This window comes from Dermacentor albipictus, chromosome 1, assembly GCF_038994185.2.
Source record: "Dermacentor albipictus isolate Rhodes 1998 colony chromosome 1, USDA_Dalb.pri_finalv2, whole genome shotgun sequence".
NCBI lineage: Eukaryota > Metazoa > Arthropoda > Arachnida > Ixodida > Ixodidae > Dermacentor > Dermacentor albipictus.
In genome coordinates this window covers 200,557,762-200,832,508 of record NC_091821.1, presented here as the reverse complement: position 1 = coordinate 200,832,508, position 274,747 = coordinate 200,557,762, and the positions used below count along the sequence as shown (strand labels likewise).

The window sequence follows — 274,747 nt, the reverse complement described above, 5'->3', positions numbered from 1 at the left end:
AGCTTTCTGGTGGCAAAAAATACAGTCATGGAGAGAGGCATATCTTTTTTCTAGTGCGACTCGGGCTGTTTGCACCAAATGAAAGCCATCAACAGAGTGGGAAAAAGCTTACTCCCATTTGATCGAGGGTTATTTCCGTATAGCTCCTCTCTCAGATGAGAAGCACCATAGGAGAGAGTTGTCCAGATATTCCATGATGTGAGTCATAGAAGTTTCACGTGTATGCACACCAGCTTTTAAGCATGAAATACTTTTAGCTCCCATTGTCAGTGATCTTCAAGTGACCTTGAGCCAAAAGCCAGAGCTGTTATTCAGGTACTCAAATTAGAACACCCGGGAACCAGTCAAAACTTGAAAAAATGTGGGCTCTGGCCCCCCACAATTTATACAGGACTGCATTACGTACACTAATTACTGCCCACACAAGTTACAAAAAAACTTGCTTCTGAGTTCTTCCTAATGTTTGTTCACAATATCACTCAAGCTGTAACTTCTAGTATGCTGAAGCTTTATTTGTCATTTCGAATAGCAACATTCAAAAGGCAGATACAGGGCACCTTATACTTCATTGTCATCTTTTGGCACTGAGACAGGGTTGCCTGTGGTATTTTGAACACCAGTGGTCTGTGAGTTCCTTGGCGTGGGTTTTGCGTGGTGCTACCTTCAGGTGCTTTTCGTCTTCTAGCTGGGCAGTGCACTTTGTCTCTCTGGCGTCTTTCGCTGCCTGTCGTGCTGCCTTCAGCCAGTTTTATTCCTCTAGCTGGGCAGCGTCCATCTGCACCAGCGCACAGTATCGAATGGTGTGGTGTGGTGTGATGGGGCATGCCATTGTGAACATGCACTACACCCATTTTAAGATTGTGGCTAGTATCATCTCCAACAAATCTGCTCTGCCGGTGGCTATTTCATACTTACAACTACACTCGATTACGGGAGAGCCAGCAGTTCTTTATAAAGATTTATGCATGTTAATTCTACAGCTTTAAGGGCACTATGAATTAGTATTTTTCTTTGCCAGAATGAGCAAAAATAAACATTCCATGAATACGCAAGGTGCTGATGATGTACTGATGCAAGAAGGGGCTCAAGGTTTGGGCTTTGAAGAATTTGATGAAATCTTTTGACTGCTTGTAAGATCAAGTATGGAATTGACTCAACTGAATGTGTAGAACTTGCCAGGAAATCAACAGCTTCAACAGTATAAAGCCCGGTATAGCCGGGTATCTGCATGAATCAATCTTGTTTACCATGGTGACTGAAAATTCATATGGAGTGGCAAAATAATGGAGAAGCAATCTCAATGCAGAGTAATGTTGCTGGCAGTGTTATGGAGAGGCAGACCAACAGCTGAAAATTTGCCAGTACAGATTAATGTAATCTTGGACGTGCACAGAATAATTTCTTGAACCCAGTGCATCGCTGCATTGCCAGTACCGTCCACATGGAGCGACTGCTTGTTAGCACTGAAATTTTGCACAGACGTGCAATTTAGCAATGAATGCAATTTGAATCTTCTACTTGCCTCTATAATTAAGTGTTATTTATTTTTAACACTGCCACTCTCATTTGAGAGCATGGCAGGTGGGCATTACAAAGGGATAATCCTGTTTTAAAGAAAACATAATCGACATTTTGAAAGTGTGCGCGCTGTGCACACACGCATGTACACACAAGAAAAGTGAAGCACATCTACCAGGGTAGGATTACAGCAATAAAGATGCTCTAAGTAGTTATTCATAAAGAGAAAATCAGACATCCATCCAGGATGTCTGATCCGGGACTCAAACCCAGGACCACTGCCTTTCCGTGGTGGTGGTTAAGTTATTCAAGCGAAGGACATCAACATTGTAATAAATTTTAACAGTGTACAATCAACTACATTCTACACGCAACAAAGAACAACAAAAAAATTAAGAAAGGGAAAAAAAGGAAACTTCAAGACAGAGCATTTAAAGCAAAGATCACGCACACAGATTAAAATTGATATTTCGAAAACATGCATGTTACGCACACGAAATGAAGCGCAACCATCGAGAAAAGATTACAACCAGTTTGCTCAGCAAGCCAAGCAGCTTGCCAAGCAAAGAGAATCAACGCCATATCAATCATGCTCAATGTGCAAACAGCACAAAATAATACCGAGAAATAAAGAAAGCAAACCACAACCACGCATAGGATTGCAATCTGTTACAAAAATGGGAATGAAATAAAGAAGCGAACAAGTGGTAGCACAAGAACAAAGTGACGTGCAGTAGCATCAGCAATCTCTTGCACCAAGAAAACCAGGACACATTTGACCCCCTACTGCCAGCAAATATTAGGATAAGGAAATAGATTGTATAAGTGCAGGAATCTATGCAGACAGAACTAGCGTTCAAATGATAGTGTTGCATGCAGCAGTGGCTATGGTACTAGAAGTTAGTTGTAGTTTCTAACTTAGTGGTGAAAGTGGACAATGTTTTGGCGTCCTTGACGTCTGGATTTAACCGATTCCACTCGTGTGGTAAGTGAAAAAACAATTGCCCAAACAAGTTCTTGAAAGAGTGTTCTATTAATGTGTATTTATGCTTAATACGAGTAGGGCGCGACTGAAAATATGACATGCTTAGACAGATCTATTTTGTAGCTATCGTGCAGCATCTGGTACAAAAACTTGACACGTGCCTGCTTTGCCCTAGTGGATAGCATCCTAATGCCAGAATTACTTATCTAGGCATGGCTCACTTACTACTGACATCACTGTCAAAGTGCCCCATGAAATACATATAGCATTTTAACATCATGGATGAGGCATCTGTTACATGATATTATGTTGGTTTGAAGAATACTTGAGTATGACAGGTCCTTGTGAAAAGTGTAACCATGGAAGCGACACCGCCAACAAGCTGAGCAGGCTTTGCAACATTGGTGTGCCAGCTTCCGCTGTGTAACACTGCTGCTCTGCTGCCATTGGCCATAGCAGCGCTGTGTCTCTGGGAGAGTGAAATGTGGATAGGGTAGCACTCGTTCTGCTTCTATATTGAAGTTTCTGCATCTGGTAACTTAGGTTTCCATGTTTTAATTATCATTGTTCTTTTTGGTCTTTAGTGCAAGAATGGTGACCTTAATACAGGAGTGTTCGAGTGCCCAAGCTTTAGCTTGGGGCCAACTCCGATGTCACGTACCTATTTAAATACATGTCAAATGCACAAACAAGGTGAAATGAGGCTAACGTCAGGGCCCATTTTAATTAAATTTGTTGCATTTAGAAGAGAAAGTTCAATTTTATGACTGTAGGAAGAAAAATTTACTGAGGCCTTTAAATATTTTACAAAAATTGCCACAAATTGGTAAGTTAAAGAAAAAAAAAAGGAAGTGTGAAGTTTACAAACTCGTAACTCGCACTGAAAGTAGCTATTGTAGTTCTTTCAATTCCTCCTGTTAAAACATGTAAAGCACAACAATATTTATTACACATCACTTTCAAATACAGCATTAATAACACCAATATGTGAACGGTACTTTTGCAAGATCCTTGTCAGTACTGTAGCATATTCACATAAGATACAAAGTAATATATAAAGTTTGTCCCCTTTAGAGGTACTGTTAAGTAATGTGTACAGATTTGTGATATCGTTTTTCATCGCTGAGCTAGAGTTGTAAGCTTCACAGTTTCGTTTTCTGAAATTTTGGAATTTTCAACAACTTTTATAAAAACATCGCCGTTCTAAATACAAATTCACTTGCAACAGGCACTAGATTTTAACATTTTCTTTTAAATGCAACAAAACTCGTCAAATTTGGTGCAGTCGTTGCCGAGAAAAGCAATTTCTCCTTTCCCATGTATTTTGATAAGAGCCCCCAGTAAAGCTCAGTGGTGAAACCAGGGGAGGGGGGGGGGTCGTAGGTTGATCGCCCCTCCCTCCCTTCCACCTCCCTCGACAACGATATTTTGGCACATGGAATTTTTTAAGTCGCTGTGGTGGCCATCGATGGTGCTTTGCCCGCCGCGGACAGCGATCGCTGTCCGCGGCGGGCAAAGCACCCTTCACTTGTGTCTTTTGTTAGGCGTGAAACTGGCTAACGCAATCGCAGCATTTGTGGAAGCGAGCTAATCGCTTCCTCCCCACCTTAAATTTACCCCTTCAGAGAGTAGAAGGTCGTTTAAATAAGCGGGGCCATCAGCGCGGCAGCAAAGAGGGAGCCTTTCCTTCATCATCACCATCATCATCATCATCAGCCTATTCATGTCCACTGCAAGACGAAGGCCTCTCCCTGCGATCTCCAATTACCCCTGACCTGTGCCAACAGATTCCAACTAGCACCCGCAAATTTCTTAATTTATTCGCACCATCTAGTCCATGCCCTCCTCTACTGTGCTTCCCTTCTCTTGGTACCCATTCTGTCACCCTAATGGTCCAACGGTTATCTAGTCTGCGCATTATAGACCTGCCCAGCGCCATTTTTTTCTCTTAATAATGTCTACTAGAATATCGTCTATACCCGTTTGCTCTCTGATCCAAACTGCTCTCTTTCGGTCTCTTAAAGTTATGCGTAGCATTATTCGTTCCATCGCTCTTTGCGCGGTCCTTAATTTGTTCTCAAGCTTCTTTGTCAGCCTCCAAGTCTCTGCACCGTAGGTCCGCACCGGTAAAATGCACTGATTGTATGCTTTCCGTTTCTAATATAACGGTAAGCTCCCAGTCAGGAGCTCTCGATGTCTGCCATATGCGATACAGCCCATTTTTATTCTTCTGTGAATTGCCTTCTCATGGTCCGGGTTCCCTGTGATTAGTTGACATAGGTAAACGTACTCCTCCACAGACTCTAGAGGCTGACTGGTGATCTTGAACTCTTGTTTTCTTGCCAGGTTATTTATCATTATCTTTGTATTCTGCATATTAATCTTCAGCCCCACTCTTACACTCTCCCTGTTAAGGTACTCAGTCATTTGTTGCAACTCGTCTGCATTGTTGCTGAATAGAACAATGTCATCAGCAAACCGAAGGTTGTTGAAGTATTCGCCGTCGATCTTTACTCCTAAGCCTTCCCAGCCTTCCTAGCTTTTCCTTCTCCCTCTTTTACTCAGAGACACATGCTCCCTTACTCCGCACTGAACGAGAAGAAAGGGGGCAACTGAGGGGCCCGATTTTTATTAGTCATATTACAAGAAGCCTACAAACACTTGACATCAAGGCCAATTGGTAGAGCATCGCACGCGAAATGCGAAGGTTGTGGGATCGTTCCCCACCTGCGGCAAGTTGTTTTAACGCGATAGCGTTAAGGAGCTCGTGTCGCAGAAAAGCCGGTGTCGTCGGCGTCGGTGTCGGCGTCGGCATTTTTTTCATCCACTTTCACTTCCATTAATTTATCGTTTCTTTATTTCATTTATTAACACAAGTAATTTCCCCTATTGTCCTTGGTGTCAGTGTTTGTTGGCATCTTGTAAACTTTCTCCGCACTGCTATGTTAGGAGTCCGTAGTGGTATGAGTCATCTATTACTATCAATGGATCTAGAAACCGTTCAGTGTCATTAGCCACTGTAGTGTCATTCAAACTCGCGCATTTCGTCGCACAGTATGTGCATTACTCATGCTCCAAAAGAGGACAGCACAAGTCACCTTTAGCAGCTGATGTAAAACAACTCTCGCAGCGCACAGCGACCAACGCATAAGCTTTTCCAATTTTCGCAATTAATATTCCTTGTATATGGAATACAGCAGGTAAAACTTATGGCGCTGCCCTTTGTGAATCACTCAACAAAGTTCCAACGCACTGAAAGCCAAAAATCGCATTTGTCAGGCGTGTTCAAAGCACGTCCACATTTGTGGACAGAATTAAGTTGTGAACGTATAGCACTCGGTGCCCCGTTTGTGGACAACTTGTGGGTGTGTAGATTTGGTGCGTCTTTTTTCATGTTTCGCAGCTTGTTATCTCACGGATTTTGTTTCAACCTCCACAGATGGGTTAGCACTTGATTTTTTTTTTTATATACAAAGGTACAGTCCTCGCTGACGACATGAAAGACAGGCTGAGGAGTTTTAATACAGCTTGTGGAGACAACTGTGCATCATTCACATATTTTCACGAATCTATATTTTACTGCATTGAGGATTTTTGATTGCTTACTTCAAGAGAAAAATTTCATGCCTGGGAGAGTAAATCCAAGCTGCACTGAGGATTGCTGGTGTAAACCTTCGCAATGAATAGCAAAGTAAGCCGTAGAGAATCTACCTCCCCCGTTTGTTGAACAGAATGTGTGTCTGGTCAAATGGAAACAAAGGTGTAAATTCCTTTTCCAGTGCTGTTGGAATAGACCCTGTGTCTTCAAAAAGTGCTGGTCGAAGGATAAAAAAAAAAACACACTAGTACCGCACCTGGGATGTGTATTGGAATATAATCAATTGATGAGGGGAATGGGCCTCATCGACAGGTATATTTCACATACTAGGACGAAGGTCAACACAAAAAAATGGGCCGTTAGGATGCTCACACATGTTCTCGACACTACTGTCTGCAATGTGTGGGTTGAATACCGTCGCGACGCAACAGCTTACATTTACATCAAAGAGGTGCGGTCTCTCCTAGCTTTCAAGCAGGATGTAGCCGAAACATCAACCAGATGTAACCCAGGGAATAATAATGGTACCAGGGAATAAAGGTACGAAAGTAGACCAGCAGCTCCAGAGACCAGACCAGCCTAGCTGCCTGACGGCGATCCGAGAAAATGGTTTTGACCACTCCCTAAAATGTTGTAGAATTCAAGATGCAATGCAATGGAGGAACAAAGATTGCAAAGTCCAGAGTTAAATTGTGCATAAAATGCAATGTTTCCTTGTGCCTGCTAGGGTAATAGATTTTAAAATTTTTTACCATGCTCCCAACTAATGTCCACATTTGTGCACACTCATATGTATCGTTTGAAAACCTCACGATTTTTTTCTCTGCACTTCTGAAACGATTCCAAATGTAATGTTGAAAATGTTTTTGTTTCTTACCTACATTTTTTATCAGTAGTAAAGAGGTTAAAGGGCAACTCCGGTGATTTTTTGATGTCCACTGATCTTAATAAAATTTAACATATGTGCTCTCTTTTGCACTCTGATTATCTGTGCTGCATTGTACGGTTGCAAATCATTTAGTTTTCCTGAAAATGAATTTTAAAGATTGATTGCGTTCCCAACTCGTGACTTTCTACTGGCCACCCTTTGTTTGTGACGTCAGAGACTACACCGCCACTGTCACTGAAATCATCGCTTAAATCGCCGCTTTCTAGTTCGGAAACTCTGTAAAAGCTCCCTGTGTCGTCAGGAGATATCAGCCTCGCTTCTTTAGTGTTAGCGCCACGAGTACTGCGTGTTCAGCACGCGTTCTTCGTGTTTACATTATGGTAGTGTAGGATTTGACGTCATCGACTCATCGTGACGTCACACGAAGCAGCTACCCGTTTCGGTATCTCGTTATTGGTAGCGGTGATTTAAAATTATTGATGAATTTCTAAGCAAATTGAACCACCTTAGCGGTGACAGGACTGTCAATGCCATTTGAAAATGACAATGTCCTGATATGGCAAAAAAAAAAAATGCTGGAGTTGCCCTTTAAGTGCGATTTGTACTTCCCTCTTCTGTCTCCTTGCAGATTTTAGTGCTATTAGGAGGTTTGACCATGCCCACCGGTCTCAATAAATTGTCAAACTGGTCATGTCTGCATGGTGTCGACGGAAGAGGCACTACGGGATGTAATTGAGAACAAATCATGACCATTCGGTTACAGACGTATAGTTGCGCAACACTGCCCCCCCCCCCTCCTCCTCAAAGTAGACACTTGTATCCATCCCTGCATGGTAAAGCTTCCTCTCAAATTACAAACGGATGTCATGAAGCCTTTCTAGGAAGCAGCGGTGGGCACATTTCTTGATTTTTTTTAATTGTCTGCGCACCGGCAGTCAGATTTTGGTAGTGAAATCAAACGAAACAAGCTTTTCATGGTATACTTATGTGTGCTTTATTTTTTTTGTTTTGTTTTAGGCTTGTAGTGCAGCTCAGAAGAGCGCTCACTCTGTTTTCCGTTCCCTTTGATCACCCCTACCGCGTTCCTTTTTCGCTCTTCTGAGCTGCGCTACAAGCCTAAAACAGTCATGACATACCAACTCGCCCAAACTGCCACGCTTATGTGTGCTGTTACTGAAGTGACAAATTATGCAGCTTATGAAAAGCTTAAAGGGGGCACTAAGAGAAAGTCTACTCGATTTCTCTTAGTAAATTGCCTCTCGACAATATCAAAAATTCACCGACGATTATGATACTCCTTAATATGAAATTTGAGCGCAGCTCATAGGTGTTTTCATTTCGCAGTATATTGGTTGGCGCGAACAGTGTCTCGTACTGCACATTGCAAACGGAGCGAAGTGTGGCGCGACCGCCTCGCTATCGGTAGATCGCGAGAGGCAGCGCGTGGGTGACGCGTGGGCGCTATTCACAGCAGCCGACATGCAGCTCATGCAGCGCTTTGTTTCCATACAGACGACGCCTGGTACCCTGGCGCCATATCGTAGCCATCGTCGCCGCACAGCCCGTTTTGCGCGGCGCGGCACTACGCTACCAAAGCACTACGCACTACCAAAGACGCGAGCGGCCCTTCGTCGCGGCGAGATTGTGCCACCAGTTTCAGCGGCGACAACAGCCAAAGGAGCATCACCTCGAGCCTTACTCGTAGCCGCTCGCCATCGCCCCTTGCAGGAGCAGTAATTCCGGTTCACACACGCTGGTACCGTGGACTGACCACAGCAGCGGACGACTCAAGAGGCGGTCCTCCTGTCCCAGAGACAGCGCCTCGTTTCCACAGCGACAGGCCGATACATCCTCAAGCGCATCTGCTACCCGGCGGACATTGACGCCATCCGGTCATCTACGAACATTCCTACACCGTACCGGGCCAGAGTACACGTGGCTCGGCTCCACAAAAATATGTCTCAATCCCACAATGAAGGCAGAAGAAACGCCCGAGTGGACTATCTCAAATGCACAGTGGGACGGAGCCCGAAGACGGTCTAAGTTGACGCTGCCCTATATCAGGGTACATCGAATGTAGCAGCAGCCGTGGTTGTGGACTTTTCTTACACAGAAGTCTCCAGCATCTCCATTCCGCACTGTACAGTCACAGAAGCGGAAGCTGCGGCGATCGTGCTGGCTGTTCAATACGGAGACGCGACCAACCGATAACTGCGTACTCCCAAATGGCGTGTCGGCTCCTTCTAGCAGGCAGAATACCTAAAAAATTAGCTAGATTTACGACTAATTCATTGGCTACAAATTCATCACTCAAACGCCAGATCACGTGGGTCCCGGGGCACGCGGGGCTGGACGGTAACGAGGTCACACAAACCGAGCGGCCACAATCCTCGATTCCAGAACCACCCTCCCCTAGTGTTCCTGTATATGCTCCCGCAGGGAGCATATACAGGAACACTACCCTCCCCGTCCTCGCGGCTTACGGCGCGAGACTTCAACACCTGCGCAAACAACGACAGCTAAAGGGGCTAAACGCACAGGAAGCGCGTGACTGGAGACCAACACCTTCCCCAACTTACACAAATACAGCATCTTAGAACACTACAAAGACGCATGCCCCTGGGGCAACGAACAGCCCTCTGCCTACCACGTCACGTGGGGGTGTACGGGCTCCAAACCGCCAGACGTACAAACAACAATCGGAGGAGCGGTGGGAGGCCGCCTTGTCCAGGTCAGACCTAGCGACCCAGCGCTGACTGGTAATCCAGGCGAGAGCAGCAGCCAAGGCCACTGGGGCTTTGAAATGAAGACTCCACTCGCTGTACATTTTTCTCCGTATTTATTTTCTCTATTGTGAATAAACGTTTTCTACTACTACTACTACTACGGCGGACAAGCGTAACCCCCCCCCCCTCTCCGGAAGCGCAGATGAGACCGCCCACGCAACTGCAGCTGCCGTGGCCGCCGGCAACTCGGCGCATGCGCAGGCCCTCTCCTCTCCGCTCCTCTGCTTTCCGCCTCGTGCTTTCACTGTAGCCTCCTCCACTTTCCTCCTCGCGCTCTTTCATCTCCCGCTGCGCACCGCGTTCGCTTTCATCTTTCGCTCGTTCGCTCGGTTACGAGGTATAACAACGCCGACGCTCGTCGCAGGAACGGCCCAAGCTGTATCGTCGACGGTCACAGACCGCCATTCAAAGCGGAGCGTGGGTTAGGGATCATTCTGCGCATGCTCCGAAGAGAGCAGCCGACGTCACGCGCATTTCGGTTGGCGCAGCGCAAGCGCCGTAACGTGATTGGCCGCAGGCGACGCTCGCCCACGCGCCGAAAACGTCGGACTATAAACGCGTCACTATATGCACATTTTATTGCGATACACTCTAAAAAAAGTTTACACCCTTTGGGGTATATATCTGCCACACAACGATAATCGTCATCTGCCTTGCTTGCGTTTCCTTTCTTGAAAGCGCCGCGCCCGCTACTTTCCTGTCGGCAATGCTATGTTATGCTGATAACGTGCATGCCGTTCGCTACTGGGAAGTACCGGGCTCGCAGCGTTAAAGAAAGGAAATGCGGGCAAGACAGATGACGATTATCGTTGTGTGGCAAGATACGACCCAATAGGTGTAAAGTTTTTTTAGAGTGTAGCAATTATATGGACATTCCAAGTGCACTTCGCCGTCGCCGTGAGGTTCCGTATAAAGTCCAAGGGTGATAACCGTCGCCGCGCGCCCTGCGCTGTATGTGTGAGTGAAGGCGTGCGAGGGGAGACGATGATCGTGGCTCAGTCTCGCCCGCGCGACAGGGACGGAAGCGGAGAGGAAGCGCGCCGTCTCCCGTGGCGCGCGAGGCACCCAACGTTGCGAGGCGCCGGGGTTAGGGAAGTGAGGGAAGCGGCGTTCAACTCCGGCTGCAGCTGGTGCTGTGTTCTCGGCGCTCACTTTGCGTTGAAGCGATAGACAGCACGAAGATCACCTCGCCCGCTGCGGCCGCGTTTCCTCACGCCAGCGTTTTGAGAGCGAGTCTGCGAGTGTCCGCGGTCATCGAGTGTGATGTGTTCGTGTTTGCTGTGCGCGCTGACACCATGCTTGTTAATTTAGTTAGCAAGCGAATGTTTATAAGTCGATACGGCCGATAAAGATACTATCCTTACTTCGTATGGCTGTCTGCTAATTTGCTATCGCAATCGATGCTTCGCATTTCGGGCGAAAGTGTGGCATTTTTTTTTGTTATCGTTGTCTTCTACGCTGCATGCACAACAGTATGTATTTGTCGGCAGTCCGTAGCAGCCCATGTAGAAGAGCAAAATGACACTGACGAGGAAGCAGAGACTGTAAGTGCGATACACGGCATAAACTTCCCGCTCCTTAATTGTGCGTAATTCGTGATTTAAATAATACTAATGGGGTATACTCTTTCAATTCGTCATATTACTAAATACACGGCTGCATTCACCAGAAAACAAGTAATCGATATAGATATTTGAATTGTATCATTCAAGTTGTACAGAATGGCTAGTGAGGAAAAAAGAAACAGTTACGTGATTGCGTATGCACTCCCAGTAGGTTTGGTGGATAAAACGGTGTAGTTTTCTTTTTTCTTTTTAACTTGTTTCCTACCTGTAGAAGAATTAGAAGAAAACGGTCAGTGAGTCGCTCCTCGTGCTGCCGTACTATCACTTCACATTAATATTGAGGCAATGTCGCGGCTTTATAAGCTGGATAAGGTGCGCCGTAGACTATTTTTGGACGACACGAGCGTGCTGCACAAACCACGCGTTGACCGCCGACTTACTACGGGCAATACTTCTGCCGCTGGTGTACTGGCGGGCCTCATCGAGGACGAGAGCCTGCGGAGTCATTTTACTTGGCGTCAACAAGGAGAGGAGAGCCAGAAACGAGTGGCGCGCGACGATGACCATGCAAAAGACACACCGGAGGAAGAGGCTCTACTTCTTCGGTCCACATCTCGCGGAAAAGTTCTCTGCGACCGCTCTAAGGTGAGCTTCAAGAGCACGCGGCCAGCAAACAACGAGTCCGACGATTTCGCAAGCCACCGCAGTCTACCCGGCGACGAGTCTCGAGACGCTGGCGCTGCCGAGCGCGACGTTCGCTGGTCATGCAAGCAGCGCAGGAGGACGTCGAATTACGAGATCCAATCTGGTTCTACCGTGTCTTTCATTGCTGCCGGAAAGCAAAACGTCAAGCATTCGGCGCTGCCAAGTGAGTTGAGGCCTCGTTCTTCGAGACTGGCGGCACCACTGGCAGGTAAAATCAGCACATCACAAGAGAAGAAAGTTGGCTCGTATGGATGCGGGCTGCCGGATTTCCCTGATGCCGCTGCGCAAGTGGTCAGTACCTTTGATGTTGATCCTGGCTACGAGCCGGTATCAGAGCATCGCAAAACGCGCACCAATCGCTGTTATGAAGAGGACATTGCCTACTCGAGGGCGTCCGCTCCAGACGTTACAGTTAAAATACCTACCTGGAACAGCAGTGGTGAAAGGGAGGCAGACTACCTTGTTCGTGCTACGAATTCCTCTGGGGATCGAACGGAAAGCGTGGACTTGCGTCTAGCGAATCCACTGGAAGTTTTTTCTGTTTCCCTAAGCGGGCATGTTGTGGGGCGACATGTTCAAGATGCGTGGATCGAAATAACTGACCGCGGCGCGTCATCATCTATGAGTCACGGCACGCAAAGTATTGTTTTAGATGTCCCTGCTGTGAAAGTAGAGAAAAGTGGATTTGCCGTGACCACAAGTTTGTCGAAATGCGACACCGGTACCTCATCAAAATGTGGTATTCACTCATCAACTGATGACACTGTGCAGAATTTTGCCGATTCTGAAAGCACAGCCCCTATTTTCTCCTCTCGACAATTGAGGAGTAACAACTTGGAAACGGTTCATGTTAATCGTGCCTGTTACATGTCTGTTCCTGAAAAACAAGGAAATCGAGCGTTTGGAGACTGCTCAGAGAACAACCTAAAAGGACTTCAGCCATTGCGGAAGGCAATCGAACATTTGTCGCCGCTGATAGGCGAATGTGATGTTAATTTACCTCCTGTTAGAACATACATATACCATGAAATGCGCAAAGGTGGTCTGTGCAAGAACTTACGGCCTCCTAGCAGCCGTAACAGGGTTCCACAAGAGGTCAACCAAAACGCTATGCGGTCACTGAGTTATGACCACACGCGATATTCTAAGGGATCGAAGTTCACTCTCCTGGAGCGTTCGTTTCCCGCTGGGAGCACTCGAGACGGCAGGCATTTGCTTAAGATGCTTAAGGCTTCGGGACTTAGTGCATCCCGCGCAGCTCCTGGGAGAAGTAAAAGCCTACAGCAAGCGCAAGTGCCCGCTCAACCTGGAAGCCAAGACTATATTTCTCCCGACTCCGAAAAACAAGCAACCACCGCTACGCCATTGAGTGAATCACCAGCGGTGGAACAGCAGCAGCCTTTCAAACGCATTGTTATTCTAAAGAAAAATGCAGTAGTGTGCCCTGGTGTTCTGCTTGTTGCTTTGGCTTTAATGGCGAGCGTCGTAGCACCGCTTTTGCATAGCAAAGTCTTCACAACGCAGCCGCAGTCTATTACGGCACGCGTGTCCAGGTCATTGCTGGTTGCGAAAAACGAAAGCTTCCTCGGTCAAGACGCAGTCAAGGAGGATTACGACACTTGTTCAACGCCAGCATGCAAGCGTGATGGCACTTATCTCAAAGGGCTCTTGTCTTGGGATTTGGATCCCTGCGAAGATTTTCATCGTTTCGTGTGCAGTCGCTGGAAGGGTGGCGGTGATGCCGCCAAAACTGACACGGCGGTGGCAGCCTCAGACGAGCTAAATCACCAACTGGAACAGAGCGTGCACGGACTCCTTCAGCGCAGTAGTTTTCCTGAGAAACTGGCTCCACTCAAGACACTCTTTTATGAGTGCATGAACACACGCCAGCTGGACCTGGACGACTGGAATCCGATGCTGGAGCTGCTCTGGCTGGTCAGCCTTGAGGGTTTTCCCTTTAGCTCTACGCCTCGCAACAGTACTTCGCTGTGGAAGATCGCCGCAAGGGTACTGAAGATGACTGGTGCTGAGGCCCTGCTCAGTATGCGGGCAACTGTGCACCCGACAAAAGGCGACGCGGGCATCTTGAGCGCTGGCCTGCCCACTATGATGGCACCAAAGGGCAGCGATCAGTCGCAGGTAACGCAGTTCTACAACAGAACAGCATTCGCTTGCATAACTGCCCTAAAGAAGCAGCGGAATCCCACAGTGTACTCGCTCGAAGTGGCTGCGTTTGCGTCGCGCCTTGAAATGCTCGTGTATAGCTACACCGTCTTGGTAGGACTGCCGACCCGTCGCATAAAGCCTCTGAAGACGCAGCCGGAGCTATCCACTTTCTTAGTCGAATTGTTCCTTAACAGTGACTCCACCCTTTATTCCGGTGGGCACACTGAGTTGCTCATTCAGTCACCTACTTTCTTCGATGCACTCATCACCTTGTTGCGCAATACAGAGCAGTATATTGTCATGAATTATCTCGGCACTCGCCTCATGATTGAAGTGGCTCCATATGCACCTTCATCGGGCAGACCCTTAGTCCACACGCTCGTTCACCATCTCTACGGTAGGCCCAGGCCTTCGTTGCCTCGCTGGAAGCTCTGCCTGCGGTCAGCAGAGCGAGCTCTGCCCGACTTGTTCTTACACGCCAGCAAACTTGCCTTCAAGACACATTTTGCTCTCGACATGGTGCAACGGCTGTTGGGATCGCTACGCCTTCAGCTTGTCCGAAGCCTCTCCAAGCTTGCAATACTCGACCGTGATTCACGAGCGCGAGCCCAGACCTTACTCAACAGCACTCGTTTTCGTCTCTTCCGACCTAACTGGCTGAACAACCACGAAAAGCTTGAAAGCTACGTGACCGCCCTACCACGCGTCGTCCGTGGTCAGAGCCTGCGTTCTTTTTACACTTTACACAGTCATAGCTTCACCGAGAACTTGCGCCGGGACGAAGCTGATCGTTGGCAGGGATCGGCGTTCGACCATGACTGCACCTTTGACGGTAATACAGTGTACGTTCCAGTTTTGTTGTTCAATTTCACGCTATTTACCTACGACGCCGACCAAAGCCTACAGCTGTCAAACTCCGGCGTGCGGATTGTGCGGTGCTTGCTTCAGCTGCTGATGAACAACGTGGCCAGCGGAGGCAACGTAGGAGCCGTCGCCAGCCGTGTCTGGTGGCCAGACATGTCGAGCTCTTTTCTTGCAGTGACTCAGCTATGTTTCCAGCAATACGGCGTGCGGAAGCTGGGGGCGCTTGAGCTGCTCCAGTACACTGCCGCTATCAAGCCTGCCATGGACCTGTTTCAGGAAGAGAAACGCCTCGACGTGCGCTTCGAGACATTCCAGACTTACAGCAACTTCCATCTCTTCTTTGTATACTACGCACTCAGCTTTTGCGAGGAGTCATCAGCGGACAACACTACAGACAGCACAGTGGCGGCTTTCTTGACAAACGTACCCTTGTGGAACAACCGGCAGTTCCAAGAGACATTCAGGTGCCCCGTCGGGTCAAACATGAATCCCTCGAGGAAATGCATGCTGTGGCGAGACACGCGTTAGGTGGTTGTTATTGTGGACCCTACGGACTTTAGTGGCCTGCTAGGCAGTAGTACCGTCTGTCATGAGCTAAAAGATGAACATTACTTTGAATGGACTCGCAGCGTCCATGCCACCAATGTCTCGTGAAGAGTGCACTAAGATGTTAAGCACCCGCCCCCCTTTCTTTCTTCTTTTTTACTTTCTTTTTTTTCTGCTGGTTGCTGTTTTTGCCATCGTCTAAGAGGGAGTTGATGGAGTAAGGGAAAGAGATAAAGAAAAGCTGAAGATATTTTGTTCAATAAACTGTTGATGGCATGCTCAGCGCATTGCTCATTTGAAGCTGAGGGTTTTAGCATAGTGCTACCGCTCTACCATGACCGTTATCGCAATACTATAGGCGCTAAGTGCACGTGCTCTCTGTGGTAGAGTAGCCGCATTCTTAGTACCGTGGGCTCTTATGTGTGTTTTAATCCATACTGCTAGCACAGCTGCCTTGGCATCACTCATTTCGGTGCACCTGTGCACAGTACGAGTGGCCTCTTGGCACGTTCGACATTTTATGTGTGTGCTTGACGCACAAGGATTGTGCGGCTTCCTAAAGGGGGCACCTTGTATTTTGCCGTCTGATGTCCCGTTACTTTTTAGACAGACCTCGAATGCTGCTCATGTTCGAATCGAGGGGTATTGGCCACATGGTGAAAAAGTGAAAACCTGTATAGCACCATACAGCTTATACGTAACTCAAACTTAACTTACTCAAACAAGCTGCGGCCTTAAATGATGGCATACTTGCCGACATCCCCTTCTCAAGGTCAGACCAATTCTTTTCTCATTTAGGCTATGCAGAAAGCGACAGCACGACATTGGGCATAATAAGAAAATCGTCACAAGCGTCTTGATATGCTCGATTCCCGTAGGAAATTTCGGATGCTGTGTGGCATCCAACGTAGCCATGCTAGCCTCCTGCATAGGCTTAGACTAGGTGTCGCCTTCACGTGACAATATTTCTTTCGTGCGCGGATTCACCAGACCTGAGACAGTGGAACACATACTTGTTGCCTGTCCCAAATATAACCGCCGTGAACGGCAGGCATTGACCTCAGAATTCGTTAGCGCCAATTAACAACAGGCTGTTGAGTGAAAACGTGTAAAGGCCAGAATACATGGAGCGAACTTTCACGACGAAGTTCGGGCGGCAGAAAATCAGCCGCGGCGCCACACCGTATGTTCGTCGGGCTGCGCTACATGGAGCGAAGACACGGCGGCCGCCGCCGGCGAGCCGCTGCGTTGTTATCAGCGTGGCTAGACGAGGCAAAAGCGCTGTAGTGAAACACATGACAAAAAAAAAAAAAAACTTTAACGACAACTATTATTGCTTTTGAATTGCGGAACACTCTAAAAACGCGTAAAATTTTGTTTAGAAATGTCCCACAGTATGGCAGCTTCTGAACAGCCGAAATTAATTTGTCGTTAAATTCCAGCCGCGCCTCTTTGGATACCACGAACACGAAAAGCGGGAGACCAGCGTGAACGATAGAGCGGGATTGGGATACACGGACAAGCGGGGAAGCCAGGTCGGAAGTCGGGGCGGATAGTGAGACCTGATTGGCTCGCTTTGGGGCGCCGCTCGTTTGCCGCTTCCGGTATCGCCGACGCCCGACGAACTTTTCTGCTCCAGCTGGATCGGCGGCGAACGACGATTTCTCCGCCGCCGCGCGTCGCGCGTACGCCGCCGGGCGTCGAACGCCGACTATTCGTCGCATATTCGCTCCATGTATTCTGGCCTTTACTCTGACCTTGGCCGGACATAATATCAAAGAAACGAGCCATCAAGGCTTTCTCATAATTTTTTTAATTAACACAGGCCTAGATTGAAGGGTGTGGACGGGCCCGTTGGACAGGAACGTGTTAGGGTGAACACGCGAGCGCGTGGCTGTGCTCCGCAGGGCGAAGAAAAGCAAAGCTGCGCGTGTGCATTTACGCGGTTATACTGTGAGGCGTGGCTTCGAGTCGTCTGTTGCATTGTTCAGGCGCGCGAAGCCTGCAGTGCCGTGAATGGGACTTCGCTCTCAGTAGCACACGGGAAGCCAACCTTGCATTTGTGTACCGTATGTAATAGCCCGGCGGTTTCACAACCTTCAAACCAATGAAGTGCAGCGCCGCACCACCGTCAGTAAACATTTACGTCAGGAAGAACAGTTTAAACCACCCAGGAGTGAACAAAAAGCCACATCCTTGCCCGTTAAGGGAGAATTTTTGCTGTTCTCGATGCAGTTCATTTTGGACAGCGGCCGCTTGCATGCTGCATCTGGCTTCGCAGGCAAGTGCAAGGCTATGCTAGGCTAGTGCTTCACCGGAACGCAAGCCTGGCACGCCCGAACAGTGTAAAAAACTGCGCTTGCGCTTGTTTTGGGTTAAATGCGCTTGCGTATGTTTGCTTCAAGTCGCGGCAGCGCTTGTTGCACTGGCGTTCCGCGGGGAAAGGCTTGTGCAAGGCTTCGCGCTCTCGTGTTCCCTATGATTACTTGGTTGCGCTGCCGCATTCCCCCTCTAAACCTGTATTTACACAAGTCTTGTCTGGCGATATCGTCCTTATGCCAGTTCTGCCAGGAAATATAATCTATTGATCATTATTTTTTAAATTGTCGCTGGTTTATAATACAAAGAAAAAGACTTCTTGAACGCCACCTAGTAAAATTGGCTTGAAATAAGTGCTCGATTATATTACTCTCTTTTGGGGCCTCGGTACTGGATTTTACCCACAGAGACGTGATTCACGCCTGTGTGATTTCATACAGGCAGAAAAACGTATACCATGCATGCTAATTCTTACTTTCTTTACTATTCCTATTATAATTTTTCTAAAGTTCTTCTATTCTAAATATTGTTCAATAAATCTTTTTATTTCTTTTAAAATATAACCACCCATTCATCTCTTCTCAATTACACAACACTCTTTCATTCGCATTGCACCTCTTCATGTTCATTTTTCTGAAGTTATAAACTATGCGTACGACCACTTGATTCTTGACCTCGAGGGTCGTTTGTTAAGTGTGGTAAAAAGCAAGTAAAGATGCCATGTTTGCAAAAAAAAAAACAATATTTTATTTATCAACAAAGTTCCCTTTCATTTTTACACACTTCTTACAGCGGTGCTCCAAATTTTTATCCCCTCAGAAAGAAAGGATGGCTCGAGGCCCTTGAAGTAGTAATTTACCATTGAGAGAAAATCTCCATCTGAAGAAAATTTCTTTCTACCCAGCCAATTATTCAGGTTTGGAAAGAGGAAAAAGCCGCATGAGGTCAAACGGGAGAATGGGGTGGTTGAGGCACAACTTCGAAGCCTGTTACGACTTTGCACCGCTGCCACCACTATTACGACTTTGAGATGTCCCGTAGCGCTCGTCACCCATTTCGTGACAGAGCGTTGGTAGCGAAGACTCCGAGTCAGGCGTCGGTGAGAATAACGAAAGGGATTTTATACACTATATACAGGTCATTATACAGGACAAGATCGGATCGGCACTGGGGCCGAGAGCTCACAGCAAACGCGACTGTTCCCGCACGGCGACGTCCGGCGAGATTGCAACGCGTGACACATCTCACTCCAGTCGAGAGCGGCACTCAGCTCCCGGTGGGTCGGCGCATCCGGTTTTCCAGGCGGCTGCTTCGGGCCTTATAATGCCCCGAGAAACCATTGTCACTCAAACGGCCCAATACAAAGCCAGCACTCGACGGTCGTCCGAGAGGTCCAACCAGCGACCGCGCTGGCCACCCGGTTCAAAGTTGGCGCGCGCGGTGACCTCCAGGCAAAAGGAGGTACGGCGCCGGGCTGTCTGGCACTTGGTTGCACGTTTGTCGCTCGCCGATGCTTCTCCTCAGGACACCGCTGCCTGACAGCTCAGCATCTTGACTTGTCAAGGGAGAATTAGGGCGCTGTGCCTTTCGGCGCAGCCCCGGGTTTGTCCAAAGGGCGTTCGCAGGATAAATTCTGCATATTGTAGATTCGGAATCCGGGCTTGTGGTAATGGCACAACAAGCCCAACTCGTGCAATTTGGCCATTATTCAACAAGCGATCTGTTGGGCGGAGCATTGTCTTGGTGAAAAAGAGTTTTTTCCGTGCCAACCCAGGTCGTTTAGCGCGCAATTCTTTTTTTTTTTCAGTTGATCTAGGAGTGTTGCATAATGTGGTCCTGTTATCGTTTTGCTATTTTGTAAATAGTCTACAAAGATTCGTGAATCCTAAAATACAGACGCCATCACCTTTCAGGCTGAACCGCATCCCTGACTGGTATAACCCCTCCCTCCCTTTCCCCCATACACACAAAGAAAGAGAAAGCATCATTTGTGGCGGGCCTTTTTTGGAGCACCTTCATCAAGCCCAGCCCATTGCTTTGACTGCTGTTTGCACTCTGGAGTGTAATGATGTATCCACGTCTCGCCTACTGTCACAAATCGACGCCAAAAGTCCTGCGGATTGCAATCAAGCACCGATAAACGCTACTTCGAGATGTCTGCCCTCATGCACCTTTGGTCGATCGTCAGCTGTCGCGCCACCCAACGTGCACAGACCTTCTTCATCTGCAATTTCTCTAGAAGAATATTGTGAACTATCTGCCGAAATGCCTACAGTTTCAGCTATCTCACGTACCTTCACTCGGCGGTCTTCCATGAAAATTCCGTAAATTTTCGATACCATTTCTGGCGTGGCGACCTCCACTGGACATCCAGGACGTGCTTCACCTTGCGTCGAAGTTCGGCCACGTTTGAATTCATTTATCCAGTAGTAAATGGTCTTTAGTGATGCTGCAGAGTCTCCATGAACTTCGATCAACTCGGCTTTAATTTGGGCAGCTGTCCAGTGTTTTAAATAAATTGTTTGGTCACTGCTCGAAATTCAACTTTTTCCATTCTGGCGGGAATCACCACACAGCTCAGTGCCAATGGCTGTCAGAAGCTTACTAACTGTTGGTACTCGCGTAAACAAGTTCTGCCGTCATATGAACGGTGCTTTTCGCGCGCCACCTAGAAGGAAACAGAATTGTAGCGCCATATCTTGTATTTTTACCATACTTATCAAACGACTCTCGTATCCCCCACTGTGGGTACGTGCCATGTTTTAAAGGAGCATCATCATCATCATATGCGTCGAGTGCGTTGACAGAAAGATATAGAACATACTAGTACTGGGCGTTTACAGAATTCTTGCATCAACCTTGCTCATGGTGCGGAGAGAAACCAGATCTGTACCACATATCATGGGCCTGTCAAAATATTGAGTCCCCAACTATCTGTAAAATTAAAAACCCGAGTGCGGAACAGTGGGAGAGTATGCTTTCCAGCGTAAGCTTGAACGGCCAAAAGCGCCTAGTAGAGCGAGCTCGCGGGTTGGCCATACTCAGTGGAGCCTTGGACTAGGGCACCAACCCTGTGATTGCAGACAGAAGAATCCATCAGAAGATGGAAGACGCCGTCTGAAGCCGCGAAGATCTCTTTTCTAAAGCCCAATAAATGTTTTCCGATCCGATCCGAACCTTGCTCATTCCGCAAGGTGGAGAAAGTTTCATCAAAGGAAAAATTGCATTCCACACGAGAATATTACGAAGCTACAAAGAGATTCCATACCGGATTCTCTGTCGGTTCATTTTCATGCGTTCTAGGCATCACTTTGTATGTTATAGCTGGGACAAAGTGACTTTTGTTGTGGCTTTCTGCCAAGGACTGGCGCGTGCCTTGTGTCCGATACGAAAGAGGACGACACACAATACATGGCACTCAAAGGAAGACGACGATCTTCTAGCACCGACACGGGTTTGTTGATCGATGTCCGCATGCCTCCTGAATGTGCTTGAAAGGAACAAGCTTTGAAGAGCGTCGCTCACTGAACCATGCAGAAATGCCTTATTTGGCTAAGCATATTATGTTCCTTTGTGGAAGCCATGAGTAAGTACTCTTCTGTAACACTTGGGATGCTGATGGACACCGCCTATTCGCGACAGATTTCCTGACATGCTTAGGGGGCATCGGAACAACATAGAACATTACGGCACTACCTGAGAAGGCAAACAGACGAACCGGGAAATGAGCGATACGGCGCGGCTTTGTTGTGCCAAAGTGCTTGCGTCCACCAAAATGTGGTAATATTGTGTATTTTGCGCATTGCATCGCATTCAAAAATGCGTCGTGTAGTATTGTACCAGGCGGCTCTACTATACGTGAACACGATCGGGCAGAGGGCACAGAGCATCGCCCAAAAGGCGATGGTACGATCTTAGAAGATTGATTGTAAAGTTTTCCGGATAATACAATTATGTCGCAGCAACATAGTAGCTGGAAGAATGTGTGGACACGTTTGAGCAGCAGTGCGGTGACCTTAGGGAGCAATGGTACCATTATCAGAGGTGCTCAACGCGCTATGTTCTGGTGATGCAAAGTGGTAAACAAAAGAAATGGCGTCATGCCATAATCGAGCACCGAGCAGTTCAGCTGTTGTAATTAGTGGCTCTCTACTCTTACAGCTAGCTTACAAACTGTGTCACTATTAAGCTATTAAATACTGTACGCATACGAAATATACACGGCACATTTGGGCACCATGAAGCACTGATGAAATGACTGCGGAGACCAGTACCAGATCATTTTTACGCTCTCGTTGCTGTGCGCAAGCTTACCATCGGGGCTGTGCGCAACTTCGGTGGACACAGCACTGGTTTGATCGTGCCAAGTCGCATATGTGTTGCTAGCCTTCTGTCGCATTGCGCAGGAGTGTTAGGATCGCTAGCGAGGCTGTTAACGCGGCTGGCTCGGCTACTTTGCGCATGTGCTCGTGCGGAGGCCAGAGCTGGACCAGCGCGTTCTGGAGCGAGCATACCGCCGCGACGTGTGGTTGGCGAACAGCCTGCTGGACCTGATTGTGGAGCGGTTGGCACGCGATCCGAGCGTGTCAGCCGCCTTGGACCCGCTGACCCTGGACGAAGTGGTCATGGACCGCGGCCGCATTTTCAATGTGTCCGTGGAAGGCCTGAGCCAACTGCGTCGGTCCGCGGACACTGTGCTCCGGTTACGCAACGCCTACACCGTGACCATCGAGGGGCAGCTCACGTTCGGCAGCCTTTTCATCAAAAGCATGTATCACTTCAGACCCATTTCGGTGCTCGAGCTAGAGGGGCACATGGACGTTCTACTGACGGGCCTCACGATCGGCATCGAGATCCGCGTCCAGCATGAAGTCCCTGTGCTCACACAGTTCAAGGTGACCGCGCTTTTGTGATCGTTAAAATGTTTTGTGATGGAGTGAAACCGACAATTGCATTCTGAAAAACGAAGTCCAGAAGCCTTCGAACGGAGCTTCGCTTTCATTGCAGCCGATAATAAAACGATGGGGTATTCAAACGGCGATCCTTTAGTAGCGGTAACTTTAAGCCGGAAGGTCAACTTCCGTCCCTTCTGTGCTTGAGGGGCGAGTATCTACGTCGCGAGTAATTATCACTCTGAGTAAGTGTAGCTCCTGCTTACAAAAATGCGGTACAACCAAACGGTGGGCAAGGCCTCAGCTATCAGGCACTAAACCGCATCCCTGATTGGTATAACCACTCCTCCCTTTCCCCCCCACACACGAAGAAAGAGAAAGCATCGTTTGTAGCGGGAATCGAACCAAACGTAAAGAGAACTTGCATGCAGCAGAGACGTACCCGTTACGCTTGTGTGCTGTTGTGTATGCAGCAAACCTGAACCGTGTATTAAAGCTGTTTCCTTGGCAAATAAAAATTTGGAGGGCGCTTAAGCGTCGCCTTTAAAGGCCGAACTACGCGTACGCGTGCCGGCGCTCGAAAGCTCGCGCATCACGCATGTGCAGATGGTGCAGGACATCGCACGCGTCGAAGCGCGGCGCGGGCACAGATATGTTTAAGCACGCGAAGAAATATATCGTTGTCCAACATGGCGGCACCCATGACTCCCGCTTCTGCGTGAATTCTCGTGATGACTACGTTCTCACTCGCGTTGATCGCCAGGAACTATTGAAATGAGCTTTCGCTTTCTCTAAACTCACCTGAAACGTTAGTTATGAGCTCATGACGCGTCCACTTTGCAAGATAGTTCTGCAGTTCCGGTGCCTGTAGGCCTAACGAGACGCGTTCGCATAGCAACAATAGGGTTATGGTGTTTAGAAGAGTAGGTGTGCCGACCATTTAGAGACTCTATGGTGCCGACCGACCCGTCGAGAAAGACATACATGACCGACCCGCCTGGAATGTAGTTCGCCACTTCTCCGCATCCTGATGCAGAAGTGGTGCTGGCTCAGTACAACTGTACTCCGCGGCGCATGTCGTCTGGTACTTGTGGCAGACGGCACGCAACAAATAAAGCACGCAGAGTGAAAAAGTGTCATCTGTAGCCGTCAGTTTGTGCAATGAGGAGATACAGGTCTCTGTTATTGCGTGTTTGCAAGTTAAGATATGTTGAAGCTTTTACGACAAAAACAAAGCGGAAGCTCATCTCCGATCGCAAATAGGCGGAGTCGGCACAAAATAGTGCCGGTATTTGTGCTTCAGAGAAAATCAACAAGCAAGCTTACTTCTTCATTCAGAATTATAAGGGGGCTTAAAGCAACATTGTTCTCAGCTGACAAGAGCAGCAGCGGACAACACTTGTGGGCGAAGGACGCTTTTGGGAACAGTTCCTCAAGCGCGATTTCGCCCATGTTGTGGACTAACAAATGTTTGCCAAAGATGCAGTAATATGGTGTTTCCGCTCATGTCCATACTGTGATGCACGGGAGAATAAGGGAAAACATGTTTTGGGGACTGTGATCTCACAACGTGATTATGACCCAGGGCTGGGCAAAGATACTTTATAATTGTATCATGATGCGAGACAAGATACTCCGGCAACAAGTATTTCAGATACAGATACAAGATACCACAGAAATTATTGTATCCGATATGATATTTCCTATTTTTGTCTTAAGATACTTCGATACATCCGCAAATTTCTTACCATAGATCTATATAATGCAGCAGCAAATGCGCATGCATTTCTTAACTTCGATAACCTTGTTTCGTTTGAATGAAATGTCTCTTAGTATCTCAATTTTTTTTCGTCTTTCTTCCTCAAAGTAATATATTTTCATTCCGAAACAATTTACTGGGGTTGCTTTAGCTGCTTGAGATGAAAGCTCTGTATACGCTGCGAGGTCAGCGGTTTTTTGCTTATGGCTTTTGTAATAGATGGAAGCCTCTGCTCTGCTTGCCGATCAGCTAGAGGGTCGCCATCTAATTACAAGAACGCCTATAAGAAGCCCCAGCACGATGGCGCAAATACCACTGTGGAGTTTTGTAAAAAGAAACAAACAAATAAAAGCAAGAAAAAATGCTGCGCGCAGCCGTTCGCGTGCTTGTTTTTCTCGAGACAGCGCGAGCGCCACCACGTGACTCTGCTCCGCCAACAGGGACGCGCAGGCCCCATCGCTTGCCATCGCTGAAGGGCCCCTCGGAAAGATAAACGAATGTCGCTGCCTATTAGTTTTTTTTTCTTTTTCGAGTGGCTTAGTGGCAGCAGCATCAGTCTGAAAAGCGGAGTTCAGCCAACGTTTATATTTTCGCACGGTGATGTTGCAATAGCAGTATCTGGTATCTTAAGATACACGATACATTACTTTATGTATCGGAAATACAGATACTGATACACTTCTTCTGATACACGTATCATGATACTGATTCAGGATATGCACAGCATCTACGATAGTCTCTAAAGTACATGTATCTTCGATACTGTCCAGCACTGTTATGACCGCAAACCCTCGCAGAGATCAGAGCAACAAGCTGTGAATGGACCCTGCGCAAATTACGACGTAAAGATTTCTGTGCCGGCGCTTGCGAAGCTTGTCATTGCGTACGTGTTGCATCATGCTCTGTCACTGGATCAGGAAAGGGAAGGTTCCACGGCTGTTGCATTTTTCTCTTTGAGCGAAATTAGTTTAGTTTTTAACATCACTCTCAATAAAGCTTCCCTGCGTTTGCGTTCCCGTGCGGTGAAGTAAAAGTCTTGAAGGGACGCACACCAAAACGTCCTGCAAATGTGCTTGCGTTTGATCTACGTAAGGCGACAAACGCTACTCTAAAGCTGCCCATCTTCTCCAGACAAATATCGGTGTTCTGGCTGCCTCACAAAAATAGGAAACGATGTCTATCAAGACGAAAATATGAGCCAAGTAGAGCCAAGTGGGCGCGCGCTGGCACGCGTCTTGTAGGTTCAAACCGCTATTACTCGCGAGGCGCGGCAACCACAAGGCGCGCGGGCGCGAGCTTTCAAGCACTGGCAAGCGTACGTGTAGTTTGGCCCTAAGTGTGGAACGCGATAGCATTCAAAGATCCCTGACTGCTTCTCACGCTTCCCGGCAACTGCAGCTTAGGTAACCGTAATGTTTACCGGGAAACGCTGGCGGCGAACGCTATGCGCGAAGGCGAGCTTTCTGGTAGAAACGCGACCTCTTGCTTTGAGAAATTCAGTTAGTGCTGCGCCACGCGGGGAGGCTTGAGTGGTTTTGGTTCGGAATGATTTTTCGCTTAGCGACGTCCGACGCAAGGCACCGACACTGGATTGTATGCGACACGGGGCCCTTAATTAGCCATCGCGTTAAAAGCTGTATCCTTGCTTGTCAGAATTTTCAGAAACAGTGACTATGAGTGCCAGTTTTCAGTTGTTGAAACGAATGAAAAATTTCGAAGTTGGCACACGATGAGAAATAAAAAAGGATAAACCAGGTAAATTTATTTGACAAGCTCGCTCACGTTTCGATGTGTTGACCTATTCTTTGGCAAAGGCGCGTTAATTTTGTGTGGTTAGCTGAGCGTCATCGCGTTGTATCGCTGGCGGCGATGGCAACTTGAGAAAGATGATACTGAAAAGAGAAAGGTTCTGGCGCATTGCAGTTCCGGGGGGTGCACAGCGAATAGAATGAGCCCTGCATCCCGCAGAGAGGATGCGTGGTGCAAAGCTTTCGCAGTATAAATATCATTTCGCGTTACATCATGGAAAGCATGAGCTCATTCGCTAGGTGTTTTTTGTTCAAATATCTATCAGGCGTTCTTTTTTAGACTATTGAGCGAGAGGACATACAGGGGCGCCATCATCCGGAAGCGCGCCGCTGACGTGGTAGGGATAACACCCCGCTCTCCTCATATTTTCGCTGACGACGCTTAAAAAAAAAAAAAAGCAACGCATGGGCGCCCTCTTGAACGTTTCTGTAAGTGCCTTCAAAGCCAGGCAAGTTTCGTAACTGCCATATGACTGGCCCTTAGCAAACTACGAATACAGAACACTTCACACACGCCGTATCCTGAAGAAAAAGAAAAGAATTAATGCACGGCACTGTGTGCGGTCGTCGCAATGAAGTTTGTCGTGACGGTTTTTTTCCACGAAAGAAGCAATCAAATATACTCGTGTTGTATCCTGTCTCAATGCAGCGATCGCACGGATACTCAACCAGCAGTTTCACGAGCGCATGTATGCTATCGCGCGATACTTCCATTTCGCTGCATGCGAGCGCTATACCGTCTGTTTCGTTTGTTATAGGTGGAACGGATTTTTTGCCACGATAGCCTGTGAAAGATAACGCAATTCGGTCTGTTCACGTGTACTATACGAAGAGGCGGACATTACTTGAACGAAAAACTCGTTCAAATTGCCTTGTAGTTATTTAAAAAGATGATTTTAACTTCTTTTATTATTCACTTGTTGAAATTTCAAAATTCAAGCTGAGACGTAGGGAAGTCGTATCAACCTGTCAGAAATCCTGAGACAATGACATCACTTTTGAAATATCTGTCCCACAAATGTGCTGAAATATGCGTTGGTGAAGTATCGTTTCCATCTCTTATAGGGAGGCTTTTGTGAAATATATCGTACTACATGTTGTGGCCGTCTAGGATTGCCGTTAAGCAGACATGTCTTCACAATGCCGACATGTAACATAAATTGAATTAAAAAAGTTAATTAGTGAATATTTTCAAGTATAAATACCTCTAAGTGCGATTTGCCATGCAAGTAATGTTCTTAGTAGAACAATAATTAGCCAGTCCTGTGTACTCGTCTCGTTTTTGTTTCTTTCGCTCTTTTGTTTACTTTCAAAGTAATGTTCGTCTTCAAATAATCCATCTGAACACGCGGAATCGCGCTTTCAGTTCGATTTTGAAAACAAGAATATTCGGTAACAAAAATAAATAAATAAAACACGGTATATTGCAAACGAGCCTGAATGTGAGCTTGGTATACGGCTTCATGCACAAAAAAAACAACAACAACAACAACAACAACAACAACAACAACAAAACAGTAAGGAAAGCGGGACAAAAAGAGCGGACATTAAAAGGCAGCGTCCTGTCCGCTCGTCTCGTTTTCCGCGCACGTTTTTTTTTTCTTCCGTCACGAAGGCGGCATACCTATACGTACGCACGCATTTGCGCCGTGCTGTGGACTTTGGGTCGTAGCATATATGAGTCTCTGGTGAGATAAAACGAAAATTCGGCAGAGACGCTTAAGGCTGTTCACGTGCGGGAATGCGAAAATATTATGGGACCTTTGGTGAAGTGTTGGTATTTATACGCTTATTTTACGCACTCATGACGAGGCGCCACCTCCTCCCCATTGGCTGCGCCATCAGGTGCCCGACGACGCACGCACTAGGCACGCCTTTTGATACGAGCCAGAACCGTGGAGCCGCGTGGCGTCTGGGAACCGTGCTCGTCGCGCACTCCGGTCGCCCGAGTTCGTTTCCCATCCACACCGGAATATATCAAATTCTCTTTTCGAAGGCATTCATTTACTTTGTTTACAGGATCCTCCCTGAGAAATGTGACGTCAATCTGAGCATTTTTTTACGTGTTCTTACTCTTTGCGACGTCGGCCATGTTCGGCACCATCGCTCGGTCACGCCGCCGCCGACGACTCCGGATTTTCGCGTAATGGGGCATATAACGCTATCGTGGCTGTTCGAATAGTTGCGCTATGCAGCTAGAGGGTTCGTCGCCGCCAACGGTAGGGGCATGCGGTAGCTCTTCGCAGTGATTCTTTTTTTTTTTACAGCGAAGCTGTATACAGGGTGGCCCAGCTAACTTTAGCCAGAGTTTTGAAGTATGCAAATGCCACGTAGCTGGACGGAACAAAGGTAATGTTGTTTGCCGTCACTTGGAGGTACTCGGACTATTTTTTTTCATTCCGCCTAATTAGATAATTAGTCTTAATTATTTGATCAACTTCTCAAACAACATTACCTTTGTTCTGTCCAGCTACGTGGCATTCGCACATTTTTCAACTCTGGCTTCAGTTAGCTGGGACACCCTGCATATAGTTACCCCGCGGCGGTGGTCGATGTCCGTCCGTCTACGCGTCGCGTCGACACGAAAAGAATTTCGTCTCCAGTTTCTCGCGAATGCTCTGTATCTCTCAATGTAATATAGGCATCTTGAAAAAAAAATCATACTGAAATTGGCCTCCAAGACGACTCTATCATTTACGCCGAGTTTCATTTACTTGTCGTAATTAGTTAGTTCACAGTGAAGTTGTAAACGTTACAGAATTCCTGTCTGCTGTCAATACATGGCCGTCTACGGAGGGAGTATGGTTACAGAAAACGGCTGTAACTCTTGTTTTATAGAAAATAACCAGAAACACATTAAGTGACAATTAGCCGCTAAGACGATTCCAACATTACGCCGAATTTCATCTACTTTTCATAATTACGCAGTTCACAGTGAAGACGTAAATGTCGTGGAATTGCCGTCTTCTGTCAATACATGGGCTTCTACGGGAGGGAAACGGACATCCCCATGTTTGTCCGCTAGAATAAAACTCTAGTTCTTCCAAATTTCATTCAGCTAATTAACTAGAAAGTATCGTAAATCGCAAATTACAAACACACGTGTTTTGTTTCGTGCGCTCCTTTGACTGCGCCCCGGTCAACGCGTATCGTCGCTCGCGTTGAGGCTAGGTTTAACGGCCACCTACGTCCTATACACATTGTTAACAGCAGCGGGCGTTGAGTGTTGTGGCTACGTCATAGACGCCTAGGCGACCCTACTACTACTACTACTACTACTACTACTACTACTACTACTACTACTACTACTACTACTACTACTACTACTACTACTAATAATAATAATAATAATAATAATAATAGTAATAATAATAAATAATAATAATGCCTACATATAAATATAGATGCGTCGATTGAGGTAAAACATACCACAGCTTCGCTGCTCGTCCCTCTTCCGGGAGTGGAAGAGCCGATGAATTTTTTGTACGAATTCTTTTTGATGTCTCATTATTTATTTTTCACTATTTATCATCACTATTTATCAACTCGTAATAATTTATCATTATTACGAGTTGCGAAGCACAGCGTGCCTGTAGCTTTCCTGGCATTGCAAAACACTTTTTCTCTCAGCCCGCTCCCCTATTCCAACGCGAACGACGCGGCGGCTGTGCCTACGTCATCACTCATGTTACGTGCGTCACGCCGACCGCACCGCCAGTACTTCCAGTGATGGCACTTGCCCCCAATCATCATCATCATCATCAGCAGCAGCAGCAGCAGCAGCAGCAGCCTGGTTACGCCCACTGCAGGGCAAAGGCATCTCCCATACGTCTCTAACTACCCCGGTCATGTACTAATTGTGGCCATGTCGTCCCTGCAAACTTGTTAATCTCATCCGCCCACCTAACTTTCTGCCGCCCCCTGCTACGCTTCCCTTCCCTTGGAATCCAGTCCGTGACCCTTAATGACCATCGCTTATCTTCCCTCCTCATTACATGTCCTGCCCATGCCCATTTCTTTTTCTTCATTTTAACTAAGATGTCAATAACTCGCGTTTGTTCCCTCACCCAATCTGCTATTTTCTTGTCCCTTAACGTTACACCCATCATTCTTCTTTCCATAGCTCGTTGCGTCGTCCTCAATTTAAATAGAACCCTTTTCGTAAGCCTCCAGGTTTCTGCCCCGTAGGTGAGTACTGGTAAGACACAGCTATTATACACTTGAGGGATAATGGCAACCTGCTGTTCATGATCTGAGAATGCCTGCCAAATGCACCCCAGCCCATTCTTATTCTTCTGATTATTTCCGTCTCATGATCCGGATCCGCCGTCACTACCTGCCCTAAGTAGATGTATTCCCTTACCACTTCCAGTGCCTCGCTACCTATTGTAAGTTGCCCCCAATATAGAACTTTAAAAAAAAGATCGCTTGTGTGGCAAACTGCACAATTCTAGTTCTTGAGCTGGGTTACTCGAAGAGGCGAATTCTACTTTCTCAATAAATATAAATGCATAACCGGCTAATTAACCAAAATCCACTGTTTTAACTAATTAATTTACGACACATATTGGAATTCGTGAATTGTAGCCGTTGAGATCGCAAGGCGTATACACTCGAAACGAAGTCTCAGGAAGACACCAGTTTAGAAATATTAATTCCCAAAGTGTGCGACAAAATATACTGGCTTTGGATTAGTTTTGTGCTTCAATGCAACCAACGGTGTTTTCTTTAAAAAGTAGGCGGATCAACAGTGCATTTTTACTGCAAGGCTGATGGGGCATATTTCGAAAACGGCGCCATCCTCAGAATTCATTTCAAGTGGACATGCCTTGCAAACTCAGTCTTCTAAAGTTATGTGTAGTCTAAAAAAAAAAAAAAAACTGGTACTCGATGACGACTATGTTTGACATCACAGTTTGAGGCTGTTTGCAACGTGGTCGAGCTATTAGGTGATTTACGCGCTCCCATAGAAGGTAGTTTCTTTTTAACATGCCAAAGTTAAGATGGTACGGGCATGCGTATCGCCACTTCAATCGTTTTCCGCATGCCAGACAGAAAAATTAAGTACCAAACGTGCCTTCTCATCCCGTTCAGGTGGTCGAATTTGGGGAGGCCGACGTCACGCGTTTCACGGGTGCCACGATTGCCCTCAACTGGCTTGGCCGTATTTTGACCACGGAGCTGCTGCGCCAGTACAAGGAGTACATCGTCATCACCATCGAGACCAAGGCGAAGTCATTCATCGATTCAGTGCTCGAGAACATTAAGCTACCTTTTCGTAGCAAGTTCCTAGAGATCACGAACCACGCTCGCAAAGCGCACAGGGAACGGCGAATTATCCGTCGGAAACATTAAATTGCTATTTTGGAGCGCAGCTCTTAGGTGCCCGTTCCTGCGGCGAGTGCCGAACGAACACAGCGAAGGATGAAAGAGCGAACACAGAACACCTGTACAAACTTGGAGCGAACGCAGAGCGCAGCGGGGGATAAAACACGCGAGGAGGAAAGCGGAGGAGGAGGAGGGTTTGGCCAAATCGTGAGAAAAGCGTAGTGCGGCGACGATGGCTACGCGATGGAGCGAGATTAGCGCGCGTCGTCTGGGAGGTATGCCTGCGGTGGCTGCTGTGAATCGCGCGCGTGCGTCACCCACGCACTGCCTCTCGCGATCTCCACATTATCGAGGCAGTCGCGCCACACTCTCGCTCCGTTTGCAGCGTGCCGTACGAGACAGATTGTCCGCGCTAGACAACATATCGTGAAATGAAAACACATATACAGCTGCGCTCAAATTTCCCATTAAGGAATATCGTATCGTCGGTGAACTTTTTGTGCTGGCAATGTCTCGGCAAGGTTGTCGCTGTGTCGATGATTGTTTTTGCTGTGGCTCAGCAAGAATCGTCGTTCTTGGCACTGACGCTCTACACTGTGTTCTGAAGATATCCAAACGTACGAACGGTCAGTGCCCAGCGAATGTCTCATGAATTTATTTAATGCGACGGCCTTCGAGAGCCCCAAGCAGGTTGATGCGCCCCTGTTATGCCCGATAGACACGCTGCAATGTCGCTCACTTAACGTGAAGGCGAATGGCCACGATTCCATTTGTTAGTTAGTGGAATTTATGGCTTTTCACACTTAGACTAGTTTAAAGAAAATAACTTAGCAATCAAAAGCGGCTTTAGGCCGGTGCAGAAGGAGGCCATTTGACGCATCCTCTTCGACCGATCTTAGCGTTCGGATATTGTTCTGACGCACAGCATACTCGTAATGCAACCTCAGAAATTCTGGACATCGCCATTAGTTCGTAGCTTTTACACCACGTGGAGTACTAACCTTCAAGATTCAATATTCGCGCGATGACACACACTGTGTACTGCACGAAAACAGAGCATACATAACATAGGCAGAGAGTTTTCATTCTCCCGGGTGGCGGGGGCCCGACCACCTTTCTGGACCCCACAGACATACATACATACGTACATCCACATTATGCGTACACACACACACACACACACACACACACACACAAATATATATATATATATATATATATATATATATATATATATATATATATATATATATATATATATATATATATATATATTGATCGACTCTGTAGGCTTTTTTTCATGGTCAAGAAAGCACGCAAGGCAATTTCAAGCGTGGTGAACATACAGCACCGTATTCATTCTTTAGGCAAAGGCTATCCATACTTTTAGAAGTAATTTTTATTTGGCTACCTCCTTCGCCTTAAAAATATAATAACCTTTGTCCTGTGCATATATTTAAACATATTGCGTATGTGCATAGTGTTTACAGTGCATATTTAAAACAATGTTGAAGTGAGAAAATATGGATGAGGCAGCCGTCTCTAATGCTTCTAATGCGCGTGTCCTCCTATTGTCAGGATTTGCAGAAAAAAAAGCGAAAGTATAAATTAAAAGCCGTGCACGTCCGCGCCAACAATGATGCAGTAAGCTATTAGCCCCAGTAAGATTTCAAGTGAAAAGGTTGAGGAAAGTAAACAAAAAACCTCAAATGGATGTGGGTGACAAAGCTCTGGTAATGGCACTTTAGGTGTGTGTGTGTGTGTCATGGCGGGGAGGGGGGGGGGGGTCAGTCCCTCCCGGAAAACTCCGTAGGAGGCTCGGGCCCCGGAGGCCCCCCATAGTAGGCGCCTATGACATATAATAAAGACAAAACAGGACGACGCCAACATCTTTCAGCGCCGAGTGCGAACGGGGAATGGTTGATTTGATAATCGCCGTGCGCAGAAGGCGAATGGCCAGCAAGTCGACTGTGAATCAGCAGTTTTGCTGCAATTGATAAGCGTTTAGAGGCTGAGTCGCGCTTCGAGAAAGCGGGTGCAGAATCTCGAAAAAGTGGCCTGCCCGCGCTCCTTTCGGCGTTTCGCGGCGATTTGTAGTAGATTTATGCTTTTGTGGCATTTTTCACATACAGTTTCTTACAACATACTAGAGGGAATTCTGGCGCTGCAGTTCTTCACTCACCATGGGAATGATGGGAAGTACATGGATTTGTCTGATCTTCGTGCTTGTGGAATCAGACGTTCATGTAGCTTTGTTTATTGCGCTTTATATGCCTTCATTGTCGTAAATTTCAGAGTAATCTATGCTCTTCGAAGTGCAGAAGACGCTGCGAACAGGTACAATTGCTACTAATTGCAACGATTGAGCTTGTCGAGGTGGCCAAATAGAAATGCGCCAAGCATCTCAAGGCATTAGCAAGCCCGCGATAAATTCATAAGGACGTTTCACATCGCTTATCGATGCATGCGTGCATGCGTCCGTGGCGTGATGGTTTCAATATCGTGGCTTCTGTGCTAGATGTCCTATTTTCGAATCCTGCCGTCGGACAATTTTCATAATGTTTACTGATTTATTATGCAGTACATTGTCAAAAATGACGAGCTTACAAAGTCACGAAGCCGCTGGAGAAAGTTTAGGAAAATCCATGTACTTCCCATAACTCCCATGCTGGGTCAACCGCCCCCATTGCAGCTACCGTAGACACTAGCGCCAAAGTTCCCTCTAGTAATTATTGTACGAAACTGTACGATTTTTCACCTTCTTAAAAATATATGTACAAGTCCTACGACCGAAATAATAACTCCTTGCGCCTTCGGAAACCCTGATGCGCAAGAATAAATTCACTGATCTGCGAGCCAAATGTGACGGCGAATGTAATTTTCGAGTTTATAAAACGCACCTGACAGTCTTAAGCTGTAAGCTGTCGTTGGCACGCTCCTTGAGCGTTATATACATGTGACTGCCTCCGTCTGATTTCACGTTCCATCTGCTGAAAATGGAGGCAGCATAAAAATTTGTGGCACTAAAGCGTTGTACTTCCAGAACTGCATTGCTTTTCTGCCCGTCATCCGTAACAGAAACCGCGACGCCATAGGAGCCTCTAAATCAATAAAAAGTGAAGTTATCCGCGTTCTTTATTGATTGAGGTACTGCAGTGTCTCCATCTCAAATTTGCGCCAGTTTCGTTTCTTCTACTTAATCCATGACAACGCTGGTCTATCGTTCCCGCTGAGCAACAACGACTGACCATTTCCGTGACCGTGTAAAAACGAGTGTGACAACCATAGTAATAACTACTACTACTACCACTAACGCTATTGTTCTTAATATTATTATTATTAGGAAGAATAACAATGAGAGCTCAGATCCAACGCAGTGTCCGAGCATAAATGATGCGAATGCTCTTTTGTGTTTATATAAAAGTGTTCGTGTGTTCAATATGTAGCATGGCTGTCTATTTGATGCAGATTGACAGTGGAATCGACATTCTTTGGCTTACGTATCGTGATTTGTTTTTCACTTACCATAAGCTAAATTTACAGCCTCAAATTTCCCAGGCGAACTAGATTGGACTCCGGGCTTGGGCTTACGTATACTAAGGGATAGGGACCCTGTGTATGCTATCGCTCGGTCTTTCTTTTGAGAAGCCAACCAGGCGGAAACAACACCGGCGTATACCGCTTGCTTCAGCTCTTATGCCATCGGTATCGGCAAAGGCCGGTTCCCACCGTAGCAGCAGTAGCGCATGCTTTCTAACCACTTTTGACCCTTCGGCCGGGGCCGCGGTCTCACTTAATCGTATGCACTGGAGCATTATATCCGCTCACCCTCGTCGCCGCGTCTCTGAGCGTCGCTGAGCATGACGCGCACCGAGTGCCGTCATGCACTCATCTCTGAGTGCCGCGCACCGAGGCTGCACGAATCGCTCTGAAAGCGGGAAAGCAGTTTTTTTTTAAAACGTCTTTATTTCTGCATCTAATAGGCGAAGCCTTGCAGCAGAAAAGGGGTGCTCTATGGGGTAGGGGGAAAGCTGTTTACGTCGTACAAACGGAACGTTATCGTGTACAGCAGTTATTGCGTATGGGCCGCGACAGGGCAATCGCTTTAAAACCCACGTCGCCTCTATATACCCGCCATATTAACCTTCACTGTAATTGCGTTCACAACGTTAAAATCCGTTTTGGCTACGTTATAGTGCACAGCTATCGCTTTAAAATCAACCGTCCTTTAAATTTTCGGCGCCAACCTCCGTCATATCCAATTACCCTCGCATTGCAACGGTAGCCCCCACTGAGTTTCGCTACCCTTCGCAGGAGCAACAGCATAGCAATATACTCATACGATGGCGGCAGCTATCACTTTGAAAGTTTAATAAGTTTGCGGCACAGATTTCCGCCAGAAATTATTTTCTTAGCATAAACCATAAGCGCTACTTATGTCACGTCACGTCGGCTCAACTTTCACCGCGGCTTCACCAAATCCAAATAAAACCATAAGCGTAAGAAACACCACCAACCATCACGAAACCGCGGGTAACAGACAAATAGAGCTATTCACTTTAAAAGCTTTTGCATTCAGAATTAAGCATGCACACGGAATAAACAAAGCGCGTGGCATAAAGCAAAACCTAGACGATAGAAACGATACGGTGTGCGTTCCCCGCCACGTCCCAGTTGCACCCCCACCGCCCGTAGTTCGGCCGGCCGCATGCTGCAGCCTGCACTGTCATTGCTTGAAGCGGCTGCTGCGTCACGGTGCGAGGTGTTTTTTTTTCCTCGCAAGAAATTTAAGTAGTTCCTGCGCGCGCGATTAGCGCCTTCTTCCTTCCCTCTTAACTACCATGCATGATTAGCAACATCTAGGTGGTGTTATTAGGAGTGCTTCCACCGCCACGCCTGAAACGAAATGGCAGAACTTTGCTAGCAACCATACGTTTGGCTCAATTCTGCGAAGCAAAACAGGTGCACCACTGAGGGCGAGTTGTCAGAGGCACTTGGTTTCGCTTATGCAAACTACAGGTTGTTCTGCCCAAATTAATTTAAACGCCAGCCGATTTATTCCCAGCGCCTGTGACTTTAATCCAAGCCGAACTCCTTCAAGAAACTTCGAATTCCGATGCAAGCAAAATTTTGTGAGAATGTTAGGAGTTCAGTAGAAAACACTGAAGTACATGTAATCACTAGTTGTCACCAGTATTAGGCCATGATTGCTATATATTAAGAAAGAGCAAGCTTAATGAAACTGATTCACAGACATGACAGTGAATAAATGAAGACTATCACTGTGTTGCGACACCACGTACCTGAGCACATGAGGGTTGTATCCTCCCGCGTTTAATCGTGCGTGGCTTAACTGTGTCCGGGAAAAAAAGATCCTGGGGGTTGAGCCAATGCTGAGTGTTTGGACCTTCAAAGCCCCTCGGCAGAGGCAACACACACCTTTGGCCTCGGCTTCACGTAGACGGCACCCCCGGACTGACCCACGCGGGGGAAATCAGTAGTTCCCTTGTCCAACCTTCTCCAACCTCTCTCTCCAACCCTCGTCTTTCTCTCTCACTTACAATCCTTCCTGTATTCACTTCTTTTTGCTTACGATCTTCCTGGAAGCAAGGGTTAACCTTGTGTGGACAACCATGCAACCTTGGCTGTATATATTCGGTTATAGCGGAAATATGCAGTTGGCGTCCGCAGGACTTGTATTTTATAAGACCTGCGGCGTTCCCATGTTGGGCTCCATGGTGGATGGCTCGCGTTACTGCCAATATCCCCATTTTATTTGTGGCTACCTCCTTCCCCAAACTCCCTGATCGCCCTCATAAACGAGGACGCACCGAAGAAGTATTTAAATTTTTTGGTCGAAACACTGAAAACTTCCCCCGCTATTTATTCACTCTGAGAAACCAGGAAAGACAACGAGAATGATCTCGGCTTTTCTCGTTTCAAAATGTCGAACCGATACTACTGGCCCAGGCTATAACACAACGAAACTGGCAAGTGCCGGCCTCCTCTTGGAACTTCATCACAAAAAGCACTACGAAAGACTACTTAACGTAGTGTCTTTCGGGGACATGTTTCAAAGACCCCACACAGCACCATGAACACCATCCGCGCTGTGATTTCCAATGAAGTTTTGATGGAGATGAGCGAAACTGAATTTCTGGAAGAATGGAAAGAACAAAATGTTATCAACGTAAAACGAATCAAAATGAGGCGTGATGGGAAATTAATCGACACTATTAGCACCTAATTCTCACATTCGGTTCCAGTGTGCTGCCAGAAACCATCGAGGCATGTTACACTAAAATCCGAGTAAGGCCGTACATTCCCAACCCTCTCCGCTGCTTCAAATGCCAAAGATTCGGCCGCAGTTCCCAGAACTGCTGAGGCAGACTGACCTGTGCTAAATGCAGTGCACACGGACACCCAGCTGAATCTGTCGAAAACGCTCTACACTGTGTAAACTGTGACGGCCAGCACTCCGCGTACTCGCGGTCCTGCCCATCCTGGAAAATAAAGTAATCGTGACAATTAAGGTAAAAGAGAACCTATCGTTCAAGGTAGCATGGAGGCGGGTGTCTTACCTGCCAAATAACAGCTTTGCCGAAGTGGCGCGTCAGGGGTCAGCGCCACAACGGCTTCCGGCAGCTGTTCCGCCCACGCGTAGTGAGCCGGCGGCAACGCCGTCCACCCCCTTGGAGGCTGCAGCCAGCGCTGTGCCGCCATCCAAGAAGGGGCCATCGACTTCAAGGCTGGTGGCCTCCAGGGTTTTGTATCCTGAGGCGAGGCCCTCAGTTGAGGGCCTCGCCTCAGGATACAAAACCCTGGCAAACAAACCGCTCAAAAGAGCGGGTGCCCAGCGCCACGGAAGAGGCGATGGACACAATTTCCAGCCAAGTGGGGCCTCCAGCGCCTAAGGAGCGGCGGGATTCTCTGGACCGCTCCATAAAATAAATTCTCGCGTCACAGGCCCTGGAAAGGGCCCATGAGCTAATCTTCGTTTCTTCAATACACAGCACATACATTTTTGACATAATGGAGACGCAAATACTACAATGGGATGTTAGCGGACTTCTTCATAACCTCGGCGACATTACAGAACTCCTACACAAACATAATCCAAAGTTGCTGTGTTTTCAGGAGACACATCTAAAATCTACACAAGCATTCTCCAGCAATATGCCATTTCCCTGAAAGACCCAGACGACGCTGCTGCATCATCCGGTGGTGTAGCAATAGTTGCCGACAAGTCTGTAGCTTGTCACCATGTAGACCTTCAGATGCCCCTTGAGGCAGTGTCAGTTCGGACAATTCTTTTCAGTAGATTGGTAACCGTGTGTTCCATTTATATACCCCCGAGTCACCGTCTCGAAAAAACTGAGTGTTATAACCTCATCGATCAGCTTCCCGAGCCTTATACGTACTCGTGGGAGCTAGATGTTAACGCTGACAACACGATGTGGGGAGACTCACGATGCGACGCGAGACGTCGATTCATAGAGAACTTCTTAGTAAAACCAGTGCATGCCTGTTCATTAAAAACGAACTAACTTATTACAATATGTTGCGCAATTCTTATTCTTCTATAGACATATCGATTGGTTCGGCAGATGTTCTCCCATACTTAGAGTGGAGCGTTATTAAACATCCTTGCGGAAGTGACCACTTCCCTGTAATTTTAAACTTAATTCAACAACATGAATGTCCTCCACATGCGCCTCGGTGGGAGCTAACCTCCGCCGACTGGGATCATTTTAAGGAATCGACTTACTTATCACGGCATTTTATCACATATGTTAGTATTAACGACGCCGTAGCGTATTTTACCGCCTTTATCATCGAGGCAGCAAAGAAATTCATCCCACAATCAAGCGGTAGCTCATCCAAAAGACGAGTTCCGCGGTGGAATGATGAGTGCAAGGAGGCTCGAAAAAAAAAAAAAACAAAGCGTGGGGCATACTTCGCCGCGATCCCCAACTGCAGAACATTTGATCGAACTTAAAAACATTAAATCACAGGGACGGCGAACGCGACAGAAAGCTAGGAGGACAAGCTGGGAGAGATTTTTGTCCGACATTAATTCACACACATACAGGAGGCAGAAGTATGGAACGGGCGAAGGAGGCTTAACGGACAATAAATTCATCCATTGCCCCTAAGAAGGGAACAAGTTGGAAGAGCAAGCCGACGCTCTTGGTGAACACTTCGAGCGCGCGTCTAGCTCTAACTTTCTGAGATATAAAGCCAAAGAACTTAAGCCACTGAGCCGGAACTGTAGCCCAAACGATCCTTATAACCATCCTTTTAACATTGCCGAACTTAAAGCGTCCGTATCAACATGTCAGAGCTCTGCACCGGGCCCCGACAGAATCACGTACGATATGTTTAAGCATCTGCACTCCGGCACGCAAATCACACTACTCACACTTTTCAATACTATCTGGACTGCTGGGTATCTTCCATCTAAATGGAAAGAGACTATTGTCATCCCAGTTTTGAAGCACGGTAATGATACTTCATTGCTGACTAGCTACCGTCCTATAGCGCTTACGAGCTGCCTGAGTAAGCGTTTTGAGAAAATGATCAATCGTCGTCTCATACATTTCCTAGAGTCCAACAAAATGTTTGACCCATTTCAATGTGGCTTTAGGGAAGGCCGATCTACAACCGACCATCTCGTGCGCATCGAACCAAACATCCGTGATGTATTTGCGCACAAACAGCACTTCTTGTCTATATTCCTCGATATATGGCAAAGGCGTACGGCACGACATGGTGGTATGGTATATTACGAGACCTGTCGCACATGGACATTCGAGGAAATATGCTTAACATTATATAAAGCTACCTGTCCAACCGTACTTTCCGAGTCAGAATCGGCAATATATTGTCCCGTCCGTTTATACAAGAAACTGGTGTACCTCAAAAAGGCGTGCTCAGCTGCACGCTCTTCATTGTTAAGATGACCTCGCTCCGTGCATAGTTACCTCCAGCAATTATGTATTCTGTCTATGCAGACGATGTAAAATTAGGCTTCAAATCCTGTAACTTCGCAGTTTGTGAACGACAGGTACAGCAAAGCCTAAACAAAGAGTCTAAATGGGCAGGAAAAAACGGATTTCAACTTACCCCCCCAAAAAGTTTTAGTGTTCTTTTCGCAAGAAAACGAGGACTATTTTTAGATCCCAGTACAGAAGTGCCTGGGAAACGAATACCTGTGCACAAGAAGAAGATTTAGGCATCGTGCTTGACATGAAATTGACCTTTATTGCACAAATCAAATATCTCAAGGCGAAATGCCTAAGGACAATGAACTTATTGAAAATTATGTCTTATACAACATGGGAAGTGACAGGAAGTGCTTGTTAAACCTCTACAGAAACCTCGTTCCATCGCATTTGGATTACGGTTCCACGGTATATCACTGCCACGCCGAGCGCACTTAAGACGCTGGATCCCGTCCACCATCTGTGTAACCGCCTGGTCACAGGCGTCTTCAGAACAAGTCATATTGAGAGTCTATACGTTGAATCGGGTGAGTTGTTCCTTCACCTGCAAAGAACATATAGCAGTTTCACATATTTCCTCAAAGTACAGTCTAACCCTCGACATGCTTGCTATAGACGTGTTAACGATATGACGTGTGCTGCACTATTCCGTAATCGAGCCTCAGTGAGAGAGAGCCTTTTTCAATGCGGGTCAGAAGATTTAGTGATGAACTGGGTGTCCCAATCCTCGAACATTACCTAATGGCGCCAGTAAAGCTGTTACCGCCGTTGCAATTGCAAATCGTTGAATGCGACACATAATTTGTAGGTGTTACAAAACACGCTTCAGTCGAAGTACACCAGCCCAGAATTTTATACAGATGCGTCAAAGTCACAAGCCGGCGTCTCTTACTCGGCTGTCGGACCAGCGTTTTCGGAATCTGACTTTCTACATCCGAAAACTAGTATCTTCACGGCAGAGGCCAATGCAATACCGTCGGCTACTAAACACATTAAGAAAGCAAAGCTCCCAAAGGCCATTGTATTCACAGATTCCTTGAGTGTCGTTAAAACTTTACAGTTGTTACGAAAACAGAAAGATGCTGTAATAAGTGACCTCTATTCATTGCTCTACAATACGTATGCGTCTAACCAACAGGTTGTCATATGTTGGGTTCTTGGGCACAGTTGTATAGAGGGTAATAAGCTTGCAGATAAAATGGCAACGTCTACAGCAGCAAAATCTAAATATCCGTCCATATATATCTGTTCCTACCACAGACTTGAAGCCATTCCTACACAAAATACTTAGGAGCTATTGGCAACACTTGTGGGATGAGCAAAGATTCAATAAGCTCCACGTAATTAAGCCACTTTTAGGCAACTGGCCATCATTAACAAAGTCACAACGGTCTGAAGTTCTCTTCTGCCGCCTCAGAATGGGGCATACATATGGTACCAATTCATTCCTTTTAAATGGCGTTGAACGTCCATACTGTGGTAGGTGTGACGAAAGGCTGGCCGTACTCCACGTCTTGCTGGAGTGCCGGGAAGTAGAAGCAGAGCGAAGAAGGCACTTTGGCATACAAACAACATATCCCCTTACATCCAACACTGTTTCTTGGCCCAGAAACCCTGTTTGAAACCAAGGCAGTGCTTAACTTCTTACATGATGTTGTGCTGCATGTTATTAGCCCGATAGATTCGTAGCCCTCCCTCTATCTAGAGGGTATTGCTGCGAGCGCACTGCTTTGCAGAGTACGTGCCTCCAGACCCTTATGCTCAAGGGTCTTAGTGAGGCGGTATAGTGCTAGTGGAATCAACACATTTTTGTCGTGTTTTTCATTTTAGAATCTATTTTATGGTCATCGCTCACATCACTTGTCCTTGACATTACTTTAATACTTGTATATTTTATGTACCTTACGGAGAATATTTTAGGCCTCCATACAGCCTCGATACACCTGACAGTTGTCATTCACCGCATCATCGACTTTCCCACACTATTTCTTGGCGCACTTTGGCAATCCCTGGCCCCTGCGCAAAAAAAAAAAAAAAAACTCTACACATCATCATCGTCATCATCATCAAGGCTACAACTGTATACTAAATAGAGTGATTCGCGATCACTAGAGACTCAATCCTACTGTCTTAGTTATAATATTCAAATTACTGTTTTTATGACGTTTCATTTGATATCCATGACGCTATACTGCTTAAATGTACGAGCACATTGAACGGAACGTACCTCTAGTGATCACTAATGACTCGGCACCATCAGTTAACAATGGTAACTAAAATACTCATGCAATCACTTTTTGGTTGATACCGATGACGACTTGCACGAATCAAGGTTACCATTGTTATACTATACAAAGTCATATGTGATCACTAGTGACTCAGTCCTACCATCTCCTAGTTAATATATTTGAATCATCGTTTGTATTACTTATTTGACATCCATTACGCTCATTTTGTATAAGATACGAGAACATCATAATGAGCGTATCTCTAGTGACCACCAATAACCGGGCGTGATCGGTCAGCAGCGGAAACCTAAGTCATTTAATTACTTTTAGATTGATATCAATAACGACGTATATGAATGAAGGCTACCACTGTCAAGCTAAATGAAGTAATTCGCGATCACTAGTAGCTCAGTCCTACTACACCTAGTAATAATCGATTAGCCACTGTTTGAATGACTTGGCAACCTCAATTAGCAAGAGTATTTTAAAATGCTCATTCAAATACAGTGAGAATGACAGCAATGACGGAGTGCACGAATAAAAACTACGTTGTACAAGTTAAATAAATTATTTATGACTGCTGGCTTCATCATGCCAGTTCCCAGCCGGTCTCATTATTGAATCACTGATATTTAATGATATTTGATTTGATATCCATGACATTAATGATGTGTAAAACAGAGAAAACTTAGCATAGTATGTCAGTAACTTGCGATCACTAATATATTCCTAATGACCTAATAATTAGCTTATTCTGTAATGGGCTAATTTCTAATTAATTCAGTATAAGACTTATTAGTTTCGTGAGTTAATATGGAACATAATGTTTATTTTTCTAAATATCAAATAAAACATTTTACCATGCACGGAAATTGAAAACAAAAGCCGCGCGCAGCCTGCTTAATACGTGGGTGCCACTCCATAAAGCCATTGGGTAGGCTGCTTCTTGCAGAATGTGACAACGTGATCTTTCCTTATACGAGTCCGTGAGTTTTACCATGATCGACGAGCCCTTTCCTGTCGCTTCAACGACGGACAAATTTCTTGCCCCTGTAGTGCTGCTTTTCCGCATAGTAGCTGAACAAAAGCGCCCCGGGAAAAAAAGTCAGGCAGTGGAATAAAACCAAACTGGGCCTACATATAGAAGGAGCCATAGAGTATATGCCACTAGAGTGCAATCAGCGGATGAATTCTAGCCGCCTTGCAATCAGCATTTTAAAGATGACCTCATGCATATTAAACGGGTCTACAAAAGCGTCCCAGGAAAAGAATCCTGCCAGTGGAATTCAACCAAACACGACATATAGCGCGATACCGTTGTCGGAATTGTCTAAAGTGCAATTTGCCAAAACGAGGCATCCCTCAGCAGTCAATTAAAAAAAAAGAAAAAAGAAAACTTCCCGTAGAGTTACGCCGACCGCATCGCCGCAGGGTCGGTTTCGCCGCAGTATTCGATGTCCCGGATTTCTAGACTTGGAAAAAGTTGCCGGTTCGCCCGAAAGGCGAAGCATCGATTGTGATAGCAAATTATTCGACAGCTTTGTGAAGTAAGAATATTAGTTTTATCGGCCGTATAAACTTTTAAACATTAGCTTACCAAATAAACAAGCGTGGTTTACTAAATAAACAAGCATAAACAACCTACAACCTGCGCATTACGCGTGCGTCGCACTACCACTTGTGCTACGGCGACGGCTATTCATCCGGCCATCATCCGTCTTTTCGTTTTTTTTTACCATTGGCGCATCTATTGTATGACTTTTTTTGACGATCAGATCAAGCGAATAAGTTTTTGTGTTTTACGCATAACGACGAATCTATATTTATTTCAAATTATATAGAAAGTTTTCGCTTTTTTCTATCGCCCTTGGAAAATCTTCAAACCGAGGATGCAGTATTTTTATTATATCAGTCCATCGTGCATTGATTGCAATTTGGCCGGAGTGGTAGTATGGAACAATAAAGCATTTGAAACTATCAATGTTCATGTAACAAAGATTACGACGAACACAGGTGAGTGATGCTCAGAGTTGGACAAAATGTACGTAAGCGGTTCCTGCTTAAAAAAGCAACACAATTAGAAGTTTAAAGAGAAAACGCGATTAGTTGTCGCACGTGGCATATTAGAGCCTTTTTTTCCGCTTCCGTTAAGCAAAGATGTATGGGGAAGTATGGTCGCTTTCCTCTTCTCGAATCCGCCCCCCACCCGCTTCACCGGCGTCCCTTAGAGCTTCTTTGCAGGATATGTCAACGCAGAGATATTAGGCGAGACAAGCACTGCTGAAACTAGAGTGCGTGTCACGGTTGGCTAGGATATCTAACCAACTTTCCAGCTCTGATTAGCATTCGTAACGTGTGAAGGTGTTCAGTTTACACACCAGTAATATTTTAATATATCGATGTCTAAAGAATACCACAAAACGCTCTTAATTACCCCCCATCGTCCTACCCTAAGTATGAATAACAAATAAAATAATAAACAACTGCTAAAATGTAGAAGTTAATTTGGCTCAAATATTCTATCTGTCATGACAATCCGCACCCACGCAGTGTATTTTTGCATAGAAAGAAATTACAATTCGCGTCAAAGCTTTTGCCCAAAGGGAGCGCTTTTCTTCTTGGTAGTAACTTGCAAGCAGCAAATAGTTGTGAGGCATGTTTGACGTCGCACCATTTTGGTAACTTGATGCTACCACATGCATCATGCAGCCAGTTATTCCTGCAGATGGCCGCGGAGAGTGCGGTTTATGAGCTATAAATTTTGTGTACAGGATAAGAAGAAGAAGAAATCGCACATCGTTGAAGTCCTCTTCAGTGTCTAAAGTGTTGGCGTTATGGACATACCATAAAAAGGATGTAGGTCTGCTTCCTAGTGGCAAAGTTGTGGCGAGGATCGCAATTATAGAAACTGTAAAACCCACGAAAAAAGGTGCTCTCTTTTCATCGCAGCTCATTCTGCAGATTATTCATATTGCTCTGCAAAGGCAAGAGAAATTAAAATTCTTGAAATCGTCGAAAGCAGACGTTGCTCCCTTTGAGAAGCCATTGCTAAAATACAGGTGAGAACACAGGGACACGCTGGCGTCACAGTCCGTCAGCCGGCATCAATGGACACGTCACATTCAATTTCCATTGCTGATGCGGTCGAAAGGGCCATGCAAAAGGCTATGAAGCATCTTGCTTCAAAGCTTTGTGAGTACATAGCGCAAATGATTTCCAATCAAATGGCGCAGATTTTTTGCACATCCGCTACAAGTATAACTTCCCAGAATGCGAGCGTCCGCACTCATCAACTGAAAAAATATCGCCAATTATCACGCCCCAAGAGGCTCAAATTACAGGGCATGCATCCGTTGATCATAACCAGATTCAGTAAGAAGGCCTCAACACTCTTAAAAAAATGTACACCATTTGGGGCTTATCTTGCCACACAATAATAATCGTCATCTGTCTTGTCCTCATTTCCTTTCTTTAACGCTGCGAGCCATGTACTTCCAAGTCACGAACGGCATGCGCGTTATCAACGCGGCATAGCATTCTGGTCAAGAAAGTGGCGAGCGCAGCGTTTTCAAGAACGGGAACGCAAGCAAGGTAGATGATTATTGTTGTGAAACAAATATACGCCCCAAAGGGTGCAAATGTTTTAAGAGTGAATGATGACGCGCGAGACTCGGATGACATGGATCCCCGATTCCTCAAACGATCCAGATCCCATCTGCACAGGAAAACTAGCTCACTTATTCAGTCAAATACTAAGAAGTATATAAAAGACAGCCTTTCAAAAAAGGACGTTCCAAAAGAAAGCGCTAAAAGAAAGCACAAAGACAGTTGCTATGTCAATTTTTTCTCAACAATGTAGAGTCTCAAAATTCTCCATTGGAATTGCCTATCGAGCCACTCTGCAGCAACACATTTACTTGTTATACAGAAGTTACTTCCAAGCTGCCTTCCGTCGTCGGGGATCTCGCGCGCAGTCGGTGTTCCACCATAGACTGAAAGAACATGCAGTCTTGCCAGATTCACAAATAAATGCAGCTCTTTTTACAGAACTTCAACACTGCAAAAAGGCATAGCTTTGATATCCTTGCGCTCTGCAGAATGAGAAGCCAAAGCTGATGTTACGTCATTTTTAAATTTATTATATTTTACAAACGCCCAGACATGAGAGCTCAAGGATATTATGAGGCAAGCAATCTCAAAACATTATTGGGAGGTGGTCACTGTCAGTGGCACAGTCCAAGGCAGACCAGGATGAACTAGAAAGAAACGAACTTGCAAATGATAGGTTTAAGGCTGAGCGAGACTCTTCTCGAGTAAATGTAAGAATTCTGGTATAGGCACGAAAGATTATTATCAATTGCCCAATTCCACAGGCGTTTCCTGCATGAGTGTCAGTTTTAAATCTCCAGCACTTATGATCAGAATTAAAACCTCCAACCAAAATTGCATCGTTTCGGCATAAGTAATTGCGGAGTCCGAAAATAGGGGATCATGTATACCCGCAGGAAAGTATAAGTTTACTAAATAAAAACGCAAGCAATCTGGTAAGTTGATGTGCAAGGCAAGATTTCACCGTCAAAGTACATATGCTGATATGAAATGTTTTGAAAACTAATTTTTGTTGTAAAAAATGTTGCAGTTTCGCACTACAGGCGAAGCATCGATTGCGATAGCAAATTAGTAGACAGTTATACGCAGTAAGGATATATTAGTTTTATCGGCCGTATAAACTTGGGAACATGCGCTTACAAACTGAATTAACAAACATGGTGTCAGCGCGCACAGGCAAACATGAACACATCACACTCGATGACCACTGACACTCGCTGTCAAAACGCTGGCGTGAGCAAGCGCGGCAGCTGCAGCGAGCGAAGTGACCTTCGTGCTGTATATCGCTTCAACGCAAACAGCGGCGATAAAACAGCACGCACAAAGGTATGAGCCGTCTTCAAATCGCTTAAAGATACGGCGCGCGCAACCGCGCGCCGCCGCACAAAGTATGCAGTTACTGGTGAAGTAGAAGCCGCCTCACCGCCCTCCCCGCCCTTCCCTCCCTCCCGCGCTGCCTTACCATTTTCCTCCGTTTTGCGTGCGAGATTGAGCCGCGATCGTCATTTTCCCTTGCGCCCGATCGCGAAATACGCAATTGCTGCCGGAGCCCAATGTGCCCCCCTCCCTCCTTCCCTCCCTCCCATCCCCCCACGGCCTTTCGCGCGACGGACGACGGCGCGTTTGCTCTCCGCCTTCCTCCCTCGCGCGCGCCAGACTGAGCCTCGATCGTCGGCTCTTCTCGTGTGCTTTCACTCGTACACACAGCACACGGCGCACGGCGACGGCAAAGATGTGCCTGGAATGTCCATATAATTGCTATCGCGATAGATATAATACTAGTCCTCCGCCTCTTCATGGACGGTCCATGCGGAAAGGTAGCCCAGGTAGCACACAGTCTTCAACACGTCGTTATTAATGGATTCAACGTCTCAAACAGATATTTTACCAAACTCGACGCATTAAAAACGTCGCAAGCAGGATAGCTTAAAAATGACGGGTGAATACGTTTCGAAAACTTTTTCATAAGACTGGCCGTATCTGTTCAGTTAGCGTGCTGGGTTTTCGACGGCGCCGTTCTTGGCGGGAAATTCTCCATTGATCAAGCGGCACTCGTCGTGTCAATTGCTGCTGTATTCGCCCTGCATTAGCATCAGTTCGGCAAGGAAAAAGAAGCGTTTTGTGGTGTTGACCTCACGCCAGAAGAGACGAACGATAGAAAATGAAGTTGACACCGCAACAGGCCGCGAAGAAATGGTGCGCGAGTGCAGAAACATTGAAGCCGCTCTTTGTGACGCGAACAACGGCTCCATATCGACTTCGGAGGAGCGCTGCCAGTCAGTGAACCGTGCGGGTGTTAGTGGTGATTCTGACAGCGCATCCTCTATTTCAATAGCTTTCGCTTTTTCATAAACATTGTCATCATTCAATTGTTTCTGACGATTTCTTCCAGTCCCCTAGCTGCAGAAAATTTTTTTGTCATGACCACCGGTGCAAATGTGAAACGACCGATATGTCATTCTCATCGTTTTACAAATTCATTCATACCACGCACTGTCGTCGAATCGAACCACTTGCCATCGCACGTAGCTACTGATGGATGCACAGTAAAATTGAAAGAGCTGCTACACACTGAGCGCAGTGCCCGACCTAATTACTTTTTACAGGTTTTGTTTTCAGTTCCTTATACAAATAGATGCATTTTACCGACGGCATGTTATTTTTCTCCTGTTCCATTTCGCAAGCATTCTTATGCGGTGCATTTATAAGGCTTTTTCTACATTACGCATAAATAAAGGTATCGAGTTAAAGAGCGAGCATCACTTTTGATGGCATCGAAGGAATACATAGGTACAGTCGTTACAAGGAACGGTGCTCTTCAGAAAGTGTTGTGGTGAATTCTACTGTGAGCACAATGCATACAAAAGCAATGTACAGAAACCACTGTCGATGAATGTCAGTACAAGCGAATAGCCCGAACGAGCGAGTGAACGAAATAACGAGAGAGAGCGAGCGAAATATAGTTGGCAAGAGAGAAAAAAGAACGAACGAACGTCTTTCTTGCACATCAACAGTACTTACGACCAACCACTGACTTCTTGTCACCCATAGAAACAGCTGGAGACAGTAAGCTATTCGCGTTGATATTCATGGGTCTCAACGGTATGGGCTCGGCACGCTTGGGCGCATAGCTTGGTGTGATCACACCTGCTCAGACGCGCCGATCGTCTGACCACAACGATGCGGCACTGACGGCGTCCGAAATGAAAGGAGGAAATGAAATGCCTGGGAAATGCACAGTGGAAACTCCTAGCTCACTGGTCTTGTTTGAGACGGAGTAGCATATCGAGCAAGCAAGCCAGCAAGCGAAAGAACAACGGAAGAGAGGGCGTCGTCTGACTCTGCGCAACATGATTCACAGTCGATAAACACAAACGCACAATGCGCACGTCATACACGAGGCGCACACCACGTCACCACATAGTTGTTTTTTCATCCACTTCCATAGCCATTTACTTATGATTTCTTTAATTAAGTTAGTAGTTACAAGTAATTTCCCCTATGTTTTCCTTGGTGTCTTTGTTTGTTGGCTTCTCATGATATGATTAATAAAAATAGAGTCCCTTGGTTAACCCCCCTTTCTTCTCGTACAAAACGTGATACTACCTTAAGTACATAGCGGCTTTCAGTCTTGCTCCATTACAATGTCCCAACTGATCGTTCTCATTCAGTCCACTGGCATCAACACAGTGGCCCCTGCTGAAAGGGCGGGAGAGTATGTGGATATACATTAGGGCATATTCTCTCATCTACCTTAAAGGACGTCCTCCAAGTCGTTTAAGAAATGCAAGCAAATAGATTGCTAGCACAGGAAGGGTGAGTGAACGCAATTTACATTGTCATTACTTAGTTGAAATGCTTAGTATACTTAATGTGGTATCTACATATGTGCCTATTTCATTGACAGCCTGTCCAAAACAATTTCCGCAATACATTTTTATAGTTAGCATTGGTTATGTTTATTTTTATGACCTGGATACAGTGTTGCAGTGGCATATTTTGTACTCATGCCACTTTAATAAGTAATAAAATTTAGCATATCTTTCACATTGTAGCTTAAGTGTGCTTCTATGTATTTCACAACAAGCAGCAAAAATTTGAGCGTGAGGCCTGCCCACTTATCTGGCAAGCACACCGAGAGGGAACACATAAAATTCAGTGCTCTCAAGTGAAGAGTGAGCGCATACATGTGTCAGAGATGTTTTGTGGGCAAGTCGTTCTGGTGAAGCCACTGCATCTGCATTCAAAACATTTCAACTACCAGCGTAGTGCAAAATTTCGTGTCCACTTTGACGAAATAGAGCACCAGTTCAAATATCTGGCCATACCTGTCCAGGGCAGCAAGTGTGTCTACATTTAAAACATTTCAAGTACCAGCATGTACGGCAGTGGCATTGCTAGCGGGACTGTAGACTATATATGCAAAGTGATGCGCTCCCGAGCTGTTCATCAGTGGAACTCTACCTGGACTGTGTGCCAAATATTTTTGGATGTGAATGTGGGGGTGAACTGCTAGAGCATTTGCTCGGGCCTACATGTCTGAAAGCTTTTTGTCATTTAGAGTGCTTTTTACAGCGAAGCTCTTAGCCCCTACTTGGTTGGAATTTTTTGGATCCGTTACCTAAAATGTAGGCCTATTGGGGCGGCAGTGCAAGGCCAGAAGCGATGGCTCGTACCCCTGTAAGGCAGAGGCTTTAGCAAAGTGAAGCGCACTGTGCATACATTCTTTGGAATCACGGGCGCAGCATACAGAACAGCGCACCTTTCAATAAAGAACAAGCGCAAAACAAGCATCCGAGCCATATAACTGATGATAAGGTTCGCCTGGTAACCATGCGAAGCACGCAGCGCTCTCTGCATACGTTTCCCGATAGCGATTACTGCTACGCAAGCTGCCGCGGCGATGGCAGCTTGCGACGTGGGAAGTGACGTCCCTAGCCTTGCGTATATGGAATAACCAGCCTAGCACCTGATATCAGTGTTGTTGCAGCACTGCTACGGGTGGCGGCGTGCTGTCAAAATTACCATCACTGTAAAGCATTGCATACCCCCACAGTAGTTGTAGTGGTGGTATCAAACTGCTTCGCTGGACATCCACTTTCGTAGGGCCGGGATGGCGAGCCGATTTCATTTTTTTTTACTTTAGGAGATTGGAGATGTATGCAAAGTGTACTAATGTGTTCATGGGTTTGCAAACGATTCATTGCGCTCTTATGCCTGTTTTTGCGAGAGCGGTACATATGCGCCTTTTGTACAATGCTGTTTATATAAACCGATTCGTATTTATTATGACTATTGCTCCCTTGGTTACTGAAACGCAGCTTCCTGTATTCGGGTTAATTTCCAGGTTTATACAAGTTTCTAATGATGAGGCTTGCACATTCATTCCTCGTTTACTAGGGTACTAAGATTGTTTTAGTTATGTTGCGTTACTCAGTCTCATCGTATTCTGCATTACAGTGGTGCTCACCTGTTACGCAGATTTCCTTGTTTGAGTATTCTATAATATCTTTCACTTGATTGTTGTTTTTTAGTTTTATGGTTCTTTTATTCCGCTCAACATTACTATATTTGATGTACCGCGTACAGGCAATATTTTCAATTTTGACATGTTCCCGTTGTTTGGTTTTTATCACAAGATTGATTTTTGATGGTATGTGTCGTTATTTCTATTTGTGTTGTTTTCATGCTTCTATATTATTGGTAGCATTGTTTGTAGGCAGCTGCCATGCGATTCAATCTCGCATTTTCATTCTGCTTCTTGCAGTTGCAGTGACATCAATTTCTAAATTACTCTAGTCTGTTCATCTGATAACATGTGCTCTTTACTGTGCAAAATAAGAAACTTGAGCACACTTCGCGTTCTTGCTGTTCGTCATTCTATGTGTACTAACGAATTTCGTTTATACGTGTTCTAGTCATTGGTGATTAATTTCTAGTTCATTAAGAATTGTTTCTCGGAGTTTTAGTCATTCTTGATGTGCTTTTAATTCGATTTAATTTGCATATTGATATATTTTGCTCAAACCTAGCATAAGTAGTAATTTTGCAATAAAATATTGCTTTGTGATATGCTCATTTTATGCGCTCTTGGCACAAAAGCCCTCGCCTGGCCGATTGTCAAAACGCGCCCATTTCTTATCGGGTTGTCATTCCCATTTTGGTTGTAAACATCGCTGCTGCATACGAAAGGCGGCAGTGCGGATTCATTTTTGTGGATATGTTCCTTTTCAGGTGACTTGGTCGAGGATGCGTCTGCCTCTATAGCCAACAGTGCTTGACACTACGCCAGGTGTTCAGTATAGCACTAGACACCGACGCTTTGACTCATTTGAAAACAGCGAAAACGAGCTTCAGATTATCGTAAACCTTTCAAAACTACTTCTAGACCAGCTTTTTGATAACGTCTTAAAAGCGTTTAGAAATCATATATGAAGAGCCCTGGCAAAGAGATTACTTGTCTTTCCTAATCCTATTTAAAGACCAGCTTTTCGAGTACGTTTTGAAGAGCTGTTCTAGATCGTCTGAAAAAAGTAATTAAGCCAGACATTAACAGACATATACAACGTTTCAACAACGAAGTTGTCTTACTCGTGTCTTCTTTAAACCGTTTTCATCGTCTCGGATAAACGTATAAAAACGTTATGTATTTTTTTGTGCTACCTGGGCAGTAGTTACTTAAATGAAACGATTGATTAACTGAAAGCCAGGTTTCTTGTAATGCAATGATATCTGGAGAGCGCTGCAAAGACAGACGCAGTCCCCGCAACATTGATCTGACTATAAATTTCCCTTCACCATACTCAGACGCAAAGTTGCTAAAGCTAAATAAGATTTTGATACTGAACGCTATAATTTTCTTTCAGACCTTGGGAAGAAAAAAAGCGCTTTTTAAATATATGAGATCTCGCAAAAATTATTCCATATCACCAGTAAATATTGACTCTGTAGTTATGTCGTCGTGCGAGAAGTCAGAATCACTAGAACGCATTGTTAAGGGCCCAGAGTGTAGAACATCGTTATTATCTTGTAGCATGCCAAAACCAGCTCTTGCGACAGACTTTATGGAAGTAAATGTGCCAGAACTTGTGCAAGTGGTTCGATGTTTGCCTTCGTCAGCTCCTGATCAAATTACGGTAACTAAGATAGCATTTTATTCAAGTATCTCCTTGTGACATTCTAGACACTATATCTATTCCCTAAATAATGCCTGGATTCTTCACGATTGAAAAATTGCTAAAGTGATTCCGATACCTAAAAAACAAAGATCAGGTTATAACATAGAAAATATTAGGTCGATTTTCCTTACATCTCATATGGTCAAATTCATCGAGTGGGTCTTACGTTATATAATTACTATCTGGATGTCTGATTATTTTATGTTAAGTCCAAACCAAGTTGAATTTATACCAGATTTCTCGATTTGGTGTGCTCATGCTGATCTAGAGAGCCGAATTCAACTCGCTGAACAAATAAACTAATATGCTGTTACAGTGACGCTCGACATAGTGAAAGCAGCGATTTATGTACCCCCCCCTCCCCAAACCACCCCCGAGAGGATAATAACAACCCCCCAAAATTATTCTAGACCAATCCCCCCTCCCCTCTTACAGACAAGCACTCATTCATTCCGAAAAAGAAAACGTTATTATATGCACTGTGGTAATCCCTTTAATAAAGCTTTACTCTTTGCGGAGGTGGACGCTATGTGGCCCTAATTTGAGGGCCAATTTTGATGTTCAGCGCGCAGACCACAGCACGCAGATCACAGCATGCAGACGACTGTGCTACACTGCGACCTGCAGGGAGCGGGGAAACCTTGACGTCGCGGTAAACGCAAGACAGGCCCGTGTCTTTTCGCCTACGCAACTGCCGATGCTCAGAGTTGCGTTCCGTACTACAGTCATGGTTAATGGATATCTCGAGGCATCACTGTTGTCACGGGCATATGCCTGTGTTTGGCTGTACACGCTCCGTCGTGCTGGAGCTGCCTCTATTCGCCGCTATCAACACAACTAGATCTCTTGTGCCGATACCAGTGACACAAGCACCCGCGAGCTTCACTTTGTTCTGCATAAAAAAAAAAGAATATACTTTGTGCAATCAAATGAAAACTCTAAAAAAATTTAATTGTGGGGTTTTACGAGCCAAAACCACGATTTGATTATAAGGCACGGCTGAGTGAGTGACTCCAGAAATTTTGACCACCTAGGGTTCTTTAACGTGCACCTATACTAAGTATTGGGTGTTTTCGCCCCCACTGAAATGCGGCCGCCAGTGGCCGCCGACGGCCGTGACCGGGATTCGATCCCGCGACCTCGTTGCTTAGCAGCCCAACACCTTACCACTAAGAAATCACGGCGGGTCGAAAATTCTAAACGCTGTCCCTTATGTTATTGCAGTATTCAAACGTGGCAACAGAATGCCATAGGTGTTTCAATATAGTATTGAATTTATAATCCCACAAACCGAGGCACATATTTTGGCTTTCTATACAGCGTTCGTTCGTGCCCGCTCGTCTGTGCCCGCCTGTCTCCACCTTCGTTGTAGTATTTCTTGCGCAACATCAGCTCGACATGCACCAACAAGGACGAACTCTCTTGTAACATGTGGTTTAATTCTAGTTCATGGGCTGGCGAATGGTTCATGGGCATGGGGAAGAGGGTTACATTACTTAGACAAAAAAATTGAAATCCACAATCGGCAAGTTAACAAAAAAATCACTAATTAAATTTTAACTAATTACCTTATGGCACATATTTCAGTTTACAAATTCTAGCCAGGGAGTTCGCAAAGCACTTGGAACGAATTCTCAGGATGACACCAGTTTAGGGATATTAATTCCCGAACTTTGCGGAGTCAGTGAGTGAGTAAAGACTTTATTTGAAAACAAGGTATTGACGGATGACGTTAGGCAGCCACGAGCCCCTGGGCCCGGGCGGCTTCTTCAGCTCTCTTGACCTTGGCCTGCAGGTCAGGGTCGGAGCTGAGCAACACGGCCTCCCACTGCTCAATATTACTTATTTCGTGATTTGTGTGATTTTCTGCTGGGCACGACCACATAATATGGCGGAGAAATGTTTTTGCATTCCAGTTACTTTTGTGCTTCAGTGCATGCATAAAGGTACGTTTTGTTAAGTAAGTGTAATGACAGTGCATTTTTACTGCAAGTTTGAGGTTGCGTATCTCGTAGATGATGCCATCCCCACTGTTCTTTTCAAGTGGATATGCCTTCCAGTCTGCCTGCTCAGATCAGTGCTGCCGTTCACATTCATTCTGAGGACAAGCAACGAGTATATGTGCTCCACTGTCTCAGGTACTTTGAACGCATCACAGACTATGGAGTCCGCACGTCGGATGTGATGCAAATATTGTCTAGTTAACACAACGCCTATATCTATAGCCTGCCCCCCAGACGCAATACGCTGAATTTTTTTTTCAAACAAATCACAGGAAGATGGTGTGTATTTACAAATGAGGTTGCATAGTCGAGCCACAAGCGCAGGCAATGTACGTATGAAAAACTCCAAAAAAAGTGGCCAACCTGAACCGTAAACCGTTTTTTGCTTCTTTCGCTTTCGCTTCGGCATAAAAAAAAATCGAAACGTTCCGGTTCGACCAAAAATAATGTTTTTTTTTTCGAATTTCGGCTCAGTGCTGGCTAGATACCCTAGTATAAACTTAAAGCTAGTATTGTCGGGATATGGTGTTTTGTGCTACCACAAGAGGGCAGTGCAGGTAAAACCACAACTTACTGAGTCAATGTTTTTTTTCAATCTTGCGGCACCCCATTTTCAAGAGCTTTAAAACATTTTCGCTAATGCAACCTATTTTTGGTAACACTGAACGCACATTCGTAAAATAGCAGAACGAGTTCAAATTTGTAACTTTACGAGAAATTAGGGAGAATCGGCAGGTGCGTGCTTGAAAGGGAACTATAAATAATTCGGAGAGAAAATGCTTCATTAGGAGTGGTTTCCCAATAAGCACTACGCTCTAGAGGTACGAACTTCTACAGGGTGTTTCACATAGCTGGACCGAACCAAGGTAATATGTGCCGTCGCTTGGGGATAGAATATATATATATTTTTTGCATTCCGCCTAATTATATAATTAGATTCGCCTATCTCATCTCCCGCTTCTATCTACGTCACCTCTCGACTTGCACGTTAGTCGAAAGGTAAGCGCTGCAGTTTCTGCAATGCTTTTGAGGGGGGTCATGCTACACCCAGGGTGCTCCAGAGGGCATCGTGTACATGCCACGCGATGGAAAGGTCCGAACAAGTTTCTCATGTAGACTTTCTACCACGCTCCTGCCGTGTATATAGATGCGGGCAGAGGAGGAGGAGGAGGAGGAGGAGGAGGAGGAGGAGGAGGAGGAGGCGGTGGCAGCAGCAGCGCAGCAGGGGCACAAATGTCGAAGGAAACGCAAAGAAATCTCTGCGATATAAAAGCTTCGCTTTAAAAGAACGCACAGGAACACTGCGAGTGACTGCTTGATCAGGCGCTACCACTGCCTAGAGGCAAGATGCGGCGGGAGCGTTCGCGTCGTGCCCGTCAAATTTAGAACTGGCGCCCGCTATAGAGGGATCGCTTACTGGGAAAATGTCCATTGAACAATTTACATAATTGAGCTAATTAACTTTTTAATTTATTAGTTTACGGCCCATATTTCAATCTACGAATCGCAGCCGGCGAGATTGCAAGGCATATCGACTTGGAACGTCAACGTCAACGTCAACGTAGCTTCCCAACGTCAACATGAAGCTACTTAACAGGCAATCTGTGTCGATGTCACTGGAAGCCTTGGTGCCAAATGAAATATTGGACATTCGAGTGAACACCCGAAAAAATCTTCTGGCGGTTGATGTCCAGCATGCGGCTGCCTTGACCGCTCTACGCAGCGTAACGGACCTCGATGGCATTCAGGTGCGCTCTTACATCCCTCTGGGATCTGACGTAGTCACCGGCGTTATCTACGACGTAGACGTCGCCATCCTTAATAACGACTTGCCGATTCTTATCAAGCCAGCCAATGATGAGGTCATCGTTGATGTTAAGCGGCTAGGCAGTTCACGCTGCGTGAAAATAGCATTCAAGGGCAAACATATACCCTCGCATGTCAAGGTTGGACACTTCAGACATGCAGTGCGGCCTTTCATTGCGAAACCTCTCCAGTGCCGCAAATGCATGAAACTGGGACACGTGAGCAGCGTCTGCGAAAATCAGGCAGCATGCCCCCGCTGCGGAGAGCCCCACGCTGCAGATAAATGTGGCGCGACTGTGGTGAAGTGTTCAAACTGCGGAGGATCACATGAAGCTTCATCGAAGAAATGCCCACATATTAAGAAGGAAATGGCCATCTTGAAAGAGATGGCGAGAGATCATTCATCTCATCGCGAAGCCGCCGAAAAAATCAGGAAGCGACGTTCACGTCACCGGCGCTCCTCAAGACAGGCTTCTCAAGGAAGGCGCATGCCACTTCCTACAACACCACCTCCTCCTCCACCGCCTAGGCCAGACAATGTGGAAAGGACCGCGAAGAGCAAGTCCACTGAGAAGGCGACATCTGCCGAATCTTGGCCGGCTCTACCAAAACGACAACATTCACCAACAGAATCACAGCAAACTTTCGCTGGACAACCCGCGACGTCTACTGTCGGCGATGTGTGCGACCAAGACAGGCAGGTGGCTGATATGCTGCAATCGCTAATTAATACAATGCGCATTATACTGAATAAGCTGCAAACACCAGCAGCTCGAAGCGCTCTGCAAATACTGGATGCACTAAATCCAGTGCTTGCTAGCATCGTTTAAGCACCATGGCTCGACCAATAGTCCCCTTCCGCACTGAACTTAAAAGTGCGTCGATCTTTCAATGGAATGCCAGGGGTCTAAGGACCCGTATATCAGACTTTCGCCAATTCATTTTCACAAATCGCTTCCCCATACTGGTCATTTGCGAACCAAATACATCAACTCCACTCAGACTGTCCGGTTATGAATCTTTCGTCTCGTCCACATGCGGTGCGAGCACGAAAGTGATCATCTACATCCGCACGGACTTCACATATGTCGCTAACGCAATAGAGCCTCATGACGACAACCAATATGTCTGCCTAAATGTCCAAAAGAAGAATGTCGCATTTACACTAATTGGTGCCTACATATCCCCATCGGGTCACTTTGACGGCGAACGACTTAAGAAAATATTACTAATGAACAATGGTCCCTGGGTTATCACAGGTGACTTCAACGCGCATCACCAGCTATGGGGAAGCACTAAAATGGACTCCAAAGGCAGGAAGGAGCCTTGCCTCCTTTGCTGCCGACCATGATTTGTGCTGTGTAAATGACGGCAGCCCTACATTTCTGCGAGGCACGAGCTACAGTAGCTGCTTGGACTTGACTTTGGTGTCACGGCGCTTTGCCTCGAGCGTCCAATGGTTTACAGACGTAGAAACACATGGAAGCGACCATATTCCAACATACATAACGATTAGAGGAATTGAGCAACGCTCCTCTACTGTGTTGCGTACAGTTGATTGGACAAAATTTAAGAAGGATATGGATGACACTTGTCGGGAAGGCCTCTCACACACTATCGAAGAAACAATCGCAGAGGCATTGAAAACGTCCATGTGCTCGCTTACAAGGTCAACAAGGCGAACAGACTTGGACGTGGAACTGGATAGGCTGCGTGCGGCACGCCGACAGGCGGAGAGGAGGTATCGGCGCACGAAGTCCGTCTTGGATCTGAGGGCTTCACGACGCATACAAAAGAAAATCCAGCGTCGCATGGATAAATTGGAAGATAAGCGATGGAAAACATTCTGTCAGTCGCTTGATCCCCGAAAATCGCTCTCGTACATATGGAGAACGGTTAGGGGTCTTCGCTCATCTCCGCATCAAAGGAAGCCCTTCGCTGCTCTGGCCCTCTACCAACTTCGCTCGGAACTTCAATTGGCTGAAGAGTTCTGCGCACGGATTGCTGGGTCCGTGGCCATCATTACTGACGCAGCATTGAATGACATCCCTGAGGCACGTGTACCAGAAATCAACGTGCTCTTTTCACTCGAAGAGCTCGATGCTGCGTTGGCGACCTGCAGGCGTTCTTCGTCACCAGGACCTGATGGCATCACGTATGCTGCCCTATGCCACCTAGGACATGAGGCACGTGATGAGCTTCTCAACTACTACAATGAGTCTTGGCAGAACGGCGCCGTTCCTAAACAATGGAAATCGAGCCGCTTGATCCCCATTCTGAAACCTGGAAAGTCACCGCTTGAGATCTCATCATATCGTCCAATTGCGCTTTCGAGCTGCGTCGGCAAAGTGATGGAAAGAATGATTCTTGCCCGATTGGAATGGTACCTAGAACGCTTCAACATCTATCCGAACGCCATGACAGGCTTCCGTCGAGGTCGCACGTCCATAGACAACGTCATTGACATCGTAACATGGGTCCAAAATCAAAAAAGCCTCAAGCGCCTGTCTGCGGCACTTTTTCTGGATATAAAAGGAGCCTACGATAACGTCGCCCATGAGGCCATACTAAACTCACTTGAGGCTGTTGGAGTTGGTGGCCGGATGTATCAATGGATTCAAGACTATTTGACTGAAAGGCGTTTTTTCTTACAGACCGAAGACCGCCCAACTTCAGACCATTACATCTGCCGTGGTGTGCCGCAAGGTGGAGTGTTGAGCCCTATTTTGTTCAACCTCGTCCTGGTAGGACTAGCGGATTACCTACCGCAGACAGTACATGTCTCAATATACGCCGACGACATTTGCATCTGGGCCTCTGCGGTGACTCGCCCTCAGCTAAGAGCCAGGCTTCAGCGGGCGGCAACCATGACGGCTTCTTATCTCCGAGAACAAGGCCTCAGTGTGTCTACTGAGAAGTGCGCATTACTTGGTTTTACGCGGAAACAAATGTCATCGTATCCTGTTACCATCAATGGTCAAGCTGTATTCTATGTTAAGACACATCGCTTTCTGGGCGTCATCATTGACCGCAACCTCTCGTGGAGCCCTCACTGCGTCTATCTGAAGAAGAAGCTAGTTGCCATTGCTCAGGTCTTCAAATTTCTATGCGGGAAAAACTGGGGTACACCAGTCCATTCTATGTTGCAGCTGTACAGGGTTTTGTTTCTCGGACTCCTACGTTACAGCCTACCAGTGTTGTCAAATGCCTGCAAGACGAACTTTCACACCTTGGAGAGCATACAAGGTCAAGCCCTACGCACGTGTTTGGGGCTGCCTCGGTGCACGTCAACAGCAGCAACAATTGCCATCGCAGGAGACCATACAATCCAGACACATGTAGCTGTCGACTCTCTCAGAGCGCACATTCGCCATCTGTCAAGGATCCCCGACCACCATTTGGCCTCCCTACCAGCCGAGAGACCTCAAGCGACCTTTTCACGAGTGATTAACGCTCATCAAGAGTACATACCAGCAAGTTTTACACCGGCGGCGAAGCCTTCCTCCCCCCTGTGGTGCCTGCGACAGCCTCAAGTGAATTTTGATATTCCTGGAATTACAAAAAAGTCCAATCATCCATCGCCGGCTCTGAAGCAACTTACACTCCTATTACTGCACCAGACGTATCATGACCGCATACACATATATACCGATGGTTCAACCTCACCTACCAGCTCAACTGCCGCATTCGTCGTTCCAGCCAAGAACGTTACAGTTAAATTCAAACTGTCGCACATGACTACATCTACATCGGCAGAACTTGCAGCTCTCCATGCCGCTATGATGTACATCACCGAAGAGCCAACAGAGAAGTGGGTCGTATTTTGTGACTCTAAGGCAGCCCTTCATAGCATCAAGTCCGCGTTACGTCACAGAACTTACGAGCAAATGACATCTGAAATCAGGGAACTGCACCACCATGCTCTGGAAAGAGGACACCACATTGTATTTCAGTGGATTCCTGCTCACTGTGGCATCGTCGGCAACAACCTAGCTGACAAGGCTGCCCGGTGTGCCCACGAAGATACAAAGACGCGTCCAACACCTTTGGCGAGGTCGGACGCTGCCAGAGAACTTCGCCTACTTGCGCGCAAGAAGTCCCAAGATCTCTGGACATCTAGTGGCTTCAATTGCAGATTACGTCAACTGGACCCCACGCTACGGCTACAACTGCCACCTAGCCTTTCCCGCGGCGAAGCAACCTTGTTGTGTCGCTTGTGGTTTGGAGTGGCGGTCACGAACGCATACTCCTACCGTATGGGAATGGCCGAGAGCCCGATGTGCAACTCCTGTGGGTGCGAGGAGTCCATCGAGCACGTATTGTGTACCTGCCCTCGCTACGATGTCCAACGCCTCTCTCTGCGGGCAACTTTACACAGACTAGACTCGAGACCATTTACCGAGTCAAAGATACTCGGACCGTGGCCACAACCGTCACTGGCTCGAAAAGCGATTCGTGCACTAGTGCGGTACTTAAAGTGCACGGGCTTAAGAGACCGCTTATAGTGTCATTGTATAAGGTGTCCCTCCCACATGTACTCATTGCTGACTCTCTCCCTTTCTTCCTCTTTCTATTCCCCTTTCCCCCACCCCCAGTGTAGGGTAGCAAACCGGATGCTGTTCTGGTTGACCTCCCTGCCTTCACTACCCTTGCTTTCTCTCTCTCTCTCTCTCTCGACTTGGAACGAATTCTGAGGATGGCACCAGTTTCAAGATATGCGCCGTCAAACTTGCGGTAAAAATGCACCGCTGTTCCATGCACTTCTTTATTTTGAAGACGCTGTTACAGGCACTGAAGCACAAGAACGAATCAGAACGCCAATGAATTTCGTCAGACACATTGAAAATTAATATCTCGAAACTGCTGCAGTCCTGATAATTCGTTCCAATTGTATAGATACGCCTTGCGAACTTACCTACTGTAATTCGTAGATTCAAGTGCATGTCATAATGATATTAATAATAAAGGTAATTAACGCAATTATGTTACTCATTCAATAGGTCTGTTGATTTCTCGTAGAAGTAATGGGCCGCCTCATCGAGGAATTTAGCTCAAGGGTTGGAATAGTGCTATCTGTCGCAGGCAATTTTTGATAATTTGGTGCCGCTAAAAAAACAGCTGGTATATAACTCGAACGTGTGGCAACAGATAATGAAATCGACGACGGCCACTCGGAACAAATTCACACGGTTCAAGAGCGCGTAATATAATTTGCTGTAAAATTTAAACGTGACGTTTACAGTTCCATAACGCGGCAAGGAAACCATTTATCGCAATTCTGCACACTGTAAATAAAGTTGTTTCAAAATCATGTTAGCACTCCAATGGACGATATGTTCCTGGTCATAAAATGTGCATTTAAATTAAAGTAGCCATATACATATAATTTACATTTAGGTCTTGTTCGCCACCATATTCAGCACATAGAAACCAACGATTAACACTATAGCATGTATCGCGCGTTACACACATTTCACGGGGAATGGATGATATCGCATCTCGTATTCGATCCTTGAGGTCATTGATGTTGCAAACCTTCCTATGATACACACGCTCCTTGACCATCCCCCACAACCAAACATCACAAGGTGTCAAGTCCGGTGATTGTGGAGGCCAACGCAATGGTCCACCACGATCCATCTACGGGGAAGTGTTTGGTCAAGATAGGCACGAATGTGTGCATAATGCGGTGGTGCGCCATTTTGTTGGAAGAAGCCCAAATGTCGGATTTGTAAAGGAATTTCATCAATGGCATACTCCTGCAACATCGTTCAATACATGTTTGCAGTCACTGTATAGATATCAAAGAAGTAAGGCACAATTACTCCAGCGGCGGTCACAGCGCACCAAACATTCACCTTAGGGGAGTCACGTTCATGTCCCAAATTTCTCAAGCATTTTCAATGCCCCCCAAAAATGGCGTTATGTCGGTTGACATATCCACTTCTCTGAAAAGTAGCCTTATCGCTGAATACCAATACAAGCCAAATGTCTTTCCGAATATTCGTCATTTCGGCGAAAATCTGACAACATTCAAATGTAACACGTTTTGCTCCATCGTTAGAAATTGGACGACTTGAATGAGATATGGTCGAATCTCAAGGTCGTATTTCAAGATACACCACCACTGTTGTATGGGGAATACCGGTTTAAAAACTGCACAGTCTTGTTGACTTCGATGGATTGCACGTATGGTTTGCTGCACAACATCAACGTTCCCATCACATCTTCCCGATTTCGGACGTCGTGCATTTCCTCGATAGTTGTTTGCTACTGATACCGTTTCCACAGGTTTTTAACGCGATAGCGTTAAGGGCCCGGTTTCGCAGAAAATTCTGTCTCGACATCCCGCGTCTGGCGTCGTTTCGGGGGAATTTCGAAGCACGCATACCCAACCACACAGGCCCTCCATGTGGCGCAATGAAGTTACTGAACTAATTGAATTTCTCAAGGTAAAATACGTAGAAAAATCGTAAAGTACGACTTACACACAACCTACAGACATGATAGCGTCGGACTGTAATTTGAATATACGAGAAAATATATTTATGTTACCCGGAAACTAAAAAAAAAATACCACAAACCCTTTTTCTAGCACTTCGACCATTGATAGAGCAGCCATGCCCTCCCAGATTTGCGCACGCAAATCTCAAAGGCCATAAAGCTGCGCGCCCGGTTCCTTGCAACACCTTCAGATGACCCTTGCCTCCGCCGCATCGTAGAGTTGCATGCAGTAACTCTACCGCACCGGGGCCCACTCAAGAGGCCGCGTTCCTACCAGAAAGCTCGCCTTCATGCATAGCGTTCGCCGCCAGCGTTTCCCGGTAAACATTACGGTTACATAAGCTGCAGTTGCCAGGAAGCATGAGAAGCAGTCAGGGATCTTTGAATACTATCGCCTTCCACTCTGAAAGGTGAAGCTTAAGCGTCCTGCAAATTTTTCGTGAATGCGGCAAATTGTTAAAGGGCTTGGTAGCTCACGTGCAAATCGATCCTGAAACGTTCGACGGACTACATAGTCGGTGAACCATGCACTTCCATCAAGCTTGCTACAACAGTTCTTTCCACCAATTTTAATCAGCCAGTCATTACGGAACCTTATCTGTAAAAAAACAACAACAACAACAAAAAAAACAATTACGTCGAAGGAGTAAGAAATCATAGCTAACACATGCACATGCATAAACAATATTCCACATATCCACTAATATACGCAAATATCAGACATGTTTAGTGCGTATATAATATTGAAACACCCTGTATATGACAGGCCATTTGAAGTGGATAAATCTGATACTATACACAAAGGTTAGACAGGTACACACCAGATTTTTTAAAACATTTACAGCTCACAGAGCCGAGGCTACAAATGCACGTGTTCTGTTTAAGTTAAAATTATCTAGCATAGGCACTATGTAGGGACATCTGTTATTGTAGTGGATTTACAAAGTTGTAAGCCTGCTGTTCTAATTTTTCGAATTTATGCAGCGTTTGGTAACCTTTACAGTCAAGAGAATATAATCAAAATTCTAAGACTGCCACTCGATAGAGAATTTTTCTTCTCCTTTTAGATGCCATTCACACTGGTTCAGTGATTCCTCTAAGCAAGCATTTCTGCTATGCGTGCGTACTTCAAGAGAGAGAGGGGGTCAAAGCCAGGCGAGCAGAACGTCCCCGCGCGTCACGTCCGCCGTCGCGTTGTGCGAGCGCTCAAGTGCACAGCCGGTCGCTCGGCGTCGTCTGCGCGCTGCACACTGCGACGCCTGCGGACTGCTGCGAACGTGTTCGCCAGCATGCCTGGCTGATCGCGCCGGAGTTGCACACTATTTGATGGGCGTTCCTCGCGCATACGATGATCCACGCAATTAGCCGCGTCACTTTCATCACTGGTAAGCATCCGCTCGGTTTCTACTACTAGCAGGCTCTGTTACTGAGGCTTATGCGCTTGAACAGACTGGTATGCACGAGCACGGACTTGCGCGTACGGTGCAAGGACGCCGCCGGGAGTGCAGAGCTTTGAAATAAACTGCAACAGCGGTCTGAGCACTGCCGCGCCGACGAACATTCCCCGCACACGTTCGTACGGGCATATCAAACATGTTTAAGAAGGAGCATACGAATAGAAAGCCGAATTTCATTGCGCAATGCACCAGTCTAATTGCGTCGAATTCAGTAGGTGATTTTCGAACGCCTGTGCTCGCGATCAGATATCTAAACATGATCTTGCCAAGCAGTTGTCAAACGCATGAACGAACCATTTGCCTTGTGAAAGAATTAGGTTTTGCGTAATAGGGAAAGTTCATTAAAGGTCTGGTTTAATTTGTGCTAGAGCCTGTGTATTGAATCCGTTCAGTCATTATATCAGCGCGTACCTGACGCGTAAATCTTAATTAAATTCAAGACCGATGAAAACAACTTTGCATTTGAGGGGTAATTCTGGGACTCAACAGAAGCAGTATATTCATTCTTCGAAGCAAGCATTTCACCGCACGGTGCAATAGTTGCACACACTTTAAATCACTGAATTTGCCAAGACGGCGACAAATGGCGTTTTAGAGGTCATTCCGCTCACATAAATGGCTGTGGAATAGCAACGAGTCTTTATTCATTTGGTTTTCCTTCTCGAAAAAAGCTTTTTCTTACGCTTTAAGAAAAAGAAACGGAACTTTGCAGCACCACTAATAGTTATAAGGGAACTGTTAATTCACATCGAGTCTTTCTGCAGAATGTTTTAAATGTATGAACTTCAGACGTGCTCTTATAAGGCACGGATGCGTGACAACAGGCCCGAAAACCAGGACATAAACATACGCAGAGCCCCAACTTTCAACTTACTTATATCCATCGAAGTTTCGGTTATATACAACCGCGCCAAGCAAATATGTTATTAATGTATAATCAGTGCACAAGAGGCAGTTCTGTGTGTATACGTTCTTTCTGCCGCCCCTCCGTGCTTTATAAGAGGGTAACGAGTTTCACGAAAACCTACATTTCAGCGTCCATGAACTTGGCCTTTGCTATCTCGAATTACTACTTTTAGAACGTTTTACATTGCTAAAATTAGTTGTTACAATTGTACTCAAAAATTGCGCGACCAAAATGCAGCCAGTCAAGGTGAAAACACAAACCAGCATGATAAATTTATTGTCAAATTTTCACTTGGTTTCTGTTGGCTTCAATAAGTTGTAACTAACTAACACGGAATTACTCCGTAAAATTGTTCTTCCAGTTCGTCCCCTGCTGGTCCCACTTAAATATTTTCATCTGGAAATCGTAGATAAACCTTCCACCACAGTGAAGAGGCACAGAAGAAGAAAGAAAGGCGAATAATTCTGAGTTCTTGAATTCGTTCTGACTACTAAGAGTCTGAAGTAATTATTAGCACCTAGGATTTAAAAAAAATTGCAAACAAAATAAAGAAACGTGAACGAGGGCACTATAACATATATGACAGTTAGTTACACTGACGTCAGCAAAACTAAACGACTGAGCCTACGAGGATATTCTGATGTATTGTCCGTCAATACTGAGTTCTCAGCGCAATGAAAATAAAATTTCTGCCGCTGGGTTATTTTGACCTATGCGCCACTGCGTGCGCATGCGCAGTCTCTCTAATCGAAGCGTCAACAAGGGCGGCCGCGGTCGCGCCATTTGCAAAGAAACTACCCCCTGCAGAAAGAGAATGGAGACATGCATTGAATTTATCGCCAGACGTCCCCTGCTTCTTGTAGACGGCATGCTGCGGGTTGAGATGGAGCTGCGATGTTGCCGGCACAGCTGCTTGTAGCACGTAGGGGCGCTGCCGGCAGCTGCCAAGGGCTCCATTGTGTCCGCGCTAGCGGAGGCGCACATGTACATGCAAAGGCCAACCAAGCACGCACGGAGTGCGGTTACGAAAACATCAGGGTGAGAATCACACACGCAAGTGAATGCTGAACGAGAAGTTCAATGAACACTGGAGCACTCTTGTTAACAGCGTTTTCAAACCTCAGAATATGTCGTTGTCATTTTCAACTGTATGAAGCGATGATGATGAAAACGTTTTATTTAAAGGAAAAGGGGAGGGGAATTAGGAGAAGGGTGGTCAGATTCTTATTCCGGAATTCCGTTGGCTAAGGCCGCCGCCCTAGTTCTTTCCACGATGGCTCGCTGATCCTTGAGGGTTGAGCTGGACAGGGCTGCCTCCCATCCTTCCCACGTTGGCTGTTTTATAGTTTCTAAGGCACTATTAGCCTGGCAGGCCCATACCATATGGTACAAATCTGCTTTCTGCCCGCAGAATTTACACTCGGCCGAAAAGGATTGTGGCTCAATAGCATGTAGCTTGACTGAGTTATTAAATGACATGGTTTGTAATCTTCGTAAATGACATTCTTCTGATTTCCTTAGTCGGGCCCGGGTATTTTTGTCGCGATAAGCGCAAGTGATGTAATACGTCTGCATAAGTTATTAATGGCACTGGGAAGTACGAGTCTTCGGGGAGGGAGGAGGAGGGACCCCGGGGGAGAAAAGCTCGGGCGGCAGCGTGTGCACACTCATTTCCCTCTACACCCTCGTGACCTGGCACCCAAATCAGCTCTTTGCGCGAAGCGAAGACCCCAGATTGTTTGAGTATCCTGCAAGCTAGCGGTGCAATTCGGAACCGCGTGTAATTTCTATATGCAGTTTGCGAGTCTGAAATGATGTATTCGCAACTAGGATGCGAAGCCGCCATGGCGATCGCCACCTCTTCCGATTCTGCAATTTCCCCGTGCCGAACAAGAAGTCCATTGACAGTCTGCCCTTGATGCACCACCGATATTGTGGAGACTCCTCCCACCGGACCCGCAGCATCCACGAAGAAGGCTCCTTCTAATTTAGAATAGATCTGGTCCATCTTCTTGGCTCTTGCCCTGATATTCTGGGTGCATGTTTTTAGGAAGGGGCAGTGTCGCGAGTTTGCCCCTCTACTTTTTAGGAATGTCTTGTCTTGTTGCCGTATAGTAAGGACAGCTGATATTCAGGACCTCCAGGACCTTGCGTCCCATTTTCGTCCCTGCCAATCTGGCATATTGACTTCATAGGTGGGCCTCAATTATCTCATCTGTTGTATTGTGCACCCCCAACTGCACAAGCGCTCTGTAGATGTTTTGACCGACAGTCCTAGTGCCTTCTTATATGCTGTTCTGAGCATGACATCGAAATGCTTTAAATCGCACCTCCTCATCCGAAGGTACGGAGCCACGGACACAGTTCTGCTGAGTATAAAGGCTTTGACCAACCGAAAAGTGTCGTTCTCCATCATCCCTCTCGTCTTATTGGTGATACGTGTGATCATTCGCGTTACTTGTTCGCATGATGTACGGAGTTGAGTAATCATTGCTGCTTTGACACCCATGTTGTTAACCAGTAGTCCCAGGATACGCACTGTCTCCACTTCAGGGATCGCAGCGTCGTGCACCTTAATTTTCACCGGGGCTTCATCTTCTCGTGTGCGCATGATTAGAAGTACCGATTTTTCCGGAGAGCAGCGCAGTCCGCATTTCTCGGCATATTTTTGGACTGTCGAAGCAGCCTCTTGTAGCGCCTCTTCCATCTGCCCCAGACTTCCCTTCGTCACCCAGACCATGATGCCATCTGCAAAGAGGGTTTGCCGAATTCTTTCTACGCGATCAAGTTGTTCAGGCAAATTTAAAAGGGCAATATTGAAGAGCAGAGGGGAGAGGACTGCTCTTTGTGGCGTACCCCTAGTGCCCATAGGAATTGGCTGGGACCTAAAATCTCCAATTTTTACATGAGCCTGTCTGTCTAGTAGGAAGTCTCTTCTTCCACACTGTGTCTTCCGCAGGTTCTCCAGGAGCTTTGAGTGCTTCACATTATCGAAAACGCCCTTGAGATCTAGGGCTAAGATGGCTCTGCTACTGCGTTTGTTGGGTGGGTCAATAACTTTCATCTTGAGCTGCAGCAGTACGTCTTGCGTGGATAGGCGCTCCCTGAAGCCAAACATGGTGTGAGGCATGTAATCGTTTTCCTCCAAGTACGCTGAAAGTCTAGCATGCACTGCTTTCTCCATCAGCTTGCCGGCACATGAAGTGAGCGAAATCGGACGGAGGTTGCTAATATTTACCTTTTTGCCCAGCTTAGGGATAAAGCTGACGTCTGCCAATTTCCACGCCAGGGGCAGCTTGCCAGCTCTCCAGCACTCATTGCTATAATCCGTAAGCTGGCCTAGAATCTTCTTGTTCATGTTGGCGAGCAAGCCGACCGTAATTTTGTCCATGTCCTGGCGTCGTACCTCTTCTCATGGTTAGTAGCGCCGCCTGTATTTCTGCTACTTCGAAGTCTCTGTCGAGTTCTGGATTATCTTTGCTTTATACTGCAACACAGGCTCGTCATCTTTGGTCGTGCAGAGGTATTTGCTCGTCAGGGCTGCCGACAGCTGCTCATCCGTACCCTCATAGCCGTGGAGGGCTCTCCTGAGATTCCGCTGCTGCTCTCCGCTCGTCGTGCTGGGCTCGATGAGGCATCGCAGGAGGCTCCACGTGGACTTGATGTCAAGCCCGCCTCTCAATGAGTCGCATTTGATTATCCAGTTGTTCTTGGCTAAGGTCCACGTGTATTCCTCTGCTTGTCGTGTAATTTCAGCGATCTTGATTTTAAGCTTGCGATTCTGTTTTTGCTTCTTCCACCTTCTGGTGAGGCCCCTCCTGGCCTCCCAGAGGTGGGGCAGGTGGTTATCGACTGCCGGGACATCCTCTGAGGTGTGCAGCGTTCTCGTGACTTTCTTTCTGGTAGCTAGCAGCGACTCAGCCCATTGCTAATAATCTTCAATAGGCGAGTCGAGTTGAGGACCCTTGGACTCTCGAAAAAGCGACCAATCCGTAAGCCGGGCTTGTCCCCTGTGTTTACGATGCTTGTTGTGGTCTAGGCGAATTTTGAGTATATAGTGATCACTGCCTTAGGTTTCGTGAGTATTTTGCCACTCGGAATTTTTAGCATTTTTGACTAGCGTTAAATCGGGGCATGTGTCCCTTGAAACGCTGTTGCCTATTCTTGTAGTGTGCTGCGGGTCCGTCAGAATAGTAAGAGCCATATCCGATATTGCTGCTGCCAATTTCCTGCCTTTTACGTTCTCGTTGTTGTAACCCCAGAGAAAGCTGTGCGCGTTAAAATTCCCCACTATAATGAGAGGCGCAGTTTTTGCAGCCTGCGCTGCTTTCCGAAAAATTTCGTCACAAACTGCTGTCCTGTGTTTCGGGCGGCTGTATATGTTAAGTACGTACGCCCCTTTACTGAAACGAGTGTTAGGGAGGATACGAATAAACACATGTTCTATTTGAGCATTAAGTTCGAGGTCTATAGTTGAAGCCGGACTGCCTTTATGTACAAGTATGCAAGTCGAAGTTCGATGCGTACTGTACGACCTGAGTTTAACTGCCACATTAGCGTCCTGTAACGCAATTACATCCGGCCTCTCATCTAGACAGTCCACATTCTGTTGCAGGGATTCCCACTTACGCTTAAAACCCCTGCAGTTCCATTGCAATATTGTTAACTTAGTTTGACGAGCCTTATTGCAAACTGGAAGAGGCAAGTCCTCGTTCTATACTCAGGTCAAGCGCATCATCAGACGCAATCTGCCTGGTGCCCATTTTTCCTGTAAATCTGGGTGTCTTAGTGCGCGAGCATTCAGGGTATTCTTGTAACTTACGGTCGATCCTAATCTCGAAAGCATGGAGTTTTGAGAGATGCGGCTCTAACATTTTATGAATTGTCTGCTCTGTCATTCCTTGTAAGTTCTGCTCGATTTTTTTGCTTCGCGTCTCTTCAGTTCTTTCTACGCTAGCCTGTAGGCTTGGTAGCATAATATTCCATTTTCTCAATTTCTTCCCACATGCGCTTTCCCATACTTTCCATCCATGCACTGAATTTCTTTGTAATTGAGTCGACATCTGCGCGCGTCGTACACTCTTCGAAGGTGCAGTCGCCAACGCTACGCTGCCGCCCGACGCTCCTCGGCCGATTTCTGACATACGAGGGGTGACTTAGTTGCACTACCTGACGGCAGCGGGGGAGGGTTGTCCTCCTCCATCGCCTGAGCTGAGGGTACCTGAAGTGCTCTAGAGTTTCCTGGATCGTTCGCTGCCGTCTTCTCTCTAAGTTTTTGTATTTCTAGTTAGAGCCTTTCGTTCCCAGCCCTTAGTTTCTATTTAGGCAACGTGAGGGGAGGGGAGGCAACCACACTAGCCCAGCTCACCTTGTTGCTGCTCGTTTTGTTTCCGGGACTGTGTTATAGCTCTGGCCCATCGTGCTTGTCTGCTGGACGACCGCCTCTGGGCCCCCTCTGAAAGCTCCCGCATGCGGTCGAGGCGAAGGGGTCTCCCCCTGCGTCCGAGCTTGCAGGTCGGGGGCTTCGCTTCCTCCAGCGTTCCTGGAGTGATGTTGCTGATTGGCTTTTCCATTGACGGGCATCCGCCTGGCCCCAGTTCCAGCACCGCCTCTCCTGTACTTTTGCGTGCACTGAATTGATCCTGTGGCATGAGGGCCCCCGCAAATGAGGCAGCTGGGTTGACACTCGTGGCCCTCTTCTAGATTCGTCTCGCCGCAAGCCTGGCATCGACCGACCTGCGGATTAGGGCAAACATCGGCGCGATGTCCGATTGTGCCGCAGCGGGGACAGGCTGGCGTCGTCTTGCGGTAGAGGCGAACCGGCGCAGCTTCTCCCCAGTAATAAACGTTGAAAGGCACCTTCCGGCCCTCGAACGTGATCGCTGCTACGTTGGTCTCTCCTAATTTTCGGACTCCTACTACTGGAGCCTCTGGCGAATAAATGGCTTGAGTAATATCCGCTTCAGTGGCTGTGGGATCCACTTGAATAACACCACGGCTTGTGTTGTCCGATGACTTGAGGTAGGCTTGAACCGCTCGGGCCTTTCCTCCGAGTTGGAGCTGTCCGATCGCAAGGACCTGACGAATAAGTTGGGCGCCTGCGACGCCCGCGGAATGCCGGCGGCAGCGTACATTTCTTCCCCGATCTGGTTGCTGCCCTTAAATTGTGCGAGGTTGAGAGTTCCCTTTGGCTTGATGATGACCACAGCGTCTTCCGCTCCTAATTTGGGCATAACTTGTGGCTTCCAGCGTTTACTTTGAGCTTACTTGCCAAGAGCCATAGTGGTGACGTGGCCGTCATTGCCGCCACCGTGGCTGTCTTGATCGATGTTCCGAACGGGCGTGCGTCGAGGTTGCTCGCTCCCACTGTTCTAACTTTTTCTGGATGGTATACTCTGTAGTTTCATCAAAAACTGGCGTCTCCGCGGTCGAAAGCTCCATTTCTCGCATGCTGTCTGGGTCATAGCCCCGTACGAGAGCCATGGAGGCCGCGTCTGGTGCCACGTCCGGGGGCAGCTACCACGCCTACGGCGTTCGCGTGGTTGAAGAATAAAGTCCCGTAGAACAGCGAAAAATTGGCCCACCTGGATAAGAATGGTGTTCACGGGTTCCCGATAACTTCATAGATGTAGTCCAACTGGTTTCGTGCGGTGCAGAACAAATTTTCGGCGACAGAACATCGATTCGATAGAGCCGACGTGAAATATGCGTCCACTCTCCTTGATAACTCGCAGCGCACCCCCCCCCCCCTTCCTCTATGAAGCGAGAAGAGCGAAATTTGTACCAACACAAGGACCTTTACCCGTGTAACATAAAGGGCCTTGTCTTGGAGCTCGCTTCCTGCATTTGTTGGTGACAGGCAACTGCAGAAGGCGTTCGAACCAGGAAAAGGTACAGGATTTCGATAGCCCACACTTTAAGCCTTATAAGCAATGCTACGTCGCTTTTGAGCAAGCCCGTTCGAAATAAAAGGCAAAAAAATGAAAAGGTAGCAAGGAATCAAGCAAATAATAATAAATTGTTACATGAATAAATCACACAAAATAAATAGAAATAACAACCCAGTTTCGCCCCTTTCCCAGAACCTTTTCTTCCACAAATGAACCTTCTGTTCGGCAGCATCAAAATCTAGTTTCAGTAGTTGCTGCATTGCACCGCGTTTGTTCATTTCTACATCTCTTAAGCAAGAGCGCCATTAAAAGACGATCCCCTATGACTGCCAGCAATCGTGCGTTGAGGGAATGTTGGTGGCGTTTCAAAATGCTGCCACGACGGGTTGTCACTTGCGCGCACAGAAAGAAAGAGCGTGTGAATCGCAATAATAATAATAATAATAATAATAATAATAATAATAATAATAATAATAATAATAATAATAATAATAATAATAAAGAGAGGTGGGAGGGGAAGAGCAACAGCAGTTCTGCTTTAAAAAATGAATCGTGCCCATGTTTCATACGCAGAATTCAAGAGACAGCGATAAATTTGTTGAGAAGAAGGGCGGAGAGTTCAGCCAGAGGTGCACTTCTGTAACCAATTAACACTGTGCCGGGAAAAAAAAAGGAAAAGGTGAAGAAACATGACTATGGTGGGTGACGATTAGGTCAAAGGGTAGAAGCTACACGCACGTCGAACGGTTCTACACGTACACTGCACCTTTCATGATGATGATGATGATGATGATTTACTATCACCTCCTTTGAAACAGAGGCGGCGACTAATGGTAAACTAGCCTGCTAGAGCCAATCAAGTAATTTATATATATTTGTCAGTCTAGCATTTTGTCTGTCTCCTTAATCTTTCCACTCTTCCTTAAAACCTCTACCTGTAACGGACCCGGTCCTATCAATTTCTTACCTGCTTTTCTTCCACCAATAGTCTAAATGTATCTTATCTCGACTGCTGACCGGGTAATGTTCCCTTCCACGTTAAATTCCAGCGCTTCTGGAAGGTGGACGTCTCCTACGGGTCGCGCTGGGTGAACGCCTTCGCATTCCATTTGGATTTACTGAGTTGTCTCCGCATTTTTGCTGCAACACACATATGCCTCTTCCTATAGCGAATGTTCGCTATGGTATGCTTTTTGTTCTTAGGCAACCATCAAATAAAAAGGCATTGCCCTTTGTGTTATCGCACAGATTTTCCCTTTTAATTGTTTTCTTGCGATTCCTGTAAATCTGCATGGTCTTCTTTGTTTCCATCATTTGCATCCAATTCACTGTCTCTGTTTCTCTCACATTCTTTTTGATAACTCCTGGTTGTCTAGACTTTCAATTACCCTGTACTTGGCTGCCAACTTTCTTGACCTTTTCCTCCATGTCCACGCTCCTGAGGTACAGATATTTGTGCACTTTAAGCGCCCATTTATTTTCATCCAAGCTCCTGAGTCTTCAAAACTAATTTTGCCCTGCACTTCTCTGACTTCAAAAGAGGCCGAAGCCACGCCTCCCTGCACTGCATCATTTGTGGTTTTACCGTGGACCCCCAAGACCAACCGGCCTGTCGACCTTTGCTGAACTTCCAACCCGGACAAGACGTCTGATTTTAAGCACATAATTGTAGTTGCGAACGTTAGTGCTAACACCATTACTCCTTTCCTCATTCTTTGCACCACCTCATATTTTCTGTATCTCCAAAGCGCTCTGTTTCCTTATTGCTACATTCCGCTTCACCTTCATTCTTAGATCATCTTGGTGGATGCTTGAGCAGGTCTCTCCTTCGGTTATGTATATACCAAGATATTTATGTTGCTTGACTATGGGTATGACTTGCTGTTGAACTGGTACCACGTAATTGTTCATATCTTCATTAAAGATCATAAGTCTCGACTTCTCTGTAAAATACTTAAGGCCGAGATTTGTCGTTGCATGACCACACATATTCGCACGTTTCTGTAAATTTCCTGCATTGTGCTCGAGTAGCACTACGTCGAACGCATACATCAGCCGAAGGACCTTCTGTTGCACCCTTTGACCATTACGGAAAAGCAGCAGAGCTGAACACCCAGCGCCACTTGTCGACAGTAGCGGCGAAAATCGGTTGGGGCCAGCACGCCGTAGCATAGTAGCTGAATACCTCGCGGAGGTAAAGAAGACGCAGCTGTGTACTCTTACATAATGCCACAAGAGACAAATAAATGCACTCGAGAAGATTTCGAATGCGGGTAAATTTTCTGTAGAAGCCTTACAACAATGACAGCGGGCAGCACTTAGTCAAAACCACGTCGAAACTGACGAAGGGCGTTTTTTCATTTTTACTCGGGATGCGTTTACGTGTTGTCAAGCTGCCGCGAGCAGCTTTCTTCCTGAATCTGTCTTTGCCCTGAAGCCTAAACTCTGAGGCGTATCAACGTGTCGTGTAATTCGATAATTTGACTACGTTCACATTCCAAGACGTTTTTCAACAGGCCATGAACATTTAAGAATTGGCTATCAACGATTATCGACCGCCATGTTTACTTAAACGACTACGCCACTGACAAGCGCGTGAAAAGTTACGTATACATGGAGTTATTGCGCAATACGCTGCCTCTGGAAAAAACTTTTGGCAGTTTCTATCCAAAAAAATTATTCCTTCGTAGCTTATCTTAGACTTCTGCACCAGGTGTTTTGCATGCCACTACCAAGAACATGGTGACTTACTGACGTATTTACAGGCGGCTAACGCAAATTGGTGCAGGAGTGGGACTGCCCAAAGTCGTTTTGGAGCAATTTTTGGAGCAAGCAGAGCGTTTTGGAGCAGCTTGGAGCAGACTAAGTTTGAGCAATTTGGAGCAGATAAAATTTAATTCTAAAGCAGTCTGTACCAGGCCAATCTGAATTTTGGTGGAATAATGGAATGTGGCAGCGCACTTCGAAATCACGAAGGAACACAGAATAAAAGAAAAAGAAGCGCGTAGCAAAATAATGCTTTGTAACTATAGTGTACTAGAATATGGAAGAGTGTGTCGAGAGGCGGCACGGCGCATGCTTTCTTATAAAGCCGAGAATATCGGTGGCACTACGATCGAACTATATATTCCCGCGCCGATGCTCATGATGATAGCGGAAAACGTTTTCAATTTATGGGGTCCAATTGACGCGGCAACACTTATTGGGTGAAGATATGTCACTGCAGACCCAGGGAGCCGCAATCAACCCTGGGCTGGTATAACGCAAAGCTATTCAAATCTGTCATTATTGTGATAGCAATTATATGGGCACTCCAGGCGCATTTCTGCCGTCGGTGTCACCGTGATGTTCCGTATAAAGTCAAGGGGAAATAACATCGTCGCCGCGCGCCGTATGCTGTACAGTCTGTACGCGTGAAAGCGTGCGAGAGTGAGCCGATCGACGTTTGGCGGCTCAATCTCGCGCGCGCAAGGGAACAAAGCGGGGAGAATGCGCGTCATCTTCCGTCGCGCGCATGACACCGGGGGGAGGGAGCGTTCTACTCCGGCGGCTGCTGGGTACGGCGCGGCCGCGCGCGCAGGGCCTTGAAAGCGACCTGCAATCGGGACTGAGTCCGAGTGCTGATAGCTTCGTGTGCGCTGTGTTTTCGCCGCTTAGATCGCGTTGAAGCGAGAGGCAGCACGAAGATCAATTCGCTCGCTGCTGTTGCCGCGCTTCCTGTTTCCACCGTTTTGATTGCGAGTTTCCATGGTGATCGAGTGAGATGTACTCATGTCTGCTTGTGCCCGCGTGACACCATGCTTGTTTATTTAGTTATTGGGCGAATGTTTACAAGTTTATACGGCCGATAAAGCTACTATATTTACTTCGTATAGCGGTCTACTAATTTGCTATCACGATCGATGCTCCGCTTCTCCGGCGAAACTGCGAATTTTTTTTCAAATGCACCATTACGTCAAAATGGCTCAGACCTCACCCATATGGGCATAAAAACAGACTGGCACAGTTTTACATTAGAGGCGACCGCCCGCTGAACGCGCTGTTGCGAGCGCTTCCCTAATGCTGGCAGCGCCGTAAGCCTACTTTTTGTTGTTTTGCGCCTCAACTATGGGGAGCGCCGTGCCGCCCGGCCCACTCAACCGTATTCTAGTACACTCTAAATACAGCCGCCCAAGTGGCCGCGCCCGCCGGCCACTTGCCTGAAGCGCCGAAAAGTCCAGTGTTATAAGCGCGAAAATTCTGTGCGGAATGCGCTCTCGCGCGGTGTGCGGCATGTGAACGGCTGCACTTTTTTCGGAGAACGAATCCGCTCGCTGTTCGCGGCCACTGCCGGAACACACATGCCAAAGCCGTTCTGGCGGAGCGCGGCGCAATTTCCGTCAATTTTCTCTTGAGCAGGAGTCCCACCTCTGCTGGGGTCGCCATCCTGCGTTATAAAGGAAGCTTTAGCTCTGTAGCTCCCATCTATAAATGCATGGGAATGGAGAAATCGGTTTTCTCGGCAGCCACTGCATCGATTTTGATGAGGGTTGCTGTATTTAAAAGGAAAGTTAGGATCTAGCAGCTGTAACAATATATTTTTATTTATTACTTATGTAGTAAAAAAATATTCTTGAACATTGCAGGATTTCAGAACACATCAGCACAACACGTGGTGCCGACAATTAGCGAGCTCTTCGGTGGGGTCGGCTTGGGTAGGACGCCTTGATGTGCGTACGCTGCGCATCGAGGCACCTTAAGCTGGGACGGCTTGCAGAATAAGCACGAACTTCTTTCACATGCCCCTCCTGCAAAAATGCAGAACTTGCAAGCATGTCAGTGCTCACGCGGATCAAGAGTTTCTGTGCAATAGAGAATTTTTGGGTGTACAGTCGTTGGGGGACGCAAGCCACCGTGCGTACAAAAGAACGCAAAACGAGCATAAAAGAGCTCGAAGGGCCCATATTGGATATTGCGTCCCCCAACACTTGTATGTGGTTTTGGTACCGTATTCTAAAACCTTAGTCAATAGAGAGTTTTAGGGTGTCCGGTATACGCAGTGGCGTTTGAGTAGTACCGGGTTGCCGGACGCTGGTATAGCGGCGTCTTGTGGCGCGTCTTCTAAACACACTGTCTTATAACCACGTTTTCATGTTCCATCAGAGTTCTTATCGAAAATCATTTAAATGGGCAACGTGTTCGCTATCACGTCGCTGCCAAAAATTTACACCAGCAGCGAAATAGGATACACTTGGCTACTGCAATAATAGTTCTGTGTTTTTCTGGTTGAGCTCTGCGCCACCAACCCAGCCGCTCACGTTTACGCCTCCGCTAACCCGATAATCTGCAAATGCCATCGTGTGTGCTTAAAAAAAAAAAAAAAGAAACCCGACTTGCGAGACCTTGCAAGATCAGAACCCAAATTTCAGCGGAGCAGCTTCCAGACAAACAGGCGGAGGCGTTTCTCGTTCTTGTGAAACCTTTTCGCCAACCCTCGTGCACCCTCCAGAAACCGCCCTCACCCGCCGCGCCGAGCTTTGCAGCTGTTGCGCCGGCGTTAAACACACGAATGCTGACAACGCTCTCGAATGAATACTTATGAACATTGAAATATACTTTCGACTGTTTTTTTTTTTTGTAAGCGCAGAGTGTATCTCGTATACACATGCAATGTTTAAAGCACAAATGCTCATGCATTTCCTTGCATCAGCAATTATAAAATTGAATTAAATGCTCGATGCAGCATTTTATACGCTCCGACAGCAATCAGGGAATTTCCTACAGCGCGCCAAATGTACCTGTAACGTTGAACTTTCTCGCGGTACGATCCAAATTATTTGCATGCCGGCCCGCGCACTCCTCTCTCTCCGGCAACGAGGCGGCTCACAACATAGCTCGAGGACTTACTCACCGAGCAAGTGAGCCAGCCCAGCCGGGAACGAGGAGACCCTATGGGCTGCTACAAATAAATCACCGATTACTATCGGCCGGGAAGGGTCTGGTGCCCACCACCTCATCCAGAGCTAACCAAGAAACAGGCGGTAGCCTGGCGCCTCCTGCAAACAAACTTGTATTCTAACCCGGTGCCTGCAGCAGATTCTATCCGGAGCAATATAACGATCAATGTAAATTATGTATGGGTATAGGGCGGATCTGCCACATATTTTGTGGGCATGCTCGAAGGCGGCTCCTTACGGGGCCGCAAAATTCATAACCGGCAGCAGTGGGAGACCCTGCTGCTCAGCTCAGACCAGCGAGACCAGGGGTGCGATCTTGTACGCGTTCCAAACTCGAACGGAGGCGGTCCGTTCTTTCCGTCGCGAAATTGGCGGTCCGTTCCGTTGCGTTCGTCCGATAGCAGACAACACGGAATGATTGACAGCAGATATCACTTCACAATTGACGTCATGGCGTTCGACACCGTTCAAACTGACCAAGCGTGTGCGGCTCGGTGGAACGGACCGCCTCCGTTCTATTTTGGAACGCGTACAAGATCGCACCCCAGGTGTGGGCTGTCCAGCTAGCCGAAGCAGCCCTGAGACCCAGGAGATCTGGGCCGTCTGGTAGACGGAGGGAGGCTGCGTCCGCCCTATAGTGATTGCTGGCAATAATAAAAATTGACTCTCTCTTTCCAGCACCTTCCTCCCAACTCTGTACGAAGTTTCATCTCGCTGCGCCGAGTAGTTCGTAAATTGCAAACATTTTAGGCCCCTCGCAAAGAACGACAAGAGCCGCAATTTACATAAACGTGATATTCTTCTACTGCGCCCGTGTAACTTTAAAATTGCTATAGCATTTTTCTTCGGAGACACACTTCTACCACGTTTTATGTTGATGCGCCTGCTCGTCCTGAAACGACGAATTGTTGCATATCTAGTAGCAATCCAATCAATTAACAGAAATTTAGCAATTCACCCCAACGTGCCTATATATACTCCAGACTTGCAAATATGTCTGCACATCACCGTTTCCATGCCTAGCGTCCCTTTCGAATTTTAGCATGCTATCTCCGATGGTTCTGTCAATCAATTTTCGTCTGTAGTTCCATGCAACCTAAGAATTCAATGCAAGCTCCGGCCACAAAACAGTGCACTTGACATCTGTGCCTCGGCGTAACAAAAAATAGTTGCCGAAAGACGCCTTAATCTATGGAAATGTATCTCACACTGTTAAACTACTATCTTAAACAAAGCCACGAAATGAAAGCAAATTATGTAAATGCGTTGTTTGTGGGAATTAAGAAAATAATTGTACTGTAGAAATCCGAAACGGCAGAAAGGGTAGGATATTAAAGTTAAAAAAAAAACATCAGGTAGGCTGTATCAGGGATGTAGATGCAGTGAATAGGCTGTATCAGGGACCTAGATGCAGTGAGATACGTACGTGAAACGTGTTGTGCCTGCTGCAGACGGTGTATGGGCACTAGGGTGCAGAAATGACGTAACCAAATACGCGTTACATGTATTCACGCATTAGAAAGCTTATATGTCCAACTTAGCCATGCTAGAGTTAGTGGACGCCTTACGGTCTAACTTAGCAGTCGTGCTCGCTTCCTATTCGTAGTGGGTCCGTTTATTTTGCAGAGGGTAGTTGGGCAGGTATATAATATAATGGCACACCAGGTTTCCCTGCGCCGCTCGAGCTCGCCGCACTCGTAGATAGTTGGGGCTTTTGCGTGGGCTACAACCTCCTGCGCGTGCGCTTTCTATGGGCACGATCCGCCGTGGTCAAAGGGGTTGAATATACCTTCGTCTTGCTGCCCGAGTCTCTTCACGCCATTTCCGGACCTTACGTGTTGAACGCAGAGGGCACATAGCCGAGCAATTGTGCAACTTCTGCAACAAATTGAACACTTGTATGCGTTGTAACTCGTGATAAGCACTGGTTTGAGTGTGGTGGATTATACCTACTATGGCTTAGTCAGACCGACAAACTTACTGCCGAACTACGCCTCTCTGAACGCCTAGCGAGGGTCTAAATTTAGCTCCGATTGCCTCATGCGTGGCACGACGACGGCGCTATCCATGCACACGACACATGTGTGATCGAGTACTGACGTCTTTCCTCTACACAACGACATCAAAGTAAGGCGCGTCGAATAGTACGGTTGCAAACGTATAAGCAACAATGCTATAACATGTTCCCGTTACATGCAATTTTAACAATTAAGCGACTCACTCTGACCGATCTTAAAGACGTTTCACGTGAAAACGTTAACGCTGTTAACAGAAATTAACAGTGCAGGAATGATAGGTCTTACGTAGTTTTTTAATAACCGTTGAAACTTGTTTTAGTAAAATGCAACAGATATGGGCTGGTTGCTTCATAACGGTTTGGTTTTCACAAACCCTATACCGCAGGTTTTCCTTGCCTTGCGACTTTTTTCTGTTTTTTGCCATTGCGCCATAGTAACCCTGACAATTAATTATGATGGTAACATGGATCCGATAACAACGAAGTGACATCGCTATGACATTCTTTGCGGAGCTTGTTGAAATCGCCGCCAATACCGCCGCGGTTTGTCAGGGAGTACCACAACGGGAACGCGCAGCTCATCCTGAACTGCTACATGAAGTTACGGCAACCCAATTTTTATTACCTGCCGTGGTGGCTTAGCGGCTATGGCGTTGCTCTGCTAAGCACGAGGTCACGGGATCGAATCCCGGCCACGGCGGCCGCATTTCGATGGGACCCAAGTGCAATAACGCCCGTGTACCGTGCATTGGGGAGATGTTAAAGAACCTGGTCAAAGTTAATCCGGAGTCGCCCACTGCGGCGTGCCTCATAATTAAATCGTGGTTTTGGCACGTAAAACCCCAGAATTTAATTTTTATCGAAGTGTGGATGAAGCTTGAAACTTCCATCGCCGAGCTGTTTGAGGTTAGCGCACAGGCCATCTTCCAGGTCAGGAACGTCGCGAAAGCGATTCACTGTGCGTTCCTTACACTGTCCCAAAAGCAGCTCAGCACGGGTGGGAAAGAGCTGTCCGACTATATTGTATGACAAATTTCGTTACGTGTGCGCTACGTTGGCACATGCACGACTATTTCGGTGCAACGAAAGGCCCATGGTAGTGGTGACCGCAGCCACGTTTTGCGCCTCCGATCACCTGCCGCACCGACACCCTGCACGAAAGGTGGACGGGAAGTGACTGTTCATTGAACGCAACATCGCAAGGTAGAGAGAAGGGAGCCGGTGCATCTACTGCTTGGACGAAATGTGGGAGGTGTGCCGGACACATTATGCTTCAAAAGGACGCTACGTTGGGGAAGTTGGTATTCCATAATGAAACTACTGACAGCGTGAAACTGCACGAACTATACACAAGGAAGATACACGGACAAGCGCTTAATTGTCCGTGTATCTTTCTTGTGTAGTTCGTTCCTCTGGACGTCCGACCAGTTCCAATCTCCTTATCAAGAACCTACGCTGCAAGAAAGCTTCATATTCTGGCTAAAGCTAGGACATACAAATACTGGTCTTCTCCCAACCTCCCGAAGTGTCATCTTCATAGGCTAGAAGATGAAAGCTACAAGTGCCATAAAAAATTTCCCGCTCTGAGGCGACAGTATTGTGCCGCCTCTGGCTCGGGATGGCATTTACGAAGGCCTACTAGTTTCGCATTGGAATGGGGAATACGCGCATATGCGACCCTTGCGGAACCACAGAAACGATTGAACACATCCTATGTATCCGTCCCCAATACGACGTCGAGCGCGAAGTTCTCTGGACAGCACTGAACCAGCTGGACTCTAGACCATTTTCCGTAATGAAGATCCTTGGACCTTGGACGTACGCGTCGATGGCACAGAAAGCCACGAAAGCGCTCTTGAAATACCTCAAGTCGATAGGTCTTGGGAACCGTGTGTAGACTCGGTCCGAATCTTCAACTGTGCGCGAAACTGTGCTCTCTCTCTTCATCCCCATACCCACTTCCCCCAGTGCAGGGTAGCAAACCGGACGTGCTTCTGGTTAAGGTATCTGCCTTTCCTGGCTTCTATTTCTCTCTCTCTCTCTCTCTCGTGCCTTTTTGCGCTGTCAATAGTTTCAGTATGGGCACACTATATTGAAGTGGGGGCTGATACAACTGTCACATCCGCACGATGCGTTCATGTGTTCACGACATGAGTTACCGTGATAGGCGGGCGCATCCATAAAAATTATTCTTGAGTTGGACAGCGGTGTACTTGTTGAACTCTTAGATTTGCATAGGCTATCAGTCTTAATATCAGCTATAGGTATATATGTGTTGCGCGTGTTACGCAATGCTCCCTGCTAGCTGTTTTTCTTCCTCCATGTGTGGGTGCGTACCTCCATGCTGTCACATCGCACAGTGTGACCAACCTGAGCCCTGTATTTTTCTCTAAAATAATAAGGTCGGATACCTTTCAGACAAACTTTCCATATATTAATGCGAAGCTTTTGCCGCAAAAACACATCTGATGAAATGTTTTGACGAATAAGTTAGTGCGTATACTTCAAATCCATTGTTGGGAGGGCCGTCAGAAGCAGATGCATACTCTTGCGAACCTCCTCAATGCGATGCGTAGTAGAACATGTAACGCTATCTCGAGTGCACAACACACGACGCATTACACTCATACACCAGATTTAGTGGGCGCATCACGGTGGCTGCGATTGAGGGAGCGCCTAGCACCACCTGGATTACAAAGCACGTTACATCAGCGCAGAGAGAACGAGAAAACACTAACATGCACAACACACCAGTGAAGTATACAGGGCGCGGCAAAAGTTTCCGCACTCTCTATAGAAATCAGTTGTGAAATGCCAAATGGCCCAAACCGAAGGAATTTCTGAACGATCCGTCAGAAGAATTGTGAAAGAGAAGCTGCACAAGTACAAGGTTCAGAAAGCTCATAGACTCACAGAGCACATGAAGGAAAGCAGGGTCGTATAGATGCAAGGACCTGCTCAAACGCTTCGGCAGCATGGCACGCCATCGCAGCATTCTTTTCACAGACGAGGCAATGTTCAATGTCAAACAGTCTTTTAATTAGTATTGACAGGAAGCCTGAAAAGAAGACAACGTCTGTGGAAGATTGCTTCAGGAGTTTTTCACCCTCAATCAGAGATGGTTTTCGGGGTAGTCACTTCTGATGGAAATATGCCGCTGGTTTTCTTGTAATAGAGAGACAAAGTGAACAGCTTAAATTATCTGGCAGATGCCCTCAAGAAGGAGGTCCTGCATTGGGCCGAATCGCACTTCGGAAACCATCAGTGGACGTACCATGAGCCGGAGCGGAATGCTGCTGGTCCAGCAGGATTCCGGCTCACAATGCAAATGTGTTGCATAAATAGGCGCACGAAAACGTTTGATTTCATTTAGACATCAGAATGACCCCCACAGAGCCCAGATGTAAGCCCGCTTTACTTCAGTTGGGCCTGTGTTAAAACCCACAATCTGCTCTAGATACTCCTCACCAGAATTTGGCTGCTCTTCGTCGGTCATTAGAAAAATGCTAGAGGTGAAATAAACGAAGACTACATCCATGTCACCATCGATGTATTGTCGAAGCGACTGAAGACATGCAATCGCACAAAATGTGTACATTTAGGAAAGCATATTTGGATTTGTGTCTGTAGAACATAACTCACCAAGTTAACATAAAAGTGATTTTGTTACAATGCACAGCAAATATATTTATAGGCTTTTACTTGAGTGTGAAAACTACTGCCGCACCCTGCAGACACAGCACCTGCTGGGTGTTACGTATGAGTCGAACTGGGCTGATCCCGAAAGTGGCGCAATGTCGCGTAATGTCTCAAAGCGCCAGCTGCCACAATGAAAAACAGGGGAAACTGGCGCGCTCTAACTTCTATAAATTGTTACCATATACGACGCGACGCACACGCCAAACGTTTCAAATTTGCCTGCACGAGAGAGAACTGAAAACGTTACTAGTATTCTCTTATGCCATGCATGCGCCTGTAGCCTAATGAATAGAGCATCGGGCTGTTGCGCTGGGGGACCCGGGTTTAAGACCCACCACCAAACGCGCGTATTTTGTTATTATTGAAGCTGCGACTGAGGCTACCAGGCCGGACGTACGAAGAAAACCTGGGTATCGATCCTTTAATGCTTCACATGAATGCTCCTATAGCGTCACTGGCATAACAGATGACGCCGATTATCGTGCAAGACCTGTCGCATGCAGTAGCTTACAGTGGCTGCGGCGTAGCGCTGTTGAGCTCGAGGTCGCGGGTTCTATGCCGGCCGCGGCGGCATAGAACAGGGTGCAACTGCGCGTGACACCGCCGTGTTGAGTGCACGTGACGAAGTTTCTGATGTATAGCTGATCCGAATCGGCGCAAATCACGTCAGAGTACAAACGAGTTTTCACACGTTTCTCCTCAAGTTTTCGCGTATATAGTACCTATAGCTCTTAAATTATACGTGTTGTCTCCTCTTGAAATTAAATGATTTGACGTTTTCGCCTAGCAAAATGACTCGTCGTTCTTACTTTTCTTTAACAATTGATTTTACTAAAAGTGACGATTTATATAGCACTACTTGCAGCGGTGTCGCCAGCGTTAGCAGCCTGTGATGCAGAGGAGGCTGTCACTGGACTCCAACAGTGCAGGAACCAGATCCACCAGATAGAGAAACACAGATTTAATGCTTCCAACGCCGACCACATAGAACAAGTATGCTGGTAAGCGCTCATGCATACCTTATTCATGCGAATGTCTTCATGTTTTTTCTGGAGTCTTTCAACAAAATACAAATGCATCGTCGTCCGAAAACATCGGGTGATGGTCACAAGTTCTATTTATGCAGCCTTCCTTACTTTCGTAAGCCATCAAAGTAACCACCACGCCGACACCACTCACACAAAGCACGTTGGCAGTAAACGCGCGCAGAGAATGAAGGAACGGTTAGATTAGATTCTGGGGTTTCACGTGCCAAAACCACGATCTGATTATGAGGCACGCCGTAGTGGGGGACTCCGGAAATGTGGTCTATCTGAAGTTCTTTAACGTGCACCCAATGCACGGTACACGGGCGTTTTTTGCATTTCGCCCCCATCGCAATGCGGCCTCCGCGGCCGGGATTTGATCCCGCGACCTCGTGCTTAGCAGCGTAACGCCAAAGCCACTAAGCAACCACGGCGGGTAAAAGAAAAGGTATTCTGGTGTAAATGATCGAATTGATGTGTCCGTATACACATGGTGATACACTTACAGGTGGCCTTGGCTGAAACATTTTAGAATCATAATAAACCAAACGCTATCATTATGATGGACCAGGGATATAGCCATATCCAGCTTTTCTGGACACGTACTGACTAGCGCCCCAAGAGGCCGCGGCACTAAGCTAGTGCGTTTTCAATGGAACGAAAGGTTTTTTTCGCGAATAATTAAAGCTGCAGGTCGATTATTCAAAAAGGCAAGAGACGGACATGTTCTAGAAGACAATCCACACTAGACAAATGCAGTGATCACGCTGTGGAAAGCAAGAATTTTGTTCCCAGAGCGGTTAAAGATTCAGCAATGGAAGCCTATGGAAACGACGAAAATTTGCACTCGATTTGCGAGACAAAATCAATAGCTGTGGTAAAACTACGGTTGCTATCGTAATAACCGCTACAGTATAAGTAGTCCGGAGTCGATTGATGCCTATGTCGACTCTCTACATATGGTGCAACACTGTTCCCTAAAGCGATTTTTCAAACATTGTGCCAATTCACGTGGCATCTATAAAAACCGGAGCATATCACTTGCGGAATTGCTGGAAGCCGTGCCGAGTCGCTTAATCGCTCGCACCTATCGTTCCGCGTCCTGCTGCGTGTATATATATATATATATATATATATATATATATATATATATATATATATATATATATATATATATATATTTTCGATGGCACGTGGGACTGAGTTCGACAGTCTCCCACCAGATAGCCGAAACACAAAACTCAAGATTCGAATTTTTCAGGAGTGCTCTTCAAATATCATATTTTCTATTTTTACTTCCCAAAGCTTAGCGATAGATTGCTCATTTGTTAAGTCATCGCTGTTATTATCAGGTTTCATTCCTTGGACAACATAACAAGCAGGCACATGTCTTTGTGTTACGTTAAAAAAGAGACAACAACAAAAAACATCGTGCCTTGTAGCATGGGCATATTCAGAAATTCTGGATCTGTGGAGCTTCATGGAAATGCAAATGCGTAACTGAATGGGTAAAATCTATATCGGCCGAGCATCAAGTTTCAACTGACTGCGCTGAGAGGGTAGTCCCTTCTAAAAACATATGCATTTATGGCACTTAGTCGGAACATTGACGGTGTGTTAAACCAGTGTTTTGGTCAGGGATGGGGGGTTATGTCACACGACAGGAGTAAATTGTTTTGCACCCTCTTGGCAGAGGGCACATTCATTTGAAGAAGCGCCAAATTTAAACCGTAAAGCGATTTATTACAGCTGGAGTTGGAACGGTAACTGCAGAGCGAGTGTCGTTCTGTCTGTTTGCACGAGCATGTTTTTGTGAGGCAGCAATGAAGAAGAGGAAGTGTATGTGCGTGTGCACGTCTTGAGCGTGCATGCGTGTGCACTTGCATTTGCGTGTGCGCGCGTTTGTGTCTCCGTATTTGAATCTGCGTGCGCACGAGTGCGTGTATGCGTGTGGGAGCATACGCGTTTGTGTGTGCGTGCGTGCGTACATTTTTGTGCGTATGTGCATGCGTGGGCGCGTGAAAATGTGAATGCGCGAGCAAACATTTGTCGTATATTTGTGTTTTTGCGTTTGTGTGTGTGTGCGCACGTGCGTGCGTGCGCGCGCGTGTGTGTGCGAGAGAGAGAGCGAGCCTTTCCCCGCTTACATATACTCTCGGGGATGAATGGGATATCGAGTTTATTTAAACCCAGACTTAGCGAAATCAACACCAAAAAGAAAAAAAGCGCCTGAGCCGTTAATATCGCCGCCCTAGATTTCGTCACGATGACACCGTCACCATCGGCACGGCTGCGTGAGCAGCTACCAAGCTGTTCACTTTCGTTATCTTCCTTCCCTCAGCGGCAGCGCATTGTCTTGATGCCAACGACGCGTTAAATCTGCACCATCATTGCGTTATGCGTCGCTTCTGCGTCCAAGGAAGCTTTCGGCGGCACACGTTCGCTGCTATATTGATACTAAAGCTTTCAACTGCGTTCCTCTGAAGAAACAGCGTGAATAAAAATCGAAAGCGAACTGGCCACAAGTAACATGCTCACGAAGCCATACTATTGGTGACATCACAATAGACTAGGTATGGTCAGGTTGACTTTACAGGTTTCCAAGGGTTGACTGACGGGCTAGTCAGTTCATTATCACAGAAAGAACAGCGCTTCAAGTTGTGAGAGCAGTGTGTGTGCGGTTCCTCATTTGTGTACCGTCTTGAAGCGCTGTTCATGTGGCTTTAGAGACGTTCTTTTTCTGGGTCAGTTAGGCTTTCCAAGAGCATTTAATTGGAAAATCCTTGTTCGCATGGCTCTTGCAGAAGCATGTTTAATCAAAGTTTCTTCGCTCAGCTAGATAATCTCGAGGACGGGCTCCAAACTACTCATTTTCTTTATCCACCTAAGATCAACTATTGACCGTTTAATTAGGGTGCTTCGTTAATTACGCACACAACTTCTCAACTTATTCCGCATCTAGAGGTTACCAATTTGAACACTCGAATTATAAAATGATGTCACCAATATTTGAATTGGTGTAATAGTTTTCTTTGGTGCAGTTAAAAGCAGCCGGCATATTGATCGTGCATAGGCTTCTTATAAAGCAAGTATAAAAGCTTGGTGAGGTTATCTTGGCGCAAACCAAGTTCATGAGCTGAAACGCATGTGCCCAACCGTGCACTTCTGCCTTTAGAACCGATTCTCCTACATTATACAAGAAGCACCTCAGCGCTACTGTAATTCACACAAGGTGTGCGAGAACATTGTGCGCGCTCCTGATTAGATTTCTGAGCGTTGGTGGCATCGGTTTCCTGGCATCATCAGGTATAAAAACAGCTGCTTGGGGGAAAGAGTTGATACAATTTCAGTACTTTGTAACATATGGGGCTGCACGGACATGTAAGTTAGAACGAAAAGTACTGAGGTATTAGGATGAGGGTTTTGCTGTGTATATTTTGGCTGTCTAATGTTAGGACCTAAAGATGAATTTACTGTGATTTTGGGACAATTAATGCTTGCATACGTACAGTCACGTCAAATATAAGCTACGACACAGTACCCGTGGTGGAACTGGCTCCTGGACTACCGGGCTACATTGAACCACGAAATGCTGGTTTGATAAATACCAGTAATCGGAAGGTGTTTAGCTCTTGAATTTTTGGTATATCGGCGCCGCTGTGCAGTGTTGGGGACCCTTTCTACCACGAGTACTATTTCAGCCAATATTTAAAGGAGCTGTGTCTTATTGTTTTTGATGTTTTCGGTGAGCTTTCTTTAAAGTCTAACCACTGTTCCAATGTTATCGGTTAGCTCAAGAAGCGCCTGCGTGTATTTGTAATATCAAGAATGTTGTCAAGAATTCAATAGTGAGCGTTATCTAATCAGATTGCGCGCGTGAAGCGAATACTGGGCGTACATTCTCAAGCACAAATGAGCGCCCGAGTTTGGCTGCAATGTACTACGACCATTTCAATCTGATGAACCGATGCCTTGATCCGTACGTACATCGGATTCAGAGGAAGCACTACTTTGTGCGCAGGCATCGTTGTGCTTTTATTGTTTTTTTTTTTCAGTGTAAGCTCGCCCTATAACGCGACATTCTCATTTGGAATTGTCTTGTTCGCATCACTACAACGTGACGGTGTAGACGTACTACATTTTCATTGAGTCAATACTGGGAAATGGATTAGGACTTTCTTGCGTGTGCGTTTACAAATTTGACACAGCAATTTATTATTCATAACTTACTTATTAATTTAGGAGGTTGTAAAAGACAGCAACCTTTTATTAACAGGACGTCTTCAGTCGTCTGTGCTTATTAGTCGGCTTTCACGTCATCGCAGGGAAGGAAATTTCAATAAAATCATCCTTATGATAATTAAAAACCTATCCGCTTGAAAACGTTTCATCTGAGTTGTCACTTTGCAAGCTGATACCCATTTGACGGTGATTCATATAGTGGGCCCTTGACATATGTCCAACCGTCGAACAAAGGGTTATTCCGAATGTTTCATTCCGGGAAGGCGTGTTACTCTCCTGCCCCTCACTCCGGTTCACAACCACGCATAAGACGAAAGTGCTGCGTAAAGAGCGTCGTTAGCACGAGGTCGCGGGATCGAATCCCGGCCACGGCGGCCGTGTTTCAATGGGGGTGAAATGCGAAAATACCCGTGTACTTAGATTCAGATGCATGTTAAAGAACTCCAGGTGGTCCAAATTTCCGGAGTTTGCCACTACGGCGTACCTAATACTCCGATTGTGGTTTGGCGCGTACAGCCCCATAATTCTGCCAACACTTCTGCCGCGATCTGCCATGTGAGGCAACGACAAGGCTCAACCTTCTCATAGGTTATAACCAATGGCGCACAACAACGCCTCAAGCAAACACGTCTCCCTGTATGTTCTGTGTTATACGCAGACAAACAGCAGTGGCACACGCAAGGTAAGATTTACCGTCAACTCACTACTCTCGTATTGCACCAAATGCTGACGAAATGAAACATTCGCAGTTACCATCACCGCTAAATATCGCCAGTCAAAGCAAGCAGCACAGAAAGCTTTGCTTACATCGATTCAGAGTACATGCTCCATGAGCTTACCTATGCAGGATGTTAGGGAGATGGGTCGTAAGTTTTCAACCTGAACAGGCTTGCCCGGTTTGGGGATCAGTGTGATGTCGGCGTGTCGCCTTGCTTGGGGAAGCATGCCCTTGCGCCAGCAATCATTGAAGATATGGGTGAGGTGGTTAATATCCGCGTCACTGAGTTTACGAAGGGTGGCGAATCGGATGTGGTCGGCTCCCGGTGCCGTTTTGCGGTGTAGATCTTGTAGGACCACCTGCACCTCGTCAGATGTGATGTCTGCATCGAGCAATTCGTTCGCCTCGCCTACATAAGGATAGTCAGGGTACTGCGGCGGCGGGCCTGTGGGTATGAAATGCTTCTCTAGCTCCCTGAGGAGTGTCGAAACATCGTCCTTGTACTCATGCATTAGGATGTGCAGCTGCCAAAATGTTTTTTTTCCCTTTGTTGTGGTGGGGTCTGTGAGTGAGCGAAGAATCGACCACGTTTTTGCTGTCTTCAATGTGCCTGAGTGGCGATCGCAAAACCCTCGCCATGCAGTTATTCCTCGTAAGGGTCTCTGCATACTCCTGGGATTTCCGTGTAATTTGATCTACACGTTTCCTAAGTTTGCGGTTGAGGCGTTGTCGTTTCCATCGTCATGTAAACCCTCTGCGCGCGTTCCAAAGATGAAGTAAATGCGGGTGTATGTCTGGTGTTGGCCTCTAGATCTTGCGCGAGAGTGTCAAGCCAGCGTTCGTATACCCTGGCACTCAAGTGGGTCCTGGCGACGTTCCCTGAATTTCGCCCAATACGCACATTTCACTCGGGCCTGCGCGCACCCCGTAATGACAAGGTGGCCGCCACAATGTAGTGGTCACTACCAAGGTGCTCCTCTAAAGGCCAGTGCGCAACGACTGGGCCAGTATTGCGCACAAAGGTAAGGTCAGGGCAGGTGTCACGAGATACGCTGTTGCCTATCCGAGTGGGGTGCTCTGGGTCGGTAAGCAATGTGTATCGAATGTTACAGATGGCATTCCATAAGCGGGTCCCTTTAGCCTGCGATTTAACGTAACCCCATGCATTATTTGGAGCGTTAAAGTCGCCGGCAACCACACAAACGCGTCCAAATCTACCAAATTCTGTTAGTAGGTGCTGAAAACAGTGCGTACGCGAACGGGGGGAACTGTATACATTGAGAATAAACAGACTCTCGCTGCGTTTACCTTGCGTAACTATTTCCAATATTTGGTGAGGAATGTCAATACTAGTCGTACGCATGCGACATGTAACATGTTTCGAAACTAAGGCTCCCACAAGAGGAAAGACACCCGAGAGCGTGCTGTAGCCGAATAAAGAAGGGGTGCAATTGACTTCCTGTAAGAGAATGATATCGGGAGGGTTCGTGGATGTGGCGATATACTGCTGTAGGGAAGCTCGTTTTGGGCGGAATCCCTTACAATTCCACTGCCACACCACTAGTTGCTCCGCGTTACGCGGCGCCATCATCATCGTGAGAGGAAGCAGGCGGTCGTGCATAGGGATGCAGGCGCCGTGTGCCCAACTTTGAAGGTTGCGGCCGAGAGCCTTGGTCGGAAAGCCCACTTTCGTTGTTATTGCTAAGCTCAGGAAATTGCATGCGTGCGAAAGTGCACTCTATACATGATTTCACTTGCTCCGTAATCCCTATTCGAAGGTGTGCGTTCTATCCTGTCCAGAGCCGCCTGCATACTAGTGCTCATGTCTGCCACCAGCGCGTCCATTTTGTTTTTGCAGGCGCTTACAGTGCGCCTCCATGTCACGACGTAGGCGGGCTATTTCTATTAGAGGATCGGGAGTTGATAACGATTTAGTAATAGGGGAAGGGAAGGGAAGCACTTCAGAAACCAGGCCTATAGACATTTCAACTGCTGTAAACCTGCTGAGCTCTCTAGAAGGCTTTGTTAATTCTTTGCGACATCTCTTTGATACCTTCGAAGAGAGAGCACGCACGCTAATTACCAGTCAATGTTATCAGGATGAGGGCAAACGCATCGTTTTGAATAAGCACCCGGACGGAAAAAGCGATAGTGCGCTACAAGGTAGAAAAATGTTTATCGTAGAGACCTACAATGTTGTACTTAACAGTCTGGGCTCTGCTTTGTGAGTGCGAAAGGCTGCCTACACTGAACTCTGCGAAAGGTTCGGATTCTTAAAATTGCTGACAGTTGTTGGGAGCGAGGCATCTCTGGCACAGCAGGCTGAGAAGTTGGTGAAAACCTACAAAAATGATTGGGAGCCAGCATTTTCCGCTGAAATCGTTCAGTTTGCGAACTTTCTGCACAACTCTGTGTGCCAGGACACGAGTACCCTGGGAATAATGAAGTTGCTGCACTAGAGAAAGCTTATTAAGAGAGAGTTTTCGTTTAGGGGACGCAAGGCGTTGGGGCCCCTAGCGCTTGGGTGCGTTTGCGTACGCAAGCAGCGGCCCTAAACGAAAGCCGCAATGAGGTCGCATGCGCTCGCAGCGCCATCAACGTCTGATCTTTGCTGCGTTATCATTTTTTAAAACATGAAATCAAGCATATGAAGTAAAGCACATAAACCTATTCTTATTAAAAGCAGCTAATAGAGAGGTTCAGAGTGTCCGGTAGTCGGGTAAATGCAGGATGGGGCGTTGGGGCGGAGCCATGAACGGGAGCGACCTGCACGGTGCAGCCACCTGGTGGCGCAAAGCTCAAATAGACAAAAACAGCTAATATTGCAGTAACCAAGTGTATTTTACTTTGCTGCGGGTATAAATATTTGGCAGCAACACAATTACGCCAGTGCCGAAAATTTACACCAGCAGCGAAGTAGAATAGACTTGGTTACAGCAATATTAGCTGCTTTTGTCCGTTTGAGCTATGCGCCGCCAGGTGAATGCACCATGCAGGGCGCTCCCGTTTATGGCTCCGCCCCAACTGCGTGTATCCGAATACCGGACACGCTAAACCTCTCTATAAAAACGACGTCTGTCGACACTTGCCTTTATTAGATTGTTATTGCTTTTATTAGATTTATTAGATTATCTACCCGCTAGCTACTCGTAAGTTCTCCGACACCGCGAGAGTCGCGTAGGTAACGTGACCACTTAGGGGCAGCGATGTTTTCGGTCGGCCAAACAACCCAAGGACGGTCTGGGCATGCACAGTACCGTCGCCCCTAGTTCTTGCGTACGCAAGCCACTTGCGTCCCGTAAACTAAATATGTGTTTCCGAACCTTTCTATTGCTTTGCGAATGTACTTAAGCATACCCGTGGCAAACTGTGAGACCGAACGATCGTTTTCCAAGTTGTCGCTGATAAAAAATCGGGTTCGTTCGAGCCTCCTCGACAAGGTGAACTCGCTTGCTATCATGTCCATTGGAAGTGACCTCCTCCGCAATCTATCCTTCGAACAGACTATATCTGATTTCGCCAAAGCGAAGGCGCGAAAGATGCCATTTTAAAAGAGGACTGTTTGCGCTATACATGAATAGTTCCAATAAGTTCGTTGTGTCGCCTCCCAGCCTCCACATTGCCAATGAAATGCTGAGCAGTCTAATTAAAGATATGCAAATCTTCGATGTTCGTCTCTTGTTTGTTCTTGTGATATTTAGCGTGCTTATACAGAATTCTATTTTCGTTGTTCTTGATAGTGCCACGTTTATTTGGTGTCGTCCTTGCTTGTCTTAGCTTTAACGAAAATATTTTCAAATAATGTTTTGTAATTACAGTTGTTAATTTTCATCTGTATTCTAGTGCATTTTTATGGTGTTTGTATGTATTGTATATATCTATCACATATTTATAGAGTAACGTGTATAACGATTACTGCAGTCTGATGCTTGAATTTTAATAAAGAATGTCTTGGATACAACCGTGCGTCTCCTCACGGGATTAAACTTAGTGATGCAAACAAAGCCTAGCTTCAGAAGGATCGACATCTGAGCTGTGTTGTCTTTTTTACGTTCTTGTTCGTCTTGAGTGCACTAAACTTTTTAAAGCCTAGCTTTTGCTGAAAACAGAATGCAGATTAATCACAAAGTGAACATATGTGTTGGTGTTTAACACAACACGCGTTTCAAGCAAGTTTTGTTGTTTTCCTTATAATAACAATAATAATCCCGTTGATCGCGTTCTTTTTAATTTGGTGGAATGAAAATGAAACGGCATATTTCCAGTAGCGTAGCAGGCGACAGTGAGGGGGTTCATTATAGGGAAAGGGGGCCTGCATGCGCATTAGCCCAGGGCCCCCATTTTTATTAATCCGGTCCTGGGTGGAAGAAGGGTCACTGGTTTCTGCCAACCATGTGGGGGTACGGCTCAGTGACTTCCATAATTATCCGCCAATTTCGTTCTTGACTCCACTTATGCGCGTCCGGGAGGGGGTGTTCGACTCCCCAACTCCGCCTCCCCTGGCTACGCCAATGGTAGGCGCGATTCACGGCAGCCGCCGCAGACACCTCCGCTCACGCAGCGGTTTCCATATATGGTATCGGTGGTGTCAACGGGGAACGATGACGCGCGCTACTCTGCCGCCATCTTGTAGCCACTGTCGCCGCAGGGCCCATCTTGCGCACCACTACGCTTTTCTTCTCGCTTTCGCCATGGGCGTCTTGCGCTGGAGTTTGAGGTATAGCAGCGGCGCCTGGTGGCGGCGCACGAAACGTTATCTGGGTAGTACCGGCTTGGTAGTTGAGCCCTGGCTGTGGCGAAGGACGTTTCTAGCCTGAGTTTTGCGTCGATTCGCACTTTTCTGTGCACTGTGGCGAGTGTGAAAAGGCTCGTCACTTCTCACAGACCACGCCGACCACGCTGCGAGCTAGCCACAGCCTATAGTTTAATGAAAACGGACTCCGTGAGGCGTAATGCTGGAAGGAATCGGCGACGCTAATCCGGAGAGACCTAGCTCAGCCTCGAAAAAGCGTCACCGTCGTTACTTCTGCGTCGTGGGCTGCCATGAACAAGAAGGCCTGAATCCCAACATCAGATTCTACCATTTTCCTTCAAGGCATCACGAAGCGGAGCGTCGGGCGCGCTGGATAGCTGCAGTTCGTCGCGCTGGGTAAGCGAAACTTCGCGCCATGCTGACTGCTTCGCCTGTCTTGAAGCTTGCTTGATTATCTGCTTTCTAAAATTCGGTATTTTGCACCTACAGTCCCGACGGCAGACCGCGGCATAGCAGCAGGCATGGCTCGTGATTCACGATTTGAGACCCGGTCACAGCGACAATTAACAATTCGACTGGTGCGAAGCGGTGAAGTGACCAGGTGTGTGCAAATGACCACAAATTGTCGGGATGATTCGGTGAGAATTCACTACCGCGCTACGAGCAGCACAGGTTAGAGTTAAATGTGCTCATCCTTGACCTCAAGAAAGCACGTTGAGGCAGCGCAGCACGGTAGTATTGATTGCAGCACATCGATGTTCGAGCGCTGTCATTAAAAGCTACATCAAGCGGGCAGCGCGATTCGCACGTACGTTACTGCGAGCTCATATGCATTGCATCAGTTATTTATCAGTTGCTAAAGGGACAGATGGCCGCTACTACATTGCAGGAGGCCCGCCGTTTCGCAGCATGCTGAAAGACCGCTGCCGTTGCGGCGCGCACCATCGTGCGCTCGAGCAGTTCCGTACACTCTGCTTATCGCTGCTGTGAATTCATTTATAGCAAGCATTTCCTCCTGTTTGTGCGCCTGAATCTAGCAGCGTGCAAACGTTACCTGAAGTTCAACTTCGTACGCGACTCGCTTCACTTGCGATTGACACCGCACTAAAACTTCGCCGCTTATTTCTTCAACGGCGTACATGTATTCGGCGTTGCATAATTTATTGCTTCTACGCAGCGTGCCAACCCCGAAAAAATCTGCGGCGCCCGATATTCGCTGCAAACCGTGGTACAAAAAAAAAAAAAAACGAAAGTGGCGGGTCCATATTGTAAACGTGCTTTCCGAAGCAGACGACCGAGCTTGGTACTAACCAGTTCAGGACAGAGGGCGCTTTTTAACTCCATTTTCGCCGGGTTTAATGTATGTGGACCGGGTTTAATGTATGCGGACGATATTGTACTGTTAGCAGATAGCCAGGAAGATTTGCAAACTCTGGTTAATTACTGTGGGGACGAAGGAGACAGTTTAGGTTTCAGTTTTAGTGCAGCCTAAGTCCGGTGGGATGTTTTTCAACGATACAACTGATCAGGAGCTTACAATACAAGGCCACGAAATACCCCGAGTGGCCGAATACAAGTATCTCGGGGTATGGATAAACAAAGGGCAGATGTACACGGAAAAGCACGAACAGTCTCTAATAGCAAAAGGGCGAAGAGATGCCGGGATAATGAAACATAAGGCATTGTGGAGTTACAACAGGTATGAGGTACTGAGAGGCATTTGGAAGGGAGTAATGGTGCCGGGGCTTACTTTCGGGAATGCGGTCCTGTGTTTAAGGGCAGAGGTTCAGTCGAGACTAGAAGTAAATCAGAGAGCTGTGGGAAGGTTAGCACTAGGTGCCCACGGGAAAACCACAAACGAAGCAGTACATGGAGATATGGGCTGGGCATCATTCGAAGCACGGGAAGCTCAGAGTAAAATTCTATACGAAAAACGTCTGAGGAAATTGGATGATAACAGGTGGGCAGCTAAAGCGTTTAAAGACCTATACAGAAAGAGCGTTGACTCACAATGGCGGAAAAGAACTAGGAAGCTAACCAGTAAGTATGCCAGACACGAGGACGAAAAAGGACAGAGCATTAAACGACAGGTTAAAAAATGCGGAAGGTAAAAATTGGATAAATTCAATAGAAAAGAAGCATAGTGTAGATACTGGAAACAGCAGATCAGGAAGGAAGCGTTTTATGATAACTCAAGAGGCAGTGCCCTAATCTTTGAAGCTGGATCAGGATGTCTTAGAACGCGGAGCTATAAAAAGAAATTTAACGAAGAAGAAGACACATGTACTGTGTGTGATAAATATGTAGAAACAATGGAACACCTCATACTAAAATGTGATGGTATCAATCCCGATGTCGATGCGGCCACAGTCGCCCTTCCCGAGGCCCTAGGGTTCAGAGATAATGATAGTCATGTAAATAAATGTGCGGTGGAAATTAGCAAAAGGCGATTGGAGGATTGGTGGCTCAAAAGCGGAGAGGTGACATAAGGTTAGAAGGGTAGGAAGACGTATTTAAAGAAAATCGAGAAATTCAATAACACACAACACAGATAAAAATAAAAGGCAAAATAAAAATCTGAGCATGGTGGTAACTGCCATCGCCCCGTTTCAAAGGGGACGCTCCTACCTTCCATCCATCCATTCGCAGCGACCCCTGGGCAATGCAAGAACCCCATACTCTTCCTGCGCTTTCCGCCGCATGATTTCGCTGCACCCTCCTCCGCCTTCCTCCTCGAAAATCTTTGTTATCGCCACATTTCATCCACCGCTGCGCTCTGCGTTCCCTCTTTCATTCTTCGCTGTGCTCGTTCGCTCGGTTAGGAGGGACGCCCACGCTGGCCGCAGGAACGGGCGCCTGAAAGGTGCGCTCTGAAACGTAATGAGCGCAGCGAATGCGGCGTTTTTGCAGACGCGTTTCTAGGTGAGACGGACGTACTTTGCCGCTAATAACGTGAGCTTCAGAAGACGAATTAACAAACATTTATTAATTAGCTTTATAAGTGCCTTGGGGGTGTTGCCTAAATGGAAAATTTGGATTCAGTGACATTTTCACGAACACCCATATTTTAAAAATCTTGACACTCGCGCCTATTTCGTGACATCCAACATCAAATTCCAAAGCTCAAACAAGGCAACATCGATACAGAGCGCCTGGCTGCGGGTCAGTCGGGAACGCCCCGTAAAGTGTGGGGTGAAGTTTTAATGATAGCATGCCGCGGCAAATCCTGACCCGACACACAGCCGCAGATGCTTGGCAGGCAAAGCGTGCCGTAGCTCTCGCAACTGGCCGAGACATAGGTTACAAACTTCCTTGCGCTTGTCGTTACGGGGCGTATCGGTCTGATATGGTAGCGGGGCGCCTATAATGCGCTGTCGCGGCGCTCGGTTTTGACATTTCCTGGATTTACCGTTGAAACTCGATTATAAATATTTCAAATAGGTCGAACTTTTAAGATGTAAAAAAATGATGCATTAAAATGTGACTGGTTTCAAATTCGCCATTAAACTGCCCCTGAGACACTAGAGAGTTTTTAGAATAGGGGCCCCAAACGTTTTGGGGCCCCAAAGAAATAGCGTCGAAGCCACTGCGCATGCGCGAGACGCAAACTGCGTTTGGATTTTGCGTTTGGAACGCTATTTCACCGATTTAGCGGGAGCTCAAATAGCGTTCCCAAAAGCTTTGCGTAAACAAACATGGCGGCACCCATCGAAGCGACGACTCTGACCTAGCACCAAACTGGTTTCGATTCGCAGTAACACGTGAAGTTCACAAGCTAGGAGAAGTGACTGCAGTTATCGCTTTCTCTCAACTAGCGTATGGTATGAAGACTGATTCATTAGACGCCGCTGATTCCGAATTCAAGTGTGGATTTTATGATTCGTAGGCCTAACACGGCTAAGCTTGGCTGGTGAAGTCACGTAAAGTTGGTTTTGTTGCCTAAAACTAAGCACAACTAATTGTTTGCTGCTTGAAGAATAACCTCTAGATTGTAATTAAATGCAAATACACGCAACTCAAAATTACTATTCATATCATAAAATGGAATATTTTATTTAATTATTTTTAATCGTTTTTCTTAGACGCCGTAGCGGCGCTGTCAGCGCAAGACGCTATCCACAAACGCAAAGCCCTATTCTAAAACTCTTCACTCCTGCGTGCCCCAACGCTAACACCCGCAAAGCTGTTTGGGGCCCCAAAATATTGGGGCCCCTATTCTAGAACTCCCTACTAATAAAAAGTTAATTTTTGTTAACCTTCTGAAGCTCACGTTATTAGTGGCAAAGTATGTTTACCTCGCCGGGAACTCCTAAGCAAAAAAGACGGCTTGGTGCCTTTCTATATAAAAAAACAATTGTCTAAAGAAATCTGGGGACACCTAAGTGCTACTTACGATTTGCGAATGCGAAAGCATTAATGTCCAATTGAACGCCATTGAGCGGTCCTTCGATTTATGAATCCTCGGGCAACGCGTCGAGACGCTTGGCACATTTTCGTTTGGCCTTACTGAGGCGCAGTCGAGAGCTTGCGCGGAAAAGGAACGCGCGGATAACACAGGCTTTCGAGAGCGAGGGTGACGTGGCGTTGCAGCAATGCCCTCTCCCCTCTACCGCGGCAGCAGACGTTCCCTTTCGCCTGCTCCAGCTGCTCTGTCGAGGCCCAAACTAGCAAGCGCGAGCCAGCGTAACGAGCACAGGAGGCGCACTTGGGACGTGGCATCGCAGCCAGTGGGAATTTTCGCTGCTACAGACCCCGCCGGCTTTATCACTCAATGGGCCATTTGACGCTTTCGCATATAGAAAAAAAAACCCTATACATACACTCTTACAAAAATTTACACCCTTTGGGGCTTACCTTGTCCCACAACAATCGTCATCTGTTTTACCCGCGTTTCTTTTCTTTAACGCTGCGAGCCCGGTACTTCCCAGTCACGAACGACATGCGCGCTATCAGTATGACGCAGCATTCTCGACAGGAAAGTAGCAAGCGCCGATTTTTCAGGAAAGGAAAGGCAAGCAAAGCAGATGACGATTATTGTTGTGGGACAAATATACACCCAAAAGGGCGCAACCATTTTAAGAGTGTACAAAGGTTATGTGAAAGTACCTGCTAAGTGGCTTATGTAACTCTTGTATGCTCACCAAGTATACCCACCTCTGTTCAGCATAACAAAAAAAAAAAACTTCCTACATAAAACCTGAACATATAATGTCGGCTCACAGGTACCTCTAAAGCACATAGATATGTTAACGTAATTGGGAATTATATTTAACGCATTCTTTGATTTTGCTACTCAGTATGTGCCAGTGGGTGCGTCCCCGTTCTTGGCCAATCCTCCAGAATAGGCATGTCTCACTACGACTGTTACATAAAATTCATCAAATCAAACCAAACCAGTCTTTGCAGAGCATCACATCAGCGTAACCAATTCACAGTTTCGCTCTACATAGACTTCAAGAAGTGTGTTGCATCTGGATATTTTTCTTTTGAAAGTCGTTTGCTTATAAGCTATATGTATATTACGAAAAAGAAAACTTTCGGCACTGCTGTTTGCAGAACATTGGGAGAACTTTAGCAATGACTATTAATGACCTTAATCCTATCGCTGACAACTAAAAACTTGGAGCATTCACAATGCATTTTAACGGTTGAATGTGTAACGGCGTTATCGGTTTCTGCCTTTCACGCAGCACTGTTCTCTTGGTCCATCTGTCATCAGCTAAAAGCAACTTTCTAATCTTCCCAGCAGCGCCACGGTCCAGTTCGAAGACTGCATCCGCGAAGCAGTACGTCTTTCAGGCTGCCACCACGAAGTGGACTACCTTGTGACCCTGATGATGACTAAAACGCGAGAACTTTTAAGCCACATGTATAGTGCCAACTGCTGGTACCGCTGCAGCCCAGCCGCCGCTGCCAGTATGCCATTCGCCCCTGCCGGACTTATAGCAGTGGCGCTCGTGGTGCTGTGGAGGACATGAAGCTAGTGACCCTGGTCGCCCGCGAGTGCTGTGATGCGACCCCGAGAGCGGTCCCAAGCCGGCACTCGGGTCGAACAGCACCTGCAGGACTTCACAAAATGCGCTCGTGTCTTTCCTGTCCTTTTTAGTGACGGGCCAGAAAAGTTTCATCACCGTGGTGAGCAGTGGCGCAGCGTCACTGCAACGTCCGCTCAGATGTTTGAAGGCAGTGTTTTGCAGCAACAGACCACCTACACTCTAACACCTAGTGCGGCAATGCAGCAACTGTTGCTGTAACATGTTTCCTTTAATTTTTTCCATAATTAAAATTAAAGATTTGCCATATTACCGTTGCATTGGCCATTTGTCGAGATGGTCAAGCAGAAAGAGTGCTATTCAGCAAACGGTGTGTGTATCAGGCTCTGCTTTGCAGCACATAAATGCAATGAAAAACTGCAAGGCTTAGTTTCACCGATAAAACAAAATCTAGGAAGAGGTTTACTCACGTACGACATTTCTGCCTTGGCAAACGACTTGGCTTTGCTCGAAACGTCGTACGTGTTACTCCTCTGCGCTTCGCATCCTGCAATGTGCTGTCAAACAATATATTCACACTGAATGACTCCAACAATTCAATAATTTCTTGTAGAAAATATGTCAAAATGTTCATCATATCTCCCACGTTCTATCTTCTTTCGGTGACGAGAGATGTGGGAAGGTCCACCTGTAACAAAACCACAGAAGGGTCCATCTTTGTCCTTGAAGCCGAAGGTGACCAAGCTACTTAATGCACAATAAATGACTTTTCTCAGCTAAATTACTGTGTTAATGACATCACCTGTGTGAGCTTAATAAAGGCGTTTATTCAAACTCACCGTAAATCTGCAAAACACATAAGTCAAGCAGATGCCATCAGGCGTAAACCGTCAGGCTCGCCGGTGCCTCAAGCATTACTATCTTGGGTTACAAGGAATTTGAGCGAAATCGCAGGTGAGAAAGTGATGGATGCCTCCTTTGGGGGGAGCGATGTATTGGAAGTAAATAAAGATAACACATATTGTTTCATGAAAAATTATACTGAATTTTTTTTTTATACTTGTGGGGCAGATTAATTGCAGGGATAGCAGCGCCTGCTGACACTGTGACCGCACGACCTTGTAAACACGCTCATGTCGTGTTTTACCTCAGCAAGGACTTAATTTTTTCTTAGCCCTTTTACTTTTCCTGACAGGGCATAGCTTTAATATTGCCAAGCAATTATTCACCCTTTTATAGTACAGACACCAAGTGTACTCAAATTCACGCTTACCATATATATATCAAAGTAGATGTGAACTCCGTCATTACCACAAGGTACAGCAGTAATCCACCAGTGTTACAGTACTGTAATGTTTCTGTATTAATTTAACTTGTATTTTGTGTTTTACATGTTCTAGTTCATAGCTAGCGCGTTTTTTTCCTTGCGATGTCCACAAAGCTGCTCGCCACTGTATTACTCTGTTAAGCATCACTAAATGGCCCAATTGTAGTACTTATAAATAAAATAAACTGACTCGGAACGGTATTCAAGAAAATATATGTGGAACGCACACGCACGGCATGTGCATTTCAGTAATCTTATAATGCCCACATTACATGGACAAAGACCACATAATTATCAAAGGCACTGACAACCGATCTTTAAGGACCTAGTTTTTTATGGTGCAACGCAAGGCTCACCCTCAGTAGTCCCTACATCTGCAGCGGTTACTTCCAAAAGCGCGTAGATATTTAGTAAACAGAATTTTTCTATCCGAGCAGCCTCTAAAAAAGTAAGAGTCCCTCCTCCAGCAACGCTAAGAAGCGAGAGCTATGTCGATAGCCCGCCTCGCAAATTGTGAAAGCTTCTCATCGTTTTGCTTTCACAGGAGAAAGTGTGACTGTGGTTACCCACCTACATTTTGACCCTTCAAACCACTTTTGAAAATAAAAAGCTGATGCAATAAGTTCGCATTGTTGTACAGACAGTTCTTATATTTGTACAGTGTTTTCCCCCAAGTACATGCCTACGTCTTGGCTAGCTGGCCGCCATCGTCGTTGTTCTGTCGATAGACAAGCCAACTCATCGAAAAAAAAAAAGGCAAAGGCTGCGCCACTTTTCTGCTGACTACAAACGAAGGCTTATCTGCACATTGCAAGTCAGGAAAAACAACAAAAACGATAATGCATTTCAATACTAATAAAAAAGGCCAGAAACCGCGTTCGCTAGTATATAGAAGGCCACGTGGTGGACCTTTGATGCAGCTTCATGTTTTTGCCGCGTGGGGTACCAAAGGTCATTTTTCGTGACTTTTAATGATTAATTAAAAATACAAATCCACGTTTTGTGAGAAAAACATGGATCGTTTTAGCCGCTACGATAGGGTATCATTCCATCGGCGGGGTTATCTCGATTCATGTTCTGAGCGGTTGTCTTTTCCTTTAACGAACCTTCACAGACACATAATGGCTAGCTTTTATGTACTAAACTCTCGAGCGATGCGGGACCATTGAAGTAGGCATACCAACATTACGAAACCAATCATTGCTTTAAAATACCATGGACCAAGCCACAGTCCAAACGTTCGGCAGAGACAGACTCACCCAGCTCCGGGCCGACATATGTTACCTAGCCGTAAAGCGAAATTCGAAGCACGTGCACCTCCTTCAAGCCCACTACTATTGATCAACCCTCTTTTTCCCTACATTCTGCATAATTATTTTCACTTGCCTGCCCTAAAATCCACATGATTCCTGGAACTCTACATGTCTCGCACATTTGGCATTGGACATTTATTAATCGTTGCCTCTGGCTTGCATGCAACAGTGACTACTACATACATTATCCAACTTTGGCCAGTAGAATTTTTTTTTTAAATTAAGGCGCGCTTTGTAAAGTTGTAAAAAACATTTAGAGCTGTTCTGTACAGCTCTAATGTCGTATCAGAATTTTCAAGGTTACTTGGGTACTTCACACTTTGCCTCCGTATCAAAACTGCAACGATACTTGCTATAAACACAATAAAGGAAGTCAAAGTACAAGAACACAGTGACATGAGTAAACAATATGTCATGTTTATCGGCATTTCCGACATCCAGCACGTTCCGAGGTCAGTGCGCGTTCCCCCCAGCTCAATTTTTGTTGTAATCCTGATTTATTTTATCTCTATACGAGAAATCAGAAGGCAGGGACAGTGTTTGCCGTGTTTGGAAAGAAAACAGTTCGCCACAAAGCAGGAGTGTGCCGCTGAAGGCTTTGCGCAACACGCCTTCAGACTCGCTAGTATGGAGGAAGCATGCGTTGGCCTAGATTGGGCGCAAGGAGCGCCAAGCGCAGCTAGCGGCATTGCATACATCATCCTCTTCCTGCCCCTCGTGCGGGAAGCCCTTGAAGAGGAAAGTGGAGCGGGTATACAGGCGCCTCGATACAAGGTGCCGGCATTTTGACAGCCAGCATGTTGTACAGACACTATTTACACAAGTAGTGTAGCATGCTTCTAGGAACCCTATACACCCACTATGTTCTGCGCTGCACGATGGCAGAAACTATATATGACGACAAAGCGTCATGCTCGGTCAGTGCTCTAGAGTGACCAGCTTTATTAAAAGAGCAGTGGGATAAATGTGCGCCACAAGGAACGCAGCCCTATTTCAAAGCAGCCTCACGCTGTTGCTGCTGCACATGCATACTACCGTAAACAAAAGATAAATCTACCCATATCAACTCTAGAGGCGTGATCACTAAAAAAAAATATATATATATATATATATATATATATATATATATATATATATATATATATATATATATATATCTCTGCCTGAGCAAGCAGCCACCAATCTAAGTGTATACTCGTGTAACATGTGCAGTAACTGCAAATTCGGAGGGGCATTTGGAAAACTAGGAAAACGCTAAGTTCAAGTTAGCAGTCATTCCTGTTACTGAATTTTTTCATGCATTTGGCCCTTGAGCAGCCAACATGGTGAGGTCAACTGATGTTAAACATCCCGTATATTGAGCTTGACTATATTGCTTCTTGAAAAGAATTAAGGAATTTGCCTCCCTCTTTACTTTAGCAGATTACTTTTAGCAGCTTTTTCTGTGCCTGCCATTTGAATATCGCGGAGGTGACGTAAATTTGCGTTGTGAAGCTCCTTCAGAATATTATTGCATGAAAGTAATAACGCGTTCGTATTTAAGCTCAGACTATCATGGGGTACTTGGATATGAAGCACTACACTCTAAGAAAAGTGCGCACCCTTTGGGGCTTATCGAGTCGCCAGACAATGACCTCACATGCATTTCCCGTCCTTAACGCTGCGTGCCTGGCACTTTAATGTCACGAACAGCGTGGGCATTACCAGCATGATATAGCATTCTTGACAAGAAAGTAGTGACAATTTTCAAGAAAGGAAACGCAAGCAAGACGGACGACCACTGTTTGGGGGCAAGATACACCCCAAAGCGTGTTAACTTTCTTTACTTAGAGTGTATGGGGAAGGTCGAGAGTTTTTGGAACTCCACAAAAATGTACGCATTACTAAGACCAATCACACTGCTTGGTTAGGCAGTAAGAGAGAAAAGTATCAAAAATGTGTCAAATGAGGCAATGGATGAATAGCATTGAAGCATAAATGGCCTTTAAACCATAAATGCCTAAACTTCGACTTAAAAATATTTGTTTGATACAGACTTTCAGAGGCTTCAGAATGCACGAGCACAAATCAGAAAGCCTTTGCCCTTATTTTTTAGCCAAATTACAGCTGTAAATGCGAAGTGGACATATCCATTCCTAATGGTGAACCATTCTTGAACAAGCCCGGCCTTATCTGCCGGTAGCTCCGCAGCTCGGCACTACTGTCAATTGTTCAAGATGGCGGTTGTGCTCCATATGTCCACAGCGTATGAGCAACGAAGTGTTTTCTATGGAGTAAGGGACGAACGCTCATCAAAATCCACAGGGAAATGCAGCCCACATATGGAGAAAGTGTCTTGCTTTGAGAAGTCTGAGGTGGTGTGTTGTGAGTTTGCAAAAGGCCGCGAAGACTTGCGTGACAATGGGCGGTCGGGGAGGCCGCGTGCGTCGCTGACTGACGACAACATGGCACAGGGGCACCTCAAATTTACTGCTGTGATGGGACAAAAGTCTGAACTGGTGTGGGGACTATGTGAAAAAATAGTGTAAGGTACGTAGCCTTTAAAATGCGGGCAGGTCACCTTTATCGCTTCCTGCCCTGTAGTGCTAGAATGCATTCATATGCATCAAGGTATATAAGCAGCAAAGAATACAGCTTCTTGCTCATATAGCAGTGCGGTATATTGTAATATTATTGGGTGATTACAAAAGGCTTAATTATATTGGGTGATTACAAAAGGCTTCGACATTTCATCAGGACACTGAATTGCTTTCTATCCAATGGCTTATTCCCAGGTGCATAGGTTCATCACCCCCGAACGATAGACGCGACTGCGACAGTACTGTAGTGTTTACAGTGATAGCCGATTATATCACAATTACAATGAAATCGGTAATCGAAAGCTTACAGCCATAATTTGAAAATGACTCCAGTGAAGTTTCAATAATGCTGAACAGTCTAAGAAAGATGCACCAGAGAGAGAGCACTTGAAAGCTCTTCATCCTATCTCATCTATAGTCACAGATAAATTATTTTGCTATGCATAGTAGTTGGTGTTATTTACAAGCAAGGTGATCACTTCCACCTATGAAAAATGTTTTTGAATGCATCTATTGCAGTCAGGGTTGCATCATCATGAATTGACATGCTGCAGGATTAGGTGCTAGGAAAACACTTTCAGATCACGTATGCGCTTCCTTTCTGTATATTCTTTGACATTTTACTGGTGGCTCAGTGATAACCTTGTCATCATCACTGCATTAAAGAGCTTTGCTTTGCCTACTGCATCAGCCATAAAAGTGCTGCCCGGTGAATAGTTAACGTTATGCTCGTGGCATATTCATGGCTGCTTTTCTCATCAGTTACTGCACTCTTAAACAAAATTACACCTTTTAGTTCGTATCTTGCCACACAACAATAATCGTCATCTGTCCTGTCCGCATTTCCTTTCTTTAACGCTGCGAACCCGGTACTACCAACGCACGAACGGCATGCGCGTTATCAGCACGACAGAGAATTCTCGAGAGGAAAGTAGCGAGCACAGCGTTTTCAAGAAAGGAAATGTAAGCAAGACAGATGACGATTATTGTTGCGTGGCAAATATACACCCCCAATGGTGTACATTTGTTTAAGAGTGTACCACAGGATAATTTATCTGGTGTAATAATTGAGACTGTTGAAGGTACCTCATCATAAGTGTCAATATCATTGAATATTATCAACCCTTGTGCAGCTTTGTTTGCGAAAGCGTGATCAAGGAAGGTCCTCCCTACCAGCAAAAAGGAAGAAAACAGTTTATGTGATAGACAAGAATTCATGATTACCTTAGTCTCTCTTTGATACGTCCAGCTATATGAAGGCTATAGGATGTCCATAACTATAGACTCTCGAAACAGCATCTGTCTAGTGTCCTACATATAGGACGCTGCTGTTTCAAACGTTGCAAGTGTTGAAGTTTCAAATACAGAGATTAGATATTCTGTAAGTACAGTAGACTCTCGTTAATTCAAACTCAAAGGGACCCCAGGATTTTGTTTGAATTATCAGGAAGTTTGAATTATCGGAAGTTCTCGCATATATGACTCTGAGCAAGATTACAGCGCACATTACAATTAATTATCCACTTAAATCATATTTTAAACATTTCACTCTTTAATTACACAGTAAAAACAGAGCAGTGGTGAAGGATCCAGAACAAGTTTAATAGAAATCTATAGCTGACTAGACCGTTTGAAGAAATCATGAATTGTTGATTGTTTCTTCTTTACATGTGCATTAAGAACAAAGTTCTCTATTCCATTAAGAGCAGCCAGTTGTTCTTGAGAATTTTCATCTACAGTCAGAAATTTGCGGACCTCGGCAAGGTAGTGGAAGGCCTGTGCTGCTGTCACAGAGGATTGCTCTTCTGATTCCTCTTCACTTTCGCTGCTGTACTGTGCTGGCAGCACCTCAGCCACCAAGTCGTTCAGGGTGTCTTCCCTGCACACACACACACGCAGAGGTTATCATCGGCAGCCGCAAATTCACTGAGGTCAGCAGCTATGTTGTGTGCTTGGAGCGCAGAAAGCACTAGCCTTGCTTCATCGCTCTCCATTTGGAGGCAGTCTTCACCTTCACTTCGAGCGCAGTCAGGCAAGGTATCACTGGTGTGGCCTGGTATGCGGAAGGCATGCTGGAAGCAGTTCCGTATTGTTGCCGATGTTACTGTACACTCCATGCGTCAGCTAGCATTCCCACAGACGACAGCAGTGTTATGCTGTACGACATGGAATTATCCATGCATATTAGCATCCTCTTAAGGAGTAGCTTTCTGTAGTTTATCTTTAGACATATGATTACCCCCTGATCCAGAGGCTGGAGGACAGCTGTTGTGTTTGGAGGGAGGAATTCAAGACGAATTGCCTCCAGCCCCTCCATGTCACCGTGAGCAGGACAATTATCCACTATCATCAGCACTTTTCTTTTATCGCGCTTAAACCACACGTCAAGTTTCCGCAGCCAATCCTCAAACAAAGATTGCGTCATCCATGCACGTGTATTTGCTGCATAAGAAACGGGAAGAGTTCGGACGCCTTTAAAGCATCTCGGACACTTCGATTTGCCAACAACGAAAAGTTCGGGCTTGTGACTACCATCCATATTGGCACAAACCATGACTGTGAGCCGCTCCTTGCTCAGCTTTCCGCCGGTGCAACGTTCCCCCTTGCGACACAATGTTTGCTGAGGAAGGCACTTGAAGAACAGTCCCATTTCGTCAGCATTATAAATGTCAGCTGAGGAGTATTCAAGCAGTAGGCTCTGAAGACGCATCTGCTGCCAGTCGGTAGTAACCGCCTCATCGACCGCTGCCGCTTCTCCACTTACTGTTTTGAAAGTGAGGCCACGTCACTCCTTGAATCGCGACACCCATCCATCACTACACTTGAAGTCTTCAATCCCAAAGCGCAAAGACAGTTGTTCGGCCTTCTCTCGCATGATTGGTCCACTTACTGGTAGACTGCAGCTCCGAGCACGCTTCAGCCAAAGAAAAACTGCCTTCTCAAGCTCCGGATGCGCCGCCTCCCTAAGCCTTTTTCTGTCGGGAGCGAAATGGCCTGCGTTGTTTTGCAGCTTGTCTTTCGCTTTCACAATCGTTGTCAGCATACTTTTTGTGATTCCATACTTCAATGCCACAGAAGTCTTCTTCGCTCCAGCCTCAACTTCTTCTATGGCTGCCAATTTTCTTTCACAGAAAGGGTTCGGTACTTCCCCCGCGGAGACATGATGCTACCAACGCGGGCGACCGACCAGGGAAAGAAAACCGCGAGCGGCCACGTGATTCGGAATCGGTCGATGCTACTCACGTCATTTTCGCACTCTTTTTTCCTTTTCTCGTGCTTTTTGTTTTTACGTCAGGTTTTACGTCAGTTTTGAGCGTTTTGACAAACGCAGGTAGTCAGTCGTCATTTCCACAAGTTTTGAGGGTTATGTGTTTTAATTTCGAACTTCCTGCTTTGAACTGGCTAGCAAGCATGCTAGCAAGCCACGGAAAGTTGAGCAACAATGTGCCCTTCGGGAGGCTTTTGTTTCGAACGTTAGTTTGTTAGGCTCTTGTTCGCTTTCTTTTATTTTTTTAGGCCATAGTGCGCTTATTTTAACATTTTCCGCTGTTGTGGTGATATAAGAAGTCAGATTTTTCACCAGTGGTGGCAACGATAGCCGATAATTCTCCGGTATGGACAAGCAAAAAGTACGAATTAACTGAATTGCGGTGTTTGAATTAAGCGGCCTTAAAATACATTGAAAACATGGCGAACCAACCAAAAATTTGATTTTTGTTTGAATTAACCGAAAGTACGAATTATCAGAGTTCGAATTATCGCGAGTCTACTGTATATGCATTTTGACCCTTAAGGACAGTTTCTCACATTCACGGCAACAGTCAATTACATATTAATCAATTTTGGTAAATTTTCTGCTGTGATATGGCACCCTTCTCGAAGTTCCAAAATGCACGATCTTGCAGCTGTCGTAACACGGAAATGTCTAGGTGCACATTTGCCAAATTTTTTACAGAGAAAATTTATGACCTTATGAATACAGGCAGAGAACCGCAAGCTATAGGAAATGTGAGTTACTGTGAACAAAATAAGTGTACTACATGGAGGACACTAGGCATATATTGGTTAAGTTCGAAATCTGCAAAATGGCTGATGTTCAGGCGCAAGTCAGGTGACAGATTTCTTAGTAAATATGTAAAATTTAGTGCATATAGTAGTTTATACGAAGCTTCTTCCAGAATATTTGAGTACTTTTTTGTGCTAAGCACGAAAAAAAAATTATGTGCACCAGACCTCCAGATGCGAGACTGTGTTCGTCTGAGACAACGGTGATACAGCGGCTGCCTGCATGGTACGACAGCATGGCAGGCCAGCATTGAGTCCAGAAGATCTTCGGCTGCAGAACTGAACTTGGACGCCAAGCCAGTGCTGCGTTGCTACACTACTTAAGCTGCGATTAACAATGCTTGGGTAGCGCAGCCAATCTCAGTGCTGTCAAGAGGTTTCAGTTCTCACTGCGGTCGCCACCATGTGGCCTTTGGCATGTGAAAAATGTGTTGATAAGTAGGGCTTGAGCCCAGCACAGACATGTCCTGTGTAAGAGATAACATGAAAAAGTAAAAACTATGCAGTTTTTTTTTTTAAACATGGCTTTCTGGAACTGAAAGCGCAGCAGTGCCTTATACCAGGTGTGTTCTTCTATGTGGAACACTCTATTTTAAAAACATTTCATGTTTAGGCCCCTGATATTTTAGCCGATTGGCTATGTGGCTGGGTAGACATAGCAGTAAGAACAATTTCGATGATAATTTCGCTAATGAACCAAAATGTACTAATTAACATTTAATCACCTACTTTAGGGCACATGTTATAATTACAAAATTGCAGCTGAGAAGTAGTGAAGTCATGCCTGCTTAGCAGAAATCCTAGCACCACTTTCTCAGCTACCTGTTCACAATATCTGCAGAAAAATGCCTCAGCATTCAGTTAAGATCATCCCGAACTGTTAGAGGTACACTTTTAGATGACTAGAACGCCAATGTATCGTAGCACATCTTAAGCTCGTGTACCTCGAAAGTGGTGCTAACCCGCCGTGGTTGCCCAGTGGCTATGGTGTTGGGCTGCTGAGCACGAGGTCGTGGGATCGAATCCCAGCCACGGCGGCTGCGTTTCGATGGGAGCGAAATGCAAAAACACCCGCGTACTTAGATTTAGGTGCACGTTAAAGAACCCCAGGTTGTCGAAATTTCCGGAGTGCTCCACTACGGCATTCCTCATAATCAGGAAGTGGTTTTGGCACGTAAAAGCCTGAACTTAAGGAAAGAAGAAGTGGTGCTAGTCCTATAGGATTTCTGCTAAGCAGCATCACTTCACCAATGCTCGTCTTCAATTTTGCAATTACAACATGTGTCCTAAAGTGAGTAATTTAAAAGTAAATTAGCACATTTTTGATAAATAGCAAAATATTCAAAATGTTTCTTGCTGCTAATGTTTGCTTAGGCAGGTAGCCTATCTGCAAGAGGCAGAGGCCTAGTTAAAAAAAAGCTCCGCATAAAAAGAAACACCTGGTATGTTGCCACGTGGAAGTGACGGGTGCTGGCAGGCAAGCAGACTAATGTGTGCATGCAAAAAAAACTAAAATTCTGCGACATTGGCAGCACAGCTGGCGATCTTCGGACACACAGCGCCTACGCAAGTCTGTCCCCTAATTACACATGCATCATCATAAGCTCCACAGCCATCGACGGTGCTCGCGTCCATTTGTGAATGCACAGTCGTTTGTCTGGAGTGCTCGAACTTTGTGCTCTCGTGTGTGCGGGCACCGTCTACCAATAAGGCCAGGTTCGAGGTAGCCTACATCTGAGCATGCGCCACTACACTGATGAACACAATGCCTTCTTTTTCATCTTGCTGGTTAGCATGGCTTTGACAGCTGCAATCACCGACGATTCCAGGCAACTACAGCAATTGAAGCCATGGTAATCATCATCAGCAAGAAAAAGATTAAGGCAGTTTGATCAGTGTCACGGCACAAGCACTGATGTAAGATACCTGGAACCAGGCATCAAATGTAGGCGGTGCCCCTGCAGTTCAAAGAGGCGATTGGAAGATTGGTGGAAGTAGGGAAATGACAAAAAATGTGGATCTACAAAAATAGAGTTCACAATAGGGGCTCAGAAATTTTGGTTATGGGAATTCATCGTGGTATTTCTTTTTCGCTTTCTTTTTTTTTGTAACCTAGGTAGGACATTAAAAAAAGTTATGGGGCTTTACGTGCCAAAACCACTTTCTGATTATGAGGATCGCCGTAGTGGGGGACTCCGGAAATTTGGACTACCTGGGGTTTTTTAACGTGCACCTAAATCTAAGTACACGGGTGTTTTTGCATTTCGCCCCCATCGAAATGCGGCCGCCGTGGCCGAAATTCGATCCCGCAACTTCGTGCTTAGTAGCCCAACACCATAGCCACTAAGCAACCATGGCGGGTAGGTAGGACATTAGGGAGTATAATAGCAAGAGCTCGGTGGCATAACTCACCGCCTCGTTCCAAAGGGGACGCTCATAACATCTATCCATCCATCCATATGGCGTTTGAGCGCTCTAGACAAACGTGCATACCGACAACTGTACTAAAGCAATCCTGGCATGCATAGAATCTGACTAGTTGGGCCTGTCTCTTCAGCTACAGCACTCATGACGTAATGCATAAGTCGTAATCAGACGAGTGTGTCAGCGATGACAGGTAAAAAGTAAAAAAACAATACAGACGTGGTAATATTTTGTTCAACCATAAACAGCTGATGAGAGTCTCAGTACCTGCCCCTGATCATGGCCTGATTCATGGCCAATGCCCTGAGTGGGTTGAGCCATATCCGTAGGCACCAAACCCAACCAGACACGCTAGCGTGCTCGACCTGAGCGGCTGCGGCTGCTCCTAAGATCCTGTGGCACCATGGCTGGCTGGCCTAAATAAACCGTGGCCACGCCGGCAACCTCTTCACGCCGCCCCTCACAAATTGGCGACACCAGACAAACGAGCCCAGCCATACCAGCATCAGCGCACCGACTCTACTAAGGCGAGTGACGTGACCTGATGCGGTATGGCAGATGTCCCACGGTTGTAGGGTGTCCGGGAATTCTACATCGACATGCCGAACAACTGATTCATCAAGCTGGATAGCCACTGATTTCTCAACAACGTTCCAGGCTCCGGCTGCCACACCCCCGCCCCGACTTCTGAGGACTTGCAGGCAGCCGTCCTAAAGGGGCTTTAAGCCATCCTTGCTCACTGCGCCACCTTGAGCACTCAGTCACAACAGCTCTCGTCATCTGAACCATATTTGAAAATGCAGCAGCGCAAAAGAGACATGGACGGATACACGAAGAGGATGAGCGCTGAACTTCCAACATGATTGTGAATGGTTCACGTACAACGATCCACATACCGCTGCTGTGTGGCGCTGTCTTCAATAAATTCGTTTTCAGAGTACAGAAGGCAAAATCACGGTCATGAGATTGTTGATGACAGTCAGTGGCACATATTTTGAAAGCAAGCACAACACTATTCCAAGCACAATTGGTTTGAAACCTGCACGATCGAAGCGCATCTCTACAAACTTTCGCCAAAGTTCCTGCCGACACTCGAGCTCCTTCTCTTGGTGAACTTTCGCTTTTCCATCACACTTCTTGGCTTCAAGGTGCACTCGTGAAGACCAGGAATAATTAAGTTGTGGAATTGCGCTGTGACGCAGCGTCCGTATTTCCCACGAGGAATCAATTTATATTTGTTCTCAACAATGCGAATATAGATTGTCGTCCTCAACATGGCGTTCACACACGTTAGACTTATCTGTGAGGCATTCTTTCTTTCGGAGCAGCATGCATTTTCACACATATCACACATTTCACCTCTGCCGTAGTCGAGGTGTGAAAAAAATAGTGAGTGCTAGCATCACGTTGCATCTGGCCGCTGGGGCAGCCGTGGACAATGCAGGACAGCATAGGAAACTTCTTCCTGTTATTAGACGCCAAAACACTTCTGCCCAAAAATTTTCACCGGAAAAAACTGCCGCACATCAGACAACATTAACATGACTTAGTAGGGACAGACGAAGCGAAACTACTGAAATGAATACAGAAGTGAAAGCAGAAGCAAAACCAGAAGCGGCAAAAGTGACGAGAGGGGCTTTACAAAAGACGTGATTGCAGCGCCACTAGTTCGCGTGACCAGCACTTCAGCCACCTCCCGAGGGAAGCTGTGAAACTGAAGTATGTCTAAGGGTGTGTGGACATTCCGCCTTTTTCTTCGATGCGTGACGTAGACGTGACGCGAATAAAATGGCGCTGATGGCCCCATTTTGCTTTCATAACGTGACACCAACTTGACGTTTTGCCTAAGAAATTGAAAGGAAGGCACTGAACATAAGGTTCTCGGTAAAGCAAAATAGTTTTCCTCTGCATTAAAAATAAAGCAGCTAGCTCAAAGTGCATGATTATTCCACCAAAAACGCTTCTCGCTTCCGTCGTCTGCTTCATTAGCTAGGATGCGTGTCCCCAGGAAACGGAATGAGTCATCGTATGTTGGTGCTAACGCGCTTGTTTTCTTCCTTGAGACAACATACGCGACCTACCAGTGGTTATGCCATGCACATTCTAGGCCACGTTATCACTATCTCGTGAAATGTAAGTGACTCAGCCCAACTCGGCTGGCTGAGAAAGGCCGAATATCACCGATAGTGTTGCGCGCACCAGAGATATCCGCTAGCACGACGCAAGCGCTGGCGCTGCCATCTCTTGTTCACTTCACTGTTTACTCGCACTGCGGAAGGAAACTTTAAGGCGCCACCTTACGTACATTTCTTTTCATAAATTAAAAAGACGCCATTGTCATAACTTCTGATTGCGCGAAAAGGCATTAATCTTGATTACAATACAAATGCAGCAGTGAAAAGTGGATAACGTTGCATAACGTTTGCTATGTTCAACCAATATTATTTTGTATAAATGCATTCTTCTAAAATATGATGGCCCACGACACAAATGCCAACGCCACGCGAGAGCGATGCACATACTATGAGCATGCGTTATGAACAAAAGATTTTCATGGCGCCAAACAACAGGGAAAAATGGCAATACGCATTCCTCTCGGCCGCCATTGCATATGGCTGCTCATTAGCATAATTCGCGCGGCTCGTTGCACCACAAATTATGGCGAAAAATCTCTGCAATGGCGGGCCAGTGCAAAATCACGTAACGTCAAATTGACGTTTACGAAACGGCCCTTCCTGTGACGCTCCCAGCAGTATATTCCTTCAGCCAATCAGCAAGTTGGCATGGCACACATCTTGGATCTCCACCACATATTCGTGAAATTACAGATGCATTGCACTGGCTTCTGTACGCTACTGCTCACTTTCTTTTTGAAGAGCTAACGTCGCAATATAGCTGCCAAGGATAAAAAAAATGTATTGGTCGATAAAATTTGCAGCTCCACGTCACGTTTCGTCATCTTGACGTAAACTCAAAATTACCTTTTGCAAAAATTCCCTTTCCTGGCACAAATTTCAAGGCACATGAGCTCTCCACAGCCAATCAGAGAGTCAACTTGGCGGATAATGGCGGCCATGCAGCCGCCATGCGTGTTGAGAATAGCGCCCTTGGCCAGGATTGGAGACAGTCTACATGCCGACAGGCCGAGACAGCTTCGATGACAATTAATGGAACGTGTTCTGAGCCGTCTGGAAGACAATGGACGGATGGATGGTCATGAGCATGACCTACTGAACTCCAGACCTCCACAGATGTCACTTGCCCAGCACACCTAGTCTAGTTCACTTGTTCTGCCGCTAGGGACATAACATACGGACAAGATTGGCGCTAGTTATAACCTGTTCGCTGCTGTCTTGCTTCCGCGATTTGTTGCAATGCTCGTGCAGACATTTCGTCAAGCACATAGCATTTGTATTGGTGGTGAATCAATAATTCACAAATATAGAAAGAAAAACTTTTTGTATGTTTTGTGCTTGAATAGTGAGATAAGAGGACGAGGAGCAGTGCAAGAAAGATAAACAACGACCACACATGGCAGCTGCAATGCTAGACGGCATAATCTTCCCTTTCCTAGCCTACAAAGAAGACTGCAATTTTTTTTTTATAAAATATTCATATGATAATCTAGCTTTCTTGAGCTGACTGCAGACAGCCTAATGTCAGAGATGACATTAGGATTTACTGCTATGTGCCGAACGAAAGGCAGAGGATCACATAAAAGTTTTCGCAAGTAATTCCTGTGCCCGATTTATGCAAGAAATTGATCGAGTCTGTTTCAAGGAAAGGTGAGCATAGCTTTTTTTTAAATATGTATTGCTCGATGTTTAGGTGAGTTGAAAGCTTGCAAGAGCAATCCCAGTGCTTTAAATAGTGCTGTACTGGAAGCCTTGTGTCACGGAAATCTTTCCAAACTTCAAAGCTAGCTTTTCTGTGAGGTAAGGCGGCAGCATAACAGTGGTGCAAAGGTGGTGCAGTGAAACTGTATGCCTAATTCTCTTTTTGAACTCGCAATATACTCACGGGCAACTTTTAAGTTTTAAAATGAGTGGTAATTGTTCTGTCGTCGAACATTACGGTGGTTTCCAGTTTCTAAGAAGCGCAGAAAGGAACTTTACAATGTAAACAATGACACTGTTGTGAATTTTACGAACTCTACAAACAATGCGACTTAATGTGCAATATCTGTGCAGTTTGTTACTGCGTAAAAAAGGCAATAGGAGCTGCTGTTTAATGCTATTTTAGGGAGCAGCGGACTACATGCACCAACATTTTTCATGTTCAGGTTGTCAACTTTTGCAGCCAAGTGACCGATAAAAGCCTTGTAACATCACTGTCATTGTGATCGCAAAAATAATCAACCATGCAAGCAGTTCGTTACAACACAACAGATGCTGTTCTAATTGGAATGCCGCCCCAGTCAAGCATAGACTAGCAGACGAACAGGTCATAAAAGCGACACCGACGGCCAACAGTTGAATGAGAGTGGGCGCAAGCGGCTTCCATAGAAGCCGGATATCTGTGCAGGTCTGGAGTTCCAGTAGGTCGTGGTTATGAGCGTCCCTTTTGGAACGGGGCAGTGGGTTGTGCCACCAAGCTTTTATATTGGCTAATGTCCTACCTATGTTAAAAAAGAAAAAAAAAGAAAAAAAAAAACAACTATGAATTCCCATAACCAAAGTTTCTGAACCCCTATTGCAAACTTTGTTTTTGTATGCCTCCACTCTTTGTCATTTCCCTACTTTTCTTCCACCAATCTTCCAATTGTATCTTACTAATCTCTATTGTGACATGTTTGCCTTCCCCCTGCTCTCACTGAACCCAAGGGCTTCAAGTACGCCAGTGATGCCTAAATTGACCGCTGTAAAGGTATCCTCACATTCTGATAAAACATGCTCCATTGTTTCCCTAGCTTTACTGCAGCAAGCACATGCTTCTCTTTCCTTCTTATATCTCACTTTATAAGCGTGTGTTCTAAGGCATCCTGAATTTCACTTCGAAAAGTAATGCTTCCCTTTGAGTTATCGTAAATTGTTTCTTTCCCGATTTTGTTTCCTCCTCTTAAGTAGTTATTCATGGCAGGTTTCTTTTCCATTGTCGCCACCCATGAAATTATTTCAGCCTCTCTGACTTTCCGCTTTACTTTCTTTGTTGCTGTGTTGCCCACCCTACAGGCCGCATACACACACTAGGGATGCAAGTACAGCTGAAGCAGTCGCAATAGCACTTGCTTGCACTGGTAGACAGGCGAACATAATCATTAGTGATAGCAAAACAGCTATTTAGAATTTTTGTAAAGGAAGAATATCGGAGGAAGCTAGACGCATACTCTTCGGTAACCCAATTATTAGAAAATTATCCATTATACGGATACCCGTGCACCAATCTGTCCCAGGCAATTAGGCTGCACAAAGGCGGGGGAATGAAAGGTAGTGTATACACATATCATATCACTGAACATTACAAACTTGAAAGCAGAAACCTCCCTCCTATGCATCGGTCTCTCTCCTACAACGAGGCATGTATACGGAGGCGATTGCAAGCCGGTAATTAGATCTGCCCATTTTGGGTCTATCTTACGCAGACAGGGAACGAAAATGACGCCAAATGCAAAGATTGCTGCGAGAGGGGTACGCTAGACCACATAATCTGGGAATGTGCCGGTTACCCAGGGATCAGCCAAAACATAAGATAGTAGAGAAGCCTGGGAGGTCTGGCTGCGGAGCGAAGACCTCAACGTCCAGCAGCAAGCCATTTGCCTGGCGGCTGAGGCCGTGAAGAAGCAACTTCACTAGTCCCTAGTCTGTGGGGCAGTCCCTGATCCCCCCTTGGCCTGCGTGCCGGGGCTGGGTTCAGACAGCCCCTTTTCAGTAGAAATAAAAGTTCATTCATTCATTCATTGCTGGTAAGCTTCCCAGCTCTTTTTCTCCACTGTGAATCTATGTTTTTCCCGTACAAATACCTGAACCCTCACATTCTCGTGATGCCTGTGGCAGAAAGGATGTTCCACATCCGCCGCCACGGTCTGTGAGTGGTGGCGCTGGCTAACACTCCCAGGGTTCTGCTAGGAAACATAAATGCCCAGGAAAGTGAATGGGGAAACGGCGCCGTGATAGCTCAATTGGTAGAGCATCGCACGCGAAATGCGAAGGTTGTGGGATGGTTCCCCACCTGTGGCAAGTTGTTTTTTCATCCACTTTCATTTCCATTAATTTATCATTTCTTTATTTCATTTATTCAGCACAAGTAATTTCCCCTATGTTGTCCTTGGTGTCAGTATTTGTTGGCCTCTTATGATATGACTAATGAAAACGGGCCCCTCAGTTAACCCCCTTTCTTCTCCCTTAGAGGGCGCGTAACAACTTCCAGTGTATACCCAAAATTTGCTATGGGGCCTGGTGAAGGACCCTGTAAGTTAGCTTTGCTATTATGCCATATTGTTATATGGTGAAGCATATAAGAATGGAAAGAGGCCATTGTCATAGGCCATAGTATGTGTTCTTTAAGTATATATGCACACATATACCATTTCTGGTCACAGCATGAGCACTGATGCATCTAATAACAGTACTGGCAACTATTCAGAGCAGTTTCTGACGTTGCTGTGGCCCAGAAAATAAAGCATAAAATTATTTTTTTTTCATTTCCGTCCCTCCACACCCTACCCCCTCCTCCTCAGCAAATGTCCCAAATTTTGAGGGCCCCAGGTTGGCAGGCATGTAAATGTCTGCAAATAAGCTGAAGATATCTTCCCGAAAGGTATAGGTAAGAATAACCAATGGTATGGTATATATAATAATTGACTGAATGCTATAGAATAACTGATGATTTAAACACTTTAAGTTGAATTTATTCTTTCTGGCGACATTGCATGTGAAGAGTCCTGTTGCACTGGGAGCACATTATGAGAGAGCACTTCAAACAGGTAAGATATATACTCTTTAGGTGGGGACACTTCTCGGCTTGCTTGTGAGACACAATCGACGAGATAAAGTAGCAACGGCACTTGTCAATTGGCCCAGTGATGGCAGCGGATACCTATCGGCGGGACGACGCAACTTCATTTAGAACATAGGTGAGATATTGCACGGACAAGGAATGCGTGGATAACACAAGCAACCAGAGAACAGTGTCTGCACATGGCGTCAAGTTACCGTATCTGCTCAGTCGAGGTGATGCCCTCTCCCCCATGCTCCCCCCTCACCACGGTAACATACTTTCGCGCATCACTTAATAGTTTCACATTTCCCACAAAGCTCCAGTTGCTTTAGCAACGATAGATAAAACCTATTAGGGAGTTTTAGAATAGGGGTCCCAATATTTTGGGGCCTCAAACAGCTTTGCGGGTGTTAGCGTTGGGGCACGCAGAAGTGAAGAGTTTTAGAATAGGGCTTTGCGTTTGCGGATAGCGTCTTGCGCTGACAGCGCCACTACGGCGTCTATGAAAAACGATTAAAAATAATTAAATTAAATATTCCATTTTATGGTATGAATAGTAATTTTTACTTGCGTGTATTTGCGTTTAATTACAATTTAGAGGTTATTCTTCAAGCAGCAAACAATTAGTTGTGCTTAGTTTTGAGCAACAAAACCAACTTTGCGTGCCTTCAACAGCCAAGCTGAGCCGTGTTAGGCCTACGAGCCATAAAATCCACACTCTAATTCGGAATCAGCGGCGTCTAATGAATCAATCTTCATAACATACGCTAGTTGAGAGAAAGCGATAACTGCAGTCACTTCTCCTAGCTTGCGAACTTCACGCGTTACCGCGAATCGAACCCAGTTTGGTGCTAGGTCAGAGCCGTCGCTTCGATGGGTGCCGCCATGTTTGTTGACGCAAAGCTTTTGGGAACGCTATTTGAGCTCCCGCTAAATCGGTGAAATAGCGTTCCCAACGCAAAACCCAAACGCAGTTTGCGTCTCGCGCATGCGCAGTGGCTTCAACGCTATTTCTTTGGGGCCCCAAAACGTTTGGGGCCCCTATTCTAAAACTCTCTATTCTGTCTTGAAATTGCGTCGTCCTGCCGGTAGGTATCCACTGCCGTCAGCGGGCCGATGTACACCTGCCGTTGCTAATTTATCTGGCTGATCGAGTATATACCTTACACCGTGGCTTCAAATCAACCTTTATTACTGAGATTTTCTCAGTAGTGTTCTGGTATCTAATGGTGATAAGGTTACCAAAGTGTGGCAGTGCAAGTTGATCATTATGGGAAGGTACCTGGGCATTTGGAAAGGTGTCTGGGCATTCAATAGTGGTTGAATCAGATCCATAACCAAAAGCCTAATCTGTAGTTTGAGTGCTTTCTTTGAGCCGCCCTACCAGCTGGCTATTACATTTCATGGATGGTGGCTTTTTGTGAAGAAATTGTGCTTCAGTCAATTTGCATAAAATTGGCTCAGGGTGCAAAAGGTGGGAAGAATCTCATCTTGCCCAGAAAATAAGGGCCCTGCTTTGAAGAACTAAGCGTGTGCAGCCCAAGACATTATGCAGACAATCAGATTATGAAAAGGCCGCAGAATTTTCCACAGATGCAGCCACATGGTGAGCAATATCACTCGGAGCATGCTTCCTAAATCAGCCTACTGACTACATAGTGCGGCAAGCATGGTTTAGCGCACAGCCTCAAGGGCTCGCAGGTGGACTTCTAGAAACTACATTTAAATGTAGCCATACGGCTAAGCGCAATTGTGTAGAAGGCGCTTCTCATCCAAAAACACCCAATGAACATCCATGCAGTTCGCTAAAATGAGCAGATGACACCACCCGATTTTGTCCTGTGCAGAGGTGAAGGGATATTAGTGGCAGCCTAAGGATTGATCCCTTTGATCTAATCAGCACACTTCACCCATAGGCTTCATAGCTTGCCAAATTATGATCTGAACTATGGTGTAATAATAGTTTAAAGGGACACTAGAGGCAAAATTAGCTCAAGCTGCATTGATGGAAGTGTTCCAGAATACTAAATACATCACATTTACAAACAGCTTCACAAGTGAGAAAATTATGAAAGTGCAGACATTGACTGATGCAACCACCATACTCAAGAAAGAGAACTAGCTTCCTTTAAATCTACTGTCTTGGCAATGAGCGGCAGAAACAAAATAAAAAGCTGGGATGTGGTGACAGTGTGAAAGCAAGGAAACACAAATGCAGAAACAAGCAAGCATACTCACAAAGCACCTGGTAACAGCACCAGAAAAAACAAAAGAACAAGCAGATTACAAGTAATACAGAGAAAGTGAGACTACCTGGTGCCATAGCATGGTACCATGCAAATGAAGCAGCACTAGCTGAATGCATGCATGTACATAAAAAACATACAGATCAAGACAAAGAAGCACAATACAAACTCATGTCCTCAGGGTACCAGCAATGAAAACTGAAGCTGCCAACGTACTACAGACGTAGCCATGAACATCAAAAAATAAATGAGGAATGGTGCGAAAGAGCATGCATGCTGTAAGTGGTCCAAATACACACAAAAAAGTAAAATGAGCTGAGAGCAGGAAAAAAAGAAAGAAACAGGGATAATGGCAGCAAGTTAAAATAATGCAAAAAGAGCCCTTGCAAATGATAAGATATTTGGGCAGTGCATTTTTCAGCAGGTAAAATAGAGAAGTCCTATCTTTAATTTCAATTTTCTCCGTTGCCAGGTTGCCTTATAGCCAAGAACAAATGCTGCAAGTGTGCCAGATGTCAGGCTACCTGCTTAGATTAATATCATGTTTGAATTCAGTGCCCCCTTAAAAATTGACAAGCAAGGTATTTTGCTTGTCAAACTTAATAGTACTTGCTAAGGAAAGCCACCCACCATAGAAAGGCACCAGAGCCACAGAGGAGGTAGCAGACACATTACAGACAACAAGGAATAATGATGAAAAGCTGCCTATGAAGATGCTTTATACATAGCAAAGTGAGATGGTGGATCAAATGGGCAAAAGACCACGGTGTCTTTACTACTGACCCAGGCAAAACGCATAGCTCAGGTGAGTAATGTTAGTTATATCTTTTATTTAGTCCCATACATGCTAAGAAGTCTTGGACAAGAGTTTCGAACAGACAACAAGTCAAATAAAAAAATAACAACTTGGAAGGATTTGCATATCGCCTATTCTTGACAAGAAAGGTGCACTTATCTCACAATACACTGCTGCAACTGTCCGCCTCCTAAGGCCAGTGGAACTGTTAAACAAGGCTCCTACTAGCAAGAGTTAGGAAGAATAATAACATTCTGACAGGTGCATGCAAGCAGGCTAGTCTGACCTTCTGCTAGGCGTAAGGTCACGCAGCTTTGGAAAGTCCACAAACTCAGTTCCATAGTACACTATGGCCATAAGAGTCAGGATAGTCATCGCCATCCAGAACAAAAAGTACAGGAAGTACTCCTTTGTGTAAACTGCAAAATAAACAGAAGAAAATAGGTCAGCACATATTTACCACAGAATCTCAGATACAATTGCAATTATCATAATGCTTCAATAATACATTTCCAAAGGCTGAGTCAAGGAAGCCAACAATTAGCAACAGCAGAATAACTAAAAAGGAAAAAAAGTCTTTTTTTGTATATAAAGTACAAAGAGCTATTAGTAACAATGAAATGACACCACAGAAAAACTGTCTAATGGCATTGCACACAAGGAAGGATGGTGATCATCAGTTATTCCTTAAGATATTTTGGCAGTCAAGTGCACATATAGTCAGTGGCAAATGGAAGGTGAATGCTCAAATTCAAAAGTAAAAACAAGAATGGAAGAATTTTGCTGATGTCAAATAAAAGTGCTGCCGATTCTCAACGAGGGCATGTATATTGCACAGTGAAGTTTAAAAATCAACCACACTAATATGTCACATACATCACGCATGGTCTTCTGATTTGAATTACCCATTTGGCTGGTTTTCGTTTGCCAGTGACTGTACAAGTGCGACAGCATCAAAAGAAGTAAGTGTCACTGCTACTGACAAGAGTAGTTGATGTAAAGCCTCCACTTTGAGGAGTGATGCCAACTAAAAACCAGAAAACCTGCAATTCAAATGCTTCCAAAGCCACTAAAACACACCAAATTCGGCAGCAGCAACACTGATGACACATACAAATTTTACTGCTTTTACAAAGAAGCAGTTAAAGAAACACTGGATTTAAAAAAGCTCTTCCTCTAAGCCAAATGATAGAATATAAAAGCAATAACTGTTAAAATATTTTTTGTACAACTCAGAAGCACAGAAACATTCTTCATGCTTGGCAATAGAGGCACTTTGCAATAGTGGTACAGAAGCCATAAACATGGCCAAGTCTTATTTACATACTGAAGTGATAGCTTTGACCAAGCATGCAAAGTCACTTAAGCCTTCTACAAGCCATAACTCCTCCATGAATACACACAATAAAGTTTGTCATAAAGGCTCGTACTGTTATTGAACCTTTTGAACATTTAACTCTAGGAACAAACTGACCTTCTTGCTGCATATCCCCCTTAAGAGTGCTATCCTTTAAACATACTGAGACTACAGCTATTCTGATGAATGTAGTACTGCTTTTACAAGCCTACATCATTTCTCATATACATGTATGTACAATAATGGAAGCAGCAATCCGTCTTTCGGGGAAGTTTATGGAGCAGGAAAATTTGCGGTTCAGAGCAGAAAAAAATGTTGTTTAATACAATTTTGGGGTTTTATGTGCCAAAAACATGATTTGATTACGAAGCACATTGTGTTAATTTTGACCACCTGGGGTTCCTTACCATGCACCCAATGCATAGTACATGGGCTTGGAGCAGTAACTTACTGCTTTGATGCAAAGAGAAAGCTCCCCATGAAGTAAACAGAAAAAGTTACTGCATGAGTAAGTACTGTCTGAAAAATTGCGTTCATTAAGTATTATACTAAGATGCAACTTCTTTTCTTCAACTTGCTGTCCTATTTTCTTATTACTAACTCAAGATAATTGCAGATTAAACTTAAATTGACAGTTAACTCTGCATTTCAATAAAAAGTTTATTGAAATATAGTACTGTTAGTCCCACTTTAGACTGTTACAGGAGTGGGCTTAACACAAGAAAATATAAATTACAATCAATAATAAAAAATACACAGTTCATTCCTCCCAAGCTGTCACTGGCTTCGTTATCCCTTTCATCTGCTATACATTTCATCCGCTTAACTGATGCCCACAAGTTGATATGTACTGCTACCTAATTCAAGGACAATATTTTTGTTGTCCTCGCAGGCGTAGATCATAGATGGAATAGCGTATGTGTTGTGTAGCTTGTGCCTCCATGTCTATTTTCTCGTCCCATTTTCACTTTTTTTCCCCCATGTCTGGGCTGCCTAGTCATAATAAAATGGATAATACACAAAGGTGTGTTGACCAGCCATGCCCTCACAGTTGTGCACCATCATAACTATATAAAATAATTATTTCTGAACTACACACAGCACATGTAAAACACTAATAAAAGGCATGTAGATACCACTAACGGATCACAAAGCAACTGCAAATATCCAGCACGTAGGGTAGCGAGAAATTATGTGCCATGGAAGTGCACACAGTGACAAATAGCCATCAATAATGCACACACATACAAAAAAAAAGTGCATTCTAGCCAACTAGCCAATGTATTGGTCCTATTGCCATATGTGTCCGTCGCTGACCGATTTTTTGCATGCGCTCCGATTATTCAGACTTTTCCACAGCAATGCCACATTCTCCATAGACAATGGCCGATTCAGAAAGGAAGGGGTGTTCTGGGTCCTGCCTGAAATATGCTCATATACTTCAGAGCCAACAAAGTTGTATGCGTTTTTTCTTTTATTTTTTATGCTCGAATATTCAGAACAGGCGTGTGTTGGCATGGGCGTGGCACAATACATGCGATAAACGACAATTAGGTGCAGCATTTAACAGCATTTCCTTCAGGACACAGTCTTGTGCAGTGCTTCTATCACTGCATGTAACTTCGATGTAATTAACAGTATCAAAAAACAATTGCTTTAAATTTGTGCCATATGCATGGCAACACAGAAGGAATTACACTTTATTGCAACAAAATCAGCATTTCTGAGTAAAGTGCTCGGCTTAGCATACTGCCAAAGCAAAAACATTTCATATATAAAATGACTACCCATATTTACAAACTTACTAATTAATATTAAGGGTAGTACTTACAACAAGTTGAAATATGACATTAGATTTCAAACTAACATTTGAAAACCACAACAAAGGTTCGTGCATTAGGTGTTTTGGAATACGAAAACCTAATGGCTAATAGGGTAAAGAAATTTACTCACATATGTAGTATCTTTTAAAAGGCCTACAGAAGCTACCATTCACTAAAAACTGCAACAAAAGGAAGTCATGGTAGGGGAACTAAGGGCACTATTTCACAATTTTTGGTTCAACATTTCCAGACAACTACATCATGAAGACAGCAATTACAAAAATTTGCCTGGTGATTTTTACCCAAAAGTTGTTCAGCTATTCAGCTTGCTCTGGTTGCTTACCTCCCAAGAAGCAGAGACAATAAAGGCAACAACCAAGTGCAACCATCAGTAAGCATGGAAGCTGTAAAAAAGAAGAAAAAAAAGAAGAAGATATCGAGTCAATAAGTCTTTCACATAGTATTTTGTTGTATATTTAGTTAAGATGGATGGGTACTACCCATCTTAACTATGAGGAGCATAGTTATAACTGTCACAGCAGCATGTTCATGAATCAAATTATGGTTGGTGCTTCCCCCTGACTTCAACTTTATACAGTGAAAGGAACTCGGCAACAAATGCTGATGGCTCCAAATAGGGTCAGAAACATCCAAAAATGTACGGCAGAGACCAATGACACTGGAACCTCAGCTATTGTACCAAACTTGCTTCCCAAGGAATACCACAATGATAATAATACCTTTGTAACGAGAACTGCTACATTGTACAGCATCAAAGAAGTATGCAGTTGGAGCACCTTGCAGGTATGTCTCTCAGACTGGCCTGCACCTAACAAAGGGTCTTCAGAGTCCACTAAGAGTGAGCAATATGTCTGCAAGTCATTTGCAATGATCCATCTGGGAAGCTGCATTCTTTCCTTTGAACCACATGAAATTAGAAAAAAAAATTAATGCTGATGTTGAGTTACGACTTTATTGATTGGGCTATCTTCACGTGAATGTGATGCGAGCACCTGCATTTACAGCATAAAAGCGCCCCTTTCTCATTGAACAAAGGCTGTGTGATATACAGGGCATCCCAACTGTCATGCACCAAGATTTAAAAATATGCAAATGCAAATAGCTGGACAGAACCGAGGTAATGTTGTTTGCTGTCGCTTGGAGACACTTAGATTATTTTTTGCATTATGCCTAACTGCATAATCAGTCTTAATTAATCAACTTCTCAAATATTACAATTAGATTACATTAGGCACACAAAGTGCCTCAAGCGGCCAGTCGCATGGCAATTTTGCATGTATTCGCGGGCATCGTTTACGCTCGAAAAAACACTTTTAGGTAGCACATATTCAGCAACAGAAAACTGCATTGAGAATTTTTCATGTTGCTCTGCAATTTTCCCATTAAGGCTTTTCATCGAATTATAATATTTGAGAAGTTGATTAATTAATTAAGACTAATTATGTAATCAGGCAAAATGCAAAAAATAATCTGAGTATCTCCAAGCGACGGCAAACAACATTACCTTGTTTCTGTCCAGCTACGCAGCATTTGCTTACTTTAAAATCTTGGTGCATGGTAGTTGGGACACCCTGTATAAAGCAGCTATGAATGCATGTTCCCTTTCATGGCCCTCAGATAATGCATTTATTGTGCATGTGTGATTGCCTTTATTAAAGAAAGAAGAAGAAAGAGAGAGATAAGGGAGGGAAGGAGAAACACTAGACTCAAGCTTGTCCTCATTTTACACCTGCGCAAGCTGAGGTGGTTCGTGCCTGCAGGGCATTGAGAACCACGATGGCTAGAACCATAACAGCCATAACAGCCAACAGCAGTCAGAGTGATCTCTCAATTCAACACGTCTCAAATGATAGTTGCAAGAAAATAAATAGGTGTTTAACTATTTAGCTTCTTTCCCACACAAAGAAAAGTATATCTTATGGTCTTTACCACTAGACTGAGTTTGCAAATGCAAGCTTAAAAACACATTGCTGGCTTGCTGGCTCGCACTTTTTACCACTGAGCACTAAAATCAAGCAGTCTTCCAGTCACCATCGCCACTAATAGAACAGTTTGTCCAAGAAAGATTTTCAGTAGAAAGGCGCAAACTGAGGACTGTTTTCTCATTTTGCTTTTTTGATTGTCAAGGCATCACACTTCATTATGCTTAATGTAGCTCCAACACCATGAAAAAGGTTACCAGCAATACTTGAACGTTCAGGTATGGTGAACAAAAGCAGAAAAGTTATGAGGAAATGTGTGTTAAATAATGCACACAAAAAGTAATCAGGGTGTTGGAAATGTTTTCTGCTTAAGAAAAAGAAAAATTCTGCACGATATAGAAGGAAAGAAATATGAAGGGGACACAGCAGAGAAATGCTAAATCGCTTTAGGTTGGTAGATTACAATGTAGTCCCAACACCATGAAAAAGGCTACCAGCAATACTTTTGAACGTTCTGGTATGGTGAACAAAAGCAGAAAAGTTATGAGGAAATGTGTGTTAAATAATGTACACAAAAAATAATTAGGGTGTTGAAAATGTTTTCTGCTTGAGAAAAAGAAAAATTCTGCACGATATAGAAGGAAAGAAATATGAAGGGGACACAGCAGAGAAATGCTAAATCGCTTTAGGTTGGTAGATTACTGTTTTAAGAACTCTATTTGCACTTGTTTGATAAAAATAAGTTCTTTGTTAGTGGTAAAGGTGAATTACTAAACTTCCCTTCTTAAGTTTTGGACTGAAATCATAGCCCCGAATAATGAAATCTTATTTTTTCACCTTTTCTCTTTAACCAAGCCTCTGCTGACTTACCTGCTTGGTATTCTGGAAGTGTAATCTACTAATCTAATTTAATGCAATAACACTCTTCAGAGCTTATATTTTGTAATGTTCCATTTAATTTTCTGTTCTACTCATCATCATGCGGCCCACTGAGTGGCCTATACCAGTGATAACGGTAGCACGGCAGCATGTGAGAGGAATGGTAAGTTAAATGGGACACGTGAAAAAAATTGAACCAGCCAAGGGGCTACTTGATGTCAATCTAATGTCCAAGCATTACTTTCAACTTACCAGCCAGTACTTGTTTTCCCTGCGAACTTTAAGTGGACATGAAACAGCTGCACCTTCACCTTCTTGGACCCTGTAGTTTCCTAGGAAAAGATCAATGGCATCCTGCAACGCAAAAGATTTTGCATTTAGCAAGGTGTACACTGCAGGAAGGGCATGTTCCCTGCAAAAGAAAGGCAGCTAACGAGTCAACAAAAAATGGAAACTTGCCTGCCTGAAACCATCATTGAAATTGTTCTTGATGTAGCGGACAGCAGAGTTGTAGCCATCTCTCATTGCTCCAAGGAAGGTACGTTTTCCAGTCCTTGAAAGAGACGTGGCGGAGCCAGAAATTGTAATACACATAATATATATGCTATGTGATAAAATTTCCACCCTGTTAGATATGGAGCTGTTTCCTGCGATTACTTCGAGTTCCCCAAACCACTTCGAAACGCAGCACAACTAATTGAGGAATGCAGAAGCAGGAATGCACATTCCAGAGGAGCACCCGACCAGTGCAAACAAGTTTGCGGCCCCCAGGTCGTGCGCCGCCGGGATTAGAAGTGGGCCTCGGACAATGGAGCATGAGCAGCCCTCCCCTTCTCCTCGTTAGAAGAAGTGCATTGCCAGTCTGCGAGGCAAGACCGCAGAGAGCCGCCAGGTGTGACACCGCGACACGGGCGCCTACCATTGGCTGAAAGTGGCGTCATCGGAGCGGACTCTCCCATTGGTCAAACATGACGTGACTTACAGTGCTCGAAGGGTTTATAAGAAGCCTTCCAGAGAGACCAGAACATGCCCTGTTTCCCTGATTCACCTCTCTTGAACTTCTTGCCACGGGCCGCAGCGTCCGAGTTGCTGCCGGCCCGTAATGACTGTACGAATGTTACCTGACGTCTCACCTCCCTGTACATAATGTAGAATAAATCCTCCCAAGTTTTGGGTTTTCATCCCGAAGTCCGTCCTCCAACCCCTACATCTGGTTGGCAGCAGTAGGATCGCCTCCGAATGCATCAGCTGGTGGCAGCGCTACGTATCAACCTTCGTCGAGAGAGATCCTAAGGAACCGGGAAGAGCGAAGAAGAGAGAGCCTTCGTCGAAAGAGGTCCGAAGAAACTGGGAGTAGCGAAGAAGGAGCGAGCCTTCAACCCAGGGAGTCCGGAGGAACCAGGAACAGCGGACGAATGAACCGGATGGCAGGGTGCTGCAACCGTAAGTGAGCGCGTGGTTTTTTTCCTTATGATTCGCCAGACTCTAATGCTGTGTGTTCATTTTGATAGTTCTGGGAATCGGGAGTTTGATGCATCGTGTGTTTGCACAAATTAATTAGGGAAAACAGTTTTAACCCCCTGTCGGGGCAGCTGCCATGGATCTTAGAAGGTTGACGAGGTTAGACTTGTTGTTGGTGTGCGACGATTTGGGAGTTGAGGCGGACGAACGGATGAAAACGCCAGCTATCATAAAGGCGATTAATGATAGTGGCAATGATGACAAAAGCATTGAGCTTGCTTGGGAAGTGATACAGGAGCCACGGGAGCGTGTGCGTCATGTACGTTTGCGAGAGCGTCGTGAACTTAGGAGTGAGCGTCAGCGTGAAGAACGCGAGAATGAACGGAAGCATGAGCTTCAAGAACTTACTCTTAGGTGTGAGCGTCACGAACGTGAGAAGGAACGCGAACGTGAGTATCAGGAACGTAAGCTTGAGCGTGAGCAAAAGTATGAGAGAGAGAAGGCAGCACTGATCAAAGAGATACAGTATTGCGATCAGTTATTGGCACAGAGACAACGGCTGTCTGAGAATTCTGTAGGAAGTACAGAGCGAAAGAATGAGGAAGTGTCTAGCAGATTTTCGCCAGAAGCCGACGAGAAGAGTAGTGCCTGTGAGATTGGCTGCCGATTCATAAGTAAAGGGAAAAGGCTAGCTGCTAACGATGCCTTAGTGGCAACAGAGGCCGTTAAAGGCCGCAGTGAGAGCGACGAGGTGCTGTGCCAACAGATGACTGTGGAGACAGCTAGGCCAGCTGCGAACAAATTGGCACAGTTACCGCGCGTGTGCGTCGCTGGTAAGGTTAGCGAGTTTGCTAGCGAAGAAAAGGGTACTGTTGACGCGACAGACGCGGGCACCCATGTCAGGTCAGATCTGCGTGCAGAGGTGAGGTGCGAACTGGACGATGCAGTTGAGAGTAGTTCTCGGGATGGCGAGCTCCGTAGTCCACGAGAGAACAACTGCATTGTTCAGGGATCGGTGCGGCTCTCCGCCAGTCTAGATAGCCTAGAGAGGGATGATTCAGTTGTTAATCATTCGGACTGTGCGCGTGAGACAGCGATCGATACCGACGGGCTGTGTGTCGATGCACAGCGTGCGCTGGGCAATGTAGTAGAGGGCAGTTCGCAAGAGTGCGAGTTGTCTAACTCGAGTAAAGCCTGCTGCATTGTGCCAGAGTCGGTTGAGCTGTCCGCCAGTCGAGGCATAGAGAGTGTTGATTTAAATGTAAATCACTCAGACTGTGCGGGTAAGAGACCGATCCGGGCCGACGAAATGTGTACCGGCCAGCACGAGGCACGAGAAGGCGACATGAAAACGAGTGCAAGGAGAAAGCGCCGTAAAAAGAAGCGCGGTAAAGACCGAAAGACGGTAATTAATGTAGCGCCGCCAAAGATGGCGAGAAACCCAAATGGGCAGGGCGCGAGAAGAAGAAAGGTGCGGTCGTCATTGACGATATTGACGCATCCAAAACGAGCGAGCCACAGGTCAAAGGGGGACCGCGAAGAATGTTCTGCGCGGACGCGGACAAAGGGCACGAGGCAGTTAAACTCCTCGTCGTTCCGTAGTTCTTTTCACAGCTCAGCGTGCAGTTCGAAGAAACGCAAGGTGGCAGGACGAGACCAGGTGGGGAGTAGCGACGCGGTCAATCGAGTTCGTGTTGAAAGCGGGGCGGGAGGACGCAAATTGGCAGGAGACCATAACGTCTTGGGGGAGCTGATAGTGAATCAGCCCTTTTGTTGTCTCTCGGCAGCCAGAGTAGCTTTCAAACCACGCCCACCGCGGGTTCGACTCAAAGTATGAGTCAGACGTAAGCGTTTGGAAAGGGAGGCCAGGAGCGCTTCCGTAGAAATGAAGTGTGTTGTTTTTTATTTTGAGCATCGGAAAGTTTTCGCGATTTGAGACTGAGATTTCTTTCAATATGTAAACGTATGAGCTTTGTTTGTGTTTTCGTTTGAGAAGCTCCGAGATTTGAAAGATGCGTTTTAAGTAAACATGTAGACTCGCGAGATGCTCATTAATAAGTAGATAGGCTTTTTTTTTTGTGTATGTGTGAGTAACCTAAAGGTCAAGGTTATCGTCGAAAGGCCTATGGTAAAGCGCGTGTTTTATTTAACCTTCTTTCTTTTTAAGTGTTTTGAATTTTCTAAGGTTAAGCGCGTAGATTTTCAGTGAGTGCATGATTTGCACTGAGAAGCGTTCTTAGTTCCATTAGCGCGTGTCCTGTGTGGACGGAAGGAAGCAGATTTATGACTGGGTTGCTTGTGTGTTGAGGGCAGCCGTATTCTGACTTCTATTATAAGTATGCGTGGAACGAGTTATTAAAAGACGCATTATTTTAAGGGTTCTGCGGAGTAAGTCCCGCAAGTTTAATTGTTCGTTTACGTCACGTGTCCTGTAGGACTTTCAGGGAAGAAACGTGAGTAAGCGTAAATGAAAAGTTTGCCTACAACGCAAGTACGCGTTTTGTTTAGTGACCACAAGACTAGTGCGCTTGTGATTACGTACTTGTGAGGATGACCAGATTGTTCAGTGGCACCAATACGTGCGATAAGTACGCCACTGCGATAGATTGGAAACATGCTGTTCGTGTAGTTAGGCCACTTATGTTATGTTCGGCTGTTTTCATTTGTTGTTTGCATCGTCAACGACCCTTTTGTTTTGTAACAACAATGGTACTCTGGTCTTGTCGGCAATCGAGGAGAAATGCATAGCTGTTTGGAGGGGTGGTTGGAACTGTTTTGTCAAAATTGGGGAACTAAAAGATCAGGGTTGATTTTGACTCAGTAATAGCCTGGTGAGTCAGGGGTGAAGAGCCTGCGCTTACGCGTGGTGCAGCGCTGTGTCGTTTGGTTTGTTTGACGTATGTTCTCCAGGGCCCAGGATCCCGAGGGTTGTCAAACGAGGCTCGACCCCAGTACCCTGCAGCTTCTTTCAGCGTTCCTCATGGCCAGCGAATTGAGTTCACCGGCCATTCAGAACAACCGGGGCGAGGACGAGCTGTTAGATATGGAGCTGTTTCCTGCGATTACTTCGAGTTCCCCAAACCACTTCGAAACGCAGCACAACTAATTGAGGAATGCAGAAGCAGGAATGCACATTCCAGAGGAGCACCCGACCAGTGCAAACAAGTTTGCGGCCCCCAGGTCGTGCGCCGCCGGGATTAGAAGTGGGCCTCGGACAATGGAGCATGAGCAGCCCTCCCCTTCTCCTCGTTAGAAGAAGTGCATTGCTAGTCTGCGAGGCAAGACCGCAGAGAGCCGCCAGGTGTGACACCGCGACACGGGCGCCTACCATTGGCTGAAAGTGGCGTCATCGGAGCGGACTCTCCCATTGGTCAAACATGACGTGACTTACAGTGCTCGAAGGGTTTATAAGAAGCCTTCCAGAGAGACCAGAACATGCCCTGATTCCCTGATTCACCTCTCTCGAACTTCTTGCCGCGGGCCGCAGCGTCCGAGTTGCTACCGGCCCGTAATGACTGTACTACTGTTAATTGACGCTCACCTCCTTGTAAATAATGTAGAATAAATCCCTCCCAAGTTTGGGTTTTCATCCCGAAGTCCCGTCCTCCAACCCCTACAACCCTAAGAATGCTTGCACAATGAAATATGAATATAGAAAGCTTTATGGCCATTATAAAAAAAGAACATGTATCTTTAGTTTCTTAGAGAAGAAATTTGGCTAATAATAATATATCATTATGAGCACTGTGAATGGCACTATAGATGTAGGCACACTTGACACCAAGGCAGGTACACAAATTTTTATTTCTTATTGTTAAATATATAGAACTAGTGTTGGCTTTTAAGTGAAATCTATCTTTTAAATAATCAAGGATATGACTGAAAAGCTGATGTTTGAGTAAAATTTTGAAAGACACACATTTGCCGCAGATATCAAAAGTTTGTGTAATAAGACACGCAGCTGAATTGTAAGCAAGCTTCAGAAGTCAAAATTTATAATACTTTATTAAATAAAGGCAAAAAGTAACACTAATATGTTTAATGTGCCATGTGTGGTAATTTTTAAAAACGAACTCTTGTGAAATTAAATAAAAAATGCCACACTTCTCTTTACAAATTCTTGATAGCCTAGTAATGCAATTAGTAGCTTCTACTAATTCGACAGTGGTTAATTCGACCTGGCATGTAATTTGACAGCATTCAGATATCCTAAAATATGCCCACATATGTTAACACGGCTTCCAATTTGAAGATGGCATAAGTCAGCACAATTTTGAATCCTAATCATAGTCGACTACATAGAGAAAAAGTTTAATCATGAACCAAAAATCTTTTGTGTATGCCTGCCATGTAGCCTGTAAGACCAACTGTTTATTTCAGATAGCGATAGAAGGGGTGCTTATGAAATTGTTTCTTTTTAATCTTACTATGTGCATTTACTATTTTCACTACGCACCAAAGATTTCACACCAAACTATGCCAACACCCTGCTAATGTGACGTCGTATGGCTTGCCTTGTATAGTCGGTCTTGAGGGCTCCAGTGCCTGCATACTGGATGCTGCAGAAGTCACCATTGTCTGCCCAGACTGCAATATTGGCCAGTAATTAGAAGAGCAACAAGTTGCAAAACTTAGCAAGGCTATCTTTTTTTACCATTCTTGTACAGGGCCTCAAAACTAGCATGTTGCTTTATGGTCTCTCCAGGCACCAGGACACCCATTCGCTAGAGGGAAAGAAGGCATGTTAAAAACCTGGAGGCAGAATAACAATATTGCTTACTCAAAAATAAATGCGATAAGTGGCAATATTTTCACATAAGGCATCAAAATTTCATTAGGGTGTAAAAATACAGTGGTAGCACTGTTGCTCGGATAAGCACCCATCCCTACTTATAAGTAGCTTTCAATATGAATTTCTTGACATAACTGGCAGGACTCTGCAGTAAATTTTTAAGGTTTTGAAATAACACAGCAAGCATGAGCAGCACTGACACATCACGCTCCAAAGTGCAAAACCCCATCACACTATCAATGATGCTTGCCACCATGCAAATTGAGGAACATGCATCAAGTAAACCATGTCAACTTCAGGTTTTGCCCCCTTACTATGTGGATGAAGAAAGTATGCACAATGTCTTTTTTTTTTTGCCAGCGGTTTTTGCTGTGCACACTAAAGTAGAGGAGAGGAAGGCTAACAAGTTATGGGCAACTTTCAGAAGTACTCTCCTTTAAAAATGTTGAATAGAACCTTCAATGGCAAGAAAGTCTTTCTCTAAGAAAGTCTTTCTCTTTCCCTTTTACACACACACACACACACACACACACACACACACACACACACACACACACACACACACACACACACACACACACACACACACACACACACACACACACACACACACACACACACACACACACACACACACACACACACACACCGTTACTAGACTAGCTTCAGTTGTAAAACTCCCCGCTCGCGCGCTTACAGCCGCTGTCGCCACTTCTGTGACAGCCGCCAGATGGCCGCGCTGTTCCATCGGGCTCCACTGCAGACGCCTCGTCACAGCCTTGAGCTCGTGCGGACGGGCAGTTTGCGCGTGTTTCACGCTCGCTGGCGTTCTCCCTTGTCCGAATTAGTGATACCACGAGAAAGCGGTATCCACCTACTGCAATAAGATTTATCGCGTGAGTTCGTTAATACTGAGAAAAGGGTAAACTGCACGAAAGGAAGAAACGCATACAGCGAAGCGCAGAAGCTGCATTTCTAGATGCCCCTGTGTTTCTTCCTGTCGTCTTAACATTTCGCGCAGTTTAAGCTCATGAGCCTGAATGTCTGGCCAAGGTGCGTGATTGCAGGATGAACTTCATCCCCACTGAAGCTTCTCACGACGCCACAGAAGCACTACAAAAAGAAGGATGAGGTTGGTCTTTGTACACATTAGCCACAAAAAAAAAAAAAAAAGAAGTCGGGCTTTTCATTTCGTGCAGATGGTAAATCAGCGAAGCTGAAACGTGCGGCCCCTGTGTTTATCACTGGGTTAATCCCGAGGGTTCATTAAAGTATTTCTCAGTCATGAGGTTACACGCACGAGCGGCTGCGACGGAGACGACGACGTCACTGACTGTATGCCCGCAGTCCGCAGTTGTCGCTCGCGTTCGATGTCTCGAGTTTGCTCGGCGGCGTGGTTAGCAGCCTTCGCCTGCGATTTGCCGCTTGTACATTCTTCGATATAAATTTCTTCAAAATTAAATATTTCCGTTGTGTAAGACCATGAGTGGCTCATACTCCCTTAAGCAATGGCTCATACCCCCGTAAACGGGGCCTCCCCATTACGACGACAGAAGTGAAGTGAAATTCTACGCAGGAAAGATGAACGGCCACTCAGCCCGCTGTGCAAGACGAGGACGAACGCGGGAGCAGTGGCATGAGCGTGTGCCGTTGATTTCGCAGAGAGTTCCCGGTCGGCACGAGGAATAGCTCTGTTTCACGCCGAGCAAAGCGTTGCATTGCTGGGAGCACAGAAAAAGTGGTGCGCCGAACTATAGAGGCTAGAAGGTTATCTTCTAGCCTCTATAGCCGAACTGTCGACATCGTTCCAATAGCAGCTCTGAAGCCAGGTACGCTGCACGTCAGCATCGTCTACTGATATTAAGAAACTCGGCGAAGGCTACAGTTCCACAGATGACATGCTTGCTGAAATTCGTCGTCAACAACGAACCACAGAATACACCAACGCTGCACCGCATGCTTAGTCCAGCCCGCCCGCGTAGCCGGCCAGTGAGGAAGTGAAGCCGGGCGCGACTGCAGCGCCACGAAGGCGCGGGCGGGTGGCAGTTCCGTGCAACGGCGCCGTTTTAAAACTGAAGCTAGTCTAGTAACGTTGCCCCCCTCCCCACACACACACACACACACACACACACAAAGGCCACAAAGTCAAGTGGTGACCTTTCTGATTTTATGGCAAAGAGCCGCACATATGACGGAAATGGCAGTGCCTGTGTCAACAAGTGTGAATGTAGTGACTCCTTCAACTTGTATTTGTGTAATGTTTTGCGGTGATAGCGGATGTCTTGGCTATTTCGACAATCGTGCAGCTCTTGCCTCCGAAGCTGCAACACTTAGTTTCCCTGATTGGAAGGCGGGCAACAACGCATAGGCGATATCAAACGGCAACAAGGTGATAGTGAACGACAGCATCTGAAGTTCTGGCGACCAGTCCAGAAGTTCGGTGATGGGTTTGAATCAGCATCCTTGTGGGCTGCAGGTACGTGTGGATCAACGACGACATCTGGACATTGCAGGCGGCGGTGACAAAAGCGTGCCACATGTTGCGCGAGACAGCAGGAGGAACATGTCGGCAGATTGTCTCGCGTGCGCCACGGATCTTGCGGCTGGAAGTACTGAGGGGGCATTTGAGGCACAGGGAGAAGTGCTGGGCGGCGGTGGCGGATTCGGGTAGGGAAGTGTTGTTGGTCTAGGATGCGACACAACTTCAGCGCATGTCAGCGGTGCGGCAATCGAAGTGTGCTGGTAGGACGGCGGAAAAGCCTCTGCAACCTGCTCATGGATGGCTTGCTGCACGGCCGAGGACAAAGGTTGGACAGGCTCCTGGGTGAGAGGGAGCAGTGAGAGCTGGCGGGCCACCTCTTTACTAATGAAGGCTTTGATTTAAGGCAGCAGAGACTTGTCATCAGTCTGTCCGGGAGCAGTCACCAAACTGGAAAGGGAGGCTACGTGGGAAACAGTTTGGCAGGCGAGCGCTCGTTGCCGGCGCAATTTGTTGAAGCTTTGGCAGTAGGCAACTACGGCTACAACGGTACGTAGTAGGATTCTTAGCCAGGAGCATTTGAAAAGCGTCGCCTTCAATGCCCTTCAGGATTTGTTTACTCTTCTCTTCCTCAGTCATCATTCAGCTTACTCGGTTGCAGAGATCGATGACGTCCGCAACATAACTAGTGAAATTCTCGCCCGGCTGTTGCACTGGTTGGTGGAGGCGTTGTTCAGCGTGAAGCTTTCACACGGCCGGAAGGCCAAATACCTGCACGAAAGCAGTCTTAAAGTCATTCCATATCGCAATAGTGGCCTCACGGTTTCGGAAACAGAGGTTGGCGACATCCGCAAGAACAAAAATAATGTTGGTGAGCTTAGTTGGATTGTCCCACTTGTTGTGGTTCTTCAACCTTTCATACGACAAAAGCCAGTCGTCGACGTCAGTATCAGTGGTGCCACTGAACACAGCTGGGTCTCGTTGACGAACAGCACCACAGGTCACCGGTCCAGTTGAAGTGGGTCGCTCACCTGCTTCGTCTGACATAGTCTTGGCAGTAGGGGTGGGCAGAGTGCGGCTCCAGAGTTCAAGAGCAAGGCGTTAGGGTGCCCCGCATCTCCACCGAATGCTAAAAGATTTATTGATGGTTAGCGGGTCTAGCGCAGAGAACAGTCAAGCAGTCCCGGCCAAACAACAACAGGCGCCAAAGCAGCAGCACCGACTCTTTTGTCTTTATCTTCCTTAGTTCAGGAGCCACGTGGCCGCATTATCGTTTGTGCTATCTTCGTCATTACAATATACAGGTTGTGTCACATAACTTGAGCCAAAGTTGGCACTGGCCTAGAGTTACTCGGGCTATTTTTTATTTTCCCCTCAGCTAACGGATCAGTTATGTTTAATTAATCAGCTTTTTAAGTATTGGCTGCAGACCTTGTGATGAGTTGTAGAGCACCTTGAGAAACCTCTCAAATTGTTTCCAACACGATAAATCTCACGTGGTCTTTTTTTCCGCATTCCAAAGAAAGCCAGCGAAATATGAAAAAATACCACGTGACGGGGCACTTACGCATTGTTATTTCGCTGCTCTCAAGCGTGCAATGGATGAACAAGGTTGGCTGTAGCGAGACTGGCCCGAGACAGGGCGTTATGTCTGGTGTAGGTACCTGGGCTTCGCTAATTTCTCCAATTTTAGAGAAATTAGCGAAGCGTCCCACATGAGAAAGTTGGACGCACATAGATGTGTGAGTGAACCTTCGGTTCGTATCAATGATAAAGAACTTCAATTTCTAAATTTATCATGTTAATTTAAGTGTTGTTGCCTTTGTTGGGAAGGAGATGAATTGGCTTTTGTGTACATGTAAATCTTTTGACTACAGACCTTGTTATTGTTCATGGGTGTATACGCATGCGTGGCAGAGATTTGTGGAATGTATTCACAATAAACTTCAGTTGCAAGTCTAGTGTTGTCCTGTCCGTTTCTACTTCTTGTGCTCGCGTCCGTACTTGCTGAAAACCATTATATGTTCACCATGCACTAACTGGCCCAGCAAACTACTCTACTAATGAATTATTGAAGCTAGTGCATCGTGGTGTCTATGCCTCCCTTTTGGCCCTGTCTGCTTACTCAAAAATTTTATCCGATCCTGAAGACAGTAGTCTAAAAATGTGGGCTATTAATGTGGGTGTGTGCCGCTCTTCAATCAACCTCTTTGACACGAACTTGGATATGTGACACTGGGTATGTGTCCCGGGGCTGTGGGCATGGGCTACTGGGTATGTGACGCTCTTCAATGAACCTCTTTGACGCCAACTTTTGTCACTGTGTACGTGCCACTAGGTGTATGTGTGGACTTCCCAGCACTGCCACCAGAAACCGCAGCGTGTCCAGAGGGAAGTGCAAGAGAGGAACCCAGCTGCAGTACACGCCTCATAGATGACGTGCTTCGGCTATTGTATACTTGGATAGTCATTGTAGATGAGTTCTGCACAAATTTTACAGCGAAACTGTTAGCCTCTCGTTGGTCGGCATTTTTTGCCCACCTCCGTGGGCAAAAATGTGGGCCGATCCGGGAGGTAGTGCAATGCCATGCCGACCCACGGCGGAGGTGAAGCAGGCTTGAAACACTCGGCAAAGTGAAGCAAAAAGGGCAGGCATTCTTTCAAATCGCGTGTACAACATACAGAACAGCATTCATTTCAATAAAGAACAAGCATCCGAACCACATAATTGATGATAAAGTGCTTTTGATAATGCAAAGCATGCGGCGCTCCCTGCATATGTTTTCCAGTAAAGATTACTGTTGTGTAAGCTGCCACGGCAACGGCAGCTTGCGACATGGGGTGTGACATCACTAGCCTTTCGTAAGTAAAGTAACCAGCCTAGCAAATGAGGTCATTGTTGTTGCAGCACCGCTATGGATAAGTAACACACAGTTAGGACTCCCGAGGAGCAGCGTAAATACAAGGAGCAGTAAAGGGAAAAAGAAATGGCAATACGACCAGTGGTGGCGTGCTGTCAAAATTAACATTAGTCTCATTACTACCATTACTCTAAAGCAATGAAGCATTGCACACCCCCCTCAGCTGTTGTAGTGGTGGTTTTCAACAGCTTCACTGGACATCCTCTTTCGCAGGGCTGGGATGGCAAGCGATATTTTTAAATGTGAGATTTAACAGAAGCACACACACACACAAAAAAAAAACAGAAGCGCAGCCAAAAATAACATTTCACCGAAGAGTACTTAGACTAAAAATGTGAAATACATAAAATATTTATCTTGCCACTAGTTTTCATATTTTCCAATTAAGATCACATGGGAAAAAAAGCTTACGTATGCACTTTTGTGAGAATAACTCAACTGGTGTCTGTGTGCTATGCAGGAAAGCTGGTTGTTAAGCACAGGCATACATCATTGAATCATGCAGAAAGCGTTTGCCATGATTTCTTGTAGCAAGCTTCTTGTTCTTTTTTGCATTCTTTTAGGGTTCTGAAGCAATAACTGTCATGGCAAGAAACACCCACTATCTTTCTCATGCTCAATTAGCGTGCTCAACCAGCCTCTCTACCAAAATAACTGGCCTACCCATACACCTAAAACTAGCACTGGAGCCTCTGTGTGCTATATACTGTATACATAACAAATAACAAGGACAACAGCATTGACTGTTAAAGCAGTAACAGATCAAATTGATTTCATGAACATGGCAGTGCTACAAGTCATGGAGAAGCCACAAAGTAAAAGAATCCCCCCCCCCCTCCCCTATCATGTGTTCCTCTCAGAGATTTTCCAGTCCCTGCTTCACATGGACCATGAACATGACGTCACCAAAGCTGTCAATTGCTCCATTTAAGAAGGATGTCAGTTCTGATTCATCTCCTAGCATGCCTTGACACTGCAGTCACACGCCTCTTCATTTTGTTTGCCTGTCATGTGCAATCAAATGACTTTACCTTGTGTAGCAAGTTTTGCATTGCTTGTGTGGCGGCAACCATGTGTAGCCAAAAAACATTGAGCACTAAGCAGAAGTTATCTTTTCAAGCAAAAAGAACGCTAACTTTACATTCATTACTGATGTGGTGCCCATGAGCCTCCTGGAGAAGTATGCAGCAAGGTGGAGAGTGTGGCCATACAGAGGGTTGCAAACATGAGAGAGAAATGCCTCTCACCTACACGCTCAGGGTGGTTTAGGTGCTCTTTAATGGTTAAAAAGGCTGTTCATTACAAAAAATATTCAATATTCGATTCACTTGTAGCACTATTCAACCCACACTTAGTTAAGTCTCAAAATTTACTATGCCACACCCCTAATGAAGTAAAGCAGTACAACTATCAGAGGAGAAAATTACGCAAACCAAGAGACTTTGCTAAGTCTTCACCACTTTTGTCATTTAAATGACACACAGCCAAGTCCCCTAATGTGCAGATTTCGGGTTTGATTTGAAAAGTGCACGAGGCGCACGAGGCCAATTTAGATTATGCCTTTTGTAGAAATTTTTTACTCCGAGACTCTTCAATGCACCAAAGATTGACAAAGCTGACAAAAAATATAAAAGTGTGATCTCCAATCCATACAGGGCATGTGATTGCCTGCAGTGAAATTCTGATGCCAATGTTTGACAGCATCTTGAAAAACTATCAATCATTTGCCACGGCACGGTATGGAAAGAGCTAGAACTGAAGATGCACGATACATAGTCAGTGCCTGGAAGACAAATGATGGTGACAACTGCAATGTTCCCTCTCCTTAACACTCAGTCGGTATAACATAGGGCAGATCAGTGTGAGAGACAAGTGTGCCTCTTCCGTGATGCTAAATGCCAAACTGTTTCAATAATTCCTGCTCACGTGGAGAGAGAAGTAATTAATCTGTGGGGCTAGGTCATTCCTGCATTAGTAAAACAAGCAACAATTCCCTGCCACCCAGCATCCTGACAGCCCATTATTGGCCTGCTTGAAATTCTGAATATATTTTTTAAACTTTCTGTGGTTCCAAAATTTATATAATAAATTTTGGTTTAACAACCAGCAAACCCATACACAGATAACTTAGGCTATGGTCACTAAGAGCCACAGCAAGGCACCTGGAGTTCTTGGCACGGCACCAGTGTGCATATTTGTGGTATCCTAAGCAACAATGCAAACTGTAAAGCCGGACTCATGCTTTCTTGACACTATGTTTAGCCATGCAAGCTATTTCAATGAAAATGTTGGAGCAATGAACCATGGCATGAGGTTGCTGGTTGTTACCGTGGTAATGGCAAAGTGACATCCTTTGCTGGATGATATGTCCTTTTGAAATTGGAATAAAGAACACAAGAGCCATAAATACTGTTGCTATATTGCCTATGCAAATAGCAAGGACTGCTGACAAGACCTTAAGTGGGCACCTGTTGCTTTGAGGGGACACCGCCAATGCTCCCGAGTGGGAGCATGATGAGCTCCTAGTCATGATGCCATGAATGCTTATGTTTATGCTACACATGGCTCACTTCAAAAAGAGGCGAAATACACTAATATGCTGCCAACATACCCATCTTGTGATGGTAATCGTACCTAATGCCTAGCTTTCTCAAGTGTAACAGGTGATTCCCAGGAGCTGTGCAGGTTTAGCCACAGGACCCACGGTAACGCAGACTACCGAACTCCCACAATGGTGGGAGCTTGAAATAACTGCACAGCAAGTAGACAAAAGTGACAAACCTATACAAAGATCTTTCGTGCCCCCGCCCCCCCTTTCTTAGTGTAATTTGTTAGATATGTTAAAAATCTGCTTAATCACGGTTTGACAAACTTCAGAATTACAAGGTTTTACAGTATCCCTGAAAGATAAGAAGGCTTGGGAACACCACTATGACTTTGTACGGTTGATAAATTCTTGTTCAGCAAGACTTTCTAAATGAGTTGGCATTTCATATAAGAACATTTTGCAGCATTACTAACACAGGATATTTGTTCTCAGCAACCAAATGAGAAACATGGCGTTGAGTGCACTGAGCTCCTCATGATGCCGTATAGAAACAGTTGAAGTCAACAAAGAGGCCTACCAGAAGTTGTTGCTCTAGGCTACGCCTTGCAAGAAGCGACTGCACAACATTGGTCCGGTCCAAGCAGTCAATGCAATTTGTGCGAAACACCCCAGTTTGTAGACAGGGTACTGAGCTATCATAAAGCATCATGAAGTACCTGTAATGAAGCCATGAGTATCAGAGAGAGTCTGTAGTAATATTGGGTAAAATACAGACAAAAAGAAAACGAAAAAATATAAAGGCAAAGTTGAAGGCTCACCCAAAAGCATCTTGGTCCTGAGCAATCCTGTCCATTAGTATAGAGAGGCGATCCCATTGCATCCTCCTACATTCATGATGAAAGTCAAAGGCCTCATACCTGCCAGAGAAACAAGAATGACTTCCAGTCAGTTGGGTCAAAGTTCATTCTGAAAACACTCATCACATTTCAGAAACGTCACACTGATTTGTGTGATAAAAGACCTTGCGGTACAGCAAATTGGTACATATTTATTGTGTATAATTAAAAGAACACATTTATAAACACCGAATCACAAGAAAAGCACAAGTTTATTTGTATGATAGGTGACAGAAAAGAAAAAAAGAAGAAAGAGAATCATAAGAGAACATGAATTTATAAAGAAAAAAAAAAACATTAGGCTATACTAATCATGAGACAAATTTACTAGCCTAGCCTAAATTCACGCAAAGCAAGAAGCATCAAGTCACGAGGTTTAACATCTCAAAGCAACACTGCAGCTATGAGATATGCTGTAGTTGAGGGCTCTGGCTTAATTTTAATTAGCTGGGTTTCTTTAATGTGTACTAAATCTGGGTATACCAGCGCTTCTGCCTTCCACTTCCAAAGGAACATGGCTACCATGGCCGAGCATTCAACCCACAAGCTCGTGCTCAGCTGCAGAACGCCAAAGCGACCGAACTACCATGGCATGTAAAAGCAAGACATAAAAGTGGGCTAATAAAAATTTTGTAGATTTGTTTGAAATAAGCTGCGATTTGCCATTTTAAATTGTCCAAGTCTGAAATGCCATAAATCAGATTTACATAGTACAAAGATACATAGCCATAACACACACACATTCAGCTCAAAATGCCTCAGCCTGAATTAGTCCCATAATATTTCCACATCACTGCACATATGTTTACAGAAACATGCAAAAGGCTGCGCTCAAGCAGAAAACTACATGTGGTGAAGGTTATTTTTCTAGACTCACTTGATTTTGGGGTTGTTGGCAAGGTTCACAACTTCTTGCAGCTGCCTTCCTAAAGTCTTCTCAGGGCCCTTCTGATCAATCTGTACAAATGAAAGCATAAAAAAATTCTACATTCCTGGCATAATAGCTAGAATAGCTTAACCCTTTCCCTACCGAGGACAAGCCAGGCTTGTCGTAGAACTTTGTACTGTTCCTACAGAGGACAAGCTGGGCTCGTCCACACTAAAACCTGCAAATACAAATTCGGTTTTATCATGCATAAGTTTCTTTGGGCATAAGTTATAACAGAGTTCGTCAAAGTGATAATACCACTCTACTTTAGAGCAATGAACACACCTTCTCAGCTACCTGAGAGTTTTGAAGCTCTGCAGTGAAGTCTCTTTTAGCATTTTGGTTTTGTTTAGCTCTGTTCGGCAATAAAGGTATTCAATATATTTTTGGGCTGTTTTTTTGTTTATGTGCTTGTTTGATGCTATAAAACGAATTGGTATAGTTAGGAAGTTTTTGCAAATATAGCACTTAGTAGTGAAAGGGTTAATGAAAGAATGACGCAAAGTAGAGAATTTAAAATGAGGCTAAGGACAAGGACAGTCCTTCATGTGATGCTGCTGCACCAATCAGCATCACAAAATACCAATGAACCCTAGGAAAATTTGACATCATTAAAAACTGAATATACTAGAACTAGAATTCTATTGCTCCAAGTAGGATTACACATACACATTGCAATCCACTTACAATGACGTAATACTACAATATAGTATTACATATTACATACAACAGTCAATTTTTTTAAACTTTCAGGGCTAAATATAAAATCTGAACTTTCAGAATATATGCAATTGTTCTGTTTACGGACATCCTTCACAACACCACCTCTAATAAGCAGAAATGCTTGAAATTTTCATACAAAACTGCTTCATTAACTACTATCATTAGTTATCTAGATTTAATTTTACAATCACCCTTGCCAATAAGTTTCTAAACAGAGCGCCTCGAGTTTCTACCGTTCTAGCGGCAGCTGCAACTGTATTACAAGAGGAAACGGTGCTTCCAGAGCTCTTACCTATAAATATAGGCCTCCTGCAAATTTGCCAGCAATGGGAGTGCTGGCATAAGTCTGGAGAAAGCTAGGGTGTTTGTGTAGGTGTCGCATGCTAAAATTCAGTTCGGCGATCGCGCCTTTTATGAAAATAACTTTTATCTCTCGAAGGGGAGAGCATACCCAGCTAGCGTCAAATGTAGGGACTTTAAAATATACATATTTATTATTCCAACACTTCTATACCGCAGACATTTCGATGAAGAAGAAAAGGTATGGAAGCAATGTATCGGAAACTACTTTAAAGTATATCAGCCAAAACTAAGGGAGAAATTTAGGAGTGCACTTCCGCTTACAGTCCACACCTGCTGTAACAGATCAGCATCCAACGTACTTTCAGAGATAACAGACCATTCTTTTCACTTAGTTTCGACTGTCCATATCATTAATGCAACAAATTTCACTCTTAGTGGACCTGGCTTTGAGAAAAATTTGGGCAAATATTGCCTAGATGGTGCATTTTGCAATATAGATGGTGCAATATTGCCTAATGGTGCAGCAAACGCACTTTGCTGAGGCAATGCATGCGAACGGTAGTACACTGCACGCAGTTATTTTCGGCTAACTGCAGAAGGGGTGAAAAATGCACTTTTTTCTTGAGGAATGAAAACACTAGCAGCAAGCTTCCCAAAACTGCGTGATGCACAACGACCCAGCAGCTATGGAGAGCGTTCGCTCTCTAAGCAGCTCACTACAGCCCATTGCTTCTGAGCAAGTGCAGTGGGTGCTGCAAGGCCTAACCCACTTCTTCGAAGCCATAGCATATGGCACTTCAAGAACAACTGCCCACAATCACAAAATATGTAGTTCCGACAACACTTTATTTCTCGTCGTATCAATTCACACATAAAATAAGATAGACTGCTATTACAAAGTGTGCAACTACAAAGACTACGAAGCATGTGATGCGGCGAAGCCACCTCGCACGCTGTGCTGCGGTAGCCGAATGTGTGGATACCGAGTTGAACTAGCCTCATAATGCAGCCTTCATTCATGCTACATGGGACGTATTCTGAGATGATCACTTTCAGTGATACTATCGCCTTTTGCATGACGTAGTGCTCAACGAGTTAATCAATGGTTTTGCTCAACCAGCCAATCAGTGCACGCCTGACAGCCGAAGTCACGGTATCGCCGAAAGTGATAGTTGCAGAATATGTTCCCAGGCTTGACAATGGTTGTCGCTCATCTTGAAAGATAAAAATTAAGATATCGGTTTATTCCACTGACCACTGTTTTGTGTGAAAAACAAACTGTAGCCGATGTTTGTATCATCAACGGCCGCAACCCACTCTGGCTAGGCAGCCGGCACCGTGGTGAGCTGGCTGAAAAGGCAGGAATATCACTAGAACCCATTTTTTTCGCCAGCAGGACAATTTTTCCATTGTGCATGGTAGAGTTGCTGTAGTGCAGAAAAACGGCTTTTGCTGGCAGCCAGCACCCGGAAAACAGTGGACAGCAAGGCACCACACCGCTAGAGCTTATACGATTACTACATAATTAAATACATTTATCTATCTATTTATTCATTATAGTGTTGATTTATTTATCGTTTTTGTGATCGCTTCCGGTTTCCAATAATCAAACACTGCAGAGAGTGGTATGTGCCAAGTTCCGCCATTTTGCAACATACTCCGGCCCTAATTTTGGGGAGAATGGACTTTGGATTTACTAATGGACCTTTTTTGGTGGATTATTATGGTCGGTCGAAACAAGCACTGACTGTTTAAGAAAGTCTACTCATATTCTTTATAAGCATGGCATGTGGGTGTGGCACAACAAAAGTTTTCTTCAACGAGCGTCAGACAGCATGAACCAAACAGCCGTAGAAAGCTCCAGGGCCATGGCTGCAGCTGGCTATGCCTCTCTGCTTGTGACGGCAATTAACAAAAGCATGATACAGAGAGACAGTAAGCTTAGCTCGCTGCCGCTCTTCACTTTACTTGTCTCCACAAAGATCAAGCAAAGGGCAAGGAGAAAGGTCCTAAAATGTGCACCCAGGTCGTAAATGTGCACCTATCAAAATTTTTTTTTTTTCTGTAACCTTGCAGTTAGTAACCTTGCGGGAGAGAAGCAATGCTCTCTCAATGCCTCATGACAAACTACAGCAAATGATGAGACACATCATGGCCACTGAATCTTTAAGTGCTTGGAGCAGTTGAACTGGCCAAATTCCAAGAGAAACCTGCATCAAGAAAAAAGTTCCATCGATAACACGAATGGTTTATTGTGCGAATATGATGCAGGCTATGACATCAAGAGGGGAACAAACGAGGCCAGCAGCCTTTGTTTGTGGTGTGTTGCTATTTAATCGATGACGACAGGAACTGACCAAACAAACCGCCAAGCTTCTCCTGAATTGTATTTGCAATCAATGCCAATGGACGAGCGGTAGTATATAGATACGCCGGAGCAAACTAGCTCTAAAACAAACCATGCAACGAAAACCGAGAGAGCGAGGCACGAGAAGAAAATTCTCTGTATTCCCACATAGCGGCAGCACATGCCAGGAAAGAAAACAATTTGGAAATTAGCGCGCTTTTTAAATGTACAGACAGCACTGTAAATATACGGCATCGACCATTTTGGATTTGTCCGCGGAGCCGTATATTTACGTCATTGACCCTAAAAGGGTTAAAGGAATAAAAGGGTTGACACACAAACTGACAAGATTTTTGAAGAAACTTAAGGTATTAGTATCACTAGTTGTACCTATTAGTTCAAACTCATGAAAAGAATCGAATAGGCCGTCTGTTATTGCCAAATCATCAGCGCGACTAAAGACAGGAAATGTGCGGTAGATATAGCTGGATTTAGGGACCATGCCAGGAACTGAAATTAACACAGCATTGTGGTCAGATATTCCATCAATAACATCACATTCATAACTGGCAATAAAAAGATATGTAGTGTAGTAAGAAAGAAAAGATCAAGGACGAAAGTTTGCCGAGTGAAATCCTGAATGATCTGGTGCAGGCCACAGGACAATAAAATATGGACCAACTCCCGCCTGATGGCTACTTTGTGTCCACTTACTTTTATAGAAGACCAATCAACACCAGGAGCATTAAAGTCGCCCATGCAGAAAACGTTGGTTGAAGAAGTATTACGACTATGCAAAAATTCACACAGATTGTGTAAATGCGCAATATTAGAACCAAGTGGACGGTAAACAATGCCTATAATCAAAGACATATTTTCGAGTTGAACTTTACACCACAAAGACTCAGTATCAGCTGGGGCAAGGAGTACAGAAAAGTGAAGGTGAGATTGAAGAAACAGAGCAACAACGCCTTCATTCCAGAATTTTTCTGTCACGCCGAATTACTTTGAAACCAGAAGGGGGGGGGGGGGGGTTACCTCAGAATCATGCACCCCATCATGTAACCAGGTCTCAGTAACACCGATAATATGTGGCAAGCAGGACGAGACCAAGGAAAGAAATTGAAAGAAATTGCTGGCAAGGCTTCTAGCATTAAAGTTTAAAAAGGAAAGTTTATTGCCACTACCGTAAAGTCAAGGGGATTTGGTCCTAGCAAGTGCTTCGGTGAGTTTAGTTGAGCCAGCAGATGATCTGACGAGAGTATTGGATTTGCTATCCAAATTGTATCGTACCCTATCAATAAACACGTGATCAAATCGAAATTGGACAATGTTAGAGAAATGTTGGAAGAAAGTTCCTCATGATTCTCATTAGGGCCCTTGCTGAGACCACGTATAATAATGTTGTTTCTACGTGACCTGTTTTCTAAATTGTCGTTTCTGCATGAGAGAGTTGATATGGCGTTTTTAATTGCTGGATTTGAGTGTGTAGGTCGTCATTAGAATCCTGCGCACCACTAGACATTGAGGGTGACTGCAGAGAAGATACACTAGCTTCCAGAGTCTCTAACCTCGTGTTGACAGACGATTGAGACATTTTGATTTCAGCAATATACAGAGCCAGTTTCTTTTGGCCATTTAGGAATTCGGAGAGCATTTCCACTACTTCGGGTTGTTTATCAACATTTGTCAACTGGCTTTGGGAAGCAGGATTTCTTTTATTTTCTACACTACTGGAAGGTGACTTTCATGCAGATCAAGCAAATATGTAGTCTTTGGAATGAGCTTTGAAAAGGCCCACTAGGGTAATGCCACATAATACTGCAGTGTTACTAGTAATACTGCAGTAATACTAGTAAATATCTTGATGGCAAGGGAAGGTGCTCTTCAGATGCAAGTTCAGAAATAAGTTTTTTTTTTGGTTTCGTGAGTATCATTTTAGCTGGATTGCACTATGCTGACATTCCCAAAAGGGCTAAAAGTAATATCTGCAACCAGAAAGAAAGAAATGTAAGAAACGTACACATACATACTACAGTAGAACCTTGTCCATACATTTAGGAAAAAAAACATGTATGAAGTAACGACTGGCAAAACATACCATCCATAGTCACTCAAAATTTGCAGACTCTACTGTAGCTGACATCTACATAATATGAAGTGTTGCGAGAATTGTTACAGCATGAGACACTGATGTGCACTGAGCTGGTAAGGCCCGAGCGGCTGGAAACAGACATTGTCGTTTTCGCAGCTTCCTCAAGCTAACATCTGCACTCCTCAAATTCGGCCTGGGTCAGCAAATTTTGGTAAGAAGTTCCAATGTGCCCACTTGGCAAGAATCACTGCAGCACGAGACACCGAGCACGTCAAGCTGTTGGGGCCTGAGCAACCCGAAACGCAATGTGTTGTCTTCTTATTATCTGCTGTTTTGAGATGGCGACAGAAAACCTAAACGAAATTGAGGTGGTGGGTGACACCAGAATACGATGCCAATGCGACTTGAGCGAAACATGATGCTCACTTCACACCACCTGCAGCAGGGAACAGCATGTTTGGGTTATCGCCTATTAAGAGCATGCAGTACGCTTTCAATGGCACTAGGCCACATGTGCTATGAAATAGACAGGTGATGATGCTTATCACAATAGTGTCAATGATAATAGTTGTGAATGCAATGTGTCCGATGTGCGACAGCACACGAGGAGATTTGCTGGTACGTACCGGGAAAGCAAACTGAGTGTGTGCTGGCATTTTCATGCGACAAGGGCGGGCGAGTACTGCGGGCAGGCAAGCTGCGGTGGTGGGAGGCTACTGCTCTCTATATAGCGCCTGCCTTGTAGCTTTTCTAGCTCACATGGGATCTAGCGACCGGAAAACATATTATACGGTCGCAGTTCGGCAATGCACTGAACATTGGTGCCAAAAGATTGCGCTTTCTGGGAACGCATTAACCAGTAAAGGAAGAGGTGTAACTGTACTGGGTCACTTTTTGTGTTCTCAACTGTGAACACTGGTGCCGGGAAATTGCATGTAATGGGATCAATGAGGTTCTACTGTATATAGTGTCTTTAGACATGATTAATATATAACTGCTAATTCATTCCATAAAATTTAAATTCCAAAGGCTACAATTTTGTGGCTACAACACAATTTCATTATACAAGGTACCCTTGCCATAACCAACTGCTATAAAGCAACTGCAACACACGTCAATTCTTTCATCACTTTAGTGCCCTGCCAAACATTAGTACAAAAAAAAATTTTCAACTCACCAGATTAATTATTACTTGATTTCCATATGTATAAATCTGATTGTCAAAATGTTTCTGGAATGCTTCGAGCTGGAAAGTCCAATAACAAAGGCTTATGTGGTGCCATAAGAAAGAAAGCTGCCTATGCAAAATAAAGAACACAACACAACACCACAACACTTACATGGTTGAGCCCTGAAGTCAGGGTTGGAGGAGGCTTGTATCTCAGGTTAGGCAACTGAGTCCAAAACAAAGGAATTGAACCACGTGTCTGAAAGGCAAGTGGAAAAATCATCATCACACAGCAAAAGGTGATATAACACCATGAACTTGTCATACCTCTCCTTTATTGTGGTCCTTAAATTAAATTGCCTTGTGGCAACAGAGCACCTCACATCTTTGCCTTATCAATGCATGCTGAACCAAGGTTCTGTTTATATTATGCTGACGTATCACTTTGCCGAAGGCTTTAAACTGATTACACCTTGCTCTTAATACTGTATTGCAAATAGAAAAAGAAAAGCAGAAGAAAAGCATGTGTAACAAAAAGATCTTTAAATACACGCAAGGTAACAAAAAGTTAACCACCAAATTTTAATGACCTCTAAATCAGCATTCATTAAATAAAATATTGATGCTCAAATAAGAGGGCCAAAACCTGTCACTGTCACGAAAAACATCACGGAATGTCAACAGCTGTTATTTATTTAAAACTATATTTATTACTGAAAAACACCTGAGATATGTATGGTGACATGAAAAAGATGGTGCAAATGTCCTACCTGAACAAACGAGCTCCGTGCAGCGTCTCCTTCTATGATTTGCTCAGTTTCAACGAAATTTGCAGCATGACCTTCACTGTCCAAGCCCCTCATGAACATGCGCGTGCCTGCTCTATAGCAACTGCGGCGTGAAATGAGTGCAAATGTGAAACCATGGCCATTGATGGCACATGGTTTGATGTACACAACTGCAGGTTAGTCAAGGACCATCAATCAGAGAATTGCCTGCATTGATAAGGTTGCAAAGGCAAATCACAAACACAACAGCTGAAAACAAAAGAACTTCAATTTATCATCACCTTTTTTGCTACCTAAGATCTAATTTATCCCTCACATTAATTTCTCACACAATTCATCCCACACCTTCATACATAGAGTTTCTCACTATAACACCTAGAGGGAAATCTGGCGCCACCGTCTATGGGAGTTTCTTAAGGGGGCACTGTGCCGTCATGGGAATGACGGTATATGTGTCTACGGGGCTCGTGTTGGCTGTTGTTGTACGACGCTTCGTCTAAAACGTGGATATGGCTACACAAATAACGCGTTCTCAAAGTAAAATCTTCATAAGATGTTTCCATTCACGCATATTACATCTTTACTCACCTACAATGCATGACGAAGCGAACGAAAGCATGAACAGACGACAAACTGTTTCAAAGCGATCGCGAACCTTGTCGTCTGTCTTCCAACTTTAGCGGCCCGCTGATACTTTTTACGTAACGTATAATCGTACACGCAATAACAAGTTCTCATAGTTAAACAAAACATGTTTTTGCCTAATAATAAAACCAAAATAACTTTTTATGTGCTGTTTTAGTATAATATGAATCATTGCAACAGACGGAACGGTGCTTGCTAAGCGCGTCTTCAAGGTGTCCTGTCTCTCCGAGAACGATGCCAATTCGAAGTCACAATATACCGGCATTCCCATGCATACCACAGCGCCAGATTTCCCTCTAGGTAATGTAGTGAGAAACTCTATGCCTTCATATAATGGTTATCAGTAATCAGATTTTTAAGCACTAAAAATACAGGTTTTAGGCACCTAAAATAGGCACTTACAGCCTCATCTTAAGCATGATTGGGACCAAATTAGGCACTCTAAATTGTTCAAAGCCTGTTATGTGTATTGAATGTTTGTAGCTTATTTTCATGGTAAGAAAAGTGATGTAACATTCACCTGCGAGGTCTGAAAGGCAGTAAACATATTAAAATTATTATGAGGTTTTACGTGCCAAAACCACTTTCTGATTATGAAGCACGCTGTAGTGGAGGACTCCGGAAATCTTAACCACCTGGGGTTCTTTAACGTGCACCTAAATCCAAGTACACGGGTGTTTTTGCATTTCGCCTCCATCGAAATGCGGCCGCTGTGGCCGGGATTTGATCCCACGACCTCGTGCTCAGCAGCCCAACACCATAGCTACTGAGCAACCACAGCGGGTAGTGAACATATTGTGCAAGCCATTGCTTCACACGGTTTTGCTGGGCAAAAGAGAGGCTGCTTTCTTGTCATGCACATACTGCAACCAACATTGACACAAAAAGTGGAGCAAGCATGAAAAGCACAAAATACACCAGGGAAGTGGCTAAACAATTACATGAGAGAAGCTAAAATTTTTGCCTTATGAATTAAAGCCAACAAATGTTCCAGTGTGATGAAAAAGCATAGAATAGCGCATGTTCAGAAATCTTTCTGTAAAAGTTTCTGTAAAGAATAGTAATACACAATCATCTCTAGGTTTTGGAGTTCAATATTGTGCCTCTTTTCACTCAGAATAAGCTTGTAGGCTGAAACTGACTGATTATTAGATTTTATTGGTGCAAGGGCATCTCAGGCTAAAGAGCACCAGGACATGTGTCATGATTCTACAGAATTCGTAGGCTGAAATCAAGTGCTCAATGTGCACAAAGGTGTCTGGAGTGTTATTATATTTCCGTATGTTTTCCGGTTTCACACACTCTGGGATTCTTTAGTGTTCACCTGTAAGAGCCTCTAAAATTTCTTTGAGCATAAAAAAATCATGTCTGTTGTGTAACACAGACGGCAATATTGCACAAACTTAATTGACAGCTGTTATAATGCAAATGGGATGCCATCAAACTTGTGTAATCGTGGTGTAGCTGTGTCACGACTCGTAAACTTCAGAAGAACTCTTGCTTAAGCACTTTTTGTGTAGTGCTATGAATTTACTAATCTTAGCAAAGTGTTTCTCTTTTTAATACACATTGCAGCACAGGAGTATTATGTATCTCTGTATATGAGGGGTGTAGCCACAAGGGGTACATCAAGCTCCAGCCACAGTACACCTTTTTCAAAATGCTATGCCTTTTTCCCTCAAATCCTAGTTTACAGTGTAACATGGGAATTATTTGTCCACTGCCGAAGACGCAGACTTTTCATGATCTTTTTCTGTGCCATTGCTAACCAGTGTCAGGCAATTGGTGACAGGCGCTCAAAAGTTAAAGTAGCATTGACAAGGACCGTGCTTACTTGCTAGGTAAGATTGCTAAGTGCACTGCGATTAGCAACAGTGCCTGCCAATGCCACCAGATCACGTGGAAAAAAAGAATCAAAACAGAAACAGTGCCCCAAAAATGCATGTTGAGGCATTAAAGGAACAAATATGCACATATAGACACAAAGGAGAGAAATAGGCAGTTATAGGCACTATAAAATCGGTGCTAAACTACTTCTTAACACATAATTCGCATTTATACACCAGAGGGATGTGGCACTGACACGCGGGAAAATATGGGCATTTGCCTATAATCCGGTCTCAAGCTATCAGACAGGAGTTGGAAAACAGCGCGGCCCATAAGTATACTTATAAGTAGGGGTGTGCAAATATCAAAATTTTCGAATATGAATTGAATATGAATACTTAGCTTCAAATATTGAATAAAGCAAGTTGGTTTAATTTGTTATGTTGAAACAATGCACTTACACTGTCAATGTTAGAAAACTAAACTAGTAAGCCATTATACTAAACAGTGGCTCATGTGACATATCGTAAATAATGTGATGAACTTACCTCCACAAATCCTCATTGTCGGGCATTATTATTACATTTAAAAGAAACCACGTAAACAAAAGCAACAAATAGAGGCGAGTTAGGTGATCCCTTCCTTACTATGTTCTCTACACTTTTCTAACAAAGGAACAAAGTACAAATATTATTGCACAAAGGCATTCTTCACAGGAAGTGTGATGCTTTTCGTTATCTTAGAAGCTCCTGCTGACGTCCATTATCATAGGCATTAGAAGCATTTCTGTGTCTATCCTGGACCTATCGGGCCTTTCCTCCTTGTCTTTTGTCCTGCTTTACTGGTTACCAATAAACACTCTTGCAACAAAATTAACAGAATTACCCTTTTTTGAAGATGATATAGTCGGGCAAACATCCTCTCAACATCACAGCTACTGGTTACAACGCAAATTCTCTGCTGCATTAATTCGCTTCCTAACGCATTACCGCCATTTACATGTACGCCACGTGCGGGAAATGTGATGCAATGTACTATTGTTGTATTCATTTCAATGCAGATACTAAAAAGGTTACAAGCTTTCGCTCACTCAATGGTGGCAGGGGCTGAATATATTGTATTATTATATATGCTGGTTTTTGCTTGAGTGTTAATCGAAAATGAGGCACATACTGTATTCACATATATTAAGAATATTAGTAATACATCTTGTCCACTTGCTCATAAAAGGTAGGCAGCTTTCATTAGTTTTGTAACACCTGCATTTATTACGTTTTATGAAAGGTCAAACTTTGGGGAGAAATCAGGTAACCCAATTTTCATAAATTTTGTTCAGGAAGCAAGAATAGAGAATCATCGGGTTTTACCCCAAAATGAAGGACCCTATGCATAAGCTACACCACACACGCTACAACACACACCCTACACCACTTGCATGCTGTTCCAAACCAATGTGTCTCTACTCCAACAACAGGTAGTAAAGAAAACTAAAAGTAACAAAATTGCCTGCAAAGCAGAGAGAGAGAGAGAGAGTGGCCATAAGGGAAAGGCAGGAAGTTTAACCAGGCTGAGTCCGGTAGGCTACCTTGCACTGAGGAAGGGGATTGAAAGAGGAGAGGGAAGAGAGGAGTTCACACTTTTTTACACAAACAAGCGTTCAACGCTGAGTTACAGGTGGTCAAACAGGCTAGTGCATGTCAATAAACACAGCAGCACCTTTGTAGCCGTGTATACAAAGCATAAGGATACATCCATGAATAATAGGCAGGCAGAACTTCCGAAGCTGCAGCAGAATAAAAAAAACAGTAGTAGGTAAGTGGCATTCAAGCACTACAGTTTAATGCAACATACCTCTACTTGGTTGCTGAACTCACTCATCAAGTGGTGGTTCCACACAAATCTCTGATCTGCCTGTTGATAAAAACAAGTAAGCCAACTCACAAACACATGAAAGCATTTAAGTTTCATCAGGAAAAACAAAGTAAGTTCCTGCTAAGTGACTGCTAATTAAGGCATAAAATATGTTTTGCTCCAAGGTAATGCAATAAGCTGCTGGTGAATTCATGTTCCTACTCTTGTTTACTGTTTACTCCTAAGTGTCTTCATTATATGCTGGCGATTGAATGCATGGCAGGCAACTACGTATTTACCTGTAAACCCAGCATAACTCTTCCAGTGTCAATTTTCAACTAAATCTGTGTTAGTGTACATCATACGGTGGGTGGGCTCAATTCTAAAATTCAGTCACAACAATCTTTAATATATACACAGCTCACATTAAGTCTTTGGAACACCAGAGATAATGAAAAAGGTTATTGCAAGCTTGAGTACACACCCTGGAGTCAAGATGTGCAGTGCGTCGTTTGCCAGCAATATTGCAAAGTGCACTCCACAATTTCAGGATGCATGTAGATTGTAACAAAAAACTTGTTTGTTCATAACCTCTTTGTTCTAGGAACTGCCACAAGACTATAGGTTTAACTAGCTTTAGGTTTCATGCATGAAAAATGCGGCATAAGCTTTCTAATGTTCACTAGAAGACTTTTTTTTTTCAGCTATTACATTTTGTGAATGAAAGCTTGCTGATTTTTTTTGGCAATTATTTCTTTCACCGAGAAGTGTATGTTTATTGGCAAATTACCTGCAACCTAGCTTTTACATATTTTCAGGCAATTCTGACAGTTTGTTTAGTTAAGGAAATATGCTCGGCACCTGTTTGCATTTTTTACTGGGACAAAGCTGCTGTTGAGGCAAAAAATGCGAAGATGAAAGTCGGTGTCCTGTCCCAAGGGACAAACAACCATCAGATGGACTAGCGACAAATCTGGCATAGATGCACAGGCTTTTCTTTAAAGGGTAATCCTTAAAGGGAAACATGTGAACACCCTCCCAGATCTAGGAAAAGGGGAAGCAGCAATTATTAACGAGCGCTCCTTCATCAAGCATCTTTGTCAGGTGCTGACATTAAAAGGTTACCATAAGCACACCAGGGAAAGAAGAAAAGAGTGATAGTAAGGGCACTGCTATGAGTGCTATGAGTGCAAATTAGTTAATCCTTTAACTGGCCACTCAAAAATAATGTTGGCCTAACAAAAACTTCTACAAAAACAAGACAAATCCAAATATTAGTCTGTGCCTTTAAATTTACATCCATTTGAGTACCCGCTCAACAGTGGCCTTTGCAAAAACAACGACAGTGAGCACTAGGAAATGTTTTGGTGACAAAACCTGCAAGCTTCTTTGTTCTATTTTTAATATACATGGTAGTCACGTTCTCATCCCAGTGAAAATTGTTCAGTTTGTTTAACCCATATATGCCTAAACTTTGACGAGTTGAGCATTTTAAAGTATAATTTGGTAAAACGCCTTTCTGAGGCATCAGAATGTAGTATCAGCAGTTTATTGATAGAAAATTTTTGTGTAACTGTTGCTTTTGAGCCGTCCTACATAGTAATGGGGGCAAGCTCCACCATCGGCGTGACGTGGCATGAGGGATCACGTGGACATAGCGGCTGCGTCGGCTGCTTCGGAAGCGCCAGAGCAAGCTTTTGAAAACGAAAGTTTAAAGTCCCACCTGCGCCGCGGTTCTGATTAAGTGGTGAGGCTTTACCACCTTGGGTGTCAACTTGGCAACATCTGAAACTACTATAATAGGTAGTGACTGCCTTTGGAGGCGTGCAGCATGGTAGGCTACTGCTTGGTGCCGCAGTGCCAGACGTACGCAACGGTGCCCGGTGTCAGCCTTATTCACACGTAGCCGCAGGGCAAGGAGCTGCGTGAAGCTTGGCTGGTGAAACTTACAACTGGTAGACAGCCATCGGCTACAACTCGGGTATGCAGCAAGCACACACGCGAGGAAGATTTCTGCTACGGCACCGGGTCTGCGTAATGTTCGGTGAGTAGCAGAAAACGCGCACTGATACGCTCCCCCGCGCCTGCTGCCCGGCTAATGTCATGACCCTTTATTAGGTCTATGAACTTGTTGATACTAGATTCTGGCAAGTTCACTGGAATGGAAAAGAAGCGGTAAGAAGCGCATTAAAAAAGGCACAGCATATGATCATGTTTGTGTTATGAATTAATGCACTGGATTACGAAAAAGAAGCAGAGGGAAATGGCACGCTGAGAAGACCGATAAACACACAGTGCGACGCAACTTGAGAAATAATATCAAAATGTCCAAGAATTTAGAAGAGAACAAAAGATTGAATTAACGCAACGGCATATCACAGTCACTGTAGGCGTCGAAGTCTCTATAACGAAATTATTTTTGAACAGTTCTGACAGCGTCCAGGCAACAATGGTTGCTAGAGTACTAAAAATGCTCATGTGCTGAGGCCTAAAGCTCATGGAACGGTGCGAAAACGCGCTCACAGCGAAAGCAAAACATTGTGCGTGGACATACATGCATACGCGCAGTCGGTCGCTGCAAACCTGTGCGATCGCTGCATTGAAGCTTCATTCTGTTATGCTCCATTTGTTTATACAGACAGCCCACTATAAGAACATATTTCACATAGTTTATTCTCAGCGTTTGCCCACATTTTAGGCAAGAAGTCGGTTCGGGAGACTTCATCGCAGCGACCGTGCGCAGTGGCATTCACTGTAAGTATTCGGTAAAGAGATGGCGTCTCTAAACGATTCTGTGCTTTCAGTTTGCCCAAGATTATTACATCGACAGTCAAAAACTTCTCTCGTTTTGAGAGTATTTACATAAATATGCAGGAGGGCTGCCGCGTGGTGCTTTTATTGAGTGCCGTAAGCGAAACCTATAAGGAGCATACCGCGTGATCCCTCATACTACGCAAGGGAGGCACTTCTGACAGATGGCGACTCCGTAAGTCCTTGCCCCCAATAGGACACTAGGCAAATGCACTCATTATTGGAGTGATCGCATTTAACCTATTTATTTCGACATCTGGTGTCCCGTTTCTCACACTGCACGGTAGTTTTCTTATGACAGTGGGAGCAGATTGTTTGCCTATCGTGTAGAATCATAATCTTGTCCAACTGGGCAAATAATTTTGTGCTTACAGCAAATACTGTTGGCTCTTTGAATGCTTTGACTTATAGATATAAGCTTTCTGGTATACGGCTAACATGGGCTTTTGAAATGGGAGCAGGTCAGTTTTATCACTTCCTACGCTGTAGTGCTAGAACACATTCACACACACAAAGAAGGCATGCAAGTAGCGAAATATATGTCATCTTGCTCGTATGCCAGTGCAGTATATTCAGGGTGTCTGCCAAGCTGACATTTCCAAATTCCCTTAGGTTTCCAGGTTTTCCCTGAGTGCCTTTGCAAAAGTCCCTGAGTGATGCAAAACTATGTTTTATGTCAAGACGGGCTGAAACCATATCGCCCGATGCTGTTACTTTCTAGTAAGCATATGAAAAATTAAAAAAAAAACAACTTAATCCATTTTGAATACTAAGCAGTAGTGTTTATGTTATTCAAAAAAATAATAGAAGGGAGGGGTTATTAAAATGCACAGCAAATAAAGTGTATTAAAAAAATAGCAAATCGAGTTGGACATTCTCAAATACAAATAAAAAGGAGATGCATACAGAAGTAAATATTTTCAAATATGAGCTATTTCTATCAACTGATAGCAAGCTCAGTGGTATGAGGCCCAAACTTTGCCACAATTGAGATTCTCTCTCAACAGCTCGTAAGTCAACCTCAACTGTCCTGACATACTCTCAGCCCGCGCAAGACGCCTCAGTGGTGCGTTTCACTGCTTTAAAGAGTTTATTTTGGTTTGGATGAGGGACATCTGCCTCTTGGCATTAGCCAACACTTTATTTTTTGAGCTCAGGCTCCTTCAAAGAAGCGGTCGTATACTTAATTCCCCGTTCATTCCTCAATGCGTCGGTCCTTTCTCTTCTGTTCTCGTCCTCCTTTCACCGCGCATTCGCCCCGCGGACCATCTGAATCATACTCTTGGTCAATTTACGATCAACGTCCAATTTTTCGGGCCCCCTAGGGGCTGCAAAAGCCTCCGAAAAATCAGGCAGTTTGGAAAAATAAATCCTTGTCTTTTACTGTCCTTAAGGGCTCAAATCGACCCAGGCACGTCTGAAAAAGCTCTGAATGCTTGTCAGAGCACTTAATAGGCATATCGGTGCTTCTACTGTGACAGGTGAGGGCGGGTGCAGACGTGTAAAATTAAGGAATACATACCGTGTCCCGTGACAATTGCCCCTGGGCCTTCCTACACTTGGTAAGTTTCACCGCAATACTTTGCTAATGCTTCACTGCGTCACATGGCTGCACTGAGGCGAAACTGACTTTCGGGAACCAGCATTATGCAATGCGCCATGCTTTCCGAGCTTCGAAGCTAAAATTATTGCTGACAGCGGAGAAATGAAGAAACACGGCACCGAAAGGCAAGAAGCTTAATAGTGAACGTCAAAGCAGCTAGGCCCAGCGTTGCCACAGTGGTGGCTACGGCTGCCAGCAGATCTGTCAGCGGATCTGCGTGCGAGAACGCCGGTTCAAGGCGGTGAGGTAATCAAAATGGCAGCGGTGGTGGCTTTGATTAATGCCATTTCAGACCTGGGGTCACGCCAAACGTTTTGAAAATTGGATGGCGAAGAGTTCTTGCGTCCGAAATTTCAGACGTTCTGATACATTGACTCTACGGGGTACGTGGTGGTGCCGCGACGCCGTCCAAATTATCGGGAATCCGGAAAGTCGGTCGTTGACTGTACACTGGCAACTCCTCCAGCTGACGACAGGGCGTCAAAGACGGTTCGTTACGATTCCTGTCTGTTACTCAAGCCAACACTACCGCGACTTTCAACCCTTTCAATAATATTACAGCTAATTTTCCCTGATAGAAGCACAAATTCCCTGAGTTTTCCATGAGTTTTTCCAGACTACTCAAAATCCCTGAGAATTCCCGGTTTTCTCGGTTGGTAGACACCCTGAACACTGCAATGGTTTTGTGAAGAGTCTACACTCCACCCTTGTTAGATTATATCGGGTGATTATAAAAAGCGCCAACTCCTGACCACGATGTTTAAGTAACTTTCTATCCAATGTCTTATTATCAGGTGCTTGCGTTCCACACTTTGAGCGTTAAACGCAACTGCAGCAGTACTGTTGCATTGGCAGTAATAGACAATTGCATCAGAATCACAATCAACTCGGCAATCAAAACCTTGCACCCATAATTTTCAACAATGTTCCACTAATACTGTATCAGTTTACGGAAGACTCACAGAAAAGACAGCACCTGAAAGCTCTTTATCGTATCTCATGTATAATCCAAGCACACATTATTTTATTAGGCATAGCAGTTGGTTTTAGGTGAAAAAAAAAGTAAAAATTGTCGACAAAAAATTGTTTTAATGTATTATTCCAGACAGGTTCTATCTTGATGAATTAGCCTGCCACAGGACTAGGCGCTAGGAAAACATATTCAGGTGATGCTTGTGCTTACTTTCTGCATACTTTTTGACATTTTACTGGTGGCTCAGCGATAAACACGTCATCATCACTGCATTACAAAGCTTTGCGTACTGCTTCACTTACAAAAGTGCTGGTATATAATTCATGCCCACAACATATTATTGACTGCTTTCCTTCTCTGTTACTACTGCAGCATGCTTTCAGGCAGAATAATGATTACTGTTGAGTGCACCTCATCACGAGTGTCACCATGGTCAAAAATTATCTTCAGCCTTGAGGGGGGAGGGGGGAGGATTTTTGTTTGCAATAGCTTGATCAAAAAGGACCAAAACAATTCGTGGTTACATTCGTTTATCTGCGGTAGGATGTTTGGTCAACTGATTACTTTAGGTTCTCGAAACCGCACCCAATCTGCCTAGTGTCTTACATATATGATGCTGCTGTTTCATATGTTGTGACGAAATTATACATACAGACAATCGATACTCTGCTGTATATGAATTTTTCCCCTTATGAACATGTAACTACATTCTCTGCAACAATCAATTACATTTAAATTTTTACTGGTGACTTTTTTACCAAAAGATGGCGCACTTCTCTAAGTCTCAAAATTCACAATGTTGCAGCAGTCATTACGCAGAAACGATTACAAGCACACCTAACAAAGGTTGCACAGGGAAGAGACATGGTGTTATGGATACACACAGCCAACCGCAAGCTTTTCTATTAACAATGTAAGGAGTTGTTGCCAATAAAAGAAGTGCACTACATGTAGGACACTAGGCATATATGGGTTAAGCAAGCTCTTATTTTTCATCTGCACAGAGGTGTGTCTCAAGAACATACATACAACACGTCAGTGTTTTTGCTATTAGATATCCTGAAGGCAGTAGACCATGACACTCAACAAAGCCGTTGAGCTGCAAATTAAGGGTTGAGGCAGGCTTATCGCACTGTGCACCAGACGTACTACCTTCCTTGGCTTTTATGAACTTTGGGGAAAAAGGAATTTAGTGAATATTGCATTTACATCAAACAGAAACAGTGAATTGTGCATTTCAATTGACATTTTGTGTAAAAAAAAAAAAAGTTGCAGTTTCACCCGAAAGGCAAAGCTTCAATTCTGATAGCAAATTAGTGGACAGCTATATAAAGTAAGGATAGCAGTTTTATCAGCTGTATGAACTTGTACACATAGGCATACTAACTAAATTAACAAGCATGGTGTCATGCACGCACAAGCAAACATGAACCCATCTCATTCGATTACCGCTGAAACTCGCTGTCAGTGTGGAGTGAGGAAGTGCGGCAGCAGCAGCGAGTGAATTGACCTTCGTGCTGCGTCTCACATCAACGCGAACTAAGCCGTGGAAACACAGCGCATGGCAGACGCTGTCCCCGTCGCAGATTGCTTTCAAGATACAGCAGCCTGGGCGGGTGCACACGACCATCCGGGCCGCCCGAAGTACAATTCACACCCCCTCCCTCCCCTACCCTCCCCCCTGGAGCCTTGCACGGAAAGAAAGACGGCGCACTTCCTCCCCGCTTTCCTCCCTTCGTGCACGAGATTGCGCTGCGATCGCCGGCTCATCCTCGCACATACAGCATATGGCGCAGCGACGATTTTATCACCCCTGGACTTTATACGGAACTTCACGGTGACGGCAGAAATGTACCTGGCGTGTCAATGTAATTGCTATTGCAATAAAAAAAATGTCTTGGGCAGCTGACAAGTTTACTGCCATGAAAAGGTTGGTTTGTGAGCTTCTAGTAGCTCCAATAATGTTGCCTCTACCTAGCAGCGAACAAAATGCTATTCTGCGGTATATCAAGAGGGCACCGAGGCGCAGCATGAAAATTCCACTCTTCCTGAGCCACTCAGATCTTCATTCAAATAGCGATAACATAGCTGTTTAGACAGCAGCCAACAGTCAGCATCTTTAGCTTTACCCATCTAAATGAGTATGGATTCTGCATCAAAGCTGTGCTGCTTGCCTGCTAGAATACATACAAGATTTCAATATTTTAGACTAAAATTCTCTATTTCCTTTATTCCTGTTTCAAATCATCCTGAAATACTGACTTATCTTATTTTAAACTGAATTCATAAAAATAAATTCGGCACTATACTTTCAGTGTTTTCAGATTTTAATTTATAACTCCTAATCCTAGCTACAGTTTTGCATAACTGTTTTATTGAGAAAAGCTCAAGATCTCTGAGAAAACAAGAAAGGTCATCAAAATACTATTTTGACACCAAAGCTTTATCCTGCTTCACTTCCTAATCCCATGCTCAGTATAACTGGATACATTAAACGCCACCAATAGAAGACAACCTCAACCGTCAGGAGACCAAAATGAACAAATCAGAATGGCAAACAAAATCGAACAACCATGCCTGAACGACACTTTCAATTTCAATGGAGAAAGCCATGCTGCTAAGCTACAGAACCACGAATCTGAACCTGGCTTGCCCACATAGCACACTTACTCTTTCCATGAGCCCCATCTGAAGAAAATCAGGTGTTGTATTGTACAGTTTTTGCAGGGAGTGGCTCAAATCATAAGTAGTGGAGTAGTAGAAGTTTGGCGTGCTCAACACAGTTTGGACCATGGCAGTGTACTGCTTGTTGTACTGATTCTGCAAACAGAAGGCAAAATATTAACAACGCTAGTGACAACAGAAGCTACACACAAGAATAAAACAAGACTGGGTATTAAAGCTCAAGGTGATGAAAGTCACATGAGCAGGTGAGAAAAGACACTTGAGGCACTTCTGACCAATCTTTTTCAATATCCTCACAAGAACTAGAGAAAGTATAAAAGGAGGAGATACCAACAGGATAGCACTTGTGTCCATATTTGCTGTAACTTTGCAGCTGCAGAATATCTTTATCAGTAGAACACCACAATTTCAATCTTGCCAGGAATGACTTGTCCTGCGGTTTGGGTGCAATCAGTGCTGGATTAACTAGGCTTTGCTAGTTTAAGTTTCGAGGAGGCGCTGGCAACATGGCCGATGACCATGGCCGTTGAGTTAATTTTGTGTGGTCTATCTAATGAACTAGGATAAATGTAATGCTATGCATATTAAATAAGTAATCACTGAAAATCTAGAAGCAAAAAAATTAACTGATTTGACTTCATATTTTGAAAAAAAATGAGCTGTAATGTGAAGAATTTTCCACCGACTCTTTTAAATCTTCGTTAATTTTATGCATTTATATGTGAGCAATGAGTGCACGAAATATCATTTTAAAATATTTATCCCAAAGAATGTTATCATTCTTTTGCTTAAGATGATGTGGAGCAAAATTTTTTTTTGAAAAACAAGAATAAAGTAAATAAACAACAAACATTCTTTAAGTGTCGGGGCATCTCCGATGTGGCCGTTTCCAGAGTTTCTAAAGACATAATACTTGTTCAAGTATAAGAATACTAGTTAACATTACAGACATCAAAGAAGATGAAATAGAATAATAGTCACGTATAAGAAAAATGACTGACTTCACAATACCAGGGTAAGGGTGTAAAAACATGCTGCAGCTCCCAAGCTAATCAAGATAGAGAGAGAGAGAGAGTAAACTTTAATGAGCACCAGCAGTTCAGTCGGCTGGGCCTAGGCCTCCCACGATGGGACGTCGAGGTCTTGCCTCTTCGCCGCTTCGTAGGCCTGCTGGGTCGCCCAGAGTTGGTCGTCGAGATGGGAGCTGCGCAGGGCGGCGTGCCATCTCGACGAGAGGGTCACGGGATTAAGGTCTGGGTATTGATGTTTGCACTCCCATAGCATGTGAGGGAGTGTTGCCGATTCAGTTTGACAGACCTTGCACGTCTGGCTCGGGTAGATGTCGGGGTATATAGTGTGATAGCGTGTGAGGGAGGGGTATGTATTCGTCTGTAACAGGCGAAGGGTGGTTGCCTGTGCCCTGTTTAACTTGCGGTGAGGGGTGGGGAAGGTTCTTCTTGCAAGGTAAAATGACTTTACAAGGTCATTGTACCTTGTAAGGCGGTCGCGTCCTGCGGGTGCACCTGCACCGTCTCCTGCACGGTTGACTAGTCCTCGTGCTACGGAGTGTGTAACCTCGTTGAGGTTGGTGAGGTGCGGGTGGACAACGCCGGCGTGTGCTGGGATCCAGACGAGTGTGATTTGATTTTCAGGCGAGTGCGGGGCTTGCCGTAAGATACGGAGTGATTGATGAGAAATACGACCTTTGATGTAGTTGACTGCTGTGCGAGAATCACTCAGTATAGTGTGACAGGCTGGGTCAAGAGTGGCCAGAGCGATGGCCACTTCCTCCGCCGTCTCGGCATTTTTGGTAATGATGCTGGCAGCATGTTGGAGCAAGCCGCCTACTGTGGTAACCGCCGCAAAGCGCCGTCCATCTTGGTATTCAGCTGCGTCGACGAAGGTGACGCCCGCGGTGTTGGCGTAAGCTTTGATGAGGGAAGTAGCTCGTGCCTTCCTACGTTCTTTGTTGTAGTCTGGGTGCATGTTTTTCGGAATAGGGTCGGCGTGTATCCATTGCCGAATGTCGCGTGGTATTGGGTGTTTGTCTCCATGTTGACGGTGGTAGGTGATATTAAGCTTGTTTAGAATGCTACGGCCCGTTTCCGTGAGAGTAAGCCGCTCTAGTTGAGATCGACGTTGGGCCTCGATTAACTCGTCTAGCGTGTTATAGATACCTAATTGTAATAGAAGTTCCGTGCTGGTGTGGTTGGGTAGTCCTAAGGCCTGCTTATAGGCTCCTCTAATGATGATGTCCAGTTTAGTCTTTTCAGCTTTGTACCAGTTGAGAAAGGGCGCAACGTAAGTAATGTGACAGACGATAAAAGATTGGACAAGGCGGATGAGGCTTTCTTCCTTCATACCCGCTCGCCGGTTGGTCACTCGTTTCAGCAGTCTGGATGTATTGGCGGTCTGTCGAAGGATCTTTGAGATAGCCGTAGAGTTAGCTCCGTTGGCTTCTATGGTCATACCAAGAACGCGGATGCAAGGGACCACGGGTATGGGTCTGCCATCCCTCAAGTGGAGTTCGATTTCCTCGTATTGGCGTTTAGTCGTGGAGCCCCGCGGGGGGCGTCCACGGAGTGTGGGGCGATATAGGAGAAGCTCCGACTTTTCAGGGGAACAGCGGAGTCCCGTGCCTTCAAGATAATTTTCTACGATGTCAATGGCGTCTTGTAGGGCAGTTTCGATTTGGCCGTCACTGCCCTTTGCAGCCCAGATTGTAATGTCGTCGGCGTATATGGTGTGTTCAATGCCGTCGAGTTTTTGTAGTTCCTGTGCTAATCCAAGCATAACCAGATTAAACAGTATTGGGGAAATGACAGAGCCTTGCGGTGTGCCCGTGCTGCCGAGGGAGAGTTCCTCCGATCGGATGTCTCCGACCGACAGGAAGGCCTTCCGATTGGATAGAAAGTCTCTTACGTAGTTGTAAGTGCATTCTCCAAGGTTGAGCAAGGAGATACGCTCGAGGATGGTGGAGTGCCTTATATTATCGAAGGCGCGCTCGAGGTCGAGGCCCAAGATCGCCTTCGTGTGATGAGATTTGCCATCTAGGATTTGATGCTGAAGTTGGAGCATAGCGTCTTGGGTGGAAAGATGCTGTCTAAAGCCAATTATCGAGTGGGGGTAAGCGCATGTGTCTTCGAGGTGAGTGTTTACACGGGTTAGGAGTGCGTGCTCCATGACCTTGCCTACACATGAAGTTAGCGATATGGGCCGGAGATTGGCGAGGCTAGATGGCTTACCGGGTTTGGGGATGAGAATTACTTTGGCCGTTTTCCATGTCGAGGGAATGGATCCCTGGCGCCAGCAGTTGATGTATTCGGTGAGTTGTTGCACCGAGGGGTCATCTAGATTTCTTAGTGTTTTATTCGTAACACCATCTGGGCCTGGCACCGAACGGCTGTTCAGCTTATGTAGGGCAGCATTAATCTCTGCCACGCTGAAGTCTTCATCAAGGGCAGGGTTGCAGGTCCCTGTGTACGGGCCGTGAGGTTGAGTGGGCCCAGATGGGATGTACTTTTGACATAAGCTCTTCTTAACGTGGTCCTGGCCATGCGTCTTGCTTTCTGTGAATAAAAGCTTGGTGAGGCGATCTTGTTGATATGAGCGGGTGGTGGTGCTATCAATCAAATGTTTGAGGATTTTCCATGATCGGGGGTGGTGGAGTTGCCCGTCTAGAGAGTGACAGAGCTCTGTCCATTGCTGTTGATTTAGAAGCGGCAGTGAGCTTCAATTTCCTTGTTGAGAAGTGCGACCTTCCGTCTGAGTCTTCTATTGAGCCGTTGTCCCTTCCATCTAGAGAGGATGGATGATTTGGCCTCGATAAGGTGAGCGAGTCTACTCTCCATGCGCTCAGTCGGGGCGTCTGTTGTGATAATGCGGGTGGCCGATTTAGTATCAGACAGTAGATCGCATGACCATGATTCTATGTCGGTAATGGGAGTGTCCGTCGTTGCTGTTATACGGCGTTTACGGAACGCATCCCAGTCCGTCCAAGTAAAGTCCCTTGTTCTTCTCATAACGGCTGGTAGGTGTGGGAGAGTAATTTCGATGATAGAGTGATCACTCCCGAGGTCGTGTTGGGTGTTGCGCCAATGGGCGTTGTCTGCGTTTTTGGTGAAAGTGAGGTCTGGCGTCGTGTCTCGTTCAGTAGAAGTGCCGAGGCGAGTGGGGAAGGCTGGGTCAGTAATGAGTGTAAGCCCGAGATCATGGGAGTCTTGCCATAAGTTACGACCTGCAGCAGAGCTGTGTCTGTAACCCCATCCTGTGTGCGGGAGATTGAAGTCACCTCCGATGATAAGGGGGCTGCTGCCTGCGGTGTTAAGGGCCTTTTTGAAGAGGGTTAGAAATCGGCTATGGCGTTGAGATGGAGTATTGTAGATATTGAGGATAAATATTCCTTCCTTTCGTTTTCTGTGCGGGATGAGCTCAATGAAGAGGTGTTCGGTGCGCCGATCGTTCAGGTCGTGTTCGATTGCGGTAATTCTTTTTCGAACGAGTGTGGAGACTCCGTGCAGAGCGTTGTTCGCAGTGAAAGTTATATCCTGGAAGGCTGACCGGATTATTGTGCGTTTCCTGGAGCAAGATTACGTCGGGTTGACATGCAGTAGTACGGAGGTGTTGACGGAGAACGGGTTGTTTATGGAGGTAGCCTCGGCAGTTCCACTGCCACAATGTTGTGTCAGTTTTTGTGTGGGCCATGATGAAGGATAGTGGATGCCACAGGTGGCAGGGTGGCGGCGGTTCCTGTGGTGTCCATGGCTACGGTTTGAGCGGTGGAAGCGGTGTGCGTGAAAAGGGTTTGAATATTAGCTTCCATGGTGGTGACTCTGTGCATAAGGGCGATTAGAGAATTCTGTAAAGTTTCCACCGTGCTTTGGAGTGTCACGAGCATATCCTTGACCTCGGAGCGTACTTGGCCCTGAGCTCCTTCTTGGAGGGCTCGCTTTTTTGGGGCTGGTCTTGAGAGTTCTTCGGTTTGGCTGCTGGTAGCGGGTTCTGGGATGTTAGGTGTGGGTTGGGTTTTGGGTTGTTTGAGGCTGTGAACCTCCTGGGTAAGCTTTTGGATTAAATCACGCATAATTGCGTTTTCTTTCTTAAGGTGTTCTATGTCTGTGTTTTCTGTGTTGGGTTTAGGCAGTGGGGGGGATTCCACGTGACCCTCTCGCGAGACGCCCGTCAAGGCTTCTGCGAAGCTCACCTTTTCTGAGGTATATCTGGCTCCTGGAGTCGACGTGGATCTTGATCTGGACCGACCTCGGTCCGACCTCGGTCTGGAGAGGGAGCGGGACCGGGACCGGTGCTTGGTCTCCATGGAGGGGAAATCTTCTGACTGAAGGGCTGAATGCCGTGCTACTCGGCGTTCTCCGAGGCGTCTTCGTATAATGTACGGCGTTTTGTATCTGGCAGTACAAGCTTTGTCCGCTGTAGAGTGGGGTCCACCACACAACATGCACTTGGGTGTACACTGGTGATATTGATCTGGGTTGCGAGCTCCGCAGCCCCGGCAGATCTTGTTATTAGGGAACGGGCAAACGTCCATGCGGTGCCCGAGACGGCCGCAGTGGTAACAGATGTCGATCTGTTTGCGGTACAGGGAGCATGGGATTAATGTTGCGCCATACCGAACCATGTATGGTACGTCAGGTCCGTCGAAGGCAATGACGATGGTCGTGGTGGAACCGATTCGCTTTGCGGCCAGGGCTAGAGGATTACGCTCATTTATGATGTTAGCATCGACTTGTCTGGCGTCATCGGTGAGAGGGATGCCTCTGATGACTCCTTTGGTGGTATTATCTGGGGCGGCCTCGTACGCGCTGACCTCGTGGGTTACCCCGTTGACTTGGATGGACTTGATTCTTACGTACCGGTCCGCATTTTGCGGGCTGGGCGTGCTGATCACCATGATGTTTTGCTGGTTGTTCGAGCATATTGTGTCGTTTTGACTGGCTTCTGAGCTAAGTTGCGCTGCTTGAAGAATAGCTGCAGTCACTGTAGGGCTGCCGACCTTGGTAATATTGAGTGCTCCTTTGGGTCTGACGATGATCTTGATCTCATTTGCTGGTAGTGGGAGCATGCGCCCGGCCTTGAGAACCTGAGTTCTAACTTGCAACACTTTTTTGCAACATGTTTCTGAATGTTTGGCAATACCTAAAATGTAAAAAACAATAAAGCTACTTTTTGCCAGAAAATTGACTTCTGAATATGGCCTCACACCTTAAGGAATTCAGGCTCCATAGCGCAATTAGTGGGTCGAAAGTTATCCAATAAAGAAATAAAAGGACAAGAACTTTCTGTAAGTACTCCTTTAAAAGGGAAGCAATAAGCACATCAGTGCCAGAAAACAACGGGGCCACACGATGTTGTATATTAAAAAAAGAAAGGTCACAGTTTCGCCTGAAAGGCAAAGCATTGATTATGATAGAAAACTAGTGGACAGCTATACGAAGTAAGGATGACAGTTTTATCAGCTGTATCAACTTGTAAACATAGGCATACTAACTAAATTAACAAGTATGGTGTCACGTGCGCACAAGCAAGCATGAACACATCTCACTAGATGACCGCAGAAACTCGCTGTCAAAACACTGGAGTGAGAAAGCAGCAGCAAGCGAAATGACCTAAGTGCTGTGTCTCACATCAATGAAAATTAAGCTGCAGAAACACAACATGCGGCCGACTCTGTCCATGCTGCAGATGGCTTTCAAGATACAGCAGCCTGGAAGGGGGGGGGGGGGGCGGGGGCACGCGCAGCCACCCAAGCCACGGAAGACGGGGCACTTCCTCCCCGCTTTCTTTCCTTGTGTGCGCAAGATTGAGCTGCGATTGCCAGCTCACTCTCACACGCTTTCACTCGCACATACAGCATACTGTGTGCGGCGACAGTTTTATCGCCCTTGGACTTTATATGGAACTTCACGGCAATGGCAACAGCAGAAATGCGCCTGGAGTGTCCATGTATTTCTTATAGCAATAATAGCGCAACAGATACAGGACAGTTTAAAGACAAGATGCCACAAGCACTAAACTTGCATCTGGAGAGCTTTTAAATAACACGAACACCTACACAAGATTGTGCATGCTCGCACTGTTTTTCTGCTGCTGTGTGTCTACTGTACTATTTTAGTTTTCAACATCAAGTTTCAACAATTAGCCAACAGTTGTACCCTCTTGCATAGTGTTCAGATACATAAAAACTATTAGAAGTTTCATGCCTGATTCTCTGTAAGGTGCAGTGATGTTCTTGTGAAAGAATATGCTTCGGTTGCTTTTATTCGCCATACCACTTGGCCGTTGATCTCACCAACTCTTCGGCGTTCAACAATCACGATCAAGTATGGGCCTGAAACATGTATGAGAATCACAGTAAATCATTGCCTGCATCCTTAAAATGCATACAGGGAGCCGAAATTGTTGTATAACTGTATTAAGCAAATTCTGCCCTGTGAAAATAGCTAGGATATTAATGGTGAAGCAAATACTTACCTGCAAGCAGGTGGATAATGCCGACAATGCCATAGATCGTTCTCCTAACTGCATGTTGAGGAATGTCAGGGTTAGCTGTTGGAAAGAAGAAAAGAAAGATACAACTGTTAACGTGTTAGAATTATTAGGGTAAATGTAAATGGTGAATGTAAATGGTACTTCCTGCATTTTCCTATGGTTATCTATTTATCTATGTTTGTTTGTGTGTTTGTACCTAACCATTTCCCCGCCTACATGGGTCACTGGGTAGTCCTTGGTCGAATGTGTAGCGCATTGGGCTACTGTGCTGAGGGAAGAAGGTTCGAAGCCAACCACTGGACCAACTTGGGTTACTGCGTATGTGCGTGTGTGTACATACGTGCCTCTCTTCAACAAAGCTCTATCACGCCAACATGGGTCACTGTTGATGCGTGACTGGGTGGGCACCACTGTTCGAAGAAACTCTTTGATGACAACTTGGAGCATTGAGTATGCACCAGCGGATGCGTGCTGCTCTTCAATGAGCAATCTCTGACACCAACTTGGGTAACTAAGTATCTGCCACAGGGAAAGTATCGCTCTACAATGATGAAAAAGATCCCTTAAATTAATCCAGTGTTGAGCGGTATCATACCCACATAACAAGGGTTTCTCAAGGACAGAAACGTGATGCTTTAGCATGCTGCGCCACAAGTCCACTGGGTATGTGCCGCATTACAATAAACATCTTTCACACCAATGCTTTAGCGAGTGTATTCATGGTGCACATGAATACAGTGGATATGTGCCGCTCCTCATTGAGCCTCTCGGCAACTTGGGTCACTGAGTATGTGCCACTGAGTGTGCGGCAAGTGAGGCAACAATTCTCAGCGAGCCATGCTATTTGTCTCGAAGGCCATGCACAAACTTGTCGGCAGTAGCACTAGACGGCGCAGCACTTCAAGAAAGAAGTGGGAGAGAGGAACCTGGTTGCCGTGTAATGCATTCCTCAGCGTTCACATGTGCAGGCGCACCATGCATTTTGTTGGCCATGCACAGGCTTCGGGGCAGCGGTGGCGCTAGATGGCACCGAGTCTTCTTCAGAGAGCACGAAAAATGAATCACGCTGCAGTACATGCCCCATACATAACTCATTTCGACGGTGGCAATACGTTGCATCGCTATATTGATTCAATGCTAACGTATTACCATCAACAGTCATCATGAGATGGGTTCTGCAGCAATTTTTTTTCTACATAATTAAGGAGGGGACTTTTCTATTAAGTTCACTTCAACAAAATTTACACCGTTTATGCAGCATATGAATGTTCTTAATCCATATACAGTAGACTTCCATTATTTTCAGAGCCAGAATTTTCATTATTTTGATCCTCAAGTTAGCCCTCACTGGAAAATTTTAACTTGATGCACATGGATGACCCCAATAGTGATCCCTATCATGATCCCAATGGCTGCCAGCATCTGTCTTGGAAGTGAGATGACAGTGAATACATCGATGACATGCTTAGCAGCATTTACATGACTGTTTGCAATCCGATGGTTTGCTCTGAGGAGCATGCATCACATGATGTGCACGTGATGTCACTATAAGACACTGACAAAGACATCCCACGAAGGTCAGATGTTTTGTTTCGGCACTACAAGTCATCCGAGTAGCAGGCACAGAATCTGGATTCAGCAGTTCCGAGTGTCTAGCAACTTGACACCCCAGGCTAGACATTTCTTGGCATTCTTATTTTCATCTCTTGGTGTGCGCTTTGTCTTCACTTCAGCAAAGAAGAACTCGGAAATTGATGCGGTGCATGCATCAGTGAATAAACTTGCTTCAGACCTAAGAGCGTCACATCACTGTAAAAACTGCATGCTGGCAGAGGAAATACCCACTTTTGTATTTTCTTTTCTTTAATAGCGATCTTGGCCGTTTTGCTCAATCATCATCATCATCATCGTCATCACCATCACCACCACCACCACCACCACCACCACCACCATCATCATCATCAGCCTGGTTACACCAACTGCAGGGCAAAGGCCTCTCCCGTACTTCTCCAACAACCCCGGTCATGTACTAATTGTGGCCATGTCGTCCCTGCAAACTTCTTAATCTCATCCGACCACCCAACTTTCTGCCGCCCCCTGCTACACTTCCCTTCCCTTGGAATCCAGTCCGTAACTCTTAATGACCATCGGTTATCTTCCCTCCTCATTACATGTCCTGCCCATGCCCATTTCTTTTTCCTTATTTCAACTAAGATGTCGTTAACTCGCGTTTGTTCCCTCACCCAATCTGCTCTTTTTTTATCCCTTAACGTTACACCCATCATTCTTCTTTCCATAGCTCGTTGCGTCGTCCTCAATTTGAGTAGAACCCCTTTCGTAAGCCTCCAGGTTTCTGCCCCATAGGTGAGTACTGGTAAGACACAGCTATTATACACTTTTCTCTTGAGGGATAATGGCAACCTGTTGTTCATGATCTGAGAATGCCCGCCAAACGCACCCCAGCCCATTCTTATTCTTCTGATTATTTCCGTCTCATGATCCGGATCCGCCGTTACTACCTGCCCTAAGTAGATGTATTCCCTTACCACTTCCCGAGCCTCGCTACCTATTGTAAATTGCTGTTCTCTTCCGAGACTGTTAAACATTACTTTTGTTTTCTGCAGATTAATTTTTAGACCCACTCTTCTGCTTTGCCTCTGCAGGTCAGTAAGCATGCATTGCAATTGGTCCCCTGAGTTACTAAGCAAGGCAATATCATCAGCGAATCACAAGTTACTAAGGTATTCTCCATTAACTTTTATCCCTAATTCTTCCCAATCGAGGTCTCTGAATACCTCCTGTAAACAAGCTGTGAATAGCATTGGAGAGATTGTATCTCCCTGCCTGACGCCTTTCTTTATTGGGATTTTGTTGCTTTGCTTATGGAGGACTATGGTGGCTGTGGAGCCGCTATAGATATCTTTCAGTATTTTTACATACGGCTCATCTACACCCCGATTCCGTAATGCCTCCATGACTGCTGAGGTTTCGACAGAATCAAACGCTTTCTCGTAATCAATGAAAGCTATATATAAGGGTTGGTTATATTCTGCACATTTCTCTGTCACCTGATTGATAGTGTGAATATGGTCTATTGTAGAGTAGCCTTTACGAAATCCTGCCTGGTCCTTTGCTTGACAGAAGTCTAAGGTGTTCCCGATTCTAGTTGCGATTACCGTAGTAAATAGTTTGTAGGCAACCGACAATAAGCTGATCGGTCTATAATTTTTCAAGTCTTTGGCGTCCCCTTTCTTATGGATTAGGATTATGTTAGCGTTCTTCCAAGATTGTGGTACGCTCGAGGTCATGAGGCATTGCTCGAGCAGCAGTGCTTGAACATTCAGGCTCCCCCATTTGCACCAAATGAATTCATCTGGTAACAGTGACGTCCTTCCAATCTCCACGCTGCACATATGAATGAAGGAAGGAGCAGCGGAGGGACCTCTAACACTGCGTGACGTCGGTTTCGATGCAGTGCATACACAACTGATAAACTAAATGCAGGCTGAAGAGCGTCACATCACTGTCAAAACTGTGTGATGAAGGAGCGACTCCTTGATTTTGTATTTTATTCTCATTAATAAAGGCTCAGTGGTTTTGCCCATGTGGCAGCGCTTGGAAACTTCTGCTCCTACACATGCGCCAGCTTCATTCATCTGGTAACACTGATGTCCCTCTGACCTATGCAGTGCCCGTGTGAATGAAGGAGCAGCAGAGGGACCTCTGCCACTGCATCATGTCATGCAAAGCTCCAAATTAATTTTTCTATCACGTAATAATGCATTATCTCTCACCAAGATAGTCTTTTTGGAATGCCTTAGACAAATTTCCAAGCAAAAATAGCAGCTAAATCAATCAATGATTATCATACTTTCGTGATTTTAATGCGTCCATTTTTCCCAAGATTGGTCTCATTATTGTCAAAAAAAGTTTTTAAACTGAATCACTTTACAAAAAAAGTGTGTCCTATAATTTTGGTCTTACCTGGCCTCCGGAACCTTGATATTTAATTTATAGCACACTAAAATCTGGATTGTGCTTAGCAATGCAACACCAAATATACTAAGCAACCACGGCGGGTAATCAATCAAACAATTAATATCAACAAATACGTTAATGTTTTATAAAGTAAATGCTTAAAAATATATAAAAATTGGGGCTAGGAATTTATGCTTTTTGCTGCCTCTTATATCCACCCTTTAGTTTAATTTATTTTTTTGTTAAACATTCTTACAAAAAGTTTGCTTTTATTTTCAGATTACGTTATCAGGCAGCATCAAGCACTGCATGGCAGACTAATAATGCAAGTTTTTAAGTACTAATACATTTACGGCTTCTTGCTTGCGTGTAGTCTAGAGCCTATGTAAAATGGCTATATACATACATATGCCTAGCAAAAGAGAAAAGCATTCACCATGTTGCTTGCAACATTGCTGTGTTTTCCTTCTAACAGCAAAGCACCAATGGTATGTCTGCCTTCATCATCATCATCAGCCTCTTTTATGTCCACTGCAGGATTAAAGCCTCTCCCTGCGATCTCCTGAGCCCTGTTCTGCACCAACCGATTCCAACTAGCACTCGTGCTATTCCTAATTTCATCGCTCCATCTAGTCTTCTGCCATCCTCAACTGCATTTCCCATCTCTTGGTACACATTCTGTAACCCTAATGGTCCAACGGTTATGTAACCAGCGCATTACGTGACCTGCCCAGCTCCATTTTTTTCCCTTGATGTCAATTAGAATATCGTCTATACCTGTTTGCTCTCTGATGCAAACCGCTCTCTTTCTGTCTCTTAACATTATGCCTAGCAATCTTCATTCCATCGCTCTTTGCACAGTCCTTAACCCTTTAAGGCGCCTTGTACACAATTGTGTACATTGTATATCTGGTGTTTTTTTCACGTTTAGGGTGCGCAATTTTCTATTAGGTTGGCTTTAGCGCATTCTCAAACTTTAAACTGACAACCACGTGCATTTTGGGCGCCATCTGTCACATTTCGGTGAAGATGTTCACATCAAAACAAGAAATGGCAGACCCTGGAGCAGCAATGAGCGTTGAGTCAAGTTCTTATTTTTTTAGAGCCGCTTTTTTTTATTGTGGCAAGCGAAAAAAATTAGACACGCTTGTGCATCATATGAAGTACCGAGGAGTGATAATTTCATCCATTCTGAGGAGATGACCAAACGCTAACGCTCGCACGCGCATGTGTACACGATTGTGTACAAAGCGCCGTGGTCGCTGCAGAAATGAAGAACGCTGAGAGTTGCTTTGATTTTCTTTCCAGGTTTTTTGGCCATTCGTCGTTCTTCTTTCTACAGTGCAAACAAGCATAAGAAAACCCAAAAGACAGCTGAAAGGCTTTTGGAGCTCACTGCTGATAAATGTTTCAGACATCGGGGAAAGTGACGAAGAAGAAGCCACATGTGAAGCGACCGACGCCTGCGTTGCAGCTGCGTTCACCAACCTCACAGAAGAGGAAGATGCTGGTGCAGAGGAAACGCAAGCTGAAGAAGTGGACACTGAGAGTGCTTTTTCCTTTTGTGAACCTGGGTACCTGCAATTCTTTGCTGGACTACCACCGCGACAATCAAACGCTGCCTAGAGCTAAACTCCTATATTTGATGAATTTTCGCGTGCAAGCTCCCGAAGCATTAATTAAGTCGGTATTACCCGAGAAAAAGCGTGGAAGGCCTTCTCTTGCAGAAATCCAAGCACCACAACCAAAGATAGGGCAAAAAAGCAAGAATATCGCTTCCTTGCACAGACGCGCACTACGACTCCTTTGACCATTGGCCCGAATCCCGCGACCAGAAGGTGCGAATTAGGTGCAAGCTCAAGAAGTGCACACGAGGCGTCCGGATATTCTGCATAAAATGCGCCGTGCCACTGTGCCTGATGAAAGAGAGAAATTGCTTCCTCGCATTCCACAAGTGAATTTTGTGACCACCGAGGCGCTGTGTACACAATTGTGTACGATGTTGCAAATAATAAAGTTTCATGATAACTTTCAAGAATTCGATGGTTTTGTGTTTCTTAGGTCCCAAAAAGAATGTTTATATATAGAAAGATTTTTTTCTATGCATAATTGCAAGTGGCGCCTGAAAGGGTTAACTTGTTCTAAAGCTTCCTTGTCAGTCTCCAAGTCTCTGCCCCATGTGTCAGCACTGGTAAAATGCACTGATTGTACAGCCTCTTTTTCAACGATAATTGTAAGCTTCCAGTCAGGAACTGACAATGTCTTCCATATGCAATCCGACCCATTTTTATTCTATGAATTTCCTTCTCATGATCAGGGTTCCCTGTGATTAATTGACCCAGGTAAACGTACTCCTTTACAGACTCTAGAGGCTGACTGGCAATCCTGAACTCTTGCTCCCTTTCACGGCTATTCATCATTATCTTTGTCTCCTGCATATTGATCTTCAGCCCCACTCTTACACTCTCTCTGTTAAGGTCCTCAATCATTTGTTGTAACTCATCTGCATTGTTGCTGAATAGAACAACGCCATCCGCAAACCAAAGGTTGCTGAGATGTTCCCCGTCGATCCTTACTCCCAAGCCTTCCCAGTTTAATAGCTTGAATACTTCTTCCAAGCACACAGTGAATAGCATTGGAGAGATTGTGTCTCCCTGTCTGACCCCTTTCTTTATAGGTATCCTACTTCTCTTCTTGTGTAGAATTAAGATAGCTGTAGAACCTCTGTAGATATTTTTCAAGGTATTTACGTAAGCATTCTGTACTTCTTGATTAGGTAATGCCTCTATGACTGCTGGTATCTCTACTGAATCAAATGCCTTTTCGTAATCTATGAAAGCCATATAGAGAAAATTATTGTACTCTGCGGATTTCTTGATAACCTGATTGAAGACATGGATGAGATCCATTGTAGAGTATTCCTTCCTGAAGCCAGCCTGTTCCCTAGGTTGACTAAAGTCCAGTGTTGCCCTCATTCTATTGGAGATTATTTTGGTAAATATCTTTTTTTCACCACTTCTCAAAAACTTAAAATAAACAAAAAACAATGGCAAGCCATACAGCTTTATTTTTTGCATCTCAAATGTGCACACTGCACCTACCTGTAATGCTATGTTCATGGGTTTCAGCATAAAGCAACAGCATAAATCAAAACTTACTTCCGAGTCATTCTACTAGTAGTATGGCATGGTGTTGCAAATGAGGCAAGCCAATACGTCCGAAATACTCAAAATTAGGCACGATTGTAATTGACAAGCTGTACTTATAGAGTACTAACATAAAAATGTTAAGACAAACTAAGCTCACCCAGAACACAGACGGGATTAAATGCAATTGACTTAGTCTCCGAGTCAGAACAAAGTTATGGCATTACTTAATGGCAGTCCTTAAAATATACAAATATAAAAGCTCTGTCACATTTATTAGAAGAAAAAACACTGAAAGTAAAGATGTCCTTATTGCATAAACTTTACCTTTTTCTTTAAATGCCTTCCTCCAAGCAAGAAAGAAAAAATTCAAAGCTCTACCTGGTCGCCAGGCCAACCATTGAGTGGTAAACTCTTTCATTTAGTTTTAACACTGGAAATTAAACTAATACTGTAGGATGTTCGGAGTGCTAACGCTGCGCACCAGACTGCCATTCCTGTTACAGCAAGAGCTTTCATTAAATAGTGTAGGGAAAAGTTTGTACAGCACCAAGAACAATTCATGCACGTTTATTTAACAGAACAGAAAGAAAATCTCTTTTACATGATGTAAAAATGGCTGTGGTTAAACACTGCAACAGTCCCTCATTAAGTGAAGGTGACATAGTAGGGCACGGAACTTACAAGAGTTACCTTGATGAACACTGGACACTTACACAGTGACATTCTCATAACAAATTGAGCTTATAATAAAGTAATACTTTGGGTAAAGTCATCTCATTCAGAAATGAATTGAATGTATTTTAACAGATCACATCAAAATAAATATGAATTTGAGTCACAACCCAATATAAATGCATAGTATAAAAAAACATCCATAGTTTAATTTTTTTATTAATTTTTTTAATGTTATACTAAAGTTAAAAAATCCAAGAGCGGTATACACAACTACCCTGTAGCACAGTGCAAGAAGACATGCTATAGTTCATCAGTTCAGAATTAAACATATATACACAAAGGCTTACCTGAAAGGGAGATCTCCCGGGACACCCTGTCAATAACAAGGCTCCTATCAGATGAATTTGTTGGCTCAATGATGTACCTTTCAGGTGTGCTATACCTGAAAAAATAAATTCAAACAAGACACAATCTAGTGAACAAGTTTTCTGAAGAAACCCATTTTTCCTAGAGAAAAATAAAGGTATCATACATAGCAGACAACAGGCTATAAACAAGCCAAATAAACAGCAGATGAGAGGTCTAATCCTCTTTAAACTAAAGCAACATAAGAAATATGAAGTCAACAAACCATTTCATCATATGAATGTGTGGATATCACTGATTACACCCCTATCACAGTACAACTGCTTTAAGTAAGAAGAAGGAGACCAGACCTGCAACAAACTTGGTTACAAAGCTCATAAGCTGCAGTGCAATACATAAACGGAACAGCTTACTTTTCAAAGTCACATTATAAGATACATTTTCTGCAAGTGTGGCTGTATGGAAACTGGAAATATTACACTAATATTTCTTACAGAATTGTTAGCACTTACAGTATGTGCCATCACAAAGAACATGTAAAGGATAAGAAAGAACAGTGTTTGTGTTGACAGTGCTGCACTGTGGCATTGCTTCATGACAAGCTGCTTAAAAGGACACTAAATAATAGCACTAGATGAGGCTAGACTGGCAGAACTCTCAATTTCTCTCTACAATTGTCTGACAAAGACAGATGGCTTATTACTGCAGAAATTGAAGGTCAGCCTTCTGTTTTATAAATTCTGCATTTCGATGTAGTGCTGGTAGCCTAAATGTGATGCCAATATATTTTGATCTAACATACTTTTTGTGCAGGAGCCGCTCCAGTACCTGTGACTAAGGTGTTATGCTGTCGAGCATGAGGGGCATAGGTTCTTATTCCTGGGATCCATTGTCAATTTCTAATGGGAAAACAGTGCAAAAGCTTTTGTGTACCAAAAAAAGGTTTCCATGAACATTAAAGAACCTGAGGCGGTCAAGATTATTCCAGTGCCCCTCCACTCAAGCAGAAGCTCTTGAACCTTCATAAAACATGATCTATTATAACTAGTTTGTGTTGTTAGAATGTATAAATGCTGCCAAGTTGCGTTTAGTTCATTCTCGAAGGCAGTGCTTTGTTTTCAAAACTTGTTACTGGGCTAGTTGGTTCATGACTTAATAACGAAAGTTAACGGCGCTAAGCAGACGAGGACGAAGTGAGACACAAATAACATGTACGGGCGCTAGCTACCAACTGTTTATTCACCAGGAACCGCGCAACTTTATACATGAAACGTAAGTGCAAACTAATCACAGCAGAAATAAACTAGCAAGAGGGATAAGAGCTACACTGCTCGTAAGTCAGTGATCTGAACTGAATTATCAAAGCTAGTACATAGGAGCATGCGTGCATTACAGGCACAATCCGAGCATCCAACCAAATGAGGCATCTGCTTGTTCTAATCTTGGCGGAGATTACAGGCTATCATTTATGAATTACATTTCTTTGTCACTTCGTGCTAGTGAGGGCATGCTAATGCACTTATTTCCTGCTCTTTTAAGAAAGCCTCGATTACTTCCCTTTCAGTGCGGTTTTTTGCTTTCCTAAGAAAGGTCCTTTTGTCCAGGAGTGGCACACAACCACAGCACTTGCAGTGGTCTGCCAAGTGCCCACCCATGTTGCTGTTGACCGCCAACCAGTGCTCTTTTGCTCGATCGTTAAAGCATCATCCCGTTTCTCCAATATATACCTTGCTAACACAAAGGGTACATTGTAAACCACATCGCTAACACAATCGATGTAGCGTGTGACATGCTTCTTGTAGCATGTAGCTGGCAGCTTATTTGCCATCAAAGGGCAAATCTTGGTCAGTTTGCAGTTTATCTCCACTGCGATTACTTTGCACTTAGGTTTCATGTATAAAATTGCATGGTTTCTGGTGAATAAACAGTTGGAAGTTGGCATGCGTATACATCGTTTGTGTCTCACTTCATCCTTGTCTGCTTAGAACCATAACCTTTGTTTTTAAGCTTTGTTTTAAGTAAGCCACTAACTATCTCTGACACAACATAGCAAAAACCTATGGTGCCATGTGCTGTTACAGAAAATTGAAGGTAATGGTGCCATCTACCTTTCGCTACGACACTGACTTCTTTTCTTCATGCGATTCTTAAAGCCTACACCTTCAGAAAAATTACTTGTTTGTATTTTACCAGCTGCCACACCATTAAAAATATACATATATTTACTCTCTGGTATTCCAGAAATGTAACCTACCATTGCAACTGAACTGATTGACCCCATTCTTCATCCCTTTAACATGCCATAGGACCAATATCTGGTGGCCTAAATAGCACCATGTTGCACTATTTAACAAAGACGGAAGGAAGGAATACAGACACAGCAGCCACTCCCACCTAAATTACTGTTGCAGCACAAATACATGCACTACAATAAAAATGACGAGCAAGAAGACATCTTTAAGACACCCACCCAATTTAGTGGGCATCCATGGTAGAAAAATGGCAATAAAAACGTGGACAAAAGGAAGAACACAGGACGAGTGCTTGTCCTGTCCTGTTGTCCATGTTTTTAGCACTGTTTTTCTACCATGGATGCATACCAACAAGCTCACCTTCATACCCTTTCAAGTTAATGAGCATACTTATAGTGACACCAATTATATGGACACTCTAGGTACATTTTTGCCATCGCCACCGCCTAATGTTCTGTATAATGTTAAAGCGGGATAACATCGTGGGAGCGCTGTATGCTATGTGTGCGAGGGTGAGCCGAGAGGGAAGGTGGTTTGATCTTATGTGCACAAGGGAGGAAGACAGGAAGTGTGCCACCCACAATTGCACGCAAGACAGCAGGGGGGTGTCCTACTCCACTGGCAGCTACATATGGCACGGCTGAGCGCGGCAGCATGGGCCCTATCTTAAAGCAATCTGTGGTGAGTACAGAGAAAAGGCACATTGAGAGCTGATAGCTTCGTGTGCACTTTGTTCTTGCCGCTTGGCTTGCATTGAAGCGAGAGGCAACACGAAGGGCAATTCGCTCACTGCTGCTGCTGCTCTTCCTCAAGCCAGCATTTTGACAGCGAGAGTCCACAGTCATTGAGTGAGATGTTTTCATGTTTGCCTGAGTGTGTGTGATACCTTGCTTGTTAATTTAGTCAGTAAGCAAATGTTGGCACTTTGAATACGGCGGATAAAACTACTATCCTTACTTCATATAGCTGTCTAATCAATTGCTATCGTAATCGATGTTTCACCTTTCAGGCAAAGCTGCAACATTTTTTTTATTTTAGTACATTTGCAAAATTAAGCAATTGAAGGCTAGCTCAAGCAATAAGTCAGACAAGCTGCGCTGGTTGTATAAATATTTTCTTCTTATGAAGGACTTTAACTGCAGTATGTGTACACATATATCTGTGCTGTCATACTGAGGTTTAGTCGAACATCAAACAGCTCTGAATTAAGGTGACGATGAAGCCCAGGAATGACCAGCTGATTTCCCACCCAACATCTTGGGAAGGGGGCCTGTCTATAAATGTTCTGTCAAAAGCGAGCCAACAAACAACAGCATTTGTTATGTGCAATGAAGTGTCTGTGACTACTGATGTTCAAAAGTGACAGCACTTAAAAGGCCCCTCGCCACGTTTGGTCACAGAAAACTTGACAAAAGCTGTGCATGAATCAAGCGACAATGACTGTGTCTGCAAATTGCCAAACCACTGCATGCCGTAAAAGCAGCTGAAATTTCAAACAAAGTCCTGTATACTCTTCCTCATGAGGAGGCCCCACATCCTGCCAGAGAATCAAGGCCACATGCACAAACGCCACTACATCTGATGTACTGCCTGCAACATCACTAATTTTGGCACATGACTTCAGTAAATCATCCAATACAGAACACTCAAAACTGCCACTATAAGTGTGCCATGCAGCAAGAGAGGAAGAGAAAGAAAAGGCTGGGCTTGTGACGTAAATGTGACGCAGTCCCTCAGCTCCAGTATAGGAGAAGGCAGGGAATGAATGTCACTTGCAGATGCTAGACGAGGTAGAGGGTGGGAGTCTAGGCTGGCAATGAAGCTCACCTCCTGGCAGCATGGTTAAGCAACATTTCAGTTTCTTCTACCTCCTCTAATAATGAACCAATTTTTAAAAATGTGTGTGGTAACGGTGCATACAGGGAGCTTTGCAACTTCCAGTGCATTTCTCACGGGGCCTGGTATGAAGGGCCCTTTAGCAGTTTTGTCGCAATCCTTGGAATGCTTCCGTACACCAGCGCTGTGCCTGGAGCAGCAATGTACACCTTACAAGACATGCCAAACCCCAGTTAATAAACCAGCTCTGAAATCAGGGCTGTGTCTGTATGTTCTGTCCATCTGTCTTCATTGTGGTGTGCTGTATTCTGCTCATGAATCACTAATTAGTCAAGACATGCACAATACCAGCTCTACCAGTCATGCCAGCTGTACATACATGCTGGAAAATGCTAAACTAACCATTCCTGCTCATCCACTCTACCTAGCCAAATCAGACCATTTACCAATGATTTCTTTGTGTGCAGGTGCCAATCACACAAGTGTTGCTGCTTATGGCTGACATGAACATCACTTTCACAGAATTTTCATTCTATATGGCTACACAATTTCATGTGAAGGCAATGGCTAACGAGGCACATATTTATGAACTCAGTACACAGCCAGTGAAGTATCAAAATATAAGCAAGACCTCCAAACAACTAGCATTTCACATAAACTCAAATTACAGGTCTACGACAGTTCATGACTGCCTATGACAGTGAACAGAATGATTCTCCCCCCGGCACGCATATCCAGCCGCACCGGTCACCCGCAACAAGTCGCGCACCCACGTACACGCACTGTCACTTTTTCGCCTTCATTCTTTTTTCGTGCAGCAACAGACTGGAACGGCCTTTCCAACGAAATCACAGTCATAACCTGTCCTAGCACATTTTTAAACACCGTAAAAATTATCTTACCCTATAATAAAAATATGGCCTTCAATTTCTTTAGGTATGTATGTACCCACCCCTTACGTAATACCCCTTCAATGGGGCCTTTAAGGAAATAAAATGAAATGAAATGAAATGAAATGGCCCTTCAAACCAGCCTTGGGAGGCTGGTACATTGCACTTTTGCCGAGCTCACAAAAAAACATGTTAGAACAATATGAACACAATGCAGGGCTACCAACAATATCCTTCATAATTTCTACTTTCAATGCTGTAGCAAAGCAGAGTGTATTGAAAGTTATATTGTATAGTTGCGTTCAATATGAGCTGCAACATGGTGCCCGTGGTAGAAACGGCTCCAAAAGTGCACTGCTGTGCCGACATGTGAAAAATTGGCTTAATAAATACCAGTAAGAGTGTTTACTTCTGAGATTCTTTGTATGCCTGCACGACCGTGCATTCTTGGGGCTAATTCAGCCATGGGCACCATGTTGCAACTCATATTGTATGCAACTGTACATTCTTAAAACAATATAAGGAAGCAAGCAACATGCACAAAATTCCCTTTCACACAGTACAGAAATTGTAGTGCTGTGCGAGGATGACAACCCAAATAAAAAAATTCACTAACGATTACAATTACAGCGTACCCTGCAAGATAATGGAGCACGTCATTTTCACCCTAATCATGCACATTCTTGACACTAACAACTTCTTTCACCCATCCCAACATGGCTTCCGTAAGGGTCTGTCATGCGAAATACAACTTGCTATGTTCGCCCATGACTTGCATGTTAACGTCGATGCTAACACCCAAATCGATGCTATTTTTTTCTGGATTATGCAAAAAGAATTTGACAAGTTACTCCACCAACGCCTATTACTAAAGCTCTCCCAGCTGGAACTGCACCCCAACATGTTAAATTGGATTACTGAATTTCTCACTAACCGATCACAGTCAGTGCATGTCAATAATTACACATCTGTGCCTCTCCCTATAACATCTGGCATCCCACAAGGTAGTGTTCTAGGCCCCCTACTTTGTCTTATCTATATTAATGACTTTCCTCTTCATGTTTCCTCTTAAATCCGTATGTTCACTGACAATTGTGTCATCTACTGCATAATTACTAACGACTCTGACCACAGTATCTTGACCTTAACCTTAATTATGACCTAAGTAGATGACCTTAACAAAGTGCAAGACTGGTGCAAAAACTGGTTAATGACCCTTAACCCCAACAAATGTAATGTGCTTCGCTCGCCGCCATCAGACTTTGTACTCACCATATAATATTACTAATACTACCTAACAAAAAATGGACACATTTAAATACCTCAGCGTCACCCTCTCATACGAATTAGACTGGTCTGCTCATGTAACGCGCATTACTGCCTACGCTAACTGAACATTAGGATTCCTAACATGCCATCTGCGTCATGCACCACATCACGTTAAACTTGAATACGCATCCCCATCTGGTCACCACATCAAACTTACCTTATCAATGCACTCGACATAATTCAGAATCGGGCGGCAAGGTTCATTCATTCTTCATATACGTATAACACCAGTGTATCACTACGAAAAGCACAGTCCACCTTAAACACGCTGTCATCCCGGGGTCACATTGATTCATTAATCTTTTTTCATAAGTTTTATTACAGCTCGCTTTATCATGCACCATATGTGTTGGCCCCACCCTGTAGGAGTTGAGGAGGACGTCGGGATGAAAAACTTGGGAGGTTTATTTACATTATTTACAGTAAGAGTCAATTACCGTATTTACTCGCATAATGATTGCACTTTTTTGTCAGAAAAAATTGATGCAAATTCAGGGGTGCGATCATTACGCGGGTTAAATTTCTTGCGTTTGCTGCGGGATGCGGGACACCAAAACAAAAATGGCGGCCGGCGGAGCAAGCCGAACGTGCCGAACACGATCTTTTTTTTTCTTCTCGTGAGTACATTACGTGCATTGAAACAGTTTCTTCCGTGTCAGCGATGAATAATATCATTAATATCGGCAAGTTTGCGGCAATAACGTAGCCATGTCCACTTTGAGAGACAGAAACAGATGGGCGCGCTTAGCTGCCAGTGACAGAAACCCATGGCCGGCGTGCTGCGGAAACTGCGGCACCTGTTTTCACTACTATCCTAACACGGCACGTTTCCGCTAAGGGTGGGCGAATATCTTAGCTGTGTTCCAAGCGTTGACGTATGAACAGGGTACACTTTTAACGTATCAGTGTAAACGTGGCTACTATCATTGCTGCACGCGATTTGTTGCGTGCTCACGAGTGCAGATGAAAAGAATCGAAAGGCGCCTTTTTTGTTTTTGTTGACTACAACCATTAATAAAGCCTACCCATAATAAAGGCAAGTTTGGTTGTGCGGAAAGTGATGAAAGTAATGAAATGAGGCATCTGCTTAAGCATGTTTGGTGCGTGCAGACGAGTCGTTCGCGTAGCATTCGACAGCTGGTAAGCGCGATCATTATTAGCTAGACTTGGCACACGACATATCGCTGCGGCAAGTTCAGGGTGCGATCATTACACGGGAAATAAAAAAAAAATCGAATTTTGACGACAAAACTCAGGGGTGCGATCATTACGCGAGTGCGATCATTATGCGAGTACATACAGTAACAGTCTTAAAGTCATTACGGGCTGGCAGCAACTCGGACGCTGCGGCCCGTGGCAAGAAGCTCGAAAGAGATCAATCAAGGGAAGGCTCTAGGAATGCTCTATTGCTGTTCCCGGTCTGTGTCTTTTAAGCCCTTCGGTGTCTTGAAGACACGTCACGTTCGGCCAATGAGAGAGCCCGCTCAGGTGACGCCATTTTCGGCCAATCGGCGAGCCCACTCGGGTGTCGTCATTTTCGGCCAATGGTAGGCGCCCATGCGATGGAGTCACACCCGGCGAAGAGAGTCGCTGCTTGGTGTTTGTCCGAGGACTTTCTTCTCCCTGCGGTCTTGCCTTGCTGACTTGCAATGCGCCATCACAATACATGGATGAGGGCGACGCCGCCAGGTTGTCACGGCGCATTACAGCCGTCTTGCTTCGGGACCCACTTTACCCGCCACAGTGCCAGGCTCTCGCTTCACTTTCGGGAAGAGCCAAGCAGTGAATAGCTCCACCGGCTGCACACGAAGTGGGGTTCGCCAACTTGTTTGCACGTGCCATGCCTCAGGAATGTGGCATCCGTGTTTCTGCGCTCCTTAATTAGCTGTGGTGCAATTCGATGTGGTCTGGGGAAGTCGAAGTAGGCTCAGGAAATGGTCTCGTATCTAACAGCTCGTCCTCGCCCCGGAAGTTCAGAATGGCCGGTCAACTCAATTCGCTGGCCATGAGGAATGCTGAAAGAACCTGCAGCGTACTGGTGTCGAGCCTCGTTTGACGAACTTCGGGATCCTGGACCCTGGAGAACATACGTCAAACAAACAAAACAACACAGCGCTGCACCACATGTAAGCGCAGGCTCTTCACCCCTGACTCGCCAGGCTATTACTGAGTCAAAATGAACCCTGATCTTTTATTTCCCCAATTTTGACAAAGCAGTTCCAACCACCTTTTCAAACCGCTATCCATTTCTCCCCGAATGCCGACAGGACCAGAGTGTCATTGTTGTAGCAAAACAATGGGTCGTTTCCGTTGCAAACAAACAATGAAAACAGCCGAACATAACTTAAGTGGCCTAACTACTCGAACAGCATGTTTCCAACCTATCGCAGTGGCGTACTTATCGCACGTATTGGTGCCACTGAACAGTCTGGTCATCTTCACAAGTACGTAATCACAAGCGCGCTAGCCTTGTGGTCACTAATCAGAATGCGTACTTGCGTCGTAGGCAAACTTTTCATTACGCCTACTCTCGTGTCTCTCTCTAGTCCATACAGGACACGTACCTTAAACGAGAACTTAATTTGCGTAACTTACGCACTCCGCAAAACCCTTTTTAATAAATGCATCTCCTAATTACTAGTTCTATGCATGCTCACTAAAGAAGTCAGAATACGGCTGCCCTCAACACACACGAGCAACCCAGTCAAAAATATGCTTCCTTCCGTCCGCACAGGACACGCGCTAATGGAACTAAGAACGCTTCTCAGTGCAAATCATGCAGTCACTAAAAACCTACGCGGTTAACCTTAGAAAAAAAAACACATAAAAAAACAAGGTTAACTAAAACACATGCGCGCTACGATAGGCCTCTCAACAATAACCTTGACACTCAGGTTACTTACACACACAAAAAAAGAAAGCATATCTACTTATTAATGAACACCTCACGAAACTACATGTTTACTTAAAACGCGTCTTTCAACTCTCGGAGCTTCTTGAACAAAAACACAAACAAAGCTCATACTTTTACCTAGTGAAAGAAACTTCAATTGCGAAAATTATACGATGCAAAAAAATAAATAAATAAAACAAAACAGAACGTTGCACTTCTACGGAAGCTCTGTTTGCCTCCCGTTCCAAACGTTTTCGACTGACTCACTTTTGAGATGTACTCGAGGTGGTCGCGGTCCGAAAGCTACTCTGGCTACTGAGGAACAACAAAAGGGCTGACTCACTATCAGCTCCTCCAAGACGTTACAGTCTCCAGCCAATTTGCGTCCTGGCGCCCCTTTTTCCTCACGAACTCGATTGACCGCGTCGCTACTCCCCACCTGGTCTCGACTTGCCATCTTGCGCTTCTTTGTACAACACGCTGAGCTTCGAAGAGAACAACGTAACGACGAGGAATTTAACTGCCCCGTGCCCTTTGTCCGCTACCATGCAGAACATGCTTCTCGGTCTCCTTTTGACCAGTGGCTCGAATGTTTATGATGCGTCAACAACGTCAGTGACAACCGCACCTTTCTTTTCTCCGCGCCCTGCCCTTTTGGGTCTCTCACCGTTTTTGGCGGCGCTACATTAGTCGCCATATTCCTATCTTTAGCACGCTTCTTTCTGCGGTGCTTTTTCTGTGAATTATCTTTCATGTCGCTCTCTCGCGCCTTATGCTGGCCGTTACACATCTCGTCGGCCCGGATCGGTCTCTTACCCGCACAGTCTGATTGATTTTCATTTAAATCAACACTCTCTCTGTCTCGACTGGCGGACAGCTCAACCAACTCTTGAACAATGCAGCAGGCTTTACTCGAGTTATGCAACTCGCACTCTTGCGAACTGCCCTCTACTGCATTGCCCAGCTCACGCTGTGCATCGGCACACAGCCCGTCGGTATCGATCACTGTCTCACGCGCACAGTCCGAATGATTAATAACTGAATCATCCCTATCTAGGCTATCTAGACTGGCGGAGAGCTGCACCGATCCCTGAACAATGCAGTTGTATTCCCTTGAGCTACGGAGCTCGCAATCCTGAGAATTACCCTCAACTGCATCGTCCAGCTGGCACTTCACTTCGGCACGCAGATCTGACCTGACATGGGTGCTCATGTCTGTCGGGTCAGCAGTACCCTTTTCTTCGCTAGCAACCTTGCTAACATTACAAGCGACGCACACGCGCGGTAATTGTGCCAATTTGTTCGCAGCTGGCCTAGCTGTCTCTACACTCATCTGTTGGCACAGCACCTCGTCGCTCTCCCTGTGGCCTTTAACGGCCTCTGTTGCCACTAAGGCATCGTTAGCAGCTAGCCTTTTCCCTTCACTTATGAATGTGCAGCCAATCTCACAGGCACTACTCTTCTCGTCGGATTTTGGCAAAAATCGGCTAGACACTTTATCATTCTTGTGCTCTGTACTGCCTACAGAATTTTCAGACAGCCGTTGTCTTTGTTCCTTTAACTGCTGAAAATACTGTATCTGTTTTTCCAATGCTGCTATCTCTTTCTCGTGCTTTTGCTTACGTTCGTGATACTCACGTTCACGTTCATTCTCGCGTTCTTGACGCTTACGCTCACTCTTACGTTCACGACGCTCACGCTCCCGTGGTTCTTGTATCACCTCCCAAGCAAGCTCAATGCTTTTATCATTGCCACTATCTTCAATCACCTTTATGATAGCTGGCGTTTTCATCTGTTCGTCCGCCTCAACTCCGAAATCGTCGCACACCAACAACAAGTCTAACCTCGTCAACCTTCTAAGATTCATGGCAGCTGCCCCGACTGGTGGTTAGAACTGTTTTCCTTAATTAATTTGTGCAAACACACAATGCAACAAATTCCCGATTCCCAGAACTATCAAAATGAACGCACAACATTTGAAGTCTGGCAAATCAAAAGGAAAAAAACCACGCACTCACTTACGGTTGCAGCACCCTGCCATCTGGTTCATTGGTCCACTGTTCCCGGTTCCTTAGGTCTCCCTGCGTTGAAGGCTCGCTCTTCTCCGCTACTCCCAGTTATTCAGGACTACTTTGGACGAAGGCTCTTCTTCACTGTTCCGGGTTCCTTAGGATTTCTCTCGACGAAGGTTGATCCGTAGCGCTGCCACCAGTCGTTGCATTTGGAGGCGATCCCACCGCTAGGAACCAGTTGTAGGAGTTGAGGAGGACTTTGGGATGAAAAACTTGGGATGTAATGTATATCAGTGTCACACGGGCACTTTTATTCACTAGTGGCAATGATTACTGCTGCATAGTCCAATAAACCAGATTGAGTTTGGTGACCTCTATCGCACCAGGTGTCAATAAGCAAATCTAAAGCACATGACAAATTTGCCTAATATACAGTAAAAATGATGAGCAGAGGTCAGATTTACAATTGACTGGGACCTGGTAGTGGAAATTCACATTCAAAGGTGCTTGTGTGACACTGGTATTATTGACAAGTGTGGTTTAACAGTAGGACACAGTTGTCTATTTGAAGTGGTTTATTTGTATATGTATGTTATTTGTTTTCATTTAGCATTTTTATCAGTTGTCCTACTGAGCTAAAATTAACAACGAACACCTGAAAAACAGTTCGAGATTCTTTAAAAAAAAATTAATTATGGGGTTTTACATGCCAAAACCACTTTCTGATTATGAGGCACGCCATAGTGGGGGACTCTGGAAATTTCGACCACCTGGGGTTCTTTAACGTGCACCTAAATCTAAGCACACGGGTGTTTTCGCATTTCGCCCCCATCGAAATTCAGCCGCCGTGGCCAGGATTCGATCGCGCGACCTTGTGCTCAGCAGCCCAAAACCATAGCCACTGAGCAACCACGGCGGGTTGTCAGATTCTTTGTTTAATACCATTAGTGCCTACTGTTACACACATGCAACATTTTGTATCTCTGATAGTAATGAATCAAGGATACAGAAAGCAATTTAAATGACTTAATATTCCTTAGTGTCTATGTGCATGGCACTGGACAAAAGAAAGATATTTTTACTAAATGTGAAATATCGGATTAATTTCACATTGTTTAACTTGGGTTTAGGCTAGTTCAATCAAAGTGCTTAAATGCACCCATGCTTTTCTATAGAGAAAAAGCTTATTTCAAGCTTGAAATGAAATTGAAATGTAAAACCAGACAATTGAATCAGGAATTGATTCCTAGTAGCCAGGATATAGATACCATCGGCCACACCAAAAGTGCTCTCCATGCTCAAATGAGTGTGTAAAGGCTGGCAAGCCACCAACAATCACAAACCGTTTTTCAGGAATGGTGGTTTCACATGACTGCATGACAGTGTAGACATGGATGGCCCGGTTGAGCAGTTGCTGGACAAAATTGATACAGTTCTAGGCAAAGTCAGCACGAAAGAGCATGCTAGCACTGACAACGATGTAGAAATAAGGAAGCCACCAACAGATGACGACATGCCAAAAGCGGAACTTCCATATCACAGCAGCCGCAGTCTGGGAGTTTCGATCAATCTCAGTTGAAGTATCAACAGTGCTGTGTCTTGCCAGAAGCTACACATGTAGACAATTACAACCATGCTCTATCATGCATAGTGATCTGGCAAGTTAGTTCGTACAGTGCACTTAAAATTCAGGTGGAGGCCACCACAAGGCATTACAAATACTTGTTTAATTTGAAGCTAGTTCCATAAGTCGGCATACTCACACACCAGTGCACTGGCTCATACTCGCTCCACATTTAATTCACAGGTGTGAGATAGAGCTTTAGTGCGTGACGAAGGGTGTGATTGTGTACATGATTACGCATGAAAGTCAGTAACGGCGAGTTTGAGCGGACCTGAGTATAAACGTAAGTGAACGTCAACGATCATGAGTGGGCTTGAGTACGGATGAGTGAGTGCCGGTAAGTATCAATGAAAGCAACTATGAATGCGAGCGAGTGTTGGCTAGTATGAGTGGGCATGAGTACTGACGATTGTGAGTGCACATGAGCGTGAGTACAATGACAGCAAAAATACTGATGAGCAAGCATCTACTGATACTGCCAACCTATAGGAACTTCCAAATGCATTCTTTATTTCGCGTTTCCGATAATTCAACCTAGTTTTCTGCATCCCGCCGATGTTGAGTTAATGGAAGTCGACTGTTACATTACATTCACCATACTTGACGTAGTAGTTCTGCGGAAACCCGCAAGGTGGAGAGAAGTAATACTATACTTCAAGTAAGTAATACCATAAGTAATACCATGAAGTACCATACCATGTAATACCATGAAGTAATACCATACTTCAAGTTAAATTTAACCAAACCACAAAGACATTCATTTAGGGGTGCCAGAGCAGTAGCCAACGCACCTGCACTTTGACATTTACTGTTCGTACTACACTTCTTATGTAATCTAATTAAGTACTCTTAACTACTAGGCACAGCGTTGAATTGATCGTAGCGCGAAAAAAAAAAAAAGCAGCAGCGATGACAGTGAACTGTGAAACGCCGATTTCACTTAGCAGAAAGCTAATTGATTTAAAGAAGATAACTATGGAAAGAATATGGTTTCTATCCCGAAACGTACAAAAGCCTCATCTATTATAGCAACAATTACATCTTGGGCTGAGCACTTCAGCATGACAACAACAAAAATATTAACGTTTACAAGCATATTATAAGGTACACTAACGTGCTTCTTCGCACACAAATAACAATAATACTCACAAAGCATATACTTCGTGCACCTTAGACATTATGGCACCATAGTACTGCTTTCCGTCTCATTTTTCATAATTCACCTTAACCGACACAAACAGGACAATCACAAATGTGTGGTAACGTCGACACGGCATGCGTGACATCCAACAAACATCTGTCACTGCGTTGTTCGGTAGGCGTCAGACCAATAATTTTTTTCTGCAAAACACTGGAGATATCAGCCACCCAGTTCGCTGCGTCAGAAGTCATGGAGTTATATCAGCAGCACTCCAGTGCCACGACAGTAAGGCAGCTAAAAAGTACGGTGCATGTATAAGAACGACAAAATAATTAAGAAACAAAACGAGCGATTCAAAATTGATAATTTCGCATCTTTCGTTTAGATAATATGTTAAGTGGTCAGTACCGCAGCATGAGCTGGTGTATATTGTGGCAGTAAGCGCTTATACTGCAATGCAGCAGGTAGCATAATATTATTTTGCGCATACTCTCCGATCTGGTAAATATACACACCAGGCTAAAGGAAAGTTGTAAAATTGAATAACTTACAAGTTAAGGCAGTCGTACACACCTCCATCCGTGGCCGCCGCCATGACGGTGGCACATGGTTGGCAATGCTAAAAGCGCTAAAAGTCAGTTCTCCCGAGCTCGCTAGACACGGCGCTTAAAACCATAGAGTTTTTCCGGCCCAGCTTTTCCTCTAGAGTTGTTCTACTAACTCTATGCTTAAAACGAAGTACAACAGGCGTCGGTTAAATAAAGAAACGCTCATTTCAACTTTCTTCGTACTTTATTTTTCTTATCATTTTATAGGCGCGTTGGCGAAAGTTTTGTAACGAAAGTGGGAAAAGTTCTAATTAAAGTCAATAATGAATTCTTAAATTTCTTTTTAACTCGTGCACGAGACTCAAGACATTGCTCTAGAATGCAAAGTGCAGATACCGTAGTGCAGATATAAAAATTCAGAAAAGTGTAACCTCATATTATACACTTTTAGAAATATTTACACCCTTTGTGGCTTATCTTGTCCCACAACAATAATCGTCATTTGTCTTGCCCGAGTTTCCTTTCTTGAAAGCTCGGCTGGCTCGGCGCTCGCTACTTTCCTTTCGAGAAGCTGCGTCGCACTGATAACGCGCATGCCGTTCGTGACTGGGAAGTAGCGAGCGCCGAGTTTTCAGGAAAGGAAACGCAAGCAAGGCAGATGACGATTATCGTTGTGGGACAAATATACACCCCAAAGGGTGCAACCGTTTTAAGAGTGTACTTGTCTCTGATTACTGACGACATAACAAAAGTTTGTTCTTTATTCTACACACACTCTTAGAATAATTTACACCCTTTGCGGCTTATCTTGTCCCACAACAATAATCGTCATCTGTCTTCCCCGCGTTTCCTTTCTCTACCGCGGCGAGCCCGGTACTTCCCAGTCACGAACGGCATGCGCGTTATCAGTGTGACGCAGCATTCTCGACAGGAAAGTAGCGAGCGCCGAGTTTTCAGGAAAGGAAACGCACGAAAGACAGATAATGATTATTGTTGTGGGACAAATTTACACCCCAAAGGGTGCAACCTATTTAAGAATGCATGCATTCAATTACACCCTTCTGCCGCAACGATAATCGTCATCTGTCTATTGCATTTCCTTTCTTTAACGCGGCGAGCTCGGTACTTTCCAGTAACGAACGGCAGGCGCGTTATTAACATGACATAGCATTCACTCTTAAAACGGTTGCACCCTTTGGGGTGTATATTTGTCCCACAACAATAATCGTCATCTGCCCTGCTTGCGTTTCCTTTCCTGAAAACTCAGCGCTCGCTACTTTCCTGTCGAGAATGCTGCGTCACACTGATAACGCGCATGCCATTCGTGACTGGAAAGTGCCGGGCTCGCAGCGTTAAAGAAAGGAAACGCGGGCAACACGGATGACGATTATCGTTGTGGGACAAGATACGCCCCAAAGGGTGTAAATTTTTCTAAGAGTGCTCCTAGAAAATTTACACCCTTTGGGGCGTATCTTGTCCCACAACAATAATCGTCATCCGTGTTGCCCGCGTTTCCTTTCTTTAACGCTGCGAGCCCGGTACTTCCCAGTCACGAACGGCATGCGCGTTATCAGCGTGACGCAGCATTCTCGACAGGAAAGTAGCGAGCGCCGAGTTTTCAGGAAAGGAAACGCAAGCAAGGCAGATGACGATTATTGTTGTGGGACAAATATACACCCCAAAGGGTGCAACCGTTTTAAGAGTGTAAGCCCCAAAGGGTGTAAGCCCCTTTGGGGCTTACACCCTTTGGGGCTGCCCGCGTTTCCTTTCTTTAACGCTGCGAGCACGGTAATTTCCAGTCACGAACGGCATGCGCCTTATTAGTGTGACGCAGCATTCTCGACAGGAAAGTAGCGAGCGCCGAGTTTTCAGGGGAGGAAACGCAAGCAAGGCAGATGACGATTATTGTTAAGGGACAAATATACACCCCAAAGGGTGCAACCGTTTTAAGAGTGTGTCCCACAACAATACACTCTTAGAAAAATTTACACTCTTTGGGGCGAATCTTGTCCCACAACAATGATCGTCATCCATGCTGCCCACGTTTCCTTTCTTTAACGCTGCGAGCATGGTACTTTCACCCCAAGAGTGCACCCCAAGAGTGCAACCGTTTTAAGAGTGTAAGCCCCAAAGGGTGTAAGCCCCTTTGGGGCTTACACCCTTTGGGGCTGCCCGCGAGCGCCGAGTTTTCAGGAAAGGAAACGCAAGCAAGCCAGATGACGAATATTGTTGTGGGACAAATATACACCCCAAAGGGTGCAACCGTTTTAAGAGTGTAATCGTCATCTGTCTTGCCCGAGTTTCCTTTCTTGTAAAGCTCAGCGTTCGCTACTTCCCTTTCGAGAAGCTGCGTCACACTGATAATGCACATGCCGTTCGTGACTGGGAAGTACCGGGCTCGCAGCGTTAAAGAAAGGAAACGCGGGCAAGACAGATGACGATTATTGTTGTGGGACAAGATACGCCCCAAAGGGTGTAAATATTTCTAAGAGTGTAATCTTCATCTGCCTTGATGCGTTTCCTTTCTTTAACGCTGCGAGCCCGGAACTTTCCAGTAACTAATGGCACGCACGTTATCAGAAGGGGCACTCCAAAGGGTGTAAACTGTTCTATGCTGATAACGCGCGTGCCATTCGATACTGGAAAGTACCGGGCTCACAGCGTTAAAGAAAGGAAACGCATCAAGGCAGATAACGATTATCATTGTGTGGCAGAAGAGGCAAGCCAAAGGGTGTAACTTTGCCTAAGAGTACACCCTAAAACAGTTTGCACGCTTTGGGGTGTATATTTGTGCCACGACAATAATCGTCATCTGCCTTGCTTGCGTTTCCTTTCTTGAAAACGCTGTGCCCGCTACTTTCCTGTCATTATTAGGTCATTTAGTAGACGTGGAAGTTTGTTGTGAAGCATTTGCCGACCATAGCCAGTGCGACAATACGGAACATTCCATATTTCTGTTGTTCTTGTGTTACATGATACTTCCTTTGGATGGAGATTTACTAACCCCATGAAGAGAGAATTATGACAGTCATAGTTTAGGCGAGATTCACGCAACAATTTATACTCATATGTGTCTTGTGCTGCAGTTATTCTAAATTTTTTAAGGAGCTCTGCAGTAGAATGCTGGATTGGCACATTCTCAATTATTTTCAATACTATTTTTTGCATTACTAATAGTCGCGAGAAGTTAGATTGTGTAGTAGTCCCCCAGACCAAATGACAGTAGTTTAGATACGAAGCGAAGAGGGCATTATAGATCAACAATTTTATTGACTTCAGAATAAAGTAGCGGTTTCTGTTCAGAATTCCCGTTATCGCACCCAACTTTTGTAATATCACATTGACATGTTCATCCCACAGCAGTGATTCTGAAAAATGTTCTATGGCACTAGTCAGCTGTGCCTTGCTCCCCTTTCCAGATACACTGGCATCACTGCATGAATTTTCTCTGAAGCTGTAGAGTGGTGATGGGTTCCTGGCTTATGCGGTTTCTACAATATTTCAGCGCTCTTGAGAATGGTGACAAACGATTGACGGGTGAAAAATAACCGCGTGCTCATTGTACCAAAATAGAAATTCAGTGGGATTTCAGTGAAAATAAGCATGCACACACCATTTTCTGAAGGTTAAAAAACAAAAGAAGATGTGGGCGACAAGGCTGCAGATAGGGAAGAACTTGAGTGACGAAATGGTCATGTGCAGTGAGTATTTAAACAAAGAATACTTCTAAGGTCATTTTTTTAGTGTTTAGACTGTTGCACTGCATTCAGTGTGTCAAGTACTTCGCTTTTTTGAGAATTGATAGATACATTCTTGAAAAGGAGTTCAAATCACAGTGAATGTGGCTTAAAAGAAATGCTGTTGCTTCAGAAATATACAATGTAGCCAAAAGAATTCTGTGGAAAAAAAAAGGAAAAAAATGACCCTAATGCATCAACATGTCCCAATATCGCCCTATAGTCTGGGGAAACACTATTGCACACATTGACCGATGAGACAGCCTGTGCTGGCACAGCTGATCACCTAGCATGCATCTTGTTATTTGGCACTGCTTAACTGAGCCCACATTCACAAAATATTACGCTAGAACTGGTCTTGCCAGCAGATGCCAGCCAGTCATGAAGTCGAATGTATCATTAGCAAAGGTTGCCATCCAATGGTAAACAGCATTCACAAACGAAAAGCTTTGTGAACTTGAAACCTCTTTCCCTGTAATTTCAGGTTCCTTAAGAAGCATTGCATAGCTGAAGTATCACCGTGAGACATGCCTCTCATTGTGAATGCATGTAACGTTAATTTTAGGTAGCATCATGACTACCAATGTGAGCTTCATTCACCTGTGAACGGTACCGTGCTCAGTGTTCGACTGACTGCTGGGTGCCTACTCTGAAGCATTAGAGAGATATTACTCACAAAAAAGTGCAGTGATGTTTATGGCACCAGTTCCGTTGCAAAGTTCGACTTCTATCATATGGGTTGAGCTTTTTACAGTGCTGGTTACTTGCAAGCTAGGAAGCTCAGCGCGGACTACGGTGCTTGTGGTCTCTTTAAAGGGACACTAAAGAGAAAAATGGTTTCTTCTGTATAAGTAATTAAATAACCCTTCAACAATATAAAAATAACACCACTCTTACCACGACAAGATGCTTGGTCTGCCAGAAAAAACGCAATAACAAAAGATGGGTGGTGGAGCCTCGCTGACATCACGCGAGCTGCTGCTCGCATGACCAGCTCGCGTGATGTCATGAATTTTGACAGCGTCTTCTTGGGCACAGGTAATTATTTAACAGTAAAGATAGACTACATTGTGTTCTAAAGGAGCCAAATATTGAACATGGCGAGTTTCGGGAACTTTTGCTGGGCCAATGTGACCTAAATACTACGAAAAAATACTTCGATATCTGTGATGTCAGAGCGGCCCGCCTCGGTCTGAAAAGACCGGGCTTCAGGACGCTAATAAAGTTTTGTGAATGAATGAATGTGATGTCATAGTGACCTACCGGCGTTGGGGATTCGGTGCAAAATTCAAAAACTGAAACTTTGACCTTCATTTCCTCTGTAAATAATCAAACTATTATTTCGAAATTAGTGACATCAGCGTTTTCAAAGAATGCTTTATCCATCTAAACTGATTTAGTGTTTTGCTTTAGTGTCCCTTTAATTCCATGATGAACAATTAAGTTCATATAACATGGCCGGCATTAAGCACAGCCTCACCTTCAACAAGACATTTTTCCGTTTCTTCAGAAAAGCTGAGCAATGTGGTGAGGAACACTAAAGACTCACAAGCTGCCCGTTTCTCAAGATGTACATTTCCTTGATGCCTCTATCAACTCAATTCCCACCATATTCAACTTCTGCCATGCCACCTATGGATGACGGAAAGTGCAAATAAAATGTTGCGTGCAAAAGTATTGGATTACAAAATGGCACTGATGATGATTTCAGAATTGACAGAACCGTTCGCTTCAGTTTTCTTTAAGCTTAGGCCAAAAACGGCTAATACAGACACCTTTTAACGTCTGTGCACACCAGACTTGTACGTTACAGAAAAAAATGTAACTTATTACAATTACTTCATTCAAAAATGCAATTGTTTACAGTTACCGATTACTACCCCACTAAAGTAATTGAGGAATGACACGAAAAGTAAGTGATTAATTTTATGTTACATTCTTCCAAATTTTTATTGACAATGCACAGATACAATTATTAGGAGCTGGCCTGGCACTTCCAGTGCATCTTCTGCAGCTCTTCACACATTGCTTGTCTTCACTTTTTATAATTTTTGTCGGTCATCTTGCCTCGTTTCCTTGTGAAGGCATTGGCAGCAACACTGAAAACTCGCTTGATGTGTGCGCTGGAGGGAAGGGCAGCGTGGCAATAACTACAAGATTGTGGTTACTCAATGTCGTGACAGTGCTGTTTGGGTCCTGTATGAAGTGCAGTGCTTAATTGTTGCTGGGGATTGAAGAAGGCACTCCCACTAGGGTCAGTGAAAAGCTGAAAAATCACCTGCATGTGATTTCCTAGCATTAATGTCCAAAGTGGTTGCCACTATCCAGATATACCAGCACCTGTTCAATTCATTGGTACACAGCTGGTGTAGCATTATAACTTGTGGAAATACTGAGCACCCAGGTTTGCCTGTCTGAATACATGTATCCAAAAGGATGCTGTGTGACACAACTGTAAGCATTCTACTGTAGTTCCTACCACTTTCAAGTCCTCAAAGCTGCAACTCTTGTTACAGCTTGTCTTCTCAAGAGACAACTGGCTATATGCAATTGGTTACTAAAAAAAATGTAACTGAATTACAGTAAGCATTACCAAGTAATTAATTACATGCAATTCTTTACATACAAGCCTGCTGGACACCTATATAAGGGCAGTAATGAAGATTTATTGAATTTCAACCTCCTGTCAGGTGCTACTGAACGATGATTGCAATTGTATCATCCACTGCGAGGATATTGGTGTACCTCCAAGATGTGCCAACTTTTTCTAGCAGACGCTCCTCGCACAATTGTTTGGCCACATTTTACACATCTTGTGGACATCCCTTAAATGTGCGTGAAGTGCATCATGGGGACATATTGAGCCCAATGGATGAGTATGTCAGAGCCTTTGTTCGCAGAAGACGCTGTGTGAAATACAATGGCCAGAATACCCACACAGCAAGGTTGTATATATTATGGCGTGCACACAAATGCACATTGCAGTGCAGTCGTCATTCTTCTAGGCCTTCCTCTGGGTACTAGTGGCATATTGAACTGAAATTTTTGAACTAAATTGCAGCAGAAAATTTGAAACATGCAATGTACACATGAGCTACAGACATGATAGGTTCACATTATAATTTATACATATGAGGAAACACAATTCTGTCATGAGGAGACTAAAAAACAAGGCCTCTGGGAGATCAACTAATAATGTGAGGCCTAAAAAAAAAGTGCCAGATGCAATGTCCTTGTGGCATCTTTAGTAGGTCATCCAAAACTGAATGTCTGGTTGATGTCCTATTTGTCTCCGAAACAGTGCACAGATGTTGGGACATGATGTGGATGTTCCACGGATGAAGTGTTTTCACTGGGTGGATGTTGGGGTGATGGCGACAGGTGACGAGATACGGGGATGAGGGAGTGACATTGATTGCATTGCCTCTTCATTGGGGTTGGTCCACTTCATAGATGCTAAGGTGAGCACAAGGGTCGTGGCAAGTCTTGAGTGAGTAGGGGGGTGCCAATGTACTGAGCTGTGGCTCGCACTATCCAGACTTTGTCACTTACCACTAGGTTGTGCCACAGTGTGTTTAAAACTTCAGCATGTCAGGCCTATACTGCATCATACAGTTGTTGGGCTTGCCATATCACACGATGGTACATACGATCACACATTTTTGCACACATTCATTCATGCATGTATAAAAGCATGTGTACCTGGTTGCATTTCTTTTAAAGCTAAACCAAAATCGTGAACTATTAGACCAGTTCAAACTAATAGTAGCTGGGGGCATAACTATAGTCTTATACACCTGGTGTTTCTGCAGATGTGTTCATTAAAACAATACAGTAGACATAATGTTGACAACACATTACTTGTGGCAGTGGACGCAAGGAATATTGCAATAATAGCAACTTCAAGTAAGCTTTATTTGAATTTAGCTGAATTACTTAGTTGATGACATTAAAAGCTGTTGTGCACTGAAGGCATGCTCTTATTCAGGATTCCTGAGCACAGTTTTGCAATCAGTCCAAAGATGTGGTGCAAGTGCATAGGTGTTCCAAATAGTTTAAAGAGAAAGCTTTGGAAGAAAATTATACATGTAACATTACAGCACTGATGCCACATGCATTAGATGCATGCCTCAAAATTGGGGCTTGTCCCGGTACCCCCCTTCTAAATCAACATGTCTTAAGCACTCACTGGCTTCAATTCCTAAATTAAAACATGCACACTGGTCATTAAAAAGTGCATTTGAGTCAAGCAACACAGCACTGCATTTATATTCCTTCATAGTATCTGTGTAAAGAAAGATGACTTATGGAAGAGAATGACTTCAATTGACAGTAGGCAAACAAGAATAGCCTCAATTTGGAGCCATTTCATTAATATGAAGGCATATCAAACTGTCAATTAGCCATTTTATACTAGTATGCGCTCCAGGCTGAGGTTTCTTTTGTTCTCCCACTGTTAATCACTGTTACACGCAGCATCTTTCTACTGCCCAAATTTGCCAAGTGCAAAGCAGGAAACTGGACATTCAGTGATTACCAACCAGGACGTTGCTCACTATAGTGTGAACATTGACTTTCTAGTTGAATGCAGAGAAAACTAGTTGATTTTCTCTGAAGCTGCTATGATACACTTGTACTCAAATTGCAGTGCGTACAATGTAAAAGTGATAGTAAACCAAACAAACTTAGCAGTGTTATCTACTACGGATACAAGTTTTTTGTTGGTGCAAAAATAGCTTTGGATTCAGCAATTCTCATAACCTTATTTGTCAGCTTTACTTACAAAAGCATGTAATTTCATTATTATTAAGGCAAAAGCCAGATATGCCATATGAAGCGAGAAATCCACAGCCCGTTGCTATCATCCGCTGGTATCAAAACCGACGTGACCAAGTGACGATGTCACATTCCCGGTGCTAGACCTGCTGTGGCTCGCACTGCAAAATCCTACAGTGAACAGTCATGGCGTTGCACTGGCCCACTACCAAAATTGGATTAAGGTTAGTACAAATTAGAACAAGGTGGATTAAGGCAGAGTTTTAATGTAAAATGATAACTTGGAGAAGTCATTATGCTTTCGCATTCAAATAATGTAAGGATACTAAAGTGACTGTCAACTTTTAGAATGAAGCATATGCTAACAGGCACAATCTGCTTCCACATGAGCAGTTCCTAATGAACTGCTTGAAAGCACATTGTTGCTCATCATCCATAACACTTAACGGTCCCAGTAAATTCTTTCAGATTATCTCCCCGCCTAAGCGCCAAACTCAGCTGCAACTATCAGACGACGACAATGTACTAATGGAAACTGAAAAGTGTGCTACAGCCCTTAACAATTTCTTCACATCAGTATTTTCTCCTGCTATAAACTTCAGTTCTCACGAATTACCATGCCACTCACTGTCCACAATGCCCGATATCCAGATTAACGCTGATGGAATAGCTGGGCTAATACAGGCTCTAAAATTATCCTCCTCGGCTGGTTGCAATCAAATCAGCAGCAAATTACTTAAGAACACCAGTTCCCTGTCAAGCGCAATACTTAGCTTACTTTTCCAGCAATCAATCAGTACTGGTGAAGTTCCTCACGATTGGAAAAAGGCTCAAATCATTCCCATCCATAAATCTGGTGATCGAACAAAAGCATGTAACTATCGTCCAATTTCTTTAACCAATATCCCCTCTAAACTGCTGGAACATATCATTGCAAACAATCTAATGCACTACCTTGAATCAATTAACTTCTTCTATTCATATCAGCATGGTTTTGGAAAACTATTGTCCTGCGAAACTCAGCTCTGAATTCACCGATGAAATCTTACAACACATGGACGATCACCTACAAATTGCCGCCATTTTCTTAGACTTTTCGAAGGCCTTCGACTGCGTCCCCCACAATCACCTACTTGCCAAATTATCTACTCTTGGAATACCCCCATCACTGATTACTTGGATCGAACATTTCCTAAAAGGACGCGTACAATACACATCCGCTAACTCTCACGACGCACACCTTTCTGATGTTACATCCGGTGTCCCCCAGGGAGCAGGCTTATCCCCGCTGTTGTATTTAATCTATATCAATGACCTGCCATGTAACACAAAAACTAGACCATCTTTTTGCTGATGACTGCGTCACCTACAATGCCATCTATAACCCTGGTGATTCCATTGACCTACAAGAAGACATAGACACTATCGTTTCATGGTGTGAAAAATGGTTCATGCCTCTTAACCTTAATAAGTGCCAATGTATGTTCTTTTCACGTAAGCGCAGCATTACAAATTACGTGTACCACATAAGCTCAACTACAATACCACGAACAGACTGCTATAAGTATCTAGGTGTTCACTTGACATCATCATTATCATGGGTTACTCACATTGAAACAATATGCGCAAACGCCTCGCGCACACTTGGTTTTTTACGTCGCAATCTGAAATCTGCATCGCCCGCTATAAAAAAACTTGCATATCAGACATACGTTCCGCCGCAACTGGAGTACGCATCATCTATCTGGCACCCCTCGCAAGCATATCTCACCTATGAATTAGAAGCCATTCAGAATCGTGCTGCACGCTTTATCATGTCAAACTACTCAAGTAAAACCAGCATAACTGAACTAAAATGCACACTCGATCTTCCCAGTCTCCAATCGCGTCGTATCATCTCGCGTCTCTGCATGCTTCACTCTTTCTACTATCACCAAATAGCCAGACACCCTCGACTACAACCCCCCGCCTAGAATCTCTCCCCGCCTCAACCACAGCTGTCCAATCGCGCACATTCAGTGCCGTACGTCTTCGATGAAGGATTCTTTTTTTCCAAATGCAATAGCGCTGTGGAACACTCTGCCCGACTGTATTGTCTCTTCCGCCGACCACACGACTTTCCGTGAGAAACTAACAATCCACTATACCTAGAATGGCAAGTAGCAAATGCATTTGCTACTTGACCCCTTTTAAGTAATTAATTGATAGTGATTCATTCTCATGCATAATATGTTTTTAATAGTACTTATGTAGTATGTATTTTGCTGTATTTTATGGTTTCTTTACAGTGATTTTGATGATAGTACTGCTTGCTCGGTTCCCTCCTGAGCGTTGTTTCCTTTTCTATTCTTCGTCTATCTTTTCTTCCTCTTTTCCCTCCTTAGCGTGATGAAGAGTTCCTCACACTTTGTTTGCCCCCGCCTTATGTAATGCCTCCGGGCCTTTAAGGCTTCAATAAATGAAATGAAATATCTTGTCAACTGCACAACAGCTACTATTGTAGTTATTTTGAAAACAATGATATTAATGGAACAGGGCTAAAGCAAGATGCACAGAAAAACAAAACAGTGTGTAGTGCCAGTGGAATGTTCTGTCACATCACTTACACCTGTTGACACCACTTGACATCGGTTTAGACCAATTTCGATCACTTTCACATTGTTACAGCATTTTCACTGTTATCACATTTTACAAGTGCATTTCCATCATGCATGCATGATATGCAACATGCATATGGGGGAGATCTCTGCGATATGCAAAATACCTAAGCACATCACAGAGATGTCTGAAGACTGACTAGATGGTTTTCTTCATTGTGTTCAGGGCCTCACTAGACAGATGAAGCACAGTTGTGCCTCTCCCCAACCTTATACTTGACACCAGTCACTTCCGCCCCCTCCCCCCTCATTTGACGAACGATCACACACATTCAAGATACCATCTAGGTGAGGAGCTGCAGTTCTCTCCCCCATTGTACTAAAAGCAACTAGCATCAAGACAGCCACAATTCACCTATGAAGCTGCCCTTGCTGTCTAACACCAGCACAATAAACATCTTTTGTCAATTCACGAACGACCCTCATTTGTTGGTTAGTACAGTTGATTTTCTTCCTTGTGCTGTTATGTTTACATGAAGGCCACACCAATTCCCCATTTATCTATTATGCGTAAAGGGCTGCTATATGCAAGCACTAAATTAGGCTAACTTGTTGCTTACCTTTTAGGACTCTATATCTTCACTGGAAAATGACTTACAGCAGAGATATTTCATTTTTTTGAATATTGAATAACTGCACCACTGATCAAAGTGCTGCACAACGTCAAGGATTTTGGCGATTTGTCCTTCCAGTGCAGAAATTTCTACAGAAGTTGCCAAGTTTTTTTATTGTGAATTCTTTTTTAATCACTAATCAGAAACTAGCCACAACCGGTCCTTGTTGCAGTCCCCATTGTTACAGCAGCTGTGCAGGTGAATTCTTGTATAGTTTTTGGGGTAAGCCTTCAAAATTGGCAGGAGCCACCTACTTTCTAATCCAGATTTAGCAATCTAGCAAAACTTTCTATGACTTTCCCTTAAAGTATGCACACTGCCAGCATACACTGCAGGTGGATTTCACAACCAGAGTACTAATATAGTTACATGTTCCCAACGTCAGCCCGGAAGCCACTTGCAAACATATTTCATTGCGATTTGCAAGCAAGAGTTATGTATCGTGAAAATATTTACTCCAGGCAAAAAATATCCACCAAAAGAAATTGTTTACATTAGTGTCTCACATAAACATTTTCTGAATGCCGCTACATGCAATTATTGTTGCTGAAAATTATGGGCAGGCCTTCAAACAGCATTGCATGATTTAAAAAATTATGGGGTTTTAAGTGCCAAAACCACTTTCTGATTATGAGGCACGCCGTAGTGGAGGACTCCGGAAATTTCGACCACCTGGGGTTCTTTAACGTGCACCTAAATCTAAGTACATGGGTGTTTTCGCATTTCGCCCCCATCGAAATGCGGCCACCGTATATCGGAGGCATTTCACCCTGTGCCAGTCGTCAATCTACGCATTTGCTGTGAAGCAAGAAGCTCAGAATTCGGGATGGCGCTGCAAAAAAGAAAGAAAGAAAGAAAGAACGGTGTACCCTCGCTGTCCGCAAACTCGTGCCGCTTGCCATTGAGAGGCTGGCTTGCCTGCAATGTTTTTGAGTTTAGTGGCTAAAATGCGGCCGCTGTGGCTGGGATTCGATCCCGCGACCTTGTGCTCAGCAGCCTAACACCATAGCCTTGCATGATTTGCATAGATAACAATTTTATGGACAGCATGTTATGCACATACTATAACGCAGCTACTCTTGCATGAGGATGCAAAGAAACTGACGCTACAGATGCCCCGACTGGTCACCAGGGCTTTCAAAGTTCCAAACATTATCTCACAGTATATATACAAGCAAGTTTGAGCTGACCGATTGAAGCATAATTTCAGCAAGGGGGAAATAAAAAAAGAATATGAAAACAACAAACCATTTCAAACGTTCTCATTTATTTACTTCACAAGCTGCAGGTGTGCGAGTGTCAAGCCTTTCGCACCTGCATGACTAACTGTGTACAAGTTCTTTCGTGTCTTTGGAAAACTGGCACATCAATTTGTACATCTTAATTAACATAGATACGCACATTGCTAGTGTCCTACTGTCTTTTCATTTTAATAACAAGCGTTTTGCTAAAAAAAACCACATGCTCAGCATAATTGGCAATACAAAGCAAAAAAGTAAATCAAGTCAATAATAACATGCATTAATAGTTTTTACTCGATGTTTGCACAATAAATTCAATGTCAAGCAAATTGCACTAAAACAGAGCTACATATTACATGGCAAGCTCATTATTATGATGCCATTACTAGAAGTGCTCTATCTGTACAAAGCCTCAGGTCTACAAATCAGAAGTGAAAGCTCCATATACTATAGCTTCAAGCTAAAATTACAACAGCAAAAAGCTGTGCAGAGCTATTTCCTCTGCATCTGCATTGGTAGAATGTGCATGGAAAAAAACGAGCACACCACCATTAATACAGAAAACTTGCTATCCTTTAGGCTTTAAAAGGCCAGGCCCATGCAGCATTCTAATAGTGAAAGAGCCACTTGTGTGTATGTCAAGCTTTACATAAGCTGCAAAAAGTGCTGCAAAAGTGCTGATATATGTGCATAAGATGTGGGATGCATACTGTTGAAGCACATGCACACAGGAAAAGTGAACAGTACAAAACAGACATTCAGTCCCGGCATGTGCACTTTGTTTACAACTTCGATCAGCTTCATGGCCAAGTTCGTTGGTTCATGACAATATGATGCCCCCTCCTGAATGTTCAATCCTCTGAAAGAGAAAATACAAAGACCATCACACAATGTTTCATTATCACACAAATTTATGTTTTCTTTGCAAAATACACACACAATAAAATCAGGCTAATTGCTGTAGGGCAAGAATAAACAATCCCCCCCCCCCCCATTTCTTTATGCTAGTGCTACCAACTAGGGGTGTGCGAATATTGGAAAAGTTCGAATAACATACGAATGCGAATACCAAAAATAAATTTTGTTATTCTTATTCAATACTGAAAATAGATATTCGAAAATGTTCGATTATTCGGCTGGATACGAATATTCGAATCAAATCAGATATACTGCTGGCTGTGCGGAAGCAAACACGGTTCTTAGCATTTGTTTCTATTTAATCTAAGAATATTGGGGCAATTTCGTGCTGAATTTTGCGATGATTTCGTGCTGTTAGCGAAATTTTGCCTGTAAAGTACACTTAGCCACTAAACTCAAGAACATTGCAGGCAAGCCAGCCTCTCAATGGCAAGCGGCACGAGTTTGCGGACAGCGAGGGTACACCGTTCTTTCTTTCTTTCTATCTTTTTTGCAGCGCCATCCCGAATTCTGAGCTTATTGCTTCACAGCAAGTGCGTAGAGTGACGACTGGCACAGGGTGAAATGCCTCCGATTTTACGGGCATTTGATGCGGTATAATAAGGCACAGGCTGGAGAGGACAGCTAGCGGGAATGACTAAATTTTCGAAGTTGAGATGAGCCAGATGCACAATGGTTAGTATAACAATTTACTAGCCTAGTTTTTTAACATTGACAATGCAATTGCGATGTTCCAAAATAACTTACTAATAAATGCATGAGCATATTATTATTCGATATTTTGATATTCGCACACCCCTGCTACCAACTATTCATAAGAAACATTTTCTATGAATGTCAGGTACCTCATTTCATTTTAAAGCAACTATAGGTTAACTGTGCCAGAATGTTTATTCAAGGGAGAATAAAAGAAAGACAAGGGCAACATGTGTGCACATGTTGTCCATGTCTCCTTTTTTGTTACAGCAAAGCTGCAACAAAAGCCTCTAGTAGGCCGGGATTTCTCGCGACATCGTCCTCATGGAAAAAAGAACCTTTAGCAATTGAAGCGAAAAGTGTAAAGGTCCTTCGGATCGCGCGTACAACATACAGAATAGCATTCAATTCAATAAAGAACGAGCATCCGAACCACATAATTGATGATAAGGCGCACACGATAACAAAGCGAAGCACGGAGTCCTCCCCACATACATTTCCCGGTAAAGATTACTGTTGTGCAAGCTGCCGCGGTGACGGCCGCTAGCGACATTGTGAGCGACATCACTAGCCTTTCATATATAAAAGAACCAGCCTAGCAACTAAATTCATTGCTGCTGCATCACCGCTTTGGGTAGGCAACGCACAGTTAGGACTCCCAAGGAGCAGCGTGAATACGAGGAGCGGTAAAAGTTAAAAAAAAAAGACGACAATACAACCAGTGGCGGTGTGCTGCCGCTGGTCGTATCGCCATGAAATTCTAGCGCAGGGGAAGTCTGCCCATCCACGTTCTCCTGTGGCTGAATAATGTGCCGGAGGAAGAACTCAGCAATGACGCATTGTGTACCCCCTCAGCAGTTGTAGTGGTGGTTTTCAACAACTTTTATGGACATCCATTTTCATAGGGCCAGTATGGCGAGTCAATTTTTTCTTCTCCCTTGTGTGAAAATTATAGTGCAGTTAACAGAATGATACTGTACCAACTAGCCCCAATTCAAGCCATATTTAAAGCACCCTCGAATTTTGTGCACTCGATTTTTGGCAAGAAAAAAATGCAATAGCTATAATTTTTAACAGACATGCTTTGACCTACATGTAGAAATCCATTCTCTTCACTTACAAAAGCCACATGCAAGCGTGACTTGTTTCTGAATATGTATCACTCACACTGGCATCAGCTAGAATAATTTTTTTTATGCAAACCTACAACAATTTTGTGTTGTTGACACCTCTTTAGTCAATGCCACATCAAGAATGCAGTGAAAAGTGCCTCAAATGTTACACATGTACATGCGCCAGTTAATTTCCTAGTCTCTTTTTTATTCCTTTGCACTCATGTCGCTTGTATTGCTTGGCTCAGGTTCATTATTATTATTATTTTTATTATTATTATTATTATTATTATTATTATTATTATTATTACTTTTCTTTTTTCACATAATTCCACACGCTTCTTGCTGAGGGAACTTTTTCTTTATCAGGCACAACTGGTACCCATGTCTGTGAAAGAATCAACTGGGCCCATATAACTTTTCGTGGTGTATCTTCTAGGCGACGGAATGCCATAGCATATGTGCCCACACAGATAATGCATTCTTGCGTCTACCACATCCTACATGGGAAAAGCAATAACCCTTAATGTTTTTCGTGCTACATGTATAAACAGCCACAGAAGTTTACGGGAAACAAGATTTGCGAATAAGCTGAATTCGTGTGAAACCTGGGCATGGCACATACCCTGAAATCGAAAGTTTCAGTATGGAGCAGCCTTTGCAAGCTAGCCCATTAAATTAGAAGCCTCGCGCCTTAACACAGTAGAAATTTTGTCAATTAGTAACATTAAGCAGATGTCTTTCATGTTTCAATTCGAATTGTCACCTTTGAGAACTAGCTTTTTGTAAGCATGCTAAATTTTTTATGTAGTTATTTTGCCAGATTTGAAAGAAGGCCTGCAATATAAAAAAAAGATGTCAATGGAAGAGTCTGCTTGAATGTCTCAGCAAAATTGTTTTCAAGCACTCTGCAAAGGAATTCCGTCTACCACTGAGATGGCACAGTGGCCCTGCAATGCCCCAGCCTTGGAAATGCCTGCTACAATTTTATCGGCAATCCATTCTACTTGGCATGACAAACTGAATTTGCAAGCCATAGGTTTTTAACATTTTATCAGTCACAAACACACTCGTGCAACCATTGCAAAATCGTGCTACATCAAATTGGCAATCGGTTGCTTGCACAAGTTTAGCATATACACAATGGCACGCATGCTGCCACATATGTGTGACAACAAATATGAAGCACGTTTGGCTTAGTCATGGCATGTCGGACACAACTGCGATGCTCAGGCAAATTAAAATTAGTAGGTGCTGGCTAGGCATTCTTAATTTCGTGGGCCCTTTCTTAAAACATGAAAACCATATACAGAAGATACTGTGCTGTAAATAGTTCAACTTTATACTTTCAAACGTGATGCAAACAATTCTAAGCACAGACAATACGATCAATATTCAAACAGTCAGCAAAAACTGCATATCATAGGTGGACACAGTAAATAATGGAACCTTCATGTGATTGCTGACAAGATGCAGTTGGCAGCTTCATCTAGCCACACGACCCCCCTTCTTTCCATCAACAGCTGGTGCACACTAGTTAAGAGAGTCTTTCTACATGTGTTTGCCTTGAGCTCGATGTGAATACTGGCGGGAGTTCAAAACATTAGGTGCTGCCATTTCAGTAAAGAAATCGCTGATGTTCTTTTTCACAGCTAAAGCATTGAAAAGTAGAAGGATGCAAATGAGCTTTTCAAGATGCCTTCTATTATTATTCATTAAATGAATACTGTAGGCCACAAGGCCCAATCAGGAGGGGCACGAATTCAAAAATACAGTAACAGCTTTAACTGTTATGATGATGCCAAAGCAGACAACACTTAAAGGCTTCTCTGTCTGCGCTTATGTGCTCCAGCACATCATCATACAAACAAAATTGAGCAAGCATACTTACAATTGAACTGAACTATCTAATCTTATCAATCTTATCTTATCCAAGTTAACTACATTTTCACTGATTTCATCTACTATTCCAACAAATTTTATCACACATGCAAAACAAACAGGGGTGCATTAGTATTCAGGAAAATTTCTACTAACACCATTATAAAGCAATGCCAGGTAATAACCAAAACAATGATAGGCAAGAAAGCTCACTTGGAGAGGCTCTACAAAATCCAACCAATCAGATGCGTGTGTTGGCAGTAGGCCCATTGATGAACATTTATAAAGAGCTAGGGCCAAACATGCCAGGTTGCCAAAAAGATAAACTATTTTCTGAAGAATAGCTTGGCCTCCTTCAATCATCTTGAATGCTGCAGAGAGAAACATAAAACACAATGCGTAAACACAGGGCTCACCGAACAGTATGCTACTCCTAACAGTCTCAGGTGTGTGCATGCACGCATGCCCCCCCCCCCCCCCCCCACACACACAAACAAAAAATAAAGGAAGAAAAGGTAATCTTCTGATGTAATACAGTCAGAAACATCCCATTTTCAAAAAAAAAAAAAAAAAACCTGCTGCATAAAATTTTCATTGCACCATATCATCAAACCTAGGCCCTGTGCCTAGGTTTGATGCCTAGGTTTGACAACATGTGCCTTTTCTTGTACATAAATCCTTGCTTGTAACAGCCAATAATTTCACTCCAGCAATGCCACAATGGGCATTAATGGCTGTGGCATTTCGTGCGTTCACCCCCTGATCATGGTGGCCACACTGTGATAAGGGTTGGAATGCAAAAATGTTCACGCACAGTGCTTTGGGTGCACATTAAAGAACCCCATGTGCTCAAAATTTATAGAGCCCTCATTCCACTACAGCATCTCTCATGGCCCTAGTGTTTTGGGGTGTTAAATCCAATCAATCAATCAATCAATCAATCAATCAATCAATCAATCAATCAATCAATCAATCTCTACAGCAATCCTCATAAACAAAAAAGACAAAGCAGTAGGAGGCATTGCTATCATTCTATTCATTTTTCTATGAAAGCTGTCAGACTGCTGAAATCTAAATAAAATGTAACATAATCTGAAATTAAATTAGCCTAAAATGACAAGTTTGCTAACTATGGCAAACACTAGATTGTGAACAAAAAAACAAGTCAAGAAACTCTCAACTTGAAAAATAAGTTTTATAAGTTATCACATTGCTAGCCATTTGCTAATGTGCCTCCTTGCTTTTAGAATATGCCCACTGCCTTTTTGATGACTTCACAACTGTTAAGCACAGCTCTGTGTACTGCAGTTCAGAAGTGTTCAAGAATTTGAAATACCTCCTACACACTAAGACGACACCTTGAAAATGTTTGCAAGAAAAAAGGTTCTAAAACAAGCATATACAAGCACTTCGGAATATTTATCTTCTTTAATTTCATTATTGACAGTATGGCACAATATTTTCCCCTAGAAGTTCATGAGAAAAAAGGACGTCTTAACAAGTTCATGATTGTTCCACTTCAGTGTTAATGCACATCCAATTCAAGCACCAATTAATTTTTTCAATTGAAAATTTAGTTCACCAATTTTTTGCACCTTCAGAATCATGAAAAGGCACTGCTGCAGAAGAGATAAAAAATTTTCAATGTGTCAGTGAGTTTTGGGACATTTACAGAATGCGGACTCCGCGGGAAAACTATAAAAGCCTCGGATATGAGAACATCAACTGTTTCATGACTATCATAATTAAAAAGCATCCAACTAGCCAGTTGAAATATAAGCTGGGTGTAAAATATTGTGAAGAACAATGCAAGACGTGTACCTGCTGCATGATAACATACTGTTACTGAGAGCAAACCACTACATGTCTACCTTGGAAGTTGTTTTACTAAAACACCTTACACATATTACCGTATTTACTCGCATAATGATCGCACTCGCGTAATGATCGCACCCCTGAATTTTGTCGTCAAAATTCGATTTTTTTTATTTCCCGTGTAATGATCGCACCCCGAACTTGCCGCAGCGATATGTGGTGTTCCAAGTCTAGCTAACAATGATCGCGCTTACCATCTGTCGAATGCTACGCGAACGACTCGCCTGCACGCACCAAACATTCTTAAGTGGATGCCTCATTTCATTACTTTCATAACTTTCCGCAATTCCATGACAAAAAGAGGTACTACCAAACTTGTCTTTATTATGGGTAGGCTTTATAATAGTTGTGGTCAACAAAAACAAAAGAGGCGCGTCTCGATTCTTTTCATCTGCACTCGTGAGCACACAACAAATCGCGCGCGGCAATGATAGTAGCCACGTTTACACGGATACGTTAAAAGTGTACCCTATTCATACGCCGACGCTTGTAACACAGCTAAGATATTCGCCCACCCTTAGCGGAAACGTGCCGTGTTAGGACAGTAGTGAAACCGGTGTCGCAGTTTCCGCAGCACACCGGCCATGCGTTTCTGTCACTGGCAGCTAAGTGCGCCCATCTGTTTCTGTCCCCTCAAAGTGGACATGGCTACGTTATTGCCGCAAACTTGCAGATGTTAACGATATTATTCATCACTGATACGGAAGAAACTGTTTCAATGCACGTAATGTACTCACGAGAAGAAAAAAAAATCGCGTTCGGCGCGTTCGGCACGTTCGGTATAGTGCCTAGAATATACTGGCTAGTGTGCCGTCCGCGGCCTCTCGGGTGGCACCAAATGCAATGAATGCCGGCGGCTGCCACTAGGGGCGCTGCAGTGCAGGTGGGTGCCGCGGCACCATCCGGTCTTCGTAGCCCGCCGTGTTTCCACGGCATCGGCAAGCGGGCTGCTGCGCTTTTTGTTTTTATTAAGCCGTAGCAGCAGCACAGTTCAAATGTGGGCAGCTGATTTATAAATCAGGGTTTGTTTTGATTACAACAGGCTTCTCTAGCGCTTGTCGCTTGCGTGAAAAGCGTGTGCTAGCTCAGCTGGGCTTCGAGCGGGAACCTGATGTGTTTCTATGCTGGCGAAGAGAAAACGTAATTTCTAAGGCAAATGCCTTGATCTGCATGTTCCAAGGCCGTGTTGCGAGGTATACAGAACATATCACACGATCCAAGGAAGGCCAGAAATGAACCAAAGCATGTCCAGCCGTGTATAGAAGATGCTAAATGATTAGCAAATTTAATTATTCATTATAGTGATTGGATTGAGGGGGATAAGGCTGAATTAGAGGGATTAAGGTGTATTAATTAAGGAGGATTAGAGTGAATTAGAGTAGACTTCACAAGGCGTTCGCCTTCGTCTCTTCGGCGATAGCTAAGGACACTTGTTTTTTTTATTCTAGCCATGATGGCAGCGTAATTTTTTAAGGGTAAGTTTTAGTTTACATTTTTCATTCTAATAAAGTAATGGAATTCTAAGGTTACGTTACTGTTCTATTGATGTTATATTAATGCATAACCATTGAAAACCGCTGTAACAGATCATCTTTTGAAATGACTTGAATTTCGCTGTACTTTCTTTTTATTTTATTTGCTTCTATTTCTGCCTATTATCTTATTGTTGTCCTCATAGGTTTGAATGTTTTTGATTGTTTGTGAACCATGTACCCATCTCCTAATAATGCCCATGGGGCCACGAGGATAGGATAATAAGTTAAAAAATTTGCCTGTAAAATGGACTGCACGCGGTGTTCTGTGTACTATACATTTTTTAATACCTGGTACACACGTGCAGATTTCTTTTTATGTCTGATATAAGTGAACAAAAATGGGAAACAGATCTTTAATTTAAGCGTAACAAATATTTTATTCTCGTGTAACAACAGTCAAACGCGGGCATGATGAGATAGATAAACAGGCCTAGATGAGATAATGCACACATACATGAAGAAGATAGATCTAGTGGCAGTGACGCAGTTTAAAGAGCTTCTGTCGTTGCCTTTGCGCTTCCCTCTCTTTGTTGATGCCTTTAAAAAAAAAACGAAACCTCAAGAAAACAGAACTTCACAAGTGTTGTCAAAGCTGGTTTTTCATGCTCTGGGCAACCTAGTTGGGGAAAGGCCAGTGTCTGCAGCTGACCTGAAAAATCAGCTAGACTCGCTACATCTAACTTGTTTTTGTTAAAGAACACGGTAAAAGCATCTTCCACGGCCTTCACAGCGGTTGACAAGGTCTGACTAAGATAGACAATTGCCTCCATTGTCAAAATGCGTATTGCAATAGTGAAGCATACTTGATGAAATGAGCGCTACGAATACGCGGACGAAAGAACACATGTACGACAGACAAGGCGCTACTTCCAACTAAATGTTTTTTGAAGAAACAGAACTTTAAATAGATGCAACCATGAATGGCCCAACGTGACATCACCACCTCCCTATCTGAATAGTGAAGTGAATAGTAATGGTGAATAGTAACTGAATAGTGAATAGTAACTGAATAGTGAAGCAGCGTCGGCACTAGCTTCAGCTTACGCAAAGGAAGCCTGCACACTGTGGTCAAGAATTTTGGGCAGTGATCTTTCGCGCAACATAACAGTATAGTAGATCAAAGCACTACTGTTCCTTTTTTCTTGTTTTTTTTTTACTGGTACTCGCGAAAAGTAAGGTGCATGATTAGGATACTCAGGAAATATCGTGGGTATAGCGTAGGGTTTCAGGCGTGGTTTATCGCGGGGAATCTCGTGGACAACGCCGTTCACGGTGATAGAGAACGCGCGTCGAACTAAGCTGTTTTCGAAATGTTTTTCACAAACCACAGCAGTTGGTACCGGCCTTCTGTCCGCTCTCCTGATCATTCTTGCCCATTCTGCTGCCGCTTCGTACCAGTGGTGGAGTGAACAAAAATACACGCCCTTTGTTCGAGCGGTAACCGCTTCGACACAACGGCACAAAGCAGCTCCTCCAGCTCCTCTCCTTGCACTGTCTCTACGGCATTTTTTCACCGCCGCCGCATAGTTCTTGTAATGACAGGCACACGAACACAGCAGCGACGCACTCACCCTTTGACAACACCAAGAACAAACATGCAACGCTGTAATAACACTGAAAACGCCAACATAGATACCGACGCAACAGCTGCGAAACTGATATGCGAAGCAGACGACACGCGCAGTCTGCACCCACCCGTGTGGCAGCGACCTCTGTCGGCCACCGTGGGCATTCATTGCAGGCGGCGCCACGCTCCTCCATTGAAAAGAGCGGATGCACGGCACACTAGCCAGTATATTCTAGGCACTATACGTTCGGCTTGCTCCGCCGGCGGCCATGTTTGTTTTGCTGTCCCGCATCCCGCAGCAAACGCGGGACGAAAAAAAAAAAATTTTTTTTTCGTGGGAAATTTAACTCGCGTAATGATCACACCCCTGAATTTGCGTCAATTTTTCTGGCGAAAAAAGTGCGATCATTACGCGAGTAAATACGGTATTCACAATTTGAGTACAGGTTCCATCACAACTGTTTCAAGATGTTTGCAACACATTTTAAATATCATTATTTACATCAATGCATTTGATGTATTATCTTCGCAAGCACACCCGTGCACACGGCGCCTGAAGGGGATACACATGACTAATATGAGACCTCCACTATAGCAATTAAACATTTATGGCAGCTGCTGAACCAGAACTGTTTCTCAGGCTTAGCTCTTTCAAGGAGTTGAATAGCTTGCAGTAGCAATGCAATTCAGTACTCACAAGTGTGACAAAAAAGACTGACCACACTGTGGATTTTGCATTCTTTTCTACCAATCTTTGACACACACATGTTCGGCATTCTTAAGGAGAACAGTCTGCCAATACAGTGGCAAAACATGTAATAATACTAGCTAAAGAGGGGAACGTGATTTGACATTTTCAATTATCGAACCTTTCAGCTTCCTTCAGAACATCAGTTGTCGCTAAGGGGGTATGCACTGACAACAACATGGTTGCAATTGTGCTCTACAGCTAGCATGGCTAAGAGCTGTAAATATGGCAACATAATGGTGTCTGTGAAACACTGTGTGCCACACCTTATATCTTTGGTTCATGAAAAGAGCACATGTGCAAATTATATTTGTAGGCTATCAGAAAACAAAAACACTATCAACAAGCAGCAACATGAGAAAAACTAGTGTGAATAACTTACTTGACTGAATTGTTAAGAGCGCTTTGACAGGTCTCAAGAACAACATTCCCACCATCATGATAGGGAAGATTGAGATTGAATTTCCAGCCATGTACATAATGAAAAGGTTCATAGGCACCTGCTTCCATGGAGCCAAAGCTACATCCCAGGATTTCTGTATAACAAAGAGAAAATTCAATAATATAAATGTAAACTTTACAGAAAATGCAAGCATATAGCACAGAAAATATGAGCAACCAACTGTGCAAAATACCCTAGATGCATGAAGAAAATTAAAGCTGCATTAAGAAATATACACGGCCACAACAAGCGAATATTTCTGCAGTGATAAAATCGCTTACCTCATCATTGGATTAATGCACATAAAAAAAAAAGGAGCAAGCTGGTATTCCATAACTTATGGTATAACAAGACCAGAGACGAGGATAAAAGATGAATGAGTGTTTGTTATAGCACACACCACGTATTCGAATGTCTTTTTAGTCATTATAACCACGGAAGAAAATCCTCTAAATGGACAACAGTAAATGATATAAAACGTGGCAGCAGTGCTTAAAGGCACTTGACACTACTGGCACTTGTACAAATTACATGTCCTTGCACTTACACTCTACAAGTGATACCAACTAGAAAATTATGCTGAGCTGTATTAGTACATTATGCTTGCACAATACCAAAAAATTATGGCAGAACAACGCTAATGCGGTTAGCAGTGAAGCAATGTAGCGACACACTATATTGGCACAGCATAGATGTGTTATGTATGAAGCTTGTATGCAGCCGGGTTCCTCCCTCGCGCTTCCCACTGAATACGCTGCACCATCTAGCGCCGTCGCCGTGAAATTCACATGTGGCACATGTGCTCATACATGTTCAGACAAGATTATCTGAGAATATATGATATAGGTTTGATTCTACCCAAACACCGAAGAAAGGTTTTACAATTTTTTTACATGCCCAGTGACTCAAGTTGGCATCAAAGAGGTTCACTGAAGGGCGGTACATACCCAGTCACTCAAGTTCATCCGAAGGTTGGTTTTGAACCATGTTCCCTCAGCACAGAAGCCTGATACTGTACCCATTAGACCATGGAATACCCAGTCACCAAATTTGGTCGGAAAACGGTTTGATAGAAAGGGAGATCGTCCCCTGAAAGTGCGTGAAGTTCCCAAAGAATGCTAATCACATTAAATATTACTCTTATCAAGGAGGAGGCTTGACAAGGCATAAAACAAACAAAAACAATTTTTTATTATTATTTTTCTTTGCTACTGAAGAGTGGCACATACTCATTGACCCATGCGAGTTTTACCAAAAAGGATTTCACTCTTACAGTGAAATGAAAGAAAAATAGTTTTGAAAGAACATGTCCGAACTGGTGTCTAATGCCAGCAGTTCCACTCCCTTACCACTGCTGCTAACTGCATGACCATCTTGAGTTTTATTGCTGCTCGCTTCACTGTGGAATATGCACTTTTTTTGTACAAATTTAGGCACCCATGCTTCAGCATCTTTAAAGGGCCCTGAAACGACAATAGGCTGCTTCAGAGATACTTTGCCGCAAAAAGTACTTCAATGCGTTCAGCAGAGGTGGAGTTATTGGCGATCGAACACGGCCTCCACTGTGCTCCCACATTCCTACTTCGATGCCTTGCACTGTGAAAGCTATGGCGCAGTGGGACGTGCCCACAATACTCCGCCTTCTAGATGTCACCATGGCGCGCAGTTCGAATTTCATTTTGGATGTTCACATAGACGCTTGACTTCCGCCTTTGGTGTCTACAACATGCTAAACATAAGCCAAACATGGTCGGCCTCCGCGAGCCGCAGTGCGCTTAGCCAGTGGTCTCGTAGTAGTACCCAGCGGCGGCTGCTGTATCTACGCCATGTAGCCGTCCGCAGCTTTATGTCAGCTTTCAGCCAATAGCAGTCGTCTAAGAAAAAGACTAAATAAGGCGTCCAACGATAAAATAAAGTGTCCAGAAAAGAGTTAGGAGAGGGCCTTCTGTTGAAAAGAGAGTGTTTAAGAGAAAGGTGGCCTTGCGATCCGCTTGCGAGCTCCATGCACGGCGTACAACAGCAAAACTTGGCTGAGATGTTCACAGCAGCATATGCTACCTGCAGACTATGTTATTTCACCAAGCCCGACAAGCGGTTCAGCAACCCTCTAAGGGAATATAGTTTGTTTTATTAATTTTCTGGTGCTTATATTACTTGGAAAATCAAGAAGCTTCAATTACAGTCACCATTTAGGGTCTATTGATGAATTCCTAACCATGAAGACAGCATTCTGATGTTGGTACATAGAATGCAAAAACACCGATTTACTTGGATTCAGGTGCCCGTTAAAGGACCAATATGTACTGAAAATTAATCAAGAGCCCTCCACTATGGTCCCCCGCAAAAGGCATAACAGGACCAGTGGAGGGCTCTTGATTATTTTCAGTGCGTATTACGACATTAAACACCATGAATCAAGCATCAAAAAATTATTCACAAATTTTTCGTCAGTCCAGCAAGCTGCAGTTTAATGGTATGTATGTAGGCACGCTAGAAACATTTTCCATTGTGTTGAAACTAAGTTGATCTTGTTGGTAGCATCTTCACCATGGTTTTGCAGAGTTTCAGTTTATACAGCATTACATGCAGTATTAGGTAATGAGGGTTCTTCAATAATTTATCAACTTCAGTAGAGACAAAAATACTTTTGGTAAAATTATTGTTCTACTTTTCAATATATTCCGCTGAAAGCTCACCAGACTTCATACACTTTTCCTGCAGTGACTTTAAACCTCTGAAAAAACTTTTCTGATCATCAAACCAGGTCATCACAGCTTCCTTGACGTATACATCGCTTGAAAACTTGTCTGTAAATGATATTTTTTCAAAGCACTCAACAGAATAAAATCAGAGGAAGCCAAGTCGGGACATCACAGGGGTGGTTCAGCTTCTGCAAGTTAAATTCTTGGATGACTTCTTATGATTAAAATAATATTAATGAATGAATAAAATTTTAAGTTTCACATGCCAAAATCATCAGATTACAAGGCATGCCATAGTGAGGGACTTGGGATTAATTTTGGCCATCTGGAGTTCTTTAACATGCACCTAAATCCAAGTACACAAGCGTGTGTTCATTCTGCCCCTATCGAAATGCAGCTACCCCAGCTCGGAACAAACTTACAACCACAAGCTTAGCAGCCCAGCATCATAGCCATTAAGCTACTGCAGCACATATTTTCGTGGTTGATGAGACATGTGAATTGGCACGTTGCCATGAAATAGCAGCATACCTGCAGTCAATTTTCATTTTCTTTTTCTCCTTGACTGCCTCCAGACAACTAGTCAGTATGTAATGCTGATTGCCCCATTTATGGTTCTTTTATGTTGCATTAGCTCTCGAAGTAAAACTCCTTCAACATTGCAGAAGACAGTTGCTGTGACTTTGCCTGCAGATTACTCTGTCTTAAATTTATTGCATGCGGGTGACTGGCTCCATTTTGGATCCAGGTTTTTTTACAGTAAGTTCATGTCTCGTCACCAGTGACTAAATAATAATAATTTTAAAAATGACGAAGTCCTCATGGTGCAGTTCCCAGTTCTCCTAACAGCACTGAAGCCCACAAATTTCTGGAATGGCACCAATGCTCTTGGAACAGGTACAGAGCCCCTCTTCTTTCCTGCAGCCTAATTTGTCATTGCCAGGCCTCTGTCACCAACATCTGAGGTTTAAGTTGTTCCTAACTTTTCCCTTGTTATATTATTATTCATGTGGGTGTCCCTCCGCTTTTTAATAAATATTTTCACTTAACTTCTGTGACTGCTGATATATGAAAGAACAGCTCATTAAAGAGGAATTTAGCAAACTAATCTTCATTTCTAATGTTATATGGGCAGCATCTACTTAGAGAATAAATATGTTGCTAAATGTTTACATTGCTTCCAACATTGCTCAGCAAATTTTTACAGCTAAGGAACTAGTACAACTAGAAGCACTCGAAAACGTTACATGGTTCTTTTAATAGCATCCTGGGAGAACTAGATAATTCACAGAGTTTTCTATTCCGAGCTTAAGGCATCCTGATAAGCTAGTGGCTAATTCATGACATTGTTATACGAGCGCACTTGAAAAAACATGAACACAATAAATGAGGACTCCCAAGAAGCACTTGATTTCTTAGTGTGCATGCTATTTCAAGTGCGTTGCCTATATAATTAAGCTATATTTAGATGGAATGCTGGCGGCAATAGACAGAAAAATGTTCAATTCTGTTGCTTTATTAATGACTAAATGACAATTACTAAACTTTCGTTTTTTGGCTGTGCAGAAGTATTATTAAAATGCTCCCAATCTTTCTTCGCTGCCCTGAAAGAAGCAAAGGTGGTATTAATTCTGTATTTGCACAGAATGGGTACCACGTTATGTATGATGTTTACCGAAAGGTGTACATGGTGTATTTTACATACTCTACAGGAAGTTTGCACAATGTCCTGAAAGAACTCAACGTGCCACAAAGTTGACATTCTGAGAGAATAAGGGGCATATTATGCATGATGCAGAGGCAAAATTTTCAAAGAGCATCACGTAATTACTTCATTTGTGAAAATTTCTTAAGCTATGTTTCCCAGTGTCACGAGATAATTATACTTCACATCGAGTTTACATTAGCTGAAAACAGAGGGTTATATTAAGTGTAATGTGTGCCGAAACATTGACGTTTCTGGCTTGAGTATGAGTTTTGCAAATAAATACTTAAAACTTTTTTTTCTTTATTTGAATGCCGTATACGATGTTCATAGTCAGTTTCCCTGATGTGTTCAATGAATTAATTGAGCTACTTTGTTCATACTCTGTGAAAATAGGGAAAATGTTATAGTAATGTGCAGGCGAAGTACGAAGTTAACATGGCAAGTGCATCTGCGAAATTCTGCATTCCGAACACTTCTTTCCATCATCAAGTGCTTGAATGTGTTATACAGCTGTTATCCACTGTGTCTCCCTATGTCCCGAAAGGACTCCACATCACATGTTTGAATTTGGTGAAAACTGGGGCGTGTTATGTGCAGTGTATGGTGAAACATTAATGTTTCTAAATTAACAAGGATCTCTGCAACTGATTACTGAGCCATCGTTTGCTCCCTATTTTCATATGTTATTTATGACACCTGGGTGCCCTCAATGAATAAACGAGTCATCTTGTATATATACCATGGATATAGGGGGAAGGTTCTGGTGATATGTAGGCAATGTCCGGAGGGTGTCATCCAGTTACAGTGTAGAATCTAGCCTGCCATCCTGGCAGAACTATAAGCCACCAATATCAAATTTGGTAGATGGGGGAACATTATGGCCAATATGCCTCTGGAGTTAAAAAGCATGTGGTGGAAGTACAGCCTTGGCTGAAAATTCCTTAAACAAAAGAAACAGCTGGGCGAGTTTTTCCGGTAACACAATGAAAGAGCGTTAAAGACAAAACACAAAATGAAGAAACACATAGCAGTTGAGTGCTTGAAAGCGTTAAGAGCCTGCGAGGAGCAGTGCCAATGTACAAGTCACATGCAGGCACCATTCTTTAAGTGTGTGGTTCTTTATAAGCAACTGAAATTTGTAATGCAACTGAGCAAAAGAAACAGCAAGACAGCTGGACCATGATTCTACAAGGTCACAAACGTATGCTGCCTTTTTTTTACATGTCGAAAAACTAACCTGCAGACTTTAGCAATTCCTACGGTGGGGTCATTTTCAATGACGTGCGAAATAGAAGTGAATTATATGTTTCTAAGCATTATTCCTTCTCTTTCAACTAGGCAGCACTAATGGCTCACAAAGTAACTGTTTTATTACTAATATTTATCAGCAATGAAAATATTGCCCCTTATGTACATAGGAATATGTGAGTTATGCAGCTTATTTGCTCTTCACAGTGGACATTACATGTGTGAACAATTCCACTGATCAAGCATGTAAATAACTAAAACTTACTAATTAAGCATGCAACAACAATTTTGGAAAATAATTTATTGCAAAATAGAAGCTATCTAGTACGCAAATCATAGCGATTTGCTAGCAATCTTGTGCCTTGCTCCCCTTTTGACAAATGCGCTTTGAAAATATGCAGCGTATTCGACTGAAGCTTTATTTCACATTTATTGCAAGTGCACATTTAGACAGTCTCAACAAGCATCGGCTACTAGTGCAGTTACAACATATCTAAATTTCTGGCAGTGCCAAGCAAAATGCTAGTTCCTCTGTCAATGCCACCTGTTCACCAGCCTGCACATTATTCCGCAGCCTATTTCAAACAATGACGCTGTTTAAGATGTAGTTTTTCCATGAATTTATATGTTTTGCATACAAATTGACAAAGCCGATTAATATTAATAATAATATTTGGGGTTTTACGTGCCAAAACCACTTTCTGATTATGAGGCACGCCGTAGTGGAGGACTCCGGAAATTTTGACCACCTGGGGTTCTTTAACGTGCACCTAAATCTAAGCACATGGGTGTTTTCGCATTTCGCCCCCATCGAAATGCGGCCGCCGTGGCCGGGATTCGATCCCGCGACCTCGTGCTCAGCAGCCTAACACCATAGCCACTGAGCAACCACGGCGGGTTCGATTAATATTAATCACAATAATGTAATCAATGAAAGGCTCACACAAAAAAATACGTATATATTCATGGTATAAAGATCATAAACAGGGATAAAGTGCCTCAGAAAGGCTGGCCAGCATTTCAATAAGAGGGCCTTCATCAAAGGCGGCCTTGTCATCCTGAGCGGGTTAGTTTCAACAGGTTTGTAGAGTGATGTCATGTGCGAACGTTGCCAGTGGTGGCTGGCCACCTTTACAGCCACACCGACAATGACCGCATGTGACATCACTCTACTAACCTGCCGAGTGTGGTACTACATCTGTAAGCTCCATTCTTAAAATTAAATTTTGTGGTTTTATGTGTCAAAACCATGATCTGATTATGAGGCACATTGTAGTGGGGGACTCCGTATTAATTTTGACCACCTGGGGTTTTTTAACATGCACCCAATGCATGGTACATGGATATTTTTGCATTTCACCTACATTGAAATGCTGCCAACGTGACCGGGATTTGATCCCGTGCTTAGCAGTGCAATGCCATAGCCACTAAGACGCCATGGCGGGTGGCCCCCTCGATTTTGTATTATGTATATCCACAGAATGTTTTTCTAGAGTGTTACTTATTAGAGGACGTACACACGCACAAAATACATGTTTATTGTGATGTCAGAAAATAAAGACACACGCACGTGCGCGCACACACACACACACACACACTCATGCACACACACACACGCACACACACACACATGACAGCTATTCAAAAGGTAAGGGCTGTTTGGTCCTAAAAGGGGTTTAGTTTAGTACAAGCCTACTTCATTTTTCTACATATCACTGCTAACTTCTAAGCACTTTTTGTACTGGTGCACCAGTTTCTTTGGTCCCTGTGCACAGAAGTTCACCACCTGGGAATTGAACCGGTTGACAACAGCAGTCTTGAGTTTTTTCGGAGACTTCAAAGCGTTGTCCCATGAGCCACTGTTTCAAGTGTAAGATGGGGAAATAGTCACTTGGTGCAAGGTCAGGATTGTCGGGTGCGTGATCAAGAAGTTCCCAACCAAAATCTTGAATCTTCTCGTTGGTTAGGGCAGCAGTGTGAGGATGCGTGTTGCCATGGAGGTGGACAATTCCAGAGGACAGTTTCCCATGCTGTCGATTTTTGATTGCACATCTCAGTTTGGTGAACATTTCACAGTATACTGTCATGTGGTAGTGACGGTGAAAAGCAGTCACCCGAAACAGATACACAAGTACACGTGTCAATGCTCCCCTCTCAAAACGCATCGTCCCCATGCTACAAAGTGTAACAGAAGAGCAATAAACAAAAGTAACAAAACAACAAAGAAACAAAGTCAAAAGTAACAGCCCCAAAAAAAGAAAGTCCAAAGTACAGCTATGCAAAGTCCCAAAGTTCGTTAATGCTGGCAGAACGGCTTAAGTCGTACAAAATGGACTATTTCAGGTCAGGAGTGCCGCCGCTGTTATAGCGAAATGTCGTCTGGCATGACCTCATAGTCGAGTGCACCAACGCATCCGATGATCTTGTAGGGTCTGAAATAGCAGCGTAAAAGCTTCTCAATAAGTTCTCGTCGGCATATTGGGGTCCAAACCCAAACACGAAGATTGTAGCGCCAGCTATCGGTCCTCTGCTGATTCTTGATGCGCAGGCGGGCAAGCTGTCATTGCTTTTTCAGCGTGCTGGAGATAGGTGGCGACGTTGAGATTCTCTCCGTTGGTGATGTGCAGCAGCATGGTGTCAAGAGTCGTCGTCAGGTTCTTTCTGTAAAATTGCTTGAACGGAGTCATTTGAGTTGTTTCTTGCACTGCCGTGTTATAATCGAAGACTACGAATGGCAGTACTACATCCCACGTCTTGTGTTCAACATCGACGTACATTGCTAGCATGTTGGCAAGAATGTTGTTCAGGCGCTCCGTAAGACCATTCCTCTGCGGGTGGTAGGCAGTTCTCCTCCTGTGGCTTGTCTGGCTGTATCGCAGAATAGATTGGGTGAGCTCTGCTGTAAAGGCCGTTCCTCTGTTGGTGATGAGGACTTCTGGCGCACCATGTCACAGCAGGATGTTCTTAACGAAGAATTTTGCCACTTCAGATGTGCTACCTTTCAGCAGAGCTTTCGTTTCAGCGAAGCGGATGAGGTAGTCTGTCGTCGCGATGATCCGCTTATTTCTGGATGTTGATGTCGGGAAAGGTCCCAACAAATCCATCCCGATCTGCTGAAATGGTCGGCAAGGAGGTTCTAGTGCACCAGGCATCCTGATGGGCGCTTTAAGTTCGCTAGCCAACACAACGTGTGATGGTCAATGTCGACTTTGAACGCCCTGCCATATAGATAAGGGCGAAATTTTGCTGTAGCTGAAATGATGGCAAGGCATTCCTTTTCGGTCATAGAATAACTGCCTTCCGATTTTGACAGCGACCGGACTGCTTTTCGACATCATCAAGGATCCGACAAATACTTGTTGCAAAGCATCGCATAATGACCGAAGAGTGTGCTCGACCACTCTGATAGAGCCCTTCCCAAGTTTCGAAGTGAGAATGTGAAGCTATAAGGCGACAAGTCAATGAAATGCTGCACGACGACATCATCCAGCTGTCGATAGCCTGAGGGCATCTCCTGTAGTCTTCATGAAGAAAAAAGTACGAAACCCTACATTGCTGCGTCAATTATCATTAACTGAACAAGATCATGTGTACCCCACACCTCCACCAGATGTCACGTGGTAATGACGATGAAAAGCGGTCACCCGAAAAAGATACACAAGTGCACGTGTCAATACATCAGCTGTAACCGTGGTCCCACGTTCTATGAAATCCACCAGACGAACGCCCTTTTTGTTCCACAAAACGGTAGCCATCATTTTCCAACTCGAGTAAAGAGATCGCTCGAATTTTTTCAGTTATGGTGAAGAGGAGTGGCAACACTGCACTGATTGTTGTTTTGTTTCTGCAGTGGCATAGGATACCCAAGTCTCGTCGCCTGTAACAATGCGTGAAAACAACTCATCTATGTCTTCTTGGTAGCGGTCCAAAAACACTCATCCACTTGGCATTCTTTGCTGATTGAGTTGGTCGATAAGCATTTTTGGTATCCACCTTGCACACACTTTGTGATATCTGAGCTTTTCAGTTACAATCGTGTAAATTGTAGTGCATCCAACAAGAGGAAATTGATCAGCCAGACCACTAGCTGTCAATCGTCGATCTAATCGCAATTTTCAGTCCACTTGTTAAACAGTTTCATTGGTCTGCATGCTGGGCCTGCCACTCCGCTCCTTATCGTGCACATTTGTGCGGCCATTTTTGAAGTCTCGACACCGATTTTCTGACCTTTCGTTCACTCATCCCTGTAGGTCCATAAACTAGGCACAACTCCCCATGAATTTGAGAAGCTGATGATCCTTCTGCATGCAAAAATCAAATGGCCGCTCGCACTTCCCAACAGGCGGGAGCAACAATTTTCATGGACATTGTCACCTGCACTCCTCCACAAGCACACAACTACTTAGCTAAAACGATAACTTCCTTACCTTCGCAAAGAATTAACTGATGGCACTGCACAAACAAAACTTTATTCTGGCATGTAAATATTTAAATATAAGCAAGCGACCCTTACTTTTTCAATAACCCTCGTGTGTGTGTGTGTGTGTGTGTGTGTGTGTGTGTGTGTGTGTGTGTGTGTGTATATATATATATATATATATATATATATATATATATATATATATATATAGAGAGAGAGAGAGAGAGAGAGAGAGAGAGAGAGGTGGAAAAGCTGGCTGGGTCCCAGCAACCCCCTAGAAAACAATTCTGAAGACCTTAAACCATATGTCTTGCAAAATTTAATCCACGATTTTCGTGCTCATTTCTGTGGAAGTTGCTTGCACAGGCAATCCTGTGTGAGGATCGTCTTCATTGGAGTCTCTACCCAACTTGAATTGCTTACTACAAAAATTTACTTTGTAGGAGGATGGGGTAGACTGATCATAAACTACAGCCATGTATCCGTGGGTTTCCTTTGGACGACTCCCTTCTTTATTATAAAGTTTAATGACTAAGCAGCAGATCAAGCATACACATACTTGCTGCACACCAGGGTTCTCCCAGTACTTTGCCTCTTCAGACATGAGAAGCTACTCTGCATAGGTTACCTTAGGACTTGTCGTAACATCTCCACACTTGTCTCAAATTGCGGGCTTGTTTTCTTCACACTCAGGTAGATAAATTATTGAATGCTCTTCATAGACCCACAATCATCAGTGAATAATTTCCAGAGCATTACTGGTAATATATGAAACTTAGACAACAATGTATAGAGAAAAGATAAATTATCACAATGATCATTAGATTCTAATGTTACAACACACAGCAAGAAAAACAAGAGAGACCACAACCTTTTTCTTTTTTTTTTGTTCCGTGAAATTTGACAGAAGAGGTCACATATTGCGCTCACTTCAAAAGAAGATATATTCACACTGCACCACAGTAGTTGCTGCAATGCATTATCCAAGTTGCATTTCATCATTATGCACATGATGCCAAACATGGTGATTAACAAGTACATAGTTTAGCAAAACAATTTCTGCCTTGGTTACAGAGAACCTATGTCTATTTTGCCTTGCGAAGCAAACTGCAAAGATACATAATGATACACAAAGATATCGTGCTATCCAGAAGCCTTATAATGCTACATATGGCGCTTTACTCAGCAGAGTTTGGAAAAATTTTTCTAGGAAAAGCAACATCAGAAATGCGACTTAAGTCGAAGCCCATGCTTGACTTGATCTAAGTGACACCTATCGTGAATGCGCCGAAGGAAACGCAGTGAGCGTCTCTGGGCACGTTAACGCCACCCGTCATTTAAATCAGGTCAAGCATGGGCTTCGAGTTAAGTCGCATTTCTGAATACGGGGCTAAGTCTGCTACTGATGTTTTTAGTCAGTGAACATGACATTAAAACAGTGCAACCTTCTGAAGCTTTTGCAAGTATTCAGACTGCTTTTGACCAAATGAGAATGGACATGTCTACAAGAAATCAATGACTACTGACTGGTGGCAAATGGACACGAGATCGGCCCAATAAGTGGCAACAAATTATTTCAACGAATTATCAAGGTGGAAGATATCAGCACGAAGATGATGAGGAAGGAGTAGGTGAGAATCAGTGGGCAAGCAACCCCATCAAAAAGTGCAACATATGGGAAAAGATTACAGCTCATGGAGGATGGTTTATGCAGATATGGCATTTTCATGTCATCTTCGCGTCTTTTGCCAGTTCGCTATATCATTTACTGCGAGATATCTGCACTTAAGATATCTTACCTTAACAATAAGGTTTGCTTCTGTCTCACGACTAGCTTCACTGTGCCCTTGACCAAGGGATGAACTAAAGCCTGGAGGTGATGCCAGCTCCGTCACTCTATCAGTTCGCCTACAGGACAAAGGAGAAACATGGCGTTACAGTCAAGTCTCGTTTATTAAACAAGAAAGAGTAATTGGTGAAATGTGAACAGAAGGGCACTAATCGCCGGATCCTATCAGCAACTAAGCGTAAAAGCGACACACAGCACCCATTCATGCTATCATGGCCATATCTACGTGTTCAATACAACTTTCATGACACAGTTACGACAGTATTCTTTCGCACATGATTTCGCTGCATCATATGCAAGACAGAATCGATACCACGATGATCACCAACAAGACGTACGCAGCTTGTGCAATCCATGAAACAAGATTAAGGCACTATTGACAACGTCTGCAGGAACAAAAATTGTCACAGCTCAGTTCAATTCCCCAAACTTGCAAGCGTTGATTCACGGAAAGAAATGAAACCCCGGTTGCATTTCGCCCAGGAACACACGGCCTTGTTTTATGTATGAACTAAGAAAAAATGAGGAACAGGGGCAGACACCCATGGAGGAAAAGCCTTTAAGCTTCAAAATTCTAAGGAGGTGATGTTTTTTGCTTAAACATGTGGTCATGAAACTATTTCGCAACGTCATCAACGAGCACAACTCTGCTGCACCTGTGCGAAGAGGAAGAAGCGAAACAACAAGACAAGAGTAGGTAGGAATACATATGCTCAGCATTAGTTTAAATTAGTGCCACAAAAAGTAATCGTAAGCAATAACACGCTTGTACTTGCCTCTGTGAAGAAGCAAAGTGCCATTTATGCCGCTTCGACGGAGCTCTGCTACCTAAACTTGCAGCCATTTTATGCTGATCACAACGTTGTGAACCAGCAATTCGCCTATTGCGCTAAAGGAAATTTCCATTTTATTTTTGGAATGCAATTAATTTCTCCTGGAACTTGCTAACAGCCACGGAAAAACTGCACATAATATTATAGTATTAAATACCTAAGCCATAGTACAGCTACATGAAGTACAATGATTGTTTCTGTTTCGTTTTTGAAAAAAAAAAGCGCCAAGTCTTTTGGGGATAAAACGAGAAAACGAAAAATCGCATTGGTTTGGTTTGGTTTGGTGCCTACGGATAAGGCTCAACAGGCGCTGGCTCATCCCACTACGGGGGATCGGCCATGAATCGGGTGACAGTAGGTAAAAATGGAAGACTACTGAAATCGAATTTTGTAATTAAAGACTGATATTAAATTCATGCTAATCGTCAATATCAATTTTCAGGCTATATTATCTAAAACATGAAAAGCTAATGTTATCGTGTTCATATTAAGGAAAGTACAACGATAAAATTAACACGGCAGACATTTTGTTTCACTTGACATACGTTCCTATGGCAGTGGCCAAGTATCGACACCCCAAGCGTTCCTCAAGAGACGGTGTTGATGACAACCGCTTCCTTTTCCTTTTCGTATTTCATTAATTTTTTTCCGTTCTTTCTTTTTCAATTCGGGCACACAGGCACGCCGCCCCAATCAAAGAGAAATAAAGTCTGAATAAAGAAAGAGAAATAAATAAAGAGACAAATTCTAAATCGCGATAAAGAAGTGCCCGTTGTCAGGATTGGGGGCTCAATCCCATCGCTCGTGATCCGTTGTCGAGATTGGAGTCCGGCATGAATTCGAAGGTAGCTGGCCCATGCCGTCGTCCAACTTATCCACGCTGAGGACGTTGATGAAGGGAAGAACTGCTTCTCATCGAGAACGAGGAATATGGGTTTATTTACAGTATTTAAATCAGTCTAACATGACTGCTTGAGAAAAAGAGTGTCAGTCCAACATGACTGCACGAGAGAAGTGTCTCAGTCTAACATGACTGCTCAAGAGAAGTGTATCCAGCATTCGCACCACAGCAGTTTTTATACACTCGGTCCTCCCGCGATACAAGGTGACGCGAACGTTCGTTTACTCATTGTCAACTTGCCGCCGCCCCGCAGAACAGTTTACGCGCACATAGGCACACACATTTCGATGTCCGGCGCCGATGTCAGAGGGGCGCCGTTCCGCAGAACAGTTTACGCACACATAGGCACACACATTCCGATATCCGCGGCGCCGACGTCCGAGGGGCGCCGTTCCGGGAAACTCGGAGCCAATGGTGGGTAGCTCGTTGTCTTGCGTCCCGATCGGGGCGTGGGAAGCAACAAAAAACGGCGTTCCCGCGGCAGCCCGTTCACGCGTAGCAGATCAGGTCCGCGCTGGAGAGCTCGGGCACAATAGTTCGCCCGCCGAACTCGTTTCGTCACAACGGCGATGGGGCTGGAGGATCAGCCGGCAGTGTCAGCTCAAAGCCCGCTTCATCGAACGCATCCTAGCTGAAGCGACGGAGAGTGGGGGATGCGTGTCTTGTTCCCCGGTCATAACTGGGTGGCAATCTTGCAATGCAGCTCGCCATTCTTAACGCCGTGCGATGATATAAATGACGCGAAGCTTGTAGGTGACACAAGCGCAGCCTTGTCGTTTTGAGGAGAAAGGCCATCTATGATGCTTGTCGAGGGCAGGATGTTGATGAAAGGTGTATGCACACAGAAGTACTACACATACCTATATGCATTTTCAGGTTTCATACCTCTTGTCTCACAGCGGGTGGCACATTCATATTCTGGGTGGGGCATTGGCCAAGATCGAATGCGCACATACTCAATTGCACATACATAGTGAAAGTATATATATATATATATATATATATATATATATATATATATATATATATATATATATATATATATATATATATATATATATATATATATATATATATATATATATATATATATATATATATATATATATATATATATATATGTGAAGATACCTATAAAGAAAGGGGTCAAATAAGGAGACACAATCTCTCCAATGCTATCGAAAGGGCCAGAAACATTGCAGGGAACAGCTGCATAGTCAGGCACTGCAGGATTTCTTTTTCGGGGGGGGGGGGGCAACCCAAGGTAACTTTTCTATGCAAATGAGCGGGGTGGAGGTACTTTTACTAGTACAAATGGGAATAATGCCCACCATTCCCCATATAAAGACGCGTAAACCCGCAAAAGAGAATTGAAGTAAGGTGTGCCTCACAGGTACACCTGTGAGGTACACTTCTCCTTTACTTGACAAACAAGGAACCACGTCAGACGTACTCGCGCATGACAGAAAAGCAGGAAGAACACTGTCAAGAACAAGTAAACAAGCGAAAGTGTAGAATAAAGATGTCTAGTTGCGTTCTTTTGGATTGGCTCTGGAAGAATTATATATATATTTGCGGAAGAATCACAGTTCTTTCGCATCCCTCGTTTACTGCTCTACCAATTTAAGTGCCAAAACCGACTCGTGTGGTTAATCGGGAAATTGCGTAGTGATGCGTAGTCACCAGTCCCGTACACCCGCGTAGAGCGCAGGACCCTGCGATTCTAGACGTACTGCGCCCACCGCGAAAGGTTATGAAAACACCCACGTTAGCACAGCAGAGGAGTGGCTACGTCAGGCGGCTCGACTGATAACTGTCGAAGCATCATTCCAAACATACGGAATTATTCTCCACTTCCGGCCGCGTTTTGTCTACTTCATTTATAATAAAAAGATCTTGATCCATAAATATTTTCACAAACAATGCTTAAATTTGTTAATTTTCGCTTTTCATTCCTGTTTAGGTGTTGCCTCGGCGCTTTCCCTTAGTAGATCGCTTAATTTCTCAACTCCTTGCGACTCTTGTTTCCAGTTGCCAATATTGCACGAAAAGTGCTGTACAATTAGAAAAAAGCCAGACGAGGTAACGGGTGACAGTCATATTGCTTCTGGGTTTAACGGTATTTGCAGGGTCTGATGATGGACGCTGTTTCGCATTACTTTATTTTCCACCTTATCTATTATCTAATCCATGTCGCACGTATATGAAATTTCCTAGGATCTGCCAGCGTCGCGGCGAGGCGTCATTCGAGGAAATAATGAAGCAAAAGGAAAAGTTAAAGGCAACTGGCGTTTTCTCCGGCCGCAACTCGTTCCACAAGCATACAGACCAGCTGACTACGAACCGAATCCCTTTCCTGGTCCCTGGATCAGTCTAAACACAGAAAGTTTAACTAACGAAGCAACAGCGATGCGCGTGATCGTTGAATAGATGGTGACAACTGAACTCATCTGGATTTAATCGCGCGGGCACTGAATCGATAAGAAAACTGGCCTTCACACCCCAGGAGATGCCGATAACTACCGTCATCCAAGAAGAGTGAAAAAAATTGACAACCATTCCACTCTGTGAAGATGGAATGGCAGCGAGAGCTGACGACAGTCAAAGCTCTCAAACAAAAAGCAAAGTGCTTCACCTCCACCGCGGATCGGCCCGTAGGTAGTGCAATGCCGAGCCGACGCGCGGAAAAGGTGAAGCAGGCATTAGGCACTCCCCATATACGTGGGCCGATACCGAAGTTAGTGCAATTCCCGGCCCAACCGCGGCGGAGGTGATGCAGGCGTTGAGCGCTCCGCATACGTGGGTCCATCCCGAAAGCAGTGCAATATGCCGGGCCCACCCACGGCGGAGGTGAAGCAGGCGTTAAGCACTCCCCATACGTGGGCCCATCCCGAAGATTTCGAAGGGCGCGTTGCAGGTTCCCGAGCCCACAGGGGTATGTGCCATCGAGCTTGACCCTTTCTGCACTATCACCAGGATCGGACCACATGATTTTTTCTGTTGACGGACGCCGAAAAAACAACGGATCGTTTCGCTGTAAAAGGCAGCAAAATGTTGACCGCCGAATCGATTGATTTGTCGGCTTATTATGAATGTGTGTGAGGAATGGTGGCGTGGGCGGGGAGGGGGATATGCCGCCTAATTCCGCCCCCCCCCACCCTCCTTGGGTATACGTGCCTGCTCATAGTCATAATCGGAGACTTTAACGTGCGACACACGGCTTGGGGGTACAAAACCTCGCAACAAAAAAGACAGATAATTATGGGATAGTATCTCCAAGCATGGACTAACACTAACAGGTCCTAAAATCCCGACGAGAAAAGGAAATAGCATTTCCAGGGACACCACACAGGACCTTATTCTCATAGGGGGACTCATAACCGCACGATGGTGTAACACGGGAGAGGACTTGGGAAGCGACCACAGAATAGAGACGGTGGTAGAACACGGCATACCAAGTCCCGAACCCAAGCAGATCGAAGCGGTAAATTGGTACCTCTTTAGGCAGAAATGTGCCGAAAAAGAGGAGCTCAAAGATGTAGGCAATTGGAGCAAAGCCCTCTTGGAAGCAGTTGAAGAGGCCACCGAGAAGGCGGAGACAGATGAAACGCAAGAGGTAGTAGACTGGAAAATGGTCGAACCACGGAGGAAAAAGGCAGCCAGAGCAAAAACTGAAAGAGAATAGAAGCAATGTAAACATTAGAAGGGTATTAGCGCACCTGAACGGAGAGATTGAAGAATATGCACTTGAACTCACGAAACGAAATTGGAATAGCATATGGGAACAGATGGATCCCAAAATTGGTAAATCAAACGCATGGCAACTATTGAGGCACCTAGTAGATCCCCAAAGCAGGAAATCAGAGACGCATAGAAACATGCAGAAACTATAGTCGGATACAACTTTAGAAAAAAGGGGAGGCCCCGCCCAGATGACCGAAGCAGCGAAGTCACCGGCCGTCCGGCGCATGACGTCGGTCCAGAGTGCGCGCCCATTGGTGCACCCGCCTCGGAGGAGTAAACGCCCCCTTTTTTCTAAAGTTGTATCCGACTATAGTGCATAAATACGAAGGCAGTAATGGACAATTGTTCGCCGAAGTTAAGGATAGATATTTTAAATGCGGCCCGCAACAAACACTACCGGACTACAAAGGGGAAGAAAACTCCCTCTTGGATAGCGCCGTCACGGCGGGAGAGGTTAGGGCCGAGCTGAATAAACTAAGAGCGAAAACAGCTGCAGGACCGGACGGAATCAGCAATCGGATATTGAGGAACCTAGACGACAAATCAACAGTAAACCTAACCAATTTTATGCAAGAGGGTTGGGAGAAGGGTAAAATCCCTAAAGAATGGAAGGATGCTAAATTAGTTCTAATTTCAAAACCGGGGAAAAAGCTCAGTCTCGAAAACCTCAGACCAATATCCCTCACGTCATACGTCGGGAGACTAATGTAACACGCCATACAATCTAGAATCAGCAGGTACTTGGAAGACCAAGATATGTACCCTGACACGATGATAAGCTTCAGAGCACACCTATCAGCATGCGACGTCATGCTACAGCTTAAAGAGCATATTCTCGACTAATAAACGAAGGACACGAATGCCATCATTGGCTTAGACGTGGCCAAAGCGTTTGACAACGTAGACCACAATGCAATCTTAGAACAATTGAGTAGCCTAAACGTAGGGAGACGTATCTACGAGTATATAAAGGACTTTCTGACTGACAGAACGGTAGTGGTCAGTATAGGGGGTAACGAGGAGAAAGGGATAGAGCTCAGCAACAAGGGAACACCGCACGGCTCTGTGCACACATCCACTCTCTTCAACACACTAATGATGGGACTCCCGCACAAACTTAAGGACTTACAGGGTCTAGAACATACGATCTATGCGGATGACATCACCCTATGGATAAATAGAGCCAGTGACGCCCACATAGAAGAAACGCTGCAAATGGCGATCAATAGAATTGAAGAGCACTTCGAAAGAGCCGGACTTAGAGGGACACTAAAGAGAAAAATGATTTCTTCTGCATCAGTAAATTACCTTTCTATGACGCCAAAAACACCACTCTTACTATGATAAGACTCTTGGTAAGCCAGAAAAAGCGCGTGAACGAAACACGGGTGGCGACGCCTCCTTGAAGTTCCCGCACCTGGTTGCTGTGACGTCATGGATTTTGATGGCATCTTCTAGGGCCTACTTAATTATATAGCGGTACAGATTGACTACATTGTGTTCTAAAGGAACCAAATAATAAACACGGCAAGTTTCGGGAACCTTAACTCAGCCAATGCGGCCCAAATGCTAAAACATACTTTGGAATCCCTGAGGTCACAGTGACGTGCCGGCGTCGGGATTTCGTCGCGAAATTCAAATACTGATACTTCGACCTTCATTTTCTCATCTAATAATCAAACTATTATTTTGAAATGACTGCCTCCAGGGTTCTCAAACAATGCTTTATTAGTCTAAACTGATTTATTGTTTCACTTTCGTGTCCCTTTAAATGTTCAGCTACAAAGCTCTGTTCATCAGTCCACAAAATTTGCAAAAGAAAACCCCTAACCATGGTATAAAACTCATGATTAACGGGGACGCGATTCCAACCGTAAATGCTATACGAGTGCTAGGCCTGCACATTCAGGACAATGAAAGATATACGTAAACGACCTGAAAGCTTGAAATGAGCGTAAGCCAAACATGTCGACTCCTCAGAAGAATCACCAACAAGATAGTCCAGGCATTCGCGATCAGCAAGATCACAAACGCAACACCGTACCTTAAACTAACAAAGGCCGAGAAAAACAAAATGTAAATCCTCATTAGGAAATGAGTTAAAACAGCCCTAAACCTGCCACCATGCACATCTACGCAAAGGATACTAAACATGGGCATTTCAAACCCCCTATAGAAGAGTTGATCGAAGCCACACTAGTCTTCCAGCAACAGAGACTAATGATAAGCAAAAGTAGTCTGAGAATTCTAGAGAAACTAGGATACAAAACCCACAACAAAGTAAGAAACAGAGGAGCCATTCCGTCACAAGAGACACGATACGCATACCATCACTTCCGAAGAACATGCATCCCAGTCACCACCAGAATAGAAGAAAAGACAGGGTTAAAGCATGACAAAAATCGCTAGATAAAAAGCAAGGGGTGTTCTACACGGATGTAGCAGAATATGAAGGCAGACCAGGTTTCCTCTCAGTGATGACACAGGCTAACGGTGAGAACTCAAAGAGCTACAACACCACGCAAAACAGAGTGGAGGTTGCAGAGGAGGTGGCCATAGCACTAGCTTTGACTCAAAAAGTGGTCCAAATCATAGTGTCAGATTCCAAAACAGCCATCAGGAATTATACTGCAAGGAGAATCTCCAAAGAGGCACTAACTTATTGGAGAAAAGACCAATTCCAGAAGCATTAACCTTATATGGACTCCTGCCCACGAAGGCCTGTCCGGCAACGAGAAAGCGAACGCATTGGCCCGAGAGCTTATTCACCGGTGCAACAATGCTGCCATTCCAGCCAGGGAGCCCCAACAGGAAGAAGAAGGTATAAACACTTACAGCGAAATTTTTACTTACTATAGAATGAAAAGGAAAACACTGCCACAGGCGCATAAGAAACTTAGTAAGCAAGAATTAAGAGACAACATGGAGGCAACACTAAGCGGGGGTGATCTGTAGCCCCTACATTCCGAAGAGATGGCACGGTAACACTGAGAACATAAATTGCAAACACTGCGGGGCAAAAGCGGAAATGATCCACATAATATGGACATGTCCTAGATACAATAAACCAGATAGGGATAGACAATCCTGGGAGATTTTAATGACCAGCTCGAAGGAAGAGGATCAAAGAGAAGACATCCGCATGGCCCTTGACACCGCTGAGCTCCAAGGAGCATCAGCCAGCTGAAAAGGGAGGAGCAAGCCGAAGAGGCAAGAAGACTCTTGACTCCTCGGGGTTCTTTTTCTGAGTGCAAATAAACGTCATTTCTCTCTCTCTCCCTCCCTCTCTCAAGCTATTAAACTGGGAAAGCTTAGGAGTAGGGATCAACAGCGAATATCTAAGCAATCTTCGGTTTGCCGATGACATTGTTCTATTCAGCAATACTGCAGACGAGTTACAACAAATGATTGAGGACCTTTACAGAGAGAGGGCAAGAGTGGGGTTGAATATTAATATGCAGAAGACAAAGATAATGATCAATAGCCGGGTAAAGGAACAAGAGTACAGGATCGCCAGTCAGCCTCTAGAGTCTGTGAAGGCGTTAATACGTTCGACCTGCGGAGGCTGGTGATCTTCGGGGAAGCGACAGTCGCCAACCGAACGGCGCCACCAAGTCTACTGCGGCGACTCGCTTTGAAAGGACGACAATACGTCAGTCCCCAGCCCGTTGGCGCCACCATGTCTGCTGCGACGACTCGCTTTGTAAGGACAACAATGCGCGGCGTCCCCAACCGAACGACGCCGGGATGTCTAACGCATTCGGCGGACCATGTATCGTTAGTGGATTCGCCGTCACCGTCACGGCTTGTTTGAAGCGGTGGAACGCCTGGAAGGAGGTGTTCCAGTCAATGGACAGACGCCGGCGGCCACTGTCTGCGGGGTCAACTCTGGGACCAAGAGGCGCCTGCTCGGGGCAAGACCCGTGTCTGCGAAAACCCTCTCACTTTGGTGTGGTCAGAGAAACCTGTGCGAAAGTGAGTGGGTAAACCCTCCCCCTCAAAGGTGGGTCGGCTGCGATGACTCTGGACGCTCCGAATTGGTCGACGGTTGAAGGGCCGTTTCCCCCCCCCCCCCCCCCCTAGGGAGGACAGAGTTTATAAGCTGCGGTTGCGCGGCTGCGGAGTGTACATTCTCTCTCAGTAATGCTGGACTGATGAACTGTAACGTTCTCATGAAGGTATTGTAAATAAATCATATATTCCTCGTTCTCGATGAGAACAGGTTCCTCCTTTCAACATCGTCCTCAGCGTGGATGGATTGGACGACGGCATGGGCCAGCTACCATCTATTTCATGCCCTACCCCAACCATTACAACTGGCTGGCAGCGGTGAGACAGACTTTGCGACGTGGTGCTGTGTCTGCGGTGAGTGCTTGGTTCTTGCTTTGACTCTCTAGGCTTCATATTGGGGTTGTTCTGTTTAGGACAGTAGGGAAACTGGATTGTTGCTTGTTAGCTAGGTTGTGTTTTCCTAGGTGGTTTAGCGAGCAGGACCAAGGCAGTAAAGCAGCTATCATGGAGTTTAGGACACTGTTGAAAGACGGATTGTTGGTTGTTTGTGAGGAACTGGGCCTAGAGGTACACAAGGAAATGCCAAAATCGGAATTGCTCAAGCTGATTTCCGAACAGGCAAGTGAGGAGGACATTGAAATTGGGTTAGAACTTTTTAGAAAAAGAAAGGAACGGGACAGAGAGGAACGCAAGTTGAAAAAAATGCAACTTGAGCTTGAAAACAAACGTTTGGAGTTGTCTCAAGAAAGTGAAGGGGCTCTGGAAAGGTCAAGTGACGCAGGATAATACCGCATGGACAGGCTGTTAAAGCCATTTGAGGTCGGGAATGACATAGGCTTGTTTCTAGGAAATTTTGAAAGGATTTGCGAGAAGAACTTCGGTCCGAGTACATGGCCACAGCGGTTGCTGTCTATGTTGCCGTGTGAGGCTCCGGAAGTAATCGCCAGACTCAGTGCACAGGATGCATATGATTATGCGAAAGTCCATCCTGGCATCCATCCTGGATTTCCTGCAACTCCGTCATTTGTTCAGGCTCCAGCTGCGCTTTAGAGACTAGTTCTCTAATTCGTTTTTCCCTAGCCTCTACGTTAGTGACTGACACGAGCCCCAGAAGCTCCACCGGAATCTCTTCGGGAACGTTTACCATCATGCATACTACTGCTTCCCGTTCCGTGTAAGGCTTGAGGAGATTACAGTGATAAATCTCCTTTATCTTCCGCTTTCCAAGCAGGCGTAGTTCGTGTCAGACAGTTTCTGAACCGCATTTTGCGGGACCTTCCCACTGCACTGCACGCAGAATCAGTACTTTAGTGCCCACTTCAAATCGACGGGTCCTGGCTGTCCGGTCGTAATACGCCTTGGGCCTATGCCGGGTTTTGAACATGGCCTCTTCTGACAACTTTTGAACCTTTCTTAAGCGTTCTAGTACCTTAAGTACATACTCGACCACAATTGGGTCTTCTCCGCGTCCTTCCCATGATTCGTGGAACATGCACAGCGGCAATCGCAGCGAGCAGCCGTATACGATTTCCGCTGGCGAAAACGCGGTTGCTTCATGTGGCGCAGCCTGCAGCGCAAACATGGTAGTAAGGCAAGCACCACTCCCAGCCTGTCTTTCTTTCGAAGCATAACGCCCTTAACGCGTGCTTCATAATAGAGTGTAGCTTCTCTACTGAATTTGACTGCAGATGACCGGTACACTGAGCTATGAATGAGTCTTACCCCACATCGTTCTAGAAAGGTCGTCGTTAGGGCACTAGTAAACACGGTGCCTTGGTCGGACAGTACATCGGCGGGAAAACCAATTCGCGCGAGTATTGAGAATAGCACGTTAAGTATTCCACCGGACTAAGTTCTTTAAGAAATGGGACCGCTTCGGGGAACTTAGTAGCGGGGCAAATCGCTGTCAAAATATGACGGTATCCCGATGTTGTTACTGGAAGTGGGCACATGCGTCGACTACGACCGATGAAAGGACTCAGTTATGATCGGCGCTATAAGCTTAATCGACGCTCTTTCGACGACGAAGTTACTCAGTGCTAGAACGCACCTGTCCCAGCTAGCCAGTTTTCATCAAATTTTCATCAGGCTCTGGGGCGCTTTCCGCGTCCTGGCGTGAGGCGATGGACGCGGAACGTTCCGCAGGCTCGTGGTGCCAGAAGTCTGCAACTGCAAGCTCTTCTATCAGTCAAGGCACCTGGTCAACCACCAGTGAACGCTCAAGAGAGACTCCTACTCCTGTGGCCATGGATGAAGAGCCTATTGCCGGCCCGTCTGGCCAGATTACTACATTGACAAGTTCCTCATGGAAACAAGGCACCTGGTCAAGCACCAGCGAAGACACAGATATCTACTCAATCACAGGTGATGACTCATCCGATGACAGCTTCGTGTCGGTGAGGAGCCGAAGGGCTAAAAGGAGGCTTATCAAGGCGTCGTCACCAGCGAGTACGTCGACTATGCAGGCAGGTAGTGAACGCTGGCCGCACACCAACCTCTTCATGCCAGTGGATTCTTCCGTCAACCTTCGAGTATTGAACAGGCAAGCTCTCTCTGTTCTTCTTGAGGGAAATGTGCCAAACGAAATCAAGGAAGTCCGGCTGAACACACGAAAGAATGTTCTAGCTGTCGACACAACCCGTGGAACCACGCTGGAGACACTACGACAGATAACAGATTTGGGCAACATAACAGTACGACCGGTCATACCCATGGATGAGGCCTGCACTGCAGGTGTGATCTACGATGTTGACTTGGCTATTTCGAACTCGGACCTGCCAATTCTGATCAAACCGGCATACGAAGGAGTGGTCATCACGCACGTATGCCGACTCGGCAACAGCCGTTGTGTGAAGATTGTGTTCAAGGAGGATTCCATCCCTTCGCACGTATACGGACCAGGTTGTGTTTTTAAGATGTCTTCTAGTCTTTTGGCGTCAAATCGACTTGATGGAGACAGATACACCCCCAAGAGTGCAAAGGTGACTTTCCTATTTTTAACAGTCATGCACACATACTGATTGTCGTCATGAGGTTGCACCGGTTGGACGACGTAAGCGAGTTCACGGCGAATAAACACGACGACCTTGCTACTTTTGATGTCGCTTGATGAGAATATTGTCTCGTAGCCAGATAGTCTTATTGGATGGGATAATCTTGGTTCACAGATGACAATGATTGGAAATCGGCTAGCGAGAACAAATTGACGAAAATCGGCGATGCGAGATCTTAGACCTCTCGCGTTCCAGTGAAGGATCGACGCTTCTCTGACCTCCTTACGAAATGACTGGTGATTGTCAGTCATGGCTTCACTCAAGGCTTGCTAGGACGGGGCTCAGTGCGTCGAGCACTTGTAGTCTATTTCGAGCAGATGGAGTGTCAATGCTTGTCAGCATGGCCCTGATGACATTCACAATGGATCGCAGCACCGGGATCATTTGGCAGTCGACTGTTGAAGCCTCACCAACAGAAGCGGGCTTCGATGGGAGCATCAAGCGTGGAGGTTCCTTAGAAGACTGAGAGCTTGCAAGCGCCGGCCACTCTTCCACGGGGGCAGCCTTTCCCGTCTGAGGCCTCCTTGTGATCTCGGGCGTTCTATTTGGGGATGATGTAGTTGGGGCAAGCGGCGCACGAACTCCACCCTGTATTGAGCGTTTCCGTCGATGACGACGTCGACGCCGGATCTTTTCTGAGGCTTCTCTATGGGTTGAGTTATCCCTGACCATTTGCTTCAGAACTTCGAACTCCTTTTTGATTCTTGGGCACTCTTTAGATGTCGCTTCATGGGTGCCTTCACAGTTGCCACACCTAAAGTTTGTTGCACGGCAGACATCAGTGTGTGACTCCGCGCACGGGGGCAAATTGGGGAATTTGCGCCGGCGCCCTTAATATACCCAATCTTGAAGCACTTGTGACATTGAAGCGGCTTTGTGACAAACCGCCGTACGACATGTCGGAAGTGACCGACCTTTACGATACGAAGAATAGATTGGACTGTCTTTAAATCCCCTATTGAGGACACTAGTCACAAAGGCCTCTCTTGTGGGCTTCAACAAGCTATCAAGAAAACGGCAGAGACAGCCACGCGCATACTCACGTGTGCTTCAAGGTATTCTGAACTCGACCTGGAATTGGAGCGGCTTCGTACGATTCGCCATCGTGCTGAAAGAAGATATCGACGCACTAAGTCAATTCAGGATCTAAGAACAGCCAGGCGAATGCAAAAGAAGATACAACGCCGTATGGATAAACTAGAGGCTAAGCGGTGGTCGAAATTTTGTGCTTCGCTAGATCCCCGCAAACCGCTATCTCAGATATGGAGAACTGTGCGAGGTCTGCGTTCTGTTCCGGAACAGCGTTTCCCGTTTAAGGCCCTAGCACTATTCCAGCGCCGACAAGACATTGATGTGGCGGAAGACTTCTGTGCTATGATTGCAGGCCAGCCGACTCGCACAGGTTCGCTTACATTGAACCGTATTCCAGATTCACGAGATTCATGCATGGATCTGCCTTTCACAACGCAAGAGCTTGACGCGGCGCTCGCCCTATGTAATCGGTCGTCGTCGCCTGGTCCGGATGACATATCTTACCGCATGCTATGTCACCTTGGTGAACGGGCACGAAGTGCGCTCCTTAATATCTATAACGAGTCCTGGCAGGAGGGCAGAGTTCCCCAAGATTGGAAGATCAGCCACCTGGTACCACTTCTTAAGCCTGGCAAGTCTCCCTTAGAGATTACTTCATACCGACCAACTGCGCTGGCAAGTTGCGTGGGGAAGGTCATGAAGCGAATGATCCTCGCCAGACTTGAGTGGTACCTTGAACATTACGAAATCTACCCGGACGCCATGGCTGGTTTTCGACGTCACCGATGTTCTATCGACAACGTTATCGATCTTGTGACCTATGTTTAACACCAAAAGACGTGTAAGAGGTTATCTGTCGCAATGTTCTTAGATATAAAGGGAGCCTACGACAACGTTCTTCATGACGCCATACTTGAAGCATTGGAATCGGTGGGCCTAGGCGGTCCATTATATCGTTGGACTCGCAGTCAATTACATAGGCATTCTCTATTTCTTAACACTGAAGCTGGCCCAACCTCGCAATATTACACGCACCATGGAGTTCCACAAGGTGGTGTCCTGAGTCCCACGCTTTTCAACCTTGTACTCATTGGTCTCGTGGAACGACTTCCGAACACAGTTAAAATATCAATGTATGCCGATGACATCTGCGTCTGGGCATCTGGTGTGACACGGCCGCAAGTCCGCGCCAGGCTTCAAAAAGCTGCCACGTCACTATCGGCGTACTTAAATGAACAAGGCCTCAAGACCTCGCCAGAAAAATACGCATTGGTCGCGTTTAGCCGAAAGCCAATGAGATCTTACAATGTCTCTATCGATGGTGAAAGCACACCTTATGTCAGGACGCACCGATTCTTAGGCGTAATCATTGATCGTGACTTCTGCTGGCGTCCTCAAGTGGCCTACCTAAAGAAGCGCCTGACGGATATCTCTAATGTGTTTAAGTTTCTTAAAGGAAATGTCTGGGCTACCTCAGTACATGCAATGATGCAACTGTACAGGACGCTCTTTCTTGGATATTTGCGATACAGCTTGCCTGTGCTGACCAACACCTGCACAAGTAATGTCCGTACACTCGAAAGCGTCAAGGCCCAGGCACTTAGAGTGTGTCTTGGAATGCCGCGGTGTTCGTCAACGGCTGAAACAATTGCCATTGCACACGATTTCCCAGCCAAGACCCATATAGTCATGGAAGCGTTCAGAGCACACGTAAGACGCCTTGCTCAAGCCCCTACCCATCATCTAGCCTCACTGCCAGAGGATCGACCACGTGCTTCCTTTTGTGAAACAGTCCTGCCTTCTCGTGCATACCTTCCATCAGGTTATACAGCTCCAGCGAAAGTTCCGTTTCCACCATGGTGCTTGGCTCAAGCAAAGGTTCGACTAATGGTACCAGGAATACGAACAAAAGCCCAACTCTCGTCTCCAGCCCTCAAGCAGCTTTCACTGCTCTTGCTGTACGAGACGTACAACGAGCATCATCATCTCTATACTGACGCTTCAACCACGGTGAATGGGTCTGCAGGATCAGTGATCTTTCCTGCAAAACCTTCCACCATAAAGTTTCGACTATCTCACCAGACTACATCGACTGCCGCGGAGCTTGCTGCTATTTGTTGTGCACTTCGTGTAATTTCTGAAGACTTACCCAAGAATTGGAGCGTGTTCACTGACTCCAAGGCTGCTTTTCATTGTTTGGTTTCTGCCTTACGCCTAGGACCCCACGAACAACTAGTTCTGGAAATCAGACTGCTGCTTCACCACCTCGTCGAGCAAGGACACGACATCACGTTGTAGTGGATTCCAAGCCACTGTGGCATAATGGGCAATGAACATGCCGACGCAGCAGCATGATCTGCACACGAGGAGGGCGTGCAAGACTCTATTCCATTCTCAAGAACAGACGCTGCAACGAAAATTCGTGTGCTTGCAAATGAAGCCATCAAAACTTTATGGAACACACCAAGCTTAAAGCATACACGTCTACACCGACTGGACCCATCCCTTCGACTCCGACCCCCATCTGGACTCTCTCGACTCGAAACAGCAGTACTTTGCTGACTGTGGCTTGGTGTCACCTACACAAGATCCTTCGCCTTCCGAGTCGGTATGGAGGACAGCACGGCTTGCAGACACTGCGGCGGCGAGGAGACTATCGAACACGTGCTTTGCCACTGTCCTAGATACAGCACGCACCTCTCACTAGCGACCGCGTTGGCACGCGTTGATGACAGGCCACTTTCAGAACAGTCGGTTTTGGAATGCCGACGTGAACTGTCGTCGAAGCAAAAGTCGGTCAAGGCTTTGTTGACTTTTCTACGTGACAGTGGCCTATTAGAAAGACTATAATGACCCCACTTCGTCCCTTTTCATACTTTTTTTCTCACGCTTTTATTTTTGTCATGCTCTTCTTTCCGTCTTTACTTCCCCTTTTCCCTTCCCGTAGTGCAGGGTAGCAAACCGGACGTCTTAAGTCTGGTTAACCTCCCTGCCTTTCTCTCATTTGCATCTCTCTCTCTTTCCTATTCACCCGTGTTCCTCGCGCACTGACATGTGTCGCAAGTTCTTACAGATTGTTCTGCGTCGCGGAAACAACTTGGGCAATGCTACTCCTGTAATAGTCGGTACTTGATTTTCTTGACATTTAAGCGACAGAAGAGTTTCCGTACGACAAGCGCAAAAGATCTTGTCGATAAGCCTGGGGCACGACCAGCTCGTTAAATGTGACACCCCTGCAATCTACATACTTCCGGTACAGTAGGCTGCCTGATCTCTCATAAACATTCACGTTTTTCCGTGCTACACATTCGTTTATGGATATTCCGCAGGCTGGGGTCCTTGTTTTGCTCACATTTCGAGGCTGAATTGTCTAACAGCCGCTGTAGGCCTTCCGACATAGGCGCTACAAACAAACCTGGCGACTGCTTTTCCAATAACTTGTCTGCTGCCACTACCAGGACCTCTGCCTGCGTGGATCCAAACTCTTGCGGTTTCAACGCGGAGGCGTTTTTGATTTCCGCTTCCTGAGGTTTCGAACTGGCATCCCCATCAGTTAGTGCCGTTTCCGCGACTACTTTTGCAGTTAACTCATGAGCTTTCGCTCTCGTTAGTGCCATCATGCCAGCCTCCCCGAACATTAGCCCTTTCTCACGCAGAATCTGATCCGGCCTATTTGGGAACTGGTAAGGGTACTGTGGAGGTAGCGTAGGCGATACGGCAGCTTCCGCCTCAAGTGTGCCGAAAGGACCTTAATCAGATACCTTTGCGACCGGTAGACATGCGCTGTGAGCTTCTACAGCTGGCTTAATCCTGGCGCATTCAACCATGAAAATCTCAGGTTCCACATAACAGCTTTGAACCACGCATAATAGCCACGGAGTCACACAGCACGCGACATGGTTTCCTGTTTACCTCAAGGTCGCGCATGTGCAGTTCGAGCAGCGTCATGTTCTCGTCGTTGCAGCCGAACTATAAAAACACCACCTTCGTCTTGTTACACTGTTCAGCAATGTGCCCTTGTTTGTGAAGTTGTAGCAGTTATGACAGTTGTAGTTCCCCGCTTTCAATTTCTTAACTTCAGTGGGCCCTTCCGACCCTGAAGTATTCCATTTTGAGGTACCCTCAGTCATAGTCTCGTCCTTTCTTTTTTCGAGCCCTAGCTTCGGCCTGCCGAGCCTGAAAATTGGAATCGCGTTTTCGACCGTCACTCACTTCATGAGCCCGACGCGTCACAAATTGCCCGGCTAGTTCAGCGGCTCTGGCTATCATGCTAACTTCTGGCCTAACTTGAACCCTGTACCTCACGTTCTCAGGTAACCGGTTATAAAATTGTTCAAGTGCAAAGCACTGAATGATCTTCGCGTGATCATGATAGGCTTTTTGTTCCTTGAGCCATTTCTCCATGTTTGACATAAACTTATATGCAAACTCTGAGTAGGATTTATTCCTAGCCTTTTCCATTTCTCAGAACTCCCACTGGAACACTTCCGCTGACAGCCTATTCTTCCTCAGTAAACATGAATTTTCCCTATTATAAACATGAATTTTCCCTATTATATTAAGTGAGCGATTACGTCCCTTGCCTCGCCCGGTAACAGTGTAAGCAGACGGTGTGGCCATGATTCGCGGAGAACCCTTGCTTCTCGCACGTCCGCTCGAAGTTCACCAAGAACAAAGCAATGTCATTTCCAATCTTAGAGGGTCGCATTAGCTCTGTCATCTTTAACGATACGCGCTCTCCTGCAATGTTTCCTTGGCTCCTCTACCCTGCACCTCGAGCGCATCCCATTTCAAGCTCGAGTCGCTTCAAGTGCGTGTTCCCTGTCCTCACGCTCCTGCTATTTCTGTTCTTTACGTTATCGTTGTTCAGGCTCTTCTGCCTGAATTTTTGCAGTCTCTCTCTCTCTCCTCTCTCTCTCTCTCTCTCTCTCTCTCTAATGATCTCCAGGCCTTCCGTAAGCTCATCATCACCAGCCTCTAGAGCAAGAATAGCCTCAATCAACTGTGGTTTTCGAAGGGCGTCAGCGACATCGAGGTGCAACTCCTTCGACAGCTCCAACAACTCCGATTTATACAATGACTTCAAATTCATGGTGTTTTCAGCGATGCTCTCTCTACTGTACACAACTATTTTGCCGCTTCGCGGGATCGAATCCCGGCCACGGCGGCCGCATTTCGATGGCGGCTAAATGCGAAAACACCCGTGTACTTAGATTTAGCTGCACGTTAAAGAACCCCAGGTGGTCGAAATTTCCGGAGTCCTCCACTACGGCGTGCCTCATAATCAGAAAGTGGTTTTGGCCCGTAAAACCGTATATTTTTTTTTGCCGCAACCTAACTAGGCGACAACAATAGCTGGAATTACGTGTTCTGTTCTAACTCTTCAGCAAAACCTGGCAAAACTCAACACAGAAAGTCGCACACACACCACCCTGCAGCCAAGAATCCGGCGTAGACCATCGCAAACGCTGCATTCAGTTGCGACTTGGTAGACGAAGCTCGTAGATCCATATCCCTCCTCAGTCTGCTTACCAGTTGTTAGGCTGCCACCAATTGTTACGAGCTGGTACCTCCAGTTGTCACGAGGACGGGGTTTCGGCGACCTTCGACAGCGTCTGCTCGGAGCTCGAACCAGATTGACCATCGGAGAGTGTCTGGCAGGGAAGACAAGATGATGTAAAAACAAATAACAGAAGTTTAATGCATCGTTACGGGTGAGCGGTGCGCTCTAAGACAAGAAGTGCAGAAACGTTCCGCGTGCGTGCTCCTGCACGCAAGAATCGATATGTCCCTGAGGCGCTACGCTGGCCTTCACATACCCTACACCATCCGGGCGACATCATTCTCTCTTGCGCCCTGGTAGAGAGCCTTGTCAACACATTGATCAGTTCACACAGAGGAACACGGAGAAAAAACACTCCCTGGCGTAGAGGGGTTGAACGTAGGTCACGTCGTGTCAACACAATGGTCAACTCGCGCAGAGGAATTCGGAGAGAAACCACTCCCTGGCGAAGAGGGGTTGAACGTATGACAAATGAGAGTAGGATTTGCACTGATGCATAATCTCGTCGTACACACCCGATGGACCAGTTTTTTCATGTTGACGAGCGTGACGATTAGGCATGTCGTGTCTCAGGTTCTTGGCATCCGTTCCATTCATTGCCGCACACAGTGAACTGCAACAGACTTTAAGTCGCCGGATGACTCCCTTTTCGCTGCTGGGCGCAATTGTAGTGAAGAAGACGAACGCTATAGTTCGCCATCCTTTCCAGCGTATTCTATAGGGTCAATCTCTCGAGAGCTTTTGTTCGGGGAACACCGCTCGTGTTGAGAGAGTCCGTGGCCTCTGACGTTCAGCCCAAATGCTGGTGACTAACAAACACCTTTAGAATAAATATACACTGAACTCTCGCTAGGACGAACTCGGTTAAGCCTAATTCTCGCATATAACGAAGAACATGGGAACGTTTTTTTTCCCCCATAGACTCAATGCTAAAAATCCGCTTAAGACGCACCGACTCAGACTGGCTTTCCGGTTAAGACGAACATTCGTAGTGACCGCTATCGTTACCGATCATGGAGGCTAGAGTGCCTCGACGCACCACGCCCGGCGGCGCGCGCTTCAAGGCACCATGTTGGAGGCCTGCTGCGCACATCGCCTGTAGATAGAGGCGAAAACAAGAGGATGAAACAAAAAGAGACAGTGATGGTTTCACTTCGTGAACGTGGGTGACGCGAAAGCGTATGGGTGCTATAGCGCATACATAGCTATAGGCCCTCGGTGCGCCTAGACCGTCCGCATCGCAGATCGTATTCAAGGCAGGGCTCGCGCGACCGCGCCATACGCAGCAGCCGCCGGTGTAGAATGCCCCCTTGCAAACATTCGCTTACTAACTAAATTTACAAGCATAGTGTCCACGTGCACAGGCAAGTATGAACACATCCTAATCGATCACCGCGGAGGCTCGCTGTCAAAACGCTGGCGTGCGAAATCGCGGCAGCAGCAGCGAGCGAAGTGACCTTCGCACTGTCTATCGCTTCAACGCAAACTGAGTGGCGAGAACACAGCACCAACAAAGCTACGAGCCATCGGCCCACCTAGACGGTGCCTCCAAGCAGATTGCGTTCAAGATGAAGCCCGCGCGAACGCGCGCGGCCGAAGTACAACACCCCCCTTTCCCCCTTTGAGCACGCGAGATTGAGCCGCTATCGTTGGTTCACCATCCCCCACTTTCATTCGCACACACAGCGTACGGCGCGCGAGGACGACGTTATCACAAGATGAACCCGATATGGCCCTATCGCAAAAAAAAAAAAAAAACTCTCGCAAGAGCCAGAGCAGGTCAACCCAACGCGCCTCGGCCTACCATCCTCCTCCTCGACGCTTCGCCTCGTTTCTCCTTCCCCACTTCGCTCAACGTCACCTAGACTTTTTTTTCTCTCTAGGTTGAGTTGTTTTGCCGCGTGCTCAGCACACTCCTTCGTACTTTCGGTAGCTCGGATGATAGCACCGATTACCTGTGAGGCGGTAGATAGCTGCTTTAACTCCCTAGCGAACTTTTTCCAGCAGCACGAAGGCACAGAAGGATTTTTAAGGTCATTAGGTAAGTTGTTATCCTTTGTGGCTGCTAGGCAATTTGCACAAAAGCGCCAAACATCCGCCACGGACTGGATGAATCCAAGCAAGAGTACCATTTGACAACAGTTTTCTATTAAGTTCAGTTAGATAATTGCTTTTTATGTCAATTTCCCCCGTTTTAAGTCTACTTCATTTACTGCTTTTTTTTAAATACGATGTTTGGATACAACGGCTCATGTTCTGATAAGACGGAGAAATTTTCATGGTCCCTTCGAGTTTGTCTGAAAGGGTGTCTACTGTGTGTGTGTCTGTGTATATATATATATATATATATATATATATATATACCAGAAAAAAAGCAGTTCTGGGTCCGGGTAAATATTCACAGTGAAGTAGACGCGCGTATGAAGCGGTTTATTGACGTTTCGGCCGGGGTCCGGCCTTCATTCTGATGAAGGCCGGACCCCGGCCGAAACGTCAATAAACCGCTTCATACGCGCGTCTACTTCACTGTATATATATATATATATATATATATATATATATAGGGAAAACGAGACATCCACCCAATCATAGCCATGGCTAAAAAGGTGTAGCAGCACGCGTAATGCGAAGACGTGGGTTCGTATCCCACCTGCGGCCAGTTGTTTTTTCATCCAATTTCAATTCTATTAATCATCTACTTAATTCAATAAATAAGTACAAGTAATTTTCCCTCTGCTGTCCTTTGTGTCTTTATTTGTTGGATTCTTATGACTAATAAAAATCGAGCTTCTCGGTTTCCTTTCTTCTCGTTCATTACATGGCGAGGGTCTCGAATCCGGTATAGTATTGATGCCTTCAGGTAGCATGCGAGGGTTTATTCACCAGTTGCCTTCACCCAAAAAGTTCTCGCACACGTGACGCCTGCGGCAGAAATGATGTTCCGTATCCGCAGCCAAGGCATGTGAATGGTGGCGCTGGATAACACTCCTAGGGTTTGTTCTAATAGATAAACGTAAATACCCCAGAAACTGGATGGGAAAACGGCGCTGCAGTTGCTCAATTAGTACGAGCATCGCACGCGTAATGCGAAGACGTGGGTTCGGATCCCACCTGCGGCCAGTTGTTTCTTCGTCCACTTTCATTTCTATTCCAATAAGTTATCATTTCTTTAATTCAATTAATGAGTGCAAGTAATTCCCCTATACTGCCCTTTGTGGCTTCATTGGTTTCTTATAATATGATATATATATATATATATATATATATATATATATATATATATATATATATATATATATATATATATATATATATATATATATGTATATATATATATAAACGAAATGCCTTCGAAATGCCATAGGAAAAGGAAAGATGAGATAATTAAAGTATTTCCTCTGGATTACTGTTACCTCGAAATTATACATTTGAATATCACTGTATGTAGTAAATAAATAAATGTTATGTAAAGTAAAGTAATTAACGTTTTACTAAGAGAGCTATGCGATTGATTCCATTGGAACACTTGACCCTATAGGAGCTCGCGTAACCATTTCCAGAAATGCAGGAAGTTTACGCTGCCAATTTTTACAGCATAATGAATCCCGGCTGATTTCACACCGAAAAGCGAAACTGAACAGCCGAAGAGCGCAACCGCGACTCCCATAGTAGACGCCCATGAGTGACGTGACTGCTTGCGCCACACCGTCGGGCGACCATGAAGTGACCGAGATCGTGGCTTGATAAGGACGCTCGCTTGAAGCTCGCCCACCTGTGACGCATGATCAATTACGTCACTCATGTGCATTTACTATGGTCGTCGCAGTTGCGCTGTTCGGCTGTTCAGTTTCGCTTTCCTATGTGAAATTGGCCGAACTTTTGCTACAGAAAACCCCAGAATTTATAAAGTTGGCCGAGATCACGCTGTTAATTTTTACAGCGTCAACTTGTTGCAATTCTTGAAATGGTTACGAGCTCCTCGGATGGCGTGTTTCGAGTCTTCCAGTGGGGTCAATAGCATGACTCTTGGTTAAAAATCTAATTAGTCGAACTTGCATAATTACTTGTCTAATTACTAGACTGGGTCATTTTCGACTGTGTGACTCTGTCGTAAAAGTAATCCAGGGCAGATCATTTAATTATCGCATCTTCCCTATTTTTAAAGAATTTCGGACGCATTTCGTGAAACATTTTGTATATATTTGTATGCAGCAAAGTTCAGCCCTCTGGGAGTAGAAACGCCGCCACGACCTTCGGACTCACCATCTGCGCAACCTGATGCCACCAAGCATTCTAGCGAGACTTCTTTATCACTTCTTCGTATCTTCATACCTCCCTCTCCCACGTTTCTCCATGTAGGGTAGGAAACAGGAATTTCTTTTCTGCTAGACATCATTGCCATTCTGCTTTCTTTCGTTCCTTTCTGTAGAAGAAGCGCGTTACATTGTCAGGAAAGCTTTTAAAAAATACGGGCGGCCGACGCCAAACCCCTTAAATATAAAGCGTTTGTATTGATAGGCCGATGGTAGGCAAAAAAAAAAAGAAGTCGCAAAGAAAGGCGAACTTTGATAAACTCGAATATGGCATAACTAGTCACAGTCGAGAGGTCAGGCTGAAAGAGGCGCCGGCTCTAGTGTCGGCATCAACATTTTTTCACCGACACATACCCTTCCTGCCTCATATATCGTATGTCAAGTGCTCGCAATGTCACTATAGTACTATCTTGTGCAGCTTTTCGTGAAATAATGCTTCGACTATGTTCAGGGGTCGCAGAGCTTACTTCTAATGCTCATCGGAAGACGGATGGCAGCTTCTGCCATAGTTTTTTTTTTCCAACGTGAGTAGTGAGATTCGCAAATGAGAAAAGAAGGTAAAGCTAACCATGCATATCATCAGCTCTTGCACCGAATTCAATGTTTCGTTGCTTTCTTTTTGTAATCTAACACAATAATGATAATGACAAATGATGAGTTTTAGAGTTCCAAGGCTGCAATTAGCTATGAGGGATGCCGTAACGGGAGACTATCGGATTAAATTTTACAACTAACTCTTGGGGTTCTTTAACGTGCCATTAAATCCTAACAATTAAAAGAGCGTTTTTTGCATTCCCATTACTACCCTCTCGGAATGCGGGAACCGCTGTGTGCTACTTTGCGAAAGCTAGTATCGAAAGCTGAGCCCGTTAGATCATGCTTTGGAATAATCATAAACTTGTGTTTACTAGGGACATCCCACCACGACACGTTTACTTATTGCCGAGTTTATCAAGCATGTAATTTCTACTCCCCGTCTCGCTCTGAATGGGTCGCATCCGGTTACAACAACCGCATAAAAAACTGCGCAGGTCATTTTTTTTTTATTGGCGGAAAGCTGCAATGACATTCGCACTGTTTACTGGTTTATTCTGGTTCATGTTGGCTGTTTATGCGACTGCAGCTGTCGCACATGCTATGGAGAGCGCAGCTGCGTGCGGGAAGGATTGCAATCAGTCAGCGGATGTCCACGTGGTAAATCTGTATTCGCGAATGTCACCGCCATCTGAGCGATCGATTACTCCGACAAAGGTTTTGACACGTGTGCATTTGAATTTGGCAGCAAATGAACTTCACAGTTGGCTGACGCTTTACTTTACCAAGGGGTGTCAAAAGCGTGCTGCTATGGCTTTAAGAGAAAGCACGAAAATATTTATTCATGAAAGAATCAAACGTAAACGTTATACGACGACGAAAGCTCTGTGAAAGCATGGAACTGTGGTAAAAATTCGTCTATAGGAGGTATGCACTGAGCTCGACCCGCGAGGCGGCGACAGTGTCGCTGGGGCAGCCGCGCCATGTTGACGGTCGGGGAGCATCGAATAAAATGGCAGCGGTCTTACTCGCGCGAACATCTGATCCCTATCTTTTGGCCCGCCGTTCGCCTTGTTTTCTTATCCAGTCGCTGATATATGAGCAGGACGTTTCAGTGTCTCGAGCGCAGTGCTGTTCTATGTCTACGAACAGGTCTACGTACAATGTTTACGTATCCGGACAGACTACGCTCCTGCGTGGCCGTGCGTCAACTGAGCTTCGGTGTCGCGGTGAACTGTGCTATGTTCGGATGCAGCAGGCACACAAGAAACTCGGTGATAGACTATGTTGTCCAGATTGGGTTCCTCTCGACACGTGGTTATTTCTCTTCTGAACTGCAACCTTAATGTATAAGAGCACAGCAGCAATGTGCGAGCACGCCTCTGCCAGGCCTGCCTTGCAGGCGCAGTGTGCCGCCAGCACCTCACCGTTTTATTTTGCGAGAAGCCATGGTGCGAGTGGCTTTTCATCGAATGATTGCGATTGACAAACCCTGGAGGACAAAAAAAAAAACCCCGTTTTGGCAAGACCAGAATAATTGACGTAACATAAAAATTACGAAGGCTGTGTAAAATCAGTGTTTAGTTCTCGAGGAAGGGGGGGGGGGTCTTTTTTTTTCTTTGAAGCAAATTTAACGCTGTCCTTTGACGACGCAAGTGGACAACGCGGTGTAAATTCCGTAATGAAGGCGATCATGTTACGCGAGCACTTTGACGCGCGGCTGCTGCTCCCAGCCGCTCGCCAGATTATTGTGGCCTTCCATCGACTTGTAGGATTTCGATTGCTCGCGGGTCGCGAAGCTCGTTGCATTCGCAGTATATTCCTTGATGTCTGCTACGTCCACGCGAGGCAGTAGTCCGACATCGCGCCGAAGCTGATCATCTTTGAGTTAGAGCTGGTCGACACAGTCGCACGAGCGCACTTCGTTTTCATAACGCGATTTTTCTGGTTCACTCAACCCACGCACGTACGTGCTTAGACCCATCGTTGACCTAAGACGTACTACTCGATAGCCAAGTCAGAAAGGCACATTGAAAAGGTCGTTTGACGGTTCGTGCGTATTGGTGGGCCACTTGGCGACGCAGGCGTGCTCGCGTAGGCAGCGCGAACTTGCGACCGCACTTATGGCGTCCTCCGCGGATGTCGCTAGCGCTCCTAGCGGATGACGTCATGTGCATACCTCCTATACAGTTGCGATTTTTTTTTGTTTTTCATTTGAACTACAAGGGAGAAGGGCTGGCTGGCTCAGTTAATTGTTTGAACGCAAAAGTAGTGAAACGATGAGATATGAAGGGGAGCACGAGGACGCGGATACCATGACACTTTCCACATAACGTGTCTACGCACTGTAGTTTTAAAAGTTTTTGCTTTCAGATGCTTTGCTATCAATATTTCACAGGATTCCTTTAGTAGAGCAAGAATATGACTCATTTATCAGATGAAATATCTGGATTTGCCAGAATAGTTATCCACTTAAGGCCCTTGGATTAGTAATAACATGATATGGTCGTATTGTCATTCAAGTTTCGGGTGATTTTAGCTTTGCAGAACTCTGCAACAGCCATCGCTACGGTGTTCAGCGCATATTTAGAACGTTCGAAATTGGCCGGATCCGACACATTTTTTTTTTTCAGGAGCGAAAATTCTCAGACATGGCCGCAGCTCTTACAGGCGCAGCAACTAGACTTTAGCGTTTTTATTGCGACAGCAATTATATGGACGCGCGAGGCGCATTAGCACCACCGCCTTCGTACTGTCACAGTATCGACGCGCATGCGCAGCCCACGCGTTTAGTCATAGAGTTACTATACTGACTCTAGAGGACTAGCTACCCATAGGGCCCATGCATTGAAATCGGGAACCGCAAGAGCGCCGCCATGTTGCTACACGTCGAGGTTGCCAGCTCCTGAGACGCTTGCTAGACTTGGTGACAGTAGTCAGTTTTAATCCGGCAACCGTAGCAGCGTAGCAGCATGGCGTCTCGCTTGTAGTGTCGTGATGTGTGCGTGCAGCCGTGTGTTTGGGCTTTATAAGTTGGTTCTTTACTCTATGTTGCGGGACGGTGTGGGTGTGGTCCATTTTGGCCGTACAGGTGGCAGTTATACAACCGAGGGATGATCCTGTTGAAGTTTCCGGCGGTATGCGGTTTTCAGCGGTCCCGTCTGTTGCAGTAGTGTCACTCGACGATGTTACGATCTCGAAGCTGTGGTCAGATTCCTCGTTGGCGTTCCGCAATTCTCTTCGCACGGGCGCGGTATATGTTGCAAAAGCCGCTTTCGCGATCTATCGTCGCGACGATAGATCAGTTTTTTTTTATAATTCTAAGTACTGATCCAGCTGTAGGGCACATGTAACCGACAAACGGAAGTCTCAGGAGAGCACCTGAGATTATAATAAAGCAGGCGGCGCAGGAACTCCAGGGCACCGAAGGGACAGTTGGGGGATCAAAGCTCGAAGCAGAACGGTACGTAGGTTGGGGCCGCCGAGGCAGGTGTGTGCGAGGGAGTGTTCGCACGGACAGCTCCGCTGGCACGCGCAGCAGTGCCTCGGAAGGTCGAGATACTTTAAATGCACCTGCGCCCATGATCTTTATTTTGCCTCGGTGCAGTGAGCACGATTAACGAGAATGATATGGAGGGCATCCGGTGCAGTCGCGAATGCGTCATGGCAAATGTAGCTCGCGTCGCCTGGCGTGTGTAGTAATATCAGAGTTGGCTGTATGAACTTTATGCATAATACGCTTTGTTACGGTACCTTAACGGAATGGGTCTAGAGGACGGTGTTGGTACATTTTTTCGTACCGCCTTAATCCCATACCCCCCCCCCTTTTTTTTTATGTATACATACAATTCCTTGCCATGACGGATCGTAGCCTCCTTTATTTTTGAAAAATAGAGGAGGCTATGGACAGATTGACCAGTTCAAGTTGTCAACTTGTCAGTAACTGTCATAGGAATCACTGTAATAAACACAATTCGACGATCGGATTGTTTACTTTCACTTTTTGTTGTAACACTGAGGACTACATAGAACTTTATTTTGTATATGTGACAGAAGTATGTGCATATCACGAGCTTAAGTCAATGTGCGATACACTGACAAAGCAGCTGCTACAACATGAACTGCATTGAGGGCCACACAACACATACGTAAGTAAAGGTGCTAAATATAGGGGGAAGCTTCAAAATATGCTCTGTAGCACTGCAAAGTATAACATATATTGTATGTGTACAATAAATGTTCAAAAAAACAATGCATCAATGTCCCATTTGCCTTCAAGTTTATTATCAAGTTCAAGTTTACTGAAGTTTATTATGAGCATATGTACAACAGGAATCTACTAACACCCGCACTCAAGGTGGCTGTTCGAGATGTGCTGGCTGCCTCAGTGTAAGAAAAAGAAATTGGGAGAATGTCGACACCCTTGCCACTGCTTCTTGCCTCTGACCTGCACGTGCCTCCGCGGCATCTTTGTGCACAAGTGTGCTGGCGTATCGAGGCGTAGGAGTCATCCGAGAGAAAGAGTATTTACATGGAGAAGTGGCTGTTCACATGGCCTGTCGCTTTCCCTCAAATGTTTCTTGGCGACTAGGGTGACACACCCGCAGTCAAGGTGGCTGTTCGAGGTGTGCTGGCTGCCTAAACGAAAGAAAAGAAAGAAATTAGATGAATGTCGATACCAGCGCTATTGATTCTTGCCTCTTACCTGCATTTACCTCCACGGCCTCTTGGCTTGCGGAGTCTGTATGAGGGAGCTGCTGTGGCTAGGCGTAGGCATTGTCGAAGCAAAAAGAAAAGGCCATTCAAATGGGGAATTATGGAAATAAATGCAGTTATTATGTCTGCTTCTTGCACTCTTCTTGCCTAAAGTTTTCAAACATAGTGTCCAGTACACACTAGCACTTTGATTGCTTCTGCTTTTTACCTGCAGGTGTTGCTGCGAGATCCTTAGTATGGCTGCGTGCTGTAACACTTGGTGGAGGCATTTGAAGTGGTAGCCAAAAATATAAAGGATCATCCTTGTCTGCATGAATGCTTTCAATTTCTAAATGCAGTGGCAACTATCACTATTACTGCAAGGCCCCTCACATCTATGCGGCAAGTGCCATAGCTCGAAACTGAATTTTTCCTTTGGTGTTTCACAAGGCATCTGATATGTCCACATTAGATGTGATGTGTTTGTTTTTATTTATCCCAGTGTGGAGAGAGCATCATTAAATTGTTTTTTTTTATTTTTGCGTGTCTTGTTTTTCGGTTTATTTCTGAATTTATCAAGCAGCAGTCACATGATGCTAAAGTGACTTATGTAATGGTAATCAACTTTTGTTTTGCAGAAAAACAACGCATTTCCTGACCCATTGTTTGACATTCCCTCACTCGCATAATTTTGCAGAGTATTCTATCTATATTGACTTGCTTGACCTCCACTAAAGAGTCTTGCATTTTAAAATACGACTCTTTCCTTAAAATCATTCGACACTTCTCATAATTTCTGTACCTTGGGCTTCTGATACTCTGCATTCACCATATTTGCTTGTTTGTGACTAGAAATGTCTTCTTTAATTTAGAGCTTCAATTTTACCTTTGGAACACACGGAAGGGCTTGCCATTGCATATCTGCATAAAAGGGAAACATGTTTCATTAAACATTTGCAAAATCCAATTGAAGATTGATGAATGCAGCTTGCAGTATGATATGACTGAATGAGCCATAAAAGTAACTCGTCTCACTTGGTAAATTAAAGCACATATTAGTGTGATGTACAAGATACGTTACACTAACATGGTGGGTTCTCTTGCTTATACAGCAAAATAATCGGTGCGCGAGAAAAAAATTATTATTGCATGCCCCTTGTACACGCTGATTTAAGAAAAATGAGCTGGAGCTGTCCACATGATCTACTTATTTTACCTGCGAGTATGGTCAACAAAAATGTGTCCCAGCTGCTTAGTGGTATTTGAGATTATGTCAGTATTGCATATGTGCCTGTTGTCTAAAATAATTGAATTTTGAAAATGCTCGCAGGGATCTGATGTGCATATCTGCAGCTTATGGATACATGCACTCAGCATCAAGTGCAAGTGAACTGTACCACAGGTCCGGAGTCGATCATGCAAATAGATTCGCTGCACAAATTTGTGACCAGAAAAGATATTCCACTTGAAATGACATGCAAGGAAGTCTTGAAAATATTGCACAGTTAATAAAACGCCTACGCTATTAATATGTGGGTTGATGCACTCGTTATGCAAAACGGAGGTGAGGCGTGCAGACAGGACACAAGATTAGAGTATTTACAAGCAAACAACACGAGCGCCGCCCACTTCTCTACTCTTGCGTCCTGTCTGCACGCCTCACCTCTGTTTTTCATAATGAATCCTTACCAACTAGCTCAGCTTTCTGTCGTTCTTAGTCTCGATGCACTCGATTTCGTCCGCATTAGGCACTCGCCTCTTGATTACTTCGTGGCACAGAAATACTCGGCATCAGGCTGTTTTTCTGCTGTGGCCTTTGTAGAAACATGATTGTTCAAAGTGCAACAATTAAACAGATTCTTTGAGTTGCTTGTGGCTTCGCCAGTACAATTCCGGTGCGCTGGTCCGCCTGTCCAGCACTTTCCTACTGGAGGGAAACCTGCAAATAAAAACAACGCTCCGCATGTAGAAAAATGCTCTACTGTGACACTTCTCAAACGATTGTGATGCACCACAACAGCTGCCTACTCGCGTGATATTCTCAACAAGAAGATACATTCGTTTACTTACATGTGAAGGTATATGCCAGAGCACTTCGGGGCTTCGGTGGCACATAAGGCACGAGTGTTCATAAGGCACGCGCGATCGCATGTCAAACCTTATCTGTACAAAACTACTACGCATCCAAAAAACAGATTCGAAACCGAAATTCGCGTCATTCTTTACTGCCTGAATGCGTACATCGTGATTTACATAAGTCACGGACTTAGCGATCGCTTGCTGTAAACTTAATATTAACGCACCACCTTCATAAAGCCATCAGGTATGCGTCTTTAGATGACAGAGCATAAGGGGACCTGTACTTGTTTTCAGCTCTTTCAATGGTAATTGCGCTGGCCACATTGACCAGTAGCAACAGGGCGGCGCCCTAGAGGTTCCCACTTTTCCGGCCCAGCTTTTCCTCTAGAGTTGTTCTACTACCTCTATGCGTTTAGTATTGGGCCTCTATAGACGCGCAGTGCGTTTGGCTACAACAGCGGCGAAGCCAAGTAGACGCACCATCACGCTCCACTCAGTCGGCTCTGCCGGAGCCAGCTTTCTGGCCTCCACTGCTCGCACGCAGCGAGCGGAGGCGCCACTGCGCATGTGCGGTACGCTGGGGCGGCCAGCGTGTTACAGAGCGGGCTGCTCGCTTGCTTGTCTCTTTTCCCCAGCGGAGCGCGCGCAGCGGACCAGCGTTATTGCGAAACAAACATGGCGGCCACCCGCACGAACAGCGGCACGTCGTCGGCGTCGTCTTCAACCGCGGCGCTGACTCGCCTGCAGGCGAAAAAGCTTCAGAGGTGTTTCACCACTTGAGGGCCTCTGTATCCTGCGAGAGGTTTCTGCAACGAGGCAATTTGGCGACGATTTGGAGTGGATGACTGCGATCGAGAACCTGAAGCGAGTGCTTGGCCGCGAGCTGACGCTTCGCAACAGGAACTCCAACCTTGACCAACAGCTGGCACAGCAAAGCGCTCCGCTCTAAAGCCCCTTAAACTTCGTAAAGTAGTGCCACGCTTGAAGAATGCCGCCTCCTCCTGACGCGCTCTGGCCGAGGCCGACGCCACGTCGTTATTGGCCTAATAGCACTACGTGGGCGATCGCGCCGTGCATCAGCGCCATTTCTGCTCGAGAAGCGCCTACGGAGTGGCGAAAAGCGCATGTTGGCGCTGTTGCTACGCTCGAGCAGTGTAGGCGGCGCCATGGTCAAGGAGGGAGCGTAAAAGAGAGGAGAAACGAGGAGGAGTGAAGGCGAAGGAGATTGTCGGTACTTTACGAAGTTTGAGGGGTTTTGCTTCGCTCTAGTGTCGCTGTATATGCTCCCACAGAGAGCAGAGTTGCGCATAGTTCCGCTTTGTGTTCCAGCTCTGCAGTGAAGCCACTCCTCGCGCGCGCAGGAGGCAAAGCCGCGCGGTGTTCCATTTGCTCTTTGTCTGCTGGTCGCGAGCTGCCTGCGGCAACTGTTCGCAAGCACTGAGCAAGATGGCATTATTTTATGCAGGCTACGCTTGAACCATTGTCGTAGCCGGAGGGGTATTAGGTGCCAACCCCCCGAAATTTTTAGTTTGTATAGGCATATATACCCGCGCATATACAAACACACGCACGAACGTACATATAGGGAGTAGGACCCCCCTCGATCTCTAGAAATAAAATCCTGACTACGCCCGTAGCTTGAACAGCTCAAAAGTGCGCTTGCAAACGCGCATTTCCTTGCAACAAAAAGCCGTGCAATGATTTTCAGTATGAATATGAAATTTTCTCGCCGAGGACGGAAGGCAAGAAATGTTTTAAAGGGTGTTTAACGAAAACTTCACACACGTACGGCGGACAATTATGTGAGCACATTTTGGCTTTTGAAACCAGCCGATTAATGCTCGTCGCCAAGAAAACTATTGTGCCTGCAGCTACGTCAGTGTTCGTTAACAGGACGTCATTTATCACTAACCGACATTCACAGCATCTGCATGTTTTCGATATATCCGGTACAGACACGTAGATTTAAACGCATTTTAAATGTTCAACCGCGCATATTTTATGCAAAGCTTAATTTTATGGTTCACTCATATCGCAAACTAAACAGCTGCTTCGTAGCAGCAAATCTGCAAGTGGAAAAAGGTTCAAGATGCACGAGCTTCTAGATCAAATTTATTTCGTACAAAGCAATGGACGAGCAATGGCTCGTGGCAGCAGGGGAAGAGTGAAGGTTCTTAAAGCCTTGGGGGGCAGAATTCAAAGCCACTGGAAAGGCAACAAGCTCTAAAGGGTAACAACAGGCTATTTCTATTGCACTAATCGCATAAGATGCAAAAATTGCAAACTAATTATTCACACATTGCACACTGTAATAAAACACATTTTTCTTTATCTCTTCATACTACTCAGGTTAATTTACTATAGCACAGCGCTTATTAAAGATACAAAAAGAATTCTACATCCCTCACGTCGACTAAGGCCGATCGAACAAGCAAGATATTGCGGAGGGTATATACTGAAGCCATCACAGCTGTCTCAAGCGGGAGCGCACGATATTTTCGCTTACTACAAAACAATGAACACCAGTACATCAGAAAAATCAGAACGCCGACAAAAAAATTTAGAAGACAGAGGAGAGAAAAACCAGGGTGCAGAGGGCAAATTCTATTTACTCTGTTCTGAACGCACTGTTCTAGACCCGCATAATCAGAACAATCGCACAAGCAGCACAGCGAATTGGGTGAGTTGGTAAGTTAACATTCTTGGCGTATATGTGCAGTGCGACACAGACGTGTCATTCATTCTTTGTCCCGCGTCTGTGTCGCACTGCACATTTACGCAAAAAATAGTACAAGTGAACAACACTTCATGCCAGGCATACGCATTTCAGCGTGTACAGGAGTGTTACTCGAGATAAATGCTGCTTTAGTGTGAACAAGGTGAACGCCCCTCGCACCTGGTCTCTTTCGGAGCCGGCCGGTGTTACGAACTTCCAACCGGTGCCACCAGTGTTACGGACATCCAACCGGTGCCACCAGTGTTACGGACATCCAACCGGTGCCACCAGTGTTACGAACTTGTACCGCTGCACCACGATTACGGCTTTGTGGTCCCGTAGCGCTCGTCACCCGTTTCGTGACAGAGCGTTGGTAGCGAAGACTCCGAGCCTGGCGTCGATGAGAATAACAAAAGGGACTTTATACATTATATACAGGTTATCATACAGGACATGAACGGGTCGGCACTGGGGCCGAGTGCTCACAACAAACGCGACTGTTCTCGCACGACGACGTCCGGCGAAAACGCGTGACACACCTCACCCCAGTCGGGAGCGACACTCTCTCCCGGTGGGTCGGCGGATCCTGTTTTTCAGGCAGCGCGACGCTGCTTTTATAATCCCCGAGGAACCATTGTCACTCAAACGGCCCAATACAAAGTCAGCACACGACGGTCGTCCGAGGGGTCCAACCAACGACCGCGCTGGCCACCCGGTTCAAAGTTCGCGCGCGCGGAGACCTCCAGGCAAAGGGAGGTGCGGCGCCGGGCTGTCTGGCACACGCCGACACGTCCAAACATGCGGCTAGCCGAAACTTCTCCCGCAGGACCCCGCTGCCTGACGGCTCAGCATCTTGACTTGTGAAGGGAGAATTAGGGCGCTCGCAGGATAGATTCTGCATCTTGCAGATTCGGAATCCGGGCTTGTGGTAATGGCACAACAGCATCCCCGCCCTCAGATAAGGCGCCGGGAAGACGAGCTGCCTCCACGTGGCTCGGATGCCAGGCGCGCACGTTCGTCAGGCTCGTCCAAGTTCACGTCCAGTGTCGGGACGCCAGGTAACTTCACGTGCCCAGGTCCGACTCGCCAGGACAGGAGCTCTGCTCACCACGTCGTCGCCAAGGCACCTTGACCAGCTCCGCTCGGGTCGTTCCTAAGACCTTGCTTCTCGCCACTGGTCCCGCTTGGTCGTTCTGCAGCTTGCAAAACCGACCGGCAAAAGGCAACACCCAACACGAACAAGTGCCCTCTGTCTCCCGTCAAACACCAGACAAGGCCATAATCCAAATCAACCTAACTAAATCGCTATCCCTCTTTTTGCTCCCGCTGCAACAAGAGGCAGGTGTACGATCTAGCACACAAGGCTCAAACAACCAGTTTTCAAATTAACAACACAACAAAATAGACAAGAAACAATTATTAATCAGCAATAATAATTACAAATGGAATGGTCCCCTTGAAATCGCTTTGGACCGAAAACATACTACTGAGGAAGCAAATGAGGTTATTCATTTTTACCCCGATCTCCCTGTGAACAGGACAGGTCGTCGCGAAGTAAGAGAAGGTAAGTAACGAGCAGGAACGAGTAGGCCACTGAAAGAAGCGAGGCCTAGAATGCACGACTTAGAGCATCAGCGTTCGCGTTCAACCTTCCCTTCTTATAACGGACAACGAGGCTGTGCTGCTGTAGGGTCATGCTCCATCTCAGCAAACGGCCGCTTTTAGAGGACATGCTACTTAACCAAGTTAGAGGGCAATGGTCTGTTTCCACAACAAACTTAGAACCGGAGACATAACAAGCCAGCTTCTGAACGGCCCACACAACGCAGGCGCACTCTTTCTCAGAGGTGCTGTATGCCTCTTCTCTACAACTTAGTTTGCGACTTAAATACAAAATTGGTCGTTCATGACCACTAGCATCTTCCTGGCATAGTACCGCTCCCATGCCGCGATCACTCGCGTCGCATTGAATGACGAAACCTTTCGAAAAGTCTGGTGCCGTCAGAACCGGCTTATGGCTTAATGCTCGCTTCAGCATTTGGAACGCATTTTCTTTCTTTGAGTCCCACGTCACCTTAACGGGCTCCGACTTCCGAAGTGCGTCGGTTAGCGGGCTGGCAAGGTCAGAGTAGTCTCTCACATAGTGTTGGTAATATCCAGCTAAACCTAAAAAGGCCCGTATATCCGTCTTCGTGGTTGGCCGGGGATAGTTCAAAATAGCAGCTACTTTGATGTCGGACGGTCTACGCCGGCCGCGCCCCACCACATGGCCCAAATAAGTCACTTCACCGCAACCTAGGTGACATTTAGCTGGTTTCACAGTAAGACCTGTCTCTTTCAACCGGCTCAACACGACTCGCAAGTGCTCCAGATGTGATTCCCAAGTGTCCGAAAATATGGCAACATCATCGAGGTACGGCAATGCGAACTCGCCTAAACCATGAAGCACTCTGTCCATCAGGCTAGAGAAACAATACGGCGCGTTTTTGAGGCCGAAGCTCAACATGAGTGGCCGGAATGTTCCAAGCGGGGAAACGAAGGCGGCATAGCGGCTAGCCCGTTCCGTAAGGGGTACTTGCCAATAGCCTCTCACGAGATCCAGGGTAGAGATATAATTTGCCTTCGACACTGTCTCTACCCTTTCTTCCAGGTTCGGTATAGGATATGTCTGATCTCGGGTTATCGCGTTCAGACGCCGATAATCGACACATGGCCTCGGATCTTTTCCTGGAGCCTGGACTAGTATCAAGGGCGACGTGTAGTCGCTCTCACTTGGTACTATAACCCCCAAGTCACGCATGCGCTGAATCTCCTCAGCCATGATTTTTTTCTGCACGGGCGAACAACGGTACGGTTTACTGCGGATCGGTTGATCAGAGGTTAACTCGATGTCATGCTCTAGGACCGTTGTTCTTCCGGGACGGCTCGAAAAAACCTCCCTAAACTCTGAAACGATTCCCTTTAAATCCTCCTTTTGGGCGGCACTTAGACGCGCTTCCAACGTCAGCTGTTCCACCATTAGCTCTATACCACATCCCTTCATATCAGCCGTCGTCAGGATTTCGGCCCCTTCCTCATCGTCAGCATTTATCGTCATGCTTATAATTGCGCGACGCTGAATGTAGGGTTTCATCAAGTTACTGTGGTAAATTTTGTTGGGCCGTTTCCCTAATTTAACTTCGTAGTTGGTATCGGAAAGCTTAGTTACAACCTTTGCGGGCCCCTCCCAATGAACCTCGAGCTTGTTTTTTTTCGACGGTCGCAGCAACATCACTTGGCTACCTTCTTCGAAGGTGCGTTTTTTTTGCTGACTTGTCGTAGTATTCCTTTGACAAGGTTTTCGCTGCCTTCATGTGGCTCTCTACAAGATCTTTGGTTTTCCCGAGCCTCTGGAGGAGGTCAAGGACGTACGAGACTACATTTGGGTCGTCGTCACTGCCTTCCCAAGACTCTCGCAGCATGCGCAACGGAGTTCTTAGGCTCCGGCCATATACAAGCTCCGCGGGGCTAAAGCCGGTGCTCTCATGAGGAGCCGATCTCAAGGCGAACATAGCGGCGGGAATGCAGGCCTCCCAGTCACAGTGACGCTCAAAGCACAGGGCTCTCAATATTCGCTTCAGCACCGAGTGCATCCGCTCTACTGGGTTAGATTGCGGGTGATAGATGGAACTGTGCACTACTTTAATGCCGCATCTTTCCAAAAAAGTAGAAGTTAGGCAGCTGGTAAAGACGCTGCCATTGTCGCACTGAATCTCGGAAGGGAACCCGACGCGTGCGAACATTGAGAGCAGAGCGTCCACGACCTGGGAGGAATTTAGCTCCTTAAGAGGTACTGCCTCGGGGAACTTGGTCGCGACACACAGGGCGGTCAGAACATACCTACAACCGTTCGTTGATTCTGGCAGAGGGCCTACAATATCGATTACTAGTCGCCGAAAAGGTTCGGATATGACTGGCACCAACTTCATCGGTGCCTTCCACTTGTCAGTGGATTTGCCGATTCTCTGGCAGGTGTCGCAAGAGCGCATGAATTGTTCGACATCCTTCCAACAATACGGCCAATAAAACTCCTGAGCCATTCTAGCCTTGGTCTTTTTCAAGCCAAGATGCCCTGCCCACGCATTTTCGTGCGCGAGTTCCAGTAACTGTCGGCGATATTTCCGAGGAATCAGAAGCTGTTCATATTTGCGACCCTGCTTATCTGTGTAGCGGCGGTACAATAAGCCAGATTCCTCGTAAAATGAAACCCTCTTTTTTTTCACTCCCAGTTTGACGCTATTCATCAGATCGGCTATTGAACAATCTTCCTTTTGCTTGCGAATCAGAGTTTCTCTTTCAACTGCAGCCAGCTCCTGCCAGCTGGCGGACACCGGAGCGAGTAGGGATCCTGCGTCGCCTAACTGCGGCGTCGTGTCCTTATCGCGGCTAGCACGGGACGCGTCACTCGCAGTCACTTCCAGGACACGCTCGACCAGGCCAGCCTCCGAGCTCTGCCTCTCCGGTGCCTGCTCACCACTCAAGTTACCCTGATCAGTCCGTGTGCCGCACCGCTGTTCGCTCACCGACTCAAAGTCAAGTTCCCTCGACAGCTGGCGCGCTTTGGATCGCGTGAGGGCCATGTACGCCACGTCGGCAAAGAATGATTTGCCCTGATCCTTCAGCAGCTGCTCCGAGCTATTTGAGAAGAGGTAGGGAAAGTGCTCCGGGAGGGCGGCAGACACAGCGGCTTCTGTGTTAAGTTTCCCAAACTCTCCTTCAATGGTAACCGTTGCGATCGGTAAACAGACACTCTCCTCCTCGGCCACTTGCCGTATCCAAGCGCACTCTCCCGTAAAATCACTCGAGGAGACGAAAGACGGGTGGACAACGTCCATAGTTGCTGCAGAGTCTCGAAGTGCTCGGCACTTCTTGCCGTTTACCTTAATTTCCCGCATATATGGCTCCAATAGTCGTATGTTTTTGTTAGTTTCCCGTATTGTCGCAAAAGCAATTTTCTCTGGGCAGCTCGCTGCGATGTGCCCTTGCTTTTTGCAATTGTAGCAAGTTAACGGCTTCCGTTTTTCAAAAGAACGCGTCGTATCGTTTCGCTGCTTGGGACCATCGTTAGCATTCTGAGATGCATTCTGTCCTTCCCTTACAGTTTCTTTGGTAAGAGACTCATCTTTCCGAAACTCGCGACGCGTGATTTGCTTCCGTTCGTCGGACTTCCCGGAAAACCCATCTCTTCTATCAGCTTTTTCTACGCGCACTGCCTTGCTGTGCAAGCTGCGGCGGGTGTAATACTCTTCCGCTAACTCTGCTGCCTTGTTTAGCTTAACCTCCTTTAGCCTATCTTGCAGCCAGAGCCGGACATCCTCATCAATGCAACGGTAGAACTGCTCTAACGCGATGCATTCGACAATTTTGTCGCGGTCGTCGTAAACCTCTTCGCCCTTCAGCCATTCCACCAAGTCGGCTTTTAGACGAAACGCGAAGTCAACATTCGACTCCTTGCCCTTTTTTGCATACCGGAACCTCTGCCGGAAAGCTTCGGGCGACAATTTGTACTTCCGCAGTAGCGCTTCCTTCACATCACTGTAGTTCTCAAACGCCTCTTTCGATAAGCAAGTGATTACGTCTGATGCCTCCCCAGGAAGCAAGGCTAACAGATTCTGTGCCCAAAGGGATCGCTCAATGCTATTCCGTTCGCACACGTGCTCAAATTTCACGAGGTATTTGGCCATATCCTCTCCGACGACAAAGGGTGGAAGTTGATCGCGTATTCTTGGAACATTAGAAGTGAGACTAGGCGCCAGCGAGTTATTTCGGGTCTCCAACTCTTTCATTTTAAGCTCATGCTCACGTCGCTCCCTCTCCTCTTCGCGACGTTCCTGTTCTCTCCTTTCCTGCTCGCAACGTTCCTTCTCCTCCCTTTCCCGACGTTCATTGATACCCGCCCAGGCCTCAGCGGCTTCCTCAGCCGTTACGTCCCCAGTCCTCATGACCTCAAGGATCGCATTCTTTCTTTTGGTTGAGCCCAACTCAATGCCCAACTCCTCACAAATTTCGAGAAGTTCCTTCACCTTGTACTTCTCCATCGTTCACACTGTCCTCCTGCTGTTTACCCTTTTTGAATATACCTGCCGTACGCTACTATAACACTACTAGTAAGACATATGCAAGTATTTCACACACTGCCCTGTTTACCCCCTAAGCATCCCCTGGTTTTCAAAACACTCTTACTAGGCTTGAAACACACAAGGTTATCACAATGCAACACCAAATCAATCCCTGAGCTACTATAACCTGTGTCAGAGAAAGTCTGGTGTTTGAGGTAAACTTCAGGCACTCACCGCGCCGAGGTAGCTGATGCCGGTCAATCCCGTAGCTGCCATCCAGTGTTACGAACTTCCAACCGGTGCCACCAGTGTTACGGACATCCAACCGGTGCCACCAGTGTTACGGACATTTAACCGGTGCCACCAGTGTTACGAACTTGTACCGCTGCACCACGATTACGGCTTTGTGGTCCCGTAGCGCTCGTCACCCGTTTCGTGACAGAGCGTTGGTAGCGAAGACTCCGAGCCTGGCGTCGATGAGAATAACAAAAGGGACTTTATACATTATATACAGGTTATCATACAGGACATGAACGGGTCGGCACTGGGGCCGAGTGCTCACAACAAACGCGACTGTTCTCGCACGACGACGTCCGGCGAAAACGCGTGACACACCTCACCCCAGTCGGGAGCGACACTCTCTCCCGGTGGGTCGGCGGATCCTGTTTTTCAGGCAGCGCGACGCTGCTTTTATAATCCCCGAGGAACCATTGTCACTCAAACGGCCCAATACAAAGTCAGCACACGACGGTCGTCCGAGGGGTCCAACCAGCGACCGCGCTGGCCACCCGGTTCAAAGTTCGCGCGCGCGGAGACCTCCAGGCAAAGGGAGGTGCGGCGCCGGGCTGTCTGGCACACGCCGACACGTCCAAACATGCGGCTAGCCGAAACTTCTCCCGCAGGACCCCGCTGCCTGACGGCTCAGCATCTTGACTTGTGAAGGGAGAATTAGGGCGCTCGCAGGATAGATTCTGCATCTTGCAGATTCGGAATCCGGGCTTGTGGTAATGGCACAACACCGGTCTCGGGCAATACGCAATAGCCATACGGGTCTCAGGCACACGTCTGTCCGTCCTCACGGCACTGCATAAAAAACTTTGCCACCTTCCGTGCCGTTCCAGCAGTTAGGTGCGCTGCACCCCGTCATACTGGAATACAAGTGTCAGTATGATGTGTTTAGTATCACTTCACCAAATTCCTTAACTTAATACCGTCGAATACCGTACATGCAACCCGGAGCCGATGAATGTACCGCACGCTCGGCGGTCCACCGATTGCAATTTCTATAGCACTGACAAAAACAAATCGGCGCCGAGCTCGTAATGTTGGCTTCGCAGCGGGGCATTTGAACATTTGACGTCATTTTGCACCACGTTATAACGATCGTCGAATAGTGATGCGAGCGGCGCCGAAAAAGTTATGCGCAACTCTGCTCCCTGCGGGACCATATACAGGAACACTATTCCACTCTAAGGGACCTTACTCCGCTCTAAACTCCGCTCATTCCGCTCGACCAAGCGAGGGATCGCTGAGCTAGCGCTCTTCCTTATGCCGTGGTCCGTTGCGATCTCCGCTCGCCCACTCGCCAGCTCGTGCCGCTGGCCCGCAGACTTGCTAGGCTCTATTGTAAAGTCCCTGAATTAGATCATCTTAGGGCTTTACTCTATTGGCGTTCCTGCTCCCACCAGCGTCAGTGAGACTCCTCCAGCGCAATGCTCTAAACCTTACTATTGAGTTCAATGCTTCACCTTCTAAAGTAAATTTTCGTTTTTTAAGTAGGCATGCCTCAGACAGCAACTGTATCCGTGATAGTTAACATCATTTGTGCGCTGTTCTTTCTTTGTTTCCACGTATATAGGGTAGCAAGCCGATCGTGCGTATTGGCGGCGTGCTTGACCTCGTTCCCTTTTCTTGATTCTATTTCACTGTATACAGTGCCGGAAGTTCCAGCCTTGGCAGAGAAACCCTGCATCACATAGAAAAAAAAAAGCAGACGTCACTTTGCTACCTATAGCAGTCCGTGAGGTCCCGCGGGAAGACAATGCGTTTTGCTTTCTCACTGCTAGACGTCTCTCGCAGGTATGGGTAGCGGAACAATTTTGAGAAAGAGAAAGAAGATTAAGTAGATGTATACAAAAATGCTAAAGTAAAAAGCATGTATAGCATACCTGATATAGCATACCTGAAGCAGGCTAGGCAACTATTTGTCATCGCCCCGCTTCAAAGAGAACGCCAATAAATCATCATCATCAGCAGCAGCAGCAGCGAAAATTTGCGTTCTCCGGAGGAAGGTGGAGTACTCACTAAAACGAGTTCCATCCCCCAATTATCAAAATATCTACTCTGCGTTCCAAAAATGTGTAGTCCACCATGATCTTGGGAGGGGCGCACGTGAAGCCTTGTGGCGGTGCTGCTGACGCCGGCCATGTTTAGATATACTGGGAGAGAGAACGACAGAGATAAACTCTCAGATAGTCCTTGCCGGCAAGCATATGACACTGACATCCTGCTATGCATAGGGAGGGGGAACTAACAGATTCTAGAGCAGAGTAGAAAAAAGGAAGAAAATAAGTATAGTGTAGGTATTTTTATGGCACAGCCATTAAATAGGTTAAATAAACCTAGAAACATTCTGTACACAGCCAGCATGGACGAAACAGCACACAGAGCAGGGGTCGTATTGACAAAGCTTTTCGTTCGTAAATGCTGTTTGCCATTGGCCGTCCGCCTTTGCTAATGCTAATATGTTCGGCAACGCGTTTAACAGACATTTGTGCTTACGAACGGTTCCAAGGTAAGAGCTTTTTGTCATTACTGGCCCAGAAGTACGACGCATGACTTGTAATTTATTTTGCGCCATCCTGTTCGTCTCAGCCTTTGCGCATATGCGCAATTGAACTCTACTCGAAGTATTCAGTCAGTTAGCTAAGGAGAAATTATAAATCGCTCAAGAAAGCCTTCGCCGAGTGAGCTCCATGTTCCCTCTTCTGCGCATAAGCCCCTACAAGACAAATATACATTACCTATCCGACTGAAAAAAAAAAAAAACATTTTGTGTATATCACTAAAATTGAGGCAGGCAGTACTCTAAAATCGTCGTCTCTCAGAAGGCCCATAAAAGTGTCCGATTAGAGCCACTTTGTAAATATGTTTACCCCAACTGAGCCGCCCGGCATCAGTTAAGATGTGCCAGAAGCTGGCAGAACCCTCATTAGACAAGGGATCCGATAGGTCTGCTGCTCACGCTTGTACTCTGGTGACGATAAAAGCGTCCAAGTAGCAGGAGCAGCGATTGGTCTTTCTGTAAAGAGAAAAACTTTCCACAGCCACTCAGACGGAAACTGCTTGCTTGTCTCACTGCTAATTTGATCACTGAATGATTGAGACAACATTTCGACAACTGTATAAAACCAATTATCAGCCCGCACAGCCAGTAAAAGTGAAATCTTGTATATTCAAATATTAAACGAAACAAATTTGGGCAGTGCATTTATTTGTTTAAACTTCTACGGAACAAATGAACACAACCCGTGGTGTGCTGAACACGCTGCGCTCTACTCGGACTGTGACAAGGTGCCTGGTCGTGGCGTATTCAACAAGCTAAGGGAGTTTCAAGGCAGGCGAGGGCGCCAGTAGCGCCATACCTTTGCAGAAGAAACCACAATTTGATCAAACTGCTTCACTATCGCTTGCTCTTTCCGCTTTTTCAAAGTTTTGCGCAACGCCAGACGCCCATGAACATGTGTAAGTGAGATCGCTGCCAAGTCTCACGCCGTTTTGATGGCGCAGCGCGTCTGCGTTCATCAAAATCCATTGACTTTGACGTTTTCAGGTGATGGCAAAAACAAAGAAGCAAAAATAAACAGTTTCTTCCTAAGGAAAAGTGATGATAGAAACGTAATTGTTGCGATATCTTTCTGTGCGAACGCCTTATTTCAATCCCAAATTAAATAGTAAAAGTGTCAACCAGATCGAACAAACGTTTCACGTGCACAAATAATAAATTGTGAGCTCCTGTAT

General features: G+C 45.2%; 4 protein-coding genes across 11 annotated transcripts; 2 read left to right on the top strand and 2 right to left on the bottom strand.

The window, feature by feature from the left end:
- Nucleotides 1-21,345: 21,345 nt before the first annotated feature.
- On the top strand, nt 21,346-31,774 carry LOC135903163 (uncharacterized). 2 transcript variants are annotated; one of them, XM_065433570.1, is made up of 3 exons: nt 21,346-21,527; nt 22,419-22,836; nt 31,495-31,774. In XM_065433570.1, the coding sequence occupies exons 1-3, from the start codon at nt 21,427-21,429 to the stop codon at nt 31,753-31,755; spliced, it is 780 nt and encodes a 259-aa protein (XP_065289642.1). In that variant the 5' UTR covers nt 21,346-21,426; the 3' UTR covers nt 31,756-31,774. The 2 variants fall into 2 exon arrangements, with proteins under 2 accessions (XP_065289642.1, XP_065289643.1); XM_065433571.1 differs by having other exon boundaries at nt 21,347-21,527; nt 22,424-22,836.
- Nucleotides 31,775-65,284: 33,510 nt separating this feature from the next.
- On the top strand, nt 65,285-102,023 carry LOC135903154 (uncharacterized). Its single transcript, XM_065433564.1, has 5 exons — nt 65,285-65,446; nt 85,821-85,968; nt 89,658-89,737; nt 95,915-96,101; nt 101,452-102,023. The coding sequence occupies exons 1-5, from the start codon at nt 65,410-65,412 to the stop codon at nt 101,681-101,683; spliced, it is 684 nt and encodes a 227-aa protein (XP_065289636.1). The 5' UTR covers nt 65,285-65,409; the 3' UTR covers nt 101,684-102,023.
- Nucleotides 102,024-102,253: 230 nt separating this feature from the next.
- On the bottom strand, nt 102,254-195,567 carry LOC135903142 (phosphatidylinositol-3-phosphatase SAC1-like). Of its 5 annotated transcripts, XM_065433544.2 has the most exons (21): nt 195,433-195,483; nt 193,460-193,530; nt 180,886-180,980; nt 172,719-172,793; nt 172,448-172,575; nt 165,216-165,365; nt 157,159-157,218; nt 157,057-157,090; nt 152,818-153,005; nt 152,220-152,306; nt 152,057-152,125; nt 145,361-145,440; nt 144,406-144,504; nt 144,165-144,303; nt 135,502-135,571; nt 135,362-135,434; nt 129,846-129,939; nt 129,639-129,740; nt 126,908-126,968; nt 123,671-123,803; nt 102,254-102,386 (listed from the first exon to the last, which is right to left on the bottom strand). In XM_065433544.2, the coding sequence occupies exons 2-21, from the start codon at nt 193,492-193,494 to the stop codon at nt 102,332-102,334; spliced, it is 1,827 nt and encodes a 608-aa protein (XP_065289616.1). In that variant the 5' UTR covers nt 193,495-193,530; nt 195,433-195,483; the 3' UTR covers nt 102,254-102,331. The 5 variants fall into 5 exon arrangements, with proteins under 5 accessions (XP_065289616.1, XP_065289615.1, XP_065289618.1 ...); XM_065433543.1 differs by lacking the exon at nt 193,460-193,530 and having other exon boundaries at nt 195,433-195,567; XM_065433546.1 differs by lacking the exons at nt 193,460-193,530; nt 195,433-195,483 and adding an exon at nt 194,890-195,039.
- A 12,896-nt stretch (nt 195,568-208,463) lies between these two features.
- Nucleotides 208,464-232,078, bottom strand: EMC4 (ER membrane protein complex subunit 4). Of its 3 annotated transcripts, XM_065433541.1 has the most exons (6): nt 231,494-231,768; nt 231,106-231,214; nt 220,176-220,317; nt 219,169-219,322; nt 213,275-213,432; nt 208,464-209,313 (listed from the first exon to the last, which is right to left on the bottom strand). In XM_065433541.1, exons 3-6 carry the CDS (start codon nt 220,248-220,250, stop codon nt 209,275-209,277), a joined length of 426 nt encoding a protein of 141 aa, XP_065289613.1. In that variant the 5' UTR covers nt 220,251-220,317; nt 231,106-231,214; nt 231,494-231,768; the 3' UTR covers nt 208,464-209,274. The 3 variants fall into 3 exon arrangements, with proteins under 3 accessions (XP_065289613.1, XP_065289611.1, XP_065289612.1); XM_065433539.1 differs by lacking the exons at nt 220,176-220,317; nt 231,494-231,768 and adding an exon at nt 231,932-232,078; XM_065433540.1 differs by lacking the exons at nt 220,176-220,317; nt 231,494-231,768 and adding an exon at nt 231,812-231,879.
- Between the last annotated feature and the right edge of the window lie 42,669 nt (nt 232,079-274,747).

Excerpts from the sequence above, each read along its gene's own strand:
- LOC135903163 (XM_065433570.1), top strand. The coding sequence starts at position 21,427 with ATGTGCTTGAAAGGAACAAGCTTTGAAGAGCGTCGCTCACTGAACCAT. Across the intron at positions 21,528-22,418 it reads TTCCTTTGTGGAAGCCATGA|GCCAGAGCTGGACCAGCGCG; the intron begins GTAAGTACTCTT and ends GCTCGTGCGGAG. Across the intron at positions 22,837-31,494 it reads CTGTGCTCACACAGTTCAAG|GTGGTCGAATTTGGGGAGGC; the intron begins GTGACCGCGCTT and ends CATCCCGTTCAG.
- LOC135903154 (XM_065433564.1), top strand. The coding sequence starts at position 65,410 with ATGATCCACGCAATTAGCCGCGTCACTTTCATCACTG. Across the intron at positions 89,738-95,914 it reads TATTGTTTTTGATGTTTTCG|GAATCGGCGACGCTAATCCG; the intron begins GTGAGCTTTCTT and ends TAATGCTGGAAG. Across the intron at positions 96,102-101,451 it reads GCTGCAGTTCGTCGCGCTGG|CAGCGCCACGGTCCAGTTCG; the intron begins GTAAGCGAAACT and ends TAATCTTCCCAG.
- LOC135903142 (XM_065433543.1), bottom strand. The coding sequence starts at position 195,476 with ATGGCGGCGGCCACGGATGGAGGTGTGTACGACTGCCTTAACTT. Across the intron at positions 144,304-144,405 it reads CAGGACCAAGATGCTTTTGG|GTACTTCATGATGCTTTATG; the intron begins GTGAGCCTTCAA and ends GCTTCATTACAG. Across the intron at positions 102,387-123,670 it reads GACCTTACGCCTAGCAGAAG|GTGGACCTTCCCACATCTCT; the intron begins GTCAGACTAGCC and ends GTTTTGTTACAG.
- EMC4 (XM_065433539.1), bottom strand. The coding sequence starts at position 231,999 with ATGGCTGCAAGTTTAGGTAGCAGAGCTCCGTCGAAGCGGCATAAATGG. Across the intron at positions 231,215-231,931 it reads CACTTTGCTTCTTCACAGAG|GCGAACTGATAGAGTGACGG; the intron begins GCAAGTACAAGC and ends TTTGTCCTGTAG. Across the intron at positions 209,314-213,274 it reads ATTTTGTAGAGCCTCTCCAA|AGGATTGAACATTCAGGAGG; the intron begins GTGAGCTTTCTT and ends TTTCTCTTTCAG.